Genomic DNA, 288358 nt, shown 5'->3' with positions numbered 1-288358 from the left:
TTCCAGTGACACTGTTAAAAATGTCCTCTATACTGTTGTGTTTTTCTTGTTGTTTTTTATCTTAAGGAAATGTTCATTTCCGAATTTTACCTACAGGTTGAAACAATCGGAGACGCTTACATGGTTGTCGGAGGGCTGCCAGTTCGAATCCCCGACCATGCTGACCAAGTGGCGACAATGGCTTTGGATCTTCTTCACCAAAGTGGCCGATTCAAGATCAGGCATCTACCTTACACGCCGTTGCGCCTCAGGATAGGCCTACACACAGGTAATGATCCCAGAAATTATTTGCCCATACTAAGTTTGTATTCTGATAGTCTCAGCCAACAAATTTCAAAGCATACTGACTAAAACTTTGACAATAAATGTGATTTTTTATTTTTATTTAATTTATTTCACTTCGCTTTTTGTGCCACTTTTGGCTAATTTGCAAAGATGGGGATGAGTGGTGACATGATGAAATTGATGAATGGACACCAGTGATGTGCCGTACACTATAAGTTTACGTCTACATGCGTTATCTACACGTAATCTACGCGTAGATTACATTGGGTTTGTAGTTTACATAGACTACGTAGACAATCTAAAGTGCATCAAAATTAATTTTCAAGGCTTTCATGAAAGGAAAGTTATATTTTCAACTATACTGGTTCCTAACGAACTGAAAAGAATCCTATTTACAACAAAATGTATCTTCTCTTCTATCATCAACTATGGAAGAAGATTGCAAAAAGAACAACAGATGGCAGTTGTGAGGCAAAATTAGTATTTTTCCCATGAAACACTAGAATATTTCCTATGATAGGTTTCTTCGTAGGTGAGAAATTGTTCGAATTTGGAAGGGAGCGTATGAAAAGTTCTCCTTACACATCAGCAACTGATACGCAGTATAATTTTGTTTTACTTCCACGGCACCCTTTGCTAAGTATCACCTTTCGCCATGTTGTTTACATAGATTACGTCATCTACGTGTATAAAATAGTCTACGTGTAGAATGTAGACTATCGTTGTTTACACGTAAACGCACGTCACTGATGGACACTCACAAACATCCATGCCCAGGCCAGGGTTCGAACCTGGACTCCTGGCGTCGTAACGCGGTGTGCTAACCAATCCGCCTCGGGGACCGGCTTTTGACAATTAAGTAAATATTAAAGTACTTTTAATAGTATACTGATGCCTGTTTAAAGAACATTTGTGAATTGGATTAAATATTTCAAGTTGACCAAATTGAATCACATTTTTCTAACGTGTGTTATTGGCTTTAAATAATGAATTTATCATATATTTTTCCAGGACCTTGCTGTGCTGGTGTGGTGGGACTGACAATGCCAAGGTACTGTTTGTTTGGCGACACAGTCAACACCGCATCTAGAATGGAATCGACAGGTGAGTTATTCGCAAGCAATTCGCAGCAGTTATTATTATCTTACAGACCTTTTGCCGACGGTAAAGAAAAAAATTGAAGGGAAACTGGGAGGAATGGTGCAAAAGTGAAATTCAAAATGCCGGAAGTTTTTATCAGGACCAGTCCCTGGTTTACAAAAGTTGAAGATACAAGGAATGTGATAGTATTACTAAATCGTATTAGGTCAGGACATACAACTACAAAAAGTCATTTACAAAAGATTCGGTTCGTACAAAATCCAAATTCTACATGTGGCAATAAGGAAGAGGTACACCATATTATATCTGAATTTAATAGATACATACAAGAAAGAGATACATTCTACAATTTCTCTTTCACAGTGTTTGGAATCGTTGATTTGTGGACCTAACCTTACAGTTATCATTTTTTTGAAAGTGTAGAATACCAGTAAGAATTATTTGTATGAACAATGGATTTTTTTTAATGTAGACAAATTTAAAAAGAAATATGTAAGTTTATGTGCAGTACGTTGATCTGGGAAAGACTTCAAAAAGCGGTAATCCCAAATAAAAAAAGTTTCGTAACTTTCGCCAGTTACTGTAAGTTACCTTAGTGTTTAAATATCTACACTATGAGAAACCTGGCAACGTCGGCGTCATCAGTGTTTCAAAGGCAACAGATCCCGGTGCGGTAGCACAATCCTTGGTAGCACTGACAGAGATAATTCCACGCATTTAAAACAAGATGAGTGAAAAATCAGGCGAAGCCAGGCCGGCTCGGTAGCTCAGTTGGTAGCAATGGCACAGTATGCCAGAGGCCGGGTTCGAGTTCTAGCCTGAATTTTTCGATGAAATTTCTAAGAAGTGCATCTTCAGTGTGTTCCAAACAGTAAGGTAAACACAGTTGTGTAAGATATTCGGTCATCTGGTGTTTAAACTATACTCTGTCCCGAGAATTCTGGAGCGAGTGAACGAAACAAGTCTCTGCGCAAGTAGTGACTCGAGACGGCTCGACCAATGAACACATAAGAGGTGAAGTGAGTACAACTACCAGCCGTTTGCAGTAGCACGCACTTCTTTGCTCCGCCAACTCGCTTTCTCCACTTCTTTTCCATTATGGCGGCCAATACAGGGACAGAGTATAGAAGAGTTACCTGAATTAAATAATACTAATAATTGTTATTGTGCATTGCATGATTAATATTTAATTTTGTGTTGCCGACCTGATCCTCATACAAAAATTTCTTGTGACGTAGATTGAGGATCCTCAGAAATGTCCACAAAACCACTATTGGATACCTTTGTATCCAATTTGGGTTTGTCAGTGAAAAATCAACATATCCTAAAGCTTAAATTGGTAATTAATTGCATAAAACTGTTAAAATTGTAATAACATTTTATCCACCACGTGACGTCGTTGAATATTATGGACGGGTCCACCTGTATAAACCCTCACTATGATTATGAGCAGTACAAGCTCTTTTCCCTCTTTCTTCGCAGGAGCTGCTTGGAGAATTCACTTGTCCGAAGCAACAAAGGAAAAGCTCGACGAGGCAGGAGGCTACCGTATAGATTACAGAGGAGAAACAGACGTGAAGGGAAAAGGAAAGATGGCTACCTTTTGGTTAATCAGCAAAGACGGATTCGATAAGGAACTGCCTATACCTCCGCCATTAGAGTAAGTACATGATTCTTTCATATTTATTTTACCGCAAGATTTAATGTAAAGGTTGAACAATATTAGTTATTGCTCGATTTTTATGGTCAAGGTCAAAGGACTACTCACCCTGATCTCGGGCGGGCATCTATGCAAGTCTCGCCAAAATGGATAGTTCAAGGTCAAGCCTATACTCCCTACCTTTGACTACTTCACTCCCTTCTATCTCCCTCATTGCAGTGTTGCCAGTCAGGCAATTATTATTCCCTACAGCACAAGAATCGACAGCTTGATGTCAAAGGTAGGTAAAATGAAAATGAATTAAGATTATTAGATGTAGTCTAAGTTAGAAAACACAATATATATTCGCAATTAAAGAAAAGCATTTCCAATTAAGAAAAGCGTAGAATTTGAAGGTTGGAAAATTTGTAATTAGAGGCCTGCACAAGACCTGGAGCAGACCAGTTCGCGAGACATCGCTCCTGAATTGTCATGCAACTTGCGCAACACCCTCGCTTGAGCACCTTGACTGACCATCTGCCCAGATCGTTCTTGGCAGGTATCGAAAACCCGCCGGGTACCCGCAGTCGTAAGATACCTAGTAGGTCTCAGTGCGTTCATTCAATCAACTGCACGCCCCTCACTCTGCATGACGTAGTTGCTTCGACTAGAAACTGCACCGGGCGTACACCTGTCTGCAGTGTTGCCAACTGCAATATATTTTCACTACTTAGAATAGGGAACTCAAAGCTTCGTAAGCCACATCGCAAATGAAATGAGATTTACGAATGTTGCTACTCCCCCTCCCCCTACACACACAGATTGAAATAGGTTTTCCGTTGCACAGGATCCATAAGTACATATCGTAAACAACCAATATACGTATAGATATATAGTTATATAGGGCAGGACTGAAACATGTCACGTTCGACTTCGAGGTCGCGAGTCGAACAACACACTGTTCTACTGCGAACACCAGGGCCGTAGCCAGCCAGGGGCCAGGGGACAGGGGCATTGCCGTTACCCTCGTTTGGGGGGTGGGGGGGCAAGTACTTGGATAAACGTGCCAACAACAACAATCACAATAATAGTAATAAAGTAGCATGAAAGGCATTATTATCCTCATAAATCATGCAAAAAGGGGGTGGAAGTCGGTTCTCACGCATTTGTGTTGAAACAGAGGATTAGAAATATTTTTTTCAGCACATCAATTTCACATTAGCTAATAATGGAAAACAAGCACACAAACTGTTTTTGAAAGAAAGAAAGTGCATGATAAATGCATTCCAAATGTACATACATATAGCATGTAAAATTTCCATCTACAATATTTTCTTTTCACATGGAGCGACGTAAAATAAGAAATACATATGCTAACACTAAATTGTGTACATGTTCAAAATTTCATTAAAGCATATATATATTATATAAATACATTACATAATCAATTCATCCAACTCGTAACAAACCAACATTAATAGCAAATAATATCACGGGCCGCCATGGCATTCTCTGTTTTAAAACTTTTCTCACTTAGATCGTTCGGCGCCCAGGGCCGACTCCCGCTACCCCCTTGCTACGGCATTGAACTTGACGAGACTGTATAATATTTTATAATATATTTCTACTTTCATAAAATTTGAAATCAAGGGGTTGCAATTACCCCTCCATTCCCCCTCTGCAGGTGCGCTTGGCCGTCTGGAAGGAAAATGCAAGAAAAATATGAAAATTAATTCCATCTTGAGTACTCTTTAGCCCTGCTACTCTTAAATTCTGCTAGTCTGTTTTTTCTTGTACTTTAATGTTGGACCCACACCCTGGCCCCTCGGCTAGACTAAATTTCCGTCTAAGGTTGTGAGCAATGCCCCCTGCCCCCCTCTGGTTGCGCCACTGCGTGCCTGGTTAAGGCACCATGCAATGAAAAACAATTCGTTTTCAGTGAGGAGATTTTTGTTTGCTCGATCATTCATTTAGATAAATGAAGCTGTAATATTTCGTGCATTTCCTGGCAATAAGATAAAAACTGCTTACGCTGAACTGAAATAGCTAAGTATATAAATTCTCCTTGGAGGAGAAGCTCCTCCTAGGACTTTGTAGGATTTAGCAATTACGTAAGTAGGCAACACTGGCTGCAGCCGTCCACGTGGTGATGAAACACCTGGAGCGACACCCTGCCGGAGGGCTGTTTCCTTCCAGCAGGTTTTGCAGGCGCCCGGGTCTTGTTGAATGCCCAGTTACCTTGTAAGCGCAGAGCGCCTTGAAGACCAAGAACCCGGGTAAAGACGCAAGTCGACTCGTTGCCGTGGGCAGGCGAGCAGGTATTCCTGTCCTCGCGTGCAAGCGGGCAGCGGGTAGGTAAAAGGCAGACTATGCTGGCCTCTGTTTGTAATTGAGAGGGAGAATTGCAGAGATTTTTTTTTCGCAAAAATCAGATTAACAAAACAAGGGCAATGGCGTTTTTATAAAACTTTTTTTAAATCAAAATTAGTGGAAAAGCTTTCCGTAATTTATCCAAATAAAAGTAGAAAAACTTAAAGGTCCTCACGTTGCGTTTTGTTTTCTTTGATTAATAAGAGCTTCAGAATTTTTCCTGCAGTAATTCTATTTCTTGCATAGAACTTCACATGATATGCTTACATTACCAGGTGATAAACATATGGAACATTTGTACCGTTAGAAGTGCCGTATGCATGTGCGTGTGTGTTGATTGATTGGTTTCAGTTATTTTACTTCACTTTTCTGCCACATTTGGCTGATTGGGAAGATAAAAATGATTGGTGATAAGATGAAATAGTCCAAGGAACCATCACAAACTCGCATGGACAGTACGCAACAGAAGTCCATTGGAGAATTATACAGGCCATGGGTCCAGTCCAGACGCCACAGCCTCGTTAGTCTGCAAAATGCAGTACAGCGTGCATGTGTGTGTGTACACATACATAATCAACAATATTCTGAAAGTTATTTTTTTAAAGTAACTCACTTACTGATACTTGAAAAGTATGTGTAAGTTTCTTTTGCAGTTGCTTTCTGCTGGAAATTTTCTTAAAGTTAAAAAAAAACACAATCGGTGAACATTAATTGAAATAAAATAAATATACGAAAACTTACATGTGTTTTATTTATGTCTCTGTTACATAATATAAGTCTTCATATGTTAATATTTTTAGACGCGATGTACCAATTTCATCTTTTGGAACATAATATAAGTCTTCATATATTAATATTATTAGAAGCAGTGTGCCAATTTCGTCTCTGCGAGACATTCCAACAAATGGCAAGACTGCTCGTTCTATCTGCCCTCACCTGGATTTGTTTTCAATTTCTGCAGTGCGACCGGTACGTCAGATCAACATTTTTGATTATGGCTCGCGACGAACCTGACTACCACTGTTCCAGAACAATATCTTCGATTTCGGCTCTTGGCACATCATCACTACATATTGCCTGTATTGAGTTTTTTTCCTCTGCCTGGCGTTCCCTCTGTGTTCTTATGTACAGTAAGGAGGTCATGAATTGCTGTGAAATTACTGAAATTCGTTCATACTCTTACAGTTTACAATGTTTCTCGAAAGACGAACTTGCATGGGACATACTTCTTCAATTTTACAGTTATCTGGGCTGTCTGTTAATAATTGAAGGGTTCGGGTGTATACCATGGTAAGTGACATTTTGTTCACTTCTGAGTTCATTAAGAAAGAAGGTTATTAGAAGCTATGCTGTAGATAACTAATTTTCGTGTTGTGTTTACCAATTTCAGAAGGCTTCACTGAGTCCAATGCAAATTGTATGATATGGCAATTTCACTCGAAAATTGAAGGATGGAACATTTTACTTTGTAATTCAAAAATGACCAAAATATCACTTATGTTTTACACCCGAGCACTTCAATTATACTAGAATTTTTTTAGTTATTTTACAACCGCGATTGTCCAGTTCGGCTGATGCGAATTTTCCGACAATATTCCCGGCAAAAATTGCCTCTGGGGTTGACTCAGCCGATCACATTACCTTGAGATAAAAGGTCGAGATCATGAAAATGTGTGGAGCTCTACTTCCACTCCCATCATGGCACACAGGGAAAAGCACAGGGGTAGCTTTACCTTAGCTTGTCTTTTATTTTTATTTTTAGCTTATACATATATATAAGTAGGGTGAAACTGGGCATTCTGGGTCACATCCCCTTTTCAAGGTGAAGGCGCAACATGCAGTTGAGCTAGCAGAGAAATCCATACCTAATTTTTAAAACGTACTTTTCTTTCATAACCTTATTTACACCTGCATAAAAATTCATTTTAGGACTGTTTTACATGATTCAGAAAACAAAATATTTACAATGGGCCTTAGTCGTAAAATGATAATTGAGGTTGGGTGAGCCAATTTAATTTATGAAGTGTGAAGAATAGAGTTTGGTTATATTTGTCGATGCTTGAAGTAACGTATGTTCTTTCTCTTTTTCTTGCAACCTGCGCAGGGAAAGCCATGGGTAAGTTTGAATATAGAATATTATTTTCGTTTTGAAATAATAGTCGAGATTTCGGGGAACATCCTATCAAAAAGTCACCGTGCTTCTAAAAAATGTTAGTTTTCAATTGTAAAACATAATCCTGATGATTTCTTAGTATCTTAGTCACTTTAATATTTTTAAAACGATGATTTCGTACTGAAGAATTTATATGTTTTGCTTTTGTGTTAGGATGGAACATAACATGTAAAATTAAACTTAAACTCAAAACTCAAGAATGGCAAAAACTCGATTTCGGATTAGTTTTCGAGTTATTTGCAACAGGGGTCAGGTAAAATTACATACGAAGGATCTTTGATGAATGGAGTATTGGAGCAGCGGCATCTACGGTTGAAGTACTCGTTCAGTAGAGTGAGAGATCTGACCCCTCAGAATCAGTGCTGTAGTCGAGGGTATACGGTAATATACGCCATACTTCCTCTGGTAAACCTTACTGGTTAGCGTATACCTTCTGTTACAATGTGCATATCCCCTACTTTCGTTTAGTTTATATTTATTTATGCAATTTGACCATTACTCTAGTGAGCTTATGCTGTCAAATACTTATGGTTTGAAGTGATTAGGAACCTAGTATCGAGAAGTGTTAGTTTAAGCCACAGAAATATGTGAAGATACGGATGCAAACCACCTTGCAGTAAATGACGCTTATACTAGAGTTTGTACAAAACGTTCTTGTAATAGGTGTGGTGACGTATCAAAAGAGACATTTTCGAAGTAGAAGCAGCTCCAGAAGAAAACTTATTGCTCAATGCAGTTTTTTTAATATTATTAACAGTAGCTATTAACAGTGTCTAAACTGACAATTCAGAAAACAATATCAAAAAGGAAAAAAAATGATAGCGTGTTGTACGGAATCCCTTACGTTCAAATGGAATCATTAAAATATGAAAAATGCTTTCTCTACTGTAATATGCCTCATTTATGCCAATTGTGGGTATATCATCATAATCATCAGTATTCTATAATCAGTGCCTTTTTTGCAGAAATTAAATTATTTCGCCCATATATTTAATGGAAACATGGTCTCCACAAAACGTTTCACAAAACTTTGTGTATACGCTCTGAAAATTTTTGAACTACAGCACTGCTTAGGATACTGTTAACAAACATGACGTGATTGACTCCAAATGACGAAATGTTAGTTGCGTTTTAGTATTTTTATATCCGTACCGAGTACAGGAAGCGTTGTAATGTTCCAATGCAGTTCGAAATCTGACGTGAAAATTACATATTAAAGCACATCTCAAAGTTTATTTTAAAGAAACTTAATGAGCTATCAAGACTACTCACACTATGAACCCCAACTTATGTTCAAAGTTCCTCAACGGTGAATCGAACACGGAATTTCATTATTGCAAGGCAACAACGTACTGAATTTGTTTTCCTTCACCCGTTAGATAGAAACATTATTTTATTAACATGCACTATTAATTAGACATTTTCAATCGTCTAGTACTTCTACTTTCACTTATTCTAAGGCCGGCTCTAGACGAAAGCATTTCTCTAACATTTTTGCTAGCATAAATGTTATGTAAATGCTTCCAAAAATCTTATAGCAGATAGTACTTTACACGAAAGCATTTCATGGAACATTTCGGTTAGCTGTTGAGATTACAATATGTAATACAGTCAGCACCAAAGGCACGTCGAGTTACATCATCTATGGTGAGTGCACGGTGTTTTCAATTGAAAATATTCTTCCATGAGTGTACAGTAAACGCTATAGAGTATGTATTTAAGCAAAATACATTCTTTTGTACATAAAACCATTTAAAACGAAACGTTATTGGGTAGTTATCGTATTTTAAAAATGTGAAATGATACATTGTCTCACGCGGCCGACATTACATTTGCACTCGTGACGTAGAGATCGCTTCTGATTGGTTATGCTACGAAAAATGCTACGGAATCCTATCCTTCAGAAATGCCATGAAATGTGCCATGGCATCTGAAATGCCATAATATTTCTCAGTTTACACGGTAGCATTTTGGTCATGGCATAAATGTTAAGTAAAATGCTAAAGAAAATGCCCTCGTCTAAAGCGGGCCTAACACTACTTTTTGATACAGCATCTCTTCCTTCCTGTTCAGGCGAATAATTTTCTTTTTTCCTTTGGTCGAAGTCGAACCAAATACTCGACCAATCCGCAAACATTTTTTTGCCCAAATATTCATTTAGGGGTTCATTAAATACGACTACCCCACCAGAAAATATTCCCGAGAACCCTCTGCCTTCATCAACCATTTTTTCTGACGCCGTCACTGCAAAGGCACAATGTTATGTATGCGATAGTCCTGAGCTGTACTGAAACTTGGTAAAGTTTTTGCATAAGGAATTAGTTCGCCTCCGTCATTCTCCTCTCCCGCATTCCCTGTTTCCATACACGAGCCGCCGGACGCAATTTTACCTGACTTCTGCAGCTAATAACCAAATGAAACTAAGCATGAATAGTAATTTGCTGTACTATGCTTTTGTCTTATTTTAAGTTGTTTTTTAATTAGATTGCTTCCAAGATCATATGTGTGTGTGTATATATATATATATATATAATATGGTAGTCCTGGAATCATATGTAATACGAAATTGTGTTTTTTTTTTAAAAAAAATGGTCTGTGATTGAGAATTTTAATTTTTATTGTATCGACAATTTCAACTAACTACAATTACGTAGTTACAACACTTGAGATGTATCTTAATGTGGAGAAAAAGAGACATTATAAAGTTTTCCGTCTCTATATTTTGTTCAATTCGTATACTAAACCTAAGTGAGTAAAGCCTAAACAGTGACAATTTCGAATTATTTTTTCTATAAACATTTACTGTGGGTATTGAAGACAGTCACAGGGTTTTGTGTCGTTTCTTGCCCTCAGATTGGATGAGCGACTCATCAAGTTTGGTCGTACAGGTAGTATGGGATCGTCCGGCGACAAACCCGAGAGCCCTGAGCACAGATCAGCCAGTAACCTGACGCTCTCCGGTCAGCAGACCCCACCGACACCAGCAACGGTCACCTCAGCCACGACAATGTCTTCCGTTCTCTCAGTGAGCGAGGTGGCAGCTGCCCTCAGCGGAGCCGCTGGAGTGTCCGGGATCCTACCTTTCAGACCCCGCACAGGTACCGCCCCGCTGGTAGCAGCACCTCTGGACCCCAGGAGAAGGATCGCAGAGGATGATCTGTGTCTCCCGTACAATCATTACAGGTGTTTGTCCCCCAGTGATCAAAGTTTGCACCTTGTTCACAACGGCAAGGCCGGTTGTAGGTTGCTGAAGAGACAGTTCAGCTTGGACAGAGGTGATGATATCGCAGAGAGACGATTGTACAAGCAGAACTCTGCAGGAGCTGTTCCTCATGATCTTGAGAGGATCGAGGAAGTGTCCTTCCCCTCTGGAGAGATCATCATGCCCTCTCCCCCACGACCCACTCACACGCACTACAGAATGAGGGAAGTTTCGACCACACCGTCTTCAAGAATGTCCTCCATATCAGTGTCAGTCGAGTCTCTGAATGCTGTTAAGGCACCTATCCAACCCTCTATCTCAATAATAAGTAAGGCATCTGGTGGAATGATAGGATCTACGTCTAGTGCTGTGAAATCGACAATCGAAAGAACTACAAGTTCATCTGGTGCTTCTACCCATAGCAGCGGACATCAATCAACCACAGATCATAGTCCTTGATGTGTGGTTCCGTATGATCTCAACAATCAGTTTAATCCGTGAGTCAAAGTCTGTAGTCAATGGACTTTGGTCAAGGTTGATCCATTCGTCATAGAACATAGTTCTAGAATTGATTCAGTTTAATTAATTTATTACTCGACAGAGTCGTTGGAGTGATCCATTTTAATCAATTACTCAAAGAACACAATAATTGAAGTGGTTCTGTTTAATTCATTTAAACAACCCTAGCAGTGGGTCGGTTCAATCCATTAGTTACATAAATGATGTGATAAGGTCAGGTCTAATCCATTTGTCACAGAACACAGTCATCACATTCCATCAGCCACAAAATAATTATTTTAGTGTTTCGGTATGATCCATTAGTCACAACCGTTACTGAAATAATTAAGTTTAATCTAGAACAGTCCTTCAAATAGTTTAATTTACTTAGTCACCGAACATAGTATTGATGTGTCAGTTTAATCAAGTAGTGACAGAACACAGTCCTTAAGTGATTCAGTTTATCTATTAATAACAAAACGTATCATTAATATGGTGAAATTAATGAATCAGTTACACAACGTACTTCTTAAGATGGCTAAATATTATGAAAACAATCAGTAGAGTCTTGAACAACAGAACGCCGAAAAATATATAAAGGCTTATTCTCATATATCATCAATCAACAGTAGAGCGAGAGGTTTGCTTTATATAAATGTGTGAATTTATCATCAGAGCATGCCGAAAGAGAAGTAGTTGTGGAAACCATTTTTCTCTCTGTGTAGGTATGACACGTTTATTCTTTTAAAAATATATTTCACCTCTTTGTGCATGAAGTATGCATGGGTCTATGTTAACAGACATACACTTCAAAAGAGTTTAATCAAAATATATTTGAAATACATCGTGTCATTACAAAGTTACTTTCATCAATTAAATGTTTATCTTGACGAATCCAAGTACGAAATCTATGCTTTGAAGAAATCACCGTTTTGATAAATTGTGGAAAGTTGTGTAGTGAATGTTATTCTAAGTTAATACATATAATTTCATATCTTATCAGTGTCTTAAGAGGTTATACGTTTTCCTAAAAATTTTCACGAGCTAATGTAAAAATATATATTAGTTGGAGTTTATCAATGTGTGTATTTCAGCACTTAGTGTTTGCCTGTAAAAATAAATGTGTAGTTTATATTACAAACAATAATCTGATTTTATCTAGAGTACAGTCAAATGTATCAAGTTTTATAACATTTCATGGAGGATCAAATAATTTCCTTTACAATTTATTACAATGCTATTATATTCTGCTAGGCAAATAGAATCTGGTTTTGCAAGCACCTGATTAAACTTCTTGAATTTTTAATTCTAGTAATCATTTTCCATTAATAATTAATGAACATATAATGGTCATTTTATAATATTTTACTGTAACAATCTAAGTTCAATAAGTTCAATTGAATTAGGCAGTCTACAGAGAATAATGCAGTTCAAATATCGCAATATGTATTCCTCATAAAGCAGTATTCACTTTTAAATTGAAGGAAATATGATTTGACGCGACTTTATAGCAAATGAGAAGTTATTTTTTTATAAAATTGTTATTTTTTGAGTTGGAATGATGACATTAAAATTTGGTGACTAATGAAGAATAGATATGATAGTTAAAAAATATGTAATATATAACTACATTGTGAAACGATTACGCACAAATCAATTTAGCTGTAAATGTGATCACATGAGCGTGTGAAAATATATGAGTACACACGCAGAGAATTGAATTACATAAGATACAAAATTCTTCAGAACACACTTGAATATAATGTATTATAGTTATATAGAAATTGTACCATATTATTCTGATATAAACAAAGGTATATGGATATACCCAAATACTGTAACACATTATTCTTATCAATGAATCTTAATGGTACTATAGTATGCATAAATCCTCTTCAGACATTTTACAGATTTAGAATTTTGTAATTTAGGTGACATCTAATATGAAAAATGTATCACCGCTAACAGATTATAAAGGATTAGAAATTGTGTAAAATGCATTTGTCCTTATGGTGCACAAGAAAGAAAATATAGGGTTATTGCAGTAGGCTAAAAGAATAGTTATTCTATAATTGCGAACTTCCTGTTGTGGAAGATGTTAACCTCAAAGAATCATTTTGATCATATATGTTTAAGTGAATTAAAAATTCTGAAGTCAAATATTTAAAAATGTAAGCAATTAGCAAAAATTATGTTTCACATATAATTTGAACAGTTTTGAGAAATTGTGAAGATTTTAGAAAACAATATTCATTATTATATTAGCATTTCAAATGATCACGTATATTTTTATATAAATTTTGAGATCAAGATTTATTTTCATCAGCAGATGATAACATTATAAATAGATTATAATAATAAGGAAAACACAAGATATAATTATGATGTTGCACAATAATATCTGTGAGTTTAGAATTAATGAGGTAGGCGAGACTTTATTTTTTTAAGGTAAGAGAGAGCTATTTAAATGGTTAATTATAACGGGCATAAACATAGTTGAATCTGTAAGCCCGAAAAATAAACTCAAGTATAAATTTCTTTGCTTTGAGACAATCATACACTTATGCATGTTGCATACAAAACAATTTCATTTTTTTCTTAGTATATTACCATGTAGTTCTAAATACATCATATTGAAATGTTTCCAGTGACTATTACATTCATACATATAGAGTTTCCAAATGTTGAATTATTACTTTTATATAGATCTAAAATCCTCATTTGTATAAATCGTCGTATAATATTAACCCTTAAGCAGAATTATAATCTTTAATTATAATTATATAAAATATGATTAAAATAGAGAACGTAATGTGCACGATATATAAATGTTTTGTGCTTCATAGATGGATTGTTTTTAATGTTCAAATTTTTTTATTTGTTATATGCTTCATCATAATAATATTATCATCTACCTCGCTGAAATTAAATGTAAAAACATTGGTAAATTACTTGAAGTTGAAAACTTTACTATCGAATGAGAGTTTTCTACTAATGCAAGCTGTGCCTCTCATTTAATAAATTGGTTGGCATTTGATTTGTTTTAAAATCACATAAGGAACAACTAGTAAAGGCGTTTAATATTTAGAATTCGTTTTTTCAATGAAAGCAGACCGTTCTATAGAGACAATCAAGCCAGCTTAGTTTCAGTTCCATGGAATATTTCTAAAACTACATTCACCCGGAATTTCTCACATAAAATCCAAATCAATAAATTTTAATAATATTTTAAGAAGCATGTTGCTACAATATAACATATATTTATTTATTGGTTAATTTAAAAATCACTAAGCAGAATTCTCGAGTAGACTACTTATATACCACAATAATAAATTACTCATGTAATAAAATACTTAAATATTAATTGTTGAACTGATAGTGTAGCAAATAAAAATGATATTATGGGTGTAATATATACACAATAATGAACGCTATAATATTTTCATAAGATATCAAGGAAAACCTATTTAACCCCTATATCCTGAGCACAAATTCCTTTATGCAATTTCCTATCAATTGTGTGTATTCTTATGTCGAGATAAAGACTTTGTGTGTGTATGTATGATGTGCTAGAGTATGCAACGCTGTATACATGCATTTCATAACGAATGGAGTGATAAGAAATATCGTCTAATAACTGCATAATAATGTTCAGAGTTTCTTGGTTAATACAATTGATGTTGGGGAAACATGCTCTGAAATTCATGTACTTTCGGTACAATGTTTACGAAAGAGACATGAATGGTCCGTTTCTATAGACATTCTTACAGAAAAGTGTTACAAGACTTCCAAAATGCTATTAATAAATGCATTACAAAGAATGCTGCATAAATATGGTTAAAATGAAACTGCTATTGTACATAGGTAACCTAATATTTTGCCGTACAGTAATTAATGTTGTTTAGAAAAGATGGCAAGTATTTTTTTTCTTGAAAACAATATGGAATATGTATAAAAAATGACTGGTATATTTTCTTGTAAAGAAAAATAATTGTGGCAATAATAAATACATAAATTGTGTATCAAAAGATAAAAATTCCGTTTGTATATATTTGCATGTGTAGAAGCATGTTGTAACTTCTTTACGTTATAAGGAAATTAATGTTGTTGATGTGATATATGTAACTACACAACAAAATGGCCTACATTATCCTGAGTTAATGAATAGACAAAAGTTAAAAACTTTTCCTATGTGCGTCTTTGCAAATCCTGTACTTATAATATAAAAGGTAATGCTCACATTATTTACCTACGTTACCTACGTGATTGTACATAGTTATATAGTTTATTTTTATCAGTGTACATATATATATTAATATACATTTCATTTTATGGCAAAGTTAATAAATGAATACTTTGTATATGGAGCATGTCTCTTTTTTTGGCGTTGTATTCTTGTTAATAATGAAATTGTATCCTAATGACTGACTGTTTGAAAAACTTATGTATTCAACCTTAAACATCTTTGAATTCTCGTGCTGGGGAATTTTTGTAACATAATTTGAGCACCAACTAAGAATAAGATATAATAATGCAGTGATTTATATTTTTTTTATTCTCTGCGCATGTTATTTGCATCTGCAGACAAATTTATGCCAATCCATATGCATCTTTTCACTTCACCCATAAAATTACTACCGCAAAACCAACGAAGTGCTGCATGTGGCTTTTATTTCTCGCAAACCATAGATTAACATGTGATCAGTCACAAAACTTTAAATTATGACCCTACGATATTTTATATAATTTTCCCTCTCCCATAATAAGCATTCTGGGCGAAAGTCACTCTTACTCCCGTACTTATGTAAAGTAAGGCGTAATTAATATCTCCTTATAAAGTTACTTTTCTTTTATTTGTTTTTTTTTCACCGAAATAAGTTTTTGATTACTTTGAATTTCCATCCCTGTGTATGTTCATTTGTGAACATACGGAGTTATTTATAATTTAATGAAACTAAGTTTTAATTTTAAATTATCATATGTGATAAATAACACTCTGCTACCAGTTCATGCGGGTTATTCCTTATGCGGAATAAAGTAACTTACACCTTCTTTGAAAGTAACTGTTTATCTATAACTTTCAAACTGAATTAGCTACTGAAACTATGACAGACTTACTTTTTGAATGAAGCAACTGTATCTCAGTTTATCAATTACTTTTAAAAAGTAACCTCCAAACACTGGGTCCTGGAATATCCTGCATAACGAAAACTATCAACTAATGGGTGTGTTAAAAAAAATCCTCAAGGGTAACTTTATTCGCTTCATCTCCTAATTGTTATTTTGTCATATGTATGGGAAAATTCCCACTTTATTTTCATTGTCAATTATCACTATTCTGTAAAGAACAAGACATAAGCTTTAAACTATTAAGAACTGACAAAAACAGGGAAATAATTGTGTATTTGCATCGGGTTTTACACAATAGCAAACGGGCGAGAAGTTATGAACAAAATATCAGAGGCTAAAATTGTTTGCAGAGATCTTCCGAGCACCATATTGATGGATACCTCTTTAATTTTGAATGCCGAAAATATGTTTTGGTTCAAAACGTTGGTAGAACGATGTGAATTCAGTGGATGTAGTACCAGATGTTTGGCGTGGCAGACTGAAAATAAAGGCAAACAACGGAAATTTAATATAAAATACATAATTAGGAATCGAACGATTGCTCTTTGCTTTGGAATACGGTTGATCTGCCTCCTATTTTTATAGTCGAAAGTATTAAGTTCCTTCTTGGCAAATGATCATTGTAGGGTATTGGATAGTGAAGGCATCGGTATAAAACAAGTAGAAAGCTTGCAAGCATTGTTAAGCGTTTGGCACGCTAACTGGTGGCCACATTAAAAGTTGGAAACAAGTGCAGTTTGCAGGCAGCCAGCCGTGAGAATTTTCACATTGTCTGGAAGTCAGGTCTGTTTCTAATCAAATACACAGAAATGAAAATTCTGTGTAGAAAGAGAAGAGGGAATGAAATTAATAGCGGGAGACAAAGATTTTGAGAATTTCATACCCACAGTTAAGGAGCGGGCCAGAAACCATTATTTAACTGTGATAATGGAGATTATCACTTTCGATTACATTTTCAACAAGACAGAAGAACCTTTGTCAAGGAATGGACCTGTGTCAAAGCAAACTATTGTAGCTGGCAGCACCCCTGTTGTGTCCCCACGCTTTTGATGGGCAATTGTTCTCCCATTTAAATACATGGGGAAATTGATGCTGAACGTGCAGCTATTACATTACATTGCAAGTTTAATTTCATCTTAAGAGCATGCGGTACAGTCTCCACGGGCCTCTTCCCAAGATCGTTCACCGTTGCAGTGTTGCCAACTTAGCTCTCTTGGAGCCAGATCTGGCTCTTTCGTGCACTCGTTTGGCTGTGAACTGGGGCGCCTGCACCCGTGTCCCACTATGATGCCATCACTGGTTCCGACCCACATAGACCAACTTTTGCCGTGATTATACATTTTGCACGTGACGTTATATTGGCTGCGTCGCCCCACCCCCTCTTATCACCAGCTACTTTTTTTATATCGCCGTATTGACGTGAAATTGGCATAATATTGTTATCAGGGAATCCTTTATTTTCGATTTCGTACGACCATGAGATGGGTGATGCCGCCGGATCTAGATGGTGAAAACTAAGAATAAATTGTCATCTATTTAGAGTTTACGGTAATAGCAACACCCCACCACTTTGACAACTAACATTACTCTAGGAAGCACTTCGTAAATCTAGCTCATTGAGAGTCAGTTTTAACTAGTTTTAACTCAATTTATGGTGAAATTTAGCTCTTTTATGCGCATCAGGTTTGGCAACACTGCCAGGATGGCCGTAGGAGGCAAGAAGAAATGCATTAGGCTTATGGAAGTATCATTTGACTTGTTCTCTTGGGAGTATCAAACTTCCGAATGAATAGAAAATTATATCAACGGAAAGAGGGCGGTTTGAAGATGTGTTTGACAAGCCGAAAAGTCGAAACTTCCATTTGATTAGCCGTAACTTGATGTTGAAGTTGATAAGGAATACATGATATTCCGAAAATTCTTATTCATCATATCTTTCAAATATCGTGTCCAACTTAAGGCTCGGCTGGAGCTTTGGCATGTGAATGGGCGGATTTTTTCAAATTTTCCTCTCCATTCGAGAATCCTCTTGGATATTTCAAAATATGAAAAATTACATATACTTATGAATTTTCGTGTAGTTTTCTTTCACTGTTGTCTAGATATTCTCAATAGTTTCGCGATTACGTAAGTCTATTAAACTATTGATAATATCTAGACAATAGTGAAAGAAAACTACACGAATTCATGTCATTGCTCTAGAAGGAATTCTAAGTAATTTTTCATATTTTGAAATATCCAAGAGGTTTTTCGATTGGAGAGAAAAAATGAAAAAATTCGCCCATTCGAATGCCAAAGATCCAGTCGAGCCCATAAGAAAACGCTTCCACTTGCAACATGGAGAAAAATTCATACTCTTGATACATCCTGTTTTTTTAGTAGCAGTGTCCATTCGGGCGATATTGAAATAAATGCACAATTGGTGCGTAACTGTACCTCCTCCCCTTAACCTCCGATATTCTGTCTGAACATGATAGTTGAATAATCAGTTCTGTAAAGCTAAGATCTTTTAAAAAGACGATCGTCAACAACAGAAAAGATATAAGAACTCAAGAAAGCCTTAAAATTTGCACAGCACTTGTTAACGTCACTTGCAATTTTCACTATTTAAGTGCTTTATTGTTGTGAATCCGATAAAGAATAATACATAATAATTCGGCGCAACTGTACTTTTAGTTTTGTACTTGTTATTAATAACTGACTCTTTTTTCACATATCATACTTTTCCACGTGGCTAGTAAATATGGTCCTTTGTTTTATACACACACATTTATCGAGAAGAATAGTTAGAGTAAGGTTGTTCGCTTTATATCCGATCATTTTTGACGGGTACTCACCTTAAGAGATACCGCGCCGCCACCACCGATCATGTTCTATTGGACCCCTAGCATTGTGGACTATCGCCCGGCATCGCAGTTTCCATTGCAGCAAGCTCCGGCGCGGGACAGGCATGGGAATTCTGTCCCACTCCTCCCTGCAAGCTTTCCATAGACCATTCAGGGTGCGCGGGCGGCGATGTTGAAGACGTCGTTTCAACAGTCCAAATGCACAAAAATCCTTTGGACTGGCATCTGGGCTTTTCACAGGAATGTCTTCAAACTTAATGACACGAATTCTTAATTCCTCTGCCATTTCCTGATAAAAACGTAGTGATGTTCTGGCGGTATGACTCGAACCCTTGTCCATATGGATCATCATCTGGTTCGCGTTCATTCCATACAATTGTGGGATGTCTCTCCGATAGATAGGTGTCAGAATGGAGTCTTGGAAGTATCTGGCATTCACCTTCACGTTTTTGTCCACCTTGCGTATCATCAACTTACCCTCATATCCGAATCCCGTCACAACCATAAAGCCACGAGGGAAACTTTCCCTGCACTGACGAACAAAGTTGCTGCGCCCCTTGCCGTCAATGTCACGGTATGTGATCGCTTGAATGTGACCACCAGCAGTGAGATGGACATATGATTCATCCATTTTGACAACTTCCTTCCACTTGGAACCCGCCAGGTACTTTTCACACAGTTTCCTGCATTTCGTCTTCCGTTCGGCATGTGAAGCGGTAGAACACACACTTCAACCTGAGGCGTTTGCGAATTGTTTTGTTCACAGTTGACGGTGCGAGGTGAAATCTGTGGGACATATCACGTTGAGTCGGGGGATTTTCTTGGCACGCCAATCGGCGGATCCCCTTAGCACTACGGGTGACAGTTTGCTTGCAGCCCTTCTCCTGGTGGTTTTCGTGGGTGAATGTTTCGCAAGGAGAGCCTGTTGTGTGCCACAATAGCTTTTGCAGTAGTCACCCCGAGTGTTAACCCATTCTCCCGACACTGTTTCACAATGCGTACGTATAAAAACTTAGCATGGAAAGGGCCATTACGTAACCCTCCCAATACCGGTTGATTTTCGGCGCCATTTGATAACATTCACTACCAACACTCACGCACCTACAAGGTCAGACACAACACTGCTCCCGCCAGTAGACCCATAGTTCCAGCATGATACGCCAGGTGGCAGCACCGAATCGAAAATGGTCGGATAGAAAACGAACAACCTCTGTATTACCAAAAAATTATCTTCTGTTTCATATTTCGTATCCTCTAGGGCTTTCCTATTTACAGGAATTATAATTTTAAAATTGTTTTTAAAGAGAAGGACGAAAATTAATACAATGAAAATATACGCTAATATTAAGTTATCGGTTAGGGCATAGTGTCATAATTAATAATAAATATAATCTAAATTTTTGTATTATCGACCCATGGCAGCTAGGGACGACCCAAATGACATCAAATTCAGTGCCCTTTGTGCATAACCGTGCTATTTAGCCCGTTTGCGCAGCTCTGCCGTTACGCTTTAATATATGAATTCTTAGGTCCAGGAGAATGTAATTTTCAGAAACTTATGACTGGCTACATAATTTTAAATCTTTACTAAACCCATTTTTATTATCGATTTACACGAAAACTGCTTACCTTCGTTGAAAATAACGTTTGAATAGCCATCCCATCGCGCTCCAATGTAAATATTAGGGTAACCAAATGACGAACGAAATTCTTTAGGAACACAGCAGGGGTGGCGCCGCCACCGGAAAAGTTGGCAATGAACAGCCCCATTGGGGAAACTGGTACAAGCAACCAAGTCTCCCCGAAGAATGACGAGTTGTTAGTTAATCAGGTCGTCTGCAAGTACCACAAATAAACGTTCAAAACGCTCTTGTCTGTTTGTAAACCCCGTTGTTCCAACCTGTCCCCTTTCCCGCCCTTGTGATCGTTCAACAGTTTTTCTCTGCAAATCATAAACGAAGAAAATGTCATCTAGACAGCGAGGAGCGAATGGGAAGCAGAGAAGCAGCGTTTAAAGCGCGTGGTGTCGCCACTCCATCACTTTTTGTAGGTTATTCAATAAGTTTATTTTGCACAATTATCGTGGTGGTGGATAGTGTGCTGAACTAACATTTGTACATTCCCGTGTAGCTTATTTGCGGCTTGGCTTCTGCCAAGAGAAAGCGGGCTGACAGTGAATAGCGACAACGCGTTCGGTGAGCGCGATGACGGTGACAGCTTGTACCAAACTCGGTTTAGGCACTTGCTTTGCCTTGGCAAGTTCACATCTGCTAGCCTTATGTATGTGTGCACTTGAAACAACGGCGATATTTCCTTTGGCTTGGTAACGCTTGTCGGATGTAGAGCGCTTGAAACAAGCTATCTACAGGGTGGCCCGAATGTCTTGTTACCCTCTGCAGAATAATTTACAATGTTACCCATCCAGGTCAGTATGACTTTCACCATTTTCTTAATATAAAATAATTTGTTGCATGTTCTGTGTGAGATTATTTTCTGTTTCGGTTGGGCCTCTTTGTTAAATGTTGCAGTGAAGTCACATTGCACTTCTATGATTGTTTTACTGATCTGTGGACGTTCACATTTATCGTTGCCAAAGAGCTTTTAAGATTAAAACCATACAAAATTACTGTGGTGCAGGAATTACGAACCACTGGCACAAAATCTGGAATTTGATTCTGTGAGTGGTTATTAAACAATATTCATGATGGAGAGATGGGCACACAGCTCTTGTTGTTTTCTGAAGAGGCTTGGTTTTATCTCCAGTTCACAAAATAAACGGTACTGGAACTCCAAGAAACAAGAAGACATCCATTTTAAATGGAATGAATAGATGTAATAATTTTCAGTATCTGCTTTAGTTCTAAAGTAACTTTCAATAAGTTAAATCCTTGGTTAACATTGTGTTCGTTGTTTGGTGGTGTTAAATATGCCGGTGTTTCTACAGTCAACCGAGTCTAGCACTTTTGGTGCAGAAATATTTGATGCTAGATAATTTTAATGCCACACACTTTGGTGCCTGGACATTTTGATGAGAAAAATTTGATGCCTTTCTCTTTTACATACTCTTTCACTCTAACCTCTAGCATTCGCTTTCACTTTTCAGTTACTATACTTACTGATTGCGAGTTACTTCACCACACAGAAAATGTCTTCGTTACTGAATAGCTCTCATTGTGGGAAGAAACGTATCCGATTATCGTACTTACAAGAAAAGTTCAGAAATGATGAAGTGTACCTACTGACCGTGCTCTCTGAAGAAGCAGTGCAAGCCAAAACGCAAGAAAGAAGTCAACAAATGTTAGGAAAATGTTTGGAGTTTGCTGAAGCTGAGGTGACATCTTATCTGACAGACACCTATCGAAACGATTACAAGAACACTACGCAGGAAAAGCAGCAGTCTGATTCCACTGAACATCTGACGATTTCGCGGTTCATGGATGTCCTGCGTCGGGAAGTATCATTCAACGAACTTTGTTACACAAAATACAAAATGTCCTGACACCAAAGTGTGTGACATCAAAATTACCATGCTGACCTTCGTGGCGGGATGGTTAGCACGCGCTACGACGCCACGGGCTCCAGGTTCGAATCTAAGCCTGGGTATGGCTGTTCTTTGTGAGTGTCCCTTGATCAATTTCATCATATCATCACTAGACCTCGGATTTTTAGGTTCTAAAAAGTGTGCTTTTAGGCTCTAAAAATCCTAAAATAGGTTCGAAAAACCTTAAAATAGGTTCTAAAAATACTAAAATAGATCCTAAATATCCTAAAATAGGTCCTAAAAATCCTGAAATAGGTCCTATTAATCTTGTTAGGCTCGAAAAATCTTGAAGTAGGTAAAAAAAACTTAAAATAGTTCAAAATTCCTGAAAAATGTTGATTAGGTATAGTCACCGGCAATGAAAATGGGACACCTATGTGTTGAAATACGCACTATCTTGCATAACGTTATGTGTGTTGCCTAACCCTTCGGCGATGGCAGGACTTACCATTGGAAATTTGCTATTAAAGCCTGAATCACACGGAACTGGATATCTTGTAGGAACGCTCTAGTTGACGCTGGACTGGCTACCCATTTGCTAGTTTTCGCCTCACACGATACTTGTTACACCGTACTTGTCGATAGTCTTTCGTTCCCATAATGGCGGCCGCGCGAGATGTAAACAACGTATCACTTCACACTTTTCAAATACGATAACTATTCAACCGAGAGGAATCTCGCTTCGCATTAAATGGTATTAGGTAGAGAAGAACGGCGCTGATAAAATACATACTTTACAACGTTTACTATACACGTATGGAAGAATATTTTTCCTTTTTCAATTGTAAACATGCCTTTCGTGATGTATGCACTCGGAAACCACAGACAAAAAACGCTGCTTTGCGAACTCACAGATTGTCTTTCACATGGCCAAACTTTGATCTGATTGGCTGTTCCACAGAATCTAGTCGAGGAAAGTTAGTAGCAATTAGAACATGTCCTATTCCTCAAAACCAGTCAAGCAGTCAGCCAGGCGGCCATGATTTCTACCTAGAAAGTCAGTTCATCACCAACTAGATATCCAGTTCCGTCAGCGGCGTAGTGTCCACGTAAGGCTTGTAAGTCCACCTTACAAGCTGAAATTATTGAAGAAAACGTATTTTATTCCCGTATTTATCGCTTGAACACACATAGCAATATCAGACTTCAAGCAGAACTTTTAACGAAACAATTGAGGACTTGTTTTGATTCGAGTTGTTTCTCTGTAAGGCTTCTTGAGAGGACTTACGTGCGGCTGAATGGAAGAAATGATTTGGACTCGCCCATGGCGGGTGTGTTTGCTTACGTAGTATCTTATCAACCAATGACAGGGCGCCCCGATTCTCCCGCACTGTAATGCGCATTACGAGTGGGTGCTGTCTGGCGAGATTTCTGTCCCCGCTGCGTCTGTTTGCCACGGTCGGAAGAGAACCAAGAAAATCGACTCCCGTGTTGTTTCAACAATGCTTGACGGGCGGTGTAGCTAACAAAACGGGTGTCATTTTAAATGTGTAAACTAACTATTAAGTTCACAAAGAGATGGTTTAATGTTGGATATTACCTTCATTAGAAGCAGCGAAGTTAAAGATAAAAGAGGAATGTCTGGCAATTCTAGATCCGGCAGCGCCCGCAAAGTTAGGCGAGTGCATCCCAGTTGCCCGTAATGTTAAAAGCATGCGCGTAATACTTAGCGTTATGATTTACAGATTTTTTTTACCTTTTCCTTTGTCTAAGTTGCTTGATATGCTTTTCAAAATGTGCGCAAATATCGTAACCATGATAATGAGTAATATTTTCGAATGCATTTGCATTTGCAAATTGTATCTTACGCATTTCCCACAAATGGCTTTTTAGTGAAAGAAAAATAATAATAAGAATAAAAATATGACATGGCCTTTCCAGAAGAAGAGTTTGTGTGCTTAACTAAGCTGTATGCGAAATTTGTCAATTGCTACCAGTTGACAGTTGAGCTATAGGTAATTTTGAAGCCGAATATCGAGTAAAGAGTGTGTTTCAACTTCATGAGTAGCTACCTGCGTACTACCCATTTGAATGAAGCTGTTGAACAAGTGTACAAACTAACAGAATTCTTCCTCACTGTTCCTGCCTCAAGCTCGTCGGTGGAAAAGTAGTTTTCTGCACTGAAGAGGATTCACACATTTTAACGCAGCACACAGACTCAGGCAAGGAAATCTGACTTGGGACTGATATCCATTGAAAAGGAGCTGCTAAAGACATTGACCAGAAACTCCCGGTTCTACGACGACATGATGGAGGTGTTCAGACTAAAGGATCGTCGGATCGAGTTACAGTATAAATGAGAATTTTCATTAAGTAATACATACATATGCTATTATTGTTAACATAGAGTGTGTGCATTTTATGTTTGAAATTGAGTATGCCCATGCATCACTTACATTCAAATAGATTCTATTTAGTTAAAATATCTTTGGGTTTTCTTTATCCAATATTCAGATCAGGTTTATCTAAGGAAGCCTTACACCTTTCATAGAATCACGCTACGCCACTGAGTTCCGTGTGATAGAGGCTTTAAATTCACTCTTCGCCGCATATTTAGGCAACAATCTCTTTTCATGTTCTTCACAGTCAAATTCCGCAATTTTGTCTGCTGAAAATAATATTTCAACAAAACATCAATGCTGAAATGTTAGTTTGCAAGGCGTGAATGCCACAAAGCACTGACGTGATGCGAAAGTGAGGAAGACCACACAGATCAGAAGTATGCACTTTGGATTCTACAAGTAACAGTGGCACCAGACAATTTTGCATTGTTGAGAGTTTTGAAAAATCACTATGGACTTGGAGGAAGGGAAGTCGACAGAGAGTTCGTTTCAAACACTTGTTCATTGAATTTTTTCGTGACCAAACAAAGCAAATGCCTCTGTGTGACATCAAAATCCTGTAAAACCTTTGAAAATATATAAAAACCTAAAAAAAGTCTTGATTTAGGTGAATAAACCTAAAATAGGTTCTAACAAGCAAAATAGGTTTTCTAGGCGCTATAAAACTTCATCAGTTGTTGCGTTTTTTAACGAAACTCTAACATAACTTATTACTTCTGTCATACCTGTAAAGGAAAAATAGGTTAAAAACCTAATATCTGAGGTCTAATCATCTTCATCACTCATCCTCATTAGCCAAAAGTGGCAGAAAAGCCAAGTAAAATAAACCAAATTAATCAACCAATCAGTCAAACCAAAATGTCCGATTCCTTTGGGAGTCCTGGAGGCCCGCTAGTGTCACATGCCTTGTGGCCGTCGCTAGCTTTGCGATAGTGGTACAACTGACCGCTGAGGAGAAGATCCCGATGGGAAGTAAAGTGACGTAGCGACAGGCGACTACACTATTAGGGTTTGGGGAGTGCACACTTCCTGCTACCCTTAAAATCTGCAAATTTGGGGTAGGTCCTTCCCTTTACCCCTGCACGCCGTCTCCCCTCGTTTGGGGATTTTCTCCTGAGCTGACTGATGTACGTGGAGCCGCGATCACTCGGTTGCACAGGGAATCATCCTCCATGTAAAATTAAGTCATGGCCCAAACGAGTTGTCTAGAACAAACAATAATTTGGTTTCCTGAGGGTAAGATCACTCACCTGTACGTCTAAAATTTAAAATAAAAACTTAATGGAACGGGTCAGGGCCTTCCAAATGAAGTAATTCATTCATTTCCACGAGAAAAGATTTTCAGTACGACTCTGCCACCGGCTCGATTCTCACTGGAGGAAAATTTGTGAGTTGACCTTGATTAGTAAATACATTTATAAAGTAGACTTTCAGCAAACTTTGCTATCAATTTCGAAAAGCTATACTGGAGCAATAACGTGGTAAATACCTTGTTCAGGTTGACCAGTACCTTTTCGTCACTTCTTGTCGCATATTGGTATCTTGCCCTTATCCTGGCTTGATTTCTTGTTCTTGCACTGACTTCCGCCTCCCTTCTTGTTCTTGCACTGACTTCCTCCTCCCTTCTTGTTCTTGCACTGACTTCCTCCTCCCTTCTTGTTCTTGCACTGACTTCCTCCTCCCTTCTTGTTCTTGCTCTGACTTCCTCCTCCCTTCTTGATCTTGCACTGACTTCCTCCTCCCTTCTTGTTCTTGCACTGACTTCCTCCTCCCTTCTTCTTCGAACCAGAACAGCTCGATTTCGAACCCGGTGGTTTTTTTTGCTTTCCACATTTATCCTCAGACTTGCTGCCCTTGCACTTCTGTTTCGACTTTGCAGCGCAAGAACTAGCTTTCGACTTGTCGGTCGAATCCGATTTCAACAAAATGGCGGACGTTGAGAATTTCCTCGTGTTCGGTCCTACTTCCGTTCTGCAGCTCGTTTTCTCTGGTTTATTCTCCTCTTCTTCTTTACAGGCTGTTTTCTTCGGCGGCTTGGTAGCAGGACATATCTTCTTCTCCTTCTTCTTAGCCTTCTTCTTGTCCGGCGAGCAGAATGTTCTGCCCGTTGAGCGCGCTCCGGGGCCTCCACACAGCGTCTTCGGCACCGACGAAGGCTTAGCCGGATCTTGTTGCTTCGGTTTGCAAATGGGTTTCCCGGAACCGCCACAGGCGTCGCCCTTCTTGCCGCTCCCGCCGCACGCCACCAGCGGCGAGCACTTTTTGTGCTTGGTCTTCTCTTTCATGATCGCCTTGCAGAAGTCGACGACCTTGTTGTCTTCTCTGCAGGGAGTGTTGTCCTCGCACTTCCCGCTGCTCTCTTTGGTCTCTTTGAAGCCCGCCGCTGGACCTACCTTGCATCTTTTATTGCCTTTGCCGGCTAAAGTCCTGCATGACAAACAACATGAAACAAGTGAAAGCTGTGTTTTTTCTTAACAAGGAGTTAAGAATATCCTAGAGATGGAGAAGCAGTTTCGCACGTGAAGCAAATTGAAGCTCCTTCCAGTAGAAATAAGCTGGCAAAAGAACAAAAGCCCAATGTATGAAAATCCCCCTTCCCCTTTACCCCCCCCTTTTCGAAAATCCTGAGCACGCCACTGGGGTCAACGACTTGTTTAAGGGGAAATCCAGGGGATCCGAGACCCTCGAAAGACTTACGAAGTACGATCTTTACTATAATTGTTTAGTATTTGTTGTATAATCGAAGGTTATTTATTCCCCCGAACTAAACTGGAAGGCAAGGATTAGCTTGCGATCACACGGGTTTGAATGACAGCACCATTATCATAGAAGATTTATGCACACTACTAATTATAGTAGGGCCTAATATGCATAAAATATTAATCAGGAACTTTACTTTTCGTCATGGATCGAACATCCTTTTTTGTTATTCAGTAAATATTCAATTCTTTATCTTTCAACATTAATTCCCTTGCCAGAACAGTTTTTTAATACAAATCTTAACGAAATGTAAGCTAGATAATGATTGAATTAATTAAAATGTGTGGGCCATTGGCCATTTGGCCATTATACACCCATCAATGTATACGGGGGTATATCCTCTTATCCAAAATCCTTACCTGAGTTAAAGAGCTCCTTGAGAAGTGTTAAACGTGTAAGTTGTATAGGGGTCTGCACAGGACATACTCCCGCTCTTCTCACAGAGCTAAAAACGTTAGTTAAAACACTGTCATCCTCTCCCAACATGGATGATAAATTGCTGGGAAAGTTTAAACTTTGTCTGAGAAAATTAAAATCGGTATATTCGAGAAGAAGCCTTTTCATTTTGCCTATTTGGGACCCCACTGCCTATTTTTAATTATAATGCCTTTTTTTGCCTTTTTCAACGAAATTTGATCATTTTTTTTAAAAAAAATGTGTATATAAATGATTTTTCTCCCAAAAAACGTTGTTGGCATTTATTTTTCTTCCGTTTATTATGTGAATAATTTTCGCCTTATTTAAGTAATATTGAACTCATGCATGTTTCAACATTGCTGAAGGAGAAAAGTGTGAGAAAAAAGTATTTCATGCTGAGTTAGGATATTGCCTTTCGGTTAACATTTCCTTGTGCATGATTGACTGCTGAAGTGGACAGGTTGATTTCGAACACAAAGAAGATATTTGTGAAATCTACCTCTCGAACCCGAAAATTTAAGGAAGTTGCATCTGAGCTTAGTTTACCTCCACAACCAGTTTTGACCAGATGGGGAGCCTGGATATCAGCAGCTATATATAATGCTAACAACCTTGAAAAAACAGTGAGGTGATAGATGCTCTTCCAGAAAATGAAGCGGCTTCAATTCGTGAAGTGAAAAAAACTCCTGTGCTATTCAAGTTTATTTTTGCACATTATGGTGCATTGCAAGAGACAATTACAATTATAGCATCCATGAAAATCTACGAGGAATCTATGCAGCAGATGATGGAAGCTGTTGCGGAAAAGTGCAAACGGGTAGTGAGTGCAAATGAGGACTTCAAACAATTTAAACAATTTGTGATATTCTAGAAGGTGAAAATGCTGTTACCAAAATGAGTCCAGCTACATTAGCTTGTTTTATGTATGCTCCAATAACTTCTGTCGAAGTAGAAAGATCATTTTCTATTATGAAAAACATTCTCTCTGACAGACGACTAATTATCAATGAATGTTGAGAACTTTAAAAAAACACCTTGTAGTTATGTGCAATCAAGACGGATAAAATTGAAATGCTCTTCCCAATGTAGATTTTAACATGTTGCCAGAAATTATAGATAAAAGTAAGTGACTTCCAAATGTGCCTTTTTTCGGTTTATTTTGCCTTTTTTTTCATTTTAGTGCCTATTTTCCACATTATAAATGCCTTTTTGCCTGCCTATTTTAACAAAAATAAATGCCTGAACTTCCGGGCTCTATTGATGACAAATATTGCAAAATAGTTCTTCAGTAAATTTTACTTGCAGTTTAAAACACTGATCTTGAATTTTCAATAGCACGAACCCCCAAAGCAAAGCATTTCTTTCTTAGGGTGAAAACACAGTGAAGCACAGAACAAGTCGCACATCGCCAGAAACCTGCGGGGACAAATTTCAGGTAACTCAAACCAGAGGCGGCTCAAGGGGTAGAGCCGCCGTGCCATGGCACTACCCTCAGAAGAAACGCATACCTCGCCAAGTATTGTTAAATGAATACATTGATAGTTTACAGACAAGGAGATTCGAATCTTGCAATCGGTCAAGCTGACGTGACGACCGCCCCAACCTTCTCACTGCATCGCCGGCTGTTTCGTTCGTACCCTCGCGAGGCAAGAGTCCGTGCCGCCCAAGAGCTGGCCTAACCCATGGACCTAACAAAGTTAACACACGTGCAGAGGGTTGAAGAAGTCTCCGCGAGGAACATTTCCACCATGAATCGAGAACAAAGTGGCAGGGGGCGGGGTTAGCCCATAAGAAACCGTGCCCGTCTTCGCCTGGCACGGCGAGGTAACTTTCGCAGTGTTGACACAGTTGCCACCTTCAGAGAAAAGTCGCTAAGTACGATTGATTTGTAAGACGGGAAGTAATTTCTGCCTATTTTTGGAGAAACGAACCTAGTATTTTTCCAAAGTTAATTGAAAATTTTTGATAATAGATAGATGCACCAAGAGGGCCAGACTTTTTTACAATATAAAAGTAAAAAATCCTATGATGATGCGAGTTTCCTTTGGCATTTCGACAATTTCTTTTCATAACAAGGATATTTTCGACATCCAGTTAGAATACTTGTGCATGGAGGAGGAGAAGGTGATAGGATTTGCTTTTTCCTTTCCTCTTGTAATTGTTATATTTTTAGGGAAGTGTCCAGTAGTGTATAAAGATAGGTTAGTGAGTGAAGATGAATCGGATTAGTACGTTATTACTTAAACACACGTTGTATTCCACGTTACCAAACGAGGATAAACATCTTGGCCAGTGGCGCAACCTCAAGGGGGGGGGGCGGAAGGGGAGACATTGTGGAGGTTATTTTTTAGATTTCTTGATCACGTTGGCGCTACCCATCATAGTTCCCACCGGCCGCCACTGACTCAAACCCATGGAGTTAAATGGGGAAAAGCATACTGGAGCCCCGCTCCTGGCGAGAGGTTCGCAAGAACAAACACGGTTTGATCTTGGGTCCCTTTTTTCAAGTGGCAGGCTCTGTGATTGGCTCACTCAAGGTTACTCGCCCTCCTTCTCCCTCGAAGCAACCCCCTTTCCTGTCCTTTTCACGTGCTACTGTGACATAAATAGGGACTGCGAATGTTTTAATATTAATCAAATGAATGCTCAATTTGTCACGGTAAATAGAGATAAACCTGCGATATTCAATAAATTACATTAAATTTTGATTGCATGATTAATTGATTTGCTTGATTTTACTTCGCTTTTTGTGCCACTTTAGGCTAATTTGCGAAGATGGGGATGAGTGATGATACGATGAAATTGATGAATGGACATACACACAAACGTCCATGCCCAGGTCGGGATTCGAAACCGGGACCCCTGGCGTTGTAGCGCGATGTACTAACCACTCCGCCACTTAAGTCTACATTACTCTCGTAATCACCACCATAATAGCACCATTAGTACAAGACCCATATGTGCCACAGAAGAATGTGCAACTAATGCCTTTAAATCAACGTGTAGTATTCTCAGGTGGAATACTAGTTTTATTTATGTACACGACAAGCCTTACACCACATGAAATATTTAAATTAAGAGTAAAAATATTAATAATAAATATAATTGCAATATTACTCCCCGGGTTCAAATCCCGCTCGGGCTTGGTTGTTTGTGAATGATCAATTTCATCATTTCATCACTCATCCCCATATTTGCAAATTAGCCAAGTGGCACAAAACACGAAGTAAAATAAACTAAATCAATCAATCAATCAATCCAATATTACTCGTATTAGCAACACTGTGTGTTCTTGTAGAACCATTGTTAATTCCATCCAAATAGAATTATTTACAGTATTTTTTTTTTTTATTTGTTACATTTTTATGCCATGTCTCAACTTCTGTGGCGGAGTGGTTAGCGCAGCGCACCACAACGCCAGGGATCCCGGGTTCGAATCCCGGCAAGGGCATGAATGTTCTTTGTGATTGTCCCTTCATCAATTTCGTATCATCAATCGTCCTTATCTTCGCGATTAGCCGAAGGTGGCAGAAAAGCGAAGTAAAGTAAACCAAATCATTCAACCACTATTGTTACTCGATTCGCTCGAACCACATGCAATATATTTTGCTACGTGCACAAATGTACTTTCTACAACGCGATAGGCTGGTTAATATTATAACAGGACTCTCAAATAGGAGGCTGCTTACATTTAAGCGGGTGGAGGGAGTCGGACGATCCCATTTTACTCTTATGCTAATTGATCATTTACTTTTAGTTTTAGGCATCTTGGGGAACAGTGTCGAATTTATGCAAATGCAGAGAAGGGGTAAGGGGGTGGTTTCAAGACTTTCATTCTATTTTGATTTTTCTTGACAGTTTATTCACAGAAAATTACACAAGTATTCGAAACTACTGTCAAGCTAATCTTAATCTTTACTACTAATATCAATGGACATTTTATCTCAAACAAAATTGCGTAACACGGCCACTATTGCCGCTCAACTGAAAGAATTGGCGGACAGAGCGGTTTGTGCTGGGAGAGGGATATGCCTGAAACTGTGACCATCTGTTCATTGTATCCCAAAAATGTATATGGCTTGACCTGTCTCCGTGTCGATTAGCAAGGTTCCTTGTGCTTCACCGTGTTGTTTTCTTGCTTGTTAAACACAAGCAGATGCATTGGCAGAGGATGATGCATTTAATGGTTTTACGGCCCGCCCCGTCAGGAAGTTGGAGACCTTATGAAAATGCACTTTTCCTCCCTGTACGCCAGATCAAGAACCCCCCCACACACACACACACACAAACCCGCTCTTTCTCTACATCTGGCGCTGCACTGGCGCCGAAAGGACGACACAAACCGGAAGATTTAGCCGCTGGTGGCTAGGACTTTCTGGGTTAATTGTTTTATGGTTCAGGAAAGATACCCCCATGCTTTTCAAATTGCAAGAACAGAATTCTCCTGTTGTCCCTTTTCCGGGTCGGGGATCAATGACATGGTGGTTCTTCTCAGATGCAATCAACCCTCGTGCTGATGACCTGCAAAGAAGGGAAAGGCCACTTTCTGAAAGTGCGGAAAAACATCGAAGCTGTCGGTTGACCCTAATGTGTTGATTTGGTGGACAATTGATGTATGTCAGCTAGTTTGAAGTAGGGTTTGTGGTCCGAGCGGTGGTTAGCTTCTGTAAACGCGAGAGGGTAGAATTTAGAATCACGGAGTGTTTGAGATCTCGTTTTCGTACATCGCGAATGAAATGTCGAATGTGAAGCTACCAGATTGTCTTCCTCTGGAAACAATGTATCAGGACCGACTGATCAACCAAATGTCCAACACATTGACGTTCTAAAAGGGAGTCTGACTGCCATACAAGATTCCGGGTTCGACTCCCAGAGTGGTTGCTCTCATGTATAATGAAGAATAAACCACGTTTCAATTAAGGAAGAAAACTAGGTATGTAGTAATTTTTTTACAGCCGTATGCATGCTCTAGATGTAATGTTTCAAAATTTGGATAGCTTTATGGCTTTCTGTGATTTTTCTTCATTTAGCCTCCACCTGCAAATGCGGAAGATGCTGCTGCTTAAGTGGCAAAGGTTGACTAGACATACAAATATAATTAATCCCAAGTTATAGAGCGAATAATAGTTATATAATATAATCATGAGTTATGGGGAAGAAAATTACTTATCAAGCATTGTCTGCTCTTTTATTTGGGACGACCTCCGTGGTGCAGTGGTTAGCAAAGTGCACTACGATGCTAGGGGTCCTGAGTTCGAATCCCGGACTGGGGATATGTGTGTTATTTATAATGGTCCTCTCATCAATTTCACATCAGTCATCCTCAACTTCATCTTCACGATTAGTCAAGAAGTGTCAGAAAAGCGAAGTAAAATAAACCAAATCAATCATTTAACATTTTTATTTTATGCAGCTCTTCTACCACTTGGGTTAAATGCGACGATGAGGATAAATGATGAGCCGAAGGAATGGCGATGGGACAGACATGATACAACCATACCTGTCTAAAATCCGAACCTTGGACCTCTTGTTTCGTAGCGTGTTTTACTCAGTGGAATTCTTAGGAAGAAAAACTGTAAAAGTAGGGTGAAAGGAAGCAACATTGTACTATTTATAAAAATCCATATTTAAGTATTCTAAAAACTTACAATTATCGAGTCCACTTTATGCACAGCAAGGCTAATCGGGACTGGACCTACAGTTTAAAGTGGGATCCGAACCACTATGTACCTCCCTCCAGCGGGTATCGAACCCGGGACCCCTTGATTACAAGGCGGCGACGGTACCCCTGCGTTATCGGGGAGGCCAAGAAAATCTTATAATTAGTCAGTAAAATTAATATTGAGGTACAAGACCTGCGAAGTGTTCTTTCATTCGGTGACGCTTTCTCATCACATCGAGTTCTATCTAGTTTCGAGAGCGAAATTTGCTTCCATATTGCTTTCAAGTATTTCCCAAATTGTCCTAACGATGTTGGGACAGAAATTTGAAGCTAACACCAGCAGGCACGTAGCCAGGGAAGGGGCTCAGGTAGCTTCAACCCTTTCCCGAAATCCTAGAAATATCTGATTTAAATCGTGTGTAGTGGTAATTAACTTCACTTTAACAGGATTAAACATCTTGTATGCTAAGTTGGAATATACCGAGAAATTCATCTTCAGCCCATTTACCCACCCCCAACATTTTGGCCTTTAGATGGTGGCTGCTGATAAGGGATAATCCCCCTCGGAAATAAAATTCTGGCTAACTGGCCTGCCCGCCAGGGATCAAACCTTGAACCTGTCGAACTAAAGACGAGAGCGTAATCATTTGAGCGTGTGGGAACTTTGTTTAATCCAGTTCATCGTATAGTCAGTTTTCCACACACACAAGATTAATGTTAAGAAATTAGACGTGTGCATAAAATTTCTTATCGTCATCAATCTCCAAGTGAACAATCAGATGCCATAGAAGACTCGGGCCCGCCCTGTAGAATAGTGCTTAACGCGGTCGTCTTGAACTAAGAGATACCGGATTCGATTCCGGTACAAACTGTATACATGAGATGCGTAGCTTGAACTCATTACGCACACATTTCATATTTGCACTGTTGCCAATACTTGTAAACCTGGTTCCAGCACTTTATATCTAAAACCACGGAAAAGCGTTTTATCTACTTCTCAATTATCTTCGAGCAAATTTACAAATCTAAAGACTAGTGACATTGTTCTTGGTGTATCAGCCATTAAGTTAATGAGTTCATTCTGCATTTAGTTTCCCGAATAATGGCTGTGGATATCGCGAGTCTATATCCATATACTGTTGGGGCTACAGGAGAAATGATGTTCCTTTCCAACAAGACTATAAATACATACATACATACATACATACATACATACATACATATACATATGAATGTATACAGTATAGGCCTATATGGTGTATAAATGGTTTGTTAATTTATAATAGTTTGGTAGAAAAAATCTTACGTTTGGGCCCTCCCAAACTGATCAACCTAGCTACGTCCCTGCCGAACAGTTAAAACGACATTACAGGCACAACACAGTTCAGCTCTTGCAGATAATGGCGATGTGTGAGACGGCTGTGTCCAATTCGAAGCGGAGTTAAAAATTTCTTCTCGACGGGAGGGACGGTACGAGGAATATCATGCTTGATAGCGTGAAGCTTGTTCCGCGTCACCGCCGTCCCACTTTTCCTGGCACGTGTCAAGAACGGAACAACAACGAAAAACATTCTGCAGGTTCTTAGCTGGCAGAAGGAATATTGTAGATTTCTAATATCGACCACGCCTGAGTATGAATATTAGCATTAATCGCATTCGCACTCGAGATAAGACTATCATGGCGATTTAATTTGGGTTGAAGTTGCATCAGTTTTGAACCTTCGAGTTATGAATTTTGGCCTCTTATGCTTGCTGCGTGCAAATTCTTGAGGAGTCCCTCCTTTCACACAACTGTTGTGTTACTAGGGAATTTTCCCCTGCGATACATGGCCAGGTAATTAAGCAACACTTATATAAGAGAATCTCTAATATACGCATTGCATTACAGTCAGATATACACAGGAGTAGACCCAATGTACTTATGCTACATTTACATGGAGATTGATGCCTAATGCATTTATTATTATTGATTATCAGCCATCACCGAAGTAAATGCCGGTTGACTTTATTTGATGTTACATTTAGTGGCGTACTATTGTATATATCCTCTTGGGTCCCTTCGTCCTATTTTGTGAATTCTAGGATTTGGATGCTGATGCCACAAGCGTGACTTCTAGCGAGAATGTTGAGAGTTTCTAAGCTTATTTTTAACGTTTCAGATTTCCTATTAAGGACTTGTAGAAAGCTGGGAGGGACTTTTTACCAGGGACGTAGCTAGGTTGATTAGTTTGAAGGGGCCCAAACGTAAGATTTTTTCTGTCAAACTATTATAAATTAACAAAATATTTATACACCATATAGGCCTATACTGTATACATACATTATATATATAGTCTTGGAAAGGAAAGGATCAAGGGCCTCCTCGATGGCGCAGTGGTAGCGTCATCGTCTTGTAATCAAGGGAACCCGGGTTCGATACCCGGTGGAGGTACATAGTGCTTCGGATCCCACTTTAAACTGTAGGTCCAGTCCCGATTAGCCTTTCTGTGCATAAAGTGGACTTAAAACATCAAATCAATCAAAAGAAGAAAATTGAGAAGTAGATAAAACCCTTTTCCGTGGTTTTAGATATAAAGTGCTGGAACCAGGTTTACAAGTATTGGCAACAGTGCAAATATGAAATGTGTGCGTAATGAGTTCAAGCTACGCATCTCATGTATACAGTTTGTACCGGAATCGAATCCGGTATCTCTTAGTTCAAGACGACCGCGTTAAGCACGATTCTATAGGGCGGGCCCGGGTCTTCTATGGCATCTGATTGTTCACTTGGAGATTGATGACGATAAGAAATTTTATGCACACGTCTAATTTCTTAACATTAATCTTGTGTGTGTGGAAAACTGACTATATGATGAACTGGATTAAACAAAGTTCCCACACGCTCAAATGATTACGCTCTCGTCTTTGGTTCGACAGGTTCAAGGTTTGATCTCTGGCGGGCAGGCCAGTTAGCCAGAATTTTATTAAGGGGCTTATCCCTTATCGGCAGCCGCCATCTAAAGACGAAAAGGTTGGGGGAGGGGTAAATGTGCTGAAGATGAATTTCTTGGTATATTGCAACTTACCATATACAAGATGTTTAATCCTGTTCATGAAGTAAATTTAGTTACTACTACACATTACTAAAATCAGATATTTGTAGGATTTCGGGAAAGGACTGCAGCCCCAGAGCCCCTTCCCTGGGTATGTGCCTGCTTGTATTAGTTCCAAAATTTGTGTGCTGTTCCAACATCGTGAGGACAATTTGGAAAGTACTTGAAAGCTATATGGAAGAAAATTCTGCTCTCGAAACTATGGGACTCGATGTGATGACCACGCGCAACCGAATGAAAGAACTCTTCGCAGGCCTTGTCCCTCAATATTAATATTACTGACTAATTATAAGTTTTTCTCGGCCTCCACGATGACGCAGTGGTAGCGTCGGCGATTTGTAAGGGGTCCCAGGTTCGATACCCGGTGGAGGCACAAGTGGTTTGGATCCCCGATTAGCCTTACTGTGCATAAAGTGGATTTAAAACACGAACTCGATAATTGGAAGGTTTTAGAAGAAATAAACATGGCTTTTTATGAATCGTACAATTTTGCTTCTTTTCACCTTATTTTTACAGTTTTTCTTCCTAAGAATTCCACTGAGTATAACACGCTATGATACCAGAGGTCCAAGGTTCGGACATTGGACAGGTATGGTTGTAGGCTATCATGTTTGTCCCATCGCATTTAACTCAAGCGGCGTAATATAGAAATATATAAATGATTGATTTGGTTTATTTTACTTCGCTTCTCTGACACTTCTTGGCTAATCGTGAAGATGAAAATGAAAATGAGTGATGTGAAATTGATGAAAGGACCATCATAAAGAACACACACGCGCAGTCCAGGATTCGAACCCAGGACGCCTGGCATCGTAATGCACCTCGTTAACCACTGCACAACAAATAGAAACAGAGAACGCTTGATAAGTTATTTGCTTGTCCATAACTCATGATTATATTATAACTATTATTCGCTGTATGATTAGGGATTAATTATATTTGTATGTCTAGCCAACCTAGCCACCTAAGCAGCAGCAGCTTCCGCATTTGCAGGTGGAGGCTAAATGAAGAAAAATCACAGAAAGTCAGAAAGATATACAAATTTTGTAACATAATACTTATAGAGTATGCAGACGGCTGTTAAAACAATTGCTACATACCTAGTTTCCTTCCTTAATTGAAACGTGGTTTATTCTTCATTATACATGAGATCAACCACCCTGGGAGTCGAACCCAGGATCTTGCGATGTAGAAAAACGAGATCACAAACACTTCGTGATGTTATCTTCTCGCGTTTACAGAAGTTTACCACCGCTCGGACCACAAATCCTACTTCAAACTATCTCTCAGATATAAAATTGTCCACCAAATCAACAGATGAACGGACCGATTCGATGTTTCTCCGAATTTTCAGAAAGTGGCCTTTCCCCTCATTTGCAGGGCAGGTCATTACCAGGAGGGTTGAGTGCATGCGAGAATAGCCGCTATGTCATTCATTCCCGCGCCGAAAAAGGGACAAGCAATAGAATTCTGTTCTTGAAATTTGAAACGCATGGGGATATATTTTCTGAACCATAAAATAATTAACCCAGAAAGTTCTAGCCACCTGTAGCTAAATCTTCCTGTTTGTGTCGTCCTTTCGGCGCCCATGGTGCCAGTGCAGAGCCAGATGAGGAGCAAGTGTGAGTTTTGGGGGGATCTGGTGTGCAGCAGGGAGGAAAAGTGCATTTTCAATAGGTCTCAGACTTCCCTGAACGGGGCGGACCACAAAACCATTAACTGCATCCTCTGCTAATCTAATACACCTGTTTGTGTTCAACAAGCAAGAAACAGGGAAATAAGAAAGAAATGCCTTGTTTGGGTTCGTGCTACTGAAAATTGAAGAAGTGTTTCAAACTGCAAGCAAAATTTACTGAAGAATTATTTTGCAATATTTGTTATCAAAGTAAAATTTCCAGCAAATACAGAACAGTTTCCCCGGGACACGTGGACATTTGCCGGGACCAGTGCCCCCGCGTCACCCCTAACGACGTCCCTGCTTTTTACCCTAAAAGATAAATACGTCCGGGCATCCTTTTTATTATCTAAAAAGAAGAAATATTCGGTGAAAAGAGGATGTATGCTAGCCCAAGTTTGGCTATGCCTGGCGTAGAATGTGCTTGTAAAGAGGACCTTTTGTAAAGAAGCTTACCTAACAGCATACAAGCGTGGTACTGCGGTGGCTAGCCTTTGTAATCGGACAAAAGACTGCATTTTTGTTGTTGGGTTTACTTGAAAATTTTGATGCCGAAAGGTGGAGACATTGGTGGAGGTTTGGCGACTGGGCTCTGTTGCCCGGGAATCGGGATAAGATTTAATTTCATTGTTTACTTTCGTAAGCTATCGTACATCTGGTGACAATGAACACGGCCCTCACTTAATTCCCCTTTCCTTGAATTTAGTCTTGCATTCAACTTACATGAAGTTCTGATCACTCCTATGCACAGATCAGTGTTAAATCCAGCCACTTTCCTCTGGGGGGTGGGGGGATATAGGCATCAAATTGTATTACCAATAAAACAATACTAATATTTATAAATTGTTCCTTGCTTCTGATATGTAATTAAATTATGTATAATTAGATATAATCAACCATAATTTTAAGAATGAAATTATGAGAATCAATAAAATAACATTGTAGCCAAGGACGTATTTAGGGGGGGGTCCAGGGTATCCGGACTCCCCCCGAAAGGTTTACCTAGTACTAAAATTTAATAAAGAAATATGCTTGTTTAGCATTTGTTGCATAATCGATGGTTATTAATTTCCTCTGAGCGTGGAAAGGATTATATTGCAATCATATGGCTTTGAAGGACATTACAAAGATTTATACACACTACTACTCATAATAATGTGCATAAAATATTAATCAGATACTTTACTTTTCTCCAACTGCATCTAACATTGTTTTTGTTATTCATTAAATATACAATTCTTCATGTACTTGTCATTAATATCATTACCAGAGCACTTGTTTTTATATAAATTATTCCGATCTTAACTACAGGTAAGCTACATAATGAATATGCGCTGTTGTGTCTTTATTCTTGTACCGTCTCTTTACCTATTCATGTAATAATAATAAAATATTATTTTTTTAATTAGTATTAATTTGATTTAATGCAATTATTTAAATTAAAACATAATAATAATGATTATTATTATTATTATTATTATTATTGTCTTAATTTCCGGACCATACACTGAATTCATCACTTGCACAGATAGTGCCGTAGGAATAAATTTGCGATTTTGCCAAAGAACTCAAATAATTTACTCAGATTTCCCGTTGCATTTTCGCAGTGTTTGGAAGTAGCAGTTACCTTTTGAGGAATAATAACTTAACTTCCTACTTTTTAGTATGATTGGAAACTAAGGAAAGTTGGTAGTTTACTTCTGGAGGGCATTTTCCGTTGCATTCATTCCTGAATGCAAAACGTCCAGACCTCAAGTTTCTTAAGCTCTCGATCGTCTGTAACGATGTCATCAAAATGGCGGCCATAACGAAAATTGGAGTTTAAAACTCCATTACGAAAATAAGAAATCCAAAAGATCCACTTTTTCATGAAACATTAAATATGGCGGCCAATCATGCCATGGAAGACAAATGACTGTAATGAAGTAACAGGATTTAGGAATAGAATTTGCCTCGTGTTAGACATTTTGATGATGTCATTACAGACGAATGAGAGCTTAAAAAATTGGAATCAATTTAGAATGCGCGCCCTAGAGGGCATTTTCTCCGCTAGAAGTGAAATATTTTTCAGTTATCCGACTAGTAACTAGCTGTAACTGTAACATTTACTTTCCTGTAATAGAAGTAACGTTTTTTACAGTTACTTTGCGATACTTAAATTGTACATTGAAAATTTACTTGAAATTTGTAAATGGAGGTATGGCTAAATTTGGCAAGTCTGTTCACAACTATATGTCTTCTCTGGATGCTAAAGCGAAAGAATATTAGTTGAATCGCCTACAGTAAAGAAGCTAGCTAAATTTAGAACATCAACTCCATGTTATCTTACATTTCATCATTTTTAATTGCCAAAGTCTTCAGTTTTTGGGGTGTATCGTTACATTCATTTGGAAGGAGGTAGTGGAACTAGTTATTGTCGAGGAGATAGCGGCTTCTACCTATTCACACACTCGCACCTGCACACCCAAACAAATCTGTAATTCAAATCATTATTATTGTCAGTGCTCGAAAAATTTTCTTCAAAGCTAGGCGCCAGCTCTGAAAATCAGGCGCCAGGCAACCACCTATTAGCAATTGTGCATACTGCAGTATGTTTCAAAAGTCGCGGAATCCAAACTTTGAAAATGTATATCATGACAAACGTAAGAGATATTTACACCAAGTTTTCTGCACTAAAGTAATCCTGTAGGCTACCACTGGGTTCATAAATTGATGTTAGCATTTATCTAAATAAAAGCAATTACTCCCTCTGTCCCATAATTATTGTCCGGTGCACCTTTGTTTGTTGTCTCATAATAATTGCCCGATATTCAAACTGTGACATTGGTGTATACAGAAGAAGAACATGAAACACGGGAATGAGTCATACAACTTTATTACTCAAGGATCAGTACAAATTGTGCTTTCCATCTGCCTCTTCGTCTGTCATTCCTGTACTACCATTTTGGCATAGCGGACTATAATTATGGGACAGAGGGAGTACATTATTTTAAATAACATTGTTAATTTGCTGAAAATATCTAGAGAACTAATTTTCAACAATAAATACCAACTCTTAAACAATTTGTGGGATCATATGTTGGTGTTTAACTGGTTTTAAAACAGTTGCTTTGTGAGGTACAGCAGAAGCAGGGCACTTTTATTGGAAAACCTCTTGCACATGAGTGTAAGGATGAGTAGTAAAATACTCTTCAGCAATGCACACGCACTGCTCCAATGAATACGCCATGCTGAATCATTTAAAAAAAAACAGGCACAGTAGCGGCGAAAGTGAGTGAAGAGAATTCAATGTAACCAGGGGCAGCCTAGGATTCTCTCAAGAGTCCAATTTCGGCACAAAATCTTGATTTACGATTTTTCTCGTAAATGTATAGTCAATAGTTAGACACATGTTGCATGCGACTGTTGGCAATATTTCGACCTACTTGTGTTGCCATATACAGAGATATGTCCCAAAAATGGCACTTTACACTTAGCATAAAATCGCCAGTCAAAAATTCATCAAATGTTGCACATGACCAATATTGGTCGCAAACGAGACTGACATGGAATCAGTCATCAAATGTCTAATTATGACCCTTCGATAATTTCTTACATATTTTTCTTATTCAGAAGTTCATTTCTGGAAAAAATTGAATGTTTCTTTCCGTCAGTTATTAATTTATATAATTTTCTGTACGGAGTGAACTGATAATTTTAAGCGTTGAAAAATCTCTCAATGGATGAGGCTCTATAATGCAGAAAACCCGGTGTAAATATCTCTTACGGTTTTCATGATATACATTTCCAAAGTTTCGGTTGTGTGACTCTTGAAACACACTGTATAAGATGCTGAGCATCACGGTATTCAAAACATCGTTAAATTATTTGAGAAAGCAGGAAATGGGGTGTTGGTTTGCTAACTTACGCTGTACTGCAATTTGAACTTAGAATCATACAAATTTCGTACATATTACAGCAAAAGATCACAGTCGCCAAGCTGAAATTTTTAGTCGCCATGGCGACCTGGTGACGGATTTTTCGAGCCCTGATTATTGTATTAATACATTGAACAGTATGTCCTTATCAAATATTCCCACCACTGGCGTGGCGCAGTTCTCTGGGCCCCCCTTGCAAGTTAAATATTGCCCCCCCCTGTGAAAAAAAGAAACATGGAGATGATGCAGAACGCAATAGATGGCAAACCCCCCCCCCAGTTGTAAAATGAATTAACTTTAACCCTTCATTTACATCTTTTGTCATCGACTTAGGCTATACATCAGTTTAGTAGTTTGTCGAAACTAAATCAGGGTGGTCTGAATCTCTGATAAACAACTGGATGAAGAAATTAGAAATATTTTCTCTTACTTCAATGCGGTGGCACAGCCAGGATTCTTTTCTTAAGGAGGGTGAGGGCTTCACACAGCCAACTATTTTGTTCATGATGGTTTGTATTTTTTGTTCGAAACGTTTTTCTTAAATGTAGGTTACATATAATACACATATATTAAAAAAAAATACTGTTTGGGGAAATTGTTTAAAGGATAGTAACACTCCTTTTTTGAACTTAGAGGTGGATGCACCTTCAGCCAAAAAGGCCATCTTCTGGCTATGCCAGACCAAGATTCAACGTAAAACCCGTTCACATTACGCTGATAATACTAATAGTGAGTTTTATATTCAAGCAAACTTATCATTTCAGTTACGGGGGTTGAACTGAACATCTAGATTGTCGATGGGGACCTAACATCGAAAGGTCAATTGCAATCTGCTACGAAAAAATAGCAGCGGACTCAAGTCTTGAGAGATAGAAAATTAAGCAGCGACTGGATTTTATTCACTGAAAATTTGTCACTCAATGAAATGCCGATTGAAGGGATTGGAGCACTTTGAGCACAGTATACGTTGTATACCCTGCGTGGCGGAATTTGGGCTACTGCACCTAAGGGCAAAGGGAAAATTGCCCCTGGGCTCAACATCCTGTCTGTTGTGCGAGGTGTGAACGTTGTGGGAAATTTATCTCGGATATTATTTTAATCTCGTACTGAGGCTTGGGGGCCCCCTTGAGACTATTTGGTGGGAAATTACATTTTAAATATCACGTAATATTACTGGTAACACTGTGTAACAAATTTACAACTTTTTTCTCTTTCCGAAATGAATGCAACTGTTTCCGATAGAACTTGATATGCTGATTACAGTGGTGTAACTGAAATTCCTGTATCAGCCTCAGATTTCGAGAAATAATACTTGAAAATTTTAATATGTAATGTAAATGCTATGCTATTTGAAGCACTGCAGGACATGGGATGTAACGAAGAATGAAACTAAAAGTAATTAGTTTTTGAAATTACACAGTACAAGAAGCAAAGATTACAATGCTATCGATCTACATAAATACCAGTACCGGTACCGAAATGAATACCCTGCCCGACCCCTGTCCCACATCCCTAGCTGCTCCCTTATCCCACCCTGAGTCAAAGGTACCTACGTAAACGCCTAAATGAAATTAACATCAATTCAAGAACTACAAATATATATTATGAACAAAAATATGTTATGTATTACACCAATAGGTATCAGAAGTAACAATACAGATCAAATTAAGTAATGTACATACATCCAAGGATGATACATAAAGTAACATGTATAAAGATGTTCAAGGTAGTCTTATCGGCGCTTCCGTTTGTACTGAGCACTCTCGTTTTCTCGTTTCAAGCTTCAACAATAGTCAGCTAACATAGTAATCCCACACTTTCCCTTGTACCTTTCTTGCAAGACACGAATGGTCTGATGAAATCGTTCACCATGTTCATCTGATACTGCACCTAGGTTTTCTGGGAAGAAATCTAAGTGACTGTGTAGATAATGAAGCTTTTGGGACATGTGACAACCCATTGCATGAAAGCTCAGTAGCAGTTCTTCTACAAGTTTGGCATATTGTTCAGATTTTCGGTTCCCAAGGAAATTTGTTATCACATTCTTCAGTGCAACCCACGCTCTTTTCTCATTTTCATGCAGGATTTTGTCGAATGTTTAATGAGTTCTCTAATCTGTTGTCCGACGAAGATTCCTTCCTTTAACTTTGCATCTGTGATATGTGGAAATATTGTCTTTAGGTACTGGAAACCACCACCCTCTTTATCTAGTGCCTTCACAAACACCTTCATTAATCTTAATTTTATGTGTAATGGTGGTAAGTACACATTTTTTGGATCAACAAGAGGCGTGTAACTAACACTTTTCTGTCCAGGAACCATCGACTTTCTTGTGGGCCAGTGTTTCACACGATACTGTTTCTCTTTTGCCCTGCTAACCCATTCACACGGAAAACAACAGTGTTTTGTATATTCTGACTGCATTCCCAAAAGCAGACCAAGAACCTTAAAATCAGCACAAATGTGCCAAGGATGATCCGCATACTTCATTCTGATAAGCAAGAGCTTCATATTTTGGTATGATTCTTTCATACCTACAGCATAGGCGACTGGAATAGCAGGGTGACTATTGCCATTGTGTAATAACACAGCTTTAAGACTGAATTTCGAAGAATCAATAAATAAACGCCATTGATTCATGTCATACTCAATGTTTAATGCAGACATAAGTCCACACACATCTGAACAGTACACCAAACCTTCCTGACAGCTGAAAAAATTCACTAGATCACTTCCACGACAGCGATACATTGTTACTTTCGTGTCCTTTCCCAAAAGGTTGCAACCTTGTAGTCTGGAAGCTAATAGTTCAACCTGTTATTTGGACAATTGCAGATCTCTCACGAGATCATTTAGTTCTGCTTGGTGTATTATATGTGGTTCCTTTGCGTTCCCCACATACACAGGATCTTCACTTCCTTCACTTTCGGAATCACGTTCAGTATCACAGTCACTCAACGTCCAAGCATTTGGTGGCACAGGAACAGGTAACTCATTACAATGTGGAACAGGCCTAATAGCAGAAGGTACACATGGATAGTTGATTGACTTGTTTGTTTTTGCGGTTATTCCACGAATGTTTGTTAAACAAAAATAACAGTCTGTGGTGTGGTCTTGTGGCTCAAGCCACACCATTGGCACGGCTAATGGTATTGCCTTGTGTGTTCCGTTCAACCATCCCCGAAGGTTCACAGCACAGGATTTACAACACACGTGCGGAGCCCATTTTTTATCCTGGTCCCTGACTTTGCAGGAAAAGTACAATTCATAAGCCTTTTTCACAGCAAGTGTCAGGTGAGTAACATTGGACTTAACAGTCACTCTTCCACATATGTAACTAGGGTGACCAGATATTTGTTGACCAAAAAAAGTATAGTCTATAGGTTAAAGGTGCGCATGCATTTTACTCTTTCACGGGGTCCGCAAAAATCCCGCGCGACTTCTTGACGGTCTAATTATCCTGGAAATTATGCAAAATTAAAACTTCCTTTTTATTTTACACTAATTTTGCACAAAAAACTATATTTTGTGACTACATAATATCTATTTTAATATTCTGATGCAATTCTTGAATATTCTAAAGCAAATTTCTTGGGATGTTGATGCATATAATTGGAGGAGAATATTTACACACCAATATTGATCAATATTTTGAACAAATTTTAATTATTGCAATTTTCAATTATCGGTATCGCTATCGGTGGGAATCGGTAAGAGTATCGGTTCAAAGTGGTATCGGCTCAGCCCTAATAATTATCATTAAATTCCAATGAATTTGAAATATGTTTTGCTTGTTGATGGAATATGAAAATGACACTTGAAATTGTTCATAGGAAATTCTTGAGTCAATGAGTAAATACTTCAGTTTGTTGACATCTTGACGTTTTCCATTCTGTGGAATTTAAGGCATTTTTACGCGTAAAATAATGAATGAAATTAAATAGCAAGGAAAAGAGTATATTTGGGGATTTTTGCAAATTGAAAATAGTATAGAGTTTATGAACCTCTAAAAGAGTATAATACTCTTAAAAAGAGTATGTCTGGTCACCCTATATGTAACAGAACATGTTCGGGTTATTTACACAACTTCTTGGCATGATTTACAATAAAGATACATCAAACACATATAATGTCAGAACCGGAGATACTTGTCACATCCGAACAGGAATATCTAACAGTCACACGTAGCAACAAACTGAAATCTTTGTGCTGTAAGTCCAGCTTTCAGACCTTCTGAGCAGTACATTAACACTGTGTGAACTCATACAAGAGTTCTTGGAACAGACAAACATCCAGACCAACATACAAACACACTCTCAATAATGTACCACCGGCTTCTGATACGGATTTTCACGCAGTGTCGCAACTTCACAATGGGAAGTGTTGCCATCTTGAAAGGGAAATTTCGTATTTTAAAAATCCCTTTTTTCCCATTTGCGGGAAAATGGAGGCTGATACAAACAAATGCACTAGTGCTCCTACATCAGGGTACCAAGGGGTATTATGGTCACTACATACCATCCAGGAAAGAAAACCTTTGTTACACAGTGAAAAGGTCATAAATTATCAAGTTTGTTTGTTTAGGTATTGAGTAACAATAAGACACCGACCGGTTGAGCAACTGAATCTTTCTACTCTATTCACAACTGCACTGTACCACACTACACTACTATTAGGAAAACCACGTAGCTATAAAGTTATGAGATGAGAAGAAGTTTCCTATTGATTGCCATCTATGAGCCAGTAACATAATTCTGAATTTCGGAGGAGACCCATAATGTCAAGTTGCCCGGGCCCCTCTGCTTATTATCGCAGACGTCGTCATATGATATGTTACTGGGAACCAACTTTCTGTTTCGCAAATCCATTTTTTAAATGAGCGACACTAACTGATGAATTTCTGGGATTATATAAAATTTCAGGATCACAGAGAGAGAACATAGAGGGGCTTCCCGCATAGCGGGATTTGCGGGAAGCTGCTACGCCACTGGTTCCCACGCAGCTTCACAAAGAAAGGTGGTGGAGAAGCACTGGCGTGCGCAGGATTCTATTTCGGAGGGGGGTGGAATTTTAAAACAGCAATTAATCTTACATTTAAAAGTTGTTCGAAACAAAAATGGTAATAGGGGTTCATTTTAAGAGAAATTAGCATTTACCACTTTGGAATTCCCAGGTTTTTTAATGCTTTCATTTGACAATTTTGATCTTCATAACTTTCGGGAGTGGCTGTAGCCCCATCACCCCTCCCCTGCGTACGCCAATGCATATATTTACCCATGACTTTCCACCGCAAAATCCACCTAACTTTAACATTAAAAAAAAAAGAGTATTACAAGTATCTGCTCAAGAAAGGAGTTACTTCGATTTTCCAGTAGATTTGAAGGGAAATATTATGTGAAAACATTTGCATGAACTTTTCAAGCGACAACGTTCCTTGCAGACTAGCCGAATAGAATAGAATCATCATACAGTTTCAACAAACTTACGACTACAGGATATAAAAAAATGACCAACTAATGAGTGTATAAAATGTGAAGAGGTGGACACAAATGAACATTGTCTTACTATATGTCAAACGGTCTAGAAAAATAAGTTCTGATCAAAGATTGCTCATGTTCCTCTGTAGCTAAGCTGGTAAGAGCAGTGGTTAGAATCCGAAGAGATGCGAGTTCAAATCTCCTCCGAGAAAGTTGAATCTTTTTTCAGGCAATGAGCAGGTCAAGCTAGGTTCAAATATGAGTTCCAAAGAACATCAAGTGAATGACCTTGTTAGCTCAATCGGTAAGGGTGTTGATTCGAGTTCCCCAGGTTCCGGGTTCGAATTCCGGATGTGAATCGTCACTTTTGAATTTCCTGTTCTTCTCTACCATTCACTTTGCCTTAGTCCTCACTTCCTCTCAGCCTCTTCACTTTCAGTGGGCCATGCAAGCCCCATCTCCGGCTCTACGGAGTCAGCACCATCCTTCGGGGCTCACAGAAGCCCTCAACTACCTTCACATACAACTCCGATCACCTAGTCAAAAACAATGATCCTCAAGGGATCGGGCTTGGGAGCAACAACCTTACCGAGCGAGGTAAAAGGGGTATTGGGGGAGGATTGTGTTAGTTCAGGCATTTGCTACTAGATGGCGCACTTGTCATTGAACTAAAATATCTGACAAAGTTCTCAACAGGGAGGATTCGATCCTTCGACCTCATGATTGCAGAGCAGGTGCCTTAACCACCAGACTAAGCTACCACTTGCTTTTGAACCAACTATTTCTGCTATATTAGCTTCAGCAGAATCTTAAATTGAAAGAATAATACTTTTGGTTGAACACATTTATCTGAAAAAGTTATTTCCGAGGGGAGGATTATGAAGATATGAAGACTTACATTATTTACCAGAAATATGAATAAAACACGTAAGTCTTTATGTATTTAATTACAATTAATAATCATTGATTGTGTGTAATCTGCAAAGAAACTTCCAGCAGAAAGTAGGCCTAAATGTAAAAGTAACTTAGTTACTTTTTCATCCTAGCATAACAATAACTAAATGTAAATATGTATTCAACTGCTCCATAATCTACACTACATCAAGAAATGATGGAACGATGTGTTTGTAGGAGTCAAATGTGGAGCACCAGGCCAGAGGTTCCCTGCAGTCGTGTGACCACTTCCCGTATCTCTTGAGCTAATACCGAACTAACTTCGGGGCATCCTGGGGAAAAAGAGTGAAAAAGACTCTGCTTCCAGCCACTTTAATTTGTTTTAAGCTTGTTTCCATTCCCGTAACAAAAGTTTTGCAAGGTTCTATTCCTTCATAAATATATTTATACACGACGACCAGATTTTCAGAAATGAAAAGCAGAACATTCGCGACCCCTCACAGGGAGAATAAAGGAAGGGGGAAACACTATGCACCTTAGGAGCAGGGGTGCCCATTCCCCCCCAAAATCATATCAAGGCCCCCCCCCCAAATCAAATTATTCGCACCATCAAACCATATCGTAATTCCCATGAAGTATTTAATTACGACAGCATATCTACCGAAAGTAACATTTTTTTTAGCTTTACTGACCAATACTTGATCTGCCGCTCCTCCCTAAACAGGGGTGCCCATCACACAAGGCTGCCCCTAAAATAGATCATCATAATCTCACCAAAATAGTTTGGATGAATGTATGTAACAATTGATTTCTATTTGAATGAAATATCATGTTAAACTGTCAATATTTTTTAATTGTTCGATTAATTTATATGTAAAATTTTCCTGTGACAAGAAGTTAGAAATGCGGATTCGATATATTTTTGTCCCAAATGATGCACCTGCTTTAAATAAAGCCGTATACTAACACTAAGCATTATATTTTAAGAAGTGATTTTATTAATGAATATCGAGAATATCGCTTATGTCTTGCAATGCAGCTATAGTATAAAACTTCACATTCACGTCAGTAAAGCGCCAAACACGCTTTCTCCCAACACATCCCAAGAAATTTTTCACATTCATTTCTTTGAAGGCTTTGAAGAATATTATTTTAATGGGATGTCAATACCTTCTTAGGATCCTGAGATATTTAGTCTCTTCCAGCTTCTCTTCTAGCACGTTCGGGGTCGAAAATGTGTGGATTACCATATCACTAAATACATTCTCTATAATGTAATGTTCGAACTCTCTCTCTCTCTCCACTACAGAATACCGTCTACAACCTAAGATTTAACACTTTATCAAGAGTTTCCTATCTCCAATTAAATGTAATACTCAATCCTACCACCAAAATGTCCATGCCAATTTTCAGTGACGTGCACTGAGGAGCAGCTAGTCTAGCAGAGATAGATCAATCAATCTCAAATATTCTAATTATTTTCAAATCACAATATTTATTGTTTTGTTGAAGCCACAGTTCTTATGCAACACTTTTTTTCACGCGCTTCTCGTCCCTCGGTGTGTTCAGTGGCCTAGCTCGCTCTTTATCCGCCTCACAGTTCCAAACGGGTTTTCGAAGGGAAAGGGAAGATTTCTGCCTCTACCTCCCTTGCCCCCTCGCCCCCCCCCCCCCCCCAATGGTTGAAAGCCCGTGCTTTCAGGTCCTCCAGTCTATCTCCTATAGGACAGATAGGGGTTTGGGTTCCCTTCGCTTCCTTTGTAAATCCTCTAAAGAACTAAGGGGAAATTTTTCTGCAGTACTTCTGTCCTCTGTATTTACACTACTTTTTACACGTTGTACAATATGTATGTATAATATGGATGTACTTTTATTATTTATGAAATTGGAACGTCTTATGTGCAGACAAAAATTTTATCCTTTTTAAAAAATATGGAATATATAATGATTAAATATCAAATATTTGCTCACGTTCTCTCTTGCTCTCGTTTTAGTAGTGTTTTATTTAAATATACTAATCTCTTGGCCTCCAATAAAAAAACTGGATAAGCTAAACAATCATAAATACGGATGTATTTATTTGGGCAAGTGAACGCGCGTTCTAATTCTTGTTGTTGGTTTGGTTTATTTTACTTCGCTTTTCTGCCACATTTGGTTATCGCGAAAATGAGGATGAGTGATGATATAATGAAATTGATGAAGGGACCTCGCAAAGAACAATTCAGGCCGGGATTCGTGACGAGCGTGCATTCTTGTTCTTATGTGTTGTACTCTGCCTGCAGTGAATAATGAGAAAATTAGAAATGTATAACAGAACTCAAAAAGCCAAATGAATATCATTGAAGAAAGTAGAAAAATTGTTTGTTTAAAGTTGTGTTTTGTTACCCATCGCTTTTTCTAGCTGTATAGATTTAATCGGAATAAGTAGCTAAGAGCTTTGAAAGTCGTGAGGGACAATCATAAACAGAGAATTCTAGGCTCCTGATTTCACAGTGCCCTGCAGATGCACTGGGAGGAAATTATTTGTATTTTCTTCTCTCTTCCATCGCTTTACCTAATTTCTGCCATGACGATGAACGTTGATTAAATTAAACGTGTGAAGAGTGGTTGCAAAGAAACACTCATGCAAAGGCCAGGGCTCGAGTCCGGATCCTTCAGTAACGAGATCGCGAGATGGGGAAATTAGGGAAATCAAGCAATGCAAAATTTTTAAAAAAAAACGTTAATCATATGGTATTTAAAAAATTCAATTGAAAATTACTACTCATGAAAAATGCAGTTTGCTTTACCGATACCCACGTATCCGAATGGTTAGCGCCTTCCTCACATGTTTGTTGTCGGCCGACCTCCGTGGGGGAGTGCAAGTGGTTCCGGATCTGTATCCGATGGAGGCATATAGTGGTTCGGATCCCACATTAAACTATAGGTCTAGTCCCGATTAGCCTTTCTGTGTATAAAGTGGACTTAAAACGTCAAATCTACCAACCGTGGGGGAGTGGTTACCACAGCGCGCTACAACACCAGGAGTTCCTGGTTCGAACCCCTACCTGGACATGGGTGTTCTTTGTGTTTGTCCCTTCATTAATTTTGTCGTATCATCTTCGCGATTAACCAAATGTATAAAAAAGCGAATGAAATAAAATCATTCATTGATTGTTTGTTTGATTTGGTTTATTTTACTTGCTTTCCGCCATATTTGGATAATCGCGAAGACGATATGATAAAATTGATGAAGGGCAAGGGACACACAAAGATCACCACCCATTGCCAAGCCGAGATTCTCTGGCTCAGTAGTCAAATCAAATCGTTTTAGATTTTCGAAAGTGGGTGGAAGTTATGTGTACAATTTTTTGTAGTCGTTCCTAACTTTGCAATTTTTCCTGTACTTAACGTTCTTCTTTTAGGAATACTGCCCCCCCCCTGGGGGGGATTATGACCCGTTGGGCACGCCACTCATTGGTACCCAAGTGTCGACGTCACCGCACGTCACTGCCAATTTTAGACTTATTGTTGTTATTGCCTTCACCAAAACATTAACAGGGTGGTTGCTCTAAGACCTTGATAAAATTCAAGTATAATTCCCGGTTTTTAAGGGGAACTTTCCAAAGGTACAAGCAGATTTTTTCCTATTCAAACCTTACGTATTACCTCCTCTCACAACCCACATATGCACAGACACGCGCACACAATATATTAACAGTATAAAGGGTCTGTGCGAATCCAATTTATACAAAAATTCTAATTTAATTAAACGGTACGTATATGTAAAGTATTTAGTTTAAGGTGCGGAGTTTAAATTTGCCATTTCACATACTGAAAATCGAAATACATCTACAAACACAAGTCACAAATGTTACAGGATATATTAATTCTGCCATAAATTCTTAATTGTTAAGAATGTTGAACTCAAATTTACCTAATCCCTTCAAGATATCTCATCTTGCAATAGTTTCCCATCCTTCAGATAGATTGTCCTGAAAGAGGCAGTAATAAAGTAAACAGAATGAGAGAATTGTTTCATTTTCGATGCTTTATTTATTTTTCCTTCCTCGATAAAAATAAAGCCTCAACTGTAAAAAACTTGCCTCAGGGCATTAATAAATATGAATAAACTCAATGGGATTTGGTTGGATTAATAAAAATTACAATTTTTCACGTCTACGGAGAAAAATTCACGTAGAATTCATGCATAATTCCTGGAGCTAATTCACACAGAATTCCCGGTGAGCAGCCACCCTGATTAATTATGTCTCCACACCACAATTTCCGCAACAGTCTAAGACAATAGTAATACACAAGAATTGAATTCCCCCTCAATTTAATGCTCAATCCCCCTCTAACTAAAATACCTACCATAATCTGAGACCTAGAGTTGGATACTATCCCCCCCCCAGAACCCACATGTCAATTAATGCCTAATAAGCTAGAGTTGGATATTTCTCTCCCCCCCCCTTTCGATAATACCCTTAAACACTTTACTTTCTTCATCTAATCGATTAAATATGGTGCATTTAAGGTGTAAAATATTTACATATATTTAGAAAAATATATAAATGTTGAATTTTATATTATTATAAGAGAAAAAATCCCCCCCCAAAAAATCTCAATGGCGCATCTTGTGCCACATCATCCCCCTGTGGATGATGGAGAAAAGAAGAGCCGTACCGCCTCAATGTCTGCTGAAATCAGCATCACCATTAGTTAACATGGCCATGTGCAAACTATATCCACATCATCTTTATATTTTTAAAAGTAAAAAACAAAATCCAGTTCTCGTAAAATTCTGCACTAAGACCAACATGGTTATTAGAAAACTTGCCCTCTGAGGAAAAGGTTCTGCCCAGTGGTTTTTTTATTGGGTGATGGATGGCCAGTGCAGCAATTCTCATAGCAGCTGTTTTCTGGTTTTCAAGACAGGAGTCTACTACTATTTTTCAAATAGCTCCCTAATTGTCCTCACAATGCTGGGTGGGAACAAAAATTTGGATCAATGCTTGGAATTGAAAGCAGGACTGCTTGCACCAAAGGGAAGACTACTAGCCATTGAGCTATGCTGAAGGCTGTACCACAATAATAATTTGTATTGCATAATTGTTGCCCGTTATATATGTGTGTGTAAACACACACACGGTTTCACTGTGAACCACAAACAAAATTTGACATTGTGTAGACAAAGGACATTTTTCTTTGTAACTTTTTGCTAGTTTCGGAACACATTTTCTCCTGTGTGTCTGCAACCACACAATATAGTATATGCATTGATATTAGGGATAGCCAAACGGATCCGGATCCGGGTCCGAAAGTTTCAGATCTGGATCCGGATCCGAGAGTTTGGTATGTCAATCCCATTATAATATTACCAAACCTTAAAAGGTATTATGATCTTCGATTACAAAGAAATTTTTCATTAGTTAGTCCTTGAAGATTTTTTTCAAGTGTTGTTCCTAAAATACTTTGCTACGCATCGGCTAACACACTCGTGCACAAAAATAACCTTACTTGTTTAACATAAAATGTCAGAGGTGATTTTGTAAATTCCATTGAAATGAATATGTATTCATTCGAATGTATTGGAAATGGACACACACACAAATGTGAGACATTCCATTCCAGGATGAAACCTTTAACACATTTAACAAGATAAAAATGTTATACAAAAATTATACAATTGTTCTACTGTTACAGTTTTACAAATTAAAATAAAACATTATAGTATATGCAGTGTTATATAATTACAAAGTGTAAGACTAACAAGTGAGGTTATCTAAGTGTCCCCCTCCGATTTCCATGAAACTTGACAGGTGTATAGAGGGGCCCAAAGGAAGAAATACGTGTTTTTTTGTTTCAGCTAAAAAAAAGTTTTAGGGGGCAAAACCCGCCTCAAATGTCAAGATGAGGACAAATTGACGTGGGGATCTGATCCCTGTGTCCCCCTCCGATTTCCATGAAATTCGGCAGGTGAGTAATTTCTTGTTTCTCTGTTAAAATTTGTTCTTTTGTGGGTTAGTCGAGTCTTAACTTCCTTTCCGATAGCTTTGCGAGTAGCCTTCGCGAGTAGCTGTATTTATGTTTGTGTATGTTCGTGAAATTGTGAATGTAATATTGTGTATAGTGAAGTGAAGTGTAAGTTGTATTTTAACAAAATGATAAGAGCATTCACAATTTTTTTTTAAAGAAATATATTGTAACTCAATTAATGAGTTTGCCATGTCACGCAAATGTGTGAATAACCCGAACTTGTTTTGTTATGTTTGAGGGGAATTTACTTTGAAGTCACAGAGAAATACTATCACTCCTATAGTGAAAAAAGCATATGAGTTTTATTTTGGAGTAAAGTAGACGAGGGGAAAAAGCTGGGCACCAGGTAAAATTTGTTGTAATTGTTCGCGAACTTTACGTGGTTGGCTTAATGGCACTCACACCCTTCGGAAACTCTGTAATATGGACAGAACAGAAAGATCATACTACGGATTGTTACTTCTGTTTAACAAACATAGTGGGATATAGTTCTAAATCAAAACATTCTATATTTTATCCTCATGTTCCTTCAGCTAAGAAACCTATGAGTCATGATTTTATACCAATTCCTAAGCCTCCTAAAGAATGGACAGTGGATGAAACAGAACCAAGCAGTGCTTCATCAGATGACGAACCTGGACCCTCATATTCAAACACCGATCCAAATTTTCCTGATCCAAATATACCTCACTTTATTTTCCAATCCGAACTAAATGATCTAGTCAGAGACCTCAATATTTCTAAAGTTCAAGCTGAATTATTAGGTTCTCGTTTCCGAGGGTGAAATTTATTACAAGATGGTGTTAAGCTGTCATATCGGAAACGCCAACAGTCACTGACACATTTTTTTTCTGTTAGTAATGAGTTAACTTACTGCAATGATGTAGAAGGCCTTCTGCAAGAACTTCGAGTCCCAACCCAAACGAGTGGAGACTATTCTTAGATTCATCTAAGAATAGTTTAAAAGTAGTATTGTTGCATAATGGGAATATATACCCATCAGTACCCCTTGCCTATTCTTCCACCATGAAGGAAACATATGAAAATATGGATACAATATTAAAAGTGATAAATTATGAAAAAGATGGTTGGCAGATATGTGGAGACCTCAAAATGATTGGTATACTGTTAGGCATGCAGTCTGGGTTTACAAAATGTTGCTTTCTTTGCTAATGGGACAGCTGGGTAAAAGATAAACATTACAACATTGTGGATTGGCCCATACGAAAAAACTGAATTCCTGGAGAGAAGTGTGTTAGGAATCACCCTCTACTTGAGAAAGACAAGATTTTTTTACCACCGTTACATATAAAGTTAGGCCTGATGAAAAATTTTCTTAAGGCTTTGGATAAACATGGTGAGGGTTTTGGGTACTTGATAAAAACATTTCCTTAACTCAGTGATAGTAAGTTAAAAGATGGCATATTTATTGGGCCGCAAATCCGTGAGAATATTCATGATGACAACTTTGTGGAATTGCTAACGGAAAAAGAGAAAAGTTTTCAGACAAGTAGGCTGTAATTTTCTTGGAAATGTGAAAGCTGACAACTACAAGGAACTTGTTGAAGTGTTATCAGCGCATGGGGTGCAATATGTCCTTGAAAATTCACTTTTTACATTCGCATTTGGACTTTTTCCCCCCTAACTTGGGCGTGGTTAGGATATTTCTGTCATGGAGAAACGATATGCAGGAAAATCGGTACAGAACATGTTAGCAGACTACTGTTGGAACCTCAAGGAAGATGTTTCTGTTGGCAGTTACAGACGGTAGAGTTCAAGAAAGAAATTTTGAAAATGTGAGTAAAAATGTGTCTTTTTCCTTTTTTTGCATGAAATTTCTTCATTGAACAGTCAAAATCAGTCCTATACACAGTGGCGTCTCGTGGCCTCAAATTTGGCCGGGGCTTATTTTTTAAAAGAATTTAAAATATAATGACAATTCACATGAATTACAAAAAATAGGTATTTTTCTTCTTCTAGACTACAAAACTGGACTTATTTTTTTAAAAAAGTATTTAAAAGGTAATAACAATTCATATGAATTACAAAAAAACAGGTATTTATCTTCCTCTAAACTACAAAATTGGACTTATTTTTTAAAGAATTTAAAATATAATGACCATTCACATGAATTACAAAAGAAACAGGTATTGCTGTGAAAGATACCTTTCTACGAACGTTGGTTCTCATTTAAACAAGAACTGTGCTCTCCTGTTCTTCTGCTCAGCAAATTTTGTAATTATTTCTTCATTGAAGCCCTCTATGTTTGCAATGTATTCTTTCTCTATTGTAACCACTGCCAAGGCATTAAGTCTGTCTTGTCCCATTGCATTTCTTAAGCAGGTTTTAATACGCTTCAATGTGCTGAAACATCGTTCAGATTCAGCTGTTGCCACTGGAGTTGTTAAAACTATGTTTGTCATTTTTACTGTTTCCGAAAAGGTATCCTCTAAATCATTTTCAATGAAAAACGAATGCAATGTACCGATAGAGTTTATGTTTTTAAACTCTTCACTACAATAAAGAACACGAAGTTCACTCTTTAGTTTTCCCTCTTTTATGAAGGGATAATATTTGGCACAATTCTTACACGAATCATCGAGAAAATCAGACTTCCTCCAGTCATTGAAATTTGCAGGGTCAACTAAATTGAAATACTCCAAATGTTCAGTTGCCCCAAATCTCTCTTTGGCTTGATGAATAATTATATCGCAGCACTCAATAGTGCATGCTGTTTTGTTAACACTGCTTTTTCTTTTCTTCGAGATGTTACACAGAACAGAACTATCATCTGAAGAGTTAGCCAGTTCATTCCTAATATTACTGATGTCAGCAACAAATTTGCGAAGATGTTCTTTTACATGTACCATTGTTGTAATTTTCTTCTGCAAAATATTGTAAAATATTTTGACGAAGGGCATTATCCTGTTAAAGACACCCAAGGAAAAAATGAATTACTCGTCTTCAAGGAAATGTATTAGTCCAGTTGCTTCCCTAATTGACACAGAATCCCATGAGCCATCTTGCTGAATAATTTCCAAACACACTATCAGGGCTTCCTGGCACTGGAAAACAGACGACACTACCCTACTCTGGATATTCCATCTTGTTTGGCATGTTCGCGGTAACCGTCGATGACATACCTCCTGCAGTAAATCTGTTCTCTTACTAGATGAAGAGAAGAACGAAGAAAATGCAGATAAATTGGCAAAGAAAATTCTGATAGCTGTTGGTAGAGCATACTTGTTGTATTATGAGATTGAGTTGGTGTGCATAACAATGCACAAAATAAGCACACGGATAAACATCTCTTACAAGTTTCTGGACTCCAAGCCATACCCCTCGGAATGCAGATCCACCATCATACGTTTGAGAAACTAATTTATCTTTTAGTTTGTACTGCTCTAATGCATGTAATATACATTGAAATATCCCTGATGCAGATCTGTCAGTCAGTTGCACGAAACCATGAAAATGCTCTACTACTTGCGAGCACTGAACAAAACGAATCACAATAACCAATTGTGTCTTATTGGAAATGTCGCTGGTTTCATCAGCTTGTACAGACACAAACATAGCTTTGTTTACATCCTGCTGGAGGGCCTCACTGTAAACCTGGTACATATAGTCTAACAACTCATTTTCTATCACGGCTGATGTGTATTTATTTACTTTGGATTCCTCTAAATGTTCATGCAAACTGTTATCTACATTAGCAATCTCATTTACTAAATCTAGGAAGATGCCTCTGTTTAAAGATTGTTCTTTTTCGTTATGTCCTCGTACAGCAAGTTCATGTCGACCACAGAATTTTAAGCAATCGATAATTCTATTTAATATATTCCTATTTTTCTGGACTAATTCATTGTGCCTTGTAATTGACAGTCTATATCCTTCATCGATTTGTGTTCGAACATCAACCTTTCCAAAAAAAACTCAATTTTAACGAGTTTCCAATGTGCGAAGAACTAGTTTCATGTGACTTAATTCTTTCAGAAAGATGTTTGAGATCACTTATACCATGAAGCATCACCACCAAACAAAAGAGAGTTTTCTTGATCTTGCTAGCTGTCAACCACGGTTTTCTGTTGTACCAGTCTGGATTGAAAGAGCATGATTGTGATTTGTGTTTTTGTATTAATGTAACACTCAGATGGTCAGGACCTAATTGTTTAACAACAAGTTTTTCTTGGTCACTCAATGTCTGAAATGGTGTTGCCAACAAGAAATCCACTTTGTTCATAGCAAATAAAAGCCACCACAATGCTACACTACAACACGCGGGATCAAACGAACGCGACGCCATGGAACTAGCCCCAAATCAAAATCCAAACCCATTGCACTCCCCCCCCCCCCCCCTTCGCTCTCTGCTAGCACGTGACCTTCACTGTAGCGTAGACCACACCTTCCTCTGCGCTGAGCCCCGAGACCGATAACTGACATCAATGCCGCTAGGAGCTTTGTCGTATCCATTGCAGCAGACGAACTTACGTGGGTAAAAATCTCATTTTAAAAGATTGTGTGATAGGTATGTATTATGGTGATTGAAAATGACGTCAATACATCAGTTTTTCTTTAGGGGCTAAGACCCGGAAGCCCCAAGGGACGAGACGCTACTGCCTATACATATTTTTTTATATTTCATAGTTATTCACTTCAATATTTAAATCTTATTTCATGAGCAAACAAAAATAATTTCAAATTTCGATGTATTATTATAAAGGGAATTAAATTTTTATTAAAAACAAAAAATGAAAATTCAGGGAAAACTATAGGTGATACAGCATTTCTACTTTCAGATTTGGATTCAGCAGAGTTGAATTATAAATAATCAATGATTTCTTAATGAATTTTTAAATGTAAATTTCAAAACTTGTAATCATATTAATCAATGCACCTCTTACTACATGATTTAAGTGGTCCTTCTCAGAGGAGACAATTTTTATCAAAATTTCAGGTTTAGTCAAACTATATTTATTATTTATGTTAGAGTGGACAGTCAAACTCTTTGAAATTATAGGGACCAGTATCAAATATTTTACAGACATTATGAAAAAATAATTTCTCTCGTGAGTCTGTTGTGCTGGTTGTAATGAAAGTACTCTCTCAACATTTGAATTATGACCTGTAATGGCAAACAAATATTCAGCACTTACCGTAATTTAAAATGGTTCCAGAAGTTTCATCTTGGGTAGTTTTTAGTTCAATAACAGCGTGTCTACAAAAATAACAAATCCAGAAATCTTGACTTTTTCTGGACTTTTCTAGACCGTTTTCCACTTTTTCTTAACGTTTATTTATTCGACCCCTACTTAGATAAAGTTGGAAATTAGTAATTAAGAAAATAAATATTTTTTTAATGAAAACCCCTACCAAAGGGCCAGTTAAGATGAAAACTGAAGCTGAATTTAAGAAGAGAATTAGATCTGCTTTCTTGTGTTAATGCACCCTGAACTGTGTTTGACAGACAAGCGAGGCTTTGGCGTCTGGACTCGCAGCCAGTATAATCTTATGTGGAGCTTGTGTCGGTTGTCCCTATATATATGTGACTGTCCCTTCATCCATCTTATCTTACCACCATTCATCCTCATCTTCGCGATTAACCAAAGGAACAGAAAAATGTGAAGTAAAATATACTAAATCAACCAATCGATAGCAAAAATTCTTGACCACAAGAATAATTTATTGCCTTTTAATTGACTTCTTGTTGATGTCTTTACTTTTTCTTGACTACCATGACTTTCTTGACTGGCAGACACTCTGAATATCTTTGTTCTCTATACCCCTGCTTTACAATCAAATTATATTGAATATTGAATAACAACACCTTGTTCCATCAGTATAAACTCTAAGGCAAGAAATTCTGCTCAGGCATTGAACAGCGACGTTATCAGAATGTGGTCCCAAAACTTATTAATTGCTTCCGTTTTCCCGTTTGTTTAATAACAGGACAACCTTTTTATTTTTGGGCAATGACTGAATCGAAATAAATTTCACTATTGAGTTTGGAAGCACAGTCCATAGACTTGTAACTTGCATGATTTTTTTCTGTTACATATTTTCCTAATTAATATTATGTGATGCTCAAAATGTAGGACATTTATAATATTTTTCAAATTCCTCCCGGACGCCGGACATAAGGCTAAAATGTAGGACATGTCCGGGAAAAACCGGACGTCTGGTAACCCTAGGCAAGTGCCTTCCAAATAAGATGACAAAGTATTACAAAAAGTTATGACAGAGTTGTCCAAACAAAAATAAATCGAGGAACTAAAGATAGAAACCTGCAATAATAACCTTTTCCAGACTGCATCTGCTAGAGAAAAAAAAAAAAAAAAAAAAAGGTGTTCAGGATAGGACATTTTTTTTAAAACTTACACGGCAAGAAAATTTAAAATCTGTTGAGGGCAGCCCATGTAGTAGTACGAAGCAGGCTGTTTACCAGTGAAAGCAAATGTATGTATCCTCTCAACTAATACAAACGCCTCACCAAGAACAGATCCATGCTGTTGGTACATGGCACTTCTCTGCCTAACGTGAATGTCTGCATTTAATAAATAACCAGAAAAGTAGTCCAAAAAATCTACGACCAAGATTGTTATATGTGTTACTTTGTGAAGGCACCTGTAAGCTGTTCATAGCTGGGGTTGGCACTCCTGTTTCGCGCATGGGATACTGGGAAACAGTTATACAAGATTGCGGCACCCTTACAGTAGTGTTCCAAGCTGGAGCAGCGAAGTGTCATGAGATTTTTGTTGAATGAAAGTGTGAAACCGATAGAAATTCATCGCTGCACGACAGTTCAGTACAGTGACAACTTTGAGTCGATCACAAGTGTATGAATGGGCTGAGAAGTTCAAACAAGGCATAACCAGTAATAATTCTTGTGTTGAAGATTCTCCGCATCCAGGTCGCTCTGTCACTGCAGTCACGGAAAAAAACATTACTCAAGTGTAGGACTTGATACGGGAGAACAGGCGTATTACTGTCAGTGAAATTGCTTCCCAGATGGAAGCATAATGTAAACAGTACCAACTACTCCAACCTTTTGCGTGAAAAACAAACCACCCATTCTGCAAAGACGACGTAGTCTGGTGTCCACTGGTGTTCTTTTGCTCCATGACAATGCGAGACCACACACTGCCAGTGTCACATTGTCTAACGTATATGACCAGGACCTAAAGTTTGAGTGCTTACTCCACCCTCCATATTTGCCCGATCTCGCACCTTCAGATTTCCACACCTTTGGCCCACTGAAAGATGAAGTGGATCGAGATTCCAGAATGACGACAAAGTGGTGCACGAGTGGTTGCGCACTCGTCCAAAGTAATGGTTTTCCTGTGGAATCAGTGCCCTTATCAAGCGCTGGCATAGGTGCATTGAACTAGGCGGGGGTTATGTTGAAACATAGTACTGTAGTTCTTTTGGTGCTTGTAATAAATATTTCCAGTTATATTTTGAATGAGCCTTGTACACGCAGATTTGTTGTGTCGAAGGATTTATATTCGCTTCTGTGTAATTTGCTAAGGTGGAAAGTGTAATTACTGTTGTCGTTACCATTCTTTGCGCTAATGTTAAAACAAAAATACTTTAAAATAAATCTATGTCCTTGAATTGAGGGGTTGTGCAGGCAAGCACCATAGTTCCAGCTGCTCAACACACCACGTTCGACTGGCATAAGAATGAAATGAAGGCACTTTATAATGGGAGAAAATGTAAAATCAAAGAATAATAATCGGGCTTTCACTTCAATTGCCAAGATTTTCTTGTATATTAGTGGAGTCAGTCTAGATTGCTGGGGTGGGAAGAGTGACTTACATCACTATTAGTAACTTTTTTTTTAAAAAAAAAAATACCCTCTGCCTAGAAAGAAAATGAGTGGAGAGGCAGGAGACTGCAGATCCAGTTCAGATTAGCCTTTCTGTACATTAAAGTGGACTTAAAACTAGAACTCAATTCCAGCGTTATCAGTGCCTGTCATAATGAAGAAGTGTGTTAAAAAGGTAAGAGCAAATTATAAGTAACAAAAATGCTTCAATTCCTTTATTTATCATTCATTTCTTGGACATGCTTCCCTGCATTAAGTTATCAACTGTCATATAAAATAGATTTGAATGTATATAATAACTTAATATCTACAAGATGAAGTCATTATGCATGAATCTTTAATGTCAAGCATTACGACTGTAATATCCTATGTAAATGATTAATAGTGGTGTTGAACTTCAACACTACAATACAGATGTACAAAGGAAGAATTAGCTTAATAAATACAATTCCAGTAAAAATAAATTACAGGTATTATGCACAAAAGTATCACAAACTTCAAGATCATAGCAATACACAGCCATTACCTTATATTCGATGTGTAATTCTTGAAACTGGAAATTTCAAAACAACATGTGCTGTCACTATTATAAATTTTCCAAGAGAAAGCATTGCATATTCATTGCAGTAATGAGCTTTTTTTATACTAATGTAAGAATAAGTTGTATTTTTCTATGTTGAAATATTAATTGTAAAGCCAAATACTTGTACTTTATTAATATGTAGGAACTCCATAATAGTACTGTATAATTCACATACATGGTTTTAAAGTTATTTGTTAGGGAGTAATGGCATTAATAACAAAGTTTTAACAAAGAAAAGGAATTTAGTTGTAATGTAAATGACAACTGTCAACAATATACACAGTTCTTCGAGTTTTGCTAATTTTCAAATCTACCTTGAACCATCAGAGAACATCAGGCATGTAAGCAAGATATTTCTGCACTTGAAACAAGGATCAAATTTTCATGTACGTTTCAACCTTGTTTATTTGCAATGATGTCCTTCTAATAAACATTTACTTTTCTGACTAAAAATTAGAAAACTTCAGAAAGATTATGGCATTGCGACAGGTGTTAACATGTAGCAGCATGAAATACAATTCTTTGATTACTATAATTTAGTTGTATCAATAATCAGATTCTAGCATTTGAAAACTTGAAATGGAATAACAAGAATGTATTTCCAAATGGTTATGTGCACACACAAATATGATCTCTGAACACTGTACAGGAGTATCCATCCATACATGCAAATATGTATAAAAGTTTTAAAAATATTATTTTTCTTACACGTATAATATCACTTAAAATCAAATCCACTCTATTTTGAGCACAACGGTTGTATCCAGAAGCATATGACTGTACAAGCAATTTCTGCTGCATGAAATATCACAGGATGTGTCTTGATATTTAGCAAAACCCTGAAAAGGTTTGCTTCTGATAGGGAAGTTAGGAAAAATTCTTCCAATATACATTTATATTATAGAAAAGTCAAAAGAGCTGGCAAACTGACAGGATATCCGATACATGTAACGTATCCAATGTTAATGGCAATCACTTTTGAGGGAGGCTGTCTTCGGACCCAGGGAACTTTATTTCTGAGATAGCTTTCTGTCCAACTCTTCACTTATGGCTTGCAGGAAGTCCAAAGTGTGCAAGTACATTCCTTCCTTAATATTCTTCAGCCCGTGAATGCAGCCAGCAAGGTCTTTTGTCATCTTTCCTGAGTCAACAGTGTCAACGCAAGCCTGCTCTAAAAGATGTGTGAACCTGCAAAATTGCATATTATTAATATCCATGCATAAACAATTCTACACAAATTTCAATTTGTAACAATATGCCCTTCTTCATTGAGCACTAAAGTAAGGATATACCGAGTGTCCCAGAAGTCTTTCCCTGATTATAAACTTTATTCATATCCACTATATGCAATGTCGAGATGTGAAAGTGGTGCCAAAATGTTGGAAAACTAACCAAGTTTATTTGTTGCAGGTTTCAGTAATGTGGCTGTAGTGTAGCAGTGTCAGTGCCAAGGAATCCGGAATTAATGCGCTTGACATCGGGTGGCATCTTTCCATACAATGTTTCTTGGACTTGACAGGACTTGGGAATGAAGATAAATTCCATTTTTTAAATACCAACTTATTGATGGCAGATATTCTAGACGAAAGAATTCTGTACATTTGAAAGTTCCTCCGCACTGTTTTTGGTGACCGGGTCTCGTGATACCAGAGGACATGCTGAGCTTATTCCTGATTTGTGAACATTTCCGGTTTTCTGAGCACTGATACTGCCTGCAACACTACAGCCACGTTACTCAAACCTGCAACAAAAAAACTTGGTTAGTTTTCCAACATTTTGGCACCACTTTCACATCTGTACCTTGCATATAGTGGATATGAATAAAGTTTGTAATCAGGGAAAGACTTGTGGGACACCCGGTACTTTTTGTGGTTGCTGTCAATTTAATCACTCAATGTTTCAACATATACAAGGTGTGTCAATAAAGTAAGGAAACTGTTTCAACATGTCTCTGTATATAGGTTCAAACTACAAATAAACTTTATCTCCTCCAAAATGGTTCCCTTGGGAGGCCACACACCGCCAGAAATATTGATCACACTCTTCGTAGCAGCGCTGGAAGTCTGTAACTGGAATCTGCTTTAGATGATCAGTTACAGCTTTATCAATGTTACCCACTGTCCCAAAATGGTGCTGTTTTAGGTGAATCGTCAATTTGAAAACAGCAAAAAGCCACAAGGACTCATGTCAGGTAAATAGGGGGCTGAGGAACGACAGAATGCACTTTTTAGCAGAAAATTCATTTGCAGAGATCGTCATGTGACAAGGGGCATTGTCATGGTGAAGCATCCAAGTGTTTGCAATGCCCAATTCCTGTTAAAATCTGATGGACCGTGGTTTGGTTCAAATTCAACTCGTCACCTGTCATTTCACAAGAAACCACAATAACCTATTGGTATTAGGAACTTACAACTTGTACCAACGGTCAATGAGATGTTGATCTAGCCTTCCCTTGACAGGTGAGCCCACAGTATTGTCTGATGGGGTGCAGTGTTGCTAGTCTCATTACTTTATTGACAGACCTTGTACGTACACATGTGTGTGTGTCAAGAGTAAAAAGGGGATTATACAATGTAGGGATGGGACCAATTAATTGGCTCTCCATCAGTTCCAGGAGATATCTATATCTGATTATTGGTTAAATTAGCAATATTTTTCCTGAACCAATATATCTATAAATAGCCTGTAATTTAGTGCAAAATTACAGGCTGAAATGTCTAAATATCCAGCTTATTTTTTAAAGGCAAATTGTTCAGTGCTGCAATACCTATTTCCTGTTTTCACTCTTTTTACTGAATCACCCTGTAGATAGGGGCATAATGTCTCGTTTGTAAAAGTGTCTTAGTATGAAATTATCCCATTTGTGCCATTTCAATGTTTAAAGGTTAATAAATAATTCAAGAGGTTCAAGAGGTATTTCATTGCATTAACTCTTGCAGAGATTTCACACCAAAGTAACATGCGACATGCATCGCTTGAGGATTTCACAAATCAAACGCAGGCTTGTGCAGCCTGTCATGCCGCTAGTGTGAAACGTTGCCATTGATTGGCTTGTTCCCAAGTGACATGCGAGGTGCGTGGCTTGTCGCTTTGGTCTGAAGGCTGCCTTAATATTCCACCATCTTAGGGATATATCAGTGCCCTTACTAGTATATGCTGATGTAAATTGCCAACCTGACCCTCAACCCCAAAAGCTCACCTAGAGAGTTCTGGATTAGAATCTAACTTTGCCCTGTGATCCAAACCTCGAGTCCATGCAAATATTGAGGCAATAGGATTGGTAGAAGTTGGCTCGCCCTTCTGGTGAAGTCTGAAAATAAATAAACAAAGAAATAAATATGCATACGTATATGTAATCTCCAGCAACTTGCAACACATTGACAAGCTATGAGAAATGAATATCCATTACCAATTAGTAGAGGCATGCATATTTTGTTTTTGACGAAAACACAAAATGTGAAATAACACATTGTAATGTTAATTTTTCAGGTTTCTGATAGTTGTGAGGTGTATTTTCCTACCCTGTTTTGTCACGAAATAATGCGAAATGAACTGCAAAATGCAAAAGAGAGACAAACACAAAATTTACCATTTATTTATCGCCACGACACTTTCTGGGGTCAGAATTATCCTGTGAGTTATGCAATTCACGGACAATTGATTAATTCTGATGCAAATTTTTGAGAAGCATAAATGGACCTCTTTATACACAAATAAACTTAATATTCTGGTACGACATAAATGTGTTATTAGAAGGAATATGTTTATTGTGTGTAGTAAGTGCAGTTTTTAAATCAAATTTAGAATAATATTTACAATTTTATGACCAAAATGTCATTTTATATACCACTTTTTCACCACTATAACAGCGAAAATTTTATTTTATTTACCGATTTTGAACCTGAAATTGACTTTTTGTACCGAAATTTTGCTTTTTTATTTACCAAAAGTATGTGCCTCTACCAATTAGTAAATACTCATATTGAGACACTAATGAATCAGCCCTAGCCGGATATAAGGTCTTGACCATGTAATATGCAACTGGGCTACAATGAAAATCTACATATGATGGAACTCATTTTCATGTGTTACTTTATGAATCGATGAATACAGGGTGTATCATAAGTAATAGTGCAAACTGGCACAGGTGAAAGTACACGATAATAGAAGCAAAAGTGTCTCAGTAAACATGAGTCTGCAAACGAGCCATTTGAGATAATTGCAAATGTGTGATTACAAGCTGCCACTGACTTCATTGTTTGTAAACATCGTCCTAGTTGGTAAAATGCTAATAATGTGTGTGAATGTGTGGTTAAAAGGTGTCACTGATTGCATTTTGTAAACATCGAGTGCTTTACTCCTTGCACATTCCGAGGTTTGCTCTTTGTTTACAAAAAGTGCTCCCCTGTGCATAGCACCACACCATGAAGGCGTATAGGGGGTGTGGGGGTGATGCCCCACACTTTCTTGATCCGGTCGTGAGTGGGGGTGATGTGATCAGCATCACACCCCTGACCGCCTTTTCCCCCAGGTACCAATGTTATTCGACGCTGGGTGGGTGCCGGGGCCACTTCCATCGTTAGAAAAGTTCCCGGATTTGAACCGGCCGGAGATCGAACCCAGGACCTTTAGCATGGTAGTCAGACGTGTTACCGACTGAGCCAAAACAGAACATTTCCGAGAGGTGGCGTTTGTAATCAAACAGGATGGATACAATCAGTACAAAGAATTGTACATGCTTGTGACCAATTCCGAAATGAACCGGGGGTGTTCGAAAGAATTCGAAACTCAATGCAGAATTGCGTACAATATTGTATTCAGATGCAAGGACGACACTTTGAACACCTCCTTTAACAGGTATGAGTGTAAAGTAATTAATATTACATGTAACATACTACCGTTTGTTAAAGTAAGTAGAATGTTCAATAAAAGCAATGAGATCTCCAATTACTTTTCTTACTATATTATTAGCATTTTACCAACTAGGACGATGTTTACAATCAATGACGTCAGCGGCAGCTTGTAACCACACATTCACAAGTATCTCTAAAATGTCTCGTTTGCAGACCCATGTTTAATGAGACTCTTTTGCTTCTATTATCGTGTACTTTCAACCATGTCAGTTTGCAATATCACTTATGATTAGGGGCATGCATATTTCGTTTTTGACGAAAAACCAAAATTTGAAAAAACACATTGTAGTGTTAATTTTTTATATTTTTGAAAGGTGTGAGATGCATTTTGTGACCATGTTTTGTCACGAAATAATGCGAAATGAACTGCAAAAAGCTAAATTAACTCTTAAACACGAAATTTAGGGTTTATTCACCGACGTGGCACCTTCTGAGGCCTGAATTATCCTGAGAGTTATGCAATTCCCGGAAAATTGATTAATTCTGCTGTTAATATTGGAGAAACAAAAATTGACTCCTTTACACAGAAATAAACTTAATACTCGGATAACTACATAAATGGGCTATTAGAAGTGAAATGTTAATTCTGTGGAATAAGTGTAGTTTTTAAATCAAATTTTAGGATTATATTCACAATTTTAAAACCAAAATGTCTTTTTATATACCACTTTTGATCCAATTTTTCACCGCTATAACACCGATATTTTATTTTATTTACCGCTTTTGAACCCGAAATTGACTGTTTTTATACCGAAATTTTGCTTTTTTATTTACCAAAAATATGTGCCTCTACTTATGATACACCCTGTAGAGTCAATATGCATTCTCTTAAAACAAGATTGAAACATTTAGTACATACATTGGTTAGTGTCAAATAAGTCTGTTCTCTAAATAAATAAATAAATAAGCAAGCAAACCATGATTTTGGCTTGACTGTAACTTGAACCCAGAACCTCTGGAGAGCGAGACAGTGAGTATAAAAAAAAACTGCCACCAAAACCTTTCAATTTTTTTTGTCTAATTGCAACTCAAGTTTCTTAGGTACTTTGAAGGCAAAATCTAGCAATCAGCAGGTGGTTGTGCATGTCAAAGTATTATTATATGCAGTACGTGTCAAAAAGATCAAATATACTGAACTGCATAGGACCTTTTCTCAAATAGTAGAATGGATACGTTCCCTGTATTTGTGCCTGAATGAATGGATTAGTTTATTTATTTTACTTCGCTTCTCTGCCAATATTGGCTAATAGTGAAGATGACGAACGGTGATTGATAAGATGAAAGAGATGACAGATGAAGAGACAAACACATAAGGACAACACACAACAGAGTTCACAACAGAGTTCCATAGATGATTATACTGGCCATGGGTCAAGATGCCAGAGCCTCATTAGTCTGCAAAATGCAGCCCAGGGTCACTATATGGAAGTGACCTTGACATTTGGGTGTCTCGAGAAAGGCTCACCCCTTACACCTCATTCCTGTATTTCTAATATAGCATGATGTACAATGTTAATTGTTTATTATTTTCCATTTCTCTTAACCAGTTAGCACAACAGTATTTATGTGGGTTGAAGATTTAATAGTGGCAACTATTTGTTTACAAATTATACAAAAGAGATACTTCTGTGAAATTTTCATAGCCCTTTGATGTAGTCACCAGCATTGTGTGCAACCGTTGACAGTGATGTGGAAGTCGTAGTATACCTGTAGCAGCGCCTGTTCTGTTGATCGTTCGGGAGCAGTCTATGACCTGAAGAATCTCTGGAACAGTTTGGAAGCGAATGCCCTTCATCTTAGGGATCAAATAAGTCCGGGGAGTATTGGGGATGGTAGAGCACGTGCCGGCCCCATCAAGCTAACAAATCAGCCACAGGTTGCCCTACATGCACACGAGCATTGTCCTACAAAATGATAGGGAGGACTCAGTAGAAAGTGTCTCCTCTTCTTTTGCAATGCAGGTCATGTTCCAAAAATAAACAGTAATACTGCGCACTGACTGTATATCCTGGAGGTACAGCGAGAATCATCAGAACTTTCACGTTAGTGAGTTTAGACCCCCAACTCCAACATGCGCCTAATGTTGGAAGGAAGAGTATATTTACTGGGTGGTAGGTTACGTATCAAACTAACTTGTGGTATAAGCAAGAAGCATTGGTTCCGTTTCATGGCGTATGTACAGCAGTATTGCCACTATTAAATCTTCAACCCATGTAGCTGCACTGACATACGTTGCCTGAAACCTCAATGAATATCTAAACAATGCAAAGCATTCACATGAAGAGTCTGTTGTTGTAGGAAGAATTCTAAATGTACTTAACTGGTTCGAAGTGGCCTAGTGCTACTAATCTATATACTAAACTAATGTAACTCACCTGTAATGTCTAGTCACTGTACCATGGGCAGCTTCTGATTCTATGGTGTGCCCATCTGGACACATGAGTACTGATGTCATTAGACCTAGCGATCCTAAAATAAAAAGTACATTTTTTAAACGTTAGTTACAATGTTCTCTTTTGAACTTCTGATAAGAGATGATAATGTTTTAAATAGGGAGGAGCTGATACCACTTCAACAGATACTCATGCTGATAGATTCACACCAATACTGATGCTTCAAAATTGTAATTAAAATTTGTTCAAAATATTGATTAATATTAGTGTGTAAGTATTCCATTCCAATTACATTCATCAATTTACCGAGAGATTTGCTATAAAATATTCAAGAATTACATCAGAATTAGGGATGGCCAAATCTGCATATCCTATATCCGGATTATCCAAATCATCTGGAATATCAAGATATTTGGATTATTCTAAATGTGTGAATATCCAAATGCGTGCATTAAGTGGACAGTTTTATCGTTTATCCATTTGATGGGTTATCCACATATTTTTTTTTTGTCATATTCATACTTCACTGAATGGAGTTTCTACAAATCCTTAATCAAATCTGTACTTTCCGCATATTTGGATTATCCAGATATTCCGATATCCGATGAAAAGATTCTCTCGGGCTATCGACCAGGTGAGTTGTGGAAAAGTTTCCAAACTTTTGAGAGCTAACATAACTCCATCTTCAGGGATGACGTTAGCTCCCGAAAGCTTGGAATCTTTTCCACAATTCACCTGGTCCATAGCCCGAGAGAATCTTTTCATCATTCGTTGCCAGGAAAACTTCAAGACTTAATTCAGATATCAGTTATCTGGATTTTATGGCCATCCCTAATCAAGCCTTGGGGGGAATGGGCTACACTGAGGGATGAAGGCAGCCAGTGTGTGGTGCTGATCACATCACCTACAAATGGCCAAATACGGGATTGTGTGGGGCCCTACCTGCACATCCACCTATATATGCCTGAAGGGAAAATGCAACGTGTACAGTGAACTTTACTTTAACTTATCTACCTACCACAAAATTTAAGTATAGGCATCACTGAGTCTGAGAGTTTTGGCACTGGTATCACTTTGAAATGGTATCTGTTCAGTCCTACTGCATTCAATTACAAAAATCAGATGCTGGACATGACTTAAACCAGCATATGCAACTACTAGAATTTAGTGTGGTTTGATATTTCAGTGATAGGCCATTTGCATGGAATGCTGCAGACCTAAGTTTGATCTCTTGTTAAGCCTTAAAATTTCACTAACTTTCCACGAAGTTAATATTAATCCCTTGTGTGTCAGTAAGCTATTCCAGGAGAAAATCTATTATGAACGTACTGATATAACGTGCATGCTGATAAGGGTAGAACAACAAATTGTAAAAATTCTCACTTATTTTTCGTGTTGTGCATTAAGAATGTGTTTCCATTTAACAACTTTTTCAAGTGTGTACAGGCTATTTTAATACCTGCATATTGCAATAACATTATTTTACTATTCATCGATAAGTTCTATAAAACATGAAACAACTATTCGCAGAAAACTTACCAAAACCCTGAGCAACTATGTCTGACTGGACATCACCGTCATAATTCTTGCAAGCCCATATAAAACCTCCATTGGACTTAAGTGCTTGAGCCACCATGTCGTCAATCAGGCGATGTTCGTACCAGATGCCTGCATCTTCAAAGTCCTTCTTGTACTCTCTGAAAAAGAATATGGAAAATGAATACTGTGAACTGCTTTAAGGAAAAAAGGAAGATTCAATTTACAGAACAAAAAATTAAGATAAATTTCACATTTGAAATTACTTGTTTCAGATGTTCAAAATTAGCTGTTACTTGTCCCAAAATGCTGCCCAACTGGTTATGTCAGGTTGCTACTTTTGGTGTCTAATTCTGATCTTTACTAACTTGATGGAAATATTCCAATTATTGAACAATGCAGGGGCAAAGCGAGGTTCTTATGAAGGAGGCAAGCGATGCTTCAGTACAATGCATGTAATACACGTAGGTCATTCAGAGAGTAAAGAATATTTGCCACAGTCATTCGTTCACTGTGTTCAGTGTGGTGTAGGTAGTTGCCTGGTGCAATTGGTGCTGCCAGCTGGTTCACATGGTGAGTGTAACAAGCTGTAACAATGAACATGCTGACTGTGAATCCTGCCGAATGGTAAGTGTGTGGCGTGATTAGTTTTTTACAGTAGGAAATCGTTAGACCCAGTGTTATGCATTGGAGACTTTTTGCAATGTATGGGTAAGGTATTATGAAAGCGGCAAGTGTGCAATACCTAAAAATGGTCAAACAGATGTTCATGATGCTGAGCGATGAGGATGGACCTCTGTCATCATGGATGCACTGAAACAAAAGGTGTACGTACCACTTCATTCAAGAAAATAGACGTAGATTCTCACTTTTACCTTTATTCTGAAGATGAAGGAACACCTTGCTGGTAAACACTTTCAGGTGATGATCAACTACAGCATGCTGTGATGGACTGGTTGAATCTCCAGATGGCAATATGGTATGAGGAGGGGTTAAGCTGGTGTCAAGGTATGACAAGTTCTTCAATGTCAAAGGTGGCTATGTGGAGAACTAGGTAAAAGTGTGTGGCAAAACTTGTATATTCTGTTACTGTAATATTATCAATAAATATTTTTCTATGGCAAAACATTCTATACTTCCCGAATGACCCTCATACAATGGAATGCCTGATGAGGAGGATAAACATTATGTAGACCCACTCGTCCAGTTAGTTTTATAAATAAAATAAGAACACTGAATTTGTCAATGTTTTAAGAAAGTAACAGTACTATATAAAAGTAATCTGCATAATGGTCATATTTTCTTTGAAAATTTCCAATAACCAATAGTATAAAACACTTCATATAACCTACGAATGTTCCATATATGACTAAAAAAAATTACTCAATTTCCTATAATCAATTGATTATCCTGCTCTGTACATTATTTTTTAATATGGACTAACAGTGACGATACAGATGTAACTACAAAAGTTGAGACTTCAACAAGTTTATTTTACACTGCATGTTGGTAATTATGAAAAGAGAGATGTGTGCAACGTTTACAAATTAAGATATTTAACATGAAATCAAGAGTAAAATCCAATAATTAGCCCTTGATAATATTTTGATATTTTATGGATAAAAAAAACTATTAATAGATCACTGCCATGCATGCACATATAATTGTATTTCCAGCTACTGCTAACTGACTGGTATCTCCTGCAGTTACTTACTTTTCATATATTTCTTCAAAAATGTCTTTGAAACGCCCATCATATCTCTTCAATATTGTGTTCTTTGTTGACATGTAGAGAGGCCACTTTTTCTTCAGAGCCACCTGTTGTACAGAGAAAGAAACTCAAAATATTTTTCAACACTGTTGGCCTGCAAAGAATGATACGATTTGGAACTATTGCAAAACTATCAAAACAATTTGGATGAATGGGGGAAAAGGTACACATTGTGACTGCGGTTTTTTATGATTTTCAAGACATGTGGCATGAAATATAAACATGTTAATGCTTCCTGTGTATGTAGAATTTGGAGTTTTCACTTTCCATTTCTGCAAAGTATTAATTTGCAGTAAAAAAAACTTAATTTATTTCTGTATGATACTATTTTCCTCCAAGCATGCAAGTGCAAACAAAGTACACAGGGGCACACACATGGTTGCAATATGAAAATTCCTCCTTTCTTTTAGGGTAAAAAAAATAATTTTCAAGGCTTGAAAATACAGTAGGCCTTCAACAAAGGCCTGTAGCTGAAAAGATAGATTGGGAAGCTATCAAATCTTTACAGACAGAACAGAAAGCATAAATGCTTGCCAACAACGGCAACACATCTACCTTTAGATGTGTAATGTGCATTAGATAAGCAATGTTTCCTTTCTCATTTTGTGTTTTGTGACTTATTAATTTAGAATTCTTTTTAGTCACAGTATTAGCTGTGTTACTTCCTATAACAATAACATGGGACCATGGAATATCATGTACAATAAATTCACCAAGTTTTAGATAGAAAATTATTGAGATATTCCTGCAACTTCCACACCAGATTTTTCAAATATTTTGAAGAATTTAACTAATTTTGAATATTGTTACATTTAATTCAGAACTGGTAATTGACTTGGAAGCTAGTATGTTACTTTTAGGTTTGTTTCAAAGTACAAAACAACAAAATTTGCAGTAACCCAAAAACATGCATAACAAGTGTTTTCAGGGAATAAATTTTGCCACTGAACTTTGAAAAGGCATCCAAAGCAGAACTGACTCTTTGAACTGATGTCCCATACCAATTCTCATACATTTACATTGAAACAGATACATGAACATTACAACAATTTAGAGTACATCAGAAAGTTGACAAATGACATGTAAGCTTTTCACTGCAATTATACCACATCAATATAACAATTTTGCTAATTGCTGGAAGATTTACATAAGCAAGATTGGAATATTAAAAATAGCTGTCGCTAAATCAAAAAATTCACTTTGGCCACAAAATGTCAGTGCAAAATTAAATTAAAATTATTTTGCATAATTTACAGGATAGATTCAGCAAAAATGTTGCGCAATATTTTTGAGAACCCTGAAAAATATGATTCATCAACTTTGAAGAAGTATCGCTTCATATTGGTCTGTGATTTCCAATCAATACTTTTCCATTCCTTGGATAGCAACCATATACATCAGCCACAATCCAAACTTAAGGGAAGGACTGACAGTTTCGCACTAGTTGTACGTTTATTTCAATATCGTGAGACTGGTCACTGCTACTAAAAAAAAACTGAACAGTATGACAGATCAATTTCTCCCCATGTTGCAAGTGGAAGCATTTTTTAAAGTTGATCATTAAGCAAGATACGATGAGTAAATAATATGATGAACTTCAACTTATGACTAATCAAATGGGAGTTTCGACTTTTCCAACTAACAAAACCCTTTTCAACGTACCCTTTTTCCATTCGTGTACTTTTCTATGCCACTGGATGTTTGATATTCCCAATAGAACAAATAAAAATAATGCTCCCATAAGCGTACTTTACTTCTCTGGTGGACAACTCCTCTCTGCAGCAGTGTTGCCAAATCTGATGTGAAAAAACCCACCTAAATATCACCTTTAGCTGAGGAGGTAAGAGGGAGTGGGGCAATGCAGCTGATATAACAATACCATGTGCAAAATGTATAATTATGGCAAAACTTTGTCTATGTGGTCCAGAGCCTGTTCACAGCCAAACAAGTGCATGAAAGATCCGGACCTGGCTCCAAAAGAGCTAAGTTGGCAATAGTGCTCGCTGCTGCCACAGAGGGGAAGGCCTCGTGGAAACCCTCCCTCATGCCCTTAAAGAAAGTAACTGATAATTCTTACCCAGATAAATAAGAACAAATCAAATATGAAACTTAAAGAGAGATTATATCCTCACTTGGAAACTGGAATGTGCAAAAGCCTTTATGGACTCATCCGTGTTGTACATGCCCATTACCACTCCTCCTCCATTTACGAATGTGAACACTTCTAGCCTCTGCCTTTCACCACCATCTGGCGTGTACACCAATTCAACCTGCAAAATACAGAAGCAATTACAATTATATTAGTTTTTAAAAATCTAACACAGGTCATTATTACTACATGAATTACAACTAAAGGCTTGCAGGATGGTACAGAGAAGACAAGAGCACTATACTCAGTCCCTGGAATATCTGGGGCAAACGAACGAAAGCAAATCTCTGTGCAAGTAGTGACTTGAGAGGGTTTGACCAATGATCATTTGCGAGGGATTGAGATTGGTGGGGGGAGGAGCAACTGTCGGTCAGCAGCATGTACTGCTTTGCTCCGTCCACTCACTTTCTCCCCTTCTCTACAGTTATGCAGGGCCTTGCTCCAGAGTTTCCCCGAGATAGAGAATAATCATTGTTCTCTGTGTGGAAGCCCTTATTGAAAAGTTCAACCAGAGGTTGACCCTCGGTCCTTCTTCCAAACCAATGCACAAGCACTAAGATAGCATCACAAATTTGACTACTTATAATGTGTTGGATCAAGAAGTTATTTCCAATTTTTTAAAAAAAAATTCTACAGGGATGACTCTGTAAAATGCAAGGTTTGCATAGAGGACATCATGAACACATTGAGGCTTCATTTCTATGACAAAATCCCATGAAAAATAATATTTTTATCCTATATGCATACAAACATGAAGAGGAAATTCCCTTTTGCTACTGACACTTACCGTTTTCTGTTGTACAACATACCAAAATTGATACCAAAGCAAAGTTTCAGAATTTTGCTGTTACATTTAAATCCTTCATATTATACATAGTGGATCCTGAATGTTACCTTCTCCTGTACTACACATTCAACCGTTAACAGAAATTTTCCCACATTTTAAGCTTTTCATCTTAGTTCCCTGAAAAATGTAAAACTAAGATTCCACTATATGTGTATATATGCCTTGCAAATCTGATTTTATGCTTTGCATTAATCTGTATCAGACAGGACTTTCTTTATGCCTATCCACAGTAGGGATGACCAAATCTGGACACTTGTTTTTTTCCGGATATCGGATAATTTTCTGTCGAGATTTAAAATATCCAGATATTGGATATTCTGATATCTGAATAATCAGATATCCAAATGTGTGCATTATCTGGACAGTTTTATTGTTTATCCATTTTACGGGCTATTCACATATTATTTTATTCATCATGCTCGTATCTCACTGTACAGATTTCTAGAAATCCATCATCAAATCTGTACTATCCAGATATCTGAATCATCTGGATTATCCATTATCCAGAATTTGTGACCATCTCTAATCCACAGTAGCGTTCATTTTTGAGAGGAGTTGGACAAGTCTGTAAGGTCACCAAACTAAACCAAAGTGAATAGAAAAATTCTAATTTGTAGTAATGTAATGACTCTACAATCATACAAAGTTAATATGCTGTAAGAGTTTGATAGCTCACCATAAAATAATTTTAAATTGTATTATGCAATACTAAAAAACTAGGGTTTGTGTATTACAATTAAAGTGCAAATACGTAACACACTAGGATAGGCGAAAAGAGTTTTCCTCACCCTGTGGTAAGTAATGGTGACAAAGATTCAACAATCCTTGGAAAAACATTGGTTTTTTTTCTATTTTTATTTATTTATTTTACTTAAAACAAAATTGAAGTGTGGTCCTTTGTGGCGTTAATTCAAGTACCGGGTTATGTAGCCTTGATGCTAAATTTAATTTTAAAGATTTCTTGGTAATGTGTATATTTTTTATTATGAACTATCACAAGATTTTTAACATGACTTCACACGATTACAAAAAATGTTGCAGTACTATTTCTTAGAATTCTTCTATAAACTTCTGTTGATGGTAGGAACTATAGTGACTTGCTGAAGTAGTTTTTGCAAGAAAAAATATCCTTTTTAATTCTTCCAACTGTTTGTTGGAGGTGGGACGTGAAACATTTCACTTTCAGTGAAAGCCCATGTCATTTTTCTATGACAGTTCTCAAAGTTTTTTTTGGTTCTGGGCAACCACAATTAAAGTTGCCCTACTCATCAAGAGCCCTGTGGATCCCGTTTGAAACCAAAAGATTGCGATGAAACTTGGTATAGAGGCTACAAACAACAAACATTTGTTGTTTGTACCAACAAACATTTGTTGTTTGTACCAACAAACTCAAATCACTGGTTGTTATTTCAGCGCTACATTTCAACCTGATGGTGAAAATTTGAACTTTTTTTCGTCAGCATTTGCTTCTACATGGTCTCCATAGCCTCTATACCAAGTTTCAGCGCAATCCATTACTTCAAAGGGCCCCAGCACTCTCAGAGAAGGGCAATTTTAATTGTGGCCACCCAGTACACATCTACACATTTGAAAGCCAAGCTCCCTGAAAACTCAAATATTTTTTATTAAAAATAAAACTATTTGGCAAACACACAATACTCGTATTGCATGTACAGTGCATTCAAAAAGTCTCCGCACTCAAACTTAAAAAAAAAAAAAAAAAGCTACTAAGGCATTTATCTGGATGAGTTGGCAAGCCTGCCAGTAGGGATTGCTATGACTTTGAAGAACGAGTTTATGTTATATTTACAGCAGTGCCACTGTTACAGTCCTCAGTGTGAGACGTACAATCACAGTTTGTTAACAATGCCTTTTAAGCACATCACCCACTGAGACATGGAGAAACGCGGCAACAGAACTTCTATTGAAATCAAATGGTGCAATCTGCACGTTATCTTAAAGGTTATTGCCCACTGAGATGCCGGAAACGTGTCAGTTGCGTTCTGTTGCCACGTTGCTCCTAGTCTCAGTGCACATAGCAAATCACTACGTTGGAAGCATATTTTGAGTATGTCATATGAAATATGTGTGGAGAAATGGAGAAGTCTATTTCCCGATGATCCGGCACCAGGTAAAACCGCAATGGATGATTGTTTCAAATTCAATTTCAATATTCTTTCTGTGTAGTTCAACTTGCGGAAAGTGGTTTGAGCCTTGTCAGTGTCTTACCGACCTCAGAGATTGCAGTATTTCTTACACTTAGCTTACAAATTATTTTTTGTGTATTTCAATATTTAGTTAACAAATGTATGTATTCATTACGTTGACAAGTTCAATAAATTATGAGCAAAAAAATTCTCAAACTGAGTGTGGGGACTTTTCGAACACACTGTATAACTCAAGTATGTCAGTCATAAATACATAAATGAGAAAATAAAAACAGGACTGAAACAGTAATAATATAGTTATGGAGAAATTATGTGAATACTAGTCACATGACAACAAGACAGCAGTTGTCCTAGCTGCACAATAAACAATATATCTGTTGGTGTGTATCAATAAACACAATATATCTTTGTGTGTATGTGCACACATACGTACGTACTCTCACCTTTCCAGGACTGTGACAAACAAAGTCAGTGGCTTTGTACTGATCTCCATGAGCATGCCTTCCAATTATTATTCCCCGGGTCCAACCAGGAACTAACCTAGGAATAGTTTTGCAAATGATGGGCTCTCGGAAGACTGTCCCCCCCAGGATGTTTCTGATTGTTCCATTTGGACTGGGCCACATCTTCTTCAGTTTGAACTCTGAAAATCAAAATTTCAATTCAAAATAAAGAAACTTAGGGGTTACTAATTATATGCAATCCTGTAAAGTTCAATTATCAAATCCTAATACTTTAAATTAAAAGTAACAATTGTACCAATTTGTTATTTATTACTTAATATTGAGTTTCTAGACTACTTTAGAAACCACTCATTAATTAATATGGCTTTTACTACATATGTTTCAGTAGAGTTTTAAGTCCACTTTATGCACCGATGAGCTAATCGTGACTGGACCTACAGTTTAAAATGGGGCCTGAGCCACTATGTACAGTGGAATGCACAAGTATTGCTCGACAAAATGTTCATGACTATTTTCATAAAATTTTATCTTACTTTCTGCGTGTTTCTAAGGAAGTGATTTTTATGTATGATGGTGCAGAAGTTCTCAGCAGCTTGTTTTGCATTTTACTTCAATACTTGAAGCTCTCATTACGTAAAATGAGAATAAACCTGGTTATGGACAATTCGCTTGCCAATATTTATGCATCACACACTACCTCCACTGCGTATCGAACCTGGAACCTCTGGATTACAAGGTGTCAACATTACCAACATTCACAATACTATACCATTGAGTAGGATCTATCTTTCAGTAGAGAAAAAAAATGAATGCACACAGCACTGGTTCATTTGACTTGGTGGTACTTAATTGTCCTGGTTTTTAATGCAAAGTCAAAATCTGTAGTATTTTTGTAAATAATCTGATTTTATCATTGTGAGTAGCACATGAAATGAGGGACATTGAAAAGGTACTTTCATAAAATGGAATTAAAATACACAAAAATTTTAAAAATTGCAATATTCCTATGGAAAACATCAACAAAATTGCTTTCTTCCGATGTGTCTATGGGGCACAAATGCTGTGGTAGAAAGGGTTTTCAGTTTAATTTTAAAAAAAAAATAATGTACAGATAAGGCAAAAGGCAATTATTGTAGTGAAAACCCACTTCAATCAATCTTTCTTAGATTTTGGATTTTTCGTTCATGTAATATCAAACGGATTACTATTGCAATTAATCCATGCATCTGATAAATATAACAAATCACAGGGTCAACTGTTTTTAGTGCACAATTAAGATGGACTGTAGAATACTTCCATTTTATTTAATGCTTTACAAGAATGCAACTGAATGCATAAATTCATCTAGGCTATTACATTTTGCATGGCTCCCGCGTAGGCAAATGGTTAGTGCTCTCGCCTTTGGTGTGAGTGGTCCCAGGTTCAATTAATTCCCGGTGGGAGCCCTAAAATGTTGGCGTTGATCCAGCATTGTCAGGACAATAGGGGAGCAACTTTACAAGAAAAAGTAGTGAGCTCAGGTTTCAAAAGCCAGAAAACAGTGGCGATTGGACTAGATGCGCTGACCACGCATCACCCAATGGAAAAAGTCGCTCTGGTGGGCCTTGGCCCCTTAGAGAGCTGTTGAGCATGGCATTTAGTTTTATTACATTATACTCTCAGAATATGAAATACAAATTGTTTATAACATTTTTAAACTCATTATTACTTTGTTTGATTTCTTGTGTAAACAAATTTTCCTTCTTTCAATAGTAGGTTTAGGTTGTTTTACATCTGCTGCTTTGAAAACTGAGTGATATTATTGAAGGAAAATATAAACCAAACTGACCTGGTTTTTTTTTGTTTTTTTCGTGAAGAATGTGGCTATTCTATTTTTATGGTTTTTGACCTACCATCCTTTGTGCACACACTTGATTATGGGTTTATGATCCACATTTACAAATAAATACATAATTACATTATTTAAACTCAGTAGTAAAGTTTAATATTAAACTTAGTATTCAGTTGGTTACTGGACTCTATCTGCCATGTATTCTAATGTTATAACTGTTCTCACCTTCCACTCTGGCTTCATCTGGCGTAATGGTGGCACACTTGATTCCAATTTTGTGTTTCTGAATAGCATACGCCGAGTCATATGTCACTTGGTCATCCGTCTGGTCTCTGTGTGGCAGTCCCAGATCATAATACAGACAATCCAGCTATTTTGTTGGGAAGGAGAAAAAATTCAATATAGAATACTGCAAATTACACACATACGCGGTATCATCTTATAATACTAACAAAACTTAAATAGCTCTATACTTCAAGGGAAATAACTGTTCTTAATGTTTTGCTCATTGAAGTCTCATTTCGAAGCTACAGTGCTTTTCATGGTTGAGTTGTCTGTGGAGCAGCAGCTAGCACACCGGGCAGTGTTAGTGCATCTGCCGGCATTTACACTCACAGCTGTGCACTGAACCTGGCACTAGATGCATCAGTATCCAGGTAGCTGCTGTCGAGTTTGCACGTGTTTGTGAAGGTGTTAACAAGTGTTTTAGGTTGTTTAGTTTTAGTTTACGTATTACTTTAGTTTTTCTGCAGTCTAATAATGCCACGCTATATGTACAATTTAAAACATTCTTTAATGTACAACTCTTACATCATTACAAATTCTTGTAGGGAAGTTAGAAGACATTTTGCAGCACAATTTCCAGATGTTCCCGTTCCACACAGATAGTGTGTTTGGAAAAAACAGACAAATTTAGGGAAACTGGGTCTTAGTCTTAACAGGTGTTAGTGGAAATTTCCTAAAAAGATGCCGTAAAGTGTGGATGTAGGAGGACAACATTTCCAACACCTATTGTAACAAGGTATGTGCTCATTTTAATTGTAACTGTCAATGTAATTGTACGAGCTTTTTTGTTTTTTTTAAAAAAAAAGCACAAAATAGGTTATGTAACATGTATGTACAGTGATACAATTATGAGTTCATTCTGCAGGGAAATTACCGTTTCCATAACATACATAAACCATATGTAAACCAGTGATTGAATCTGAGGGGAAGGCAGAAAGAAAAAACGTCAAAGGCAGGAAAATATGGCAAAATTAGGACAAAAAAAAAAAGTGTATGTAACACTCCACCTCTCCCTTTCGAAAGGCAGCAAGGAAAACTCAAACAGATTCACGCTCGAATTTCTTCCACAGCATTTGTGCCCCATAGACACAATGGAAGTAAGCAATTTTGTTGACGTATTCTATAGGAATATTGCAATTTGCAACATATTGAAAAGCAGACTTTCTACTCACCGACTGATTGGTTTATTTTACTTCACATTTCAGTCACTTTTGGCTAATTGCAAAAATGACATTGTGTAATGATATGATGAAATTGATGAAGGGGCACTCATAAAGAACACCCATGTCCAGGCCGGGATTCAAATCCTGGACCCCTGGCTTCGTAGCACACCATGCTAACCACTCTGCCACAGAGGCCTGCTAATAAGAGATAAATAGGTTTTTCACCCTCAAGCAAAAGATAAAGGAATGAGCACAAAGTGAAAAGTAACCAAGTCACATATTTCTCACTGTTTACACAAAGTTCTTAAGTGTGCAAATTGGTAGTAGTTGTGCAGATACTAACCTTCAAATAGGGAAATATCAATTGCTCCTTGATCTTCTCCCATATTATCCTTGTCATCTCATCTCCATCCAATTCCACAACTGGGTTCTTGACTTCAATCCGTTTACCAGCAGCATCTGATGAGAAAACATGAGAACTTGTATAATTTCTGTATAATCTATGCATAGCAGTATTCTGCCGAGTCTAATCTTTTATTAGGAGATATTTGCAACTAAATAGGGATGGGACGGATTAATTTGGTAATATATCAGTATCATATAGGTGCATCGGTAAAATTACTGATTATTTTACCGATCTGATATATCTATAAATATCTTATAATTTGGTGCAAAATTCTGCCATTTTATTATAATTTTTATGGATAATATCCATGCACTACTTTTAAAAAAAGTAAATTTCTAAATATGCAACTTCCTTGCATTGCAGTCACCTTGAAACACACATTTATTAAGGAGGTCAATGAACCATTCAGGTTCTTCAAGGACCATTTGGAATCTTATATCGGATCGGTAGAATATTGGTTATTGGTATCAGTAAATTTTATATCAGTACTTTATCGGTATCATCCAAAATTTCATATCAGTCCATCCCTACAAAAATTAAACTTAAGTTGTTTCAAAGAAAGGGAGAAGTTCCTTTGCTTCTGTTTTCAGCCATCCCTCGCTCACTAACCATGTTCATTGTACATGTATTTTGTTTCGAGCATCTTGGGGGCGGGTTACAGACACACAATGGTATTTGAAATAGGATGAGGGGAAAGTCCCTCTTTGATCTCAAACTTTCGGTTCTTCAGGGGATAATACATATAATTTATGTAATATCCTGATTATTTATAAAAAAGTCTCTGGAAATGTTTAAAATACCACACTGCACACAAAAATAATGCACACGGAACAACACATAAATGGACACCAGAATTGGCTAGTGCAGTAAAAATCACAGGTCTGTCATAGGTTCGATCCCCACCATCGGCAAAAAGTTTTTTTTACCAGAATACAAGTAGTGGGATCGGAACACCGGAAAATATTTCACTTCCGGCGGAAACCGTGCCCTTTGGGGGGCAGATACTACATTAATTCCCAAACCTAAATCGCCCCAGACCACAAGTTTTTAAGCCCTAGTTTGTCTGTAATGGCGTCTTCAAAATGGCGGTCATGACCAAGATGCTATTCCTGTTCATTACAGTTATTTATCTTTCATGACATCTTTTTTCCACCTACTCTGATTAGAAGGGAAAAAATTAAGGCTCCTTTCGTTTCGAAATTTTATCCTATGTTCATATCACTGTACCCTAATGAACATCCTCTATTTCAGAAAACATTAGCCACAAAAACAGGTTTTGTAGTTGTATGCTTGTGCATGTGTGTGTGTGTGTGTCTGTACACACACTTCTTACTTTTCCTCTAATTTTGCACCATCATTCTCAATTTACGGAGTACATTACGGTGTTACAATAACGTAAATGCTCCCCTTTAAGAACGATGAATGTGTCAACAAGGGAATGTTAGTTCTCACTGAGGCTCGTACCAGCGTACAGCCTCCACGGTGCATGCTACGTTGAAAATTCAAGCACATTAGATTTAAAACCTCATATCTCCAACAACTTTCCCCTCTTTCCATTTTTCGCCATCTGCACTAATAACGCAGTTTGTCCTATGGTGTCAGACTTTTGAAACACCCTGTATATATATACAGATTATAAAAAAATTGAACTAATATTATTTCGTGGGATTAGTCTGACACTACTTTTGATGCCACCGTTGAGTTCTGGAACCTCCAAAACATAAGCTTTGATCTTAAACATGATCACAGAGCTGAAAATGTTATTTTTAGACTTTTCGCGGCCCTATTGGTCGCCATATCTAATATTATTTGATAAAGTGGGCCTTTTTAGTTTCTTATTATCATAATACAGTTATAAGTTGCAAATTTGGTGGAAATAAGATGTCATGAATGACAAATAACTGGAATGAACAGGAATAGAATCTTGGTCATGACCGCCATTTTGAAGACGCCATTACAGACAAACGAGAGCTTAAAATCTTTGAGTCTGGGGCGATTTAGGTTCGGAATTAATAGTATCCGCCCCCAAAGGGCACGTTCTCCGCCAGAAGTGAAATATTCTTCCACTTTTTCTTGCATTCCAACTGCACTAAAGAGAAGTACTCTCTCAAAACGTACTATTAAATCTATAGTAGGTAAAAAGATAGACATGTTAAGATGCTTTTCGTAACAAGTTTTCAATAAAGGTTGCATGCAAAATGCATTCATCTGTAACAAATGCCAACAGCTGCTACTCGTTCTAACTGGACCGAACACCTTATCTTTTGCAGCCTTTGCAGGACGGGAATGATAAAAAAAAAAAGTAACTCTGTTACTGTTACCGTTATTTGAATAAGCTGCTTTAGGTGTTGTTTTTTTTTATTCTCGATAAGAAATAACTTAGAATAAATTTCACGCATGAACTGCAAAAGGCTGTTTTTAGTTTTACTAACGATCATCTAAAAATAACATTAGATTTCAATATATTATAATGAACGTCATGTTTAAGTATGACAACACAGAAAAAAATCTGAGCTAACCTTGATACTTGTGCCCCAGGGGGGAATTGATGAGGGTTATAATCCCTCTTTGGCCCATTATTCCTAAAAAAAAAAAAAAAAAAAAAAGGAACGTTAAAGGCAGGAAAGACGGCAAAATGAGGGCTGACTACCAAAAAAATTGTACGTAACTCCTCCCTTTCGAAAATCCTGGGCACGAAACTCATCACAAGTTACAAACGCTTTATTTCTTTACTATGGAGACCCATTGTGGGCCCCAAAGATGGCGCTCTTTGGTGGGCTCACAATTATTATGCCAGAAGGGGGACGCCCCTCTGGTCAACGAGTCTGCCGCCTCACCCCCAACAAATGAAAATAGTAGATACATGCTCTTTTTAGCCCAAAGAGACATGCTTTGTACAGTATTTAGGTGTATACTAAATGCGAGTACGCCCCTCCCCATCTTAATTCCCAATTCGCAGTGTGCCTGACACAAGAAAGAAGTGGGGCAGAAGGGCGGTAACTTCCGCCCTCACCCTAGAATCTGAGGCGTTTTTAGCGGGGGAACGCAGCCCTTTAAATAATCCGGAAAATGTATTGTGCACATGGAACAAATTTATGTATTATACACCATGCTTCCCAATAACTAAAAACCAGAGATGTCCAGCCTCCGGAGGCCGGGCCTCATGCCTCAGCCTCCAGGAACTTTGCGAGGCCGAGTTGGAGGTCGGATGTTGAGGCCGAGATGGAGCTCGGAGGCTGAGGCCGTGTGAGGCCGAGATGGAGCTCGGAGGCTGAGGCCGTGTGAGGCAGAGATGGAGCTCGGAGGCTGAGGCCGTGTGAGGCAGAGATGGAGCTCGGAGGCTGAGGCCGTGTGAGGCAGAGATGGAGCTCGGAGGCTGAGGCCGTGTGAGGCAGAGATGGAGCTCGGAGGCTGAGGCCGTGTGAGGCAGAGATGGAGCTCGGAGGCTGAAGTCAAATGGCCATCTCAGCTCAAAACGCCAAAATGTTCATAAATTAGCCCTTTGAGAAGAATGTTGAAAAGTGTTAAGTGGCGTGTGAATAATTACAAGAATAGTAACCCTGATTGACAATTAATGAAGTACCACAAACGCAACGTTTATTTGTATGACTAACAGGTGGCTTAAATCAGGAACTAGAAATCTGGCTCGTAAATCGCTTTCAAGAAACCCACACATACTATGAGAAAAAAAGTGTGGCTTGGAGCCTGTAAAACCACGATAGATTGGGTGCGCAGTTGCCCTAGACTTGGCTAATTTAGCCACCACTCTTAACTAGATCAAGGACGGACTGCAAAAGCCACTGCGAGGAAAACTCAAACAGATTCGCGCTCGAATTTCTACAAATAAACCCGGGAATAAACAACTTCACCCGATAGGTAAGGCTTCATAGCACGGTCTTAGTACGCTGCTGCCACCTAGCGTGCGTCAACAGCATCACTTAAGCACAGGAATCTGTAGGTTTGCACTCTCGCCTGAAGAACACGCGTAAATGCGGTAAATGAAAACAAATCGGTGCCGTGCCGAGAAGTTTTCTGAAGGGGCGAAAGATGACCTCATATTTTCAAAGAATATATAGTACCAAGTACTATATTTTGCTATCTTTTCATTGTCATCTCGATGGCCGAGGATGTAGCACTAGGTTCTGGGTTCGATTCCCGGCCTGGATATGGGCGTCCATTCATGGGCAGAAATGACGCAAGGGGAAAATGAGTAGGGAGGCAGAAGGGGTGGGAATATTTTCTGGGGGCCGTTGTATTTAATCCCCATGAATACATCTTCCAAAACTCCAACATTGGTAAAAAGATCATTAATTTATCCAGTTTTTCTGTCCCCCCACCCCCCAAGAGGAAGGTGGTAAGGGGGTGAACAGTCGCCCGGGGATGTCAGTTTGTGAGTGTGCCACATATGAGCCGGGTTCGATTCCCGGGGTGGGTGATATAAGGTCGGCATTTTTCCAGCCTTGTTCGCGCATAAAGCGGCTCTGGGGCTCACCTAGTCTCAAATCAATGGGTACCTGGGGGAGGGTAAAAGCGGCCGGAACGTGGTGCTGATCACCACCTCAAAATGGCAGAGGTCTAGAAAATGTTTTGGGTCCTATCCCCACATGCCCTAAATGTGCCTTCATGGCACGGGAACTTTGCCTTCATCTTACCCTGGACTCTTATTCTGGACCCCGGACTTCATAGAGCATCCAAACTGCTGCACAACCTCAGGACTGAGGCAGCGAATTGGAAAGTACAATCTCTCAATATACATTCGGCTTTCATCGAACCAAGGATATCTTCCTTACCAGGCAGTCATAGATATGGACAAGTTCAAGGTCTCAGTGCAATACTGATCATCGCTTGCTACCTTCAGAACTCTGGCTGGATAGCCAACGTGATTACGAATGAAAAAAATGAGCAAAATAAACACATTCGTGTCGACCGGAGTTCGAAATAAGGGTTTCAAGGTTTCACACTGTCTTGTGCAAACTGCTAGATCACGTAACGGCGATTCAACAACAACGCCAATGCCTGCCTCTTCGTAGGTAAACCTGAACAAACCTACTACTCGATCGTTACAGGGTTAATCTTTCATCTAAACATACATTTTACAAGACCAAAGGGCTTTCTTTTTACGCGCTGATTTTGGGCAATGTCGCGGTGAGTTGTATTGATTTTTCGGCCACTGCTACAGTTTCATGAGCACTGCTATGCATAAACGTGTGTGGTAAAACGTGTTACGTCTGTATATCGGAATAATCCCATAACATTCGTGACCTAGTTATCCTGTTACTGTTATCAGAGTTGACCATGGCAAAGGTCAATTGTCTATGGCCTTGAACGAACTATTATAACAGTGAATGTCTCTTTCTCTGTTCAGTGGCGTATTACGATTTCGAAAGGAGAGTTTCTCGTCTCACGTTTCCGTTAGATTCTCTTCGTAACTTAAATTTTGTTTTTCAGACTTTTCAGAATAAAATAAACTATTACAAGGAAGTTGTGAGCCTGAACAATAAGATTTGCCACTTTTGGCTAATTGCGACGATGGAGATGAGTCACGATGTGATGAAATTGATGGAGACGCTAACAAAAAACACCCGATGTCCACGTCGGGTTTCGAACCTGGGACCCCTGGCGTTGTAGCGCGTCCAGAGAATCACACCGCAAAATGAGGGGAGTCACGTATGAAATATCTCGCAGCTATAAATGTAGTACATAGTAAATTGTTTCGATTCTATACAACACTGTGCTAGCTTTCGGTATCATCAGTTTCGTGCATCCATGAACTAAGCTTTGCTTTCGAAACTGTACAACGGTAACTGAAAGAAGACCATAACCTTCCTACGTGGATTCGTTAGTATCATTATTACTTATCATTGCTGAAAAGGCCCTTAGATCCTAAGAATGCCTGCATTTAATTAAGACAATATTTGCATGTTGCTGTTCAACACCCGTGTGTTTACATTGGGCGCTATTTATCATCAACCACTGCCCGTTCACTATACGAGCGGCTACAGACTGCCTTAGCACCTTGGAGATATATGCTAACAGCACCAAACCTGACCTGCCTAACCTATCCACGTAGGCATATAATAGCAGAACTAAGCACGTAAATAGGTTAGGCAGACTGTTTTGTATATTTAAGCTATTATATGCATACATGGATAGGTTAGCATGTATTTCAAAGTTGATAAGGCTGTCGCTATCACTGATGGACAAACCTGCATTTATCCACCTTGCAAAACCAACTTCTCCTTCATTACAACGAAATGCTTGAAAATAAGCGAATTAATATTCACTAATGCTTGATTGATTGATTTAGTTTATTTTACTTCGCGTTTTGTGCCTCTTGGCTAATTTGCGAAGATGGGGATGAGTGATGAAATGATGAAATTGATGAATGGACATTCACAAACAACCAAGCCCGACCGGGATTCGAACCCGGGACCCTTGGCGTCGCAGCGCGATGTGCTAACCACTCGGCCACAGGGTCGGGCAATGTTCACTAATGCACTTGGCAACAAGAGTGACGGCTATTATGCTGAGTCGCCCGAAAACCAATTGTCCCAATTTACGTGATATGCCTTTCTGATCAAAACTACTTTCCGCAGATGCCTTGCTTATGCAAATCAAGGAAACATGGTCGGAAAGCCAACACCTTGCAAAGGCAAGAATACGTGCGTTTTGCTGCTGAAAACGTGTCCGTACAAAACCTGCTGTTGTGGTTGCGAAAAGCAAAATCAGTTCGCGTCACGATATTTCACTGCCAGGACCATACAGTTGAGAAATCGACTGTAGTGGACATAATGTAGTTTAGCAAGTTCATATAGCTGACTTCAGAATGCGGTTAACTGGAGTACATTGCTGTCTGTAGCAGGTCGGTCGTTATACATCGACCATTTGACAAATTGAGGGAACGAAAGGTGGCCGACCATACGTTCAGTGTTGAACGGACAATTATTGTTTCACTGCCCCGTCGTTTTGGTTAAACTCCCATTTTGGTCCTGTTTTTATTAAAAAGAAAGAGAAAGGAAAAATATGTATTGGCTACACTTGCACGTCTTATACACTGTGTTCTATAGCGATAGTTTTTATTGTGTATTTTCTTTGTCTCGTAATTCTCGTTTTACAATTCTCATAATTTTATAGCCAAAGTTGAAAATGTGGAAGAAGTGAATGTGTGCATTCAACGGCGATTTTTAAAAATAATTCAAATTCATCAAAATGGATAAACGATATAGTGATGAAAAAATGTGTGAACACCATAATGTCCCAATTTTTCCAACACCATCTACCGTACGTAGCCAGACAAACCAATAAAAGGACGGTACAAGTTTAGTTAGGAGTATTATCATTCTTACAGCCTTCCCCCTATTCAGTTATTGATTGATTGATTTGGTGTTTTCAGTCCACTTTATGCACAGTAAGGCTAACCGGGACTGGACCTACAGTTTAAACTGGAATCCGAACCACTATGTGCATCCACAGGGTATCGAGCCCGGGACCCTTTGATTACAAGGCGACGATGCTACCACTGCGCCATCGGGGAGGCACCCCTATGAAGTTGTACATAATAAAATATTTTTATTAAAAGTCATGCTATTTTAAGGACCCTCAGTCTCGTTTTTGTATGATGGAATTATGATCAGCCTAAGTGCACGTTGTAATTTTTTTTAGGCAATTTCTTGATTCCAGTGCAAGCGAAGAAGTGGTGTCTTGACAAACTTTCCCACAACGGAATGACAGGCATTAGACATGTTAAAAGATACAGGGTAACCCAAATAAAACTACCCAAAACAAAGGTGGTAATAAGACAGTTTTTGTCATCAGAATGTCTCTTCTTGAGTGAAGTGTTTTGGTTTATTCTTTAATAGACATCTGTCAATAGTTTCAAAATCTCAGCTGCATTGCAATATTACAAGTAGCTTCAAGCTACATTCCAAAACATTCTGAGGAAGACAGACATGTGCACTCTTCTATGCGGACAAGGGTGGCACTCTTGCGACTGCATTTGCCCAAATAAAAAATCATTGCGTATGCCAATCCTACATAGTTGTAAGTGAACGAAAAATTGTAATTTTTCATGCGTTAATAACATTTCGGGGGGGGGGGGGGCAACCCCCAAACTCCTCATTTGGCACGTCCTGGTGTGGAACATATTGGCGAAGTTTATTACTGCATGCCATTGCAATAGGGAATCCACTTTATATATTAGTACGCCATAAGTGTCAACTCCTGTATGGATGGGGATCAGATTTGTCGAACGCGTGTATGCACATGTAATAATAGGCTTGTAAAGTTGCCCTTGCACACACATTATACAAGCCTAAAAATATCAACGTGACTGCACGATTCGATTCCATGTAAGAAACTTCTTTGCCAAGACGTTAATCAAATTCCACACGAAGAGTGATCCACTTGTTTTACAAGCTTACTTTGGTTACGCAAAAGTTTGTCGTATATTTACTTCTGCCACGTTGGCAAAATTTAAGCTCCACCAAACATCACCTATTTGTTATCACATGAGCAACACAAAAGGCGACAGGAGCTGCGTTTGAAATCCACAGTCAACAGATGTGTTCCACTCAATTTGTTTGATTGGCTTAGCGCTCGAACTGCGTCAAACTAGTGCCGCTTCCAGTCACTTCAAGAGCCTTGGGGAGGGGGGTGGGGGATTGTTGCGACTGGCAACGTACGCCATACGATAATTTACGTTCTGGCTCTTTGCTTATGCAAGCCGGAGTAAGTTACAGCCACTAAAGGCGTGATATGCAGACTTTTCATTAATTAACGGTTTAGTCCCGCCACGTATACCCGCCATTCGGCTTGTGGTCCCGCCACGGATACCCGCCATTCGGCTTGTGGTTCCGCCACGGATACCCGCCATTCGGCTTGTGGTCCCACTACGGATATCTACCATTTGATAAGAAGCCCGGCACGGACCGGATATCCCAAGGTAGTCTCTCGCTGCTGACATTCTCCACCGGGTAAGCATTTGCCGGTATGGACATTTCGGCTATACGTCAGTAACTAGCTAGCTATAGGACTGATTCGTGAAGATATGTTTTAATGTAGATTGGACCATTCCTAAACAAGTTATGACGCAAGCATGAATAAATCTTTTATTAAAAACAAGCATTTCGTTAATATTTTTTTCATGAGAGCCAATGCCAGGTTAGCAACAGTTTCCCAAGCAAAGCATGCCACAACGATATCTCCCACGTCACACGCACCGAGATACGCAGAACGTAATTTAACCTCTTATGTCACAAGTGCACATTCCCAAGATAAAGAGCGAGAGATCTGGCTTCGCAGATGCTACCAGAAGGTGTGGCAGTGGAAGTTAACCCGTTCGGCGTGGGTTCGCACCATCTACATCAGCGCACACGTGGCTGTAGGCAGGATGTGCGTCAGGAAGTCATCCCTCCCTCCCTCCCTCCTCCCACTTTACAACTGAGATCTCTTGATTTATTATTTACGTATAGCGTTCCTAGCATCAAGGATATCTCAAGCTAAGCAATTTCACCTTGTAAAGTGAGGACGTTCTGACGACGATTCATTTCAATGCGCATAGGTTATTATTAGATTTTGCCCAAGAAGCGTTTCGCGAACCCGGCATGTTTGCAAATTCTGACATTCACACTCAACCTCATTTTCTTCTGCTAGTCCCGATGCCAATATTGTCCCGGAATTTTATGAAGCGATCACCCACATATTCGCACATATGCTTATGATCAGTTTTACAATCAGCCTGGGAATTGAACCAGCCTCCCTAACCTACTTTGGGTCTCCCTTATCGCACAACGCGAGAGCAACCTTGCGTTTTGACGTCACCGCCGAATGCTTTCATTGTTAAGCTAAATGCCTCGTTGTTAGGTTGCGCTTGTTAGGTTTAGTTCTCTTTCCATAAAAAATATATTTGCTGTGTATTTATGCTAAGGAAACCTAACCTAACAACAGAGGCCTAGGCATTCTTCGTCTGACGTCAGAACACGAAATTTGTCTACCGTTATACAATAAAGAATACCCACCTACTTTCGGATGTAGCCGTTGTCAGAAATTGATTTTGATATAATTTGAATAGTATAAATAATATTTTTTTTACAATAATAAACAGTCTATTTTAAATTTATTATTTTTTACTGGGTGTGTAATGGTTTTACGATACCGGTTTTAATCTACCACGCCAGTCATGCGAAACGTCCTTCAGTCGCATTCATTCATTTTATCACGCCAGTAATAATTTTGTTCGGGTAAGAGAATGCCTAAATGAAACACTTTCGGCCCGATGTATTGCCAAGACGAGGTCCGATGGAATGGCCTCCCCAGCTCCCTGACTTGTCGGCCCCGGATTTCTTTCTGTGGGGCTACCAATATCGAATGCAAAACCTGGATGACTTGCGTGCAGCGATCACTGACGAGGTTAATGATGTTGCCGCGCTGAGTGTTGACCAAATGTGGAACTACGCATTCAAACTTGCATTTACATAGAGAGAGCAGAGATTGACACTACTGTATTTCGTTACCACACTAACAATTCCATCTGAATACTTTTACTGTCCTCTAACCTAGTGGTTTGTTTCTTCTAATGATCGCATAACTACGTACTTATGGCACACCCCGTATATCCTTAGGTCCAGATATATATGAAAATCATGCACAACTGTTTTCATGCCTTTAAATTTCATACCGTTAAGATATTGAAGTGCATGGTTACTCGAATTTGCTGATCACTTTTACACACTTCGGTCGAGAAAGATCTTTGAAAGTTAGGGGGTATTTTTGTAATGAAGCTAAGATTTTCGTGACCTCGAACATTGGAATCAGATTCTTTCCTAATTTGTTCCTTGGAATAATTGGTAGAATATGAAAACATGGAAGTTATGATCTGGTTCCTGTATTTAACACTCAAATTTTCGACTTGAATTTTTCCGTTGGGAATTATTATTTCTGGTAGAATACTAACTGACTGAACTTTATTTCTGCATTTAAAGAAATTATAAAAATGTAAATATTTGGACAAAAGTTGAAATGATATATAAAATTATTCTGTTTATTTATTTGTCGGCTTTTGTACATGAAGTTTTCGGTCTAAAATATTCAGAACACTTGACTCCGTACTTTGCGAAGGTCGAGTGGCTTAAATTAAACGACAAACGTAATTTTCATAAGTTAATTTTATTGTACAAAATCCTTCAAATAGAAGACCCACAATATCTCTATAACAGATTTCAACAACTTTCAGACTTTCACAGCCAGATGGTGCAAAATATCTCTGCTCTCCATTCCACTCCACAAATCCAACTTTTATGCGATTTCTTTTCCTGTTACCTCAGCAGCCCTTTGGAACAAGTTGCCACCTGAAATTCATGTCTCTTCCTCAATTGTGACATTCAAAAAACAGTTAAAATTGCATATATTAAATAATGAAAATTAAAAATTTGACTTCCCAAACTAAATAGCAGGTGCAGATAATGACAGAAGAAAGTAAGGCACGGGAACAAAAATGATTATGCAATATTTCAGGTGAACTATGATTAATTTATGCTGTTTTGGACTATGAGCGTAACGTTATTTATGTATTTGCTTGTGTGTGTGTTTGCGTTTATAAACTATATATTTTTTGTTGTATTCTTTTTATTTTTTATTTATTTTATACTTATTTACCATGTTCATTCCATTTGCTAACGTTTTATTATTTTGCTATTCTTGAAACACTATATTATGTAAATTACGTTCAGTGTTGCCATTCCTTGGCCTTAAGAAATAAGGGCTATTTGCTCTTAGAATACGACATAAAAAAATATAATCCGGTTAACATTTTCTGAACACGATAAAATTACGATAGTGTTCAAATCACTGGGTATTTTTTTATTGTTTCAAGATCGGCATGGTGTATTCTCGAAAGCCATAGTGAGCCAGCCGCCTCCTTGTCAACAATTCAAATGATCATACAACGTTGAATCCAACAAAAAGCAAATGCCACAGAAATAGCACAACAATCAGCTATGTTGCTTTATCTTATACCTTATTCCTCAAATAGAAGTTCTACGGTGTACAAAACTCTTCCGCCTGTTCATTAAATGTGTCATTCTCGAAGCCAAAAACAACTTTTCTCCAACTTTATGCCCTGCCGGCAAAACTGTTGCTTACAACGTTGTTCGATTCTTGGGTCCTCGTACATCCAGTCTTCATAATCGCTGGTATGAAAAAAAAATCAATTTTTTAGGGAATTAAATGAACTATTTGAGGAACCGATCTTTGCACAAAAAACCACTGCGTTTAAAAATCTCCACTTTTCTCTGTTAGGTTGCGTTTGTTTACGTAGTAGGCTCACAATTATGGCGGGGCCTACATCCCATAATATGCATTTTGATGACGTCAGGGAAACTAGACTTATTTTACATTGGGCATGTGTAAAGATTCTAAACAGTGACTTGTATCACTTTATAACATTTATATCATGTTTGTAATGTTCGCTAGAAAAAGAATAAACAAATGTTTGCTGTAAAATTGCATTTTTTAACTTACTGTACGTGTTTTCCTCGTAACACCCTAGAATTCAACCCTTCACAATGCTATTTACTGATTAGTGCGTTGTACATTACTTCCCAGCAAAAAGAAACACGGAAGAGAAAAATCTGACAAATTTGAACTTTATAGTGGAACCACAAGCAAAGAAACCTGCGCAGACCTGCGACTCCTGTGTATTCCCGCGGGGAGGGGGAGAGTGGTCCAAGCTTCCTTATGGCCAGAGCGGAACGGAAGAAGGGAAAGTTGCGCGGGGACTTTTCATCCAAGGTTTTTTTTCCTTGTGGTCGCTCTATACCTCAGCATTACTGTCCGTAATTTGGAGACACCCTGTAACACTTCAAGGCCGAATGATATAACTGACGTGCAAGAAGCACACCACGCCTCCTGGAACATCGACTCGCAAGGGTTAACGAACGTTTCGATTCCCTCCGCTTGTAGTTCAAGGTCGCACCACTCACGCCAACCGCTTCAGGTAGCAGCACGCACGAATTAACGACCCCTTTTATTATCTGCAGAAGAATGGGGCTTCAAAGAGGTTTAATGGCAGTGTTTCCCCAAGTTGTGCGTTTGCCGAGCCATGCATACCCTTCCTGCTTTCAGTTCCCCAGAGAACAAGCTCTGCGTGCCTTCAGAACTTCAACCCATGGACTCATGTCTAAATTAGTGTTGAATCCAGCTACTACTCCGGGGAGAATGTTATATAGGCATTGCATTATAATACATGGCGGAGCATTTTCGACTACCTATTTTATAATGAAGACAGATGATTTGCTGATTACATTTACTTTTATTTTTCATTTCTAGAACAAACATTGCACCTTTGGATTACATAAAATGTATACATGAACAATGTGAACACAATTATTTCTTGAAAATAACATCTTTCAAATGACGTCCCTGGCAGGCAACAGATTGTGCAAGACGGTCTTGAAAGCTACGCATGACACGTGCAATAACATCTGGATTAATGCGTGCAATCTCTTCTCTGATTCGTGCCTTCAGATCAATATGCAAGGTCCTTTGCAGGCTTCGACGTGTTATTTGTAATATCAGAGCATGACTCCCTGCCGAACGCCGAGGACTCTGAACCACAGCAACGCGCACACGTTCAATGTTCTCTGACGTTCCGACCGTTCTTTTTCTCCCATGCGATTTATTTTGAACACTTCCAACTTCACGCCATTGTTTCCACCATTCATAGATTGTTTTCCTGTGAGGAACTCGTCCACGGCATTGTTGATCACCATACTCCCTGCGGAATGCACGCTGCACCATTACAATTGACTTCGTCAACACGAACTGCTCCACACAAAATATACGTTGCTGTACACGCCAACGCTCCATTGCTACTGAAATCCAAGGTCACAGTGTACATGAGGCAGGAGGAAACCACCCTCCCAATGCATTTGTTTTGCAGTATTGCCAACCTCAAACTGTGTAGTCGAAAATGCTCCACCCTGTATTACTTCTGATGTGGAATTGAATTAAATTAAGTGTAATTAGGCATAATTAACTCTAATTTTAAGAATGAAATTATATTGTATGAGAATCAATAAAATAATATAACATTTAGTGCAAACTAAGGCTAGACGCTAGGCTTTCTACTGCATATCTGTGGAAGACATCATCAATGAAACTTCCTTTGGGCTCCTAGTCCACTTCAGTTTACACCCTAACACAAGCTTGAAACTCATCTTCACCCATTACATTTCTTACTTTAGCATTTACAGTATACAAAACTGATGATAGTTTAGATCCGTTCATTATTTTGACTTTTAACAATAAAGACTGAATCCGTGCTTATTACTGCGAAAAAACAGAAAAAATAAGTTTTATGTTAAATTAAAGTGACTGAAAAAAAGCAAAAGCGAATATGGTTGTCAAATTTCTTATTGTCCGAATGCTCTGCCAGGTTATTGGAATTTTCAGGGGGGTCTTTTCAATCTCCCGGGCGGGAGGGAATTTCCCCCTAGGGCAATACCCTGAATACGTCACTGGTATAAATGCTTGATGCAAGCAATTATCGTTCTTTCATTTACACACATCTAAATCTTTTCAATTTGTATTTTCACGCTTCAAATAACGTCCATATTGTTCTAATTCTTGTTCTTTTACGTTGCTCTGGCCCTCCTTGATAATGTGAGCCTGAAACTGTCTCATTGTAATCAAGGGGTCCTGGGTTCGCTTTCCTGTGTAAGCACATTGCACAGAGCTATGGATCCCATCCCACTTTAAACTGGGGCGCTGGTCTGGTCGAGAACGTGTCTCGCTAGAGTTGACGAATCCAGACATGAAAGGGGGAGTGGGTACAAACATGCACGATACAAATTTAACGCCAGGATTTCACTTGTATGCATTCCGTTGCGTACTATCGCTCGATTTGTTTGAGTCTAATTTTTTATGTAGGGTGAAATAATTTTCGTATCTCTAGCTGTTAGGCCCGCATTAGACGAAAGCATATTTTCTTAACATTTATGCCATGACCAAATTGCACACAGTGTAAAGTGAAACATCTTATGGCATTTCTCAAGGATAGAATCGGTCCTATTTCCGTACATAACCAATCAGAAGCGACCTCTAGGCTACGAGTGCAGATGTGATGGTGGCCGAGTGAGATGTAAACAATGTATCACTTCACATTTTTAAAAAGCCAATAACTATTCAACAGAGAGAAATATCGATTCATTGAAGAAAATTGGTGTAGATTGGAAAGAGAGAAGACTTCTAAGCAACTTATACATGAATCAACGAGTTAAAGTGAGAATAGGAGACGAAATGACAGAAGGATGTGAAATTCGAAGAGGAGTAGGACAAGGATGCTGCCTATCGCCTACTTTGTTTAATATCTATTTAGAAGATATAGTGAAAAATTGTTTTCAGGGCACAGGAGGTGTCATTGGGAGGAAGAATAATAAACTGCATAAGATTTGCTGATGACATGGCATTATTCGCTGAGGATGAAATAACCATAAATAGTATGTTAGAAGAGTTAAACAGCAGCTGTGAGCAGTATGGGATGAAGATTAATCTAAACAAGACAAAGGCAATGGTTATAGGACGGAAACCAAGGAATATTAACGTGAGAGCAAACAGTGAAAGAATCCAGCAAGTGGATAGCTTCAAGTACCTCGGATGCACTATAAGCAGTGATATGAGCTGCAACCAAGAAGTGAAAATGAGAATCGCAATAGCAAGAGACTTTCAATAGAAGAAATGTTTTTTGTGGACCCTTGGACATAGGTCTAAGGAAGAGATTAGTGAAATGTTTTGTGTGGAGTGTAGCACTATATGGTGCAGAAACCTGGACGTTGAGAAGAAATGACGAAAAACGACTCGAAGGTTTTGAAATGTGAAGGTAAAAAAAAAAGGTAAAGTGTTCCCCTGTGCCTAGCACCACGCCATGAAGGCGTATAGGGGGTGTGGGGGTAACGCCCCACACTTTCTTGATCCGGTCGTGAGTGGGGGTGATGTGATCAGCATCACGCCCCTGACCGCCTTTACCCCCCAGGGTTTCCCCCAGGTACCCATGTTATTCGACGCTGGGTGGGCGCCGGGGCCGCTTCCACCGTTAGAAAAGTTCCCGGATTTGAACCGGCCGGGGATCAAACCCGGGACCTTGAGCATGGTAGTCAGACGCGTTACCGACTGAGCCACCGCGGCCACTGTTTTGAAATGTGGACATGGCGAAAAATGGAGCGTGTAAAATGGACGGACAAGGTAAGAAACGAAACCGTACTGAAAAGAGTTGGTGAAAAAAGATCTATACTGGAGACAATCAAGAAGAGGAAAATAAACTGGTTAGGGCACTGTCTAAGAAGGAACTGCCTGCTAAGGGATGCCTTGGAGGGAATGGTTGAAGGAGGAAAAGTCCGTGGAAGAAAGAGATATCAGCTTATGGATGATACTAAATTAAGTGGGTCGTATGCTATTACGAAGCGTAAGCCAGAGAATAGGGAAAGCTGGAGATTGCAGTGAAAAACCTGCCAATTAGACAGAAAACAATGAATGAATGAATAAAACTGTATTAGGTACAAATCAACGGAGCTGTTTAAATACATTCCCCGTAGCGTATACGTATGGAAGAATAAATTAGTTATTTCAATTGTAAACACCGGGCGCTGGCTCATCTCGTTTACCTCTCCTGCTTATACATTGTATTATCTGCACGCTTTCCATCGCAATCGCAAATGTTAATAGCAATTTTACAGGAAATGCTTCTTGTAAAGTACTGTCTGCTATAACAATTGCTATAAGATTTTTGGAAGCATTAATGCTAGCAAAAATGCTAAGGGAAATGTTTCCGTTTAAAGCGGACCTATGCAGCAGCTTGCGAGCGAGGTATAACTCCCGAAGCCTCCAATCCACAAGGGAACCGCTGACGTCATCTCAACCCAGCACCTATCACCAAGTCCGAATCACACAGTAGCAATGACCGTCGACGCTGAACTGGCTACCTGGCTGGAAACGATGGCTGCTAGACTGTTCTTGACTAGACCGAGTTCTATGCAACTGGCTTCTCTGTTAGATGTGGTATCAGCCAATCAGAGCGATTTGGTCATGTGAAGAATATCTGTTGAGTTTGGCAAGGAAGAGTTTTTGTCCGTGGTTTCTTTGTTTTTGTTCGCTGCTCGATGAAAGAAAAAATAACAGTTGAGGTGCATTCGTGGTCATTAATATTTAGGAATTTATCCAAAGCGACGAGATTTGTACACAATAGATGTGAGTAGCCGATAATGAAAACTTTTATTATTACCAACGTATCAAATGTTTGACACATTAGTAGAACAAAATATTTTAATGAATAAATCCTGCGAATCTCATCTATGTTGTTGAGTACACCTTGATTACCTTATTTTCTTACGAGTCAATTTCTAGCCTGTTTTCTTTTAATATTAATTTTAAATAATAATAGCAGTAGCTATCCTACGACGTTCATCTACAAGTGGCTCTCCATTTGTTTTAGCTTGACTGCGAAATGCCTTGTGGGAACAAAAGTATAACAAGTAAGGTAACTAATATCGTGCGACCTGAAAAGTAGGGTGAGCAAGTACCACACAACTATTCCAAGTTCAATTGGAAAACCCAACTGGAAAACAGTCTCGCTCCTCGTGTGATTCAGGCATAAGCCTCTTGCTCAGGCTCTGCGCTGTTGGTACATTCAGGTGCAAATGTTCCGAAAATGTTACATAAGGAAAAAGGGCTTCGAGTCACAGACAGTTTTATCTAAATAAGTTCTCCAGACAGAAAGTAAACAAAATATTATGTGAAAATTATCCTTTTTTTTTTTTTTTTTTTTTTTTTTTTACAGATTAAAATATTACGAAATTCTTAACTTGAAGCTCTTATCTGTTTACGTAATATTGATATATAATTTCACACTTCCCATTCTGAATGATGAGGAAAGATAACATTTATTTGCGAACATGATTATCTTGCGAAATAAAAAATGAAAATCGCGAGTAACTGCTAAAATCGCACGAGATATGAATGATATAAAGTTGGTGGTGTGCCTAGGAGGTAGTAACCCTTCTTAGGGGCACAAAAAGATTGCGGAATATAGCCTACTGCTTCTAGTAATATGTACCCATACCTCCACGCATGGTCATATTCTTATCACAGGATAAGCCAGTGCAAAAGATATGATGCATTAAAATATGGTGAATACATAAGTATGCATTATTTGGAAAAAGTGTTGAAAAATTTAAAAACAAAGGATCATTGTACACCGTAGGCCAAAAGTCACGATCGGATATTACGAAGGTAAATCAAAAACTAAAGGCACTTTTGTGTTTTCGCAGAAATAAACGAAGACTGGGTGTGTCTGACGTCACCACGTGTATACTTGGAATGTGGAAGTAGGAGTATCCATCACTGCCCCATTCAGTCGAGTGTCGCGGAGCAAAAAGGTCACACGTATGGACGCACCACTCCATGAATGCCCCAGCAAGGAACAGCGCGCCGTAGTGCGCTTTCTGTGGTCGGAGGGAGTCAAACGGGGAGACATCCACCATCGGCTGTTAGCGCAGTATGGATCAAGCACCATGACTAAACGAAAGGTGTATGAGTGGGTTGACCTCTTTAAAGCTGCGTGGTCGTCGGTTCAAGTCAGATGACGAGGTCCAGCAGGCGGTGCAGACCTGGCTTCGTGAGCAACCAAAAACCTTCCTCGCGGACGGGATACAGAAGCTGATTGCACGATACCAAAAGTGCATTGCCGTGCAGGGGGCAATGTGGAAAAGTGATGTGTAGTTCTTCTTCTTGTGTGGAAATAAAGATGTTATGTGAAAATTGCCTTTACTTTTTGATTTAGCCTCGTATATATAGTGCAAGAACGTACTATTCGCAAGAGAATTTGACGTAATTATCTGTAGGTTCAGAGAAATGTTTATCTTCCTCACATACGATGTGTAATAATTAGTCTGCTTTCCGTTGAGGTCCGTCCGAATGAGAGCTGCTCTGACATAATAGGTATTCTTGTCCTATTTCACTCTTGAGAATATATATGTTCAGTTCAATATAGTTTCTGCACTGAGTACATTCTCTTTCATAACAATATTGTATCAATATCCGATTGCAACTTTCTACCCATCCTTTATATACAAGGATCAATATTAGGGCTGAGCCGATACCGATGCCCTTGAGTGAGTTCGAGTCATGGCCTGGTAATGAATGCGATTCTGCAATTATTAATTTCATCAAATCATCCATCTTTATCGCAAAAATTAGGCGATGTAAAATTTTAAAAAAGAAGAGCACCCTTTTGCATTTACTCTGAAATCGGTTCGCTTATGTATCGGGAGTACAGCGCCTTGAATAACGTAGTGTGGAAAACGACCCAAGAAACTGGTTCCCCTGACGGATGAGAAACGTAGATGGCAGTGCGATCAATATCGGTGCTAATTTTCTTATGAAAGTAATGCGGCTTTGTTAGTTTTTGGAATATATTATGTAGATTTGTTTGTCTTGAAAGGCGGTACGTGAATTGATGGAAACAGTTATATTTGTGGAGTGATTTGCAGTCACGAAATGGCATTAATTTGGAAAGAAAAGTAAAATAAAATTAACACAAGAAGAAACATCGCAATGTGATTCCGGACGTCAGGTTTTGGACTGTGTATTAGAGTTTATTTTTCTATGTTATTAGAATATAAATAGTATCCTGAGAGATATTTCATACCGAGGCGACAAACCACAAGTGTCGCTTGAAAGCGAGCAGTCTGTAATCAATGCAGCCTTTCGAACCGTAGGAACACAAGCTCTGACTGCACCGTTTCCTCAAGGAGATTTTACACCAAAGCGACACGCGACAAACGATACGAGGATTTCACACCAAAGCGACACGGGTCATTCGGTCCAAGGCAACTTTCATACCGAACCGACACATGTTGCTTGGAAAGGAGCCAATCAATAGCAACATTTCACATCGTAGCGGCATGACGGGAAGCACAGGCCAGCGTTCGGTTGGTGAAATCTTCAAGCGATAAGTGTCGCGTGCCGCTTTGGTGCGCAATCTCACTAAAGCAAGACACTCATTGCATCGCGTATGCGCGAACAACCACGGCAACATGTTGCAAGCTATTGAGGAAATGGCCCAGTTTGAGCGACGCAGAAGCAACAAAGCGACAAGTGTGGCTTATCGTGTCGCCTAGATCTGTTGTTGTAATGTGCGGTTTATCGTGTCGCCTAGATCTGTTGTTGTAATGTGCGGTTTATCGTGTCGCCTATCTGTTGTTCGCAAGCAACGCTTGCTAATAGACTGAAGGCACCATGTCGCTTGTCACTTAGTTGGAAACTCCCCCTGTAGCGCATCGCTTCGGTCTGAGCACCCTTCCTTTAAGGAGCTTTCCGACCGAAGTAACAAGTAGCACGCGAATACGCCATATGAACGTGTCGTTTGCTGTTTGGACCCTCATGTGCAATGAATGCTATTTTACAGTCTGGAAGTGTGTGTCACTAGTGTGACAGTGTGAACATCCCGTGTCGTTTGTCCCATTGGTTTGAAAGTTGCCTTACACTCATGTCGATGGCACTAAGAAAGTTTTGTGGAGTTCCCCTTGTCGTTTCATTCAATCATCATTATCATATCGCCGCGATTAGTTAAAGCGGAAGAGAAGAGACAGTAAATATCAAAAATACAAATGCTTCAGTGTGCTTATCTTTAAAAGAAATGATGATGATGATAATAATAATGATCCTAATTCACACACAAAAATTTGGTTGCCAAGAGCATTCCACGCGTATTTTTTTCTCCCGTATTATTAACGAAAGTATGACGATAACAGGACGTGGTCGACTGTGTAGAATGTTAGTTAATATCTTCGCGACCACTGTACCAAATATCATAGCAATTATCACATGCAGAGAAATGCTTCATGTAAAAGAATCAGACGTTGCAGCGAAAACTCCATTTACTTCCATTATAAGCAGTCGAACACCAAGCACCGGGGTCAACACCAGCGCCTCTCGCGATCATTTTCGAGTGGAACCAGCCAGAGAGTGCAGAACCGTGCGCGTTTTCCACACTACGTTATTCAAGGCGCTGTAATCGAGAGGTACAAAATAACCTCTGCGTTGGCGTGGTTGTAATTAAAGAGAGGTCTCGAGTTCGATCCTCTTGGAAGTGTTCTGTAGAGTATTTGGGATCGCACTTTAAACTGCAGATTCAATCCTAATTATCTTATTTGTGGATGATAGAATTTAGATATAGATACTCTTCTTTTCTTCTAAATTTAGAAGTGCTGCTTAATCTAATCTACCGTTCGCGTGCTCAACTGGCGGTTGACCTGTAGGTAGACAGACCTATTTGTCCACCAATCATCACGATGGGTGTCAACAACCTCAGTTGCGAAGTAAAGGCTGTAGGGGTAACATCGCTCTCCCGTTCCAACGTTGCCAAGCGTACGTCTGTTTTTGTTAATTTGTTTTTATTAGCTTGTTTGTATAGCGTTTGGGTGTTTCGTGTACAGCAGTCAGCTCACGAGAAGATCCCCAAACGAGGGGAGACGGGCTGCAGGGGTAAAGGGAAGGACCGGTTCATTTGCAGATTTTAGGGGTAGCAGAAGTCTTCCGCTGCGGTCAGTGTCCCTTTCGAAGTGCGCAGGAGTTGGTTTGCGTCAACCACACAGAGCGTGTACGCGGCAACAGGTTGATGCTTTTCTTTCAGTGTCCAGCATACTTTTGTGTTGCTTATCCTGTGCATTATTTAAGATTGTATTTCAAAAATAATATATGGCAACGACTTTAGGGTTACCAGATGACAAACTTTAAAAAAGAGGACACTTTTAGATTGCAAAAAGTCGTTAACTTTGGACGAAGATGTAGTAGCACTTCGAACACGTTTTGGGCTTACTGGTGTTTTCGTGGGCTTATAGATAACACACCCCTGGAAGATAGTATTACACAGTTTCCGTATAACTAATGACAGCTCTCGTTATAGGCAAATGTCTGAATATTGTATTTATTCACTATGCTCGTAATATTATACGGTTGTGAAACTTGGTCTCTTAATTTAAAAGAATAACAAATTGACATTCTGCAAGACATTCTGCCTCGGAGTTGTTTCTTCCAGGCCTAGAGTCAGGAAACAGTTTTTGTAAGTCGTCACTAAAAACACTTTTTTATGGACAACGTAAAAAAAGACATTTTGGGGAACATAATAGTAGTTGGTAACATTAAGTCCAGTGCTTTTCACAGACGAGGGCAACACTTAGTAACACATGCATTAATTGATTATGACTAACGTAATGGTGACGTCAAACTCTGTACGCTGAAAGTTATATATGCTTCAATTACTCTATATAGCAGTAACACTGACAGGAACATAATGGTCTGCATATGACATGCTTGAAAGTCCTTAACCTCAATTAAACAACTTTGCAATAAGTCCTTTCGCAGAGTAAAACACCGCGCCCTGTAATTGCGATACGCGATTGGCCCACAGATGTCGCTTCGTACATGATAGACGAACAAGAAAACAAAGTTTTGTCCGAGAACTGCTTTCCAGTACATCGTGTTCTATAAGAAGGGCGCGATTAAGCTATCAACAAATGTTGACTTCTTACGACATTTCAACCTCAACCAATTCCAAAGCAAAGATAATTTATGATAAATTGTTGCATCAACAACGTTACGCAAGAACAACAAACACTGGAAAACTTCCCTGACGCGCGCCCAGGAGGAGGCACGCATATTGGTAAAATCAACTTGACGCAAGTAATTACAGATTAGGGTAATGGCTCGGCGATAAACGTAAGCACCAGGAGTGCCAGGTACTATAGTTACGTATGTTACCAACACGTAAACTCGAATAAAACAATCCGCTAACATAGCGATGAAAAGCTGGCTTAACGATTATTTCTTCTGTAACCAATAAGAAAGCAATTATGCATTTTAAAAATAGTCGTTTACAAACCACGTCGAATGAATAGTCGCTTTTGTATCGCAACTGTGACCTGTTATTATGAGAGGTGGGAACGCAGCTTTGAGAGCTGGATTGTGTCCCTCCACACTGGAGTCTTCCACGATTTCAGGGGTTACTTTGCTTGATATAGTGTGAATCTTCACACTGCAATTCTTAAGTAAAATGCAGAAAATGTCCATTCAGACTACACGAATTTGAGGTAAAATCAACAATCAGGCAATCCGATGTTTCAGATAAAATCGGGTAATCTGGGGTAGGATGTGCATCTTCCAAAACCAGCAATCCATGGCGCATCCAAATTTTCCAACGAAGGGTCCGAGGCACGTCCTCCGGAAATTTCCAATCAAGAAACCGGTGTACTTCTCCAGATTATCCAATCCAGAGTGCAGAATATTCATAGACTAGTAGTATGCTAGTACGTTATCTGACTTTTCATGCAAGTAGGAATGTGTTTGATTACGGGGAATCAGTTCAGATCGTGCTGTTTAACTAGCAATAGGCAATTCTTTTGGCTATTTCGATGAGCTTAAGAAGTTGGAAAAATCCGATTGTTTTGTTGCTTGAAGGGCATCTCGTAATCTTGACGCAATGACCGAAGTTCAATGAGCGTTGAACACAGAAAAATTAAATAAATTTAAAAACCAGATAGTGTTGGCAATACCCACTGCAGTTTCGCAATGAACCACAGGAAAACGACAATTCGAAAAGTATTTGTTTTCGTAGCTTTTCTGCCTCTTGAGGCTAACTGCGATGATCAGAATGAATAGACCTAACTGGACAAGCACAAAGAACATGCATACACAGATCAGGCCTCGAACCCGGAACCTCTGGAGAAGATGTAGAGTCGACCACTCGAGGCCGTCTGCAACCGAGGGGACATTCGAAATGTATTCAAGTTCTCCTCTCCATACTTTGCATACAATGAGTTAAATATTTTTCATGATTCCTTACTAGAGTTTCTCGATGACGTCAGTCATACATCCAGGGACTCTATTCCTTACCTACCACCAAGCTTTGCCTGCAATACGCTGGTGGCGTGAACGTCACGTCCGGCACTGTCGCCATAGCAACGGCGGATTTGGGTTTATACAAGGAATTCCCCAATTTTACTCTATATGGCTACCACTGTTAGCGGGTGGCGGGGGCGATATTTCACCACCAATATCAGCAGTTAAGAAACGAAATGGTAGAGCGTATAATACATCAATGTAAAGATGAGATTCAGAAGATTACGTAGATAAAATACAGGTTGCGTCCAGGTGACAAGTTAAGGAAGAAATGAAGAAACAAAAGCAGACATTTTCCAAGAAAGTGACCGGCAAACAATTGACAGGAACTTATGATTTCTTCGGTTTAGCTACCGTAGGCTTGCTGGAGTGTAAAGGAACGTGAGGTCACATGATTCTTTACATTGTTGTTTTTTGAATGCCCAGTAGACTAGTGCAAAGGCAGGAAACATGCCTAATATTTAGTACAATAACTGTTTCTTTTCCTCTTCATCTATTGTTTACAATAGGAATTAACTTAACAAATGATTGACTTTTGTACAGTGTATTAAATAAATAAAACAGATGTTCAATGCCGCAGCAGGAACTGATTGCCGGAACGGAGTTCCGATGCGTTCCGGCTCATTTTAAGCCCTAAGTATTAGTCATAACAATTTTTATTATTACAGTTATGATTGTTATACAATACTGTTATAAACTCATAGATATGAACCAATTTTATTATTATTTTATTCTTGGGAAGATTCTTCTACTCGATCCACAAGATGAGTGAATCTAGCCCAACTGTTTTTCATAATTTGTTTTCACATTTCCTGTAGTTGGTGTACTAAAATTGAAATGCATGGTTACTATAGTTTGTTACTAAATTTTACACATAAAAGTTAGGGGAAATTTTAGTCCTAAAGTTTCTTGTGTGACCTCTCACACAAAACTTCAATTTTTGAAATTTTGTAACTGTGAAACCATTTATTCATTGAATTAAATGGTAGAATGTGAAAACATAACATTGTTACTGTATTTTACACTTTTTTCAACATAATGCAGGTACTTTGGTTATTCAGTTATTTATTTTTCTTAATAACAATAACTTTTTTTCCATGGGTGTCCAAGGACCGATTCGATTTCGCTTTCCGACGACTTAATTCACGCTAATATCATTTTCTTTTGAGTCCAGCAATTTCCCTGTACTTAATCTTCATGTATTGGAATAAAAATGAAGCAAAGAATACTAAATAAAAGTTCAGTAATGCTGATATTTTTATTTCGAGGATTTCAATTATTTTCTGTAATCCCATGAAAAATAAATTACAGTAGTTACATGAACATCTCCACTTGTTGGTCAATTCTGATCGACCTGAAGATGTTTTTAGCTTGGCACACCATTACCGGTATTAATTACAACAAATTGTTTTCATTCAATTTTTTGCATAAATAATCTGATAGTTGGAATAAGAACGAGATATTAATTACGAATAGAGGAAACGGCACATATTGTGTTGAACCCTTTTGTCCAACTGATAACTTCGTAACAATGGATAAATGATATTAAATCTGGTTCACATTAACATCTCTTCGGTCACAAACAAAGTTATTATTAAGACATCATCTGAGTAGCATTTTTCTTAATATCACATTTTTCTTTCATGCTTCGTAGCACCCTTCCTTCAATGACACCTCCTTATCTTACGCATCTAAAAGTCTGCGAGTGGTTTTCCTTATGAGCTAACTCTCCCTTCATTGTTTTCGGCTCATCTTTCCAAACTGCACGAACGCACAATAGCGTTTCGCTATGAGGCCCCTTAGCAACCGGTTGTATACATGGACGTCCGCAGGATTTTTCCAGGGAAGGGCAAGGAAGGCATTTTTTCCAGGGGGGGGGGCAAACAAGTCACATTTTCCCCCAAAAGAGTGTAGTTCCCTAAAAAAACATTGCTTAAATTTGAATTTATGGTGCTAATGCAATAATTAAAACATATTATTGTGGCTAAAACGAAATTATATGTGTGAAATAGATAATTTTTGGTTGACTTTCATTTCCATAGGGCGCACGGCCCGCCCTTGACCCCTCCTTCCGGACGCCCATGGTTGTATAAACCCAACATGGCCGTACCCATGCGCGGGACTAGAACACGACGCCACCAACGTATAGCTTGGCAGGAATATTCCCATGAATTTGGCGGACCAGACGTTATCCTGAACCGCTGGCAACTAAACTGCTTGGTAATGCTAGGTTGCGAACGTTTAAGGGGGCAACAACACGCACAAGTTTTGTCACGTTTAAGCTAGTTTATGCAGATAGACTAATCCAGACTATTCCCGCCCGCCATAAGAACTAAACGATGTAAACAAATGCACGTACTTGAGAAGTCTTGTTGGTTATTCGAATGACAGCCAGAGGCGTACGCAGAGAGTGGGGTGGGGGATCCTAAAGGGGTTACACAACTACGAAATTTTGAGAAAAAGAAAAGCAGTGTATAACTCCGGAAAAAAACAGTACCAAATGCAAACTCGCCGTAAAACGACCCCCGCTTGCCATTTTTGAGAGTGGGAGAGTTTCTAATGTACGAATTATCTTATTGTATATGCCAGCCTCCTGAAAGAAATCCTGCGTACGACAGTGATGACATCTGTTCAAAAACCTTCCGCGTATTACATGTGACGAAGGAAAAGCCAGCTATACCACTCAAAGTAGCCGACATATTGACGTTGTAGGAACTTATATATTGAGGTGTACAACTACGACCAACATCTTCATGTACACGTAGAAAAGAAAGTAAAGAAACTATCTCAGAAATCACGTGATATTGTTTACATTAACTTCGTTCTTACAGTTTCCGGAACCTCTTAATTAGATATGTTATAAGCAGAGCGAATGTTATTTTTAGGGTGCACAAAAAAGGACACTAAAAATAACAAAAGCATCAAAATAGGCAGTGGGCATAAGCTTATTTCAATTCTCTGTTAGCTGCAAATCTAGTAATTTGAATATTTTGTTTCCTATTGTATTTTTAATATTTTGCGTCGTTTTTTTGTTAGTTCTGGCTAATCCCGACGATGGTGAATGGATTAAAGTGACGAACGAGTACTCACAAAACCAGATATTACCTTCCACAGTAGTGAGAAGTGAGCAAAAGCATTTAAAGCAAAAATTATTCAAAATGGGCATTAATCATCCCACCAGGCATTGAAAGGCACTATAAGAATGCATTACTAGACTCTAGACAACATGAAACTTATTTAACATAGGTATTAACATAAAAGCAAAAATGCACACCCTAGTTAATTTTGTGTGAGTTGAGTTTCTACTTGCTCCGAAACTTAATATGTTAACTAGATTATAATAATCCTAATTTCGTTACTAGTTTATCTACCGGAAGCTGACTTTAGCCAATCAGAATCGAATTTCAGTCACATGCGACACCTGGCGGAAAACTATCATTGCAAGAATGATCTATAATGAATTAACCGGGTTAAAAGTAAATAAATCGAAACCTTTGCTTTGAGTGTAACTATTTTTTGTAGGATAAAATGTTATTTAGTATACGTGTGTCCATAATGACTATGCACAGAGATGTCATTTCTGAATGCATAAATACTAAGGACTGTTTCGTTTATGCTGAACAATCAACAATTTCTCAACTGTGATGAGGCGTAATGCGTACAGTGAGATCCACGAGAATTACCGTGCAAATTGTCCATCAACATGTTCGTGCACTTTATTTGACCCAATAAGAGCTTCAAAAATTAAAAGAAAATTCAAAACAAGCTGTTGACAACTTCTGCATCAGCATACGTAAAAATCCATATCTTAAAAGCACATAGGACGTTAAAGAAAAATTAACGAAACATGGATCCCACTGTACAACAAACTTACAACTCGTTTTTATCTGGCAACATGTTTTATGATGAAATGCCCGTCGAGCAACTTCTGATAGGTACTATTTTCATGTGGAAAACTAGAGAGGCATGGAATTTAGGTTATCTTACGAACAGAGAAAAACAGCTTACCGTTTTCATCTAAGAAAAAACTAAGTTCAGGAAAAGCACTTCTTGCCCTTTACAATACAAAAAGTACAAATATGTTTCCTTCAAAAACATAATAAAATAAAATGTCATATGGCATTAACTGATGTCACGTCCATTAGAGAACCCATCCAATTTACATAAACACTTAAAAATCCTTTCTAGATCTACAGGTAAGTATACTTATCGCTTTTTAACCGCAGGTTACCTTCTGACTGAAGTGACAAGCGACACGTGTCACTAGGAAAAGAACGTTCTGTAATAAATACAACCTTTCGTACCGAAGCGACATGACAATCTTCGCTCGTCGCTTGCGTGTTACTTGCACTGGGGAGTTTCTCATAGCGTGCATTGTGTCGCACAGTTATGTTCGTTGTGCATGCTTAGTGAATGCTTGCATCTCCAATGGAGTAGTGTCAACGTCGTCAGTTTGTAATCAAGGGCTCTCGGGTTCCATATCCGGTGAAGGCACACAATGTGGTACGGATTCTACCTTAAAATGTAGGCCCAGTCCCGATTAGCCTATATGTGCATAAAGTGGACTTAAGCTCCATGAGCTTTAATACAAAGTTTATTAGTGAACATTTTTTCACACTTGAGATACCCTTGTCGCTTGCCACTTCCCGTGTGAAACTACCGTGTCGCGTGTCACTTGTCGCCTTCATTTGAGGTTCGCGCATGCTCTTACACAGGCTAGAAGGGTCCGTGTTAGTGTACAAAAGTATCCTCCGACACGTGATCAGGAAGTCTGTACTCTACACACAGAAACCAAAATGGGTCAATTGACACAAATATATTGACTCCAGTAACAATGATTCCGGAATACTAGAAATGGAAATCCTCTTGGATAAAGAGCGTCAAAGTGCCAAACCTTTGCGACAAATCTCTATCTTATCAGCACAGACATGGATGAGTGTCGTGTATTAATTGATTAACCTGATAAAAGGCTTCCTTACGGCTACCTCACTGCAAAGGCAAATAAGGTAACAAAATTCAGTGATTTACATTATCAGTTGCAGAGCTTTATTAGGTTTTTCACGTCAAGATACAACAAACGACAAAATTGGAAATCCAATGGTATACAGCACGTCTCTGTATTGATCCATTGTACATTTTCAGTGATTTATTTAAGGATACTATAAAGCAATGTTTCTCAACCGCCGGGTCGCGAGAGGTTCTCCTGAAATTCATTTTAGTTTGCGCAATAATTTCCATTAAGAAATATTGCAGCGGAATATTGTAATTTTTCGGTGTTCAAAATGAAACATGCCAATGAAAAATCAACACTTACGAAATTAATTGAATGATGCTAGCCTGAGGAAACTACAAGATTTCATTAGATCCAATGGTTGATAAATAATTTGAACAACAAGCCCAAGGTATCGTAATATATAAGGTAGCGCCATCCGAAACCTAGTCTGCCCCGAGTCGCGATCATCGAAGCAACTGCGCATGCGCTGACTGGACGAGTCAATTGACAAAATAGGGGTGGAACGGATATGGGGAATAGGTTCCGTGAAATTAGTCTGCTGAAATGTTTCACGCATTTTAACGTCGCTGGCAAAATACGTTAAGGAAGTTATAAGAGTTGTAAAGTCCATCACAAACACAAAGCGAGCGATAAGAAAACAACTGAACGCATACAAACAGAATACTGATCTGAAATCTCGTTTCGTGCATCTATCCACCTACCTCCCCTACAGTGTGAAGACTATCAAGCTAATCTCGTCTTCCACAGTTGGACAACACAATCGAACCGTTACTCTTTATAATTAAGCCACTATTATTCAATTTCAAAGACACATTAAGTAACGTATAAAATTCCAAAAATTAGAAAGGTATTTCCGAGTATCGGAAAATAATTTGCTGGGCTGGTGTCTCACGAAGGTTGAGAGTGAGACGAGACGAGACTTGGCATGTTCTCGTTTCGAAATTTCGGTTTCTCAATACAAAAAAAGCAAGCTGTGAAAATAAATTTTGACGCGATGAATGGTCGATTCCCAATCTTGAATCGACTATTTCGGGTTTGAGTGTGTCCTCAAACGACGGACAAGATTTTTTTTCTGTTAACGATTGTTGCGTGTACACAATCTCTTAAATTGTGTCCAGCTACAATAATATACAAATTAAGATAATCCCAGCTTTTTCGACTAACGACCTTCCTTCCCACACAAATATGGAAGGAAAATAAGGTTATTGTGGCCATTGTGTAATTCCTAGGGAAGTCTGGTTATCACAGAGACAAACACTAATTTCCACGTCTTGCTATGTGGAACCAGTAGCAGGTTAACAAATTCACGAAAAGAGAAAAACTCAAAATGCTGACCAAGGCTGAAATTTATTTTAATTTAAAAAATAAACTAAACGTAACGTTTCAACATTCTAGCAAGGTCTTCTTCAGACTCTGAAAAATTCTCGAACACCTGCATCATTCCTAATAGATGGAATTCCCACTTACGATCTGCTTACAGCGCACATCATGCCTAACTGATCGATCGCACGAATACATGGACTAAGGACGGACACTGGATAGGCTTACTATTCGCGAAAATTTCCCAAGTCTTCTGTAAATTTCATTACATTATATTTTTAGCGTACCATCAACTCCGCTTATACTGAAACTGCACGGATTCAGAAAATTGTTTCATTGTATTCGTACTTCACTGAAACCGAAATGCCGTCCCTTAACCTGAATTAAGGTTAGCAGTGACAGAGGAAATGAAAGAGCGAAGGCGTGTTTTGAAGATCTGTACTGTACTTATGTTATGATACTAACAATGATTTATTTTTAGGTTTACTAAAACCGAGGTTGAGTGTTCACTATAAACGAAACGTGTCATGTCTAGTTCATTGTTTTTTTAAATTATAGGCACGTCAGCATATTGACGATTTGTGTCCGTCAGACAAAAAGGGAATTAGCCCCTTAACCAAAACAAAAATTGGGGGCATGACCCTAACAAGAAAACAGAATTTCTGTTAAAAAGCTTCTTCACAATTTCTAAAACGAATACGGTCATCGGCTTCATCCCAACAACTACAACTAAAGTGTCATCTGAGGATAAAATCCTCCATACTTAGTTTAGAAGCTGAGGCTTTAAAGGCGCACTCAGCACATTTAAGACAAACACGGGGCAACACGACCCCACAGAGTTTGTTTTTCATGTCCACTTAATGCATAGAAAGGCTAATCGGAGCTGGACCTACAGTTTAAAGTAGAATCCGAATCATTATGTGCCTCTACTGAATATCGAACCCGTGACTCCTTCATTGCAATGCGACGACGTTATCTCTACGGAGAGGTCCATGAATCACACTATATACTAACTGTGGCGCCAGATCCTCGTTGGCCTGCAAGGCTGCAGTTACCGGGATGTACTATAATGGAAGCGTGGGTGACACTTGGGTGCCTTCTCCGAAGGTCACGCCTTACATGCCGTATAATATATTTGGGTCGGGGAAAGTGATTTAGATTCACTGTAGCCGAATGTTCACTGCATCTAGAGTTGATGAAATGGGAGTAATGGCCGTGCTCACAAGAAACACTACTTTCAGGCATTTCATGTGACCGACGACAAATATTCGAAAAAATCCATACTATTTAATATAAATTATATTTACGTATTTTCTACTCTTACGGCGGCCGGTCCTAGTTCTGGCAAGGGAAGTGGGGAGCGGGGATTACGCCGCAGATCAACCAGACAACAGCGGTGCCGAGATTTACGACGCGGCGGAAAGAAGTACTACGTGAACCTCGTTCTACTGGCTGCTGAGTTTCTTATCGTGCTGGATTGGTCGCTTCCCCGCTCCCCTTGCCAGCATTAGGATCGGCCGCCGTAACAGTAGAAAATATCTTTAGTAGCAGACTTTTCCATGATTATGAACACTTATGAAATTTCCGGACTTGCCTTTAGTCACTTTCTCGGACTTTTCCAGTGTATCCAACTGGGAACCCTGCTTGAGTGTTCGCGCGAATCCGCCTTATATTCCATCCAAGGATAGCGCACACTCCCACATCGGCATGCACCTAAATAATTCACGCCTTATGCCACGCATATCCAGAAATACTTCGGAAACTGCGGAAGGATAAACTTGCACAAACAAAAAGAAAAAATCGAGGCAGTTTGGAAAAAAGAAGCTCTACGCCTGCTACTGGTTCTTAACTTTACAATCCCTGGCTCGTTTTAATACGCGGCTCACATTCAACAGTCTATTGACTAGAGTGTTGTTTTAACTGACGTGTTATGGTTAGTGGAGAAGACTTCCACACCACATCTAAAACTGATGAACGTTTAAGTTTCCGCTGGCAAAGTAAAGAAAGACGCTAACTGACGCTGCTTGGCCCAGGCTTGTAAACACAGCTCGACTGCCGAATTCGTGATCGCACTTTTTTTAATGGGGCTTTTGTTTCGCGATTGGCTTCTAAATGCGGTAGCCTAATTAGGATTCCCGTAATGTAATCGCTGGTAATAAGATATGCAATCTCTTCATTATGACGTCATTATAGGTCTGCGGTAAAGCTAGTGCACAAAAGCACAGAAATATCAAACTACTGGAGGATTACGTCACTGCAGTGAGGGAACGCAAGATTTAAATTTTAAAGTTTAAACAACATTTCGAAAAAACAAATTTCTACTTGCAGATTTGATTTAGCCACTTTGCGCTAGTGTATGGATCATTTTCAACTGAGCCCATCTCATAGTTCTCAAGTTCAGCGAGAAGTCGCTAAATCTGGAGATTGCTAATGGCAGTTGGCGACAAGATTTGTGAAAATGGGACGGCCGCTTTCGACGCTTTAGCGACTAATCTGTGTATATCGTGTATGTATGTACAATGTACACACCCACACACACACGAACACTATATTTGTTATTTGAGGTCGCTTCCTTGGCACTTTCAGCAAATCGCGACAATAAAGATGAGTGATGAAATTGATGAAGAGACCTGAAGAAACAATACCCACGTCCAAGCCGGGATTCAAGCCCAGGAACTTCTGTTACAAGATAGACCTGCTCGCTCTGCGTACGCGCCCGCTTCTGTGATGTGCTATCTTTCGAGATACGCGTCAAACATGGCTATGCAACGTTCTTGTACACAAGTGTGAAGTTACCCATATCTTTCATTCGAACAAAATAATCTCACTCAGTTAAAGAAGAATGCAGACCGACCGCCGCACAGTGGACCATAATTCTGAAAATGGGGACAAAAATCTGAATTTGTGAATAGATACACTTTAGGCTGTCAGTATTTCTAATAAAATAATATAATACATAAAATTATTCAAATTCTGTAGTTATTCACATGATAGCAGTGCAAAATAATAAAGTAACGTGTACAAAGAATGCCCTGTGGTCATGTACTGAAAAAAAAGAACTGGAAATTGCAACATCACATAAGATCAGTTAAATCCTGTGCTTGTTGTCATGGAAACACTACCAAATGAAGTCACGGTGGTCCAGTCAGTAGTGTGTGACTGCCAAGAGGGGACTCGGGTTCGATTCTCGGAGTTTGTGATCTACGGTTGTAGGTTTTTTTCCTGGCCTAGTTTCTGCATAAAAACAGCTCGGGTTTATACATCATGTAATAAATCTGTACCCAGAGGCAACCGGGGAGGGAGATGGGGTCAGCATGGTGCTGATCGCTTTGCCTCCACATCCCCCGCCCGACCCTGTGGCCGAGTGGTTAGCACATCGCGATGCGACGCCAAGGGTCCCGGGTTCGAATCCCGGTCGGGTATGGTTGTTTGTGAATGTCCATTTTCATCCATTTCATCATTTCATCACTCATCCCCATCTTCGCAAATTAGCCAAGAGGCACAAAACGCGAAGTAAAATAAACTAAATCAATCAATCAATCCACATTCCCCCATATTCCTTCATCATGGCACGGTGCCGTGGGCAAGATGATTTTAACCTAACTTACACTACGAAGTAAATTTTACTACAGTGCACTTTGTTCATATACTGACTGAGATAAACTTTAACCTTCACTTTCATTGTTAGTAGTGGATAGATTTTCCATTGGTCATGCAGATTGTTGGGGTTCATCCGACAAACTGATGTCGAGCAAGCGAGTGACGTCTTCTTATAGCGTACATGATTTATTATCACGCAACGGCCAAAGGCTTTATGGTAGTGGATCAGACGAGTTGAGCAGATGATGTATAAGATCTTCACTGGTAGAAATTCGGGAGCTTTCGCGGGAAAGTCGCTCACTTAATGTTCTTGATTCTTGCTATTTGAACCTCGACTAAAAACAGCTGCTGCTATGGAATCAGAACCGTGGACCAAGATCGTGTGTACGGAATCGGATATATGTACGTATAATGCCATAAATATTCTGTTACAAGAAATTTCACAGTTATCAAAGCATATTCATGAAAACTGAACGTTAGTACGGTGACTTGACGATTGTCTTTACAAAATAGTTGCATCGTTTGATTAACACCTTCTTGATGCCTGTGATTTTCACAGACTTTTTTTAGAATCCTGAGAGATTTGGTGTGCTGTCTTGCCATCATTAGACATGTCACTACCATCTTGTTTAGGCTTGTTAACGAAAATGCCCATGACGCGTTTTAATTTCTCCTGGACGTTCCGTTTTTAGAGCTTTCGTTTCTGCTCTGCCTCTCTTCAATTCGATTCGACACGACATGTCAAGGAAAGAGTCAAGAATCAAATCCATGCACGTACGATTGACAGTGAGAACTGAATATCTGCCGCTCTTTAAGTGATCTTGTCAAATTTGTTTCCATTTCTGTCGGCCAAATGTAACCCACCTGAACAGATGATATACCGCTCGCTTTGTTGCAAACTAAGGCGTGAAAAAACTGTCAGATCTTCCCGAATACCAGATGAATGGTGTGTAGGACAGATACTGTATCTGATCCCCATTATATTCAGAATTTGATCGGGTTACATTATATACTACTTTCTAATGCAATTCTATTTCAATGGAGGCTTATTTGCCGGTGTGAAATCATAAGCAACTGGCATTCTTTTTAACATTTCGTGACTGAGAATAGGCACGAGTTGGCAGCCAGTTTTTTTCTTGGTTGCTTTTTATAAGACCAATTCAATCATTCGGGACAAACATCTTCATCTACCTGTTCCTACAAATTTTGAAAGTCAAATGGAAGACACACATGTCATTGCAACTCAGCTGAAAATGGCAGCGTATGAACATGTTTGTTTGACAATGTCCAAAATTCAGTAAATCATTTCTTACTGTACCCATATGAAGTACATACCTTGATGTGTATATAGAATATATGCAACATAAGCCCACACAGACAGGGATCTGAGAAATCAAGACCAGTCTCAATTGGCGAAACGGTGTGCCAAACGTCTGTGAAATGGCATTTGGCAAATGTATGGGTTTTGCCCACCTCAAATCCTCATTTACGTTAACATCTGGATGGAACTATTTGCGTTTTTAGGTAGCCCCATCATTGTTCTACGAGGAACTATTAAGAATTCTGGCCCAATGTGCGCCGACATGAACTTTTGATTGACAGTTGTTTTAAGTCAACTTTATGCACGGGAAAGCTAATCTGGATTGGACCTACAGTTCAAAGTTGAATCCCAACCACTATGTGCCTTCAGCGGGTATCGAACCCGGGATCCCTTGATTACAAGGCGACGACGCTATGACTGCGCCATCAGGGAGGCCACCGGCATGAACTTATCTTGAACTTTCTTCGTGTGAAATATATCATCCATTAATATGAGTCGATTATCTTATGCTATTCTATACGTTGATAGATGATGCTAATGTGGAATAACCAATAACAAACTTTCCAAGAACTTCATGGTAGTAGAACATTTTATTTTAAGTCGCAAAATTTAAACCAGGCACCCAGAAATTTTGTCGTAATGGACCCGTTTACAGAAAAGTGATTACCCTGATTTTTACAGAAAAGTGGTTTCCATGATTTCTTAAGAAAAAAATACGTCCCGATGTAGTGGTATTGTCGCCTTGTAATCAAGGGGTGAAGGCCCACAGTGGCACACACTAAACTGTAGGACCAGTCCAGATTAGTCCAACTGTTCATAAATGGGCTTAAAACCCACGAAATTTTGCAGAAAAGTATTTTCCGTTACTTTTCCAGATTTTTCCGACTGGAAGCACACCGCACTGTCAAACCACAGAGAAGAGAATCCTCTTGTCTGCGGTCAAACTTTCAAAATGATCGCCGAAAAGAGCAAAGAGCCTGAAGAATAAGTCATGGCAGAACTTGGAATCATTGCGAATCACAATTAGGGTTAGTAATTTTTAAAACGTACGCTGGATCGCTAGTGAACTTTTTTCGCGAACACCGTATGATAAACTGCCTAATAACCACAACAAATCATTCCAACACGCGGTTCCAATATTTGCAGACTTACATAACTATGCTTGCGCTGTACGTAATACGTATACGAAGTCCAAGGTTAACAAAAAGTGTACACCCATCACGATTTTGATAAAGGAAGGATTTTTTTGTATTTTTTTTCACCTAGTTAACTTAGATGGGCAGCCCATGCGGCACGAATGGGAGAGGAAAGAAGAGTACAGGATTCTTGTTGGTACACCTGTAGGAAGACCAAGACAAAGATGGAGGGACAAAGTTGAGATGGACCTAAAGGAAATCGGTAGGGAAAGACTTGATTGATCTTGGCCAGGATAGGGACAGATGATTGATTGAGTTGGTGTTTTAAGTCCACTTTATGCACAGTAAAGCTAATCGGGACTGGACCTCCAGTTTAAATTGGGATCCGAACAACTATGCCTCCGCCGGAAATCTAACCCGGGACCCTTCGATTACAAGGCGGCGACGCTACCACTGCGCCATCGATGAGGCCCGATAGGGACAGATGGAAGGTTTGTGTTGCTGCAGCCATAAACCTTTGGGTTTACGAATGCTAGAGAGTTAACTCCACGATTGCACTGAAGTTGTTCTTATGAGTACTATTTCGCAACGTGTAGATAACTCCTTAAATCTGAGCTATCAGTGGACATTTGTCACTTTTGTAGACAGGTAGAAAGTGTGTATGTTTGCCCTTGAACCAATCTAGGAAGCTTCGTTACGATAGGTTTTTGTTTTGCGCTTCATTGCCAAACTTATCAGCCACCACGGTGACTTAGCAATAGGGAATGGGTAAACTTTGTGGAATGCCTCTACTTTTCCATAATTTCTTGGTTCAACTGCACAGGATAACAGATGTTGACTGGCCAAAGAGGGGATACGACTGAGGGTAAAGCAACCCTCTACCTACCACCCTTGGACCCTGATTCATTTGGAGTACGAAAGCACGTCTGTTCTTTCATCGCGTTGGCCAAGAAGTGAACTGTCATGGAAATATGTCATTAGTTTAAGAGCACTTGAAGCATATTTTGATAATTCAATTATCGCATTATGTAAGACCAAATAGCAAAAAGCGATACCCAAAAGTTCCCGGACGACTTATTAAAAAAGAAAGAAAAAAAAGCAGTTCAATTCGAAGCTGCCTTGTGTGCGTTCTGAAAGGTTTTGGGACCGAATCATCAGTGGAGTATTTACACTTTTCAGGGAGAAGGGCTTTGTGGTAGAAATGGGGGTAAGGCAGGGGATAGTATCATTGGCTGGGTGGTCATAATTTCTACTGCTTCAGTCATGTCCATTTGTATTTTACAATTTTACGTCTCTTATACATCTTTAGGTTCATTATGACGGGTGAATGAATGATAATTCGATGAAAGCGATGAAGTTACAAAAGTATAACCAGGCAGAATTTCGAACCCTAATCACTTGATGGTAAGACCGTGACCCAACACACTACCACCCGCGTTTGGTTTCGAGCTGTAAAACCAGGAAATAAAATGCAGCCGCTGCATATAAAATACAAGCTGCTCTGCGGTTCGCCGAGCCTCTTAATAAAAAGGTACCTGGCGCGAGCATGGTGCTGATCACATCAGCTCTATTATGACCTACATCGAGAATGTGTGGAGGCCCTGCAGGTTCAGTTCCGATTTATCTCCTGTCTGTGCATAAATTAGCCTTAAAACAAAACCCAATCAAACTCAAAGCACCGCACAGGGATAACTTGGCCTTTTTAATTCTTTTTTTAAAAATAAATATGCATCCAGTACAACTGGGTGTAATTTTAGTTTGGAGTGTGTAAATTAGCATTGTGATGCTTCGCAATATTGTGAAGTTATTTCGGATTTTCAAGTCTTGCCAGCTTATTTTGAGTGATAACAGGTATTCCCAAACCTGTGCTACATCCTTGCAGCGACAAGCATCCATAGTACATAGAGGAATAACCTTTACGTTTTGCTCGTTCAGACGCTACGAACGCCAATGTATATCCTGTATGTATGCAACCACGCGTCACATTCACAGTTGCCACGGACATACGTAATTTCTATCGGAAAACTTTTTTTTTGAGTTCGCCGCGGGCGGACTGTGTAACCAAATAATACAGGGGAATGTGAAAAACCCTTCTTAAAACTTCTATCTTTCTTTCATGCAACAATATAGAACAGGTTATGTAACACCTGAACATGTGGTGATACATGCATGATTTAAGGCAAGGTTAAACTGGATGGTAGACGAGACCGAGATTAATCTTGATTTGATGATTCCGAGCTGTGTGTATACGCAGTGAAAGTTTATACGGTTACACACTGTATGTTGTTTATACTATATACTTCGAGACTTGTCCTTGGAGACAGAGGGGAGAACGAGATATCCGCCGGTGTGTCTGATGACAATGTTTCCATAGCGTCCAGTCCTTTTATTGTTTTCCGACAGAGAAAATTAATGTCAGTGGCAATCCTCAATCTTGCTCCATAATACGTATAGCAGGGTCAAAATTGCAGGTTTTTAGAGGCCTCGTAGCTTCAACAACAGGCCAGGAAAAGCAAAATATTGCCAAGAAGCTGTTCCTCTTTAGTTAACTTTTTACTAACGAACTCTTGCCACTTCACATCCAGATCCCGTGTACCAACAGCAAATGCAACAACTTCTTATATACAAAAGTTTCAAGGATATCCCTAGAACAAAGGTCGCTTCTCTATAGGCCACAAACCATGTACAGTTCATTAAACGATCCTCCAGGCTTCCATCTAGCCAAGCAGGCTTTCAGAACTGCGTGCATCAAGCAGCTGAAAAGCAATTAATAGTTATTGTGCCCTAGTTATTGTTTTATACTTGTTATATATGTCTGTGTGCCCGTGCTTCTCATATGTTAACTTCTTTTTTTCCTCTGTTCATATCCTGATATAAAATGGATTTATCTATATTCAGGATTTTTCAAATAAATAAATAAATAATATACGCGCTCTGAATTTGTCAGTGTTGTACAGCGACACCCTGTATATATTCACTGAAGCTGAACGCGTGTGAAGATGTAACGCTTATTATTAACATTCAGCGTTCGCATGCAAACTTGATGGGCCTTTTCCTGCCTCGACCGCCAGCAAATATTTGCAGGAGGAGGAACGCAAAGCGAAACAGCTTTGGAGTCGATAAGTCACGAACGCGAAATCAAGCATCAACAGGAAACAAGCAGTTCCTTACAAATATGGAAATTAACCATGTTTCTGGGCTCTCACAAGCTAACATCGAAAACTTGGTCAACTGCATCTCAGATTTCAAGAGTTTAAAACAAACTGTTGCAGTGTGACCTTGAAAATGTTTACGTTTGTCAGTGAAGCGGCAACAATTGCTCAGTAACAATGGCGCTGTTCACTGCAAGCTCCACACAGTTGTTGCCACTCGCAATGCAAGAGTTGTGGATGTAAATGCACCCCCCCCCCCAAAAAAAAAAAAAACCAGCACGGCATGGTGGTGATCCTGCCACGAAATGCTACGTCTACTTCACTGCAGCAGCAAGCAGGACAAAAAGGGTCATAAAATGTCTCACCCCTTGCTGATAGGGGATGGGGGCAAGTTTTGGCAACGGTGGAAGCTGGTTTGTCGCCGTGGTTAATTTTTCGTAGACACATGTGCTGTTGTATGCAGCTGTAGTAGGAAGAAAGAGTAAAACCTTCAACTGACAGGCGAGCTTTAAAAAAAATACTTCAGATGCGAATCACCAACCCTCTGCAGCAGTTTTACTCATCACTAGAGCCCGGAAGTTTGGCAAAATGCCTCTTTTTATCTACTGCATATATTGATAAAAAAAATTTCGGATATACGTTTTTTATGTTGTTTCGAATGTTTTAGAAGCCTTTTCATTTTGCCTATTTGGGACCCCAGTGCCTATTTTTAATTATAATGCCTTTTTTTGCCTCTTTCAATGAAATTTCACCATTTTTTTTAAAAAAAATGTTTATATAAATTATTTTTCTCCCAAAAAACGTTGTTGGCATTTATTTTTCTTCAGTTTATTATGTGAATAATTTCGCCTTATTTAAGTAATATTGAACTCACTCATGTTTCAACATTGCTGAAGGAGGAAAGTGTGAGGAAAAAGTATTTCATGCTGAGTTAGGATATTGCCTTTCGGTTAACATTTCCTTGTGCATGATTGACTGCTGAAAACCTGCACATTTTCGACAGACGGTACTATTCTTCCCTGCAAGATATGTGAAAAAACAATCAACCATGAGAAAAAATACTTTATATCTCAGCATGTGTCAACAGCAAAACATAAATCTGCAGCTGCTAAAATGATCGGACAGAGGAAGATATCACTAATTTCAACAGTGGGTACTTCATCCAACAGGCAATGTCAGTTTTCTCTTGAACTGTGCAAAGCTTTCATGGAAGCAGGAATACCTTTCTGGAAAGTGGAAAACAAGTCACTGAGGAAGTTCCTGGAGAAATACACTAAAGAAACGGTGCCGTCGGAATCTAAGCTGCGGAAAACATATTTAAGTGTCTGCTACGAAGAAGCTCTGCGAAGAACTCGTGCTGAAGTTGTTGGAAAGATGATCTGGATTTCAATAGATGAAAGTACTGACGCTATGGGACGCTACATAGCCAACGTCATCTTAGGAACTATGGTACCAACATGCGGAGAATCCTCGTCATTTCTTCTCACGTCAGAACAACTAGAGAGAGCCAATGGTTCGTCAATAGCTCAGTTATTCTCAAATTCCCTACTTCTGCTCTGGCCAGATGGTGTACAGTGATGCAGCTCCCTATATGAAGAAGGCTGCCATAGCATTGAAAATTCTCTTCCCGAACATGCTTCATATCACATGTGTAGTTCACGCAATGCACAGAATCGCCGAAGAAGTTAGTGTTGCACCCAGAAATGGATAGGTTGATTTCGAACACAAAGAAGATATTTCTGAAATCTCCCTCTCGAACCCGAAAATTTCAGGAAGTTGCGCCTAACTTAGTTTACCTTAGTCTTGACGAGATGGGGAACCTGGATATAGCAGCTTATATTATGCTAACAACCTTGATAAAATAGTGAGGTGATCGATGCTCTTCCAGAAAATGAAGCGGCTTCAATTCGTGAAATGAAAAAACTCATGTGCTATTCAGAACTGAAGAATGAACTGTCGTTTATTTTTGCACATTATGATGCATTGCCAGAGACAATTACAAAGCTAGAAAAAAGAGGTGAGACTCTTATAGCATTCATGATAATCTTCGAGGAATCTACGCAGCAGATGACGGAAGTATCAGGAGAAAAGGGGTCAGCTGTCAGTGCAAACGGGTAGTGAGTGCAAAGGAGGACTTAAAACAATTGAAAACAATATGTGATATTCTAAAAGGTGAAAATGCTGTTACCGAAATTAATCCAGCTTGTTTTATGTATGCTCCAATAACTTCTGTCGAAGTAGAAAGATCGTTTTCTATTATGAAAAACATTCTCTCTGAAAGACGACTATCAATGAATGTTGAGAACTTAAAAAAACTCCTTGTAGTTATGTGCAATCAAAACGGAGAAAATTGAAATGCTCTTCCCAATGTAGATTTTGACATTTTGCCAGAAATTATAGATAAAAGTAAGTGACTTCCAAATGTGCCTTTTTTCGGTTTATTTTGCCTTTTTTTCATTTTTAGTGCCTATTTCCCACATTAGAAATGCCTTTTTGCCTGCCTATTTTAACGAAAATAAATGACAACTTCCGGGCTCTACTCATCACATTTTAGTAGAATGGAATCATATATTGAGCGAGCGTGTTTCGGCCTCGCGGGCCGATCTCACAACAAACTTTTTACAATAAATATCCCTCCTCTACAAAGTCCTACATACATTATAATTAAGTATTCCTGTTATTTAGCGTGAGTGATGATATGAAGGGGCACTCGCAAACTACACCCATGCCAGAATTCGAACCCGGGACCCCTTGCGTCGAATCCATTCCACGTACTTACTTTTTAGCCCCGTATGGCGGAGTGGTTAGCTTTACACACGAGATCAGAGATCCTAGGTCAGAGTCCTCGCAAAGGCATGGACAACTGAGATATTAAGGTATATTTAGCACCCAAATGGCCACATATTGGCTTTTGTGAAACATGTAGGGAGTGTTAGGGGTTTGTGTCATTTGCTTATTCCATGATCCATTCAGTCATTCTCATCGACGCGATTAACGCAACAGGTGCAAAACCGGCATGCAACAAGTAAAACAGAAATTTACTTTCAGGATCACTTACAATCAGACAAGAAAAAATTGTCCCAGGGCAATTTTGGGAGATTCTAGTTAACACTACTCACAAATAGTTTGCAACATTGTCCTTGCTGTCTAATTAATACTGATATAAAAACTACGCCTTATACAAAGAGACATTATCAAAACGCTGGATGCGTGCAGAAGAAACCACCTGAAACAATTTGTCTCGGTTTGCACAGAACCTTTCAAGCAGCCACTCGTGGAATGGTCCTTCCACAAGATCTCGACAACAGCAGCGATGAATGAAGCCACTGGCAGAAATAGCGTCGTCCAATTAGAGAGCTGGTTCCCAAGTCGTAGCGAATCGCAGATATGCTAGCGGACGCGCTTGAATAATTTAAATCGATCGTGATATAAATTAAACTCTTCCATATGCTCAAGTTTCTACGATAGCCATGACGTAAAGACGAAACGCAGAATGAATGCGGAAACAGACTCGTATTCGCACATATGTGCACATTCAGGTGTGTCAGTCACTGGACGTTTCTGGAACTTTCCGTAGTACTATATTCTGGCCGTCGTATCAACCGGTGTCCATTCACAGCGCAGAACGGTTACTTTTACAAAATCCTGTTTCCCACACATTCCCGATCTAGACCACTTTGGAGGTGACGTGATCAGCACCAGCTCCGGCCGATACCCCCGTACCCATTGATTTGAGGCTGGGTGAGCCCCAGAGCCGCTTTATGCGGGGACGAGGCCGAACAATTTCCTACTTTATATCACCCACAGGTCTCCCGATGCTAAAAAAAATAACTTATTACAAAAACAGGATTACGTACGCAAAAATGTTTGTCAAAGTTTTCTTCAAGTGCACTTTATGCCCTAATAGGCTAATCGGGACTAAACCCGCAGTTTAAAGTGTGTCTGAAACAATGAATAAATTGACTTCCAGCGGAGATCGAGCCCAGGACTCCTTGATTACAAGGCGGCACCGTCAACACTACGTCATAGAGGAACCTCAACATTATGTATGTACATATTTGTTTTGTGTCTAAATTAAATGTGACGAACCCCTACATCCTCGTTCTCCTAATTTTCTTGGCAACAATTCAGCAATACTCCGGGTTCGAATCCAGGTCTGGGAATACACGTTATTTGTGAGTAGTCCATTATTTTCATCTAACCGCGACTCAATGTACTTTTACTCTGGAGTGTACAGGGTCAACGAAATTAGTAATAAATTGGGTTTTATACAGTATATATCGATCCACTTGTATGTTTAATTGTATCTTCTGCAAATATGCTGTAGAAAGAAACAGCTGCCGGAATACTAAGTGAGGTGAGTGTACAACCTCTGTTTGCTTATGAGTAGAGCTCGGAAGTTGACCTAAAAAAATGTAAAAACAAAATGACCTTAAAATTCTTAAAAAATGACCTAAAAATAATTTTCGCTCTGAAAATGAAAGCTTGATTTTTCCATAAATCACAAGAGTAATTGAGGGTCATTCCATGTCAAGTGAACCAAATTTTCGTCAATTTTGAACGTAACCATCTCTGACTGTATTCATACTTAGCTGTTATAAAGTAACATCTAAGGTAGGAAAAACTGCAAAATTGCAGATTTGTATCTGTTTTAGTTCTCCAGTTAGAACCCTCTGAAATATGGAGAAAAGCACAATTTTCGGAACACATGCAATAATTATTATAATACAGACCACCAAGAGGTTTCACACAAAGTATTTTAAGTTTGTTGGAGAAAAATTATTTTTACCACAATAAAATGATTTAATGCATTGCAAACATTTCAGTTAAAATAATATTGTACTTTTCCATTGACCGTATTTTCGATTAACGGCGAATTTGCTTAAAGAACCATGTCAGGAAATTTAAATATGTAAGTTATGCTAGCAAATGCATTTAAAATTCACGAAACAAGAGAGAAAAAAAGCCTCAAAATGAAGAAAAATTCAATCAAAACTGCAACAAATGCTGAAAAATAACATTGAAGCCAAAAAATTAAAAATACAAATAATGTTTCATGGTCCTAACTGAAGGAAAACTGATATCAGGTTTAGCATCGTTTTGCAGAAAAAATATGATTTGCCATCAACTTCAGAGCCCTACCTATGACTATGACCACAGATATCTGTGCTATGACTGTACACATTTACACGTATATACTAGCTTCCCTGCATGGCGTTGTGTGTGTTGCCTAACTCTACGGCGATGGTCAACCGGAAGAATTCAACAAATGTTAGTCATCGCTGTCGAGCTTATAGGCAACATACATAACGCTACGTAGAGGAGCAAGTATTTTAGGTTGTAGGCGCCCGTGTCCCATTTTTTATTGCAGATGACTGTACACCTGCAGAACTGTGACGACAGCAGGAAAAGTAATTGGGGTAATCTGAGATTTAATCACACACACCACAATTTTTTTACAAAAGCCCATTTGTGATCATTTTGGTGCTTAATGCACCCTTAAAACGCCTTTAAAATTTTCTTCGTGGGGATGGAAAATTCTGATGTGACAATTCGGTCCTTTTAGGGTGAATTCACACCGAAGCGACAGGCGACACGTGTTGCCTGAGGATTTCACAAATCGAACGCAGGTTTCTGCGGTCTGTCACGTTGCTTTTGATTTGCTCGTTCCTACGAGTCGCGTGTCGCTTCGGTATGAAATCTCCCTTATGTGTTACGACTCCTCATAAAATATTTTGCCCCTCCCCTTTTTCCCGGCTAAGCTATTGATAAATGCTAATCAAGCCTTGTACAGCTTACGCGTAACTTCTCACTTTTTACCGAAATTTGAACCAAGAGTTTTTAAACGACACAAAATCGTAGGTCGACTTTTAGTATGTCGAATAATACGAATCTTATTACAATCCTACTCCGATAAATATTTTAAATTTAAATTGACTTTACATGAAGATAATCCGCGCACGTACTATACCAAAGATCGTGTGGCCCGGTAGCTCAATGGTAAAGAACAAGCACATAATTCCAACACCCTGGATTACAGTCCTGGAGAAGACAAGCTTTTTTACCTTAAATTCTTATAATTAAATCGATGGAATTGTTACAAATAAAAGTACAATAATGGACATACTGCTTTCCGAGAGACTACCGTTTGTTTGGATGTACGCAACTATTGGCATATTATGGGAATTTCTACTTCATATTTTTTTCCAACAAAAATCTATGGAGGTTTACATTTGAGCAATTAAAAAAAATGCATATTTTGCTGAGTTGAAATGAGCTCCACATCAGCGAAAGTTTGCACGTTTGTTCAGCATTCTGTCCCAACATTGTCGATCTCGGCTTTAAATGAAGATGGTGTGGTCCTCATTACAACTTCACAATCCAGAATACAGACTGGGCAACACTAAGATTGCAAACTTTTAACATACTTCGGCCAAAAATCAAAGTTTATTTTATGTATGCACAGACTAATCAGGGACCATACATACAGTTTAAAGTGGGTTTCAAACCACTATGTACCTTCACCGGGAATCGAAGCCGGGACACCTTGATTATAAAGCGGCAGCTATGCTACTACGCCATCGGGAATTAACTTGGTCCAGAAATCAAACGATTCCACTTATACAAATTTTAATTATCTAATTTCATTCAAAAAAAATAATTATATAAAAGTTTCTGCACGTACTCCAAATTAGAAGCCTTACCACACCTGCAGCTAGAATTAACGAACATTTTATACAGTTTCAATAGTTTCTTCAAAGTTAGATTAAGTGGTTAAAAAATCACGCTTGCATATGTTGTGTGTTGGCAAATTTCCTTGGTCGGCATTTCAAACCATCGCAGTTTCACGTAGTGTGGTAACATTTTGTGCCATCACCAAATTGTGACCCTTGTATCGCATTCTGTACTCTATATTTCATACTGAAAACGCAGCCATCACTTTATCGTGTTTAACATTCAAAATAAAACATCAAGGCATGTTTGACAGCACATGAATTATAATTTCAACGCTTACCGCATGGGCATCAGTTCTGTCAACGTTGCGAACTTTATACTATAGAATGCATTTTATATGTGAATAAAATATATTTTTTGTACTTACAGTTCCTCTGTTGAATAAACACTCCTGATGTTGCTGATTTTGACGTTTGGGATGTAGTCTGAGCGACGAATTTGCAAAATTTTGTCAGCGTGCCTACCATGCTGCCTGCCAGTTGCCAGTCCGTCCGCGTAGAACAACGATGAACGCCTAAAATATCCCACAATTCTCGCACACGGTGAAGTCGATGCACCCTGGTGGTACGTGAGGCAACTACTGTCGCCGACAGCAAGCGCCGAGTTCCACGGTCGTTTCGCCAATGTTCCGACCGGTGCCGACGGCAAACACCGACAGTGGGAAGGGAGAGTGTCAGCGTGGTGGCAGTTTGGTTCTTTATCAAAAACCAGCGCTGGCTGGTTTAGCAAGGTGGAGTTCATTGCAGTAGACCTCAATTCTACGGCAAGCGGCGAGATCTGATCTTGGCACTTGTGTGAGCATACTACATAGTAAGTATGGTTATTCGTGGTGAAATATAATTGATTCGATTTTAATATTAATTAGAGCAGTGCGTTACGGTTTACATTTTTATTTGTGCAAGTAATTTAGTCCACTACTTTACATTTCAGGTCTAGTTTTTGACATTTCATATACCCGTTAATGCGAGACCTAATTACTTTATCGGTATTAATTCACGTTAGAAGCTCAGTTGAATAAATTTGCTAGTTTTGACACTTGTCTGTAGTGTTCAATTACATAATTCCACATGTGTCATAGCGAGGTTACTTGTGAATGTTTTTGTGTTATTTTAGTATGTTTATTCTATTAAATATCACACAAAATTGATGTAGCACGAAGTCATTACTGTTTCAGTGTGTACGTCCGTTGTTTTACTACAATTAATTCGCGTCATTTTCAAGCCAGCTGCATGCCCACACCACACATGATTTTTCAATAAGTCTAACTGTAAATGTAGCCCATCTTTGGGTAACAGTAGTATAAGCCGGAGACACGTTAAACTCGTTTATTTTCAAATAAAAATCATTGCTACTTACTTCATATGCATACTGGAACATTTTTCAAGCTGGGGATCACTTTTTTTCCCATGAAAAAAGCGTTAGTTTTAACATCATAATCATTTATTGGTCGTTGCTAATTCGGCGGGCAAATCTTGACTCACGTTGTCTGTCGTCAGCTGATATGCAGTAACGTCAGCTGATGTGCAGTGTTTCCAAACTTATGAACCGATAAATGCCGCACAAACTATTCACAAAAGGTTTTTTAAGCGAAAATTGAGGGTAGACTCTACTTTACGTCCTTATCTGCATGGTGATTGCTTCTTTGCGTTCGCGGTGCGCGATCGTGGTGCGGAACCCGGCATCTCTTCGGGTAAGTACCTTTTTCTTTTTACACTTTCTGCTCACGATAGCCCCACTATCCATTCACGGGGTTCGAGGTATGCCTATGAGGTTAGGTTAGGCCTGTTAGGTTAGGTTCCATTAGCACTCATTTCACCCCTAAATATGTGCTTCATCATCTAAAAAATTCCTCAGTACCTTCAATTACACATATCCGGACAACATCGGTTTTCCTTGATTCACTCCTTCAGGAAATTTTTCCTTGCTTTGGGATTTACGTTGTTGAATTCCTTATAAAATAAGCTTTCCAACGATATATGACACGTATTCCTTAGGAAAAGGATGTAAACTACAGTTTTACCTTAAATTGGAAAAAAAAAACGCTCACACGTCATCTTGTAAAACTACCATGGTTGCTACACTGACAGGGGGTTACATGATCGAACGCACGGAACATTTGATTCACGTAGTCGACGGTAATGGCGGCACGAGCTATCGTACAACGGAGATGCATGAATGACGAAAAATACCTTACTTACAGGCCAAATAAGTTGCACGATTCGAAAAAACAATTTTCCCGGCTTCAGAAAGTCCTCAGGAACGCAATTCCGTAAGTACTTTCTCGTCTTTTCTCCTGTAAATTTTAAGAAATCCGTCTCCGGCTTATACTATCGTTACCTGTCTTTGTTCTGAACAAACCTTAAATTTTGCAAAGGTTTGGATAATTCATATTGATTTATTATCTTTTTATCAACTGAAGTTGCCAAGGCATGCTAACTGTAGATGCTGTTTATATGATGTACTAGTGCGATAACAGTGCTCTTTCAACTTCAAGTCGAGGGGGGGAGGGGCAGGTCATCAGTTTTACTTTGGAAAAAGTACTGTTTCAAACCCAATCACTTCCTATCCCACCTGCCATGAAAAACCCCTTTCTGAGGTTAAAAGGTAGTTGGGGGGGGGGGAAGTTTTCCAGTGTTAATTACCTTGTGAGGTGAAAGTTTGCCATTGCCCTCCCCCCACAAAATCTATCATGTGCTTGCTGTTTTTCTTTACAAAGGCCATTTAGAGCTGTAACCCTCGATACAAAATGAATCCATTAAACTCCTCACCTTTCTGAATGCGGCAAGTTCTCATAGCAGGAAGACTAATTATCGTAGAATTTTGGTAATCATTGTCACATGAAATTTGAACCTTCCTTAAAGTAATGAGCATTGTTTGGATTCTGAAGACAAGATATGTTGGGGAAAAAAATCTTAAAAATTACCTTACAGAAGCATGCACGCTTCCCTCTAAGCAAGGTATTCTCCATTGACAAGCAACAGTAAGTATCATAAGCTGGTGGGAATGTAGAAGTAAATCAGAACCTTAGTAGAATGCATTGAGGGACTTTATTTTAATGCTAAGAGAACCAAACCTGACCTGCCTAACCTAACCACAAAAGCATATATTGAACAAGATCTTAAGTAATCGCTAAAACTCCGCAGTATGTGTTAACTCGCGTGAATTGAAATCAAACCATGTAAAAATTGCATTCGTAGCATCATGAAATCACTAAGATGTTGCAGACATAGTATTTCTTAAAGGTATTTCGTTTTGGTAACAGAGCTTTTTTCTTTTGGTATTAAAAAATGGGGATTAATAATTTATTTTCATGCAGGGCACCCCAAATTGCATTCCAGCACAAACATACTCTTGTTTTTCCTTTTGTCCATGTTACCACATCTCTCATAGTGAACACAAACATGTAATTAAAAATTTCCCCAAACAGGTATGTTGTTAATTTTTTAAAAAATGTAAATTTTTAATTTACACAATTACATACTTCTTCTGTTTGTCAGTAGACTCGCGATTATCTGAGCTAATTGGGACAGAGACTACCTCGGATATGGAAAAACTCAGATAATACGGAGATAATGTGCTAATAGGTCTTAAATGACGAAACAACACTTAAAACTGTATAGTAATTATTTATTACTAGTACAACATAAATGAGAAGATTACTTTGTCAAAAATTCCTTCATAGTTGTTTGGACGACTCATATTCACCTTTCTTCATTGTTTTCCGCGCTAAACCACTGCCCCCCCCACTCACACTTTTATTCACCCACTTTTCAATGTCATTCCACTTAAGTCTCCAATCCCCAACAATCACTTCCCTGACTCCATAATCAGCAGCAACCTTTTTAATACTCACCTTAATCCAACCTTTTTATTGCGTTGAATTATGTTTCCAGAGAAACCACACACCTTTTCAGTTTGCCACCATACTACATTACTCGCTTAGAATAGACCTACACAGATTTAAACACCACCGTAACAATCGGATACACCGACAATGTAACGAACATGTCCATCGCAGATGGTGACTTGACTCCAACTTACTAGTAGTAAACAAGCAGGTGGTCATCCCGGAGCCTCTGTTAATCAGGAGTCTACTGTACTTAACATATATATTACAAGGACTGTACTTAACATATATATTACAAGGATAAATAGAAGGGCAAAGTTGTGCGGTAGTGTTTGAACTGATGAGTAAAACTTTCTAGATCAAGAACACCAGATAAAAAATGATTATAAAACTTGCAACAATATTGTAGATTCTGTTCGTGTTTTGTGCTTTTTGTCAGTAAAAGAAATAAGACATTTCAAACAATTTTGTCCTAATTTAAGCAACTGTAACTCAGCCGAATCTGTCCCATAAGTGATTTTTGACCTGATCTAAAAACAGCTTAAATTCATACTTGGACCTACCAAAAGAGATAACATAATGTATCAGCAAACATGTTGCTTCATTTTCTTACAATTTTAAAACTTTTTCCTCCTTATTTCCTTTTAATATGATTACAGATGGATGATACATATTTTTCTTCATTTTCAGGTGCTCTACAATGGCCAGCCTACTCAGATTTTCACTGGGTTCCTGTGGGGGTGTAGATTTTGTTGCAGGACTAAGTAAAAATTCATTGATTTGTTCCTTCCGAGGTTTCAACACCTGCTCCAGGCACCACCAGAAGGATGCAGGGAGTAAGGCTCCAAGCAAGGAGTCTCCTCCTGTTCCAGGCATTCCGTACAAGAAGCTCACAATTGGTATTCCAAAGGAAACATGGCAGAAAGAGAGACGGTATGCATTGCCAAAATATTTTTAATTTTGTAACATATATGGTGAATTTAGGACTACCAAACTTCCACTTTGGTACCCTTAATCTTCTGTACCCACTCGAGAATGTGAAATAATTTGCATTGTTTATGATAATTAAGTTGTTTATAAACGTTTTCCATTGTTTTTAGCTAGCAGAGAAGTGTTACTGTTTAGTAAACTATGTCTGCGCAGGAATACACTCAAAGATTGCTTACTGTACAGAAAAGAGCAATGCGATATATGTTCAAAATACCAAAATTACCAATTAGAAACTCGTGTAGAGAATTATTTAGAGAAAATAAAATTATGACCATATATTCCCTATATATTTACAAAGTAATTGAATATGTACTAAAACACCGTAAATTAGATAAGAATTTGACAGTCCATCAGCGCAACACACGTCAAAAAGAGAACTTCCACATGCAAGCACACAGACTTGTTCTCTCAGACAAATCTCCTCATCTTGCAGGAATAAAATACCATAACAAACTTCCCACACACATCAAACAAATTACAGACACTCACAAGAAACTGAAAGCAATTAAAGAGTATTTAACAGATATACCTCTACATAATCTCAATGAATTTCAATAGTTAAACTGGATTAGTAAATTCAAGCATTTAAATTCTTTTGATATTGTATGTCTCCTATATGTGGATTTTCTCTTTTACGTTTTATATTATGTTTAACCCATATGATTTATTTGTATTTTTGTGTTTCCATTTTGTTCTTTTCATTGTAATCCTACTCCATTTGTAATATTTAGTATTGTATGATGTTTTCCACACCCATGGATATGGGTCTACGGAAATAAACAATTTATTATTATAGTGTGTTACTTACTATGAAGCAGAACACCACCAAAGCTTCATGCATGTGAATATATTACCCAACACGAAATTCGACAAGAGCAGTTATAATTTTATGTCCTTAGGTTAGCGGTTTATAGCAATTTTCGACATGTTCTTTCGGTATTTGAGTGTCCATACAACTGGTTTTTACTTATGTGGGCCATACTTTGAGATCAAACATCTCTGTTATTTGTGTTTTCCACATGCAGGAACCAATTTTGTATTAAGTAAAACATCAAAATCTATTTATGAAAACAAAATTCAACATAATTCTCAAGGGGGTACAGTGGTTCAGCAGCCCCTCCATTTTTTCCTGGGTGTGTTGTACACTTTAGATAGTGAATAAGTGAAATGTGTATCTTGTCATATTCTTCAGTATGAAAGGTTGCATTTATTTTTGTAGATTCATTTCCAAGTGACAAATGCTGTTTGTAGCTAGTCACATGTCGCTTCAGTCTGAAAGCTCTGTGGCATCTGGGATGATTTTTTTTTTTTTAAAGAAAATTCTAAAGTTCCTAGATCCTTAAGATCACTAAGAAAATACATCGTTCAGTTAGGAAAATGGAAAGTTGCAGGGAAATTTTTACGCTACACTACAGCCTATGGAACATGTGGAAAAGTGATTTTCCAATAGGTGATGCAGATTCCTATGGTCAATTAAGTAATTGAAGTTATAATCATTAAAATATTTTTTTAACTGAAACTATCTGTTTCACACCTATTCTAAAATTTGCAGAAATATATATTTTACTGAAAAAAACATTAAATATGCTAACCAAGACAGTCTATAGAGAAACACTTTACATGTGATGTTTCAACCCTCTTATCAGGGTCTTCCTCAGACTTGAATTGAATTAAATAAAATTTTAGTTTGTTTTCAAGTTGAAACATCACATGTTAAGTGTTTTTTACTGAAATATAGACTGCCTTGGTCAGCATATTTAGTGTTGTTTTTTTTGTCATGGAAACCATGCTTAATCATGTTACCATTTATTACTATGAGTGATTGTTTTCTGCATTTTGACTTAGTCCTACTTTTTGCTTGTAGTGATATGGTAGCCTTATGTAAATTGAGGAATGAAAGCACACTTTTTATGTATACATGTGTCATCAAATTTTGATAATTGATTGATTTGGTTGTTTAACAGCTAAATATGATTTTAGTATTTACACGTGTGCACCTTATTTGCTCTGCCCCCTCCCTTTCTCTGTATGCACACACATGTTACTTATTAACACATGCATGAAGAGACCCCTAACAACTGCCAGTTACAATTTGTCATATGAGAACCGGAGGATCGTAACTCGTAAAATGCAGTAATCAATTACGTTAACATATCTACTAACTTTGAAGAGCTCTATTTGGAGTCCAAACTCTCCAAAAAATTAATTAGCAAATTGGAGACATGAGACTCCACTTTACCACTAAGGAGAAGAGATGGAAATATGTTGATCCAAATAGCTCTCTTCAAAGTGAGCAGATATATGTTTAAAAGAAAAACCTGAACACTGCATTTTTGGAATTACATTCCTCTGATTCTCACATAATGAATTGCAATAGTTCTGTGTCTCCCCGATGGTACAGTGGTAGCGTAATCGTCTTGTAATCAAGGGGTCCCGGGTTCGATACCCGTTGGAGGCACATAGTAGTTCAGATCCCACTTTAAACTTTAGGTCCAGTCCCAATTAGACTTACTGTGCATAAAGTAGACTTAAAGCACCAATTCAATACTTACTGCAAGATACAAAATTATGTATCTGGATCAAATATCTCCATAATTAATTCTTTCCTCAACCTAAAACACATGAAAGTTAATTTCCCAAGATTATGATGATTCCATACCCCCATGCGATTTTTGGAGTATGTCCAGCTCTTGAATTGCACCGACAATGGTGCTTTCCGATCGTTCTCGTGATTAATATTTGTTACTTGCATTAGAAATATCATCTAGCAATAAAAAATGTGTTTGAATGATGGGTAGAAACTTCACTCAGGATTATCCACTCTTGTGATATGTACTAGGAATGGACCAGTATGAATTGTTAATAGAATAAATTATGTACTGATTAATGATCCTACACATTCGTGGCTTTTTTAGAGTGGCAATGACTCCTACTGTAGCTGCTGCCCTCATAAAGAAAGGCTTCACCGTCCAGGTGGAGAGTGGAGCCGGGTCGGAAGCCAGATTCCGAGATGAAGATTACACAGCGGCTGGTGTGAAGTTAGTAGATGCAAAAACTGCATTCCAGTCAGGTTGGTAGCATTCTTAGTCTGTAAGGTTGAGCCGATACCACTCCGAACTGATACATATATTCTTACACAGGAGTAGAAAAATACAAGGTGCCTGGTTGCCATGGCACCTGAAATTTTTTACCCGGCACCTGAATATAAAAAATCCCCTTTTAATTTTTTTAAAAAAGTATTTCAAGTTTGCTTTCTGAAATTTACATTACCTTTTTTTACTGATGAGTACAGTATCGGTTTTTTAATGGTTTATGCATCATGTGTATCATTAAATTTGTATAATAAACGTGCAGTTATGAATTTTGGCACTGTTGCTATTAGAATGTATTGCATAGTTATTCATGCTCTTACCAGTTGAACCTTCTTTGGGAAGGCCACTCCAGTGCAAGAATGAATAACTTTAAATTCAGTCTTTGTATAAATTAATAAACTAAATGTTTTAAGATAACATTTCATAGTTTATCTCAGTTGGATTCAGGCTTTCTTTCATAGCCCATATTTGCCAAAAAGGAAAGCGACTCCTGAGAAGAAAGGTCTGGAACCTGATTAATTTGTAGTTTTTTTTCTAACACTCTTCTTACGGATTCCCACAGATTCCAATACCAATGCTTGAAAATTGTAATAATTTAAAGGTTTTCAAAATTTTAATTAATATTAGTATGTAGTAATTCCACTCCAATTATCTGAATAAATTTACCAAGCATTTTGATTTTAAATATTCAAGAATTACACCAGAATACTCCCTCTGTCCCATAATTATTGTCCGGTATAATTTTGTTTGTTGTCCCATAATAATTGTCTGATAGGCAAACTGTGACATTGGTGTATACAGAAGAAGAAAATTAAACACGGGGTCATACGTTATTACTCAAGGATCAGTACAAATTGGCCGATCAAGTATCCAAAAGAACATAATTAGAAAGTCACCATTTTGGCATACCGGACTATAATTATGGGACAGAGGGAGTATTAAAATACATGTTTTGTAATCGCAAAATCCAGTTTTTCATAGAAGACTGGTGCAAAATAAATAGAAATTTTGAATTTTGCATAATTTCACGGACTCTGCTGAAATGTTAGGTGGAATTTTTGTGGAAGACCAAAAAGCAGGAAAGCATCGGCTGGTTATGATGAATAAATTGCAACTGATGCATACAGATATCAATACCATGGGTATAGGCATACTGATGCATCGGTAGAGGCTCTGCTTTAATATATAAGGTCGTTGCACTTGAAATGGCAGATTTCAGGATAACATTAGTTGGATGTTCCAAAATGCTGTCAGATGGTGCCTGGGTATTGTAAAGTGGCGGGTACATATTTCTGCATGTGAGCAAGGAATCAGTTGAGTGCTAGTATGCTGTGTGTAAGACAAATATGCCTGCTTTTTCTTTACGAGTTTAAATTTGACCATAACAGTAGAGGCAGCCAGAAACATCAACAGGCCATTTGAACCTGATATGGTAAATGAACGAACCATACAGAGATGATTTAAAAATTCCGATCAGACAGTGTGACCCTTGGAAATGAACCATGTGGATATGCATTAGCAGCCATAGACAGTGAGGAACTGCAAGCATTAGTGGAGTCAGACCCTCTCAATCTGTCAGGGACATGGCAGTGACATTGGGTGTACATTATTCCACAGTTTCCAGGCACTTGCAAGAACTTGGAAAAGTGAGTTCCCCATGAGTCACCACAGAGTAGTGACATGTCAAAAAATGAATATTGTATGATAATTGTCGTCGCTCTGCAAAATGGCTATATGTTGATGAGGCCCCAAAATAAGTGTCAAAACTGACCCTTCATCTGAGGAAGATAATGGTGACTGTTTGGTGATGTGCCTCTGGTATTCTTTACTATTCGTTCTTGAAAACTGGTGAAACAGTGAATGCTGAGAAGTAGTGCACCCAGCTGGATGAAATGCAAGAAAAATATGAATTACGCAGGCTAGATTGGTCAACAGAAATTAAGTTTTAGTGCTTCTTGCACGGAATCTTCTTTCAGCAGTGATCACAGAGTAATTGCTAGCGAAATGAAATACCACTATTGCTGCTCGCTGTTGTGCACTCCACCTTTCCATGTTACACCACTAAATTTTGCAAAGGTCGATCTTTATATTCACCTGAAATGAAAAAGAAAAACCAAATTAGTACCACAAAACTTACAATATAAATGTGGTCATTAATTAATTGTCACCCTGTATATCAGGTGCTTGCAATCACTTTCACTACCACCTTGTAATCAAGGAATCCTGGATTCAATCCCTGGGCCTCAATAGAACAATGTTCTGTGGCATCATTTCTTTAATAAATAAATAACACTAAATAAGTAATGGGATGGGTTCAACTTTCAGCAGCTTAAGAACTATAAACTTAGATACTTAAAACCATTAATAATAATAGTAACAACTATTTTGATGTTAATGATATTTGTCAGAGTTAGTAATTATTATTATCATTATAATTAAGTAGTTTACAATATATCAATAAAAAAGATATCCTTTTAAAATTGTGCAGTACCTCTTGAACTCTCAGTCCAGTCTGGATTAGCCTGTCTGAACATAAAGTGGACATGGGACTTAAAACTTGGAAGTGTTTTGAGTAGATGATTTGAATCTCTTAAATTTTGATTAGAATTTACTGACTAAAGAAATGTCTAAAATCATTAAAGCATTTACTGAACATAAAATTTGTGTAAATGGAAATAGTGAAAATTGAAATTTACTACTTGCGAAGTTCAACTCCAATTTCACAGTGTGCAACCAAATGTGCTTAATCTTTGCAATTGCAATGAAACATATGGTAGAAAACATTCCTATTGCATTTAATTAGTTATATGTTATAAAATGTATTTACACTGTAATTTGATTTTAATTTATGCATGGACAATGTTTGTTTTTGTTTTGTATTTTTCAAAAATATTCTTTGCTGTCTTTGCATATTTGAACATAAGTGTAAAAACAGATTGTAATTTATAATAGAAATGATCTGAGGAAAAATGTGTTAAAGTTGATATTTCCAGTGGTTCATACTGCAGCTTGCACTGTAAGTGCATTTGGAAATATCTTCTTTATGCTTTAACTTTAATTTTACAAGACATGTTCGTTGTTTTCAATTATCATCTTCCGTTTCTTTGCAGATATCATATTAAAGGTGCGACAGCCAGTTGAATCGGAGGTTGAGAATTTCAAACCTGGCAGCACGTTGATATCATTTGTATTTCCGGCTCAAAATAAATCTCTCATAGACCAGCTAGCAGCAAAGAATCTCACAGTATTTGGTAATTGTTTTTGTATTTATTTTTCAAAGATTGATTTTCTTTGTGTACTTGGAAGTTATCCTGTATTAACATACAGAGTGGCCCAAAAATATGCATCACCGCAATTCGCCAAAAATTGCAGAAAAGCAACATAAAATAATTTAATTCAATCAATCAAAAAACCCTTTCACTACATTATGTGGCTTCATCAGCATGCTGGACAAGATTTGGACTTAAAACATGATAAATGATGAAAAGGTAAAGTCAAATAAGTTAAAAAGCAAAAAAAAAGTTTATACCTTGTGTGCATGACGGGTCAAATATTTTTCTTTCTACTTATTTTACATTGTTGCTGTTAATAAAATATTTTTCAAAGGGATATTAAATAATCTACCAACCAAATTAATTTCTTGTTATGGTTAACTGAACATACAAATAAGATATTTATTTAATCAGTGGAAACGTACACCAGGACTACTCAAATCTCACCTGCCATTTCTTTTTATGGGGTCTGCTGTAGTACTTATACAAACCTTTAATTTAATGTTGAGGTATTATCTTTAGTGTAAATATGATGTAATCAGGCAGATTACTCAAGTACAAGTCCTGCATTTAAAAGAGTTTGGGCACATCCATGTTATGCACTAACAACCAGCTCAGTGGCAAAGTCTCTTAAGGGCAGATTTAGTATCTCTTCAAAAGTATCCAGGATCAGTCCCATTCAGGGCATGCATGTTCTTTGTGAATACCCCTTCATCAGTTTCTCATCATGATTTGCCAAAAGTGGCAGAAATGCAACATAAAATAAACTGAATCAATTAACCTTAAGATGTTTTGTCTGATCCTCACTCATCCTCAACTTCATAAGTAGCCAAAAGGGTCAGAAGAGTGATGTAAAATATGTAACATACAAAATACTAGGGATGGGACAGATTAATCGTTATCAGCCAATTTAGGCATATCGGTGTTTCGGTTTATCAGTAAAATTACTGATTATTTTACCGATCTGATATATCTATAAATATCTTATAATTTATTGCAAAATTCAGCCATTTTGTTATAATTTTAAGGATAACCTCCATGCCATTCTTTTTTAAAAAAGTAAATGTCTAAATATGGAACATCTTTTGCACTGCAGTCACCTTGAAGCACACATTTATTAAGGTCAATGAATCATTCAGGATATTCAAGGACCATTTGGAATTTTATATCGGTATCGGTCAAAATTTCAGATCTGTCTATCCCTACAAAATATGGTATGCACTTAGGTTTGTGTGATACCCACACAACAATGGACATTGGCCTCCTCTAGGATCTTTTAAGTAGCTTTCAAACAGTCAGGATCATTGTTTAGGCTACTCAAATCTCAACCTGCCATTCCTTTTTATGGGGCCTGCTGTAGTACTTATACAAACCTTTAATTTTAATGTTGAGGCATTATCTTTAGTGTAAAGATGATGTAATGTGGCAGATTACTCAAGTACAAGTCCTGCATTTAAAAAAGTTTGGACACATCCATGTTATACACTGACAACCAGCTCTAAATCTGCCTTTATGGCACAGTGCTATATGCATTGGGAACTTTACCTTACCTATAGATGAGGCTTTGGTTGGGATGGGTCATGGCTAGAGGCATGCATATTTTGTTTTTGACGAAAACACAAAATGTGAAGTAACACATTGTAATGTTAATTTTTCATGTTTCTGAAAGGTGTAAGGTGTGTTTTCCTACCCTGTTTTGTCATGAAATGAGCATTCTTAGAATGTTAAGAGAGAATCATAGGAACATATACAGGGTAAGTCAAAATGATGGACCCGATTTCAGACATTTATTCTGTGAAATATAATAAACAAATGTTATTATGAGACATGTGCTAAGAAAGTTAAACTTTCAAAGTTTTTTTTCAAACAAATCACAAGTGTTCTATGTGAGCACCTCGCGTAACACGACACACATCAAGCCGATAGTCTATCTTCTGCCAAACCATCCAATTGGAGAATAAAATCTGCGCTGTCCTCTGCAAGCTGTGGAAGGAGCCATAGTTGCAGCATATCAAGGAAAACAAGTCCTGTTACAGTACATTCATGGAAGAAAAAGGGCCCATAAATCTTTTCATGGGAAATGGCACAAAAGGCATTCACTTTGGGAGAATCGCGTTCTTGTTCCACAAATTCATGGGGGTTAGCAGTTCCCCATATCCTTACGTTGTGTGTATTCACTGTCCCTGAAAGGTGAAAAGTTGCTTCATCACTGTAAATTAACCTCTCAGAGAACCCATCCGTTTCCATTAATGCGAGGAAATCATCACAGAAGGATGCGCGCAAAGCACAATCAGTGTCTTTTAATGCTTGAACTAGTTGCAAGCGGTAGGGTTTCATTTGTAAACGTTTCCGCAGAACCTGCCACACAGTTTTCTGTGGAAGTTGAAGTTCTCTCGCTGCCCGGTAGGTGGACTTCTGTGGACTCCGCACGAAACATGTGCGCACTCGTTCCACTGTCTTTTCCCCAGTCGACGGACGGTCAGTCGATTTTCATTTACAGATGCAGCCCGAATCTCTGAAATGTTCATACCACTTACGAATGGCCTTCCCGTATGTGGTTCTCTCCAATATTTGGTACAGAAATGCCGTTGCACACTAATCACAAACTCGTTCACATGATAATCAAGCACACAGAATGATCTCTGTTTTTCAGTCAACGCCATTTTCCTGTTCGCTGCTGACTCCTAGCGGTAGAAGATGGAAACACTGCGTGGAAACTAAACTTTGAAAGTTAACCTTTCGAAGCGCATTTCTCAATGTTTATTAGATTTCACAGAATAAATTTCTGTAATCGGGTCCATCATTTTGACTTACCCTGTATTATTGGGTGTATTATGAATGAAAAGTAAGATTTTGCTTGATATGTATTTTGAAATCTTTACTGAGATCAATGTGGAGCTGGGGCTGTTCATCCCATGAAATGGATCAATTTCATGTGTTTGAAGGAAAAAATTAATCACTTTCATTTTTTCCTTCAAACACATGAAATTGATCCATTTTTAAAATTGACGTTATGTTTGTGATGTTTAGATTTAAATTGTTGTTCTTTCTTCTAGGCATGGACTGTGTCCCTCGAATATCGAGGGCTCAAGTCTTTGATGCTTTGAGCTCGATGGCTAATATTGCTGGTTACCGTGCTGTGATAGAAGCCGCAAACAATTTTGGCAGATTCTTTACAGGTAAGACTTTGAAGATTGGACAAACATTGAACGTGTACATGATTTTTTATTATATTCTGCAGGTAAGAGGAGGTTGTATTTTATTGTAATCTTCAAGAACAGGTTCTATCTAGCATGGATTGAGAGCTGCTGTGGTCTAGTTGGTAGTGTGTGTGACCACCATGCTGGAGACCTGGGTTCAATTCCTGGGGTGGGTCAGAATTTTTCCGACCTTGTCCCCACACAAAGTAGCTCCAGGGTTCACCCAGCCTCAAATCAATGGGTAAATTTAGCCAGTGTGTGGTGCCCTACTATCACGTCCTCTAAATCTGCCTTTAATGCACAGTGCTATATGCATTGGGAACTTTACCTTACCTATAGATGAGGCTTGATATATCATGATTTCAGTCTGGTTGGGATGGTCATGGCATGCATATTTCGTTTCTGATAAAAACTCGAAATGTGAAATAACACATTGTAATGTTAATTTTTCATGTTTCTGAAAGGTGTAAGGTGCATTTTGCTACCCTGTTTTGTCATGAAATGATGCGAAATGAAATGCAAAATGCGAAATAGGTTCCTAAACATGAAATTTAGTTTATTTACTGACATGACACTATCTGAAGTTTCAATTATCCTATGAGTTATGGAATTCACGGAAAATTGATTAATTCTGCTGTAAATATTTGAGAAGCAAGAATGGACCCCTTTATACAGGAATAAACGTATTACTCTGGTAACTACATAAATGTGTTATTAGAAGGGATATGTTTATTTTGTGTAATAAGTTTTTAATTCAAATTTAGGATTATAGTCACAATTTTAAAACCAAAGTGTAATTTTATATACTCCTTTTGATCAGATTTTTAACCGCTATAACAACGAAATTTAATTTTATTTGCTGCTTTTGAACCCAAAATTGAAATTTTGCATTTTTATTTACCAAAAATATGTCTAGACATGGCATATTGGTGAATAGGCTAATAAATTTAATTGCATTTTATTTTTATAAATACAGTAGTATTCTGTACTTTAGTGAGTAGCAATATCATTTTTTTAAAATTCTTCCATGCAAAATTTAGAAACTCATGAACTTGTGCAAACCTTGTATTACGTACTATACTATCATGAATATGTTTCAGCTAACTCTATGGATGAGTGCAGTGGTCCTCGCCTTGTAATCAAAGAGTCCTGGGTTCAATACCCAGTGGAGGCACATAGTCTGCATCCCACTTTAAACTGTAGCTCCAGTCCCGATTAGCTTACTGTTCATAAAGTGGACTTAAAACACCAACTCTATCCAATCCAATCTATGGATGAATGTGTTAAGTGGTCGACTTTTGATCTCACCATCAAAGGTTTTCATGTTCGAGTTCTACCCTGGGCTGGGTGTTCCTTGTTTTTACATTACCCACAACATGGAACAAATTACAAATTCAGACAACAGATCACACTGCAGTATCACTGACAAAGAACTTCGGGCAGATAAAACAGCATGATAGAAAAATCATGCGAAACCATGGCTGGCTCTATACAGACTTGTTCACAGCAGTTCGGTACCGGAAATAACTCCTCCTTCCTTTTAGGTGCGAAGATGTTGCCACGTTTAAAGTGTAACAAATGAAAAACAGCAAGCGCTTACGTTTTCGCTACGCACTACGTTCTTGCGGACACTCCAGTAGACGCAAAGGGATATTTTTTTTTTTTGTTTCAATGGTGAAGGTATGCAAGGTGTACGCAAACTCACATGCAGTAATTAGGCGTATTTTTTAGGATTTCAAATGCAAATCGTCTCATTTCACGCATTAAATGGGCTGAAATGTAGAGGTAGCCATCATTTCTTGTCAATTTAAACAAACATGAATGGACATTGGAACCAGACCCGTATCCAGCTTTGGGTCGGAAAATGACCATTGAGACAAACAAAACAGTCTTGTTACTGACAAAGCCCACCGCATGGCTTACAGCTTTACCTCTCTGGCTTCACACTCACTCGTTAGTTTCAATTCTCAGTAGTATTCGAATATTCACTTCCGCAAATTAACAATAGTTTTGCTTTCTTTTGATTCCATTACATCTGTACTACTGAACAATCACGATATTTCTATGTTTACAATGTATATATGCTTTTGGTAAATGCACAATTTCATAATTATTTAAATGATACATATTAGCAATGATATTTAAAATAAAAAAAACATTGCTTAATGTGAGTTAACCAAAGAATCAGGGCATTTTCGGATCACTGCTGATATTCGAAGAAAACTGTACAAAATTAAAAGAATAAAGGTAGTTATTAACCATGTTGTTTTGTAGTCGAGTAGTGTTTGATTCCCCGTGGAGTCATATGGACAATGGTTCGGATTCCATTTTATAGTCTAGTCTCGATTGGCTTATCTGAGAAGAAAGTGAACTTTAAACAAACTTGTTTAATTAAATCGAAACACGGAACAAATGTTTCTTTTTGTGCAGTCCTTCATCTAATTAATGAAAAGTAACAATTAAAATTTTACATATTTTAAAAGTTTGTACAGGAACCTTTAAAGTTATTTTTAAAACTTAAACATTCTTATGTTGTTCCGTTTACACCGTAAAGTTGAGAGTGATATTTTAGGAAAATCATGTTCGTCTTTCATGGTTTTATGAAGCAGCCTGGGTAAAACTATCATATTTTTCAAGACTAATCACCCCATATCATTCTTCTTCTTAGTTGGTGCAGAAAGTTTCCCCTCTTTGCTTTCATTAAAGTCTTTCTTAATTTTAATAAAAGTCGACCTCTGACATAGATATCCCCGTTGCTTCAGATGTCATTTGAGTGGCAGTCTTCATTGTGTCGATGCCGCCAATAATTTCTTTGCCCCGAAATAGACATACATGTTGAACACTGTTCGGCAGAGGACTAACATTTATTTGCCTTTTTTATGCTATTTCTTGTAGCATTCTGTAGAGAAACATGCCATTGTTCTCCTTGCTCACTTCATGCACTCCGCACTCTAACACAACAATAAATAATAATTAACAAAATAGAAACAACAATGCAACACAAATAAATCAAGAAGCTAACGAAAACACAGAAGAACACCGCAATAACAAACACAAGTCGATATATTTCAGATCACACTTTTCCGTTAAAATCCACAGAACTGAAAATGCATTGCAAGTGGTTGCAATGCTGCACCCTGTGTTGAGACCTCTACCGTCCAGCAGACGACAGAGAATCAGAGCTTTAGCTCAGCAAGCACGTAAGAGAGCCGGCGGAGAGAAAATCTGAGTGATCTGACATCGTTGCTCTCTGCCCCCACCTCACCCCTCTGTCGCACTACCCCCACGCTTGCCTAGAAACTGATGTTAAAAGCTTCCGGTATGTACCGACCTGGGCTGAACAGGACCTTAGCTCGATTGGTAGAGCAGTGTGGTGATATGACAGAAACCAAGGTTCTTGTCTTGTTGAACCTGTACATTTTTCTTATATTCCGACATGAAATATTTCCATTGTCAGTTTTGGTTAAAGTTATTGGTTCTCTATATTCATATTTATGTGTTTGATATACAAAATTAAAATTTAATTCTTGTACAAATTAATACATAATTCATTGTTACTTGTAAAACATATATTAATATTTATTGGTTGATCTTAGTATATGTTAGATGCATTGTGGTAACATGCGATATATTTCTTTTATAACAGGACAGATTACTGCAGCAGGAAAAGTGCCTCCAGCCAAAATCCTTGTGATTGGTGGTGGCGTTGCAGGGTTGGCTGCCATTGGCCAAGCAAAGAATATGGGAGCCATAGTTAGAGCCTTCGACACGAGGTCAGTCGTGAAGGAGCAGGTAGAATCAATGGGAGCAGAATTCTTGGAAATTACTCTTAAGGTAAATATCTATAGATCAACAATTGGATGTATCCACACACATACTAGATTAAAATTAAATTTTTTGACGTATTTGTGAAAATTATGGTTCAGTCTGGTATTGAACTGAAACCTATAATCTTCTCAATTCTCACTGGTATTATTGTAACAATTAAATGTTGTTCAAAACATTGATTGGGATTAATAAGTAAGTATTTCACTTCAATTTATCAATATTCCAGAGTTTTGTTTTGAAATATTCAGAGATTTAAATCAAAATATTAAATTTTCTCTCATTTAATCATAGAACCTAATTTTTCATGTAATGCCTGTGCAAAGTGAATGCATATTTCAAATTTTCTGTAGTTTTCTGGATAATTAGACTACAAAAAACATTTTTGCTTACACCCTGAAATACCCAAAAAAAGTGAAAGTTATCATAATCTTTATTGAGTATCAGTTAGCTGAACAGACACCAATGCCAATACCATTTACAATTCACACCAATAACAATACTAATACTTGAAAATTATGAAGTGTAAAGTGACTGTCATGTAATGTTGCATGTTGTGTGTCTCTTCATTTTGGCTTGAGAAAGTTCTGGAAACCAGCCAAAAACCAGAGGTGAGGCATCCGGCCATCTGGAGATGCAGTGAATATTGAATTTTAAATATTTTAGAGAATGTTTAAAAATAAGTCAGAACATTTGCATATTTGTGCGAAATAGTAAAGTGTCACCATGAAACAGCTAGAAATACGCAAGAGATTTGCTAAGTTTAGCGCATCAAAATGAGAGCCCAGTTCTATCCCTCATGCCCAACCACCCTGCTATGTTTCCTGTTTAGTGCAATGGTATCATGCGGCCCAGGTCATCGCAGAAAATGTGAATCCTAGGTCCTTCGACTGCTAGATTCCACCACTCTTGAAGGTCTGGTCATAAGATACCTTTTTTTTCACCCCCCCCCCCATGTTTACAACCATGGCAGGGATTCTGTGACGTCATCAAGATAAAACTTCTCAGAGTGTCTGCTACTTCCAGTACTGTAAAGCATTCAACGCTCTTGTTTTTAGGAACAAAACATATTGAAGAGCATCACAATGCAACTTACATAGAATATATGAATGTAATGGTACACAGAAAAAATTATAAGTAAGCAAAACCATAAATTTATCCACGGTTAGTGCTGGAAAGCACTAGAAAAAGAGCAACTCTGGATCCATTGTATTTCTATCATAGTAATTCTCCTTTTAATTTTTTGGATCCTGCGGTTCAAATGAGAACTTTTTTCCTCACATATCTTACCTTAACACTACGGATGGCCCAAAATATCAGAATTCCAGAAAGTTTTAAATGAAATGTAAATTTTACTGACTGGATTTCGGATGCAATCCGAATTTCAGAGAGAGATGTTTAACAATTTTTCCATTATTCAGGTAGAAAATTATTAACAAAGTTTCGTCTTTCTCATTTTACGATAACATACTCCGTAGAAAGAAATTCGGATTTGGCCATCCATATGTGAACACTGTTATCACCATTTTCAATGTAGGAATGGTGCCTTTCTTTGGTCTTCTTCTTTGGTGTAATTCCTAGTAATTTGGATTTTAAATCACGTTCATAATGTTATAGTAAAAAAATGTTAGCAACCTGAAATTTTTTACTTTCAATAGATTTACTCTCCCAATTTTTAGTAACTTCTCATTGGACGGAAATGTATGGTAAACATTGATTGATTGAGTTGGTTCACAATTTATGCACAGAAGGCTAATCTGCACTACATGCGACATCTGGACTGAAAAAGTATGGACAGATATCTGATTAAATTTGAAGCAATACTTTTCTTTTCTGAAACCATTGGCATTAACCAATATATCGGCATCAACTCAGTCCTAGTATCAGTAGAGAGTGGTGTCTGCACAGTTATAAATAACGTAATAACATTTTTAGCTTTGAAATTTCAAAATGTTTCCTGGAATTACACTTCAATTAATTCTTTGTTCTGGAGTTGTATTTGTAGTAAAACTTCTTGAACAATGTTTTTTGTTTGAAGGAAGAAGGTGAAGGAGTTGGTGGGTACGCAAAGGAGATGTCCAAGGAGTTCCACGATGCAGAAATTGCCCTTTTTGCAAAGCAAGCGAAAGAAGTGGATGTTATTATTACTACTGCCTTAATTCCTGGCAAGAAAGCTCCTATTCTAATAACTAAGGTCAGTATTTGCTTCCTTAATATTATTTAATTATTAATTTCAGATTAAAAACGGATATAATCCTAACATGTACTTAGTTTTATTCTCTGAATTTTTGGACCAAAATCAGTCGTTCTTCAGTGATGGGAATAAAGAATGTTTTGTAGTAAGGTTAAACTAGATTAGCAGTTACCTCGAAATGACCTCAAATGAAAGGGAAGATAGAGAGAAATAGAGCGAACCATAAAGATACAAAAAGAAACAGAAAAAATGAAAACGGCTTCAACCATCAGGCGGTATCTTCTTTTTCGGAATCATCTGCATCTTGTGGCACATAAAAGTTTACTTTCAGGCCAGATTTGTATTTTTTTTTTATTTTTTTTTTGTAATTTTAGCCAACATCTTTGTTTCCGTGCTTTCTAGAATTCATCAATGTGCATCAGACTGGTACACCAAAAATGACGTCAAATTTGGTGAAATTCGGAAAACTTCATACTGAAACAAGTGAATGTTAGATTCGGACTTTGCATGCATATCTGCGTTTATCAAGAAGAATTCACCATCAGCGACTAAATCACACAAGACATTTCATGAAAATCATATATTTTCACTTAGACATCTTATTTTACATGTGCAGTACAAATTTAGGTGGTATTCTTTTGTAATGATATCGAATCTTGCAAATGGATGCATTTCTGCATGTTGCAGCAGAAGATGGATGCATAGTTTTGACATACTTTATTTCACTTTGCGTGCAAGTGAAGGAGAAGTAGTATTTAAGATGTCAACAGTTGATGCATGCATCCAGTTTATTTGCCCTACGTGCAACAAAATTGGCGTGACATTCCGTACTATTGCCTACAGAACGCATGTCACGAATCAGAAGTAGCTTCAGTGCAGACGATACCATTTTGATTCACCAGCTCTTGAGGCTGGTGTAAATTGATGACATCATGGTTTAACCTGGTGGAAGCTTTGGTGCACCCAGGTGAAATCTGGAAAGTGCAGTTTGAGTTTTGTCTTAAGTCCACCTTTATGCACAGATAGGCTAATTGTGACTTGGCCTATGGTTTCAAGTAGGATCCAAACCACTACATGCCTCCACCCAGTATTGAACCCAGGACCCCTTTATTACAAGGAGATGACATTACCACTATGCCATCAGGGAGGCCCACCAACATATTTGTATTGACACCTTTGTCATTAGTGGTTTTTATTTATTTATAAAGCATGTCAATGCATTGGGCATTGATTTAACATGTTTCAAAGGACCAAGGTGAAGAAACTAAAAATTGGATCAATCTAAAATCCAGCATTATTTTGTGTTGGAAACAAGGCAATTTTGAAGATTCAATTCATAAAGTATATATTGTCTCATTTAAAATGCTGGGTGAGTCAGTGTGATTCCTGGATGGGAAAGGGTAGAGCAACATAATGAATGACAACTGAGACAGAAATATTCAAAGTTAGTTTTTTTGTAATTTTTATTTTATTTTACATACTTGTTGCATCTACCCATGTCTATCCAGTAATCCAGTTCAGTGCAGATGCACAGCCTCATTGACTGGTGTATCTAAGCAGAGTTTAAATTGAATAGAATGCAGAAATGTATTTTTCTATGTATATATGTTCTCAGTTGTACGGCCTGCTTAATAGAAGTAAATTTAATTTCTTTGATGAATATAGCAATATTAACTATTTAAATTAAGCATAGTCAAATGATGAGCACTGGCACCTTTTGTGCAAGTGTTCCTGGTTTCATCCCTGATTAGAGTTTAAAAATTTGGTGTTCACCCAGCATCATAATGACACTTGGAGCTATTTGATAGCAATATTAATGGACTCCGGTCTCGAAAGTGAGAATACAGCACTGGTGGTACTTGTGCTGACCACATATCACCTAATTAAAATCTGCTTGGTAGCCCATTCACAAATAGTATTTTCTCCATGTATCATATCTTTTAGTGTTAAATACTGCAAATTCATTATTCACCTGAATAACCTCTGTATAAACATGCACTTATAAATGCCAATGTGGAACAATATATAGCCAGTTTATTCTATACTAGAATAGTTACCTTACAATCAGAAAATATGTACATACATATTTCCTATAATTATTTTTGAGAGCAACCTTAGTACTGTGGTAGTTGTCATAAGAGCCATATTTCACAAAGTAAAACACTTGTGTGTGCCTAATATTAAAAAGTCATACTTTATATTTAATGCAGGAGCATGTTGAGTCTATGAAACCTGGCAGTGTTATTGTTGATCTTGCTGCAGAAACTGGTGGAAATGTGGAAACGACTCGCCCAGGAGAAGTCTATACGTACAAGGACATTATTCACGTTGGACTCACAGATTTGCCCAGTCGACTGCCAACTCAGAGTTCCACTTTGTATGCAAATAACATCTCTAAGTTCCTTCTATCTATCGGTAAGTAATATAAATTCTGATATTCATTTTCCTCAGGACCAGCCAAGCAACATTTCCTTTGTTCCAACATTGAATGGATACTACTTCGAACCAATAGTAAAGCGTAGCGTAACAGCCCATGAGGGCCAGTGCTTACCTACTAACTGCCGGCCTCGGGTGAGACGAACCCGCAGTCGTCGTTGTAGGTTTTCATGATTGGGTTACGTTACTCAATTGTAACTACCCAGTTTCCTCATGATGGTGCTTTGCCACTGGTCCCATACACAGGCCGAAATCTCAGGAAAGGTTGTTACCCTTTCCTTCAGGAGACTCGAACCTGCCCTCGTCCCTTAGCTGGAGCCTATAGCTTGTCTTACACCACACAGCTGCAGTGTGGGACTACTTTAAACCTCTACTGATGTCAATACTCTGATTCTTGCTGGTACCAAGTATTGTAACAGTTTAAAGTTGTGCAGAATATTTATAAATGTTAATATACATGATGATTCAAAGGTCTGACACCATGCAACTCAGTGCAGGTAGTGAAAATGGAAAGAGGGGAAAGTTGTAGGAAATTGTTCATCCTTAAAGGGTACTGTACTAGGTAAATTTAAGAATAGATGACAATAATTAGAGGTAAAGTTAAAAGTGTGAACATGTGAATGAAATGTATACTTTAAGTATGAATGATGTGGCAACTTTTTATTTTCCATTCTCCTTCAGGCTCATATCATTGTACAGTCTTAACTGTGCATTCTAATTTGAAAATACAAACACACTATTTTCATTTATAACACCAATAAACCTTGTTTCCATTATATGAAAAACTCAATATGCTGACCAAGGCAGAAAATTGATTTTATTTTAAAACATAAACTAAGTTGTGGTAATAGGGATTGTAGATCTATCAAAAGAAGAGGAAGCTTTTTTAAAACTATGAAGAGGTTTCAATGTTAATGAGAGAAATGTAGACTATGAAGAAGTTATATATGACATTGAAGAAGCAGTGCTCCATATAAAAGAAGAACCAGAAAGAGACAAGATTAGAAGGAGAACAGCAGCCATACTGAAGAAAGAAATGGAAAAGTAGATAATTTGAGCCAAAAAGAAAGGGAAGGCATGAAGAAATTCAAGACAAGAAATGATGTAGTGGTAGAGCAGGCAGATAAATGAGGAGCCATTGTGGTGATGGAAAGAGAATGGTATGAGAAGAAGTATGAAGACCTAAAAGAGAACGGATATGAGGAGATTTGTGGAACAGAAGAAAAAACTATAGGTGAAAGGGTCATACAAGACTGTAGGAGGAGAGGATTCAAGAAATGCATAAAGGAGACAGGAAGACTACCTAGATTGAAAGGTTTTCCAAAGATACACAAAGAGGAGATAAAGTTGAGACCAGTAATGGACTGCAGAAACAATATTTTGGAACCCTTGGAAAAGAAATGAAAGAAAGTTATTGAAGTGTTAGTAATACAGCAAGAAAGCAGAGCAGTGAGAAACAGTGAACAAGTGGTGGACCTCATAAAAGGACTTAAGTTGAATGAGATGAAGACGACAATGTTTAGCTTAGACATAAAAAAGTATGTTCTCAAGCATCAAGAGGGGACTCGTTTTGGACATTGTTAAAAAGAGAATGGAATAGTGAAAGGGTAGTGAAGGTGCTGGAAACCATTTGGAATAACTGTTACAGTAAAATGGGGGATAAAATAATGATAATGAGCGAAGGACTGAATATAGGCTCTAGCCTAAGCCCAGCATTGCCTAAATTGGTTATGAATGAATGGGAAAGAAAGTGGTCGAAAAAGGAGGTGACAAAATAATTCTGTTTTGCAGATATGTGGATGATGGTTTTGGCATATGGAAGGGAACAAAGAGGCAGCTTGACATATTTGCCAAAGAAATACAAGATAAAGAAAGAGGGATATTGTTGGAACTCGAAATAAAAGAAGAAAAGATAAGCTGCCTAGATATATTGATGAAAAGGAAGAGAGGACAAGAAATTGAAACCGCTTGGCATCAGAAGAAGTGTGCAGCAGGGGTATCTGCCATAAAAGAAGTGATATAAGTGAGGTGACAAAAATAAATTTTATAAAGAATATGGAGGATAGAATCAAGAAAATATGCATGAAAGAATGTGAAAAAGAAGGCAAAATAAATAGCCTATGGAAACAGCTGGAAAAGAATGGCTATGAGAAGCAGGATAGACTGGACATAAACAGAAGAAGTAAGAAAACGGGCAGGGGAGAATTGGAAGAGAAAGAAAGAGGAGAGAAGGTTTGGAATAAAGAGTATGGGGAAGACCACAGAAAAGATATGCAAAGTGCTTAGGAAAGCGGGCATTAAAAGTTACAGGAAGGGAGAGCGAAGCACCTTAAGAATAGCGAAGAATGCAAAGAGGAAAAAGGAGAACAGAGAAGAGGAAGGGATTATCTACGAAGTGAAGTGTAAATAATGTCAGAGTGTGTACAAAGGAGAAACAAAAAAGAGGATAAAATACAGGTTGAAACAACATAGGGATGATGTATGACTTAAAAGACAGAAAAATGTGATATTTAAACACACAAAAGAAACATCACATGACATAGTGGGATGAGGCTAAGCAGATAGGAAGGGAGAAGAGAGAACTAGTAAGAAAATGGAAGGAAGCCAACGAAATAGAGAAGAAAGGAGAAGTAGACACAATGAACTGAAATGGGGGACTGAAAATAAACAAAGAATGAAAGAAGGTGTTAGAAAGAGTGGAAAGAACAAAAGCGAAAGAGGAGAGAAGAAGGAAGAGGAATGAAGAAAGAAAGAAAAAGAGCATGAGATAAAGAGTCCAATCACTTTCCAGATGAAAGGAAATGTTTATCCAAATCGCTGTCAGGTGAAAGTACAGTTGACAAGGGAAGGCCACTTGCTGGAATGTTCTAAAGAGAAAACAACTTTCTAATAATCTTGTGTCTGAAGGGGGGTGATTTTGTGTATATATACTTCCTGTTTTGTACATTGTTTCATTTGTACTGGGTCCAGAGTCCGAAGAAGACCTTGCTACAAGGTTGAAATGTTAAGTTTAGTTTGTTTTAAAATAAAATAAATGTTCTGCCTTGGTCAGCATATTGAGTTTTTCACTGGTTTCATATTAAAAACACTAAAGTTGCTGACCAAAGCAGTTTATTAAGATTTAAAACACTTTACATTTAATGTTTCTACCCTCTATCAGGGTCTTCCTCAGACGAACTAACTAAAAAAATCTGTTCTTTAGTTTAGTTCTTAGTCTGAGGAAGACCCTGATAGAGGGTAGAAACGTTAAATGTAAAGTGTTTTTAAATCTTAATAAACTGCCTTGGTCAGCAACTTTAGTGTTTTTAAGCATGCACTGATAGCTGAGTTGTCATGTGTAGTTGGACTTCTTAATGACTCTGTATTAACAAACCATTTCAACTATACCATAATATTCAACCATAATTTTGCATAAAAATATTCATAGGTTCACATGTGATTTAAATGACTAGCAGTTCTGATTCTTTTATAATATACGAGGGATAGTCAGAAAAAAGTTTCCCTAGTCTGCCATCTGCAGAGTGTGTTATTCCGGAGATGGAACATGACATGTGCGGAAGGATGCATTATTACACTGTTTTTCAACATAGTCCCCAGTGACGTTCAGGCACTTGTCATACTGCTTCACAAGTTTCAAGAAACCCTGTTCATAAAACAGACATTTTCATTTCATTTAATTGTCCATCACAGGACGTACCGGAAGTTCCACCCATTTGTAGTGAACAACAGCTTACACTTCATCCTTTGTCCATGATTACAACACTCCTGTTTTCCATGCCAGCCAGGCACACACTTCTCAACTATTCCAGTTTTCAAAAAACAGCACCCTTTGCAAGGAAAGGTTGTGCTTCAGACAACAAAAGAGGGATGATGCCTGTAAAACCACAACATATTACCAACCAAAAAGGTTGCAGGAAACTTTTTTTTCCGATAATCCCTCGTATATAAAAAAGGAAAGTTAAAAATTGCACTTATGTAGGACAGACGGGTCGAAATATGGGTAAAAGATGGAGCGAGCATGAAAAGGATATAAGGGAAAAAGTTCCCAAAACGGGTCTCTCAGAACACATTTTGGAAAGTGGGCATAGAATCGCAAAAAAAGAGATAATTAGAAAAGAAAGGAGGAAGTTAGGAAGAAACGTGTATGAAACAGCGAATATTTGTAGGGGGGGAAGAATAATCTTAATAGGGACGAAGGAAATTTGGAAGAAGGGTGGATCAATTTCCTCAAAAAATGGGACAAAGCCTGGAAGATTGAACCCAATATCGGTTTCCATGTCACTCCGGAAGTTATGCAAGCTGCACAGGAGGAACGTGAATTTACTTTGGATTTGTGACGTAATAAGGGGAAATGAGAAAATTAAGGGGAGGGGAAACACTCGTGGAGAATTGACCTTCATGTGGATTTGGATGCACAGTTGGGTAGGAATGGCCGAACCTGCAAGTTGCTTTGTTTTTCAAGCAGGTTTTTTAGATTTTTAACTTTTTACCTGTGAATAGGTCTATTGTACAAGTTTTCTTAGGGAACGACATGCTTTTTACGTACTTCTAATAGAAAAAACATAATATTTTAAATGTATCCAAACCAACCCTCAACCACAATCCTCATATTACATTTTTGACGCAGTACTATGTCGAGTACCTAGTTTTTTTATGAACCTGAAGAAGGAGATAGTCAATCTCTGAAACGTCGTTCTACAGGAGGAACAATATACTCACATACGTAAGTGCAATTTTTAACTTTCCTTTTTTATATTTTGGATTTGTGAGTAACACGCGACTAACCTACAATATGCTAATCCCTCGTAATGTAATAACATTGTTAACCAGAAAAAGTACATCATTTACATTGCTATGTGTAATGCAATATTATATATTATTAGAGGTAAAATACAGTTTTTACTTATGTGTAGCTTGTGATGTTCTTCCTAAAACTGATGTTGACAATGTAAAAGCCAGTGCTGCATGTAGTAGGCTGTGACATGCATTGTTAACGTTTGACAGCTGACAACTGTTTGTTTTTAATGAAGTGCCTTATATCCTTTTAGCCTTTTTCTTTCCGCTTTTAACTTGCTTACTTTTTTTGTGTGATTTTATTGGCGCACAGTATGGATCTAGCAATGCACACAAAACGGCCTTTTCAATAAGACTCTCATAAGCCACACATAAGTGAAAAACTGTTACCTCTAATGATTAGCATCTGTGGTTATGTGAACATTTAAGAAATTACAATATTGTATAGTTTTATTATTTGAAATTTATTTCTGCAGAAAGATAAACAAATGGCACTTACTTTCATAACTTCCAGGTGAGAAGGATCACTTCAACATCAACCTGGAGGATGAGGTTGTGAGAGGAAGCATTATACTGCAGAATGGTAAACTGCTGTGGCCCCCACCTCCTCCTCCCGTTGCAGCGCAGCCACCACCTCAAGCAGCATCCAAACCTGCAGAGAAAGTGGCTCCACCTGAACCTAACTACTTCGCTAATACTCTGAAGGATGCTATGGTCTACACGGGAGGTTTGTTGAGAGCTGGTTTTATCCTTGTCATAATGAAATGCATGAATTGAACAAAAATAGCTGGCTGTGTGAACCTTGTGCTGGAACACACTAGGTGAAACAGTCAGGGCAGAAAATTTCCACATGGTGTGCAGCATGAGATCGTAGCTTCTGTCAGAAATAGACTGTGCTGCACATGTTTTTACTCATCTAAATCACATTTTCAAGGACAGTTTAGGACACTTATCATGTGCATGTTGCTTCATATAGTTTTCTGTTCAAATTATATTTTATTTTTTGAACTTGCGCAGTTGAAGCTATCATTCACATGCATTGTGTGCAAGTAGCAGACATTTTTCATTGAAGAAATCTGGTTTCACTTGGTGCATTTTTTGCGATAATGAAATTCATGCATACTGTGAAATGTCATAAGGAACTCCACAAGTTTCATGACAGGACTTAAGTAATTGTGGGTTGCCACAATTAGTTTAATAGTTTAATGACACATTTGCAACATGCTCTAGGTAATTTGCCTCTGCAAAAAGAAAACTAAAATTTATATAAGACTTCTCCATTATCAGAAAAAATATCTGGTAACTGTGAAAGTTTGTTTGCAACGTTGTTTACCACTAAAGGGGAAGCAATGTGTGTGTTATTTTTAATGGACTCAAAATTTTGAATAACATTGCAGTATTTGTTCTCAGAGCAGTGTACAGCAGACACCTACAGAAACGAGGGTGTGGGTGAAAAGGTTCAAAGAGCCATCTCACCTACATGAGTTGTTTTTTTTTTGGGGGGGGGGACACTTTAGTACTTACAAAAAATGTGCTTTATTTTGATGAATTATTTGTAATGTAATGTGACCCACATTCGCTTAGATTGTGCAAAAAGAAAAAAGTTTGTGCACTATTTGTTCTAAAGGTTAAGAGTAATGACAGACCTTCCACTTGGAAGTGGAATAATAATAATGATAATTTGATCATACTTGAAGCCATGAGGAGAGCAGAATGCACATGAGGAACTTAGTTTTTAGAGACTGGCGTGTTTTTCAGGAATAAGAGTTCCTTTTTCTGTATCATAATAGTTCTTTGTTTACAGTGATATGAAGTTCTATTCTTCATTTTTCGATACCTTATACAGTGGAACCTACATTTTATGTTCCCAGATTCTTAATGCTTCCAACAGAAGAAAATATCAATTTTCCCAGATTTAATTTTTCTGCATTTTAAGTTTTTCATCTAGGTCTACTGTATATGTGTCGTTTGAAATGTTTATTTTCATTCACGTACTCACTAAGTACGAGGGCATGCAGAAGAGTAATGCCTCATTTTTTTTATTGGAAATGGTTGAATTTTTTTAAATACAAACCATGCAGGTAACTTTCTAGAACTTTATTGTCCTTATCTACACAATTACTTTTCCACATAATTGCCCTGGCGACAACACACATCTGCCACCGAGAGACCAGTTTCTTAATGCCGTCACTGTAGAATTTTTGATCTTTATGACTGAGCTACAGCCTCACCTCAGAATCAAAGTGATCTCTCAAGTGTACCTTAAGCTTTGGAACTCATCACCTTCAAGTTCGTAGCACTGAAGCAACTGTTGGCTAATATCCAGTCTCTTCTATTTCATGTCAGGAGTGAGCTTCCAAGGGATCCATCATGCAAAAAGTTTCCGGTATCCCAGATCTGTGATTATCGCCTTCACTCTCATGACATGCCACACTTGAATCCAAGCTCAGCCTGAGTTATGCAATGGTTCTCCCTAATGAGTTTGAGACAATTCCAATTACCTTCATCAGTTGCAGTACACGGCTTTCCGGTCCGTTCTTTGTCACACACATTGGGAAGTCCTCGGCTCTTGGGTTTTCATAACGAACACGAACAGTCCAACATTATACAGTACTGATGTCTACACATTCATCCCCATAAAGAGCCTTCATTCTCGCATGAATGTCAAATGGGGCACATTTTCTACACTGCATGCTGGTTCAGACACACCAATATAGTATGATTACATACTGCCATTTTCCTCGCTATTGTTCTGCACTCCCTGACGATAGAAGTTTGAAAAATGCAATTTAGAAGCTAGAAAGTCTGGTGAGTACAATGTATGGTTGCTCAAAATTCAAAAGGCATTTACACCGTAACAGAAAAATAGGCATTACTTTTCAGCATACCCTCATATTTCTCAGTCACTAGTTGTCTGTTACTCTTAAAAGTTGAAAATGGTTAATTTCATCTTTTTGTTTATTTCTAACATGTCCAAAACATGGTGTATACTACATTTTTGAAGCTCAGGAAAAGTTGTAGGATTTCAAGAGCATCACTAGGGCTACATGTTATACCAGTGGTTCCCAAAGTGTGCACCATGGTGCCCTGGCATGCTGTGGCTGGCTTACAGGGGCACCGCAAAATGTTCCAATATTTTCACTGAAATGACAATTATTCAAAATATTTAGTACTTTTTACCTATAAAATGTTTCTGAATTTGAAATGTGTGTTTATTTTTTAACTTTAATCTAAGACAAGCAACCTAGCCACATTGACTGGGCTTTGCAAGTGTTAGATAGGCCTTACATTCTGAAAAATCTTGGAACACTAAAGGTGTTGTGAAAGAAGAAAGTTTGGGAACCCCTGTGTTATACTAAAGTTTAAAATATAGTGAGTGATTTATGAGTGTTAGGGTAAGGGACCTTAATTATTTCCACATAAATGCCACTGACATGAAAACTTTCCAATGCCGTGATTTCTTTAGCCTGTGCTAAAATGATACTGATTTAGAATAACGTAAATAAAACTTGTATTTTTCTTCTAGGATTGGGTACTTTAATGGCTCTCGGAGTTGGTTCTCCAAATGCAGCATTTACAACAATGATGACCACCTTTGGTCTGGCAGGAATTGTTGGCTACCACACTGTGTGGGGAGTAACGCCAGCATTGCATTCACCATTGATGTCCGTCACTAATGCTATCTCTGGAATCACGGCTGTAGGTGGACTCCTCCTCATGGGTGGAGGATACTACCCTTCCAACGCTGTGCAGGTGATTATGCATTGTTAGTGTGTAAAGATACTGAAAGGGTCAGATTATTCCATTCTGTGTTGAGAAAGTTTATCTATGCTTAGCCTATAGTGTGAACAGACCATGGAAATTACAGATATACATTCTTTATTGAAGATTGGGCACACACAGGAGATGTACTGAAAAATTCAGGCTCAACCAGGACTCGAACCAGGATCTCTGGCATACAGTGTCATTGCTCTACCACTGAGCTACCAAGCCAGCTTGCCTAGCCTGATTTTTCACGACAGTGGTAGAGCAATGGCACGGTATGCCAGAGACCTGGGTTCGAGTACTGGTCGAGATTGCATTTTTTCGCTGAAAAATTTCTACGTAATACATTCTTTAGTTTAGATTAAGACATTGATGCATAACTGTGGCATTGCAGAATTGTAAACAATTCCCATTTTTTTTCTGTTTTAATTGAATTTGTTTTAGGTGATGAACATTTATGGACTCTTTTTTTCTATCTGTGCCCCTCTCTACCTCTCCCTGGGTTTGTTTTTTTCTCTCAAACTCTGGGTAGTGTCGATAAGTTTATACAAAAAAATGTTTTTATATCCCTAAAATTTATTAAAATACAGGCTATCTTAATGACCAGATTAATGTTAGAACATACTTTCAACCAGATTATTTAAAAGCAGTAATGCAGACATAATATATTATATTTGCAAAAAAAAAAAAAAAAAAAAAAAAATAACAAACTTTTTGTTTTTTAAAGTAGGCTGGAAAATAATTAGCTGCTATGACATTTACATATGCCCCAAAGGGTTAATCAGATTTGTTTGAGTCAGTATATTCAGTTAAAATGCACGCATCAAAATCTGTTGCATCGTATGTACTCAGTATTTAACATTTGAGAAAAAATGTCCACCATGAGCATGTTTTGTCTTATTGAATAATACCGTGTGTAGATGCTGTACATCTATGTGTGGCATGTAACATACGAGGGGCATGTCAAAATAAAAAGGGCCGATTGGTTATTACAGACAATAAAATCAAGCTAGAAAATTTTTATTTTGATGCTATAAAAGTGCTACCTTGGCTATTTTTGTACATAGTCACCATGATGCTCCAAGCATTTTTGTGACTGTGAAACAAGTTTATGTAGACTCTTTGCATACAAATCTGCTGCCTGGGATCTCAGCCAGTCGAGAACTGATGTCTTGAGAAGTTCACTATCATTGAAACGTTGCGAAGCAATCCACTTTTTGAGATGAAAGAACAGAAAGTAATCAATTGGGGCAAGATCGGGACTGTATGGTGGGTGATTAAAATGTTGCCATCGGAATTTTTGAATTGTCGCAACAGTATGGTCAGCTGTGTGTGGGTGGGCGTTGTCATGAATAAGCAGAATTCCAAACCGTAACATTCCTCTTCGCCGGTTTTGAATTTCAAGTTACAGATTAGACTGTGTTTGGCAATACACATCTGCTGTGATGGTTCATCCCCGTTCCACGAATTTCACGAGGATTACACCCTTTTTGGTCCCAAAACACGGTTGCCATGATTTTGCGATGTGATGGTGTTTGCTTGAATTTCTCCGGTTTTGGTGAACCGGAGTGGCACCATTGCATGGATTGCTGCTTTGACTCACCTGTGATGTACATTATGCAGGTTCCGTCTCCAGTCACTATGTGAGAAAACAAGTCATCCCCATCCTTCCCCCAGCGGGCCAGAAAATCACGTGCTGATTTCATTCTTTCATCTTTGTGAGTGTTTGTCAATATTTTTGGCACCCACCTCGCACACAGTTTGCAATAACCCAGATTGTCCGTTACAATTCTGTGCAATGTTGTATCACACTTTCTCATCAACACGTTGCACAAGGTCGTCCATCTGAACACTAGGTCTGCCCCTCAGCTCGACATCATGAACATTTAAACGTTCTTACCGAAAAGCACGACACCATTGTCTTACTTTTCCTTCACTCATTACTCTTGGTCCGTAAATGGCACACAATTCCCGATGAATGTCAGCTGCACTCAGTCCTTTTGCATTGAGAAATCTAATCACCCACCTAACCTTTCATTTGGCGGGATTTTCTATTACAGCAGCCATTTCAACTTCCTGCTACTCGCACGTACACACCTCCACACTGAGAAATATACCTCTGTTGTAGGCACAGAATACTAAGCATGCTTCCATGCATGTGCAGCTTCGTCAGTGTTGCCAGTCCCAAGTAAGACATTATCGACCCTTTTTTTTTTTTTACATGTGCCTCGTACAAGCATATAGAACTTGTGCATACCTATTTTTTTTATTGTTAATTTTAGGTTGTCTTTTTCATAGTCCTTATTAGGTATTGGTAAGGTGGTGTTTGGAGGGGTTGGGAATTCCCTTGTGTGAATGCTGCATCCCCTCCCTTTGGATAATTTTTAGCTCATCTAGGGTTTATACAGGGTGGCACATATAGTATCTACCAACTTCAAATAACAACAGAAAGACTGTGAGTGCCTGTAGTTACTTTATATGATTATGAAACAAAATTGTACACATAGGTATTTCATACAATATGGACAATACAGACATAGTGCACCTTGAAAGTAACGTCCTCTAAATGTCCTCCTCCTGTTTGGATGCACTATTCAAGGCAATGCGGGAAGGCTTTCATGATGTGCATCTCAACATGTTCTGTGGAATAACATGTATTTCACGGCAACTAACTGTTCAAAACATTACCCATGGCTAGAGGCATGCATATTTATTTTTTGATGAAAATATGAAATAACACGTTGTAATGTTAATTTTTCATGTTTCAGAAAAGTGTGAGGTGCATTTTCCTACCCTGTTTTGTCACGAAATAATGCAAAATGAACTGGAAAATGTGAAATAGACTTAAAAATGAAATTTAGTATTTATTTACAGACGCTACACTTTCTGAAGTTTGAATTATCCTGCAAGTTATGCAATTCACGGAAAATTGATTAATTTTGTTGTAAGTATTTCAGAAGCAAAATTGGACCCTTTGTACAGGAATAAACTTAATACTCTGTTAACTACGTAAATGTACTGTTAGAAGGGATGTTTATTTGGTGTAATAAGTGTATTTTTTGCATCAAATTTAGGATTATATTCACAATTTTCAAACCGAAATCTATTTTACATGCAGTTTTTGTTCCAATTTTTCACCACTATAACACAGAAATTTTATTTTATTTATTGCTGTTGAACCCAAAATTGACTGTTTTTGTACTGAATATTATTTTTTTTTTTTTTTGTACCAAAAATATGTGCCCATGGCTCTCCCCTGTGTAACCCACCTCAGAATGCTGTCTCTCTTTGGAACAGGTGCATGGCAATATTCATTGTTCCTCCACAGTAATCGGTGTCTGTTTGGATGAAGGCTTCCACCGTCGCAATCCACGTCTGCACCGACCAACGCTCCATGGTATACTAATTGCCTAACTCCCAACTCTCCACGGGTGTAGGTATGCCACACATGTGCACCTGCATTCTGGCAAGTCTTTGGAAGATGTTATTGGAACCCCCTACCCCTCCCAAAGGTACAACTTTGGTAAACCATATTTTCTGTTGTGCATTTTTAAACCATATTTTTTAACATGTATACTGGTTGGTAATTGTGCATACTTTTAATTATTTCTAGGGATTGGCAGCTACTGCAGCCTTTATTTCATTTATCAACGTCTACGGTGGATTTCTGGTTACGCAGAGGATGTTGGATATGTTCAGACGGTATGTTTCTTCGTAATTTACCTAGTTCATTAACCCTGGAAATTGAACTAATGTCTTATATATGATTGTCAGATCCCCTTGGTGTTTGATCGACATAGGTCTTTATAACTAGTCCATGCAATTATAAATTACTATAATAATAATAAGTCCTGCACCATGGCCGTGCGGTCTAAGGCACCATGCTTTGGGCTCCGGCAATGTGGCACGTTCAGGTTCGAGTCTCCTGGTGAAAGCGTAACAACTTTTCTCATGTGATTTTGGCCTGTGTATGGGACCAATAGCACCCACCATTGTGAGGAAATTGGGAAGCTATGAATGAGTAACATAACCCAGTCATGGAAATCTACGACGGCTGGGGGTTGGTTGTCCTGACCACACATCACCTTGTAATTGGTGGATGTTTCTCACCTCTGCAGGTGGGAAATTATTTAAAGCATTTGTTGTTATAAATAATAATAATAATAACCTGTGGCACAACAGCCCATGAGGGCCACCTACCAGCTGCCGGCCTCACTTCCACCTGCTGAGGTGAGATAATCCAACCAGTTACTGTAATGGAATCTATTTAACTCAAAGCTCAAGGCATGCACCAACGTTTTGATAACCTAGAAGGTAATTCATGAACTAGGCACTTCAATGGAATACAGTTGCATGTAATCCATTTCGAACGTTACATTAATACAATGCTTTTACACTTCAGATACTAATATCAATATATTGGTTGGGATTTAGTCACCAACCAGCCAATACTTTTGCAGTCTCTATATCCTGGAAATTATGGAAAAATACATAATTTATTTTATTGTTGCAACAACTTTGTTGGCATAAATTGATTCGGTAATTAATTGATTGTAGTTTCTACATAGCCACGTGTGTATCACTCTCACCTTTGGTACAGAGTGGTGTCAGGGAACAGCCTCGGGATTTTGGTGTTCACCAATATCACAAGGACAATTGGGGATCTACTGGAAAGTGCAATTGTAATGGACTTCTCAAAAACCAGAAGAACAGCAGTGATAGGACTCAATGCACTGACTACACCTCTCCCAATAAAATGGTTGTTTGATAGGCCTTGCCCGTCAGAGGCACCATTGAGTTTAGTTTTTAATTCATTCATTATCTCTTGTTAAATTATGAATATTTTTTAAAAAAACTCAGATTGATATTGTATATATCGAATGGATACATACATTAAAATTTATAGGGATGGGTTGATATGAAATTTTGGCTGATCTGATATAAAATTCCGAATAGTCCTTGAAGAATGTAAATTGTTAATTGACCTTCTTAATAAATTTATTTTAGCATGTGACTGCAGTGCAAAAATATTTAGACATTTATGTTAAAATAACGGGAGGGTATGTAGATTATATGTTTGTATCCATAATAGAATGTTAGAATATTGTACTAAATTATAAGATATTTACAGATATATTGAACGTGTATGCCGATACCTAGAGAGTACTAATCAATCTCTCCCATCCCTATAAAAAAAGTATGATGTAATGTTATTGTTGACATTATAAAAATCATATTTTTGTGCATTTTGTTGAATTGTCATGCATGTCAGAAGTAGTCTTGTTAAAATTTGGATGGTAAGACATATGCCTAATTTAGAAGAGAAGAGAATTGCAAGTTCAATTTTGAATAAAATGCACATTTTCATGGGATTTCAACAGGACCAGAGAAAATTTGTTATTCTAATAAATATCTTATTTCATTAGATATTAGAAAATATCGCACAAAATAATTGTTGATTTTGTAATTCCACTTTCTGTAAGAGCGTCACACATATACTTACAACTTTGTCACGCAATTTATGTTGTTAGCATGTTGAAAATCATCAGTGTTGTCAGTAAAAGTCGGTTTATTCATCTTGGTCTTGTAATTTGTCAATTTTTTTTTTGTAAAGTTGACCCTCAAAGTAAAGTCAGTTTTTTTTTTTTTATGACTTCAATTTCTAATTTTTTTTCCATAATTGCATTTCAGGGATACATGATGCTTTGCAGTGCCATGACAGATTTTTTTCAGTTTATTTAAGGATGATACTTTCTTTTTATAATTTTTTGTTGACTAGTCATAACTATTAGCCCAGTTAAGAAAATATTTCTTGATCCTTGACTGGAGGGTTCTGTAAGTGCTGAAACATTTAATTAAATTACTGTTTGAGGGTCACTATGTTATTCATCATGTTAAGATATCACTTTGTTTACATGCATGAATATTGTGTTTTAGTGCAAAATAAAAACATACACAATGAACTCATTTTAATTCAAACTTGCATAATTCAAATTAACTTTATTTCCTTGAAATCCTTTCATGATACATGTTTTTGTTTGAATTTTGCATAATTAAATTTTTTTGTATGTTCCCTTGGAGTTCGAATTAAAAATAGTCCACTGAAGTAATAATAGAAATATTTCCTTATTTTCATAAAAAGTGTTACTTTTAAGGTCAATAAAAAGGTGCTTGATGACTAGCTTCTATAAGATGTTGGATGCCAGGTAACTTTTTACAAATTAAATCCTAATTTCACTTTTAAAATGCTACAAACAAAATTTAATCTTCCAAGTTATATTATCAGCAATCTAATACAGTAGAACCTCGATTTTCAGGGAACTAAGATGAAAATCCTAAAATGGTAACATGGCAGAGTGGTTAGCACATCGTGCTACAATGCCAGGGGTCCTGTGTTCAAATCCCAGCCTGTGCATTGATGTTTGTGAGTGCCCATTCATCAATTTCATCATATCATCACTCATCCCCATCTTTGCAAATTAACCAAAAGTGGCACAAAAAGCAAAGCAAAATAGGGGAAAATGTAAAATTTGGGAAAATTTTATAATTTGTGGTTTGATTGAGATCATGAAGATTAAATGTATAATGCAGGAAAACTGAAAATCAGGGATCATAGAATTGGGAATTTTCACTGTGTAAGAACCGTCCCATTCACAGTTTAATTTTTCTTTCATTATAGCCCCACCGATCCCCCAGAATTCAATTACCTGTACGGAATCCCAGCAGCTGCCTTCCTGTCCGGGTACATCTGGGCTGCTTCAAACGGATACCAGGAAATTCACCAGATGGCCTACTTGGGTTCTTCTCTGTGCTGCGTTGGAGCACTTGCCGGGCTGAGCTCGCAAAAGACTTCGAGACTGGGCAATGCTCTTGGCATGGTAAGTTGAAAAGCAGTGATCAGTTTAATTTAATGAGAAAGATGTAAGTAGTGGTTATCTTTTCAGTATGATGATTCAGCCACGTTTCCAAGATGTTCATCAAGCTTATCAGGGATTTGGAAACAATTAAAAACTCACAACTTCTGTTAAGCAGTAAAATGTTTTACCAACAGTTTTTGACAGAATATTCGTTAGTTTGCTGCTATCTAGGGCCGAGCCTATATTCATACCGATGCATTGGTAGCAGAAAGTATCAGTTGGAATGTAATCGCTGATACCGGTCAACACAGGGTGAGTCAAAATGAATGAATCAACTTTACACAGTTATTATGATGTAACTATTTATGAATGAAACTCAAATAAGGCATCAGTGTAAAGATAAGCTCATGAAGATGAAGTCCCACTTGATGTGCTTATGTAGCTTTGCGGCTGTTCTGCCAGGATCACTAGTGTGGCAAAATGGTAAGTGACCAACGGAAGGCATATTGTGTGTTGCAGTTAACGAAGACTGATTTGATCGCATTGACATTTATGAGTGTGTCTCAGTGGTGATTCACCATCTCAGAAGTTCATATACCATTGGTACAAACAATTTGAAAAGGTTGAGTCTGTGACAGCACTGCGTGGCCACGTGTGCCCAATGAGTGTGTTAACAGAATTAGGGATGTGTTTGCGAGGAGCCCTCGAAAATCCACCCACCATCAAGTTGTGAATTGCAGCTGTCCCAGAAAACAATATGGGTAAACGGCTGATGTGAAAACTTGACAAAATGCAGTTATTACAAGCCTTGACAGAAAATTACCAGAGGTTATGTATGAGTTTCGTGTGGACATGCAGGCAGCCATAGAGGATGGTGATTTTTTAGGTCGTCTTGTTTTCAGTGCTTTCAGGTTTCGGTAAACTGGAAGGATAATAGACATAACTTGTGAATGTGGGGCACAGAAAACCTTTATATCTCCATTGTGATTGAACCAGTCTTCGCTAACTACAACACACAATATGCCTTCTGCTTGTCACTCACCATTTTGCCATACTAGCAATCCTGGCAAAGCAGCAGGAAATCTGCATAAGTGCAGAATAACACTTCCAGAGCTTTTCTTTATATCGATGGATTCTTTAATGTTGTATCATAAATAGTCACGTCATAATAACTGTGTAAAGTTGTTTCGTTCTTTTTTATTTACCCCGTACTTTTTGGAGTCCTGGTGTTTCTCAGAATCTGCAAAAATACCACAAGGCACTTATGTGGAATCTAAATATCTTGGTACTTATGGAAAATACATAATTTTCTTTATTTTGGCAACAACATTGTGGGGAGAAATGGATTATGTAATTAAGTGATCTCATGAGAAATTATGAATATTGCAAGGAAAAACTCCGGTGATATATTTATATGGTACTTTCAACAGAAAGATTTACATAGTAAGATATATAAACATTCTGAACTGCTTTGAATTGTTACAGCATTGGTGGGATTGGTAAGGGTATAGCATCAGTTTTGGTTCAGAGTTATATTGGCTCCACCCTACGGCCAACTTTCAATCTTCCTAATTTAACCTTTCAAATATTTTACCATTTAACCAATGTTGAGAGTCCCGCACCGTGGCCGTGCACTATAAGGCATCATGCTTTGATCTCTGGCTATGGGACGTGTGCAGGTTTGAGTCTCCTGGCGGTAAACTTAAGAACTTTTCTCCTGAGATTTCAGCCTGTGTATGGGTCTGGTGGCCACCCATCTTCGTGAGGGAATTGAGGACGAATGAGTAGCATAACCTGGTCAGGGATACCTCCAACGTTGACTGGGAGTTCGTCGTCTTGACCACAATGTCATCCTGTAACTGGTTAGATGATCTCCCACCTGCCAAAGGTGGCCTTGGCCTTGGCGGGTGGGAGAGAGGCCGGCAGTCAATAGGTAGGCCCTGGCCCTCACGGACTGTTGCACCATGGGTTATTATTATTATTTTTAACTAATGTTGAGTTTTGTTTTTATTATTATTTTAAAGTCCATGCAAAGCCTGGAGATGTTCTTAGAAATGGTAACTGTAAGGTTGTAAGGTATAAAATCCTCTGTAATCTTTACAGATGGGTGTGACAGGAGGAATTACTGCAACTCTCGGATACATGGCCCCAACTACTGAAGTTCTTGCCCAGATGGCAGGATGCATGGCCATCGGAGGAGGACTAGGCACTGTCATTGCGAAGAAGATAGAGATCACCGATCTACCTCAGTTGGTGGCAGCTTTTCACAGGTATCGAACTTTCTTTAGCCTCTCACAGTATTTTTCATGTTTTGTCTGGTAGTCACAATTGATCTTCATTAGGGTCTTCGTGGAACATTTGCAATTTTTATTTCAAGATTGGTAGAGTATTGGTTGTAGTTATCAGTACCTGATCAGTAATTGGCAAAGTTCATATTCCCTATTCAATATTTGCAATAAATAGTGTTGATGCTACCACTAAGTCATGTTTTAATAGGAAATGTTTCTTACTTTAAACATGTTTTTTTATTAAATTTCTTGCTCAAATGGCACAATTATGTAACAAGTGTGTGTGTGTGTGTGTTTGTTGGGGGGGGGGGGGGTTAAAAATCTGTATCAGAATTGGTCCAAAAATTATCGACTAGTATGTTGGGATGTGGTAAATTTCAAGCTTCATCACTTCGCTTTATGAGAGTATTGAAAAACTGCCTGGACTAGATATAGAAAAATAAATGCAAGTTATCTAAAACGTAAGTTCTTTTTCAAATGCCGGCCCCCGTGGCAGAGTGGTTAGCACATCGCGCTACGATGCCAGGGGTCCCGGTTTCAAATCCTGGCCTGGACATGGATGTTTGTGAGTGTCAATTCATCAATTTCATCATATCATCACTCATCCTCATCTTTGCAAATTAGCCAAAAGTGGCACAAGAAGCAAAGTAATATAAAGCAATTCAATCAATCAATCTGTTTGCAAATATTGAAACTGCAACAATGGTGTTCATATATGCCGAGTTTCTTGATTCTTTGACACAGCACGAATGTCATTTACACGTACAGGTATTCGAACAGCAGTTCCACCTTGGACTGTGCATTTATAAAGCTTAAGAAAATTGAGAAGTCTGCTGTGAGAGAAGTGCAAGGAATGTGAAATCGGCTGAAACTTATCGACAACTTTGTGATATGTATGGAAAAGGTGGTATGGAAATTGATTTAACTTTTCAATAAAGGATGCAGAAATGTGCATGATGATTCGTGGAGCAGTCGGCCCTCTGTGGTGCACATAGATTTGGCTGGGAAAAATTAGATCATATTCCCTATAGCGTGGACTTGGTGATTTTCATGTGCATCGCACATCTGAAATCCTTCCATGCTGTCAGCATGTCTGTTATCATAATGAAGTCAAAGAAGCTGTTACCAAATGGTGTTCATCATAGGTAGCATTGTTAAATGCTAAAAAAAGAAACTGGTGCTGTGCTATAACAATGGTGTGAAACAACATTCACAGCTACTATGTGAAAAGTAGTGTATGCATACATGGTACGTAGATACTACAGTATACATAGGGATTTATTTCCAGTAGACCTATGGGGAAGGTATTTCTTTCCACTGTACATCAAATGGCTATACAAGTGGTTTGTAAATATGTTCATGTTTATCCTGAATAGCACAGCAGAACTTACTTTTTGAGTAACCCTCGTAAAATCTCTTTAATGTATATACAGTTCTTCAAACTTAAGTTTTTTTTCTTTACAGTTTGGTAGGAATGGCTGCTGTGTTGACCTGCATTGCAACCTACATACACGACTTCCCTAATTTTGCCACAGACCCTTCTGCTAATGTTATGAAGACTGCTGTCTTCCTTGGAACGTACATTGGAGGAGTTACTTTCAGGTATGGTTCATTGTATGTTAAGGGGAATGTTGAAAAATGCTTTCAAATGAATCTTTACATTTATTCATCTCACCTCAGTAATGTTCATTTTTTTCCCTGTCTGTCTCAGTACAAACATATCAGGTGCTGAACCCCCAATCTTGTCACCGAATGTTTCAGATTTCAGTCCTGCTTGGTTATGGCGGTTTTTTCTACTTCATCTAATCACCTGTACCTCGTCATGGTCTCAATTAACCTAACAAGGCAGAAAAGACATACATTTTTTAGTGATAAAACCATTTTGCAGTCCAAAAATTCTAACTAAAATAGCTTAGAATAGTTTTCCAGAACACAGATTTATAGTAATAGAGACATGCATATTTTGTTTTTGATGGAGACACGAAATGTGACATAACATGCTGTAATGTTCATTTTTCATGTTTTTGAAGGTACAAGGTGAATTTTCCTATCATGTGTTGACACAAAATGACGTGAAGTGGACTACAAAATGTGAAATAAACTATTAAACACAAAATTTGGAATTAATTTACCGACAATACTTTCTGAAGTCTTAATTATCCTGTGAGTTACGCAAAATTATTGATTAACTATTCTTTAAGAATTTCAGAAACAAAATTGCACCCCTTTACACAGGAATAGATGTAAATAGTCTGATAACTACATACATGTAAATAGTCTGATAACTACATGCAGTGGAACATCTATTGTACATTTTTCAGGGCACCAAGCCGAAGAAACTTAAAATGCAGGAAAATGTAAAATAGAGGAATATTTTATGCCAATTTGCTATTTTGGGATCATCAAAATTGAATGTATAATACGGGAAAATGTAAAATATAAGAAATGTTATTTTGTGTAAGATATTGTTTTTAAATCAGATTTAGGATTATATTAGACATTTTAACACTGAATTCCCATTTTATATATCGCTTTTGATCCCAAAATGTGTCTAGTTCTCATACCAAAATTTTGATATTTTTTGCACAATATGCATGTGGCCCTAGTACACAGATTTTAAGTACGTGCAATTTAAATTTTCCTTCCTTTTAAGTTTTTTCACTTGTTCTATCAAAAATGATATAATCAAGATTTTACTGCAGTTATTTTTCAAAATATATATCACACCATGTATTGTCAACAAGCTTAATCCCTAAGGCTGAAATTTTAATACCCAGAAGTCTAGTACCTGGGCGGTAATTGTAAAATCAGAAACACAGTAGATTCCCACAGCATTGTTTAAAATGCTGAATTTTTTATGGAGATTCCACTTCAGCGTAGTCTAAATTACTTTCCTCACTACCTGACAATAATCTAGAGGATGAATCATCGTCACTTTCTTCAATAATTTCACGATTTTTGTCACTCGCAAGATCCTTCAATCTGCTCCTCCCTGCCATCCTTTTTTTACGAAAAACTACTGCAAACAAGGGACAAACAAAAGTAACTTTTGCAAAATATTTTCGCAAAATGACACTATTTGGCAGTAAAATAGTCTCACTAGCAAGCAGAAGAAAATTTGTTTCTTTCCGTGCCATATTGGCACGGAACAGGCATTCATTTAGAGCCATGATGTGGACGTATGGTGTACGTCAAACTGCCCATGGTAGAAATGTATAGGTTAGTACGCTGTACGTCAAACCGGCCTTAAGGGTTAAGAAGTCACTTCACAGCACTAGGGAAGCTTTAAGAATTGTTTCAATAAAATATATTGGAATTTTTCAGTGGCTTGTTTTTCAGTAAACTATTAGCCAAATCTTGATTTTTTACTTGGAATTTGCTTTATTTAGTGGTAAAAACATTTGAAAAGTATTTATCAGCTTTTAAGAAACTTCGAATTTGCCTTAATTATGAAAAATCCAGTTTTATGAAATAAGATGAACTGAACTTGACAAAGAAAGTGTGTGATCTTCAAATCCTTTTTTCCTACATTTCATCTAGTCAATGTGTAAATAAAACTTAGACTAATTTTGATAAAAAGTGAGTGTACTGCAAGAATTTCAATTTGTAGGGGGTGTCACTAAGATATTTAGTCAAATAATTTATCATGTTTTCTAAACTTACCACAATTTACCAGCAACATTGGTACATTTTACCTACATTTTCGTTATGTTTTTTTTTTTATTATTATTGTTAATCTAAAAGGAACTTCCAGTGCTTTAGTTTTATGCTCTTTACACACTTACACTTTAATGTAACTAATACACAAATATTTTCTTTTTTAACAGTGGCTCCTTGATTGCTTATGGAAAGCTCCAGGGCTTGCTCAATTCATCACCACTTCTCCTGCCTGGCCGTCATGTGCTGAATTCTGGACTCATGGCTGCCAATATTGGTGCCATGATCTGGTACTTTGCCGACCCATCGATGACGGTGGGACTTTCTATGTTGGGTGCTACTAGTGCATTGTCTATGACTATGGGAGTCACGCTTACAGCTGCTATTGGAGGTACGCGCTTATTTAATGATTCCTTACATAAATTGGTCTTATTTATTTCTATACACTCAACATCGAAAAATGTTGAAGAAATTTTTCATTTTTGTGCAACAACATACTATAACCACATTCATCCTACATACAATAATGTAAATTAGACCGACCAGATTATCCAAGAAAATAGCTGAGACACTTCAGTTTATACGAAGGATGATCGGAAAAAAAGGTTACAAAGCATATAACTTTTGTTTTATTCACAGTAACGTAACTAAAATGTATGTGTAAATTAATAACATGTTTGTATTGTTGCGGGTTTGAGTACTTCGGATTCTGACCATGTATACCCGAGAAGTGGACATTTAAAATGGTGACTCATCTAGAAAGTTGGTCAAGACTAGCAGTGAGGGCAGCAGTGTGGTTCCTGTGGGCCAAAAACACTACACCTGCTGACATTCATAGGCAGATTGTGGAGGTGTATAGGGAGGGGGTAATTTGAAGGCAACATGTAACGAAGTGTGGTGTCGTGCCTTCAAAGGACGGACCAGTATTATTAATGACAACCCTGGACACAGCGGTAGACCCATTACCTCAATCACTGACGTGAACTGTGCTCTTGTGGATGAGTGTATTCGTGAGGACAGAAGAAGAAAATTACGCTCAATATCAGCTGAGCTGGGACTACCATTTGGTTGACTGGCCACTATTATCTGACACGTGATGATGTCAAAAGAGCTGCCTCACGGTGGCTACGAGAAATTGACTCGGATTTCTGTGCAACCGGTATGGAAAACCATGACAAATGCTTGAACAAAAAAGGTGATTACATCGAGGACTAGTGTTGAGTGCCCTCCATCGTCAGGTGCGTTGATCTTCCAGCTATGTCTAACACATACGCCATAATAGGCTTTGTAACCTTTTTTTTTCGATCATCCCTCGTACTTTGCTTCATTCAGTGTTTTCAGCAAAACCACACCTACTGCACAGATATCAGTAGATCTAGAATATTTAATATTGAATGATTGATTTGGTGTTTTAAATCCACTTTATGCACAGTAAGGCTAATCCAGACTGGACCTACAGTTTAAAGTGGGATCCAAACCACTAAGTTCCTCCTGGGTATGGAACCCAGGGTCCCTTGATTATAAGGCGAAGACTGTGCCATTGGGGAGGCCTCTTTAATATTGAAAAAGGAATGATCTACATTATTCAGAAAATCACATAAAGCAATAAGGAGTTTAGAAATATTATGATCAAATTTCAATTTATATTGAGAGCTTCAAACTTAAAAGATGTATAGTGTCGCTGCAGTTATCATATTTATCAGACGATGACAGTGATATCTAATTACTTAGAAAATATGGTATGTTTTACTTCAGGGTTAAAAATTGGAGCACCTAAACATCTTGAAGATATGTCTTGGCACAACGGAATGTGTAGATGAAAACTTGGAAACTGGTCATCCCAGAAATAATTCAGATTATCTGTAGGTTTTTAGAAATTATTAAAATAATAAACAAATGTGTTACATTCAAGGGTATTAATAGCTTACAAAGTTCAAGTTATTCACTAAAAAAATATATTGAAATCTTAGAATTTTTTGAATAACACAAATGTAGATTCCACTAGTGAAAACGAAATTTGTGAAGCATGTTTATCGAAGATTTTGGAATTACCTGTTGATAAATCATTATAAATTATGTGATTAGTAATGTATCTTATAAGGTAACAATTACTTTTGTCTCAAGTTTGTTAATCATCTGGTAATATTCAGATTGAGTTATTTTTCAGTAGGTATGTGTGTTTCCATATTCATATTTATAAATTAAATCATTTGGTTTATGTGGTTTATTTTACTTCGTTTTTCTGCCACTTTTGGCTCATCGCAAATAGGGATGGGCCGATATGAAATTTTGGCTCATACCTATAAAGTTCAGATATAAAATTTACCGATACCGATAACCGATATTCTACCGATCTGATATAAAATTAGAAATGGTTCTTGAAGAACCTGAAAGGTTCATTGACCTACTTAATAAATGTGTGTTTCAAGGTGACGGCAGTGCAAAAGAAATTGCATATTTAGACATTTACTTTTTTAGAATGTAGGGCATGGCAATGATCCATAAAAATTACAACAAAGTTGCATAATTTTGCACTAAATTACCAGATATTTATCAATATATTGGATCGGTAACATAATCGGTAATTTAACCGGTAATCTGATACACCGATATGCCTATATTGGCCGATACTGATAGAGTACCAATTAATCAGTCCAATCCCTACTGTAAATGAAATAAATACCAACAAATGTAAATACATATACTGTATTTGAAATTTAACACACATTCTTTCTTTTGCCATCCCTGAATCTACTAAAGTTTAGCTTCAAAATATCCAGAGTGTTATATACCAGATAATCTGAGTATTGAACTAGCTGTAACTTAATCAAGGAAAGCACTTTTGCCACACAATATTGTCATAGAATGAATGAAAATTGTGCATTTCATGTAATTCCAAGAAAATTTTACATTCTGCAATAAAGTATCTGTTTATATTTTGCATAACTCATAGAATAACTGAAGTTTAACAAAGTATTGACTGAAAGTGGTAATTTAATGCAAATTAAATCTTTCTGGTATTGGATCACCCTTAGGAAGAATTCACACCAACGTGTGACACGTATCACTTGAGGATTTCACCAATCAAACGCAGGCTTGTGCAGCCTGTCATGCCACTATGGTCTGAAACTTTACCCTTGAGTAGCTCATTCCCAAGTAACATGTGTCGCCTGTTTCTTCAGTGTGAAATCGCCCTTAAGTGTATAGTTTTAGGTATATTTCACACCAAAACAACCTGCTTTGTCGCTTGAAGATTTCAACAATCGAGGGTAGACTTGTGCAACATATAATGCTGCTGCAGTGTAAAAACATTGCTGTTGATTGGTTTGTTCCCAAGTGATTTGTCTCTAATCACTTTACTGTGAAACCTCCGTTATAAAAGTATTAATTAGGGATGGAACAGGTTAATCAGTACTCTATTGGCATCAGTCGATTTAGGCATATTGGTTTATTAGTAAAATTACCAATATATATATATATATAAATATCTTTCAATAAGTGCAATGTTGTGCCATTTTGTTATAATTTTATGGATGTAAACATATAATCTCCAGTCCATGCTTTTTAAAAGTACAAGGGTGGTTCAATAATTATTGTCCCTGACATATAAGCAGTATTATTTTTCCACAAAGTCCCCCTTCACAGTAATGCACTTCTTCCACCTATGCTGTAAAGCCACTATGCCAGCTTCAAAGAATGTCTGTGGCTGAGCCGTGAACCATTCTTCCACAGCGTCCATAACAGCAGCATTTGAGGGAAAATGCGTCCCCTTGAGGTGCTCCTTCAACTTCGGGAACAAATGAAAGTCACTAGGGGCGAGGTCGGGTGAGTAGGGAGGGTGTTCCAACACATGGAAACCAGCAGCATGGATTGCGGCACCAGTAACATGGCTTCTGTGTGCTGGAGCATTATCGTGGTGAAACAGCACTTTTCGCCGCAACATCCCACGCCGTTTCTCCTTGATTGCTTCGCGTAACTTAGGGATTAGGGCTGCATAATAGTCCCCAATAACAGTGTGTCCCACCAGGTAGTCAATAAGTAGCACACCCTTCGCATCCCAAAAAATTGTGGCCATAACCTTGCGTGCTGATGCTTGCACCCTGAATTTGCGGGGGGGAGGTGAATTGCTGTGCCGCCACTCCATACTCTGTCGTTTGGACTCGGGATCATAGTGGTGGAGCCATGTCTCATCCACTGTCACAAACCTATCACAGAACTGCTTCAGGTCTACCCCCATCAGTTCCAAACCAGCCCTTGAACATTGAACTCTGTCTTTCTGTTGTTCACGGGATAACATTTTGGGGACCCATCGCGCTGACACCTTTCTGAATCCCAAGTGTTCATGCACAATGGTTTCCACTGAGCCTACAGAGATGTGCATGATGTCTGCTAACTGTTGCACCGTGATTCTTCTGTCAGCCATAATCATGTCATGCACAGCATCAATGTTTTCTGGGGTGGATGCTGTTGTTGGAGGACCAGCACCAGGGGCCTGTTGACAGCTTTCCCTGCCGCAACGGAAATCCCGGCACCAGTTTTTTACCACCTGGTAGGTAGGAGCCCCATCACCCAACACACTGACCATGTCCTCATGAATCTCCTTTGGGCTTAGCCCCTTTTTCTGGAGGTACTTGATGACAGCTCGTTGTTCGGTTTTCTCCATTTTTCAAACTAAGTGCCACCTCTTACACATAAAAAGAGAAAAACAAATTTACTGTAGCACCTACGGTTCTGAAATTTTGCATATAGGCATCTAAGACATTAGGCTACAATATCCCCATCATTCATTGCAATTCATATCCTCTAAGTATGCCGGGGACAATAATTATTGAATCGCCCTCGTAAATGTCTAAATATGCAGTTTCTTTAGCATTGCAAAAGTAAGGTTCATCTGGTAACATTAATTTATTAGGGAGGTCAATGAACCATTTGGAATTTTATATTGGATCAGTAGAATATCGGTTATTGGTATCAGTAAATTTTATATCTATATTGCTATCAGTTAAAATTTCACTATTAATAATTCCAATGCTTCATCTCTTTCCAGGTGCTGATATGCCAGTGGTGATTACTGTGCTAAACAGTTACTCCGGATGGGCCCTGTGTGCTGAAGGTTTCATGTTGAACAACAACCTTATGACTATTGTAGGAGCACTCATTGGATCTTCTGGTGCAATTTTGTCATATATCATGTGCAAGGTATACATTTCTTATATTAATTTCATTTTAATAGTAATATAATAGGTTAAATATCTATAATTGGACCTTGATTCCAATATTACATTTCTGTTCCTGAATTTTTGTAGGGATGGAAGAAATTAATCAAAACATTTGTGAATCAGTTTGTTTGTGTAAAAAATTAGTATAAGAGTATTTGAAAATAAAATTCTTAGAAAAATATTTGGACCTAAAAGGTATGAGGAGACAGGTGAGTGGAGAAGGGTATGTAATTTAGAACTGCATAATATGTATTCATGTCCAGATATTCTTAGAATAATTAAATCAAGAAGACTTAGATGGGCAAGCCTTGTGGCATGAATGGGAGAGGAAAGAAGAGTTTACAGGGTTTTTGTTGGGAAACTGGATGGTAAGAGACCTGTAGGAAGGCCAAGACAAAGATGAGAGATAACGTTGAGAAGGGCCTAAAGGAAATCTGTAAGGATGGAAAAGATTGGATTGATCTTGCCCAGGATAGGGGCAGATGGAAGGCTTGTGTTGCTGCAGCCATAAACCTTAAGGTTTAACAAGACTAGAGAGTTAGTTAGTTAGTTAATTACCGATAATTGAACCAGTCTGATGTATCTGTAAGTAACCTGTAATTTAATGCAAACTTTTATTTTTATGAATGTAAATTATATAATTTGCAAATCTGGTTTTGATATATGTACAAAATATATTTATTAGGGCTAATAAATACCACTTCGATCGATATTGATGGTCTCACCAATTCCCACCAATACTGATGATACTTGAAACCCCACTTTTATATTTCCAGATTTTACATTTTCCTGCATTATACATCCAATCTTTATATTACCAATAGAGCAAAACACTATTAGATTTTACATTTTCCTTCATTTTAAGTTTTATCATCTTGGTCCCCTGAAAATGTAAAATCGAGGTTCCACCGTATTTAAGTAAGAGTACCAATTCTTCGGCACTATCCCAAATATTAATGTAACTCATGTATCCTAGATCAAGTGCATTTTCAATTGTAAATCTGCTGAAACATGCATTGACAGATGTGAAATATTTGGGCTTGTTTCAGGCTATGAACCGCTCATTACCAAACGTCATTCTTGGTGGTTACGGCACTTCATCGACTGGTGGTGGAAAACCTATGGAAATTACAGGAACTCACACGGAAGTAAATGTTGAGGGGGCTGTAGAATTGATAAGCAATGCTAAAAACATAATCATAACACCAGGTAAGGTGTATGTATAAGCACTAGTAAAATATTTTTTATTTGTAATTTTATAGTTGCCAGAACTGAAAATAAGCACACTGGATGAGGAATTACACCCCTCCACAAGAGATGATAGTTCATAAGGGGTGGGATATGTGGTGTTTTGATGGCATTTTATGTGCAGTGAATTCAGTCTGTTAGTTGAGATGATTGTGTACTTGAACCATATTCAGACTCTGGATGTCCTTTTGTTCAGTATCTTGAATAGAAAGATACTGGACCTGGATCCTCGAAACATGGCATCTGGATACCCAAACTCCAGGACAAGCTAGAAATAGAGCACCTTGTGATTGGTACAAAGTGCAAAAGGGTCTGAATGCTCAATGACTAGGGGCATGCATATTTCGTTTCTGACAAAAACATGAAACTTGAAATAACACATTCTAGTGTTAAATTTTCATCTTTTTGAAAGGTGAGGTGCTATTTGGTACCATGTTTGGTCACGAAATGTTGTGAAATGAACTGCAAAATGCAAAATTAACTCTTAACACAATTAACTCTGATAAATTTACTTTTCATTTTTCTGCATAAATTTCTTTCGCGATCAGTTTCGCCACCCATCTGGTGGCTTCGTCAGGCATGTGGTTCCTTCTTCGTTTGTGCTCGTGGCGGCGCTAGTTGACGCAGTCCTTTCTTTCTGCCGTTCCTGTGCGGGCATAGTGCTTCCTTCTTTTACCGCGCAACGGGGTTTTGGTGCTGTAAGCGGCGGTTCCCGCTGTCGTTGTCTGCTTTCGTGGAGCGGCACTTGTTCGCAAGTGCATGCAGGCTTTTTTCCAAACGCTTGAGGTCCGTGCTTGGTTTCTTGTCACGGGAAAGAAGCAGGTTGGGTGGGTGCGCATATTCCTGATAGTGGGAAGCCAGGTTTTATTGAAGGCCCCGGGGTTAGTGTTGAGATCGGCAGGCGTGGTCACCATCGGAAGTACTGTGTCCGAAACAGCCAGGAAATAAAAGAAATGGTCACTGGATACGTGGGAGCTGACAAAATAAAAATGGCCAGCATAGACGTCCAGGAAATGTACCCATCCATAGCAAGAAGCTTTGTAATAAGTGAGACCAAGAAGTGGCTATTAACTAACACAAAAAAGCCCGTATGAGACGGAACTAATCATATCCCTCCTGAAAGTTTGCCTGGAAACCTCTGCCCTAAAGTTCGAATTCCTGGCCATGGGAAACCCCCTTTCCGCTATCCTCTCCAAGTATGCAATAAAAACCAATGTCTTGTCCTCACCCCTCCTTTCCAGAATTGGCTACAGACGGTACACTGACGACTCAATTCTTCTTTACAACAACCACGAACAATTACAAGAAGCTGTGTGATTATTTAACTCGGCCCACCCAAGCATCCACTTCATACCACCAGAGGAAGAAAATGACTGCACACTAAACTACCTGGATCTCGCCATAAGCATAAAAAATGACAAATTGAAGACCAATGTGTACAGAAAACCCAACTCAGGAATGCAATGCATCCACAAACTTTGCGGTCACGCTGCAGGACAGAAAAACATTTGGATCAACTTCTTCCAGAGGGCCATCAACCTTACCTCGGAACCCAAAAACCTGCAAACTGAATTCAATCACATCATCTCCCTTGGCATGAGCAATGGGTACAGCCAACAGGAACTCCTCCACCTCCTGGACACTACCAAAAGAAGAAAAATGAACCAGCCACACTCCCAGAAAGAAAACACGTAAGTAAAATGGATCGGACTCCCTCGACATCCTGGCCTAACCAAGGAAATTCAAGAAGTTCTAACCAGGCACAATTTCAAGATAGCAGATCAACCCCCTCCTTCCATAGCCTCCCACCTAACCCATTTCAAAGGATATTACACTGACCCCAATGCAAGAAGTGGCATCTTCATGATCACCTGCACATGTGGAGGCAAGTATGTAGGTATGACAAAGCGCCGGTTCAATGATAGGCTCAAGGAGCATGATGCTGACCACCGACATGGGAGGAAAACACCAGGCCTTTCCTGCCACCTCATAGATGAAAACCATAACATAGACTCAGCCAAAATAGTAATGCAAGCAAAATCCACATTGGAAAGGTTTTCAAAGGAAACTTATGCAATAGTGACCACTCCTGCCGACCTCAACACTAACCTCAGGGATATGTGCACCCACCCAACTTGCTCCTTCCCCATGACAAGAAACCAAGCACGGACCTCAAGCATTCACAAAAAAGCCCACCTGCACTTGGAAACAAGCGATGCTCCACGAAAGCAGACTATGAGAGCGGGAACCGCCACGTACAGCACCAAAACCCCGTTGTGGGGTAAAAGAAGGAAGCACTATCCCTGCACGGAAACGGCAACAAGTGAAAGGACTGCATCAACTAGCGCCGCCACGAGCACAAGCGGAAGAAGGAACCATGCTGCCCACAGCAAGACAGTACGTGCCTGACGAAGCCACCAGATGGGTGGCGAAATCGATTGCGAAAGAAATTTACGTGGAAAAATGAAAAGTAAGTTTATCAGAGTTAATTACCTATCTCCACGTAACCGCAAAACAGATATCTTTAGATACAATTTTAACTCAATGTTTAGGATTTGCACCTTCTGAGGTCTGAATTATCCTGTGAGTTATGCAAATCGTGGAAAACTTATATTAATTCTACTGTAATTATTTCAGAAATAAAAATGAACTCCTTTACACAGAAATAAACTAACACTCTGATAACTATATAAATGCTATTAAAAGTAAAAGCGAAATTTTAATTTTGTGTAATAAATGTAGTTTTTTAATCAAATGTAGAGTTTTATTCACCATTTTAACACCATTTAATTTACTGCTTTTGATCCCGAAATATGCCAAGATTTTGTACCAATATCTTGACCTTCATTTACCATAAATTAGTGGCTCTTGACTAGCCAGCAAGGTACTAACATTTGATTCCCATTAAAATCAGGGAGTTTACCTGGATGAAAGATTAAAACATGGATACAGACATCTGACAAATCTTACCAAACTTCAGGGAGAGTTGATAGAGTGGCTTCACATATGTCATGAATTCCACAGGTTTGCAGTTGTAGGTGTAATTCTTCTGAGCTGATGTACTTTTTCAGGATTTGAAATATCGTAGCAGTTCTTTTTTAAACAAATCAGATTTCCGAATAAGTTCAACAGGCTAAAGATCCTGCAATAACTTAATAAATTTTTTGAACAACTTGTAATTTATAAACAGTGTACTAACCAGGAATTAGTGGCACCATGTATTTTTCATGTATTGTTAATGTTCTTCACAAACTGGACAAAATTGCTGTGCTTACTAATGTATGTTAATCTTATAAATTACCCATTTAGAAAGATTCGGATGTATATTTTTCATGATTATTTTGCTTAATTTTTACCTGTCGATGGTGAAAAACAAAGTAGATCGAGGGGGTCCTGAAAAAGTCTTGGAATTTTTGTTCCTACAAAATGTGAGATATATCTCTCACTTTTCTTTAAGCTGTTCATCATTCATCTGTTGTGGATACTGGATGCAAGCCTTGTTACAGTTAGATTAATATTGAAATGTTTTAGTGTCTTTTCCAAAATAAACTAAACTGCTTAATTTTCTTGAATGTTAATTTGAATAATTAAATGTTATTTTGTATTTCTGAGTCTTAACAGTAAACAATTCATTGATTTCCCGGTAGTGCAATATTTGCATGTCTGTAAATTAATTGTACACAGTGTACCCTTGGTTTTACTTTCTTCGGGGGACCAAGGTGGGAAAACTCAAAATCTGGGAAGCTTTTATAACATTTTGCTTTATTTGGACTATGAACATTGTGGAAAAATGTAAAATTGGGGTTCCACTGTACAGGGTCCGTTCTGAAAGTATCTGAACTTATTTATTTGCAAACAATTAATTGATTACAATTACAACTGCTGTCAATATTCTTCAATGTAGACACCTTCAGCCTCAATACAGCGAGTATAGCAACTTTTCCACTGTTCGCAGCAGTGCTGGAAGTCCTTGACTGACACCCTCTTTAATGCTGCGGTCATGGCAGCTTGAACCTCTTCAATTGACGCAAAATGCTTGAGCACCCTTTTGACCTTGGGAAACAAAATGAAGTCTGCCGGTACCAAGTCTGGGCTGTAAGGGGGATGAGGCAGCGTTGCCACGTGTACGTTTGCCAAGAACTCACCTACCAACAGCGCTGTGTGAGCTGGCGCATTGTCGTGGTGAAGCACCCACCAGTCGTCAATGTCAGACCGGACGTGCTGGACCCTCTGTCGGAGACGCTGAAGCACTGTTTTGTAGGAAGCTGCATTCACGTTGGTCCCAGCACGTACAAACTCTTTGTGCACGACCCCCTTCACGTCGAAAAAGACAAGGAGCATTGTCTTCACCTTTCATTTTGACATCTGGGCCTTCTTTTGACGAGGGGACGCTGTGGTGTGTCATTCTGAACTTTGTCTCTTGCTTTCGGGGTCATACTCGAAGAGCCAGGTTTCATCCATTCATGGTTAAAGTCTCCGTAAAGTTTTTCAATTTAACACAAAATTTCACAGCATAGTGCTGTTCCAAAGTGCGCTCCATTTTCACCAAATCCACCAAATTCTCGACGCAACGTTTTTTCCGTGTACACAACACGAGCGATTGCACCTCAACCACTGCTCGCAGGCAACTGAGCGAGGCCTTGGATTGAAGGTTAAGGTCCCCACTGCCACATGGCGCAGCTTACCTGAACCCTCAACCGATTCTCGCGCCGCGCTGCGGACAGTTCGGATACTTTCAGAAATACGCTGTATTTTAAGATGTACAGGGAAAAGATATTCATAACTAGATTTATGAAGTAATTCTATAATTTAGAAATGTTATATTTAATATTTTATTTTTTGGAAATTTTATCTGGATTTTATTGTAGTGGCCCTGATATAATATTCAAGTATTGACTTTGTTCAAAATACACAATTAAGTTTTGTAGTACTTTCATTTGGAAATAGAAGTGTATATGGACATCCTATTGAGCATGTAATAGTCACTGTTTCTGATTCCCAGGTTACGGAATGTGCGTTGCAAAAGCTCAATATCCCATTTCGGAAATGGTCACGCTGTTACGGAGCAAGGGGAAGAATGTTAGGTTTGGAATCCATCCAGTTGCAGGTAAGATACTGCAATAACATTTTTTACTAATAACAAATTTGGGGAAATTGTTGTAATCAATCAATCGAAGAAATCATTTAATTACAAAACTTATTTTTATTTTGGTACGTTTTGCTTAGGAAATTGTGAAATTTATTTCTTATGGTATTATTTTGTTATTGAGTACTTTTGGCATGTATATCAACATTCTTAGTTTGTGTAAGCAATGTTGCATGTAACGAAATTATACAGTAAATGTTACTATTAAAGTGGCTTTTATTAAAAGTGGTGACATTTTGACCTGGTTTTCCAGAACTTTTCAACTTTCGCTGCCAAGATACTCACATTCACACAACCTTACATGCGTAGCCACACTACACTAATAATATATGATAAGTTTGTATCTTCCCTACCAAGTTTCATCCTGTGAACCAAACTGATAATGTTATTATTGGAGAGTGGCTACAGGCTGTGATGCCAAAGATCCAACTTGGACAATTCCAGACTTTTGGTCTCCAGATGGGGAAGGTTCGAACCAGGGAGTCGTAACGTAACGAAATGGAACGGTATTTTCAATTACGGTTTCCGTTACGTTACAACCAGAAACAGAATAACTTTTTTCATGAACAGAAACGTTACCTCAGGTATATGAACATTACGTTACAGGTGTGCATAACGGTACCGAACCATAACTGATCTGTAAATCAGTAGGTCGTTAGGTGACGCTTTAACGTTACATCCATTGCCGGCAACCAGTAACGTTACAGGGTAAGAAACAAGTTCGTCACGATTGACTAGTAACTTTAGTGTGTGTGGAAAGTGATAGTAACGTTACAATTAACCAGTAACTTAATTGAGGTCACGACTGTAAAAACGTTACACTCTTTGCTTCAAAGCAACAACGTTATTTATAGCTGGTATGATACAGACGTTCCAATGTGCAATACCGTGTCCGATGCCGTGTTCCGGAGAGAATAACATAGGTCTCTCGTATAATTGTGCTCGTTACTTTTGTAACGTTACAGTTCTTTCCCTCCACAAAAGTCTGTTTCAAAAAAGTGATACACATATCCGTTACGAATAGCAAATACCGTTATCGAAGGCGTTTTCGAAGAAGCCTCACAATTATGATCGGCAGCATACTAACATTACAGTATTTTGACATTTTGAAAGTCATTAAATTTTAATACGCATTTTCGTTTTGGATGTCAGTGAAAAAATGAAATTGTAAAACAAAACGTTTGAAAACATCCGTAAACAAGATTCGGCGTGACAGAAGTTCTGGTTATTGGAATTTACTGATTAACTATGTATTTATCACAAATATATTTATTTTCTGCATACTAAATCACTTTACGTGGATTTGTTCTAATTTGATTATCTATGCAAGATGAATTTTAACATGTGCGTTCACTTTATACGATAGAAAACAAACGTTTGTTGCAAGAAAACGTTTATGTATATCTTTCTCTCTCTCTCTCTCTCTCTCTCTCTCTCTCTCTCTCTCTCTCTCTCTCTCTCTCTCTCTCTCTCTCTCTCTCTCTCTCTCTTTCAGTTTACATGTGTTACATCAATTAAAAAAATACAGTATGTTTGGCGATGAGAATGATTCATGCTTAGATTAAATTGCTGAAGGACGAAACATAAAGGACCAACCAAGGAATCATCTGTGCTACGCGTTCATCCACGTAAGCGAGAGGCAAGCTTTTTCCTATCGGAAGACGAAAAATAATTATTTGCTGCACGACCTTGATAAGGCGAACTGAACCACAAGGAAAGAAACCTGTGCAGACCCGCAACTCCTGTGCACTGTACTACCGCGTGGAGGGGAGGGGGAGAGTTGACCGTTCTTCCTTATGGGCCGAGCTGAAGAGTAGAAGCGAAGCTGCGCGGGGACTTTTCGTCCAAGGTTTTTTCCCTTGTGTTCGCTCGTAGCAGCAGCAGCACCACGCAAAATCGGAAAATGTGAATCCTCAAACTTTGTACACGTGACCTTGGGTCACGAAGTAGCCGAGTAGACAACGCCCTGGGGCGATATGAAAGACACTTTTAGCAAGTAGAAACTACGTAGAAACGAAACGTTAGATGGAATTGTTGTACGAAACAAACGAAACCGCGTTTGTGCAACTGGTTTGTGGCTAGACAGGGCCATTGGACTCTCAAGAAGGCAAGAATTGTATGGGAAGTGATTCTCAAAACTAAGCGAATAAAAGGACAGTATATTTTATCATTTACAAGGGCCCTCATCCGCTTACAATTTTGAAAATTACTTTCAGTAATTCTTGTCTTCTTGGACAGGAGGTTCATTAAACTTTTTGGTGTAGAAACAGACAGAGCGCCCACCTACCACGTTTGGAAGAAGAGCATAGGCAGACATGAAAGTAATTTTCAAGTACGTAAGGACGACAGTCGACGTGAACATTGAGCAACGCGTGACTGAGAAATACAATCGTAACAAAGGACAGGATTCTTCAAGAAACAGTAATTTTATAAAACTTCCTATCATTAACTCAGTTCATCCTTTTATCCTCTTTTGTTTGTTATACTTTTGTATTATTCTTGTTTTATATCGCTTTTCTGCCACTTGTAGATAATCGCGACGATGAAGATGAATGATGATCATATTAAAACTATGAAGGGATGCTTCCAAAAAAAAAAAAAAAAAAACAGCCATGCCCAGGTGTCTACTCGAACTTGAAATGTTTGGTAGAAAAAACCAAACAGTCGTTGAGTGGACCACTCAATGACTTCGGTCTTCGAGGCTACGGTTTCAGTTGCAACATGCAGTATAATTACGTTTCTACTACTACTACTTAAAAAGCCCCCTTGATACATGAGATACTACAAATAATTTCAGGCATACCCTCGAATTTTGATTGCCTGGCACTTTTTTAAACTAAGTAATGAAGTCACGTTGATATTCATATTAGGCCTACGACTAGCTCGAACTAAAAACGCTTGTGAAATACTGTGTATATGTTATCCTTCTGAAGTGAGAAACTTCATATTCTGCTAAGAAAATATGCATGAAAAATTATATTTGTAGCTACGACTTGAAGAATTCAAATTATTATGATGGAATTTCAACTTACGTATACTCTGCATATAATGTGTTATCGGAGAGGAGTTTTTGTGTCGCAGTCAATTTATTTTTAGTTGAGGAACTCGAGAGTAAGTTGGAAATATTTAATGACCCACGTTGTGGTGTGCTGTTCGATTAATCAGAATTGGAGTGAGAGAAATTTGTAGTTAAGGTCATTCAACACGTCAATTTGTAACTGTGAATGCAAGTTTTCTTTGATTTAGCGGGAAATCAGTTTGCTATTGTTGTAAGTAATAAATTGAAACATATATATTTTCTGCTCGAGTAGGAATCCACAGCCCTTATCCAATCAATCAGTTTCTGTGTTTGAAACTTCTGTCTAGGAAAGCTACATACAATTTACTTTTAATAACAGCAGATTCAAAATAACCTATCCATTCTTGTCTTGCAAGTAATGTTTGATTTGATTTGTTATATTTAACTTTGGTTTTCTGCCACTTTTGGCTAATCGCGAAGACGAGGATGGGTGATGCAATGACAAAATTGATGAAAGGACATCACGAAGAAAATAATGAAAACAATACACAGGCTGGGATCTGAACTCGGGACCTGTGGTGTCGCATTGTTCATGAAATAAAAACATAACATGTACAGTGGCTCAAATTAGTAATCGAATATGTAGCATTTTGCTGCATTTCTTCACAATATTTCGAAATTAACAACATGTACATAAATATAAACGATAGTGAAATATTTATAGGCATTTATTAAAGCTATATTCATATATATATATATATATATATATATATATATATATATATATATATATATATATATATATATATATATGTTACATTTTTTCTTTTTTAATTTTGGGTGCGTCAGCACTTAGGCTATTTTGCAACCGCCACGTTATACGGGGTCCAGCCGCTTACCATAACAAATAACGTAACTGTAATATCGAATAACTGAAATATTAAAATATTCTGACTTAGGTTAAAAGCTGAGGCTCTAAAGGGGCACTCAGCACACATGACAAAAAACAGAACACACAAAATTATACTGGCCATAGGGTCAGTCGCCAGAGCCTCGTTAGTCTGCAAAGAGCAGTCCAGGGTGTACTACGTGGAATGAAGTTGACGATTGGGTGTACTACGTGGAAGGTCACCCCTTACACCCCTGTTACGGTTTCAAATCTGAGAATAGTTATTTATGTTTTGGTGTGAAAGAAGAGATCACTTTAATATTCAGACAAATCGTGAAAGCCTTCTGTTTCTGTTAAGCTACGTTTCCATTCAGACAAGTTCCAGACTCATGACGTGCAACATGTGCCGGCGCATGTTGCGCGTCATTTAGTGTACTCGTACTGCTTCCAATTCAAAACTACTTCTTCAAAATACGTCCGCAACAACACTGGAGTGCAGGATCGCAGTGTAGCGTTGTGCAGTGCTTTAGAGTAGTCAGTGTTCCTTCTCTTGTATTGTAATAATTTGGTGGTGATTTAACTTGGGTAAAGATGAACAATAAAGGTATGGCGGGTTTTGTGGTTATGGCAGGCGCGTATCATGAATTTCTAAAAAAAGAGACGAAAACAACCTAGATGGTGGATTAGAAGTTTGCTAGCAAAAAATAACTCGTTGATGAGAGACTTACGTCTTCAAAGTGGATACGAAAACTTTGTAAGAATGACTGCAAGTGATTTTGCATTGTTATTAAATCTTGTTGGACCACATATTGTAGTCGCATCGTCTGTTTCTACTCTAGTTCGTATGCCCCAGGAACTTGCTGCAGGCTGTTTCCATTGTCCGCCGCGCACGTTGTGCGTCTTAATCGTTTGGGGCAATTTTGTCCCCGGCACTTGCGCCGCGGCATGTTGCAGACAGTTTCCATTTCAACAAATGCTTGGCACATGCAGCGTCGCATGCCGCGTGTCTCTGTTGCGCGGTAAAATTTGTGGTAATAGAAACGAGACTTTACATAGTTCTTTTATCGGTCAACTACAGTGCGGGGAAGAAACTATTCATGCTATTTCCTAACTACGTCTGTTACCAGTAGCTCCATTGCCCCTGACTGAAGTACGAGAAAAATGGGTAACAAAAACAAAATACAACATTTGACGAACTGCAGCTATTTATTTTTACCTAACCAAAGGGTGCAGGTACAGGGAAATTGAAAATGTTAAGTACATGTAAGAGTACCGTGGGTGACGCAATAAAACGTAATGAAAAGGAAAATGAGGTAGATTCCGTATCTCAGAAAATTCAACCAAGAGAAATAGGAGAACGAAATGAACGAGCTTCAGTATGAAAAATCAAGACCCTTTCCTCACCCCCATCCCCTTCCCAAACCAAGGGCTCCGAAAGCAGCTGTGCAACTTGGAGCAGGCACTGGGACTGCTGTACGTTCAGTAGCGTTTGGTCCGAAAGCGAAATTCCTAGAAAAATACCACAGTTCGTCCGCGACGGTTTAATGAGTTGCATTTCGCCCGAGCATGGCTGATGATGAGTCACACCTTGACTAACCGGTGGCAGCGGTGGAATTGCTGACTAGGATACCTCAGTTAACAACTTTTAAAACTACATTGCATAGACAGCGGAGTGTGGCGCAGGAGTGCAGACTCAGTCAAATCGTCGAGAGAGGGGTCCCGGGTTCGATACCCGGTGGAGGCACAAGTGGTTCGGATCCCACTTTAAATTGTAGGTCCAGTCCCGATTAGCCTTACTGTGCATAAAGGGGACTTAAAACAACAAATAAAATCGTTGAGAGGAAGTGAACTTGGATCCAGAAATTTTAGTCATGGCAGTCAACACTACTACTTCTAAGCAGCTCCCACAAATGACTGAGGTTAGAATGAAAGTTTGTCTTGTTTTAAGTTCACTTGTATGCACAGATAGGCTAATTGGGAGTGGGCCTACAGTTTAAAGTGGAATTCGAATCACTGTGTCTCCACCAGGAATCGAACCCGGCTAGAATGCAAGTGGTTTCTCATACTCAGATGGGAAGTTGTTTATGTTATTGTTTCACATAATTTGTAGATAGTCACACGTGGTCTGAGAAACAGAAAAGTCACACATAGCCTACGCATAATTCTCTCGAGGCAGTTTGTTGCAAGAACTTTGCTTGCAGGCCACGGACAATAACTTTCATGGGTAAAAAAGTGTAGCTTCCTGACGAAGTGTTCTCGACATGCGAGCCAGCTTAAATTGGCGTTAGCGTCCAATGTTTCGAGCGCATAGATTGCTCCCATCATAAGGTAGAGAGCATCCTGCTTAGAGCAATGTATGCGCTCCAAACGTTGGACGCTGACGCCGATATAACCTGGCTCGCAAGCCGAGAACACTGTTCGAATCTCCACAGGCATATAACAAAAATGCATCATACCCAAATGACACATCTGGCGTAATACCTAACGTGCCAAATTTTGGAAAATAGGGGCTGATAGCGTGTGTGAGAACCAGAGCGACTTAACTCTAATTTATCAAATTAATAGGAGAGGAAATAATGTATTCTTAGGAATATGACTCTTAAACGTGACTCCGCCTTACAGATAAGAATTAGAAGTGGAAAATGTCGATTTTCTCCAAATACTCTTCAGAGGATTTTTTTTTTAACGAAACTGAAAACAGAATTTTTGTAGTTACGTTCCTCTGATTCCCGTAGGACGATAGGTGAAATACATTTCATGAGCGATGTTTGAAAGAAGTTGTAAGATGTCAAACATGTAGCCGACAGCCATGCTGTATGAAGAAAGCATATAGGATAAGCTCCAATCACACTTAATCTAGGCTCACAACAAAGATAGCGGCTGAGTGACCTAGCGTAATGAAAGGCAAAGAAAACAGTCAATCATTGGAAAAAACAATTAGTTTCATGTTTAAGATCATTCTATCAATTAATGCAGTTGCTTATAAAAATAAAAAATGGTCCAAAATGCTTCAAAGTAATTGAAAATATGAGGCGTTGCGGATACGAAGGGCGAACTCAACAAAGTGCATTGTGATGGAAATGCGTTTCAAGTTGCCAGGCACAGTGCAAACTCCATAAAATCTTTGAAAATCACGCATGAAACATTCCGATCTACTGTTACCAAGTTTTTGTGGAGCTCGAATTGTGCCTGACTACTTGAAACGCATTTCCCTCACAAAGCACTTTGTTGAGTTCGCCCTTCGTATCCGCAGTGCTTCATGTCGTCTCTAGGAAAAACCCAGAAAATTAATACGCCCATTCAAATTTAAAACCTTTATTTGCATACTAAATAGAAATAATTTTCACCAGATACTTGAAATTAGTTTGAGAAAATCTAAAATAAGAGGAATTCCTATCCCTGTTCTCGTGTTGATATTTCCTGGCAAATACTCTGTAAGAGGCTGTCGCGGTATATTGCCGTGCCGCGCTATACATTGAAGAATCAATGCTTTATACTCCGAAGTCGATACTAAAGGTTCATGGACGTCTGCAGGATTTTTTCCAAAGAGGGGCAAGCAAGGTAGTTTTTCCGGGGGGAGGGAGGCAAACAAGGTGCATAACAGTGTTGTCTCCTCAAAAAACATTGCTTTAATTTGAAGTTATCATATTCATCTTATTTGAAAATAAGATCCTTAGGAAAATATTTGGACCTAAAAGGGATGAGGAGATAATTAGAATAATTAAATCAAGAAGACTTAGGTGGGCAGTCCATGTGGCACGAATGGGAGAGGAAAGAGGAGTTTACAGGATTCTTGTTGGGAAACCTGATGGTAAGAGACCTTTAGGAAGGTTAAGACGAAGATGGAGGGACAACGTTGAGATAGACCTAAAGGAAATCGGTAGGGATGGAAAAGAGTATATAGATCTTGCTCAGGATAGGGACAGATGGAAGGCCTGTGTTCTCCAGCCATGAACCTTCGGGTTTAAGAAGGCTAGAGAGTTAGTTAGTTAGCTAGTTATGTTCATGCAATAATTAACATATATTATTGCAGCTGAAATGGAATTGTGTGAGATATATATATAATTTTTGGTTGACTTTCATTTTCCAGGTGGCTCGTGCACCCCCCCCCCCCCCCCCTTGCCTCTCTTTCGGACTTCCATGCAAAGGTTCTATTTTTATTTCGCGTCTACCACTTTCGGTTAATCGCGATGATAAAGGATGTGATAGGTGATGGAAGTGGTATAAAGACAATGACCCAACCCATCCATATTTTCTAGTCCAGGCTCTAATCCGACATCTCCCGGGTTCGAATCCCGGTCGGGCTTGGTTGTTTGTGAATGTCCATTCATCAATTTCATCATTTCATCACTCATCCCCATCTTCGCAAATTAGCCTAGAGGCACAAAACGCGAAGTAAAATAAACTAAATCAATCAATCTAATCCGACATTAGACTTCGCAGTTTATTACGCTAACCAATTTGCCACGGGATCGGCTTCTTCGTGTTTGTCTGCTTATGAAATGATTAATTAGTTATTCAAACTATATAGGTAGGAAAGCTATATAAAATAACGAAACAGAAAAATAAATCCACTTGACGTCTTGTAGTACTATCATTAACCTACAATTTCATGCTCACAAATCCACACAGAAAACTTCTTGTGGCATTAGTTTTACAGAATGGCCTTGGGGAATAAACATCGCCAATTTCCTGGTTCAGCTCGAAACAATTCAGGTGCCTTATCGAAGCTGCTCTTGAGCACGCAGGGTTTCTAACCTACTTCGCCGTAATTCAGTTGTTGTATCTTGATTAATATGCTGTATTGTAGAGTCAACCGCAGATTAAATAGGAGAAAAAAGATTTTCCCGACGGAAAATAAGTTGGTAATGCTGCAAACACCGAGGCATTCTTGATAAGACGCTTGAGGAGCGTCGAGCAAACTTTCCTGAAAAAGCACAACCCCAGTATCGAAGGTCATGCTACACGTGGATTGGCAACTTTCGGGAGCATGCTGTCTGTCTACACAATTCTACCCAAATACCTGTTCGGAAATGAATCTTCTGTCCGCATTTTATTTTTCAAATGTAGTTCTGACATTGTAATCATTTTGCAATTATTTTTATTTGTTCTTATTTTGCTTCGCTTTTATGTGACTTTTATAATTAATCGAAACTATGAAGATGGATGATAATTAGATTAAATTAATGAAGAGACACCTAAAAAAGATATTTACAGATCAGGACTCGAACCCGGAACCTTAAGCGGATAGGTTGTGGGGAAAACCGTCAATAACTCCCGCCACGAACTTACTTATAATTTTTGTAATTTCTCACGAGTATTTTTTGTTCTCTTCATGCATAATACCTGCTTTCGGAAACTTAATTTATAAGTGACACACTTATAGGGACAAGCCACGTATTGTTTGAATGGAGGGACACATCTCGTTCATATACTACTAGATACAATCATGGACTATACTTGAAATGGCCTCCCCGATGGCGCAGTGATGGCGTCATCGCCTTGTAATGAAGGGGTCCCGGGTTCGATACCCGGTGGAAGCACAAGTGATTGGGATTTCACTTTAAACTGTAGGTCCAGTCCTGATTAGCCTAACTGTGCATAAAGTGGACTCAAATCAATCAATCAATCATATATGATGGAAGTTAAGAAAAAGATAAAAATTTTAGAAGAGATACTGTGAACAAGTCGAATTGGAGAGAGATTGTATTTTGTCTTTTGTCTTTGTTAAATGTATTTCATGTAGTTTATATAACATGAAGTTATAAGTTAAATAAATGTTGTTTTGTTCGTTAACGTTTGGCCTAATTGAAGATTATTACAATATACTTGAAATGTGACGTGCTAAACACTACTTTCGGAGATCAGTTGGACATGGCAATTTTGATATACAAGTTGCATTTTCTCTACTTAGATTCATTATGTCCAAATTTTATCCTAATAGATAATCTCCCAACAACGCAAAATGTTTTAATTGACTCGAATTCACAATGACTCATATACAGTGTGTTTATAAATGAACGGTGGGGTTTCAAAAATTAATAATACATCTATTTATTACCTTACACGGGCAAAACGTACACCGTAATCAGCAGCAACTGTCCAAGTTTATATAACTTTATTTATATTTGTATAAAGATAGAAATCAAGAGGGGGCAATTGCCCCTCTGTGCCTCCTTGCAGGTGCTCTTGACCGTCTGGAAGAAATAGTGCACGACAGACGTGAAAACTAAATCCATCTTCAGTATCCTTTTGTCTTGCTACTCTTAGATTCTGCAACCTTTCTTTCTATAGTTCAATGTTTGCCCCCTAAACCCCCTAGAATTGATTTCCGTACAAGTTTGAGAGCTAATCTCCCCTGCACCCTGTGGTTGCGCCACTGCACCTTCTTCCGCCGTTGTTGCTTTGCGAACTTTCATCTGCTTGAAAATACTTAATTTTCTTCAAGAGCATAATATCGTTTAATAACCGGTGATAAGATTCCTCAACCCTAAATTTCTGGATTAAAGTATAATAATATAGGGGCATGGAAATCTGGAAGGGGGGCGAGGATGGCCACCTCTCCCCTTTAGAAAATGAATGTCAGCTAAAAGTATATATTTCACGCGTATAATTTGATACCAGTCATAGTAATGTACATTAATTATTATAATGGGAATGCAGGAATGCGATAATTTCGAATTCAAGGGGCAACACTATTATCTGATTAATATGCCCATGGAAAAATACCTTGCTTGTCCCTGCGTCGAAAATATCGGCAGACTTCAATAATTAGGGGGTGGGGCATGTGTCCCCCCCCTTTGCACCCCGTGCGCACGTCTATGACTACTCATTTCTACACTAGTTGGAAGCTGTATTCAATTTCGAGCCAAAAATGTAATTTTCAAATCAGGATTGTTAAACGTCCACGAACCCATAAATTCTAATGGGTTCTATTGGGTTCCGCAACAAGACCGGAACCTTCTTTGTCGCACAGTTTTAATTCGGTCCAAGTTGCGTATTCTTTCATTTCAATATGTGGCTCAGTCGGTAACGCGTCTGACTACCATGCTAAAGGTCCCGGGTTCGATCCCGGTCAAATCCGGGAACTTTTCTAACGATGGAAGCGGCCCCGGCGTCCACCCAGCGTCGAATAACATGGGTACCTGGGGGAAACCCTGGGGGGTAAAGGCGGTCAGGGGCGTGATGCTGATCACATCACCCCCACTCACGACCGGATCAAGAAAGTGTGGGGCGTTACCCCCACACCCCCTATACGCCTTCATGGCGTGGTGCTATGCACAGGGGAACACTTTACCTTTACCTTTATGGAACTTAGACCGTCTTTAAATTGATCCGGAAAGAAGGTCCCTGTGCCGTATTTCAATTGATCAGGAGAAAATGTCCCTGGAACGAATTGAAATACATAAAGAGGCTCTTTACAGTCCAGATCCATTTATGTTTGCTAATATTCCCTGCTGAACCGGAATTGAATTGATTTAAAATTCCTGACCCTTTATCAACCCTGGTTGAAATTCATTTTTTTACAAACAACCATATTTTTAACGGCTATTTCACATTAATCCCATACGATATACTGAAAGGTAAGAGACTTGGGCTATTCCTTTTTCTTCCTTGATGTTAAATAGATTATATTCGTCACGCGCCTATAACGTTACTACCTAACATTTGTGAATTGTTCTTTCCTTGTAACGTTAACATCTAACATACTAAATTTATTTACGTTCCTTATGCAGATGGTATGTACCCAACTGCATTTTGTTCCGTTCCGCTACAGTGATTTACATTTTGTTACATTCCTATGTAACGTTAATTGACCATATTGCCTTTCACTTCATTCCGTTACGGAGGATTGCATTCATTACGTTCCTATGTACCGTTATTTACTACCGTGTTGCATTTCGTTACGTTTTTGTAACGCTAGTATATATACCATATATACCATATTGCATTTCGTTACTACGCTCCTTGTAACGGTAGTATATACCATATTGCATATTACGTTATGTTCCAATGTGCTCATTTCGTTCCGTTCCTTTATAACGTTAATATCTACCATAATACATTTTGTTACGTTCCTTGTAACGTCACTCTATAAGATATTGCATTTCGTTACGTTACATGGGTACCAGCAGTTGAACCATACTCTTCCTCCTACAAAATGGAACGTACCGTGTAACGCAAATTGGGTACGTTACGACTCCCTGGTTCGAACTGCAAAAGGTAGTGTTGCCAAATGCCTACTGTCAATATGCACTCTTCCCTCGCAGTTCAAGGGGAGAGCCTTGATCTTCTTGGGGATGCCTTTGTCACCTGTTTTGCTATCTGGCATACCTTTGGCAAAGCAGAATACCACAATAATTTCCCCTCCCCATGGTGACTAGACCTGGCTGATTGGTTCAAGGGTTCATGTGACCCTCCGTGCCTTTGGTCTGAAAATACAAAAATAGAATTTGAAGTTGGTTCTATAGCTGGACAGTGAATAGCCATCTAATGCTGTGTGTGTATCTTGGTAGCATATGGTTATAAACGTTCTGGAGAACCAGGACAAAATGCCACCACAAGAATAAAACCCAATATAATAGTTACATATACTGCATTTCGTAATATCTGACAGTGATTATGCAGACTTTTATGAACATTGTTGTTAACTTGGAAAGAAACAAGGAATTTAATTTGCCAAAATGAGTAGAAACCCTGTACCAGTTTCACAAAATTTTTGCATAAATTTTCTCTTGAAAAATATATTGAATTGACAATAACATTTCTCACCAAACTTGAATACAAGGCAAGTTTTTATTTATGATTTGTAGGGCGGATGCCAGGTCAACTGAATGTGCTATTGGCTGAAGCGGGTGTACCATATGACATTGTACTGGAAATGGAGGAAATTAATGAAGACTTCCCTGAAACTGACCTGGCTCTTGTCATTGGTGCCAATGATACAGTGAATAGTGCTGCAGAGGATGATCCAAACTCCATTATTGCTGGAATGCCTGTTCTTCGTGTGTGGAATTCAAAACAGGTAAATGGTTCTTTTCTTCAAAATCTGATCTTGTAGTCTGCTATCATCGTTCATTATTGAAGTAGCCTTTGGGGTAATTTTTCTATTTCACTCTTATAAGTTTTCTTACACCCTTTATATTTGTTGTTGTCTGTAGTACCTTCCAGAATCTACCTCGGTATACTATCAATTTTGTCATTCTCCATTCTAGACCAGTGCTAATTGTATTGTATTGAATTGATCAGTAGTTCTTGTATGGGATAACAGATGTGTACTCTGGGAATTCCAGTATTTCTCAGGAGATCAAGGTTAAAAAACTTGGAAGTATGGGGAAATTTTGCAAGATTTTGCTATGTTGGGTCCATGAGGATTGATGTAAAATCTCAGTATGTAAGATTGGGGTTCTCCTCTGGCTCTGTTTCATCTTTGACTCGATGACATCTTCGTGCTCTGGACGCATGGAGAACATTCCCTGACCACCTTCCTAGACCAACTAAACCACAGCTCCATCAAGTTCACCTGGACACACGAGGAAACACTCGCCAGATGCAGAAAAACTTCAAATTTTCATGACTGCATGTCACATCTTCAGGAGTAGAAAAAAAGACTTGTGAAGTAAGCTACATGAACAGTGTTGCCACGTCCAGAAAAAAAAGTAGACAGTGTCACACACGAACAAATCATGTTGTTCCTTCGCCAGGCTGTCGAAAACTGAGTGGTGAAAGGTGTAGGAGGAGGTAAAGGTGAGGGGTGGGTGTGTCGGGACATTACTGGGTGGCCTTGTTCAGGCCAGGAGATATGGTTGCACTCGTGGCTGATATGTAGGCCCTCTCCCATCTTTTGCATACTGATTGTGGTGATTGGTGTGAATGGCAACAGCAAAGTCCAGGTTTTGGGTGAAGGAGCGGTGATGCGGAGGTTCAGGGCTGTGGATCTTTCCCCCAGGTAGAAGCTCCCACAGAGATTGCAGATGATATAAATGAGGTTAGAGCTGTTGCAAGTTTCTTTGGGATAGAGGCTGAATTGGCTGGTGGCAGTGTGGATCTGGAGGGTGCGGGAAGTGACAAATATGCACCTTGGACAGTTGCATTTGTGGGCAGGTGCGAGTTGATTGCGAGTAGGTGGATTGTGGTGGACCAGGATGTTTTGGAGATTGGGAGGGCATTTGAAAACCACTCTGCGCTTGTCGGTAAAGATATTTCTAGTGTCAGGATCACTGTGCAGGATGAGCAGGAGGGAACGTAGAGCGTGCCTGATTTTGTTGAAGTAGGGTGATATTGGGTGACAAGTGCAGGGGGATTGGTGGCAGGTTTCTTCGTGTAGGTGTATGAAGCAGCTCGGGATTTTTGTTTGGTAACCAGGTTGGAAGGATATCCACAATTGGTCAAGGCTTGGTGTAGGTGGAGGTTATAGTTCTGTCAGGAGGTGGGTGTCACCCGCATAGGGGTAGAAGATGATTCAGAGAAGAAATGAATGCCTCGGATACCCTGGACAGATCTCACAAAGATGACAATGCAAGAATAGGCATCTGGAATATTGCAAGCAAAATGTAACATCGCCTGTGACAAGTTATTGAAGTAGTAAGTTGACCCCAAGTACACAAAAGTTTGGACATCCTTAGATTAAACTATTCCATTCCTGAGATAAAGTAAAATGGATTAACATTTTTGGAGGGATAGGAAAGAATGTGTGAATGAGCAAGACTTGTAAATATATATGAAGAAGTTACTAACCTATCTCGCAAGACTTACTTTTAATTTCCATGCCACCATCCACTTGGGAACATGTTGCTTCACTGCTGGGCTGGCAGTTCCTGTCGTTTCCATGTGTGCTGCTTGGAGTGCTGGTGTAGCTGGTTCATATGCTACGTTTGCTGCACATGTGTGGTTTCAGTTGCTGCGGTAGCATGTTTGTTCATGCGGAAAGTGCATAATTGCATGCATCTCTTTGATTTTGGTGTCACGGAAAAGTTCATAACTTGTTTATATTTCATAATGGATTCAGGAAATGCGATTTGAAGTATTACATACGGAAAAGTTTCATGTTTTCGCATTGCAGAATTGGATAGTTTGTTTTCAGAGTAATTTTGAAGGCTCACTGCGTCTTCACTCCAGATGCCATACCCTTAGTGATAAAGGCAGTGAGCTGTTGAAATTAATCTGAAGAAAACTACCCAATTCTGCAGTGCAGAAACATGAAACTTCATGTTCATAATTGTTTGTTTGTTTATTATTCAACCACGTATTCTGTTCCCCCAATCATGAAGACTTGTAAAATTCCATTTCAGGTTATAGTAATGAAGAGGTCACTGGGAGTCGGATATGCAGCTGTAGACAACCCTATTTTCTACAAGACTAACACAAACATGCTGCTGGGTGATGCTAAGAAAACATGTGATGCTTTGCTGACGAAACTCAAGGACACTTACACTGCAAGTTAAAGGAGATGAAGCCTAGGTAAGTGAGCTGCATTTTTTTTTTCACCTGTATCAACAGATAATGCATGAGCATGCCTCCCAAATTATGGATACAAACTAATTAATTAAAAAATTAGTAACTTTGTACAAGTAACTGATGAGCGATGAAAAATATGACCCATGGACAGTGAAGTGCATATGGTTTTATTAAATGCATATGGTTTTATTAACCACAAACAGCATTTTTACACAATCCATACATTCACCATTCATTCACATTACTGACATATTTTCAATCAACCAAACATAATATATCCTGACAACGTGCAAGTTATCTTTTTCTTAACATTTTAATACACCTATCAGTAACGATCACTTTTGTAATGTTTCCTCTGACCTGGAAATCCTGGGAAGATCAAGGAAATCAACATATGAATGAAAGATTCCGAGAATTCTGCGAAAAAAAACATCCAAAGCCTGGAAAAGTCAGGGAAATGAAAGCTTTTTGTAGTCACCTTACAACCATCACTTCTCTATTATTATAGTTCATTGTGGTTTATAATACCTTCAAACAGTACACAAAGACAAAGATATAACTTATTTTGCTTGAAATAAAACAAAGCAAGATGCATTTCACTCTGATTTTACTGAGGTTTTTACCAGATACATTACTATTACATGATTAGATTTCTGTCACTATAGCAACCTCAAAATTCCAAATACAGTCAACTCTCGATTCTACGACCCCTCTCGAAGTAACTACCCTTTACCCGGGAACTGTGAAAAATTTGGAAAAAAGTTGAAAAATTGTAGGAAATCGGCCGAAAAATAAGTTTTTTTTTTTTTTTGCACTCGTTTTATTTGCACTCATTCCCTTCACCAGCGTTCTACCACTCACAAGTGGGTCTGATCTAAAAATAGACACCACCACACCAAGCTTGAGTGATATCCAATAGTACTTGACCTCTACCCTACCCTCCCCCAAGCATGCCAACATTACCCTGCACCCGAGGGCTGCTACCTAACGTGCTAGGTTTGTTTTGCCATTGTGATTTCGTTTGCTCTTGGATACGCGAGAAAAATCGAATGTGCTTGGATGTTAGTTTAAATCGACCTTGAATTGTTTCCTTGTTGTAAGAGCTGCTGACAACTGGAGGGGGGAGGGGGGGGACAGTCCAAAATGACTGTGCTGGACTTGCAGTCTTTGTCTATGTATATGGCAGGACAAGCCCTTTCGTTGATAAATACACCACCTTGAGAAATTAGAGATAAAGATCGCAGGAATGTTCCAAAATACAGATGCATGGTGCCTGGAAGTTTGGACCATCTGTCCAGCTCTGACCTAGAGTTCAGCAGGTTCCCGTGAGTGAGCAACTCTTGGCCTTGTAGCCGACAACTTCTGGTAACCACTTTCATTCAAAACGTGTTCTTTGTTCCCCGTAACAATTCATAAAAATGCGAAACTGTTAGAGATAATCAAAGCCACATAGGCCAACTAAAGATCGTCAACCTGCTTAATGATTTGTCATCCAAGCTTCCGCAAAAGTTTACTTCGATTTTATGTGCATCATAACTCCAGTTTCCCACTTCATACCAGTGGTGGCTCTTGGTTCGGAATGTTGGTGATTGAAGCGAATATATATATATAATTTATTTATATATAATTTTAATTTTTATATATATTCATAATTTTATATGTACAGGGAGTTCATAAAGTCCTGCAAAAAACTAAAACTCTATAACTTGAAAACTATTAAGTTTATTAACAAAATATTTTGTGTGTACTTACAGCAAGGTTCAAAGTTTATTTCCTGCTTGTTAGGTTCATCGCCAAACCTCCAATTGTGCACCATTCACGTCCAAACACTGTTGCAGTCTTTTTGTGAAACCGAGAATTGCATGCTGACGGTGCTTTCCTGGGATATTTAGAATCACATCTCTTATTTTTTATTTTAGGTCATCCAGATTAGCTGGTTTCTGTGAATACACCTCGGTCTTTACATGTCCCCACAACCAATAATCGCAAGGTGTCAAGTCTGGTGATCTTGCAGGCCAAGGTGTGGGTCTTCTTCGGCCAATCCATCTACCTTGAAATTGTTCGTTAAGAAACTCATGTCACAGTCTTTGGCTTACAGATCGTGTACAAATTTTAACTTGTAGGGCCGGGCCTTCACCTTCTTGCATACGATCTTGTGTAATGTTGACTTCGGTATTCCCAGTGATCTTCATTTCAGCGATTTCATTGGATTCCTATGCACGCTGTCCTGCACTGACTGAATCACATAGTCACTCGATCCTGGCCTTCCACTGCGTAGCAATTCTGACACACTTCCCGTTGCCTTGAACTTTTCATACCATCTCTTGATACTTGAATTTGCTGGGGTGGTTTCCCATATGTTGTCTGGAACTTTCTCTGCACTGAAACAGAAGATTTTAACTCTGCAAACCACAGAACACACAGTGCCATTTCCTGGATGGACGCCATCTTAAGTCACATGATCACGTGATTGCTAGAGGCACATATTTTTGGTAAATAAAAAAGCAAAATTTCGGTATAAAAACTGAGTCAATTTCGGGTTCAAAAGCAGTAAATAAAATAAAATTTCGGTGTTATAGCGGTGAATAATCACATAAAAAATGCTACATAAAATGACATTTTGCTTTTAAAATTGTGAATATAATCCTAAATTTGATTTAAAAACTACAATTATTCCACAGAATTAACATTTCACTTCTAATAGCCCATTTATGTAGTTATCCGAGTATTAAGTTTATTTCTGTGTAAAGGAGTCAATTTTTGTTTCTCCAATATTAACAGCAGAATTAATCAATTTTCCGGGAATTGCATAACTCTCAGGATAATTCAGACCTCGGAAGGTGTCGCGTCGGTGAATAAACCCTAAATTTCGTGTTTAAGAGTTAATTTCACTTTTTGCAGTTCATTTCGCATTATTTCGTGACAAATGAGCAGTGTGGCCGGAACAAAACTTTAAACTTCCACCCTTCTCACCCAAAAAATGTGTATTGTTAAACGCAACAGCTAAAAAGTTACAGAGTTTTAGTTCTTTGCACGACTTTATGGACTCCCTGTATTTATATTCGGGCAGAGCCGATGTCGATGTATCTGTATCAGAAAGTACCTGTTGTAATTTGTTCACCGGTACCGGCCCTTTCGCAGGATCCGCAAAATGCCATGAGATACTTTCGAGGTGGTATAATTAATAATTATCATGCAAGGTTTGAAGTTTCCATTTGTTTGGCAACAATATTGTACAGAATTGGGTTTCTTGTGTTACATAAGAAGTACTTGAATGTTCAGATTCAACTGTTGAATATTTTGAAGGAAAACTCTGATAAATCAATGCTTCTAATTGGGCTCACCCAATAATATTAATTAGTATTTTGAAAAAATTTTAATTGTTAAAACTTTCAAGCATTGGTAACTGTATCAGTTGGAACACGACTTAACAACAGTACACTAAATAACTAGGACAATAGACAATTAGCCCAGGTGCCCACACCACAAACTAGCACTCCACTTGTATACGATAAGTTATATTTTAAACTGAATTTGGATTGGTGATTGGTAGTAAGGTTAGTAAATTAGGTTAAAATTCTCCACAAAACAAAATATTTTTCTTTGCCTAACATGGATATTTTGTCTGTTGCTGTACGATACGGGACAGCAAGACCTTGCCTACTGTTTGCACGCTGTTGCTCTCTAACAGCCTAAAAAATAATTAACATCCCAGCATTCACTGCGGATCCGTCATGAAGTCTTCTTCCCTGCGTGCGCCTGGTGGGCGACCTTTGTTGCACAGTCTCTGCAACGAGGAGTCTGGTTAGGTAAGTGGATAGGAACAATGGCGTTGACCCTCGCTCCAATACTCCTCGCTGTAGAGATCAGGCCATTGCTTCACCGCTGCAATGTCGACCTGTTCGTCTACTCACATACTGTGAAATCTCGCAGGTTGGTTCCTTCTTTTCAGCGGATCATAATGGAATTAGCTTTTTTGAAGCAATCAAGGGTAAAATTATTTGTTTACGTTCAATATATTTAATGGGAGAGCAATGAAAAAATACCAACAAAGAGCATTACATTTCATGGTAAAATATCAATTCGTTGTGCAACATTGCAACAATATCAGTAACCGCTCATGCTTCATACGTTTTCCTAACTGTGCCGATGTCTTAATATTTGCCAAAAAAGTGTTCCGTTGACTGAGTGACTTCTTTCACTTCCTCTCAGCAAACGTGTAGAGGGAGGGGGGGGGGGGTGATGCCGATTGTTTCAGCCACAATTTTCTTGCTCCTGTGTGCAAACGGGGTGATTGCAGGCAAGGGTGAAAGTGGACCCATCTTCCTTTCCTTTGAGGTCTAAAATGGGACAACCAGTTCTGCATACATTCTTGAAAACTAACAAAAACCATAGGACAAGTATAAAAAAAGTGACCCCTCCCCTTCCCAGCTCATTCTCCGCCACTGGTGTGCATGGCAATGTCAGAGGGGCAATGCGATAAATGCAGAATTCAGGTCCTGTTTTTATTTTTATTAATGCTATTTACTGCATAGGAAATATTGCCCGCATTATTGTCTGTTGCATAGTACAGAAACTTAAAGCAAGGGTAATTTCTTTCTTCACACTGCTGATAAAAGTTCAGTCTTGGACAGTTGCGTTATCTTAAAATGTCTCTTCGTCCACCTGTTTCTCGAACTTCCAGCCCTCCTTCTTTTACACTGCAGCTGGCGCCAGTGTTTTGTCTAGCATCTGCAAAGCTGTCCCTTGGTGATAACAGCAATGACTCAAACAGGGCCAAGCATTGTTTTGAATCTCGCAAAGCTGTTTTGATTTGAAGATAACGAAATTCGATCTCCAGAAAGAAAAACAACAGTTAAAACAACTTCATGTTCTGTGCCTCCTGATAAGCAAAACAGTAAATTTATTTTGCATCTGACACAAGAATAAACTTCAACACTCGGAGCATGTTGGAAATGCACACAATATAATCACTGCTTTTCTTTAGAACCATTCATGTGGGAGAAAAAAAGTGCTCTCCCGAGAGACAATGCTCCAGTAGACCGTATAAAATCCAACATTCATTCTGCCCGATTATCTCCAGACTTTTGCTGGCGCCAGTGTGACTAGTGTCAAAATTCTATGAGTTTCGCTTGCAATAAACATGAGATTGTTTTCCTTTCCATACGTCTCATTGCAAACGGGTTTCTCATGAACTAGAATTGTAAGAATTTTCTGAAAGAGCAAGGACTGTGCACAATTGAAAGAAAGTAACATTATTTAAATCCTTTTTTTGTGGAAACTTTTTCATGTTCTATTTTCCTTATCACAACATGTGTCCTGTGCATAACAGGTTGTATAACTACCAGGATAAATGGTTTTACCGTCTCCTAGGAATCTTTGTATCCATTTGAGCTCTGTTTAAGCTGAAAATTGGTGCAAATTAAAATAACGACCCCTTCGAAATAACGACCCTTTTTTCCGGGAACTGTGAAAGGTAATTGTATCGAGAGTTGAGTGTATTACATCATTTATACAGCAAAAATTAATTACATGAAACATAATTAATGTTGAACAAAAGTAATTATTAGAAATTTTCAACCTTTAATACAAAGGTCATCCTGAAATTAAACCCTCCTCTGCTGTGAAAATAGATATACATGTTGCGTATCTATTAAGGCCATTCAAAATACTGTCCTTTATTTCGATATATTTCTGCCACTGTTCAACCCAATGCCGAAATCCACTCTGGGAAAAATTCTTGGTTGTTTTTTGACCTATGCAATCACAGTGATTTTAATGTCTTTCATGTCCTGGAAATGCTTTCCATGAGATTTGAAAGTCCAATGGGGCTAAATCAGGACTGTAAGTGGGTTGGGGCATTACTGACCACCTCATTTTGGCAATGGCCTGTGAAGTTTCGATTGACATTATCATGGTGCAAAACAACACTGTCAAGTGCAATGCACTTTCTTTCTCATTGAATAGCATCCCTTAACTTTTTTAAAACTTGCACATACCAAGCACTGTTTGTTGATGCACCACGTTCCAAGAACAGATGACATCCACTGTGTCCCAGAACATCGTCACTCTTTCTCGGTTTTCATCCGTCACTGCGGTTACAGGTTTGCCACTTCGATGTTTATCCTCCACCAAGGTTTCCCCCTTTCGGAACTTCTTCATCCATCTTCTAATATTGCTAATGTCAATTGCGTCCTCTCCGTATGCCACCTGCAGTTTGCTATGGATCTCCAGTGCCCAACAACTCTCTTTTTGCAAGAACTCTATCACAGCTCTTTGTTTTTCTCTGCTATTCATGTTTATTTAGTTACCCACAAATGAAAAATTGTGTTCATTAGTAACATATCACATTATATGTGTGTTGAAGTTTAATTGCAGTCTGATAAGGTGGAGGCATTAATTTCAGTATGACAATGAATTGTTCAACTTAAATCAATAAATTACATAAACATACTGTATAATCATTTTGTGAGAATCTGCTGGTCACAAACTAACCAGCTTCTTACGTGAAGGCATTTCCTATAAAAATGACCATATATTTTGTAACCATCCTTTTCAACAGTGTTGAATAAACCTGATTACCATGAGAAGTCGAAGGCTTTATTACTGTATTAAAGCATTATAGTGTGTTCTGGAAAAATCATGGGTGTTGGTTTGCAAAATGAGTGGTAGCCCTTGCTTTGGGCACATACCTTTATTTTCCTCTGGTTTTCACCACATCATTTAACTTCATCAGTAGGATGGAGAAGATTTAATCCACTTTGTGCACAGAAAGGATAATTGCGACTGGACCTACAGTTTAAAGTGACCCCTTGATTACAAGTTATTAATAAAAAGACAAGTTTTATTTAAGTGTGGTTTAAAAGGTTTTGAATTCATTCCTGGGTTCTTCGGGGTTATCCAATAGGATCACATCAAAAAGGTAAAAAGAATTATGAGAATTGTTAAAAGGGTAAAATGATAAAAAATTAAAATCTGCCTCATGGTCAACAGCTGTCTTGCATTAGCAACGCACCTCACTGCTCACCGCCTTCATCACTGGTCGTGCTCTGTAGGTCCTGTTCTTACATCTTACGTCAAACTGTGTTCAATGTTTTTGTTAAAACTGGTGGGGAAAACTGGAAATTCTATCAAGAATTTTAATAGATCATACATTTGTCCTGAAAGTCATGCAAAATTTGATGTTTCCATTGATTTAGTACCAATATTTTGTGATTTTGTAACAGGTATTTTTATAATCTGGTGTAATTTTTTAATGTTTTAATGCAAAACACTGCTAAATTTAGGCTTATACCGTATTTACACGTGTATAATGCGCACCCTGGTTTTTGATAGGGAAAAGTGACCAACAATTATATATCGTATATAATGCACAGTACAATCCAGGTTCAAGAAATGGCTTTCTTAGTTGTAGATCGTAAAGCTGTTGCTATGTGGACCAAGAGAAGGACATTACATTACAAAGTGAAAAATTGTGGCACATGGCCTTTAAACTTTTATAAGTTGTTTTGCTCATTTCCTCTTTACTTTTTCTAAAAGAACTTCAAAATATATACTTTTTCTATGACTAACGAAACATTTATAGGAGGCACATTCAGAACCCTCAAACTAGCAGTTAGCAGCACAAGATTTCTTCCATTAAGGCATTTACACACTCCATATGTCATATTATTTAGCCAGTAATACATTTTGATTATTTTCTTTCTCCTTATCTTCAATTGTTCAATTGAGCACGTGTGATTGCATGAGTAAAATGTATTCATAAAAATAAGGTAAGCTTTCATACAAAGTACCATAAAAATCAGAACATTCCTTCATTTTGTAATGAGGTTATTTCAACCGCATTGCACATAAGTGTCACCATCTTGAATGGAATACTGTTGCAATATCCAGAAGCTGCAGAATTCAAGCTTTACAACGATATATAACATGATAGGGTTCTGTAAACATTAAAATATTATTCCGTGCATAATACACACCACACTTTTTGGGGACAAAAATTTTGGAAAAAAGTGCACATTATACATGAGTAAATACGGTAATTGGAGTGGAATACTCTCGCACTAATATTAATCAATATTTTGAACAACTTTCAATGATTATAATTTTCAAGCATTGGTATCAGTATCTCTGAGAATCGACAAGAGGTATCGGGGTCTGTATCAGTATTGGTTGAAAGCGATATCGGCTGAGCCGTACATAATATAATATCTAACAGTCGTTGAGCAAACATTTAAGATCATTGACATATTATCGTACAGTGGTGTATTAATTTGTTATACAATGTGTTCCAAAATTATTTTTACAACTTTTATTGAATGTTAAACATCAGCTTCAAGTTTTTATTAACGCTTGTAGGTGTTCAATTGAGCACCTGTGGTTTCATAAGTAAAATGTATTTATAAAAATAAGGCAAGCTTGCACACTCAATTACATGCATAAAAATAAGTTTGGCATCAAAGTTATCAACATTTTAAATTTTCGTTGCAGGTACCTCAATTTGTTTTGCTGAAAAAGAGCCGAGAAGATAAATATAAAAGGGTCAATGTGTTGTGGCATTTCTGCCATGTTAATTTAAACCCACCAAAGGATGTACAAACTTTTTTTTTTCGTCATATGTGGGTTTGTGATCTGTGTATGAGTAATTTACTGTAGTGTGTAGTTCACACTACGTGAAAAGTGTATAGCTGTGGGTTTAAAAGAAACAATAACTACCATCACAAAGTGTGCAAATCAGCCTTTCTTCTGTTTCGTTGAAGTGGACATCTGGGCATGTCTTGTTAAATGCATTGCACAAGAATTGATGTTAAATGACATATAGTGTCATACAATGTGCATATAGTCCTTGGTATATCAAATACTTACATCATAGAACAAAAATTGGCATACAATTAGGTAGAAGTATTCAGAAGAGATGAAACAAATTAGAAATCACGTTTAACCTAATGGTTATTCATTGGGAAGGTTTAAGATAAAAAGAAAATGGCGATATTGTTATTGGTCTTATTTTCTTACCTGTCTTCAGAATCACTATGATAGCTACACTCTTTCTTTTTGAAAAAAATACTTTGTGTGGCCTTTGAATGTAAGGTGGTGTTGATGTATTATAAAATAAGGTGTGTATGAAAACATTGAAGTCTACATCCACAATGTAAGCTATACCTTATTTTATTAATAATAATATTCATTGTTCTCCTGTGAAAGAAATTGCATATGGGTTTCTGTTTGGATCCTTCTGAATCAGGATACAATAACTTTCATTACCTTTTCGATAAAACCTTTACGGATAATGTATTTAGCTATGTAGTCTGTAACCTTAAAGGCAGGCTTAATATTGTTTAAAGTTTCTTTATCCAAAATGGAAAACAATGACTTGATGAAAATCAGAACAACATAGAATTGAAGAAAGGTTGAGTTACATACTTGGGTGGTATTTATGTACAATTTTGGTGGTGATATTACATTTGCTACCGAGGTAAGTTCTAAAAATCATGAATAAATTTATCTGACTAAAATAAGTTTGAATCGATATGCAGATGCAAACAGCTCTGTTTTTTTTCCCATGTATTTTCTACAATTTTTCAATGCAATTTACATCAAAATATTATGCATTTTTGAAGATCCGCATGTGATAAAACAAACTTGATGTAAGTTTTTTATATCATACAAGAGCCTCTGAACTCATTAGCAAATGGAGTATGCTCTGAAATAAATGATCAACTGTTTCAAATGTTTTATTTTTTCCCTACCTGCACAAAAGCAGTAAATATTAGTGTTAAGGGGCGAGACTGATGGATTTCAATATGCAATTAGGTATTGTGTGATGATATTGAATTACAGGTAAATTTCCACAACTTTAAGAGCAAATAATTCTTCTTTTGGACCCTGGCCCACGTTAGTATCACTGTTAGATTCTTTCCATTTTCTTGCTTAGTTTTGCGTATGTTAGACGTAACAGCTAATGAATGAAGCTTTTCATATTTAGGAAATATGTGATGTATAGAAAATTAATACAAAGAACCTTAATACTCTCTTTTTTCGCAAATCTTTTTTTCGTAGTTTTAATAATTTCAGTGGCCACTGCCAGTTGATGTGATTTTGTTGTTTTTAGTTTCTCGGTTGATTTTAGGTGTGCTGTTGTCTGCCTCTGCATCGTCTGCCATTCCTTGGTGTTAATTGCTGTAGTAATGAAGAACGTTAAAAAGATCAATTACTTACGTGTGCGAGTGCGATTTGTCATTCAAAACAACGTTTCAGAGGTCAAGACTGTCTCCTTCAGGTTAATGTGTATTCTTAGGCACCAAATATTGTGTCACGTTAAGAAAGTGTTCGTTGAGGATACAGGTTAAAGGTTATGGTAAGAAACACTTATCAAAGAACCCACATAGTAGCTATAAAAACAGTCTTTCTGTCAAAACACAAATCTAAAACTGTGCATATCACAGTCTAAAACCTCATAAAAGAAACATCCAAAGCGGCTCTTAGGAGCCGCTCGGCCAGAGCATTTCACTGGATATAAAAAAGGAGGGGGAAATCGGCAAGATAACCCGGAAGGGCAAAAGGGAGTTTATAGGATTTGATGCGAATGTGGGAAGGAATACGTGGGACAGATGGGAAGGAGCATGCACATCAGGTGGGGTGAACAAGACAAGGATATAAGGGAGGGAATACCCAAAACAGGACTATCAGATCACATATTGGTAAGCGGGCATAAGATCGCAACAAGGGAAGTTATCAGGAAAGTGAGCAACAAATTGGATAGGAATGTTTATGAAACAGCCTACGTATGCATGGATAATTGGAATAAAGTCATTAGAGACTGCAATTTGGAAGATGGATGGATTGCATTTTTTAAAAAATGGAATAAAGCCACGAATAATGACGTCAATTTGGGTTTCCATGTTACGTCCAAGGTCAGGAAGGACGCTGAGGTGGAAATAGAGTTCACCTTGGACTGGTGACACACGGGTTTCAAGAGGGGGAAATTAAGGAGGGAAGTTTGCTTCCTTCTCAGTGTTGAGCATACGCTGCACATTCGCTTCTCCCAAGCACTGGCTGAGCGGCTCCTAACAGCCGCTTTGGACGTTTCTTTTATGAGTTTTTAGATTGTGATATGCACAGTTTTAGATTTGTGTTTTGACAGAAAGACTGTTTTTATAGCTACTATGTGGGTTCTTCGATAAGTGTTTCTTACCATAACCTTTAACCTGTCCTCAACTAACATTTTCTTAACGTGACACCATGTTTGGTGCCTAAGAATACGCATTAACCTGAAGGAGGCAGTCTTGAACTCTGAGACTTTGTTTTGAACGACAAATCTTACTCGCACATGTAAGTAATTGATCTTAGATACTTTTAACATTCTTCGTTATTTAGCTGTGAGTAATACACACATTACAATATGTCAACTGCTGTAGTAGGGGATCCATGTATGGTGTGCTTGTCCACTGTTAATTTCTGCAGGATGTGTATGTTGACATGTTTTTCTTTGATTTAGTATCTGTGAGGATGTGCGCTGTATGTGTGGCATGCACCTTTTGGATTTGTTTTCTTTTTATTTGATATGCTTAGTGAATCCGGTGGGTGGGTTGGTCTTTTTTAGCATCTGCTACGTGATGTTGGATTCTTTCATTGATTGACCTGATTGACCTTTTGATGTAATGTACCTTGCATTTGCATTCTGCAGCATACATGCCTTGGTTATGGGGGGGGGGGAGTATCTTTAGTTTCAGTTTATTGGATATTTTTTTCATTTGATTTGTGAGCTACTTTGATGTAGGGCAGCGGTATTCAAACTGTGTGCATACCTCGCTGGGAAGGCACAGAAATTTCTGGAAAAACATTTATTTTACTGAAAGTTTAAAATCTGTTACTAACCAAATATCAATATTTCTGCATTTCCCTCTCTTGTCTGTTGTTCATCGGCAATCTTCTCCCCCATGTTTTTGAAGTGAGAAAGCAACTACACTCGTACCTTGTAGTGGAAAACCATTCCAATGATGAAAACTTCATTCGTTATTCCTTTGTACAGAAATCAGCATACAGTTCTGGTATTTTCCACAAACTGGATGTTCTGAATATTCAGACAATATGTAAGCCTTCAAAAGGAAGTTGCTGCTTTGTAAAAGAAATATTAAAGTTAAAAGCATTGATGATTGCTTTGGTACGCTGATCAAGTTGTTAGAAGAAACAAGACTACAATTAAATGAAGAAATCCAAACATTGCTATGTGCCTGTTTTGAGCATCTTTTATCCAGCTTTTCTTACTGTCTGAATTTATAATTTTATCTCATGAATATCGTATGGCTGAGTGGATTAACACCAGTTTATAAACATTAAGAAATTGAACACCACCTGCTTAATTTACACACATTATATTTTAGTTACTTGTATGTGTGGTTATCACAGCACGCTTCGATGCCAGGGTATCCGGGTTCAAATCCCAGCCTGCACATGGGTGTTCTTTGTGAGTATCCCTTCATCAATTTAATCGTATCATCACTCATCCTCACCTACGCAATCAGCCAAAAGTGGCAGAAATGAGAAGTAAGATAAACTAATTCAATCACAATCATTCAATCATTACTCATATGTTCATGGTCACATTACATGTAATTGGGAAGGTGCATGCAGATGTTGGCAGTGGAGAGGGGCCAGGACAGCAAAAAGTTTGAAAACCCCTGATGTAGGGAATATAGGCTTAGATAGATGGTTAGATCTAGTGGGAATGGCAGAGCTCATTTCTCAGTTGTAAATATGTTATTGTGCTGCGTAATCCACCATTGAAGTCATGGCAAGCAGATTTCTCCTGCACCACAGTCATGGTTTTATTTAATGTTCTAACCAATTACCTGGGCTCATACGTAGCCAGATGGTTAGTACAGTACTATCACCTTTAGTGTGAGATGTACCAGGTATAATAACTCCTGGTGGGTGCTCTAAAAATTTTGGAGTTGATCCAAAGCCATGACCACAATTGGGGAGCTACTTGAGATACTACCTGAAAGCATATTGTCAATGAAAAAGTCACATGGAAACAAATGTAATTTATATTTAGAAAGTCAAAAACTCAAATATCAATTTTCTAGATCATTTCTGGACTGGCTGCTACAATGCAGCAGGGACACAGGATCCTCCTGAGTGTTGCCCACTTTCTTTCGACCTGCCAGATGTTTTTCTGTCTTACGTTCTCCTCACGTTTTTGCCTGTTTGTTTGCCATCGCCTGATTTGTCTATGGCTCTCCTCCCATTGAAAATTTGTTCTTCTGCTTTCACAGCACATGTGTCACTTAATCTGTCTCTCTAGAGTGACGGAAGAAAGTTTGTTTCTGTCACTGTTCGTTGCAGCAAGATTGTTGCCAGCTGGACCATCAGGATTGGTCGACACTGAACTAGGAGAAATATACACGCTGTTACCCTTTGAATGTCAATAAGAATAAGACTTTGAAGGTTTACCACCTATGGTAGTTTCAGTGTTTATCTGTGTTTCTTGTTGTTTGTTTCTGATGAATTGTTCTCTTAACTTCTTCGTAAGCATTGCACATTGTGTCTAGGCAGTCCTTTCTGTTTCCAAATCTGCTGAATAAGGTGGTCTATCAAAATTATCAACTGGTGGCAAAGAATGAGCCTCCCCCAAAGCCATTCTTCTGCCGTCTATTCAATCCTTGCTTGTTCTCTTAGTATCGCTGCATACCCTTTCCAGAGCACATGTACCTGCAGTTGAAGAGTTTGTGATATCCAAAATGGACTTATGGATCGAAGTTTGTCCATGTTGAATGTGCCTTTCTTCTAGTTCAACTTGATGCTGAGTCGGATTCTTAATTTTGTCTGACTTGTTTTGTTTTCCAACTATTCTTGGTTCTTGTTCAAGTGTTTCTTTCTCAGATGTAGGTGCTTGCTTTTTGTGAGCAGACTTGAGTTGTACATTCTGCACCACAGTAGTGGTACACATGTCTGTACTATGCAAGTTGTTAACATCTTCAGAATGTTTCAACGAACAGATAACCCCAATACCGTTCGTCAATTATTCACCAGTGCAGTTGGTACCTGCTCACACTGCACAGCATGCAATTGTTTTCAAAGTCTGTGTCTTTCCTGTTCAATGTGTGAAGTATACACAATTCATCAACCATCAGGATTGGTCGACAGTGAATAGGAGAAATGTCCACGCTGTTACCATTTGTATCTCAATAAGAATAAGACTTTGAAGTTTTACGTTGCACTGTACCACATATGGTAGTTTCAGTGGTTACAGAACTAGAAGTAAATCTACTATATTTATCAATTGCGTTATCTGTTTCTTGTTTCTGACATGAATTGTTCTCTCAACTTCTTTGTAAGCATTGTACAATGTGTCTGGGCAGTCCTCTCTGTTTTCAAATCTGCTGAATAAGGTGGTCTTTCAGAATTTTCAACTGGTGGCAAAGAATGAACCTCCCCCAAAGCCATTCTTCTGCCGTCTATTCAATCCTTGCTTGTTCTCTTAGTATCGCTGCATACCCTTTCCAGAGCACATGTACCTGCAGTTGAAGAGTTTGTGATATCCAAAATGGACTTATGGATCGAAGTTTGTCCATGTTGAATGTGCCTTTCTTCTAGTTCAACTTGATGCTGAGTCGGATTCTTAATTTTGTCTGACTTGTTTTGTTTTCCAACTATTCTTGGTTCTTGTTCAAGTGTTTCTTTCTCAGATGTAGGTGCTTGCTTTTTGTGAGCAGACTTGAGTTGTACATTCTGCACCACAGTAGTGGTACACATGTCTGTACTATGCAAGTTGTTAACATCTTCAGAATGTTTCAACGAACAGATAACCCCAATACCGTTCGTCAATTATTCACCAGTGCAGTTGGTACCTGCTCACACTGCACAGCATGCAATTGTTTTCAAAGTCTATGTCTTTCCTGTTCAATGTGTGAAGTATACACAATTCATCTTCCGTACAGTGTCCTTTCTTCATTGATATTTTTGTCTGTTTTTGAGAATTTATCCTGGTCGGTGTTGTGAGAATCAGATCTCCCGGAATGGATACATGTGGATTCACTTGCATCACTTGTTTGCAAACTTCTTTTGTTTTGGTGGTTATAGTTTGTCTAATGCCCCTTGACCTGTTGATATCCTTTGCTCATCTTCATTTCTTTCTTCAGTCTCTTCCTGTTTCTCCTTAAAAAGTTCCCTTGCTTATTTTCCTCACGTCGCACCATTGCATGTCTGCTGGCCCTCTTCAGCATCCATGCTGGCATCGTCAACTCTAGCTCATTTTCCTCATGTGGCACCATTGCATGTCTGCTGGTCCTCTTCAGCATCCATGCTGGCATCATGAACTCTTGCTCATTTTGCTCATGTGGCATCATTGCGTGTCTGCTGGTCCTCTTCAGCATCCATAATGGCATCATGAACTCTTGCTCATTTTCCTCACATGGCACCATTGCGTGTCTGCTGGTCCTCTTCAGCATCCATGCAGGCATCGTGAACTTGGCTGACTTGCGAGAAAGATGACCCTTCGTTGAATGAAAAGTTCGTGAAGACTTTTTCTTTGTTCTTTTTCATGGCTTCAGAATAGAGGAAAGAAGTTTCTCTAAGTGTTGAAGTCTCTCTGTATTTTGCAACACAGTACACCAAAATGATTCAACAAGTGTCAAGACTTTATATAGTATAGACGAAGTAAAATCGAGTGACATCTGACCACATGGATCCAATACATTCTTCAGTGTAGTATCTGATATGATTATTTCATCCGTTGTATTGATGACATTGGGGTTTTAACTATCCTAACCTTCACATTATCCAAACTATCATTTTGACTGTCATTTATTTGGCTTTTTATGCCATCACACTTGCCATGCTGAGTGGCAAACGTAGTAGTGGAATCTTCTGTTCCAGACAACGACAAACATTAGATAAAAACCCATTTGAGTGTTCACTTAAGTAACTCTGGTTTTCTGCCTTGCACACTTGAAATAGATTTTCTGATGTGTTCCTGTATTTGTCAGCCTTAGTTACATCTACTTGACTATTGCATTCATGTTGTGAGATGTGCTTAGTCTTTCCAGAGCCTCCCTGTTTCAATGCTTCTGGCTTTGAACCTGATCCAGGTGCAGTTTCAATCCTTTCCAAACTCTGAACATGGACTTCTGTGGAATAGTTTATCGCTTGGAGATATGTCGTGAGCCTTGTGTGAATTATTGCCTTCTTCCAAATATGTTCCACTAGAATTTGCTGAATATGTGTTGTCTGGCTGCTCCACCTGAACAACAACGCTGTTGGCATGTTGGCGTCTTGGTGTTTTTGTCTCCATCCGTGCGTGAAGACTGTAGTAAACTTGATGCTTTGCTCTCTACTGGACAGCTCACAGCTTTGTATTGTGCCTTTTTCCCTGTGCCAAGTGGGCTACAGATTCCAAAGCTGTCACTATCCGTGAAGTCACTCTGTTTTAAAATAGATGAAACTATTATCGGTGCATGTTCCATCTTTTGTTTCACCTGCTTCTTTTCTTGTTCTCATAAAATACAGCAGGGCATGTTGGTGTCTTGGTGTTTTTGTCTCCATCCGTGCGTGAAGACTGTAGTAAACTTGATGCTTTGCTCTCTACTGGACAGCTCACAGCTTTGTATTGTGCCTTTTTCCCTGTGCCAAGTGGGATACAGATTCCAAAGCTGTCACTATCCATGAAGTCACTCTGTTTTAAAATGGATGAAACTATTATCGGTGCATGTTCCATCTTTTGTTTCACCTGCTTCTTTTCTTGTTCTCATAAAATACACCAGGGCATGTTGGTGTCTTGGTGTTTTTGTCTCCATCCGTGCGTGAAGACTGTAGTAAACTTGATGCTTTGCTCTCTACTGGACAGCTCACAGCTTTGTATTGTGCCTTTTTCCCTGTGCCAAGTGGGATACAGATTCCAAAGCTGTCACTATCCGTGAAGTCACTCTGTTTTTAAATAGATGAAACTATTATCGGTGCATGTTCCATCTTTTGTTTCACCTGCTTCTTTTCTTGTTCTCATAAAATACACCAGGGCATGTTGGCGTCTTGGTGTTTTTGTCTCCATCCGTGCGTGAAGACTGTAGTAAACTTGATGCTTTGCTCTCTACTGGACAGCTCACAGCTTTGTATTGTGCCTTTTTCCCTGTGCCAAGTGGGCTACAGATTCCAAAGCTGTCACTATCCGTGAAGTCACTCTGTTTTAAAATAGATGAAACTATTATCGGTGCATGTTCCATCTTTTGTTTCACCTGCTTCTTTTCTTGTTCTCATAAAATACACCAGGGCATGTTGGCGTCTTGGTGTTTTTGTCTCCATCCGTGCGTGAAGACTGTAGTAAACTTGATGCTTTGCTCTCTACTGGACAGCTCACAGCTTTGTATTGTGCCTTTTTCCCTGTGCCAAGTGGGATACAGATTCCAAAGCTGTCACTATCCATGAAGTCACTCTGTTTTAAAATAGATGAAACTGTTATCAGTGCGTGTTCCATCTTTCTTCTCTTGTTCTCGTGAAAGACACCAGGGCATGTTGGAACTGGCTGTGAGGAATAACACTTTTTCTCCCTCTTTGTAGCCTGTGAATGTGTGCTCAGCACGATGTCCGACAAGGTCTGTCTTCTCCGATGATCCATCTTTGCTAGTGTCTTTATAGGTATGTTTGGTAACTGAAAACAGAGTTTGATTACTCACCTGCATCTAAATCTTAATGTACACATTCATTACATTTTTATTGCCATTCTTACACTTGAAATGCAGAATGCAGCTTAAAATAATTTAGAGGGTTTCCACAACCTTGAAACTGTAAGTTTTTTTTCTTTTCAAAAATCAGGGAAAGTTTTATAATTGATTAACAACTCCCTATGAATAACATCTGAGATGCTCCAGACTGTTGTAGCATTTCTCATTTTTCTCATTTAACAGTTGTTGTTTGTCCTTTTTTTTTATTCAGGTGTTCTAGACAGTGATGTCAATTCTTGAAAAACATTTGGTGGGCTGAACTCAAATTTTTCGCATAAATTTATACAATACGTAACACATGTCATAAGCTCTTATCCACCAATATTTCCATAATAATGATATGAGCATTGATAGTGTAAATAATATAGAACACTGACAAGTATCAAATTAGAGATATTATTAAGAACCGGTAATTCAGTTGGGAGAATTATTTACGTGTATAATTACGATACTTTTTGTTTTGTTGAATGCAGAATTTTATTTGTAATAATAATAACATCAACAACAATAAACCGTCACACAACAACCCTTGAGGACCAGGGCCTGTCTGCAGACTGCCAGCTTCACTCCCATTTGTTATTGTAGGTTTCCATGACTTAGTGGGTAGCCCCCGTTCCCATACACTAGATGAAATCTCACGAGAAAAGTTGCAACACTTCCCCCCAGGAGACTTGAGCCAGCATGCACCCCATAGCGTGAGTCCAAAACCTAATGCCTGCCATGGTTCAAGACACTTTATTTTTAAAATATAATAAAAATATGAGACATATTATTGGGTGGATTGAGCCCCACGACCCCATATAACTTTGCACCACAGATGTAAATTTGATTTTGAACTATCTGTTGTAAATTGACTTGAATTATCTAACAACTTGGTTTTACACAAAGAAGATCCAGCATCTTATCAGTTGGAAGCTGTGATCTATACATTATGTTTGCATTTGGAAAAAGAAATGCAAAAGTTTCGGGAAATTTATTTCAATTGTAAATGCTTTCCTTTCTTCACTGCCAACACTTTATTATCGAAGGGTTGAGATTCAAACTGTGGTGAATTGTAGTTACATGTTCGTACTAAGAGGCGGAATCATAATTTTCGATTAGTAACTATTTGGGGGACCAAATGTGATATAACTGTGTCCAAAAATTTCAATTAATTATAATGTTATTTCTGCATTTTTGCCCAAAAGAAAGGCTTTTTCTTCCGGAGTTAGAATTAGAAATTCTTTATTGGTGGTCAAAGTTCAACCTGTGAGTGCTGTACCATTTAACCTGCAAAATTTGTACAATGGAAAAAACATACAATACTAGTCCAACATATATAAATATTCAGTTACATTTATCCCTACTAAATATTTTGGTAACTAACAATATGAAACAGATAAAGACAATTTTACTCATTCTCTGGTTCAAGTCTGCTCATATATTTGATTTTGAATATGCTGAATCTAGTCATCTGTTACTGCTCATAATAAAATGTGGAAACCACAAGAAAGAGTGGTATTTTGTCTTCATTACCTGCAAATTTAAAGGTAATTGCATCCATCCTTCAGGTAGATGAGCCATATTTCAATAACATTGCAAATGTTTCTGGGAAAAATACCTATTTTAAATATCATTTTTTAAAAACTGAAAATAACTTCTTTTGTTATATATCATATCTCCGATTTGTGAGTATATGTTTTATAAAAAACATTTCAAGATGCAATTGGTCCCTTCATCAGGTTCACAATCCATAATTTTTACCATTACCTTATTCCTTGTCTTCTATTCTTTGACGTGGCCATGAAGGGATTCCACTCGCCAAGATTGTGAACCTGATCAAGGGACCAGTTGTGTCTTGAAACATTGTTTTTATAAAACGTATACTCACAAATCGTAAGTAGTTAATTTTATAGTATTTTTAAGTACTTTTATTATATATATCCTTTCGTTGGTATAAGTGTCCCAGAGTAATACGGTTGGTGTACCGTGAGTGTGGCGCTCACAAAACGATGTTATTGTTTTTTGTCATTTTTCACATATCTTTTCACATTCATTATATCGAATAGTTTATCAATATGTATTGTCTCATATATATCACTTACAAGTTAATATTACAAGCAATATTACTCATTACCTATTGAGACAAATTATGAGGAGGAAACAACATTTTGTATAATTTTACAGCATGTTTGAAAAAGAACTCCCTAGTTTTAATGTGTCCTAGAATCTGTACAAAGTGACATACAGTATTCTAGTTTGTGGTGTTTGATTCATCAACTCTCCAAGTTTGGCACCCTTGAAGTTGGTAGGTCTGCTTGACCTTGAGATGGAACCAGTGCTGTGTTTTCTCCTTTGTTCCCTCAGTTCAGTTCCGGCGTTCGTGTAGTGCAGAGCAACTCAGCAACAATGTGTACTCCGCAACAGAAAGCGCAGTGTGTTATTTGGTTTGTGAAAACTGAGTCAGTTATAACAGTGCAACGTAATTTTAGACGTCAGTATGGTGGTGAACCACCTACAGCAAAAACTATCCGTCATTGGCTAAAGTCTTTTAAGGAAACCGGTAGTGTTTTAAAAGGTAAATCACCAGGTAGACCGAGAACTTCCGAAGATGTTGTTGAACAGATCCGTGTTTCGTGTGTTCGGAGCCCGAAGAAGTCATTGGCCAGACGTAGTCTACAATTAGGAGTGCCTAAAGGTACAGTGTATGATGATGTTCGTAAAAGACTAAAGTTGCGCACCTACAAATTGCAACTGTTACATGAAGTGAAACCTACTCCAAAGGTATGAGCTTGCTGTTGACTTTCTACACAGAATTGATGATGAAGACAATTTTTTACCAAACATTATCTTTTCTGACGAGGCTGCATTTCATGTCAGTGGAACAGTTAATCGTCATAATTGTAGAATTTGGGGGGCAGAGCATCCACATGAAGTTATTCAGCATCAACGTGACTCTCCCAAACTTAATGTCTGGTGCGGTTTGATGGAAGATCGTGTGGTTGGTCCTTTCATTTTTATAGGAAAGACAATAAACGGGGACGTTTACCATGACATGTTGACAGAGTATGTCTTTCCCCAAATGGACGATATTGAGGCGGAAAAGGGGCTTGTGTTTTTCCAACAAGATGGCGCCCCACCTCATTACAGTAAACAGGTGCGTACGGTTCTTAACACTCGCTTTTCAGGAAGGTGGATAGGCAGGGCTGGCCCAATACCTTGGCCACCACGAAGCCCAGACTTAACCACACTGGACTTTTTCTTTTGGGGCCACATAAAAAATGTTGTGTACAGTGCTAGGATCAGAGACATCAATCATTTACGGGAAAGAATCGTCGCTGCGGTTGGGACAGTTACACCTGAAATGTTGGTGAATACGTGGCGAGAAGTGGAATATCGTCTCGACGTGTGCAGGGCAACAAATGGATCCCACGTTGAGGTGTACTACCATTAAACAAAACTTGAAGGAATCCTCTTTCATGATATGTACTCATTGATGTAAGTTTTCATTACTTTCCCTATTAAATTTATACTTAAAACTAGGGAGTTCTTTTTCAAACACCCTGTATTTCGAATTTACTTCTGATATTAACTAATTTGCATACCATTTGTACTAAATTCATAATTTATTACTTGTTGACGAGAGACATTTATTTACATTTTACTTTGTAGTTTCATCCCACTCGATATATTGAGAAAAAGTGCAAGTAAAAATAGGCTCATCTTCATAAGGAGATTGATTCGTGTTGCTTGCATTATCAGTTTTCAATGACTCATCAGCAAGACATTATCTTCTGGGCCCTGAGAGTCGAACACTACCCAGGTCTTCTCTTTTCTGATTGCTTGTTTCAGCAAGCAATGTTCGGAACTGCTGTTGTTCATTCATACTGAATATCAGATTTCAAGTGGCAGTAATTAGTGAATGGAGTTCAATAAAATAATTACCGAAGTATCAAATCTACACAGAAACAAAATACCACATTTACGCACGTATAATGCACACCCTAGTTTTTGATGGGGAAAAGTGACAAGCCATTATTATTTGGTACAGTCAATAAATAACCGGAATGAATGTTGTACAGACTTAACCTTTTAATACTGGTCGGCATACTCCCCTGCGTGGTTGAGGAAGGCATCCCACCGCTTCACCAGATTTTTGATGCCCCTGTCCCAGAAGTTCTGTGGCTGCTGTGAGCACCAATGGAAGACCATCTCCTGCAGTTGTGCATCCGAGGCAAAGTGGATTCCACTTAGGGCTAAACACATGAAAGTCACATGGGGTAAGTCAGGGCTGTAGAGGGGATGATCTAAGCATTCCTGACCCACACCACCTCCCCTCTCCCTTTACTGTGTTTAACATTCCAAAGCTTTCTCTCTTTAACCACCTTATTTATTCTGTAATAGTAGAAAGCGAGATCAAAATTACATTATGGATTTGCAGTACTCAAGGAATTATTTTCTATTATTACTCGCCAACAAATACTGCTAATACGCATCCCATGTGACAGGAGTTGCCTGCTCGAATTCCACCAGAATGGCACTGCTTTTCTTGGTGTTGCAGGACATTACATTACAAAGTGAAAAATTATGAGAATGACCAAAACTTGTATACATTGTTTTGCTCATTCCTTCTTTACTTTTTCTAATAAAAAAAAAACTTTTTCTGTGACTAACTTAACATTTATACAAGGCACGTTCAGAACCCTCAAACTAGCTGTTAGCAGCAAAAGATTTCTTCCATTAAGGCATACACACACTCCACATACAAATATTATTTTGCCAATAATACATTTTAATTCAGCGTCGAATGACATGGGTACCTGGGGGAAACCCTTGGGGGTAAAGGTGGTCAGGGGCGTGATGCTGATCACATCACCCCCACTCACGACCGGATCAAGAAAGTGTGGGGTGTTACCCCACATTTAAGCTTTACAACGATATATAACATGATAGGGTTCCGTAAACATGAAAAGTCAATGCAAGTGTCACAAAATCATGGAATGACCCTGTACGGTTTCATGTTGGCTGTCCGAATTATTCCATGTATAATAAGCACCACAGTTTTTGAAGGATTTTTTTTTATAAACGTGCGCATTATACATGAATAAATACGGTATGTTTGCAGAAAATGGTTATGCGGTTGTTATATATGTGAGCGTGGCGTTCATAGAACATGGACTATCATCAAAATGTTGTGTCTGCACAGCCTATGAAAAATGCCACAACCTATGACTGGTATCATCTGGCTATAGGCATTACAAAATACACTACACAAGACCAGATTACCAAGTGATATGATTGCCTGGGCCTGAGAAACTTACAATTGTATCCTAGAGTGAGCGCTGCACTCACACTTATACCAACGGAGGGATTTATAACTGAAGTATCATCATTAGTTTTAGAGATAGCTTGCTGGTTGACATGATGAACCATACCAGCAGCAATCGAGAGGCCACGGACAGTCCTTCTGGAGTGCCACTGTCCATGCTTGCCATCCAAAATTAATGTCAGCCTAAAATTATGTAATTCACAGATATGTATAATCATTTCAGTTACAGTAATATGAGTCATTATCAAGAGCTGATAATTCCACGAATACTGGCACAGATCATTGCAGGAATTTTTGAGATTCAGAAAAAAAACTGCCACAATTTGCATTTCATGCAAAATTCAAGTTATTGTGTGATTTCGAAGGGATTAAAAATGTGTTCAGATCATGTCACTGCACATCCGTAAACACTTCTTTGCAGCAATTTACATTTTTTAGTTTCATCACCTTTGTGAAAAAGCAAGGTCCCTAATGGAACAAACAGAATAACGATTTGGCAAGTATGTATGTGTAAATGTGATTACTTTAATGTTATTTCATGCATAATATGGACCAATGAAAATACTACCACTATTATATTCATCTTGAGGTGAAGGGAAAAATTGGTCCAAAAAGGATATTGTGTCCTGTGATTGTGGCAACAAGAACGTATTTAGGGAGCGGGTCCGGACCCCACCCCCTTTCCCCCAAAAGACTTCCAAGTACTAAAATTAAATAATCAAAATAAAATTGTTTAGCATTTGTCATATAATCAATACTTATTTCCAACAAACTTATTGGAAGGCAAGGAAATGGGATCATACGGCTTTGAAGTACAGTTAAAAATATTTATACACGCTACTACTTATGATGGTATCCATAAAATTTTAATCAGGACTTTACTTTTCTTCAATTGGATCTAACTCCTTTTTTGTTGTTCAACGAATATTCAAATCTTTATCTATTTTACATTAATTTCCTTGCCAGGGCAGTTGTCTCATAAAAGTTCTGGTGATCTTCACTACACACAGATAATGAATAACTGCTGTTATATATGTCCTTTTTACCATCTTTTTAACTATTCATGTAATAAGAACAATACAATATTAATTAATTTACATATTTAATTAATATTGTAATTTACTTAAAAATTATTATTTTTGTTATTGTTATTGACACACTTGGGTGGATCATCCCCCCCCCCATCCAAAATGTATTTCTAGAAACGTGCCTGTGTGGCAACACTGTTTACAAATTGCTTGGTACTCACTCACGACTGGTTGATGCCCGTTGCCGATGGCTGGAAATGACGGCCGCCAGGAGAGCTTCTTTTGCCTTCTCTTGCTGCGCGATGAAAGACTGCCTGACGAGACCGTTGGAGAACAGATTGGAGTCCCTTTCCTCCAAGGTCCAGTTGCTTGTTCCTGCACTGGGAACTGGAGACTCTGAAAGGATAATAAAGGCATGATTACCACCGTTGCCACATTAGAAACAATGTTTTGATTGTTTATTTAGATGAAGCTCGTAGGCTATTCCGTAGCAGGTAGATATAATTAAGGTAGGTGAACCAAAGGTGACCATAGTTAAGCTTCTAGGACAATTTACAAACCTCTAATGAAAGATAATTTTCTGAAATAAAAAAAAAGACATTCTACAACTAATTAACAACATGTACCAAATTGATATTTTGTACAATTGTTTGTAACTTAAAAAGAAAAATTACAAAAGCGTTGCGTGTGGAACAGAGGTCCAAAAAGTTGTCCCACTGTTTAGAGTTGCTTCGAAAATGTTACTTATGCTCAAGATAACTTATTTATTCACGTTTCTCAATATATTGCATAAAATTGTTGGTCTCAAATTTGTGATTGTTGATATGCAGTATGTACACCAACAACGAATAGCCAACCTTTGTGGTCGAGTGGTTAGCACAGCCCCTATGACACCAGGGGTCCCGGGTGCGAATCCTAGCCTGCGCATGGGTGGTCTTTATTAGTGTGTCTTCACAGACTTCATCACTCATTCTCATCTTCACGATTAGCTAAGAGTGCCAAAAAAGAGAGGTAAAATAAACCAAATCAGCCACAGGCACTTTAGGAACTCTATTTGGACCACGTTTTTAAACAAAAATAGGTACCATTGCTTTGACACAGAAAACATTTTTACAATGTAACTATATGATCAAAAAGATTAAATGAGATTTCAAAAAATGTATGAAAATTCGTTAATTTCGAGGATGTTCTTACTTAGTTGAAAATAACAATGAAGACTAATCTGCTGGATCCCTGACACAATAACTTACATAAAATGGCTGCTGGCAGCGCGAGACAGTTGGTTTTCTGCATGGTGCACCAGAGGGGGACAGGGTACAAGGAATAGTACGTTAGCTGTGTTAAATACGGGTTCTCTTTGGCTCACCTACCTTATAAAAATAAACCAGTTTTCTTGTATTCAATATTTAATATTATGTTATAAATTTTGATAGGTCGTACTGTGTATTAGCTATAAGGATCTAAGGATACTTATTGATTCAGCACTATTATTAGATGAAAACATAAAATCAATTTTAAAAAAAGTTCCTAGATTTTATATTTTTTCATTGGACACTGTCTAACAGATTGGAAACTTTCAGGTTTTTATGTGTCACAATTGTACATCCAGGACTGTACTATGGTAGTGAATTGTAGAGCTCAACAACTAAATGCCATGCAGAAAATAGAATCAATTCAGAAATAATTTATCAGATTGTTGTGTGGTGTTTGCTTTATGGCATGGTACAAAGCCCAGGGGAACACTTTACTTTTCTTTACTTTTATTGTGTGTGAAAACTCAAAATTGTTATAACATTTAATATAAGTAGTGATTGGAATCTCCCACTTACAAACATTGTATTCAAGGAGTAACAAAATAGGTTTTTATTAAGTTTATTTATTTATATTAGGTTTTATAATGTACTCAGCTCAGCACTTAATGAGTGGCAGTGGTCTAGTGGTAAGGGGGGGGGGGGGTCTGACTGCCATGTGCAAAACCCGGTTCAATTCCCGGTGTGGATGATGTAAGTTCGGAATTTTTCTCACCTTGTCCGTAGTTTAAAGCGGCTCTGGGGCTCACCAAGCATCTAATCAATGGACATCTGGGGTAAAAGCAGCCTGAGCATGGTCTTGATCACATCACCTCTAAAATGGCAGAGATCGAGAATGTGTGGGGGCTCTATTGCCACATCCTCTAAATGTGCCTTCATACTGTGCTACGAGTATATGCACAGGAAACTTTACCTTACGAACTTATCCTTATTATTATTTATTATTATTATATCATCGGGAACATGGACATCCGAAGGGGGATCAAATCAGTGTGTCGACCCCCTTTGAAACTGGCATCTATCACTTAAATTTTTGACAATGACAGTACAGTCAGTGGCAAATATAATATGTAAATTGTACTTACATCAGCATGTTTATTCATTCTCATTTCAACAAGGTGGGATTCAAGAATTGAAATAAAATCCATTTAGGCGTGACTTGGCAGGCACAAGAGGAAACATGCCCCCCAAATTTTCAGGTTCATTAAAATTGACAAGTTAATGGTACTTACGTTAACCCCATGGCACCAGAAGGGCAAAGTAATGAGTAATTTTTACAATTTCGTTCGCAAATGTATCTCTTATTTAGTAAAATAGTGTTGGATGCTCTTTTTATTGGATAGCAAACTCTTTTGATCCTGAACCCCGCCCCCAAAAATTAAGCCCAAAATTGATTCTGCCCGCCCGAAATTAGGTCCTAAGTTACGCTCACGTGGACAGTTCTGAATTATAACGATCCCATTCACATTCAGTGGGAATGCTACAACCCAGAAGTGTCCGTAAGTGTACAAGCAGAACACAACCTCTGCTCCAACACAAGTACAACTCCTTTCCCTGGAAACACAATAAATGAAAAAGAAGAAGAAGATGAACGAAAATAGCTATTGGCACGTTGCTTACTGATATTTTGAGTTTGATTGTACAGTCACCGGCAATAATAATGGGACACCTGTATCCTGAAATACTGACTTTCTTGCAATGTGTTATGTACGTTGCCTAACTATATGGCGATGACCCGGCTTCAATAGGAACTTCTCCTATTGCTGGAGAGTTAGGCAACACACACAACATAATGCAGGGAAGCCAGTATTTCAGGTTGTGTGTGTGTCATTTATATTGCCGGTGACTGTACGTCTCATACCATCAGATACGTCAGCAGTGTGTACACTTTAACCAAAATGAGGAGACCCCCTCCACAAACTCAAGAACTAAAGTGAACAGTCATTTGTTTCTGCTCTCGCTCCTCCCTTTCAGGGCCGCATTTACGCGCAGACTATCTAGCCTGCAGCCTATGGGTCCGCACCACAAAAAAAAAAAAAAAAAAAAGAAACTGTTTAAAAATTTTAATTTTCAATAGACTAAAATAAAAATATATTTCTTATCAGTGAAAGAGGTCTAGCAAGCATTTTGAGGTGAAAATCGGACACTTGGGTCACCGAGAAACAGTAACTACCTGGGACTACTGGAGCTTATAGCAGAGTATTACGACTTTTTAAGCAATCTCATAAATAACCTTGGAAACCGTGCAAGTGGTCACACAAACTACCTATCATCGACGATTTGCGAGGAAGTTGTGCGACTAATTGGCAAGAGAGTTTTCAATGAAATTATTTCTCGAATGAAGCAGTCAAAGTACTATTCCATATCATTAGACTCAACTCCAGACGAAGGTCACGTTATTCAGCTTACTTTGATTTTCAGATATTTAGAGGAACCCATCCCTGTTCAAAGATTTGTAACATTCATGCCTAACAAAGCTAAAGATGTGTTTCAAGGCTTGAGCAAGTTTTTGAAAGAGAATGGCATAGACATTAAGAACTGCCGTGGTCAGTATTATGATAACGCTTCTTCAAATGAGCGGAAAGCTCATTGCACTGAGTATGAGAGTGAAAGTGAAACAGCGCAAGCGCAAAATAAACGTGCGTTTGGCACTTCTTGACTGTGTCCAAGCACCAGAAGTTGAGCTGACCCCATCAGAAAAATCTCGATCCCCGAGTTTCCTTCCTGTCATAGATCAATTTGAATGTTCATTGCGGCAGAGGCTTGAGGCATACAAGCTAGTTGATACCCGTTTTGGGTTTCTCAACAAGTTGGGTACACTTACTAATGAAGAGATAATTGCAGCAGCCCAAAACTTAGTAGAAACATATAAAGATGACTTAGACGATCAATTGGGAAATGACCTGATTCAGTTCAAGGATTTTAACCACGAGTTTTAAAAAGATGATGAGAAAAATGAAAAAGTCATTAGTCAGGAGAGGTGGATGTATAAACTCCTCCCAGAAAAAAAAACGTCAAAGATTGTTTTCCTAATATCGAGGTCGCTCTAAGAATGTACCTGTCACTTATGGTCACAAACAGCAGTGGAAAAAAGTTCATTTTCAAAATTGAAGTTCATCAAAAACAGGCTTCGAACCTTCATGTCAGAAGACATGTATTATAAGTAGCTTCATTAGTATGAAGTGTAGGTGCAAACCAATTAGCCACTAAGATTATTTGACACTTTCATTTTAAGTCTGATTGTTTGGGAAAGTACTGTATTTGAATTAAATATAAGTAAAATTTGCTTGTTTGTTACATTCCTTTTTTATCTTGCATTTGCCTAACATGTTTACTTAAAATTTCAATGTTATTTTGAAAGTTAAAATATTATTTTATATTGAAATATTATTTTATTTTTAAAAAAAATGCTAACATGCTTACTTAAAATTACAATATGTTATTTTTAAAACTAAAATATTATTTTCGAAAAATTCCCCCTGGTAAGGCCCGCACCACAGGTTCAGCCTAAGGGCCTACAGATCCTAAATACGGCCCTGCTCCCTTTGCTTGTGCTTCAGTGTTGCCACATGTATAGTTTCCCTCCCTTGCTTGCTTGTCGAAATTTTCAACAATGTTAAATATTATTTCTCTACTTTCGCTGGTTAAATTATCCCATTTATGATGATACAAACACTTGGCACTGAATCAACGCGACGACGTTATATAGAAGAATGTCACACATTTTGGCAACGCAGGGCCAACATATCTATAGATCGACCACAAGGGAAAAATCCTTGGGACGAAAAGTCCCCGCGCAGCTTTTCCTTCCTCCCTCCACCTCGGGCCATAAGGAAGCATGGTCCACTCTCCCCCTCCTCTACTCGCGAGAGTACGGTGCACAGGAGTCGCGGGTCTGCGCAGGTTGTTTTGCTCGTGGTTCCATAATAGGTATTAGTCATACAATTTGTCCATACCATACTAAATCTAAATATTGGTTTTGTTCTCCGCAGAAAATATAACTGCCACTGGCAACCGTGAATGTGTGAAACATGGTGGCATACATACAGGCTATAAAAGTGGTTTTAACACCGGCAATTGAGTCGTAACGAGCCTTCAAGAAGCGAAACGTTAATATGCTTGTCTTGAAGCCTTCCCTACACACTGTGAAAGATTGCCACTGTTGTACAGCCAACGGCAAAAATAACCGCAGGCAAATTGTCCATCGCTATATTAATTCTTATTTAATTTACTTCCTGTGTTGTTTTAAGGAATGAAATTCTGCTGTCCTCTGCTTATTGATGTTTTCAAATCACGATCGTCAGATTGTGGAAAACAGAATGAATGAAAATGGTGATGGACAGTTCGCCTACTGTTACTTTTGCCGTTGGCTGTACAATAGCTCCGTGTGTTTTTCTGAGAAACTTACCCAATCGTGGTTCACGTCTCCTGCAGCACTTGAACGCTCTTTTCAATCTGGCTGCCAGACTGGATTCACATTTTACAAGGGAGCCAAACCGTTTCCTACAAAGAGAGAAAGGTTTCACTTGAAATTCTCATTGCATGTGTACACTGCATTGCTCTATTATACAGTAAGGATAATATTTCCATATCAGAATTAAATATAATTATAATTACAATATCAAATGATGTCGATTAGGAATATGTTAATCACCCAAGGAGGGACTGTCTCTCTCATGGGCGTCCGGAAGGGGGGCAGGGCGGAAAACGAAAGTCAACAAAAAATTATATAGCTATTTTACACATATAATTTCATTTCACCCACAATAATGTGTGTTAATTATTGCACGAACGTGATAAATTCAAATTTAAGCAATGTTTTTTCGAGGGATCAACACTATTATTGGGGAAAATATGCCATATTTGACCCCCCCGGAAAAAATACCTTCCTTGCCCCTCCTTGGAAAAAATCCTGTGGACGTCCATAGTCTCTCTTGTAATAAAGTAAATGCATGACTTCTTACGTTACTCTTAAATCACACATAGCGATAAGGTTCAACTCGTCAACAGTTGCCAGGCCCCATTCTATCCCCGTGGTAGCTACTCTGTTATCCAAAATATATTGTGAATGCAACAAAAAACATTGGCATTAACAACATTACGTTAAGAGCGGAACAAAACGGTTTCATCCATATACTGTTCAATTATATAAAAGTGCTTTAAACAGTTGTAATAAAAAATCCATGTGTTCTAAACATGACCCACAGGTACGATGTACACCCAACGGCAAAATACATAGTAGGCAAATTGTCCATCACCATTTTCTTTCAGTCCGTTTTCCACAATGTGATGATCATGAATTGAAATAAGAATGTCAATAGGCAGAGGACATCATCTGCTTTGTATCAACAGAAATTCATTCCTTAAAACAGCACAGGTTGTGGAATAAAGAGTTATGAAAATAGTGATGGACAATTTGCCTGCTATTATGTTTGCCGTTGACTGCACGTACTCATTACAATATGTTTCTCTGTTAACTGAATATACAGGGTGTCCATAAATGATTCACCCCATAGCAAATCAAAATATATGTCCTGTAAAAAGTTTCTCGGAAACAACAGACGTGAAAGTACAATCATTGACTCAAATAATTTTAGTGACAATACTTCTCATTATTAATAAACCTCTACATGGGCGCCCTGACTGGCTTTCACAATATCTAGTCTATTGACTAATTCAGTCCTCGTGTTGCTGAAAATATCAATGGAGATTGATGCCACAGACTCCTCGATCCTGGACCAATTCCACCAAGTCCAAAACTTTCTTGCTGTAGACGATGTCCTTCACGTAGCTCCACATAAAGAAATCTAGGTAATTTTTTTTTCCCACAAGCGTTGCCTTTACCTTCAGCGTCGCCATTTTACTGTTTTGTCGCAATGCATGATGGTACCGAGTGTTGCCAAGTACATGGAAGAAAATTTTCGAGCTGTTCATCATGTTAATGCCAACGACCTCCACTCCACTTGCATAGAAGGTTTTTTTATGGACAACATTTATGGGGCGAATAAGATCTGTACACGCTGTATATTTTCGGCCACTGAACAGATTTCTGTGGCACAGATTGATTGAATGAAAAGCAGAACTACCCTAAACACAAATGCCCATCAGATTATCAAAAAAAAGTTTTAAAATGTTCATATGCGTTAACGACATCTCCGTTAATGCTAGTGCTACTAGAATTGTTTGTACGTCGATTTATAGTTACCGAATCCCTTGCAAGTCGCCGTCCGTGATTTCGTATTCAATCCTTTCACTCGGTAGACCTAACATCTCGACTGTTAATTCGTGGTCTTCTCCCCTGTGAAACTTGTATCTTTCGTGATCTAAGGCGAGAACTGCCATCTGTAAGAAAGGACGTTTTTCTTAAAGCTAACATTGAAAATTCGACACATACACACAAATTTGAATTCATACAGAGGCGCCAACATTTGAAAAACATTGTTTTTTTATTTGCTTTATTTTACTTCGCTTTTTGTGCCACTTTTGGCTAATTTGCGAATATGGAGATGAGTGATGACATGATGAAATTGATGAATGGACATTCACAAACATACACGCCCAGGCCGAGATTCGAACCCGGGACCCCTAGCGGAAAAACATTGTTCTCACACACTTCAGTTACAAGTTCATCCAATGCTGTAGTACCAAAATTTTCAGAGGTTATACCCTACGTTTCGTGACACGTTGACTGGAGACCATATTTCCACACAGGGGTACCCACAGGAGGGGATTTTGACGCAGTTTGCGCCATCGAGATTTTTTGTGGGGATTTTTTTCCCTTCAAATAATATAGAATTCAACATTGATATATTTTTTTCCAAAATATATGTCAAACTTTACACCTTAAATGCACCATATTTAATCCATTAGATGAAGAAAACAAAGTATTTGAGGGTATAATCGAAAGTGGGAGAAATATCCAACTCTTACAAATTTGGGGGCCTCCCCCATGGCGCAGTGGTAGCGTCATTGCCTTGTAATCGAGGGGTCCCGGGTTCGATACCCGGTGGAGGCACAAGTGGTTCGGATCCCACTTTAAATTGTAGGTCCAGTCCCTATTAGCCTTACTGTGCATAAAGTGGACTTAAAACAGCAACTCTTACAAATTTGGTCTTAATTGACACGCGATTTCGGGAGGGGGGATTCTGAATCAAACTTTGGGGGGTACAGTATCCAACTCTAGGTCTTAAATTAAGGCGGGTATTTGAGAGGGATTGATATCATTAGATTGATTTGGGGTTGTAAATCCACTTTATGCACAGTAAGACCAATCGGGCAACCAAAGGTTCACACATAGGAGTCTACTGAACAGATAAGAAACTTGGAGAGTTTCTCTTTGCTTTGACATATTGTTCATCTCTCTACCATGATTTGTTCCGAAACTATGGCTGTTTAAAACCCCACTATTATTTTACGGACACACGAGAATTCTGGCTACGCCGCGTCGCTGTTATTTTTGTTAGTTTTGTGAAATTGTTGCTATTCGTGAGGTTTTTACAACTCTTTTCATTTGACATATATTTGTTTATTTCATTTATTTTCTTCATTTGCTGCCATCCTGACTAATCGCGACGACAAGGGTAAGTGATTATTACGTCTAAAATCTAAATGATGAAGGGACACTCACAAAGGATATCCGTGACAGACCCGAATTCGAATCCGGGACCCATGGCATCGTAGCGTGCTGTCGATTTTCTGCAACTTCGGATAAAAGTAACAATGATGATTAACGATTTATTGGATTCCTGACCAGGATTCGAACCTGGGACATTTTGGACAGGAAGTGATGAACCTGGCATGTATGTGAAAGAATTGTTTAACATATTTTATTCATTGATGCGATTTGTTTAGGTGAGGGGAAAATTGGTCGAGAAAGGGAAATTTTGTCCCTTTGATCTCCAATTGTGGCAACACTGTTGGAAAATACGATCAGCATGTTGCTCTCCCCACGAAAATAGACCAGTCAAGTTCGGAGGGAGCTTCCCCTTGCCTCATCCACACCCCTGGCCCTCCAGGGTTGCCACACTTCTTTCAATGGAATCGTTACAAGTCAGTGTCCGTGACTGTACGTATGCTCGGTTGATTTCGTCGGTACTGCATATTGGCAACACTGTAGGTGGACTGCGTAACCTTGACTGGACTATTTTCATGGCTTTAGCTTTAGAGATAAAAGGAAAGGTACATGTCCTTACCTTCGTGGCGAAGGCTTTATTTTCAGGACCCCTCACTATCAATGACGTGGTTCTAGCGATGTCCTCGACGCATCTCTTGACCGCGGAATCGAGAACTGAATCTTGTCTTCCAACTGATATGTCTCCAACAGTATCTCTCTGGTTCTCCTTGTGACTTTGTCTTCTTTAAATAAGCCCAACATTGCTCTTGCTTTTTTCTGGTCTGTCGCTATCCAGTCCTGTACTAAATTGTACATCTCCCTAACTTTAAGAAGCGCGTCGTATCGCCTAGAGGAGCACAGAGTTTCATACGCATACAAACGCTTAATGTCTTCATCCAGTGCTGTCAAATAGTTCCTTAGCGAACTGGCGTACTGGGATACCTGATCCTGTTAAAGATAAAGAAGGCGATTTGTTTGTACCATACCAACAAGTATCGATCTACACAGATATGTCGTTAAATGGGTAAGCAGTGCTTAGTGTGTCAGTACATGGTAGTAGTGTATTTTACTCTTTCTACGCCATCTTTTTGGTCGCAATTAGAAACGATGATGGCCAGTTTTTAGAAAAAGAAGAAATCGCAGAAAAATTCGCAAGAATTTTAGAAGAACGATTTCAAATAAATAAAGAACTGGATAATGAAGGAACAACAAGTGAAGCAGAAGAAAACTTAAAGATGATAAAAACAAATCATCATAGTGAAAGACCAGATTTGACAACACCTCAAGAAGTCTTAATCACTATAAAAAAAGTTAAAAACTAACAAGCAGCGGGACCAGATAAAACTAAACAACAAATGCTGAAACATAATCCAAGAAGAACCCTTGTACTCTTAACAAAAATCTTCAATGCTGTCTTGTTCACAAGCTACTTCCAAAATGCTGGAAAAAAAAATCCAAAGTAACCATGATTCCAAAAGAAAGTAAGAACTCCACAAACCTGAAGAATTACAGACCGATAAGTCTTCTGTCTCAGCTGAGTAAAGTATTCGACAGAATTTTAATAAAAAAGACTGCAAGATCACTGCAATGAACATAAAATAATCCCAAACACCCAAATCGGTTTCAGGGAGAAACATGGTACAGAAGTTTACTATTAAAAACTACAAATATTATTACTACCAATTTTAACAGAAGACATTATACCCTAGTGATATTCCTGGATATAGAAAAAGCGTTCGATAGGGTATGGCACCAGGGACTCCTCCTGAAGCTCAAATATTTTAAATGAAATGACGCATACATCAAGCTAGTAGCAGATCATTTGGACGACAGGACTTTTCAAGTTCAACATAAAAAAGCTCTATCATCTATCATGATAATCAAAGCAGGAGTACCGCAAGGTGAAGTGGTTTCACCTCTTCTATATTCTATTTACACCAGCGACATAGCCTCATCAGAGCACTGCACAAAAGCTATTTATGCGGATGACACGGCACTCTTTGCCTCTAGCAGGAATAAAAAATTTACGTACAAATATATGGAGAGAGTACTTTTAAAATATGACGACTGGACCAATAAGTGGAAGATTAAAGTAAATGCAAAAAAAAAAAGGAGTGCTGTACTATTAACAAAGGCTCTCATAGAAAAGAAGAGATTTTAAAAATACAAGGGAAAGAGATCGAAAGAAAAAATGAAGCAAAATATTTGGGTCTCATTTTAGATCATAAACTGACTTTTGTAAGACAGATCGCAGACGCTGCCATAAGAACAAAGAATAAACTACATGCACTATACAGGCTTTTTAAAACTAATGGGATATCACAGGAGACAAAACTTCATTTATATAAAATGATTATTCGACCAACCATGACATATGGCTTCATAGCGTGGAAGCATGCAGCCCAGGACCACCTAAACAAACTGCAAAAAGTGCAAAATGAAGCAGCAAGAATCATAACAGGAATGAGTAAGAAAACAAGAATAAATGTACTACATACTTAACTGGGACTCCAAATGTGCGAGGAGTACATAGACAAGATTGGAAAAAAGAGATGGGAAAGAAACCAATGACATGAGAACGAAATCATAAGAAACATTGGAAAAGCAGTCACACATAGAACCAACTATAAAAGGCCCAGACCTTAAAAAATATATATATATATAGTAATAATGATAATAATTATAATAAAAAAGTGCGTAATCAACGCTCTGAAAATATGATAATAAAACAATTAAGAAAATAACAAAAATTCCTTGAAATTTCAACATATGAAGAGAGACAAGGGCTAGACCCGATACTCTCCGACAACTAGAATTACCGCTCCGCCCCTTGTTTCATTTGTACATGGTACAGAGTGTGATGAAGACCTTGCTAGAAGGTTGAAACGTTACGTTTAGTTTCTGTTTTATAATAAAATAAATTTCTGCCTTGGTCAGCATATTAAATTTTTCACGAACTGTATAGTGTATTTAGGCCTATGTCCTTTAAATACACCATAATAAACATATTTCGTTGCTACAAACGGAGTTTTAATGCATTTTCTACTGTTCCGCTCGCCGATCAAAGTTTATTTATTTGGCCGTCAAGTAGCAAAGCGCTCAGACACTTGACTCGCCCCTGAGGATATTCGGCGTATACCGTCATGCACAATCAACTACACCCCTTCCGGTATCCTACGTGACAAGGTGTTTCGATAATGAGACAGAAATGTGGGAAGATACCGACCTGAGATAGTCCTTGGAGTATCGGTGGAGACATGTCTCCGTTCCGTGAGCGTCGATCAGCACGTCTGCTCGTAGTCGGGATGAGTCTCGGAAGCCGGGGTGCACGAGGAGTCACTGCAAAATAATAATAATAATAGTTATTATCGGAGCTAGGATTTTAATGCACAATAAAATATCATAAAATGTTCTAAAACTGCAATAATGCCCTAAAAATCACAAAATAATGTTCTTCAAAATTCTCTTTTCCAATAAACTTAACGTGTTCCTTTCACCTGTCCTACATTTCAATGCAGTACTAACAACATACCAGGTTGTCAAAGAAAAGTGACTGACGAAAGTAAAAAGTAAAACTGTGAAATTAATAATTCATTTACATTAATAGAATCACGATCTAATCAAAATATTGTACACAATAAAATAATTTCAAGCATTATGTAATTTACTGATATGTGTGTGGGGGGGGGAGGGGGTGAAATACGATCTTCCTCCCCCATCACAGTCTTCAATGATCTCGCACCCTAGCTACGACCAATACCTAGATATATTCGTGAGCAAATTAATACCGAAACTAACACACAGGGAATGAACTATTTGTCAGAAGTCATGTGGATGTGGTTTTGTTACTTTAAAGTTTAAACTGGTTTTTACGGTGCATTGAGAATAAGTAACTTACGTGGTAACCGTCGCAGAAGACTATCATGTCCATCACGATCTATGGGTCCCGATTCCTGGTTAGTCAAGTGCTCCATTGCTGCTTTTTTTTCTTTTTCTTCTTTATTTCTTCCTTTTCCTGCCCTTTTCGCTTTCTCTTCCTCTTGAATTCTTTCTCTTCGTCTTCTCCTTTTTCGTCTCTTTCGCTTCCTTCCTCCTCTTCGTTTCGTTTCTTTTTAGCCAAGCTAACTCAACTGTGAAACAAAAGAGAATAGCAATCAAGAAATAAGGAAACATACAAAAGTTAAATTTAAACTACTAGTCCCTATTTTAGTGGTAGCGTCGTTGCCTTGTAATCAAGGAATCCCGGGTTCGATACCCGGTGGAGGCAAGTGGCACAGTGGTTCGGATCCCACTTTAAACCGTAGGTCCAGTCCCGATTAGCCTTACTGTGCATAAAGTGGACTTAAAACACAAACTCAAACCAAATCATATTTTAGTGTGCCAGTGGCGTATTCTGAAAATTTCACTTGGTTTACCGCAACAATTCTTATTTATTGTATATATTTATTTACACCCCAATCTAGATTTATTAACTATAATAGAAATAAAACACCAATGGGTGTTTTACCTAAAATTGCATCTAGATTTCCCTGTACCAAGGTAAATCCCTCAATGTAGCAACACTACCTCTGCCAAGCGCGAAACAAAAAGCAGGAAGGAGCAATCAGTTTTATCCTGATAACGCTGTTTGCAGCGGTGGAACTGTCACCGTAAGCCACTTAATTTTGAAAAGCCACTCGCTCGGCTTCCTCACCCTCCCAGTATACAATCGGGGAGGAAACCTGGTCGTCAGAAGGGTGCGATGGGGAATGATCAGTGCCATACACAAACCATTCACTTTCATTCTAGTTTAGAATATTGTTTTAATAGTTTGCACGTATTAAAGCAAGATGCATAAAATTATATGAAAAAAAATGATTTACGTGAAGAGTACGCCACTGCTAACTACGAAATTTTTAACATAAAGGAGCTGTGTCTTAGCGGGTGAGAAAGAAATACATAGTGAGTCAAAAGTCCCAGGACACCCTAATAAGTAGAAAACGACTTGACGGAGGGCTATGAAATTTCGGATAGACTATGTGTATTGGGGTGGGGGCACACCAGATGGGGCTAGTGTGTTTCATGTCGGCCATCTTGAAAGCCATCTTTTACATATGCGTTTTCTCAGAAATAAGATTATGCAGTTATTTTTCCCCTAACTTTATTTGGTGAGGATATTTTCTCAGTTGAAGTGCATATTTGGCATTCTACAAGATGGGCTCTGCGTGTTTCCCTTTCTGTGATAGACGCATCGAAAGACGTTTCAGCCAGTCCTCGTGGACACGCAATGACACTGCAGGGTGGACAGAGTGAAATGCTTGTTGGATCCGGTGCTGGAGATTGTGGAGATCAGTAATTTTATCTTGATGAACTATGACTTTAAGATGACTCCAAAGGTAAAAGTCAAGGGGCGTAAGGTCCGGAGAACGGGGAAGCCACTCGGTGGGCCCTCTTCGACCAATTGAGTGACCCGGGAGCTGTTCATCCAATCGCTGCCTGACACATAACGCGTAGTACGTAGGCGAGCCGTCCTGCTGAAAATAGGCTGGTAATTCGCCGTCTGAGTTCATCAGTGAGGGAACACATCTTCCTGGAGAATATTCAGATATCTTTACCCATTCAGGTTGCCATGGATGAAGACAGTTCCCACAATTCGGGTGTTCCAAATCCCACACCACGCACCATTACCTTTGCCGCACCGACTTCCTTACGAGGATCCGTCCACGACGGGTTGGTATCTGACCAATAACGATGATTTTGCTTATTTACCTCACCGTTCACGGAGAATATGGCCTCATCGCTAAACAAAACACTTTTCGGGAACTGGGGATCCTCGTTGCAACGAGCCAAAGCCCAGTCTGCAAACTGTAACCGCCTGTCTGGTCTTCCTCAGTTGAGAACGGCTGCATGTGAATTTTGTAGGGATGCCACTTGTTAGTATGCAACACACGGAGTATGGATCTCCGACTGACTCCTCACACTGAAGCCAAACGCCGGGTACTGCGTTTCGGGCTCTTTACCAAGGATGCCACAATTTCCGTTGCTGTTTCTTCGTCGGTAGCTGTTCTCGGCCGTCCACTACGTTCTCTGTAGCACACGGATCCCGTCTCCTTACTTCTACATTACACGCAATACTGTGGTGTGTGAGATGTCGTCTCTCTCTCTGATGCCGGGCATTGAAATCTTCTGCAATGACTCTGGCACTGCGCTCCCCACTTATAACAACAATTTCGATCCATTCTTGGAGGGTTAGAGCTACGTTAGATCACCTGGTACAAATAAATACCAACCCATTACATTACGCCAAATGTGAACTTCAACTGTGAAAATATCCTCACAACATAAAGTTAGGGCGAAAATATCTGCATATTCTTATATATGAGAAGGCGCACATGTAAAATGATATGCTACATGACCCCCTTACCATTTGAAAATCTGGATTTAATTCCAAGATGGCGGCTTTCAAGATGGCCGCCATGATACACACTAGCCCCATCTGGTGTGCCCCCACCCCAATTACCCATATCCGAAATATCATCGCCCTCCGTCAATTCGTTTTCTACTTATTAGGGTGTCCTGGGACATTTGACTCACCCTGTACATTCTCATAGTTTCCCCACTCCTCGCCATTTGGCTGCTCAGCTCTTACGAAGGACGACGTTCAGTGGCTAAGTCATGCTCTAGTTCCTTCCTTTGCTACTGCGCAGCCGGGTTTGGTCAGGGTCCACCCGCAAAGATACAGCTCGTCAAATCTAGGATTCGCCCGCAAAGATACAGCTCGTCAACTCTAGGATTCACCCGCAAAGGCACATCGCGCTGCGACGCCAAGGGTCCCGGGTTCGAATCCCGCTCGGGCTTGGTTGTTTGTGAATGTCCATTCATCAATTTCATCATTCCATCACTCATCCCCATATTCGCAAATTAGCCAAGAGGCACAAAACGCGAAGTAAAATAAGCTAAATCAATCAATCAATCACCAGCAAAGATACAGCTCGTCAAATCTGGGATTCACCCTCAAAGATACAGCTCGTCAACTCTAGGATTCACCCGCAAAGATACAGCTCGTCAACTCTAGGATTCACCCGCAAAGTTACAGCTTGTCAATTCTAGTAGACGTGAAAATTTAAAAAAATTTAAAGTTAAAGATCTTGGAAATAGAAATTTGAACCCGACGTATTTGCATTACCCTGTCCATCTATCCATTAAAAAGAATAATGTAATTTCATCTTATAATTTTTATGGACCAAGAAATTGTAATTTCTAAATATTAAACCTTCTTTGACAGATTGCAATGTATTTTCACATATGACAATTAGCTCCATGGCTCTGAAAGGTTACAGATCTGGCGCCTAAGAAAAACAGCATTTACTATTTTACAATTATGCTGAGGATTTGCCTTAGAGTGCCTTTATTTGTTCCTTGGCCAGAAAATGCAGGATCATAAGTTTAAAAGCCGTTCCACACAATGTCTGAGGTAAAAGTGCAAATTTCGAAGACAGCTGACTACTTCAATGTTTAAAATGCTAAGAAATCACTTGCATATCTACCTTCTGTCAAAAAAGGTACCGGGAATGTGTCATTTAAAAGGCCCGCGCAAATGATCTTTTTAAAAAATATTTTTTTTCTGTAAGTTGGTAGCTCTGTACTTAATTACTTTGCCAAACATGAGCGCGATCTGCCAACCAGTTTGTTTACAGCAGCAGGTTGAATCAGTCCACTTCAGTAGTGCATCACGATTTTTACAATGAACGAAATTATTGAACAAAAAGTTTGCCTTAAAGTTTGTGTTGCGAACGGAATTTCGTGTGCTGACTCGCTAAAAATGTTAGAAAAGACTTATGGTGAATTAGTTTTATCAAAAACACGGGCTTACGACTGGTACAAAGCGTTCAAGGAGGGCCGAGAGATCGTCGAAGACATGCCTCGTTCTGGACGACCTTCGACCTCTTCAACCGATGAAAACATCGAAAAAGTGAAGGAAATTGTGCTCGATAATCGCCATTCCAGCTTAAGAGAGATAGCTAGTGACCTTAACATCTCTCACGAGTCTGTTCGTTCCATTTTGGTGGATATTTTGGGCATGAGACGCGTCGCCGCACGGCTTGTTCCAAAAGAGCTGAATTTTCTTCAAAAACAGTACCGTGAGCAGGTCTCTTTAGACACGCTGGATCGCGCCAATTCTGATCCTACATTCATGGAACGCATCATAACTGGTGATGAGACATGGGTCTACGAGTTTGACATGCAATTAAGTCAACAGTCATCAGAATGGAGGACAAAAGACGAGCCGAAACCGAGAAAACCACGTCAAAGTCGCTCAAAAGTCAAGGTGATGCTCATTGTTTTCTTCGATATTCGTGGTTTGGTACATCATGAATTCGTTCCAGAGGGACAGACGGTCAATAAAGAATACTATTTGGCCGTATTGAAGCGTTTGCGTGAGAAAATCCGTCAGAAACGGCCAGATTTGTGGAAGAACAATTCGTGGATTTTACACGACGATAATGCGCCATCGCATAGAGCGTCAGTTGTGACCGAATTTAAGGCCAAAAATACAATAAATACCATCGAACAACCACCGTATTCACCAGATCTGGCCCCGTGTTTTCAAAACTAAAATTGCCGCTCCGGGGTACCCGTTTTGACTCGATTGAAGCCATAAAGCAAAATTCGTGGAAGGAGCTGAAGGCCATACCGGAAAGCGCCTATAAAAAGTGTTTAAAAGAATGGAAAAAACGCTGGCATATGTGTGTTGCATCAAATGGGGCCTACTTTGAAGGCGATAAAATAAATAGTGATGAATAAATTAAAATTGTGCGTTTTATTCAACAATTCACGGTACTTTTTTGACAGAATATATATATTCTGGTTCGATTTCAAGTTTATTTTCTTTGTTTTGATCATGTCCATCAATTTTTGCTATCGAATTGTGTATAAATGGTGCATCTAATGGTAATACCAGAGTGCAAATCAAAAAGTCCAGGTTCGATACCCGGCTGAAGCGCATTGCACAGTGCTTCTGGTCCCACTTTAAAACTGTAGATCCAGTCCCGATTAGCCTATCTGTGCATAAAGTGGACTTAAAGACCAACTCAAACAAACAAAAGAGCGTATTATAGTTGAGGGAGAGTACATTTGCAACAATCGGTTCAGTGTAGTGAACGTGGGCTCTAGCATTGATTAAATCAACGTTCGTGGACAATTTGACTCAGGAACGTATCCAGTGATACTCAGCGCCTCATGAGGCCAGTTGCTAAAACTAATAACGCATTGTTTTTCACACGTTATAAGCACATATCTATAGAAATCACATAGCATTTTACAAAGTTCTTATGCTTGCATTTCCACACAGTAGAAGAAGTACAGCCAAAATCTCTGGCTGACTTTCAAGTTTCATGATTTCAAACAAATGAACAACAAACCAGCAAGTGTGCATTGTTGTTTACTGCATTCTGCGAGCTCAATTGCTCGTTTGATTGGCGCTTTAAAGCAACACTAGGTGACATCACTTCCGACAATTAGTACCTACCTTTCGGACGCAACCTAAGGGAGAATTCAGACCAAAGCGTTCAAGGATTTCACCAATCGAACGCAGGCTTGCGTGGCCTGTCACGCAGCTACGGTGTGAACCGTTGCTGCTGATTGATTCGTTCCTTACGGTCCCTTGTCACTTCGGTGCGATTCCTCCCTAACGTACAACGCTCTAAGGATCACACATGTGCCTGATTTGACTACTGTTCTTTTATACGTAGGCTGTTCAGACATGCCCTTATTATTGAAAATTTGCCACAATCTCTGAGATGGAATTTTTGGGTTAGGCTCCTGGCCAGGCTATGTTTGTTTCGTCGTGGTTATCATCTTGGGAAAATTTGAAGTGAAAATTTCATTGATTTGATTCTTTAATTTTAAGTCCACTTTATGCACATGAGGCTAATTGGTACGGAAGCTACGTTTGAAGTAGGACCCGAACCACTATGTGCCTTCACCGGTTAACGAACCCGGGAACCTTTGATTGCAATGCGACGAATCTGCCACCATGCCATCGGGGAGGCTTGGAAGTGAAAAGCTCCACGCGATCTGAAGAAACGATTTAAAGCATTGACATACTGGAATTCAGCATGACTCCTTCCGTTTGGGGGCAAGTGTTTACTGACTCTTGTTGCTTCGAACCTGCAACTTTCGATGGTAAGATTGTGAGTCGACCACTCAACATGGTCGGCAACTGAGACAGCCTCATTAGTAGAGCCCGGAAGTTTGGCAAACTGCCTCTTTTTATCTACTGCATATATTAATAAATTTTTTCCGGATATACGTTTTTTATGATGTTTCGAATGTTTTAGAAGCCTTTTCATTTTGCATATTTTCCCAATTTGGGACCCCACTGCCTATTTTTAATTATAATGCCTTTTTTCCTTTTTTAATGAAATTTGACCATTTTTTTAAAAAAAATGTTGTCATTTATTTTTCTTCCGTTTATTATGTGGATAATTTTCGCCTTATTTAAGTAAGATTGAACTCACGCATGTTTCAACATTGCTGAAGGAGAAAAGTGAGAGAAAAAAGTATTTCATGCTGAGTTAGGATATTGCCTTTCGGTTAACATTTCCTTGTGCATGATTGACTGCTGAAGTAGAGAGGTTGATTTCGAACACAAAGAAGATATTTCTGAAATCTCCCTCTCGAACCCGAAAATTTCGAGAAGTTGCGCCTGAGCTTAGTTTACCTCCGCAATCAGTCTTGACAAGATGGGGAACCTGGATATCAGCAGCTATATATTATGCTAACAACCTTGAAAAAATCAGTGAGGTGATCGATGCTCATCCAGAAAATGAAGCGGCTTCAATTCGTGAAGTGAAAAACTCCTGTGCTATTCAGAACTGAAGAATGAACTGTCGTTTATTTTTGCACATTGTGGTGCATTGCCAGAGACAATAACAAAGCTAGAAAAAAGAGGTGAGACTCTTGTAGCATCCATGAAAATCTTCGAGGAATCTATACAGCAGATGATGGAAGTTCCAGGAGAAAAGGGGTCAGCTGTTGCGGAAAAGTGCAAACGGGTAGTGAGTGCAAATAAGGACTTGAAACAATTGAAAACAATTTGTGATATTCTAAAAGATGAAAATGCTGTTACCAAAATGAGTTCAGCTACATTAGCTTGTTTTATGTATGCTCCAATAACTTCTGTCGAAGTAGGAATATCATTTTCTATTATGAAAAACACTCTCTCTGACAGACGACTATCAATGAATGTTGAGAACTTAAAAAAACACCTTGTAGTTAGTGCAATCAAGACGGAGAAAATTCAAATGCTCTTCCCAATGTAGATTTTAACATGTTGCCAGAAATTATAGATAAAAGTAAGCGACTTCCAAATGTGCCTTTTTTTCGGTTTATTTTGCCTTTTTTCATTTTAGTGCCTATTTTCCACATCATAAATACCTTTTTGCCTGCCTATTTTAAAGAAAATAAATGCCTGAACTTCCGGGATCTACTTATTAGTCTTCTTCTTCTTCTTCTTCATGCCCCTCACCGCTTGTATGGTAGCAGTCTTGGGCAACGGTCTGAAAACATTGAGGACTGGAAATTCGCGCACTAGTATGAACAGCACAATATTTTGTTACACTTCACTTCACTGTCACTATAACACTGCAATGATGATATCAAAAGCGAAGTTCACACTGTCGAGCAAATCCATAGAGAAACCACATAGTAGAGGGAGAAGGTGATGAAAGTAAAGAGGGCAAGGAGAGAGGAAAAGGAACCTTTTTTCGAAGGAGTCTGTGAAAGAGTGCCTGACGTTGTGTATTCCATAGCGGGCATTGAAAAAATAAATGGGTGGGGGCTTGTGTGTGTTCTCCACAGGTACAATTGGGAGAGGGAGTTTGGTGAATTCTTGCAAGATGGTCGTTTGTGGGCACGTGTCCCGTTCTAAGGCGTAGGATACAAGTGATCACTTCACGAGGCATTTTTAGGTGATGAAACCAGGGTCGAATAGGGAGTTTATCGTTGAACCATTTATAAGTAGTGGTTTTTTCCACTGCGGCATGAGCCCAATTTTCCCACTGGGAATGATTTTTTTTTTTTTTTTTGACCCGAGGTAAAAGATCAGTATAGGCAAGTCGGATAGGAGAGGGGGAAGGAACGTCCACAGCTGTTATGGCATAAAGTTCCACTAGGTCTTGATAAGGATTAAGATTGCTGTGCGCTTTGACATAAGTGAACTGTACGCGTTGGTCGTTGTGGTGGAGGTGAAAGTACTCCTGTAAAATTAAGGTGGGAAAGAGTTGCAAACGATAAGCTGCCTTACCACAACGAGCGATCGTAAATAATACGCTGAGGGCATCTGTGAGAATTAAAGTTTGCGGGTAGTGTGCTTCACGAGCGTGGAGCAAAGCCTGAAAAATGGCATTGCACTCTGCCGAGTAAATAGACGCTTCTGACGATAAGGAAAATTGACGTACAACATTGTATTGAGGGACATAAAAGGCACATCCAACGCGGTCGGCATCTTTGGAACCGTCTGTGTAAATAAAAGTGTTGTCGGGCCATAATTCTTTGTAGTATTCGTGTCGACCGAAATCGGTATAATTAATATTAGGGAGAGGGGCGGTGAGTATCGGTAAAGTGTAAATCAAAGGAGATGTAAATGTGAAGCTGAGATGGTAGGCGTCTCGATCAATATTATAACAAGACAAAAAGAAAAGCCGAGGGCGAAAGCGATCGAGGGTTAAAGTTTCGTTCAGTTGTCGTTGAATAGCGAATACGGTATTGAAGGGGTGATGGTGTCGTTCCCATGTTTTCAATATGTATTTCATGGTAGAGTATTGGTATCTAAAGGAGAGAGGCGGTTCAGTACTCTCTCCATAAACGCTAACATTGGGACTAGATGCCATTAAGCGGAGTGCCTGACGTTGTAAAATATCCATTTTTTGTAGCCAGCGATCAGACATCCCGCCCAATACGGGATTATTAGTCTCATCGCAAAATTTATCTTCATCGTTGCCATTGACTACATAGCCATAAGCGCAATAACCCAATGTATGCATCGAAAGTTATGGGGAAAAAAACACCATCAATATGGTGTCGCAAGCCTCATTTAACTAATTGACTGTTAAAAGCTGTCACTTGAATGCTAATTCATGAAAAATATATATTTTTATCGAGCTAAAAAGAATATAAACTTTATACTTACAATCCAAATCGAGGCAAAGTTCCATTCATTGTTGGCTGCAATATTAATTTTTCTTTATTGTTGTCCTCTGTTACAAGATGCAATGCATAATGATGATATTTTTTTTTGTGAATCTCTGGATGGTATTGGCGGCAATCTGTCCATAATAATCCCTACGAGCGAGCCGATATTATCGATGCATCGGTAGCGGAAACTATCGATTGGAATTCAATCAACGATACCAGTCGATACTTTTACATTTTCGCAAAGTGTAAATTCTTAAAAAAGTATGAAAACTGAATAATTTTACTCATACTTGCATACTTGCAACAACATAGTTATGGAAAATTGAATTTGTTGTTAAATAAATTTTGCTTGTGCAGTTATGAATATTTGAAAGCTGGTCCAGCGTTACGGGTGTACGCCGCGTGCCACAGCACAGGTATTTGATTGCACTTTATTCACTTTATGCAGAGTAAGGCTAATCGGGACTGAACCTACAGTGGGATCCGAACTACTATGTGCCTCCAACGAGTATCGAACCAGGACCCCTTGTTTAAAAGGCGACGACGAAAATCTTACAGTAGTTCTTCAAAATGGCGGCCTCCAGGCACGACAGTCTCTCATCCGCTCTAACATCCCTGGAGCCGTTCTGACCATACCACACGCAGCAAGGATTCTTGGCAGAAGGCTATGCACGGGGCGTCGTAAAGTGCTAAGATACACTAGTAGTTATGTCCGTATTAAAGCTAGAAGTCGCATCTTTCAGCTGTCTTACTTCACTGTCATAGGCAGCCCCAACTACTCTTGGCTTATAACTTTTTCATGGCGCGTTTCCAGACCGTTGTTCCATATCTTATATTGGTTCAGTCTCCATCCAGCATGCAAGTTTGAATCAAGGTTACGGTAACACCCTGTATGTCTAGGACAAATATGAAGCGTTTTTATAAGGTTTGAAAGGTGCTTTCGAAATATTTTTGCGACCTTTAAATACCAGCCAACAATGCATGAATGGAGCAAAAGGGTTAATCTCAGGGTTTCATGTTGTTGAGTTCTCTGCCGTTTATTTAGAGTACCATTGACGTGTTATTTGAGGGGAAAATATAATAAATATGTAATCATGACTGGAGCTATACTCTGTCCCCAGGAGTCTACGCAGCAAGCGAACGAAAACATGTGCATGTGACTCGAGAGAGAAATTGCATGGAGAGGAAAATGCAGCTTCAGCCACTAGGCATTGAACCATTACGCGTACTGCTTTGGTCCGCCCACTCGCTTTCTCTCCTTCTGTACCGTTATGCATGACGTTGCTCCATAGACTCCTGGGGCATGACATTGATGAAATACTAGCTGATTGCCCGGGAATTTATTTATCCCAATCTTCTATTAGACAGGGAAATAATTAATTCTAACAATAGAGTAAAATGAACTTGGAGTTGAACGGCATTGAGAGTGTCACTATTCATCTTAGCGACCCCGAGAACTATGGATTCCGCACTAATATCGGTAGTTTTCAATTCTTTTTACATGTCACCCCCTTCCCACTCCCATCCCTAAGGGTGCCAGGGGTGTCTTACCCCCACAGTTTTTCTTTCCATATTGTATACCAAGTTTGGTTGAAATCGCTCCAGGCGTTCGAGAGTTATGGTGGGAGAAACACACACACACACACACACACACATACATACATACATACATTTTTATATATGCAGCAGCACTGAATCAAGACCTCACCTGCATAAAAAGTGGTCAAGACTTCATATTCTGTACACACTGTCTAATTAGGTGGTTGGTTAATGGTGAAACCCCATATTTGCTTGTATACAATTTTGTATTATTTATGAATTCATACTAACCATGTGTTTTAAGTGTAGAATTTTCTACGAGAAATGGAAGTTCCCTATATTATCCTATAACCAAAATTCTGGTAGATTGCTAGGCTATACGAGGGTGATTCAAAAAGCAAGGTAACAAGAGCTCTCACGGGTGTCATATCCCTCCTGTTCTTTGAATTTCCCGCCAGGCTCGCAGCAGAAGAGCACAGCTTTATCACACAGTCGTTAGATGGCCTAAATGTTGCGTCAGATCCTCGCAATATCAATTGGAAGATGGATGCGCTCACGGAAATATTGTCAAGCGTGGAAGTGATTAGTGTGATCAGGTTTTTGCGTGTAAAGGGCACCTCACAAGAGAAAAATCATCGTCAACTGGTTGAGGTGTACGGTGATAATGTAATGTCACTGAAACATGTTTGGGTTTGGTGCACAGAGGTCTGTATGAAACCCGGAAGAAACCCGTCCACAAGGAGTTGCGGAACGTCTGATAGCCTTGCATCAATGGTTATAGAACTAAAATAGCCCAAATTTCCAGACTTCTAGAGCCTGCCTCTGTCCAGAAACAACCTATTCATTTGTGCAAGGACAAAATCCAAATTCATGCAAAATTTGAAAAACCATCAACTTAATTTTTGTAGGTTTTTATACGTTCAAATTAAAAAATTTCATAGCTCGAGGGGAAGGGGCGTGTCCCCCCTTGGGTACGGGCCTGTATCAAATGATGCAATTTTTAAATATCATTGGGAATTGGGAATAAATTTGAGAGGTTCAGAGCGCAAGTGGCGTAACTCCATTCAAGACAGTTCTGAGAAAAAGGCACATTTAGATAGCTTAGTCTTATGCAATCAGACGTGAGCACCACTGTCAGTGTTGCCAACGGCCATTATATACTAGGTTACAATACAGGCACCAGGTTATGTTTTACCATTTAATCCAAAGAATTACCGGTTCCACAGTTATCAAAATTCCAAACTTCCATTAATCCAACATGCCAGAAGCTTCGGGGGTGGGGAGGTTGAACCCTAAACCCCCCTCTAAATACGGCCATGACATAATATTAATTAATTAACCCTAAACTTACATCTAGCATTGAAATGTTGATACTTCATAGTTCTAAGTTATACATGTAACTCAATTTCCCCCAAAGTGGAGTTATTCCAATTGTGCTCTGATCAGTTCAAAGTGGACTTTATAAATACAAAAGGCGAAAGGAGGAACATGGGAGAAATTGAGCAGAGTATATATATATGATTTTGTTTGCTCATTTATGGTGGTGTTTTAAACTAGCTTGCTTCATAATGTTTTGGTTTACACTCTTAATAACATTTATGAACACGGTAAAGGATAGTACGTACTCGATAAAGAATCACTGTGTAAACGTTCCAGGGGGGGTCAGGACCCCCCCCCCTCTCTTGAGAGACCTACCAAGTGCTAAAATTAAATAATGAAAATGTGCTTCGTTAGCTTTTTGTTGTGTAATCGATTGTTATTAATTTCCTCTGAACTTATTTCAAGGCAAGGATTATATTGGGATCATATGACTTTGAATGACAATACCAAAGATTTATGCTTGCACACTACTATGCATAAAATATTAATCAGGAACTTTACTTTTCACAAACTGGATCTAAAGTCCTTTTTTGTTATTGAATAAATATTCAATTGTTCATCTATTTGACATGAATTTCATTGCCAGGGCACTTGTTTTATGCAAATTATGCCGATCTTAACTACAGGTAAGCTAGATATTGAATACGTACTGTTATATCTATATTCTTACACAGTCTTTTTTACCTATTCGTGTAATAATATATTAATTTATTTATATATTATAATTAGTATTTTATTTAACACACTTATAATATAATTATTTTAATTTAAACATTGTTATTACTCTTATTATTAATATAATTATTATTATTCCTGAAGACACTTTGTTTGGAACCCCCTCCCCGAAATAAATTTATCGATACGTGCCTGGTTCCAAACTAGAAGTTAAAAATGCAGTTGAATTTGTATAACACCAGCAAGTACAGAATGTGTTGGAAAAACTTGAGAATGTATCAAACCTTTCACTGAAGAAGGTTTAAAAACATATTGAAAGTTCTGTTTCCCATGCCAAAATAAGAAAGAACTTCAGAAAGGTTTTGCATAAGCTCTCGGAATCCAACAGATATAACCGTACACGATTAATATTACATCTGTGGGGCACTAGAACTTTTACCACTATAATGTATATGCGATACAATGTTTGCTTATTTTTATCAATAGGAATTCACAATCTCAAGAACGTGTGGAGGTGATGTGATCAGCACCATGCTTCGGTCACCTTTACCCCATCTTCAAGTTTACTCCCACTTATTAAAGACTAGGTGCCGCTCCATCCAGGGACATTAGTGAAAAAAACAACTTGAAATCAGCCACAGCGGGATTCGAACACAGGTGAGTCAGAAGCCCTACCTACTGGCTGGACCACCGAGAAACTAAATTTGTGGAAAATTTTCATTATGGTGGTCGCATTGTAAACTCTAATATAATAGTTTCATTCATAGGCGTGCGCACGGTGGGGGGGGGGGGGACAAGAGGAGAAAGTTTGCCATCTCAAATACTCTCGCTTAGAAATTTAGTGGAATCTTAATATTGTTGTTAAACAAAATTATGCTCTTAGAAAAATTAAGTATTTTCAACCCGACAAATGTTCCAAGCAACTACGAAGGGGGTGCATTATTTCCTTGAACTATCCCACTTTGTTCTCAAGTAAAAATTCTTGTTATTGACACTCCCATGTACTTTTTTCGTTAGTTGTGTTACCTCTATTTGTATTCAGGATAAATTGCCCATACATTGCAAAGAATAAATTATGTGTAAATGTTTTGAATCTACTGTACGAAACCATATTTATATTCTATGTAAATTAGTTTCTGATCCACAAAGAATGGAAATAAAGGGGGGAATAAAACATTGGTGCCACGGGAGCTAGATTTTTCCAATACAGTGATTTTCGGTGGGTTCGGACTCACTCCATATATTTCGTATTCATTAATACAATAAACAAGTAAGATGGAATTATGTTTTTCTTTCCAAAGCTGAACTTTTGTCAAGGCTTTTGCCTCTCTTAATCAGACGATCTGCGCACGCCTATGGTTTCATTATAATTACAATTAACTACAGAATGTGGCAAGGAAACAAGATTTCAACAATATAATTTATTATCTTATAATGCATAACATCACAGCAGTATTCTTAGGTCAACAGAGTAACTCTTCACTGGATAATTTACAGCAGAGATATAATGTATTACATTTTCAAAGGATCTTAATGTATTTGTCTAAAAGTAGCTCTTAAAAGAGAATTGTAGCAATGGCTGAAATAGCTAAACATCATGAGATCATTGTAAATATTGTTAACTTCAGACACTGACTGCTAGAAGACATTTTCCCATAAATATTTTGAAAGAGTTACTTTGGGTCATTTCTTGCAGGCCTGGATTTATATATAGGGTATGGGGTACAAATATGAAATAGGGGTACAGATATGGATACGATTATGTCTCGCCTGGTAATTGCTGCTCTCTAGCAAGAACTACGTGAAATGCTGGCCAGTGTTACTCACCACCACAGGAAGCGGTTAGTTCGCAGCTCGAGGTTCAACAGTGCGCGTTAGAGCTATTATTGTGTTTCCCGCCCGAAGTGAAAAGTTTGGAGGTAAGTACATTTTTGCCTTGTGCTTCTTATTAGAATACATGGTACACACTTTTGTAGCATATCAATCATATTTGAAAATAAGATCCTTAGGAAAATATTTGGACCTAAAAGGGATGAGACAGGTGAGTGGAGAAGGTTACATAATTTAGAAGTACATAATTTATATTCATGTCCAGATATTATTAGAATAATTAAATCAAGAAGACTTAGGTGGGCAGGCCATGTGGCACGAATGGGAGAGGAAAGAGGAGTTTACAGATTCTTGTTGGGAAACCAGATGGTAAGAGACCTGTAGGAAGGCCAAGACGAAGATGGAGGAACAACGTTGAGATGGACCTAAGGGAAATCGGTAGGGATGGAAAAGAGTATATAGATCTCGCTCAAGATAGGGAAAGATGGAAGGCCTGTGTTGCTGCAGCCATGAGCCTTCGGGTTTAAGAAGGCTAGAGAGTTAGTTAGTTAGTGAGCATATCAATCAGGCTTTATTCTGGTATATTTACGTACATTGTTGGGGTGAGTTTTAATACACTTTTGGCTTTTGATATTCGAAGGTAACAGTCGTTCAAATATGGAATAGTACGAGGGACATTCCGAAAGTAAGTTTCGTCATTCTTTTTCACATGGAAGCTCTATTACAAAGTGAGAAAACACATTGCCATAACAAACTACAATCTTTCCTGAATTCACGACAGGGATAAGCAGCAGACCGACGTGCCCAAGCTCATTCGAGTGCAAACCAGTAGAGCAGAAAGACGTGTGCTGGAAACGTGTTAATAAATGGAAGCGCGGCCGCTATTGCCACACACTAAGCAAATTGAAGTCAGTCATTCGATGCTAGAGACCACGGCTCTTGAGTCGAGGGTTTTTTTCTTGGACGACAATGCAAGACCCCACGCAGCAAGGGTCACTGCAGAACACATTCGTCGTCTGGGATGGGAGAGACTGAATCACCCGGCCTGTAGTCCCGATCTTGCCTCATTAGACTTCCACCTTTCTCCTGCGTTGAGGTCAGCACTATCGGGACGTCACTTCGGAAGCAACGAGAGGTGCAACAAGCTGTGTAGAACTTCCTTAAATCGCCGGGCACCTATTTTTACCAGGAGGGTTTCTTGAAATTGATTTCACGGGACGACAAATGTATCAGTGTCGGTGGCGACTATGTGGAAAAATAGCCAAAATATTGATTTTTTTTATGACATTGTATTCTTCTGTTTGTAATGAAGCTTCCCTGTCAAAATAATGACGAAACTTACTTTCGGAATGTCCCTCGTAGTATTCCATATTTATACCCCATTTATGTAAAAAATTATTAAGGTGAAAACAATGGATTTGTTGTTCGTAAGGCAGTATTTTATCCCCCTTGGATGAATGTGAATTTCCCTTTTGAGGGTTTTTGCTGGTTATTTTCAGTGCAGGATATGATCATGGGCTTTACGTTTGCGAATTTTGTAACTAGGTAAATAGTAGCCTAATAATCATAGTGATACAGATATGTGAAGTTCAGGAATTTTCCCATACTTGACTTTGTAGTGTTCACATATTTAATGTTTCCATTATAATTGTGTTTATATGTTCATTTTCTGCAAAATGTTGCTAGTATTCCATATTTGTACCCCATTTTTTTTGTTGAGTAATCATGTCAACTTTTACGAAAATGTTATTTACAAATAATTACCATAATGCTAAGTAGTCTAAACCTTATATTCTATTAAAGAACTAATTAAGGAAGAGGACGGGAGTTTCTCATACATTTTTTTTAAAAAAAATGTGTAATTGAATGGTCAACAACAAACTGGTATTCCATATTTGTACCCCTTCCCCTAATTGTGTGAGAACCAGACGCACGTAACTAAAATTTATCAAATTTACAGGAGAGGAAATAATGTATTCTTAGGAACATGTCTGACTAAAAGAGTCAGTAAATTGGAGATACGTGACTCCAGCTTACTGCTAAGGATTAGAAGTGAAGATATGTCGACCTGACTCAAAATAGAGCTCTTCAGGGGAGTTTATGTAAACAAACTGAAAACAACCTTTTTGGGAGTTACGTTCCTCTGGTTCTCATACAACGATATGTGGAAGCCCAGGCTTGCAACATAGTGAGGTCCCAAAATGATTATCGGGGTTTCAAGTAGTTGGCACACTGCAACAGACGAAGGTGAATGTTTATATCGTACATGTACGTTAAGAACACCTGTGGAAGTTTGCTACCCTCAGCGCTTATCATTTGTTTCCCATCAGTCACAGCGTCACAAGATGGCGACTCCCGTGCAGAAGTCCTTTTGTGTCAATGAATTGGCAAGCTGTGGTTCTGCTGTTTCAGTTCTGCTTTTCGACGGCGATTTGGAAGTGGTCCTCCGTCCGATAACAACATTCGTCGATGGTTTAATAAGTTTCAAACAACTGGATGTGTCTGCAAAGCAAAGACTTCTGGACTTCCAAGTGTGTCGAACGAAAGCGTCGAGAAGCATTGGACTACCGGATGGATGTGTGCCGTGTCACGAAAGGTGCTTACATTGAACATTTATAAGGTACATTATGTAAACTTGTTGAGTTGTTGTTTACTCCCATGTAAGCTTCGTCCTTGTACCCGACATATAAGGGAAATTAAACGACATCATTTTGGGACACGCACACGCTGTAGGCTACAATTTCAGTTATAACTTTTATGCCAAGGTATGCCAGATTGTTAGTTTCATTATGAAAAATAAATGTCTCACATTTTAATGTTATGGTTCATTTCAAATAAGATTTTCCCAGCGGATGCACCTTTGTAGATTGAGGTCTGGGGTTGTAGTCCCCAGTCACCTTAAATCCTGACCTGTGTATACGTCTTGTACTCACTTTCCATCTGTTGGTGATTCGTGATTGATGACTGTCAACTCTCAACAAACTCTTTAGAAGTGGAACAAAGACAACTTCCTTCCCCGTTTTGCATGAACGTGTCTTCCCTATTTTGCACATTCATATCGATGGGCATTCGTGACTAATGTACAGATACTAAAGGTTTCTTGTTCTAGGATGAAACTTCTCTCTTCAAAAATACTAAATATACATTTCTAGCCAGTTAGACGTGTATCTCTACTATGGATTGTATTCATTCTACAAGCCCTGTGGTTACAGGAGCAGTCTGTATGATTCTAATTGGTTTTTACATGTTTTCTCGGTTTATTAAATGTCTTGTAACTTCAGTTGTGAACGATGTTCTAAAATAAGGTTCTAGATAATGTTCTTAAGAATATTCTTTAACTTCGTGTGCTCAACTGAAAGGAAAATGATACATGTTTTGCATTTATGTACAAGCAACAAGATACCAATTACGTAGAATAACCATTGCACAAATAGACAGTAAAAATAATTCATCAGTCATATCTAGAATTTGAGTGGTGACACGAGCACAATGTAATCGAAAGAAAAATGTTCCTAGCAGTCATCTTCCGTAGATAAAGATCTCATGGTTCTCTACTGATTAAATGAACACCCCTCGTACTTAAAAAAAAATACTAAAACTTCTGCTTCATAACAAAAGACTAAAGAATGTAATGCTAATCTTGAAACGTGCATGTACTGAGCGTTGATAACCAGCCAGCCAATGGCATCTGCTTAAACGTGACAGAACACACACAGATCCAAAATGGATGAAGCAGCTGGAGTGGTGGTGGTTTCTTTTGCAGGCAGCCATGACAGTGGGCAGTCGTTTTGCAGATTGTAGCAACGGGCCTGCCTAGTACTATGACCTGTTAAGCTTTTCCATAGCCTCCCTGTTCATCCTATAGTGATGCCAGCCCTCTTTTTCAGTCAGATCCATTGCTCCCTTTTGGTTGTAGAATTCTCTCGCTGGGTTCCAGTCCAAGACGACAAAGTCGAGACGGCAGCAGCCCTTTTCCAAGCCCCTCTGAAAGCAAAAAGAATTGTCAGATCCCATAATAGGCAAACCCGCACAAGACAGATACATTAAAATTATACAGGATGTTCAGACTAAAAGTATCCAGCATCACCAGTGCAAAAGTCATAAGAATGAATGGTTACCAACTCAGATAAGATGTGGATGGCACAGAAGGTTCAATCCGTGCTCTGATTGGCAGAATTGGAGTTTGCATGGGGATTGATTAAAAACTGTGTGCACCAGAGAAAAGTTCGAGATTGGATGATGTGGAAAACTATCTTTGAAGCGGTTGCTCTAATAATGCCTCAGATTTTGGAAGAAGTGACGAGAGCTCATGTACCATTTTGACATTTGTTGAACCACATAAGGTGTGAATATTAAACGTCATTAGCATATGTGATTAAAAAGATATTTCAGTAAACCAAATAGCTCCCGATATACATTACATATATACGAGGCGCATTTCAAAAGAAAGATCCGATTGTTTATAAAAAGTGACTGGCAACAGTGATCGGATCACAGTAACAAACTGGTCCATTGGGGACCCAGTAATCATATTTTCACTAGTCAGCTGTTGGTTATCCTGTGTTAAAATAGCTGCGCGATTACACAATCAAACTCAAATCTGCACAAAAAGTCATGGCAACTCTTTTCTGGGACCAACAAGATGTTATTTTGGCAAATATCATGGAGCCAGGACAAACAATCACATCGCAGGCATATTCCGAAACACTATGAAAACTAAGACGTGCCATACAAAACCAACGGAGTTAAATGCTGCGCTAGAGAACGCTCAGGAATTGTTCTTATCCATGACAACGCTAGGTACACTGTTGCGCTCAATCTCCTGACGATTCAAAGATTCGGATGGGAACTTTTTGACCACTCCACGTATAGTCCGGATCTTGCACGTAATGAGTATAACCTTTTCCTGCACCTCAAAAAGTGACTTGCATCCCAACGATTTGAATAAGGTGTTGAAAACAGCAGTGTTGGATTGGCTGAACCACCAGGCGGCGAACTTCTTTGCAGAGGGTATAAAAAAAGCTTGTTCCACGGTACCAAATGTGCTTGGAAAGTAATGGTGACTAACTCGTCTAGTTTTGGTTTTTTAGTCCATTTTATGCACTAAGAGGCTAATCGGGACTGGGCATACAGTTTAGTATGGGGTCCGAACCACTGTGTACCTCTGCCGGGTAATCGAACTCGGGACCCCTTGAATGATCAGCCCCATGTTATTTGAGACTGGATGAACGCCAGAGCCGCTTTATGCAGAGGACAAAGCTGGGTCATTCCACGTCAAATCATCCAGGCCATGTCACCCACCATCTCCGATTTTGATGAAATTCAGTATACTTATAGAACTTTTGATGCTAATTACAAAAATGACAACTTTTTTTTAGATTGGTCAAGGGGTTCAGAAATTACGCGATTTTAAAAATCTCTCTGTACGCCACATGCGGCTCCACTTTGAATGACACGCATTAGGCTATAAATTACAGTATCTTCTCTCAGGTTTGCCGTAGAAACTTCAAGTTTGATTTCTTTTGCTCAGGATAGTGTAAGCTTTCATTCAAATAAGGTTTCTGAGCAGTGTATCAATAATCATGTATTTTATGTATAGTTTCATGTATTTTTTTAGAAAAATAAATGACTAACTTCAAGAGCAAATTTCGTGCAATGCCCCCCCTTCAATTTCACCCAAATTTTATATACAGGTAGCTGAGAGTGGGTACTAATGCTTGATGGAAAAATTGGGATGGGCGGTTCAGAGACAGGGTGATAAAAAAATCATTTGCATTAAAAGATAATCTTATTAAAAATACTTATGTATTTAGCACAAAGTCTGAAGTACAATATGTTTTGAGGTATAATATTCAAAATTTCTGTTCACTATGTGTGAAGGTAAGCATAGGCGTAACCTGGTGGGGGCAAAGGGAATCATTTTCCCTATCCAAAATTTATAGATTAATTAAAACCTACAAATAATAATTGCAGTGGAACCCCGATTTCAAGTTCCTCGATTTTACATTTCCCTGCATTTTACATTCAATATTGGTGGTCCCAACATAGCAAATTTTCCTCGGTTTTACATTTTCTCGCATTCTAAGTTCTTTCAGCTTGGTCCCCTGAACAATGTAAAATCGAAGTTCCACTCTATCTAAGTTAGTTTCAACTGTCTTCAATTTTTTTAAAAAAAAATTATAATCATAGTCATTAGTATTCCCAAGCTTAGCAAATTTTCTTCGAGAACATTCTTCTTTTTGTGCATTTTATCTCAATATGGAATTTTTTCTTTATAGTCTTCCCGGAGATACGTAATATGAAGTAAGAATTAACATATTTGTGCTGATTGAGGTTTTTCCAAATGGGGCTTTTCTTGCCACATACCACAGAAAATCTCCTTGTGATGGGGTGGTTGGAACACTTAGAAGACTTGTATAGACATCAACAGTATCAAGTAACAAGTTCAGCAATGAAGTACCAATTCTATAGAAATAGTATTAGAGGCATAAATTTCTTATTAATCACGTAAGGTGAAATGATAACAACCTGCAGTAAAATGTGTCAGCGATTGCAAAGTGAGGAAGATTAAGTATGCACTGTTTTGAACTTAGGCTACAGGTTATTTACAGTGTTCGGTAAGTTACTTTTTACAAGTAACAGAGTTTCAGTTACTCATTTAAAAAGTAACTCTGTTACAGTTACTGGTACTTTGAAAGTAACTGAGTTACTTTACAGTTACTGTGAAAGAAACTTACAGTTAATGATCATTGATTTGTGTAAAAATTACAAATTGTGTTTCTAGTACATAATCCGTATGTCTTCATATACCTACATTACTACTGCAAATAAATTAATAAACACAGAATCAACTTTGCTTGAACGATTATAATTAAGAAATCATTTGAATGCTGACCACGGTATTTTGAATATGGTGTCATTGATTCCACTTGCACCTATTTCTTTCTCTCTCCATTCCAAGTTCAACAAAATCCAAAGATCCACTCCTTCAACGATGACTGTTTCCTAGCTCGACAGTCCACCTAAAACACTGAAGTTTTCACATACAAGTAGATATGAATTGAAGTAAAGCGTGGATGAAGTTAGCATGCAACAAAGCATAGCTTCCTTGACAGGCCGGCAATTCCAAGAAAATCCTTTTACGTAGCATCCAGAGAAGGTACAGATATATTTTTTTTTTACAGTTGGGAACAGAAAATGTGAACGGCACAATTTATAGTGCATGGAATTTTGGCAATGCATAGAATACAATAGAGTATTTTTCGGTATTATCTTCATGGGCGTAACTTAGGAACTTGGGAACTATCTTTGGTTGAGAGAATCAAAGTTTTCAGTCCCATAAAAATAGTCTCAAAGATTATTTGCTAAATAAATTTGAAAAATCACAATAATTACTCTATTTTTGTATGTTCCTCAAGTGCCAGGAGGTTCACAAAATATATTTAACTTGTAGGTTTTAATTAATCTATAAATTTTGGATAGGGAAAATGATTCCCTTTGCCCCCACCAGGTTACGCCTATGCTTACCTTCACACATAGTGAACAGAAATTTTGAATATTATACTTCAAAACATATTGTACTTCAGACTTTGTGCTAAATACATAAGTATTTTTAATAAGATTATCTTTTAATGCAAATGATTTTTTTATCACCCTGTCTCTGAACCGCTCATCCCAATTTTTCCATCAAGCATTAGTACCCACTCTCAGCTACCTGTATATGAAATTTGGGTGAAATTGAAGGGGGGGCATTGCACGAAATTCGCTCTTGAAGTTAGTCATTTATTTTTCTAAAAAAATACATGAAACTATACATAAAATACATGATTATTGATACACTGCTCAGAAACCTTATTTAAATGAAAGCTTACACTATCCTGAGCAAAAGAAATCAAACTTGAAGTTTCTACGGCAAACCTGAGAGAAGATACTGTAATTTATAGCCTAATGCGTGTCATTCAAAGTGGAGCCTCATGTGGCGTACAGAGAGATTTTTAAAATCGCGTAATTTCTGAACCCCTTGACCAATCTAAAAAAAGTTGTCATTTTTGTAATCAGCATGAAAAGTTCTATTAGTATACTGAATTTCATCAAAATCGGAGATGGTGGGTGACATTTTCAGAAAATTCTGGATGATTTGACATGGAATTACCCAGCTGGGAAAATTCTGATCTTGGATCATCCACCCTGGAAATTGAACCTGGATCTCGCACATGGCAGTCCTATGCCCTACCGACCAGATCTCTGCGGCTCCCTTGTAATATAATGTAATGTTAACAGGAATTGTAACACCCAAGGAATATATATGAGACATTGATTGATATTACTTCGCTTTTCTGCCACCTTTGTCTTATCGCAAAGACGATGAATTGTGGCAAGATGAAATGGGTGAAAGGACAAACAAACACACAAAGACAACACTGTTATGAGAGAAAATCTGCATCGTTTGCTCCCCCCACCCCCCGGTTTCCTGTAAAAAATCCTGCGGAAGTCCATCGCGTACACCAACTTCTTAACATTTCCCCACAATAAAAAAAAGAAACAAGTGGTGAAATGTGAGAACTTGGCGGTTGCCGTGCTATTCCAATCCTTCTGTTAGGATATCGCACGTGTCAGGAAAGTAAAGATGCAACTGATATACGGAAATGGCTGCGGCGATAAGAATCCCGCCAAATGCGGAGTGCGGGCTGTGACGCGGTTTTTTCCAGGCAATAGGCGAATGCTCAGCGGACATTGATCGTCAAATTACAGCAGTTCATGGGAACGTTGTGAATCGTCAACATATGGCGAAATGGTGTCGTGCCTTCGCTGGAGTTAGACATATATCCATGATGAACACAGAAGCGGGAGGTCGGTCGTCTGTGATCTCTGATGACCTTCTTAAAGGAATTGAAGGGATTCGCATTTGGCGGGATTTTTTTTTTTTAGCACGTGTGACTCGCTCAAGACTCAGAGCAGCACTGCGAATGAACGCTACTGGAAAGAGTAAGGATAAAGATTACTGTCAGTGTTGTCAACTTATGCCTTACATATTTCCCCTAACATATATCAGTTGTATCTTTACTTTCCTGACACACCTCGTATAACCCTGAATGAGCCAGAGCTGAAGGAGTGCCAACTAACGATTAAAGCCCCGGACTTCTTGTGTAGAAACCCTGTATTTAGGAAATGAACGAAAGTTAAGATTACCTTTGTGACACTGGTGAACAACTTCGACCCAAGTCCCTTGGCCCTCTGTCCAGGAGTTACGTACAGATCTTCTAAGTACAATGACTTTCCCTCCCACGTGGAGTAGGTGTAGTAGAATAAAGCATAGCCAACAAGCTCAGACCTGCTTCCGTTCTTATGTTCAGCTACAATGCATCGGAAGTATGGGTCAGAACCGAAACCATCTTCCTCTAATTCTGCAAGAACGAAAACAAAATGGCATTAAATTCTTGCAGAATTTCATTTTGATCATAATCTTGCTAACACAAAATCTGGACGTACATACAGCATAGACAGTGAAACACGATGCTCCCAACCTTTCACAATCTTCTTGTTTGCATTGCATCATCCAGAAGGGTATATCCATTATTGCACCAAACTCAAAACACTTTCTTGGTCAAGCGCAGTATGTCGTCTTCTAACGTCAGGTTAAATGCTTTCGTTGGTAGACTAAATGTAGCGTATTTATGCTAAGAAATTTAAACATAACAAGCCTAATCTAACCACCTAACCTAACCGCGCTTACGTCAGAAGATGAAATGCAACGCTTGACCAGGAAGGTGTTTGAGTTTCGTTCGATGAGTCATAACCAGGGCGTGAAATCATTGAAAACTGGTGGGGGGAGAAAGTTCTTAATCTACAAACCCCCTCCCCCACAAACATGTGTAAATTATACGATACATATTTGTAATGTTATTAAAAATAAAAATAAATCACTCAAAAATATTATTATTATTATTATTATTACTATTATTAATTACATAAAGGAAATTAATTTGTTACTTTTATACATATCAGATACTGCAAAGCAGCTAATTAATTCCTTTACTAACTGGTAAAAGATGTTAATAAATTATGAAATAGTTGAAGTGGTTTTATTATGTGTAACTTTTTGTTTAGTTTGTGCTTTATGATAAATCAATTAGATTTCATAGTTATTATTTTCTTGCATTCTTGTTTTTCTTTTATTGTGCGTATTGATGTAGATTTGTTAATGATCTCTTGAGAGAGAATGCATTCAATACTCACCTACACTAATTTTGTGTGTGTTTTCGATATTATTCTTAGTAAAGTATATTTTAAATTAAAAGTAATTGCATATCTTTTGTTTGTTATAACAAAAACTGTCCCCACCCCCGGAAATTTTTGGTGAGGGATCTTTGAGGCCAAGTTTGTTGCTGGTGGAAATCCCCGCGTCTCCCCCAGGATTTCGCACCCTGGTCATCATACCCCATCAAAGAAACATAAGGTTATCAAATCAATTTCTTAGAAATCAACCATATTTAATAAACGGGATATGGAAATATGAAGTAAAAGCATTGTTGCTAGGTTTTGTTTGGAATGCTGTGTTGTTTGCATGAAAAGTTCCGTTAGTTTGTATACATATTTTGAACTATCGGTACTAATGATTAATAAAGATTTCCAAATGTATTGTTAAACTATTATTAACAAAGCTTATTTTTTCCCCTCAAAATCCTCTTTATACTCAGACTAATCAGGACTGAGCGTACAGTATAAAGTTGTATTAAAACACTGGCGTATGCAGGGGGGAGCTGAATGGGAGTACAACCCTTCCAGAAATTTTGAGAAACTCAAAATTTTCAAATGAAAGCAATAACGAACTCTAGGAAAAAACAAAGTGATACATGCAAAATCACTTCGTAATGACCCCTGAATACTATTTTTGCCTTCGAACAACTTTTAGAACTAAGGTTAAAATGGTAATTACTACCTATATATTTTACAGTGTATCCAACCTCTACCTAAAACGTGGCTAAGTGATATACATTTTTACAATTCCAGCCCTCCCCGAAAAAAAATCCTGCGTACGCTCCACATTGAACCTCGAACCTCTTCCCCTTTATTAGAAGGTGGCAGAATAGCACTACATCATTGGGATGCAGTGGAGTAGTTGGCCGCACTAGATTTGTAGTGAAATCAGTCTGTCATAGGTTTGAACCCCAACAACGGCAAAGATAAATTTGTTCATCTGAAGAAAGGGGATCCGGACCCCGCCCCCAATCCTTTCTTCTTTCTGAAAATACTATGGTAGATTCAGCATATTTCCGATGAGACTCTTGATGTGGTAGGCATAGAAAATTCTGTGTGTGCACGGTTTGTGGATTCTGAAAATAACATCCACTAACAGTTTTTTTTTTTTTTTTTTTTTTTTTTTTTTTTTTTTTTTTTTTTTCACACTGTGTAGTGATATATCAGCTGAAAATCTGACTGCATTAAGAAACTGTTCTGGTACAGTAAGTGAAGTTTGTGCATTTTTTTAGAAAAAAAATACATGCAGAAGTGAAATACTAAAAACAAATATATTGCATTATGTACCAGACAGTAAAAAAAAACTATTGTCAGTGTGTGAAACTAGATTTCTAGAAAGAAACATGATTCACTTCATGTTTTTGTTAAATTTCTTCAACCTTGTCAGTTAAGTGTAACTATCCAAGTGAACAATCCCAAGCACGTGACCTTCTAGCAGCAGTTGAAAAGGAGACAACTTTCTTGATTGTACTCTTTATCTGAAAAGTTTTTCAGTTGCACTGTAATTTGTCAAAGTATTTAGAGCCGTCATCACAACTTAGCATCTGCTCTACCCAAGAGACTGTCACAGAACTGCTTCAGAGACTTCGGGAGGTTTCAGACGAAGAGTGCAGCCAAAGATTTCAAACTGCTTCTGAAAAGTGTCAACAGATATTTAATTCTGAAATTGCGATTCCAAGAATAACAAAACACACACACACACACACACACAAGAAAAAACGAGATAGTATCCTCTTTGCTATTATCGAGGGGGCACCATTGGTCTTGGGGAATTGGCACCCCTGGCTGGACCCCCAGATTTTCTTTCTGGATACGCCCCTGTCTGAATAGGTACTCTTTCGAAACGTTGTGTTAGAATAAGTGTAGGTGAGAGCACTAGACAATGGATAATGTCCAATTAACATTGCATGCTAATGTAGATCAATTGTCACTAACATTCAGAGAATTATTATTAGCTAAGCATCTAAAATAGGATGTACCCGATTTTATTTTCAAATTAATCCTCCATACCATGATTATGCAAACAAGAAGCTTATGAAACGTTGGATTCCACATGCTTCAATTTATGTGTACCAGATGCATTAAGATTAAATGAAAATAATGTTATTTACAACCAGTGTTTGGAAGTCCCTAGTTACAAGTAACAGTTACTTTTTTGAAGAATTGTAACTAACTAGTTACTTTTAAAATCAAGTAACTGTAACTGAGTTACTTCTTTTCAGCAGAAGTAACGTTTCAACAGTTACTTTTATAGTTACTTTTACAGATACTTTACGACACTAAATTGTTATTGCGATGTAAATTACTGACAATTTTGGCTACTTTTTTTTCCTCTTCGCCATTCATTTGCGTTGCCTCACTTTCCTGTCAGACAGTTGGAAGCTGTGTTTGGCGATAGCCTCAAGAAATACCCTATTCCTGGAACTGCTCAAGTGGCAAGCGTCAAGGCATCACCCCCTGAAGTGATGGTCAAGGCAAAGATAAAAACTTAGTGCTCAAGGACAACCTCCCCTCATCCCTTTTCTCTGTCCATTGAATTTGCCAGAAAATAGTTTCACAATGAATGAGAGAGAGTTGACTCTGATTCGGTCATCCACCTCATTGATTGATTGACTGAGTTGATGTTTTAAGTCCACTTCGTGCACAGAAAGGCTAATCGGGACTGGACCTACAGTTTAAAGTGGGATCCGAACCACCGGGTATCGAACGGTCATCCACCTGAGAACGTCTATTTGCATGAATGAGTGGAACAATAATAGTATGCGAAAAATAGCCTACATGGAATTTTTCTCGTGAGCGCAGTAGTCCTTCACGAAATCATTTTTTAATAGCAGTGTGATAATTGCAACACCAACTAAGAGTAAGGACCTAGCCATCACGCACGCTTGTTAATGTAATCTTCTACAGGAGGACTGGAGGGGTAAATTTAGAACTTCATTGATAACGCATAAGCACTTGAAATTTATTTATCTCAGTCACACTCTTTATATGCCTCAACCCCTCCCCCTCCTGTGAGTTTGCTAGTTTTTTTAAAGTTATTGAAAATGTAAATGTATTTAATAAAACAGTAAATATGTAGCTTCCTTTGTAGCAACAGAATGGCACTTGTTTATTTCGTTTCCTTGACTCGCAATAGGTAACAAGAATTGAACAAACTAACAAGAAATATCGAAACAAATATTTTTTTTCTCACGACACAACAGGGCATATAAAACTGATAAATTCGTACTTAAATTGTAATTGTTCGAGACTTTTGTGGGGGAAGGGAGTGAGGCGTCTGAACCCTTTTTTACTTGTGCTATTCAAGTAACTTACTTGTCTGAGAAGAGGGGGTCGGAGTTATTTTATCACTAAATTTCAAGAAACCATTTTTTTAATGATTCATTGCTTCCTTTTTTGCTTACATGTGTGCAGATATGGCAACAAAAATTACCATCATTATTAACAAATAAGAACCAATTATCACGCACACATATTTTATCATTCACTAAAGCTCAGAAAAAAATATTAATGTTCATCGATGCATTTTTTGTTTACATAAGTGCAGGTATGTAGTAAGTGTATTAATTATAGAAATTACCCTAATTGTTGTAGGCTTGAGTGACATGTCAGTACACTCATCCATCCTAACGGAGGAAGGGGCGGTGACAGGCCCACCAATGGAATTTTGCCTCTAATGTAAGTTACCGTTGTGACTTTATGAGCAGAAGTAATACAGAAACCGTACTACGGCTCCAGGGACCCCGGGTTCGATTCTAGCCTGGCCCTGGCCATGAGTGTTCTTTATGAGTGGCCCTTCCATAAATTTTATGATTTCATCACTCATCGTCCTGATTAGTCAAAAGTGGCAGAAAAGCTACGTAAAATAACCTAATTCAATCATATGTGTGTGTGAGAGAGAGAGTGTGTGTGTATGTGTGAGTAACGGTATGTTAGGTGGTATAAAATCATGCTATTTCCATACAGTTAGTAGAATTCCCCTTCCCCACTGCAAATCTCTAAAATACAATACTGATAATACAAATATATGAAGACTTATATTTATGTACCAGATTATTGATTGTGTGTAAATTATTTGCAAGAAATTTTCCAACAGAAAGTAACTGTAAAAGTAACTGTAACTAGTTACTTTTACAAAAGTAACTTTCCGAACACTGTTTACAACACACGGTATTACAGTACAATTGTAATTAATGTGCTCAAGAACATAATTTGCACTAAAACATTGCAAAATAAACGTATTGTAAATATGTCAGAACAAAAAAAAACATGCAGCAAATGCTAATAACAAGCTTTGTGGAAATTATATTGTTTAGTCACACAATTTATCTCAATATGCTCTGAAATTCGAATAGCTACTTCATATCATGTTGCGCAGAAAGGGTTAATTTAACTAAAATATATATTAACTTCTCAAATATATATTCTCTAAGTTCCTATTTATTGGTTCCAAGCACAGATATGTCCTCAACAAAGTAATCCCTTGGTGCAATAGCCCTCGATGGCGGCTCTGAATTAGGTGAAGGGCTTGTAGGAAGAAACTGAGGGAATAAGAAAAATTAGATCAATAGAAACTGCCAAACTGGGGTAGTGTTACCCAGGTTTCACTTTCCTGCGCTCCAATCCAGTTTTGAACATTTCTTTTCTTAGTCTTCCAAGTGCAACAAAATTTACAGCCAAAAAAGAAAATTCAGATCAAAATTATGATTCAGGATTTTGCAAGTTGAATAGCCAGTACATTTCTGCATATATATATATAACAAAAGTCGAACCTGCATACTCCTTCCAAGTTTTGGTTGTGTAACTTATGAAATTCCTACTTAGGCTTAATATTATTATTTCAAAGTGTGTTTCAAGTCAACTTTATGCTCAAATACGGAAATTGGGATTGGGCCTATAGTTTAAAGTGAAATGCGAAGAACTCTGCAATGTGCCTACACTAAGGATTGAATCCGGGACCTCTTCATTGCACTGTTTAGAAGACGATTCGTTGTTTTTTCTTCATAAGTAAGTAAGTATGAATATCCTCGAAACGTTGGCCAATTTTGGCTGTTCAGTGTCGTGCTGTGAAGTTTATACTGATTTTAATACATGCAAGACAATGATTTTGCAAATGTCATCACAAAATAAAGTTTAAATGTGCAGGTAAAGACATACTGGGGAACAAAAGGGGAAAAACCAAAAAATGCACTAGCAGCAAAATAAAATAAAAATATATGGTGTCTACAATGGTCGCATTTCCATGCTGCTTTTTTACTGCATTTTACTTACTATCCGCGTCTATCTTAGTTCCATTTGGCATATGTCCATGATAATCAGCCAACTCCTAAAGAAAGAAAAAATGACGCAAGTGAAACAAGAGATAAAATGTTCTTCTAAAAAAAAAATCATTTCAAGTTTCCATCAGTAAGCCTTTACTTACTTTCAATATCGATTTTCGGACCGTCGGGCATTTTTTCGAAATCTGCCAGTTCCTGGAAAGTAAGGTAGAAATTAAAACGTTTAGTTCAACACATTTGTTCTTTAGTTGCGTGACAAGACTATCTGACACAAGCCCTCCAAAATAAAACAAAAAAGTGCGTTACGTCATTTGTTCAGTTACACAATGGCTTTTACTTTAAATATACTGTGTTATTTTTGTACAGATTTCACCTGGTTCCACTTGGCAACATGGTAGACATTGCAACTTTCTTTTGGGAAAGTTGAAAGAGTGCCCATGATAGAGATTTAGAAGATAAACGGCTTAGATTGTAGCCTTCAATCTGTTAGCAATTTAAAGCATTACTGCTGATCTTCGATGTTCATCTGTTCTTCAATAGAGATAAATTCTTTGGTAGATACTGGTTACTCTACATACAGAGTGGAAAAGTAACATGTATACCATCATGGGGGATTTGCCACTAGGCTATCCTAGAGGTCGAACAAGAATGAGACGCTGAAGAATCCAAGTGTATTGTTTTATGAATAATAAAGTTTAATGAATAATTTTTAATCAGATGTGTCAATATTTTAAAGTTTACAATACATAAATTTAAAGTAATTAATACAGAGAGCGCAATTAGTGGAAGTGAGATATCACGATAACAAAACTGTTAATAATAATAATGTTGGCAGGCGCCAAAAACAAAGGATAACCTACTAGCCAGAATTTTATAAATCACTTCCTGATTACCATTGCTTTGATTCGAAAAGTAACTCCTTACTTCGTCACATAATAAGAACACTTAACTGTTTCCACAGATGTGACATCTGTTCATGTATGCGTCGGCAGAAGGGGTTGTTCGAACAGGACCGTCGACTTCCCCCCACCCTTCTGAAAATTGGCATTGTTAATTTCAAGTTACAATAAATCAGAAAGATTGTTATTGTTAATATCGGAAATAAAGTTCAGTTAGTTATTATTCGAACAGAATATCGAAGTAAAAATTGTGTTTAATCGAAAAAAATGATGAAATAATAATCCTAAACACGAAAAAAGTAAATACGATTTTTTTACTAGTCCGTCATTTCTAATTAACGGTTGTTCATATCGAAAAACTTAAGATAGCATTAAACACACACTACATTTTAAGCTTTCATTTGAGAAAAATTACATTGAAATCAGACCATTGGTTTCAGAGATAAGGTTTCTCAAAAGTCAACATCCGCCATTTCTATTAGCTACCACTTTGAGTTGGCAATCATGGTTTCTTGCTATCGTTACACATCCATATAACTGTGGCATAAAGGGAAATCAGTACCCCAAAATTATACCGAATTCTTTGCTGGCCCATCCACTAGTAAATCCATCCTTATGTATCCAACTTTCTTGAACCTGCAGGGGCCAATGTGAACTTATACCCCCCCCCCAGTTATTTTCGTAATTACTCTTGCTCTATTGAAACACTAACAAATGACACTATTAATTTCGTTAGTGTTCCATCTAGGGGGCCAATAATTGATTGATTTTGTTTATTTTACTTCGCTTTTTGCCACTTTCGGGCAATCGCAACGAGCAATCATGTGATCAAATTGATGACGCTCCTAAAGAACGCCCATACCCAGGGCGGGGTTCGAATCAGGGATCACTGGCGCCGTAGCAAACCACTCTGTCACGGAGACCGGCACTAGTGGGAAGGGAACAAGTCCAAAGTCATATGTATCCATGCATTGGGCGTACAGCAGTGTTGCCTCAAAAAGGGGATTTTTCCTAGGCGAAGGGAAATTTCCCACGGAGGAGGGAAATTTTCAATGTCGAAGGGATATTTCAATCGGTGGAGGGAAATTTTCCATGTCAAAGGGATATTTCCCACGGCTGAGGGAAATTCCGGTAGAATTTTATAAAAATGAAATTCCATGAAACATATCGGAATTTGCGGGAAAGATAAGTCGACTCATGTCGAGCCAATTGAAGTATCAAATCCTTTCTTGCGTAATTATACACCAAACAGGTCTATAATTAAATATTTTAAACTTCGAGCTGCCAAAACTAGTATCTTACCACCAACATACTAATTTCTAGCGTTATTGCCATAATTCAGTACCGAAATCTAATCTTAGTGACAATCTTGATATTTCCTTTATTTTTCTCAGTGTACAATTTGCTAGCCATAATCCTCATTATCGTGAAGTTCTAATATTTCTATGCGTGAAAATAAGTAATAATTCAACAACTACAACTCATAATAAGTTGTTACAATTTTAACATCGCGACTTTAATTTTCTTACAAAAAAAGGGAAAATTTGAGCGAAATGGAAAATTTTGCGCCTTAATAAGGGAAATTTGATTTACTCCCGTCGTAACTCCGGCCTAAGAATCGGTGCGGGGACCGACTTTATGGCAGTGATCCGTTGTTGTCGCGTTTTCCTACTTGCGGTAAAACAGCCAATTAGGCCCACTGCTGCCCAGTTAGGGCAATAGAAAACTTTAGAATCCCTCCTTCTCGAGGCGGCCAGCAAGGAAACGGGATTTTGTCAAAATAACAGGAAAATTCCCCTTTCGCCGAAAATCTTGAAGAATGGGAATTTTCCCTCAGTCTGAAAATTTCAGGGAGTGAAGTGAAAGATAATTTCAGCGAATTCAGCAACTCACTTTCCATTCTTACATTTCATTAGCCTTCCTCTCCATAGAGTGGACTTAAAGCCAAACTCAATCATCCAATACTAATTCTTCTAGGTAGATGTTGAATAGCAGGCCCCCGTGGCGGAGTGGTTAGCATGGAGCGCTACGACTAGTGTTGCCCACGAGACGAGACTTTGGCCTGTCTCGTCTCGTGGAGCCTCGTGGAAATGCTGTCTCGTCTCGAAAATATTCGTTTGTCTTATGACACATGGTCAATCTCGTCTCGTCTCGAATTTTTAAAAGCCTGTCCCGTCTCGTCCCGTGGGCAACACTAGCTACGACGCCAAAGACATGGGCAATGGTGTTCTTTGTAAGTGCCCCTTCATCAATTCCTCATATTATTACTCACCTTCATCTTTGCTATTAGCCAAAAGTGGCAGAAATGCGAAGCAAAATAAGCCAACATTAAATCAAGTACAGTAAAACCTCGTTAATCCGGACTAATGGGGTGATACGTTGACCGATTTAACGAAAAGTCCGGATTAACTGAAATAACCTAAAAGAACAGTAGAAAGTGCATTAAAACTCAGTTTATAGCAACAAAATACGTTTATTTAAAGAGCATAGGCCTAAATACACTATACAGTACAGTACAAAGTCTGCGGGAAACAGAATTTCATCAGTGGTTGACTGCCTTTTCTTTGGGAAGATCTCTTGTTGATTTCTAGCCACATTTAAAAACCTTGCATTTTGCTTTTATTATTTTTGCCTGTCCGGATTAGCGAAGTCCGGCTTATCGGGGTTCGTATTAACGAGGTTTTACTGTCATTGTTGACTAATGTCAATTATAGACAGTATTCTATTGCACTCCTCTCCAATTTCGCTTTCCTCTGTCATTTAGTATCCTACTCTCACTTTAACGTATTCTTTCGTGTACAGTAACCCACAGTAAAAATGGGGCACCTCCTGCAATGCGTAATGTGTGTTGCCTAATTCTACGGCGGTGGTAGAAGTTGCCATTGAACATTTGCTATTAAAATTCACTTATCGCATTAGAGTTATGCAACACATATAACGCCTTGCAGGGAAGCAGGTATTCCAGGATCTAGGTGTCCAATTTCTATTGCTGGTGACTGTACACATTGCTTATGAATCTTCTCTCTTTCCAATCTACATCAATCCTTTCAGTATCTCTCTAAGTGTTATCTTCTTCACTCTATTAAATTATTTCTCCAGATCCCGAGATCCTATGATACTTCCTATCCCTAGGTATCTTTCTTTCCCCCCACATGTTTTCTCTTTGCGAAAATTAAACACGTGTACTTTGGCCTCGAATACTTGAAATTTCTGAGCGGACGGAAAATTCCCGGTTCTTCAAAATATTCGGCGAAAGCGTTTTCGGCAAAACGGGAATTCCCCTTTCGCCGAAAATTTTGCTCACGTGATACATCTGCTAAAAATGGCCTCTGCGTCATTCGGTAAAACGAGATTCGACGAAACGGGAAGACACGGAGAAACTGTAATTTCTTGTTGTGCCAACACATAACACTGAACGGGTGAAAAAAACACAAATTGACCTCGTTCAGTATGAGAAATTTTAAGGGTGTGTGGATAAATCATGATGTGGAAGTTGGGCTCCACACACTAGATATCGGTCATGGTAGAGGTGATATGGTCAGCACCATGCTCCTGCAGCCTACTCCCAGACGTGGCTCCCAAACACCGACTGGGACACGGAGGCATTTATGATATAATCCATTTTATATCAACGACCTGATCCCCCTAAAGCAATCATTGGATAGACGTCGCAAGGATTTTTTGTAAGGTGGTTAGGCTATTGATAAAACTTCAATAGTAGTAACTTAATAATAACAATAATAGTTATGTTTATGATTTTTAGTGTACAATACTTGTTATAAACTAATATAATAAATTATATTACACATATATTATTATTATATCTTTAGGGAGACTTCGCTAGTCAATCCACCAGATGAGCGAATGAATATCCAGCACAATTGCTTTCCATCCATTATATTTTTAACATGTCATACAGTTAGCGTACTGAAATGTATAGTTGCCCTAATTTACCTGTAAATAGGAATTGTAGCTTTCCTGGCGACGTGATTCGAACAAGTGTTCTCGGGTTACCAGCCAGGTTAAGACAATTTTGGCTTCCAACGTTTCGAGCGCATACATTGCTCTACTTTGTTACTAATTTTAAACGCCTCGTTGAAGAGAAAGCTACAAAAGTTGGGGCTAAATTTTACTCGTATAGTTTATGTGGTGTGTCCTATCACATAAAAGTCTATTTTAAAAAAAATTAAAACTGTGGAACCATTTATTATTTTTTTAAAATGGTAGAAATTGAAAACATAGCCTGGCTCTATATTTTACACTCATTTTTATCCAAATTTAACCAAGTTTTTACTTTGACAATACTGTTCGAATAATAACTACTTTATTTATTATTATCACAAAAAAGAAAAAAATAACAAGCTTTGATTTCTTGTGACGAAGCGAACGGCATCAATTTCGAAGGGAGTGAGTCGACGGATCGTTTCGACCCCTCCCCTTCCGACGCCCATGAATCCTCGGTACGTAAATGTTCCCTGTATTGAATAAATTAATTTAAGACTGATGAGAATGAATTCTACAGAAATATAACTGACCTTGACAATATCACAGTTGCAACAATGCTCCCGGTGTGATCCGAGGAAATTGGGGAGGGAGATTTTGGAAACAGTCCATGTACCTATTGATCGCAGCTTGGCAGACGCTGCCCTGTTCCGTACAGCCGACAGCGATCAATAGTCCAAAAAGTAGGTTGCATTGCCAAGGTCAAAGTCAAGTTCGAGCGTCGGAAAATTCCCTTGTCCCCGGCGCATGAACTGGGATCGCTCCCAACGTAGATAAAAACCGCTCTATTTTTTTCCCCGAGTCTTCTTCCTTACTACTTGGCTTTGTATAGAGTCGTTTGCAAATAGTGTTGATGTCAAGGTGAAGAAAACAACAAATGCATGACTTTTACTTTTTCGATATTTTCTCGGGTTGAAAGAAACGAATGTCTCGTTCTCGACTCGGAAACACAACTGTTACTATCTCGGACCGAGAACGTGGCAGAAAACTCGAGACGATTTTTTATTTTTGTTATTTAGCGTCGCTTTTCTACATCTTTTGGCTAATCGCGACGGTGAGGATGAGTGATGATATTATGAAATTGATTAAGGGAGCAATCTCAAAGATTGATTGATTTGCTTTATTTTACTTCCCTTCTTGTGCCACTTTTGGCTAATTTGCGAAGACTTGGATGAGTGATGATATGATGAAATTGATGGACACTCACAAACATCCATGCCCAATCCAGGACTCGAACCCGGCACCCCTGGCGTCGTAGCGCGCTTTACTAACCACTCCGCCACAGAGGTCAGAAATTCGAGACGAGACCGAGGACGAGATAAATGTACTTAGTCACGAGACGGAATCGGAACTGGAACTGCAGTTTAAAGTGAAATTCTAACCATTATGCAATGTGCCTCCGCCCAGGATCGAACCCAGATTTCCTTGATTATAAGGCGGTAGCGTTACCACTACGCCTTTGTACAGTCACGGACCCTTCTGGATTGCAACTACACCTTTGATCTTCAATGTTATCGTTGCAAGACGGAAGTGTCCTTGACTGTACCATCTTTACTCCCCCAAACAATAGAAAGTGAATCTTCACCTCAAAATCAAAGAAAGTTACCGACACAGAGGATACCAACATGTAATGTGGTGTGAAAGAGATCGAATAACAACATCATACTGCAATTGACAGGAACAATCAATATTATGGTGACTTACCGATAACAAATGTTGTGGTGTGAAATGCCGATAAAATAATAGTTTCACAATGCATTAGTCACCTATATTTGTATATTCTGAAAATTACGAGAAATAAGTAAAAGTTTCTAATGGAATGTGATTCAAAATGCTAAATTGTCACATGTATGTATGTAATATGCCCTATTCCAAACTGTATAGCTATCTATATTAAATCAGAATATCGTACTTATATTTTAAAATATATAAACTTGCCGACCTAAACTACATTAACAAATTGCTACAATAGAGGCATCTCATTACTTGACGGAAGTAGCTAATTGTCAAGTTCAATCTCTAGGTAACACTACTAGGTTTTTCGTACGGGAAATGTCGTGTGACGTAATTTTGAAACTCTCACATTGTTGCATAAATTACAATTTTAGAGTATTCTTTCTCTCAAGTTCCCATAAGAATAATTCAACATGTGTATATGCATATTTGGGAAATTTTTGGAATAATTTAAAAGCGATCATATTATTCAGAATGTGGATATACCAAGTTTGGTTATGTATCCATGAAGCATTCGCGGTTACACAGCAAACTTAGTCTTAACTTTGTTACATGCACCAAGGAATGCAATTATTGATTTGCACACAGCAATTTGTTGAAGGCTTGATCACATCTACAATTACATTACATTTGTTTAGCTTGTACAAAAATAAATAACGCTAGAAAGAAATCAATATGCACAGCTGGTTTAAAAGAAAGTTCAATTTTAAAGAATGCCAGCTTTTAACTCCAACTCAAGTATAGGCAAGTAATTCAAATACATCTTAAATATGCAATCGTGCGTGATACATTTAGTGTGATATGTATTCAGTCATTTTGATGACATTCGAAACTCGCAACTTTAAAACTGGGTCGTCTTCACTGTCTATCCATGTCGGTGCAGTCTAGCGGGATAAAGAAAGTTCTGTTCAAGGCAACTATCCCACAGGAAAGGGAGGGAATGAATGAAGAAAGGAATTCTTACCTGGATCAATCGCCTTAACTCTGAGCAGTCTTCCTTCCTTGCATCTCGTATCACAATATCTTCCATCACTGAAGCAACCTTGGCCTACAATATGACGGTGGGGTCAACTTCTCAACAATCTGAAAGCAAAGAATGTAATGACAATTTCGAACTACACCAGCGCCAACGAAATGAGGCGGTTGGCCTGAAGTGCGCTAATGCCACACGTGGAAAAGGTAAAGCGAGGGAGGGTCAAGAATCTCTGGTTCCTGTTCCTGCACACGATGTGGCAACATTCACCATGCAGCGTTGCCAAGTCTAAGCGATAACTCAACCCTGCAGAAACGTGTCACCCAACAAATCCAGTTCTGAGAAGCGGCAACAGCGCACGCCTAATTTCGTGTCTCCGAGCGTTTAAAGCAGATGCCCTTACATCTGTTATGTGAATGAAAATATTAATGCTCAGATAACGAGTTAATTTTGGGTTCCTTGTCACCTTGAATGTGAACTGGAACGAGTTCTCTTTAAGAGAGAAGGGTGTTGAAACGAAATGCCTTTAAAGGGAATTCGCTAGCTCTGTTATACTATAGGTCTTTTCTACTCTTGACAACAGTGGCGCCGAGAACTACAAGGTCGAGGAGGGAAGGTGCAGGCTGCTGAGTTTCTTATAACTAGGACTCGGAAGTTTGTGACTGTCATCTTTTTATAACATTCACAATTAAGTTGTATTAATGATAAAAATCTTTGATAAGAAGAAAGACATTTCATTATCACTGTTACTGTTCTAATTATGTATTATGGGATATAGTGGAATATACCAATTCGTAAGTAGATTTCAGTATTTTTCTTTCTTAAAACAAATAATATATTTGTTTTATTTGCTAATACAAAACTAACAGCAACAATTATGGCGACCTTCAGCCAGGATTCGTGAATATATAGTGTGGAAGTTATCTTCTGATTACTTTAAATAATGGATCGGAAACAACATTCTTACAACTTAAGAACGGGAGTTTTCTTAAGATCCGATGTCGTCGATAGTTTCAGGGAAAATGAAACTATTGATGAAAATGCTGACCCAATGAAGAATATTATTTGTTGCAGTAACATTGAAGCAGATTCTCGTCTTGTGAAGTGCAATAGCTGCAATAAATGGGAACATTTGGAGTGCAGAGGTTTGACTGTAATGCATTGGGTAATATTTAGTTCTTCTAATGAAAGCTATTTTTGTAAATCTTGTAAACCAGATTTTGATCCTTTTTTGTTAAAGTCTTATACAAGTACAGTGAATCCAAACTTGGACAAGATTATTGCTGCATTTCAAGTTACGGTTACCCAAAGTTTGCAGCAAAATAATGAAAATCTTCAAGAAAAGTTGCAACAGAACATTCGCTGTGAATTACAACAAAATAATGAAATGTTGCAAAAGGAGTTGCAAAAGGATATGCAACAAAATAATGAAATGTTGCAAAAGGAGTTGCAAAAGGATATGCAACAAAATAATGAAATGTTGCAAAAGGATATGCAACAAAATAATGAAATGTTGCAAAAGGAGTTGCAAAAGGATATGCAACAAAATAATGAAATGTTGCAAAAGGAGTTGCAAAAGGATATGCAACAAAATAATGAAATGTTACAAAGGGAATTGCAACAAAATAATGAAAATCTGGAAGAGAAGTTTCAAGCCATTCGAAATGAATTACAGCAGCATAATGTTAGGTTTAACGGCCGGCTTGATCATATTGAACATTCGTTACAAGATGTTGCCCAAACTTGTCAAAATGTTAGCAGTGAGTTGAGGTGTAAATTGGATGAAGGTATTAGTACAATGCATGTCGAAGTTTCAGTTATTCAAGAACAAATGAAGAGTCATGACGGAGAGTTAGCAAGGTTGGAAGTCTGCAATGAGGAAATTATGGAGAAATTTACTCAACATGAGGTTAGGTTTGAAACATTAAATGCGGAATTAGATAGAATGAAGGTAGTTCAGACTGCTACATGTAGCTCTGAAACCTTGGTAAATGACCTTAGAGATAGGGTTATTTCTTTGGAGCAAGGCAATGCCATCAGCAACAGTGTTGCTAACGAAACTTTGAATGGAAGACGAGAACTGAGCGAAGAGGATGGAAATAGTAAACAAACTGAGCATGTGGCTTGTCAAACAAATAACGCAAATTCAAATCGAAGATCACGAAATGTTAAATTTCGGGATAGTGCTCGAAGTGACAAACGTGGTGTTGGTTCTTCCGGTTATGATTCATCTGATATTGATGTACCTGTAATTACTAAACGTAAATCAGGTCAGAACGCTTCTTTAGGAACTGATTTTACCTACAGGCTTTCCAATACATCTTATTTGTGGGATCCTCCATCACGTGACGAATCACCTGCTCATTTCACTACACATCCGTTGGCCAATAGGGACTTCGCACTTTCGGAGAATACAAATAGAGTGCATTACAATGAACCTTGTTCTACTAACCATTATGGTTATGGAAGTCCTCTGAATGCCAGTTTTCATAATGAAACTCAGTGTTGTACAACGAAAGCTTATTCAAATAATCCAATTTCACAAATGTGTTTTCAGCATACACCTTCATGTGAGAAGCCATTATATACTGTGGCTGGTAATACAAATGCTACAACTTCTATGAGTCCGATGTTTTGTAATCAAAATTACATTCCCAGAAATGACATTTTGAATGATCCAATTAACATTGCTTCTAAGAATTCTCAGTCTCCAAATTTTGAATCAAACCAGTTTTGTAAACCTGCGCGTGCAGAATGTAATACAAATATTTCTGCAAGAAACCCATTTGGAGAATGCCCGGGTAAAGTTATTCGTGTAAATGAGCTAAGCCAGTTACCACGTTTTGGAGGTGACGTCTCGAAACAATCAGCTAGGGAGTTTATAGACCAGCTGACAACAATGTTAAATTTGATTGGTGTATCTTCTCAATATCGCCTGCAAGTTATTCACAAATGTTTCTACAATACTGCAGCGTATTGGTTCAATAGTGAAAGACGGAATTTCTCATCATATGATGATTTTGTGTGCAAGTTTCTTGAACAATTTGCTTCGAATGATTTGCTAGAAAGCCAACTGACAGTTTTGCGTTCTCGTAAATACAATACATCTTCTGGTTTATCATTAGAAGCGTACGCATTGAAGGTATATTCATCTTATTGCAACCTTGTAGAAAAGCCTAAACAAGCTGAGATAATAAGAGTAATTCTGAAGCAATTGCCAGAAACAGTTTCTAAGAATGTGGGTTGCCACGAAATTTCCAACCTTAAACAATTAACACAAAAACTCAGGGCAATAGACTTATATTCTAGTGATAAAACCAAATCTTTGTCACTACCTGGTGATTATATAAGTGGGGAGTACAACTCGAATAGGTTCGAAAAATCTAGGCATTTTGTAAGGCAAGTGTCTATGGAAAATAAGTCATGCAGCGATTCATCTACCCAAACAGTAGCTTCAGAGAGACTTATGGGCCAACCAGCTGCTAGGAATCCCAGAAACAACTATAGGCAATCTGGAGCTAATCAAGAGAGCTATAGGCGACAAGGTAACGATCGAAGTTTGTACTTTCATAATAATAATCGAAGAACAAACACTCAAAGGAACGCTAGTAATAGCAATAATACAGATGCACCTAGATACAACAGGAATAGAAGATTTCAAAGTCCGACCAATACAGAATTGCGAGGTGACTCCATTAACACTAACTCAGAGATTTCAGCAAGGAACAATGGAAATTTCAGAAATGGAATGAATTCCAATGACATTAGTTTAAATCAAGAATGTTCCTCAGTAACTAATGCTACTAGCGGGAGCCCTCCGAGAACATTAAACAACTAAGGCGGGGAAATGCGCTCCAATTCGCCCTGCCAAAGGATGACCACATGGAGCTTACTTGTAATTATGATCCTTACCTTTTGCATGTTAAGTCTTGTCTCGGTGACTTTAATAGAGTTAAATATTTAGGCGTTGATAAAGAAGATGTTTTACCTGTTGCATTTTTGCTGGAGTGGTTTGATTCAGAGCCTGAGTGGACTGTTACAGATAAAGGAACTCCTACACCTTTACTTGAAGCACCAGAAATACAGGGAAGAATTTGTGACTTGTTTCTTAATTGTTTAATTGACACTGGTAGTCAATGTAATTTGTTGGATTACAAGGTTTGGATCACTCTAAGTTCTTTATTACCAAGTATAAAGCTGGAACCAATAGAAGGAATTCAGTTGGTTTGTTTCGCTGGTGAGCAACGTATAAAAGTTGTGGGTTTTAAATATGTCATTATGCAGTTGGGAGATGAATTTTTCCACGTGGGTTTATATGTAGTTAAACAATTACATGCCGATTTGATTTTGGGAGCACCATTTTTGTGGCAGTATAAGGCTATAATTAATTATCGTATGTCTACTGTTGAACTAATTCATTCAAGTGGTAAGGAAGTATCAGCTCCTTTTGTTCCGAGTTCCACAAATAATACTTGCTCGCTAAATTCCGTAATTGAATCTTGTAAAACTTTGACATTTGAATCTTCTCATGTTAATGATTCTGCTTATCTAGCTTCTGAAGAAGATATCCATAAGAAAGTTTATGGCAACGAATATTGTGAAGCTGGAGTTGCTGATAAGTTATTTAATTTATTACTGAAGTATCAAGATGTGTTTTCGGACAAACCAAAGGCAGCCAAGGTGGAATCTTATGACATACAGCTAGATACGAATGAACCTATAGTGGCATCTACGTACCCTATTCCATTCGCTAGGCGAGATGATATGGAGAAAGAATTAAAGAAATGGAAAACGTGGGGAGTAATTCATGAAAGTACTTCTCCATACCGGAACCCTCTCCACATAGTTCCAAAGGCAGGTGGATTGTGGCGTCCTGTTGTTGATTTTAGGAAGCTGAATGAACATGTAATTTCACCCATGACACAGGTTGAACCTATATCTGAACTTTTGCCTAGGTTGAGAGGCGCAAAATTCTTTTCGACGATTGACCTAACTTGTGGATATTTTCAAATACCACTGACACCTAGATCTTATAAGTTCACATCTTTCTCATATCGTGGTATTTTAATGGAATTTCATTTTTTGCCTTTTGGTATTAAGAGTGCTGTTAGTGTTTTTGTCGACAGAATGCATAAAGTGTTTGGCAATGATACTAGTTCATTTCTTATAGTGTATGTGGATGATATTCTTATATTTTCATCATCACTGCAAAGTCATTTAAAACATTTGGACTACGTGTTGAAAACTTTGAAAGAAGTAAATATGTCCATCAAATTATCGAAGTGCACATTTTGTAAAACTGAAGTGAAGTTTCTTGGTCACATAGTATCAGGTGAAACCATCGCTGTAGATCCAGAAAGAAATCTAGCAATAACTGAATATCCTACTCCAACAAATAGAAAAGCGTTAAGAAAATTTTTAGGAATGGTAAATTGGAGAAGAAAATTTGTGGATAAGTTTGCAATGATTGCTGCTCCTTTATACGATTTACTTAGAACGAATAAGAAATGGGAATGGAATGAAGCACATCTCCAGGCATTTATACGTCTGAAGGAATTGGCTTTGTCTCCGGAGATGTTAGCTCAACCTAACTTGAACAACACTTTCCATGTAAATACTGATGGCAGTAAAATTGGAATCGGTGGAGTCTTATGGCAATATTCTGACGATGGTGAAACTTTGATTATCCAGTATGCGAGCAGAGTTTTGCGAGGTTCAGAATTAACATATTCTGTGCATGAAATAGAATGTCTTGCCATCCTTTTTTCCGTGGAAAAATTTTCAATATATCTATTGGGCAGACCATTTGTAATACACTGTGACCATCAATCACTTTCTTGGTTAAATTCAGCAAGATCGTTAAATCCAAGGCTTAATAGATGGGCTTTGAAATTGCAAAATTATGATTATACAATTCAGCATGTTAGTGGTTCTGCAAATACAGCCGCGGACGCGTTAAGTAGATATCCAATTAAGTCACAAAACAATTTGTTTCCTTCCACTTTACATGTAAACTGCACAGATATTGATTTACTTGAAGAAGAATACTTTTTGTATTGGATGAAAGTACAACAAAACGATGAATTATGTCAACGAATAATTTCTATGTTAGGCAAGGGTCATGACCATTTCGAAATTAAGGGAATATTTAAACTACATAAAAATATATTGTTTTATAGATCTACCAACTCGAATCATTGGAGAGTTTTTGTACCTGAAGCAGCTGTCAAGAAAGTTTTGTATGAACAACATGATTTGGCTGGCCATTTTGGGTTTTCTAAGCTTTATAAGAAGTGTTCTAAATTCTATTTCTGGCCTAAGATGAGAGGAAGTGTCAAGTCATATTTAAGTGATTGTGTGGAATGTGCAAGGACGAAACAAAAAACACAACATATTACCAAAGAGGAGCTTCACGTGATTTCTTACAAATTACATCAGTTCTTATCTTTAGACTTGATTGGTCCATTGCCATTATCTCAAGGATATCAACATATTCTGACTATTGTAGAATTAACCAGCAAATATGTTATGGCTTATCCTCTCAGGAAGGCTACAACTCGAGAAATTATCAACAGAATTAACTTAGGTTATTTCCATCATTATCCTATGTGTACAGTTATGTTAACGGATAATGGATCACAATTTATATCCAATGAATGGGGAAAATTTTTGAAATCAATTGGTGTAAAGCATATTCTCACTTCACCATATTCGCCTCATGCGAATCCAATTGAGAGATATAATAAAGAGATCATTCGTTTGCTTAGACTCTTTTGTAAAACCAACCACAGATCTTGGTCCAAAGTTTTAACAAATGTTATAAAATTACTAAATTACTCATATAACGAGGTTGTTGGTTTCACTCCGGCTGAAATTTTTCTACACGAGGAAGTTCGAGATAAAATAACTTCTGTTATTGACTGGCCAGAAGAGATGAACGAATTGTCTTGGAAAGCTAAATATATTCAGTTAATTGAAACAACTAAACGTTCAAAATCTAGAAAGAAGATTCATTCAAACGTAGAAACCCCTACAATTGTTCAAGGTGATTTGGTTATGGTTAGGAATCATGCAAGAAGTTCTGCCTTGAACAAAACTATCCATAAATTGTATGACTTATATGTGGGACCATTTTTGGTGGAGGAAGTGAAGAACAATTTCGTGAACTTGGTGTCTTTAGATGGACAACAGATGAAGTGTAGACACAATTTACAAAATATCAAACCCTTTCACTGTTCATTGGAGAAGAAACACGAGTTGTTGTCGAATGTTAACAAATAGGTGCGCAAGGGTAACAACGTAGTTTTGAATTGATTGTCATTCTTTGAAAGATTTGTTATACTATTAAATGTTGTTTTGAATGTTGAATATTTTAAAGTTATGTAACTGTTCGATGTGTATATTTAAAATCTTGTATCTTTTTAAGCCATCAAAGTATGATGTCTATATTTTCTTCACCCCAGGAGGGGAGATTATTGTGACTGTCATCTTTTTATAACATTCACAATTAAGTTGTATTAATGATAAAAATCTTTGATAAGAAGAAAGACATTTCATTATCACTGTTACTGTTCTAATTATGTATTATGGGATATAGTGGAATATACCAATTCGTAAGTAGATTTCAGTATTTTTCTTTCTTAAAACAAATAATATATTTGTTTTATTTGCTAATACAAAACTAACAGCAACAAGTTGAAGACCTATAAATTGCCAAAAAAAGACCTATAAAAATACCTAAAAATATTTTTAAAAAAATGACCTAAAAACGGAAAAAAGGACGTATAAATGTGATCCAAATTAATTAATAACCAGTTCTAATTACATAATTAATGAATATGCGCGGCACCTCCTTATCTGACTTGAGATCTTTTCAGGCGCGTGCTATCTGGTCGTATATACCGTGCTGAAAGCTTCAAAACCAGATAAAGTTGCCACTTACAGCGCGAACTTCCAGACAAGCTACGGTTAAAGGACCTTGTACCGTACCTGCTTCAGTCGTCCAAAAATGTTTTTCTCTCTTTTCAGGGATGGTTCAAATATATTTATTTATTTCTTTTTTTCTGTTTAAGAGGTGATGAACTGATGATGATTCGAATTGAGAATGGTCAGTAAAAACCTAGTCGAAAGAAGGTGAAGTTGCAAAATAAAAAGCCGTTAAGACCTAAAAATAGGCTAAAAAAGGACCAATAAGCCAAAAAACGCCGAAAAAAGGCAAAAAAGGACAAATAAAACCCACCTTTTTTTGGCCTACAATGGCCCAAAATGAACATATATTATGTTGGGCCTCGTCTTTGGACACTAGGAAAAAGAAGGATTTTTCCTCAAATTCCGAGCCCTAGTCATCACGCTGGATTGGTCGCTTCCCCGCTCCCCACTTCCCTTGCCAGCATGTAGGACACCCGCCGTAAGAGTAGAAAATACCTATAGTTAATATTATGTGTGCTGCAGGTGTTTATCATTTGTAGGGTTCCATATTCACAAAATAATATTTTATTCCCTGATCGAGAGTTTGCACAGACACGCCAAGGTTAGTGAAATATAAAAGTTAAAATCGGGCATTCCAGTCCCCAACCAAAAGTAAATATCTAAGTCAGAAGTAGAGACAACCATGAGAGAGGGGCGGAGGGAGAATGAAAAAGCAAGAAGAAAGAGAGTAAAGGAAACACTGTGAGAGAATACAGATTAATAACTAAGAAACGGAAAATGGGATGTAAAACGCTTTCCTGCTTTTTTTAAAATTTCGCGTCGCTTTTCTACCACTTCTGGTTATTGAACGATGATTACATGAAATTGATGCAAGGACACTTACAATGAACGTTTGTCACGGAACTCAATTCGGAAACTGTCGTTGCTGCGCTAAACTAGTCACTAGGACACGGAAATCAATATTTTAATCGACATTAGTAAGTCCTAATCAGATGAAGAGGAAGGAAAACATACTGTAGACCTCAAGACGGCATCGATTTGACGCCCCTTTTCTTTCAAAAGTACGTACACTATGTCCAGGTCCAGAGAGGGCGATACTGCTACAACAAACCAATGGCGCAACCACAGGTGGGCAGGGGGCTTTGCCCCCCTCCCCCAACCTTGTACGAAAACTAGTTCTAGTAGGGGCATACATTGACGGCCAAGTGTACCTGCAGGGGGCAATTACCGCCAAAAACTTCAAATTTTATGCAAATAAAAATACTTTTCGTAAAATTTTCTTGTTTTCTTAGTCTTATCAAGTTGAGGACCGTAGCTAGGAGGCGGCGGGAGTCGGCCCTGGGCGCCGAACGATCTAAATGAAAATAAGTTGTAAAAAATAAGTTTTAAATTGATTGATTGATTTGTGATTTTTAACTCCACTTTACGTACAGAAAGGCTAATCGGGACTGGACCTACAGTTTAAAAAGTGGGTTCCGAACCACTGTGCCATGTGCCTCCACCGAGTATCGAACCTGGGAACACTTGATCACAAGGCGACGATGTTACCATAACACCATCGGGGAGGCACAAAAGTTGTAAAAGAGAGAATGCATTGGCGTCCCGTGAAATTATTTGCGCCCTATTAAATCAATATTGATTTCAGCCTGAAAGAAAATTGGATACAAAAATTTTCTTGCTTGCTTCGCTTGCAATATCATTGTTCTCTGTGATGCAATGTAAATTACCAGACAGAGAAATAAAACTTTTCTTAATTGATTTTGTTTTAAATGCATGAACAATTGTTTTGATGAAAGGGAGTGTGCACATTTGAGGGAATTTGCTTTTGGTTTATTGTGATATGGATGAATTGGTTGTGCCCATGTCGCTCCATGTTGCATATATGTGAAACACATTTCATGCATGAAGGTTATACATGTAAAAAAGAATTACATTTGGAATGCATTTATCAAGCATTTTCTGCCTTTCAAAAATAGTTGTTTCCCATTATTAATGTCAAATTGAACGTGTTGAAAAAAATAATTCAAATCTTTTGTTCGAACGCAAAAGATTTAGCACCAACTTCTACCCCCTTTTTGCATAATTTACAAGGTAATAACATCTTTGATACTACTACTAATAATAATAATATTAATAATAATGTTGGTCCCGGGTACGAATCCCGGCTTGGGCGTGAATGTTTGCGAGTGTCCATTCATCAATTTCATCATAGTTTCGTGATTACGTAAGTCTATTAAACTATTGATAATATGTGGACAACAGTGAAAGAAAACTACAAGAAAATTCACGTCAATGCTATGGAAGGAATTCTAAGAGTTTGTAATTTTTCATATATTGAAATATCCAAGAGGTTTTTCGAATGGAGAGGAACTTTTTTTAAAAAAAATCGCCCATTCGCATGCCAAAGGTTCAGCCGAGCCTACCGCCAGGAAGAATCAATAGAAATAAGTGTTGTTCTATCCAAATTACAAGGAAACTTCATTCTTAAAGATTCAATTTCTCAAATCTTTATATTTTACATACAGTATTTCGTATATTTGTTCTTAGCCTCGCTTTTCTACCACTTTTCACTAATCGCGACGATGCAAATGAGTGACGATTAGATGAAATTCATGAAAGGAGACTCACAAACAGTGGCGGCGATTGGGTTCAAAAACTGGGGGGAGGACAGTTTACTTTCTCATAATAGATAAGGTTTAGCATAGTGCAAGGGCAAAAGTGGCAAAAAGTGGGGGGCAAACTGACCCCACGCCCCCTCGCCGCCACTACTCTCAAATAACACCCATGCTCAGGTCGAGACTCGATCCCGGGAGCTTCAGTGGGGAGTCTGAAAATAACGTGCTCGCCACAAAGCCTGTAAATTAAGTGTGCAAACAATTAACAAATCAATGTTAAACTACAAGAACGTCAACATTGCCCTTAGTACCCGCTTACATAATTGCACGAATCAATAAGATACTGCAGAATAAAAATACCTTGGCTGATCGCCTTGCTTGTCCTTCATCAGTCCAAATGGCCTTGAGTTGTTGAATCAGTTCATGTATTCTGAACGATGTCTTTGTAAACTAGGTAGACACAACAGGAACGCCTTCTTTGAAAGATAACTGAGGTTGAGATAATTTCTGCCCTTGCACACAAGAAGTTAAAATATAATTTGGATAACGTGAGCATTAATTACTACAAGCCCATCCTATTAAATCATGTAACATAATATTCAAATAATTGTCTACTCACTGTTTTGTAGAATATCCTAAATCAGTTCGAAAGTGCACGTTTTCTTCCATTCATTTCACGGAACACAGCGAGTACTTGCAGCAAATTGTTTCCACTTCCACTCAGCTCCTTCTGCTGCGAGCTACTAGCAGACGATCACAACACAGCACATGCTTCCTTCCAACAGTGTTACCATCTCCTGCAGTAAAAATTCCCTTTCGGTAGTAGAAAATTCCCCCTCCTTTCCGGGTTTTACCCCGTACCAATGGCGCGGACTTCGAATAATTTTAGGAGGATGGGGAGGATTTATTTATATATATATATATATATATATATATATATATATATATATATATATATATATATGTATGTATGTATGTGTGTGTTATATATGCAAAAGAAAATCGAGAAAACATTGATGTGAATTGAAAAATATTGGCATTTGTTTCTGACATTCTGTTCTAATCAACTCGTTAAATCTTTGAAAGTGTTATAAAGTGAACTGTTTTGAGATTATCTGCAATGCGAAAATGTACAGGGTGGTCCATAAGTGTGGAAACGCTCGTTGAAAGAAAAATGGTGAAGCACGAATGAAAAGTCCTGGTACATGATACAGGAAATGGGGACAACTTTCTGGGATATGTTACCAACATGGCGGCTATTTTGAATCCGCCATCTTGGAGTCAACTTCATTTTCTTACCGAAAAGGTGGTCATGTGACATTAAAATGGGCCAGAATGTCACGAGAAACATGTACATTTCAACATAATATTAACCCTTATACTGTTGGAGCTGTAATGTTTTTCGTGATCCATAAGGGTCAAAATATCAGATTAAAATTAATATTGGAAAGAAAAATCTTGAAATTGAACCTTTCTTTTAAGTCCACTTTGTGCACAGTGTCTAATCGGGACTGGACCTACAATTTAAGGTAGGATCCGAACCACTACCTCCACCGGGTATCGAATCCGGGACCCCTTAATTACAAGGCGACGACGTTACCATTACTCCATCGAGGAGGCCCACGGAAAAGAAAATAGGAAAATGAGTCAAATAGGAAAATGGAGATAACTTGATAGAAAGAACAGTATAGAAAGAATGAGGCAGAAACTGAATGAAGAAGAGAAAGATGTAGACAAGAAAAGATGGAAATAAGAGAAAAAGAGGAAGAAATAAAAATGTGAAAAGAAACAGAGAAAACGAGCAAGAAATAGAGAAACAAAAGAAGAAAGAGAATTAGAGGAAGAAAGCAATGGAGAGCAAGGGGAAAAAAAGCAGAAGGATGTAGATGATCAGACGAGAAAAGACATTTAATTACTGTATTTCACTTCGGTTTTCTGTCACTTTTGGCTATTCGTGAAGATGGGGATGAGTGATGATATGATGAAATTTACGAAGGGACACTCACAAAGGACACCCAAGTTAAGACCGGGATTCGAACCCGGAATCCTCTGCCGTCGTACCATGCTGTGCTAACCACTCCTCCACGAAGGTCGGTAGAGGAGGAACGACAGAAAAGAATAGAGAGAGAAGGAGGGGAAAAGGGGAAGACTATCTTAATATCCATGACCATAGAAGAAACAGACTTCCTGGAAATACAGGGTGTCCACAAAAAAGTCTGGCATTTCAAACATGAACAACACTGAAAAGAATGTAGATATGAAGTTTATTTGTTTATTTCTAGGTCACATACGTGTTCATG

At 38.2% G+C, this 288358-nt stretch overlaps 5 protein-coding genes across 9 annotated transcripts in view; 2 read left to right on the top strand and 3 right to left on the bottom strand.

Annotated features, from left to right (window-relative positions):
* The window catches only part of LOC145994061 (retinal guanylyl cyclase 2), a 317639-nt gene extending 306261 nt beyond the window's left edge, over window positions 1-11378 (top strand). Inside the window, exons 17-20 of the mRNA XM_083130147.1 lie at window positions 97-268; window positions 1297-1389; window positions 2869-3046; window positions 10422-11378. Coding sequence (XP_082986273.1) covers window positions 97-268; window positions 1297-1389; window positions 2869-3046; window positions 10422-11229 — 1251 coding nt within the window. The 3' untranslated portion in view covers window positions 11230-11378. The remainder of the gene's footprint in view (window positions 1-96; window positions 269-1296; window positions 1390-2868; window positions 3047-10421) is intronic.
* Window positions 11379-16706: 5328 nt separating this feature from the next.
* Window positions 16707-39322, bottom strand: LOC145994322 (uncharacterized). Of its 2 annotated transcripts, none has more exons than XM_083130426.1 (3): window positions 39190-39322; window positions 26617-27554; window positions 16707-16876 (listed from the first exon to the last, which is right to left on the bottom strand). In XM_083130426.1, exons 1-2 carry the CDS (start codon window positions 39249-39251, stop codon window positions 26645-26647), a joined length of 972 nt encoding a protein of 323 aa, XP_082986552.1. In that variant the 5' UTR covers window positions 39252-39322; the 3' UTR covers window positions 16707-16876; window positions 26617-26644. The 2 variants fall into 2 exon arrangements, with proteins under 2 accessions (XP_082986552.1, XP_082986553.1); XM_083130427.1 differs by having other exon boundaries at window positions 26638-27554.
* Window positions 39323-63067: 23745 nt separating this feature from the next.
* On the bottom strand, window positions 63068-130205 carry LOC145993862 (isocitrate dehydrogenase [NADP], mitochondrial-like). Its single transcript, XM_083129724.1, has 10 exons — window positions 129968-130205; window positions 83314-83429; window positions 81748-81892; window positions 79671-79870; window positions 76196-76333; window positions 74007-74110; window positions 72296-72453; window positions 70739-70832; window positions 66650-66760; window positions 63068-64638 (listed from the first exon to the last, which is right to left on the bottom strand). The coding sequence occupies exons 1-10, from the start codon at window positions 130065-130067 to the stop codon at window positions 64461-64463; spliced, it is 1344 nt and encodes a 447-aa protein (XP_082985850.1). The 5' UTR covers window positions 130068-130205; the 3' UTR covers window positions 63068-64460.
* Window positions 130206-130236: 31 nt separating this feature from the next.
* On the top strand, window positions 130237-209484 carry LOC145993861 (NAD(P) transhydrogenase, mitochondrial-like). Its single transcript, XM_083129723.1, has 21 exons — window positions 130237-130410; window positions 134138-134380; window positions 137353-137507; window positions 140640-140780; window positions 143858-143980; window positions 147648-147835; window positions 149865-150020; window positions 152231-152435; window positions 157765-157977; window positions 160777-161003; window positions 164629-164717; window positions 167695-167893; window positions 169976-170142; window positions 171625-171762; window positions 173988-174208; window positions 178865-179016; window positions 180086-180245; window positions 185287-185391; window positions 198152-198363; window positions 200630-200798; window positions 209286-209484. The coding sequence occupies exons 2-20, from the start codon at window positions 134148-134150 to the stop codon at window positions 200780-200782; spliced, it is 3237 nt and encodes a 1078-aa protein (XP_082985849.1). The 5' UTR covers window positions 130237-130410; window positions 134138-134147; the 3' UTR covers window positions 200783-200798; window positions 209286-209484.
* Window positions 209485-251946: 42462 nt separating this feature from the next.
* LOC145993860 (thialysine N-epsilon-acetyltransferase) lies at window positions 251947-286788 on the bottom strand. Of its 4 annotated transcripts, none has more exons than XM_083129720.1 (5): window positions 286678-286788; window positions 275506-275624; window positions 268050-268101; window positions 261560-261774; window positions 251947-256354 (listed from the first exon to the last, which is right to left on the bottom strand). In XM_083129720.1, the coding sequence occupies exons 2-5, from the start codon at window positions 275569-275571 to the stop codon at window positions 256190-256192; spliced, it is 498 nt and encodes a 165-aa protein (XP_082985846.1). In that variant the 5' UTR covers window positions 275572-275624; window positions 286678-286788; the 3' UTR covers window positions 251947-256189. The 4 variants fall into 4 exon arrangements, with proteins under 4 accessions (XP_082985846.1, XP_082985845.1, XP_082985847.1 ...); XM_083129719.1 differs by lacking the exon at window positions 268050-268101 and adding an exon at window positions 267899-267953; XM_083129721.1 differs by lacking the exons at window positions 275506-275624; window positions 286678-286788 and adding an exon at window positions 273341-273487.
* Window positions 286789-288358: the final 1570 nt, after the last annotated feature.

The sequence above is a fragment of the Lepisma saccharinum genome, chromosome 10 (genome assembly GCF_977018435.1).
Source record: "Lepisma saccharinum chromosome 10, izLepSacc3.1, whole genome shotgun sequence".
Classification (NCBI taxonomy): Eukaryota; Metazoa; Arthropoda; class Insecta; order Zygentoma; family Lepismatidae; genus Lepisma; species Lepisma saccharinum.
Note: the sequence above shows the minus strand (reverse complement) of the source record. Positions and strands in the feature narration are given on the sequence as shown.

Coding starts and splice junctions, on each gene's coding strand:
- LOC145994322 (XM_083130426.1), bottom strand. CDS start 39,251: ATGCAGTCTTTTGTCCGATTACAAAGGCTAGCCACCGCAGTACCACGC. Junction 27,555..39,189: donor CCACGCTTGTATGCTGTTAG/GTAAGCTTCTTT, acceptor TTTGTCATGCAG/GACTTTAGCCGGCAAAGGCA.
- LOC145993862 (XM_083129724.1), bottom strand. CDS start 130,067: ATGGTAGGCACGCTGACAAAATTTTGCAAATTCGTCGCTCAGACTACA. Junction 74,111..76,195: donor TTGCACATTCCAGTTTCCAA/GTGAGGATATAA, acceptor TCTGTACAACAG/GTGGCTCTGAAGAAAAAGTG. Junction 66,761..70,738: donor ACAGTGACTAGACATTACAG/GTGAGTTACATT, acceptor ATTTATTTTCAG/ACTTCACCAGAAGGGCGAGC.
- LOC145993860 (XM_083129719.1), bottom strand. CDS start 275,571: ATGGAAGATATTGTGATACGAGATGCAAGGAAGGAAGACTGCTCAGAG. Junction 267,954..275,505: donor AGTTAAGGCGATTGATCCAG/GTAAGAATTCCT, acceptor TTCTTTCTTTAG/GAGTTGGCTGATTATCATGG. Junction 256,355..261,559: donor TGTTCACCAGTGTCACAAAG/GTAATCTTAACT, acceptor TTTTGCTTTCAG/AGGGGCTTGGAAAAGGGCTG.
- LOC145993861 (XM_083129723.1), top strand. CDS start 134,148: ATGGCCAGCCTACTCAGATTTTCACTGGGTTCCTGTGGGGGTGTAGAT. Junction 170,143..171,624: donor TTGGTGGCAGCTTTTCACAG/GTATCGAACTTT, acceptor TTTTCTTTACAG/TTTGGTAGGAATGGCTGCTG. Junction 185,392..198,151: donor TGGAATCCATCCAGTTGCAG/GTAAGATACTGC, acceptor TATGATTTGTAG/GGCGGATGCCAGGTCAACTG.